General features: G+C 43.8%; 2 protein-coding genes across 5 annotated transcripts in view; one reads left to right on the top strand and one right to left on the bottom strand.

Annotated features, from left to right (window-relative positions):
- Positions 1–10,184: 10,184 nt before the first annotated feature.
- Positions 10,185–140,625, bottom strand: SLF1 (SMC5-SMC6 complex localization factor 1). Of its 3 annotated transcripts, XM_040421547.1 has the most exons (19): positions 140,560–140,618; positions 98,108–98,190; positions 96,666–96,779; positions 89,044–89,119; positions 87,625–87,868; positions 71,972–72,137; positions 67,176–67,262; positions 66,549–66,599; positions 58,313–58,465; positions 50,346–50,512; positions 47,267–47,410; positions 40,434–40,596; positions 34,726–34,873; positions 32,430–32,575; positions 26,505–26,677; positions 23,150–23,247; positions 13,814–13,906; positions 13,329–13,511; positions 10,185–11,066 (listed from the first exon to the last, which is right to left on the bottom strand). In XM_040421547.1, exons 3-19 carry the CDS (start codon positions 96,777–96,779, stop codon positions 10,546–10,548), a joined length of 2,727 nt encoding a protein of 908 aa, XP_040277481.1. In that variant the 5' UTR covers positions 98,108–98,190; positions 140,560–140,618; the 3' UTR covers positions 10,185–10,545. The 3 variants fall into 3 exon arrangements, with proteins under 3 accessions (XP_040277481.1, XP_040277483.1, XP_040277482.1); XM_040421549.1 differs by lacking the exon at positions 98,108–98,190 and having other exon boundaries at positions 140,560–140,625; XM_040421548.1 differs by lacking the exon at positions 140,560–140,618 and having other exon boundaries at positions 98,108–98,219.
- Positions 140,626–149,913: 9,288 nt separating this feature from the next.
- KIAA0825 (KIAA0825 ortholog) overlaps positions 149,914–251,729 on the top strand; it is a 481,507-nt gene continuing 379,691 nt past the window's right edge. For both annotated transcript variants that reach the window (XM_040421546.1, XM_040421545.1), the window contains exons 1-10: positions 149,914–149,972; positions 180,342–180,480; positions 188,688–188,847; positions 191,577–192,222; positions 211,979–212,155; positions 214,617–214,699; positions 216,247–216,471; positions 218,664–218,920; positions 222,155–222,305; positions 229,923–230,113. In XM_040421546.1, coding sequence (XP_040277480.1) covers positions 180,347–180,480; positions 188,688–188,847; positions 191,577–192,222; positions 211,979–212,155; positions 214,617–214,699; positions 216,247–216,471; positions 218,664–218,920; positions 222,155–222,305; positions 229,923–230,113 — 2,024 coding nt within the window. In that variant the 5' untranslated portion in view covers positions 149,914–149,972; positions 180,342–180,346. The remainder of the gene's footprint in view (positions 149,973–180,341; positions 180,481–188,687; positions 188,848–191,576; positions 192,223–211,978; positions 212,156–214,616; positions 214,700–216,246; positions 216,472–218,663; positions 218,921–222,154; positions 222,306–229,922; positions 230,114–251,729) is intronic.

Here is a 251,729-nt window from a genome sequence, read left to right as displayed (position 1 = left end):
CCAGTCCATAGCATCAATGCCTTCGTCTTGCAGGAACTGCTGACACACTCCAGCCACATGAGGTCTAGCATTGTCTTGCATTAGGAGGAACCCAGGGCCAACCACACCAGCATATGGTCTCACAAGGGGTCTGAGGATCTCATCTCGGTACCTAATGGCAGTCAGGCTACCTCTGGCGAGCACATGGAGGGCTGTGCGGCCCTCCAAAGAAATGCCACCCCACACCATTACTGACCCAATGCCAAACCGGTCATGCTGGAGGATGTTGCAGGCAGCAGAACGTTCTCCACGGCGTCTTCAGACTCTGTCACATGTGCTCAGTGTGAACCTGCTTTCATCTGTGAAGAGCACAGGGCGCCAGTGGCGAATTTGCCAATCTTGGTGTTCTCTGGCAAATGCCAAACGTCCTGCACGGTGTTGGGCTGTAAGCACAACCCCCACCTGTGGACGTCGGGCCCTCATATCACCCTCATGGTGTCTGTTTCTGACCGTTTGAGCAGACACATGCACATTTGTGGCCTGCTGGAGGTCATTTTGCAAGGCTCTGGCAGTGCTCCTCCTTGCACAAAGGCGGAGGTAGCGGTCCTGCTGCTGGGTTGTTGCCCTCCTACGGCCTCCTCCACGTCTCCTGATGTACTGGCCTGTCTCCTGGTAGCACCTCCATGCTCTGGACACTACGCTGACAGGCACAGCAAACCTTCTTGCCACAGCTCACATTGATGTGCCATCCTGGATAAGCTGCACTACCTGAGCCACTTGTATGGGTTGTAGACTCCGTCTCATGCTACCACTAGAGTGAAAGCACCGCCAGCATTCAAAAGTGACCAAAACATCAGCCAGGAAGCATAGGAACTGAGAAATGGTCTGTGGTCACCACTTGCAGAACCACTCCTTTATTGGGGGTGTCTTGCTAATTGCCTATAATTTCCACCTGTTGTCAATCCCATTTGCACAACAGCATGTGAAATTGATTGTCACTCAGTGTTGCTTCCTAAGTGGACAGTTTGATTTCACAGAAGTGTGATTGACTTGGAGTTACATTGGGTTGTTTAAGTGTTCCCTTTATTTTTTTGAGCAGTGTATATTGAAGGGATTTCTGATATACTTTGAGGTTCAATTCCTCACTATTTCTCAGATCTCTACTTGCTGTTCCAGGAAGGAAATATTCATTGTTTTCATTATTATGTATCAGTGTAATTAACTAATTAACCCTTACCATCCCAGACATTTTTCTTTTTTTTTGTTGCTTTCATTATTTCCATCTTTGTATTCCAAGGACATAACGCTTTTCATTTTCCATCAACACAAATATATGAGGGATTATTTTTTCAAGGACGCGTTGTATTTTTTTTTAATGCCACCATTTCTTGCTCTATACAATGTACTGGGATATTGTAAAATAAATTATTGTGGGTGGGGGTGGTGAAATAGAAAAACATTCTGCCGTTATTTTCGGGTTCCTTTTTTTATTGCTTATGGTGCTTCAAAAATTAATTTTATTCTGTCGGACAGTAAGATTACAGTGATACAAAATTTGTATAGCTTTTGTTATGTATTACTACTTTTACTACTAACAAAAAAAAAAAACTACAATTGATTTGTATCGCCAATTTTTGTCCCCATACTCTGACATCTATAACTTTTTAATTTTAAGTTCACCTACTAACTAACTCTGTGCAGGTCCTAAGCAACTGCCTTGCAACTGAATCTGGGTTAGTTATTACATACATTTACCTGGTTGACTAGGGTGAAGTGCTGATTGTTGAGCCTATTTATATCTAGGCCTCATTCCACTCTAGTTGACAGGTATATTGTTTACCATGTGCATTTCTTCCCATATTCGGTTACTCTGATCTTTTCTAGTTTAGTTTGCAATCTGGAATCTGTAGTAGGACAGAGTCTAGAGTATTTGCTGTATGTTTTGGAATCTGTAGTACCACAGAGCTTAGTGTGTTTGGGATTTGTTTGTTGCTGTGCTGCTGTGTTGTCCCAACTTTATTGCTGGGTTGAAATCAGAGTCAGTTGCTCCATTTCTGTTAACTGTTATTGATCCATTTATCTGTATGCATACATCTGCCATCCACTTCATTGCTGAATGATCTCCTCCTCTCCTCCAACCATGACGCTCAACGTTTGGTTCCTGTCATCACCAGTGAATTTGTAATACTGTCTTGTTTTCTGCCAGTATTCATACATGCTTGTTTTATGTGGTTAAGTAACTGTTCGGTTGTGGTGCAATTCAGCCTCACTGAGAGTCTTGGAGGAATCGGAGTACCAAGTGAGCTGTAGTTATTTTTTTAGGAACATTTTAGGGTACATCTTTTTGACCAAAAACAGCAATTCTGGCATTGTGCATTCAGTTGTGACAATTATATTATTTTATGATTTATATTTTTATATGTAGAATGGGAAAAAGTTTTATTTTAAATTTCCTTTTTTTAAATCCCACAACCGTACTTAATCATACGATAGCTTCTGCAATATACTGCAATACTGCTGTTCTGCAGTCTGTTGTGATTTTAGCAATATCCAATACACCCCAGCAGGGTGTATTATGAGTACTGAGAGGCCTAGGGGCCATGACAATAATCTAACAAAGGAAGCCGCTCTGCCTTAGGGCTCATGCACACGACCGTGCCGTTTTTTGCGGTCCATAAATTGCGGATCCGCAAAAAACGGATGTCGTCCGTGTGCCTTCCGCAATTTGCGGAATGGAACAGGAGGCCCATTATAGAAATGCCTATTCTTGTCCGCAAAACAGACAAGAATAAGTCATGCGTCATAATTTTTGCGGGGCCACGGAACGGAGCAACGGATGCGGACAGCACACAGAGTACTGTCCGCATCTTTTGCGGATCCATTGAAATGAACGGTTCTGTATACAGAATCAAAATACGGCTCGTATATGGAACGCAAAAAACGTTCGTGTGCATGAGCCCTTAGTCTAATGGATGGGATTGTAGTTAACAGGTAACTCTCTATGAGTTCTTGGTGACCAGCCTGTTTTTTGCCTTAATGACCAAGCAAATTTTCGTTTTCGTCTTTAAAGAGCTATAATATTTTTATTTTTATGTCGATGTAGCTGTATGGGGGCTTGTTTTTTTGCGGGACAAGTTGTAGTTTTTTATGGTGCCATTTTGGGGTACACATAACTTACTGATTAAGTTTTATTAACTGTTTCTGGGAGGATGATGGGAAAAAAACTGCAATACTGCCACTGAATTTTTACGTTGTAAATTTTTGGCCATAAATAACATGATAACTTTATTTTCTGGGTCAGTATGATTGCAGCAATACCAACTACCAGATTTATTTTTACGTTTTATTACTTTTGTACAATAAAATCCCTTTTTCTTTAAAAGAAGAAAATGTTTTTTTGCATTGCAGCAACCCAAGCAGTGATGGCCAGTTCGCATTGTTCGCCCGCGAACATATGCGGGCTGCAATCTTTTTTCACAAGTCCGGCGAGGCACAGGTAAGCCCTTACCTGTGCCTGTGCCGCGAGCAGGTCTGAAAACAAATGCGGTCACCGGGAGCAGGCAGTTCCGAGAAAAGCCAGATGAAGGCCCCCGGTGGCTGTTCTCGGAACTGCCTGCTCCCGCTGACCGAACTTGTTTTCAGACCGACTCGCGCACAGGCACAGGTAAGGGCTTACCTGTGCCTCGTCGGACTTGTGAAAAAAGATGGCAGCCCGCATATGTTCGCGGGCGAACAATGCGAACTGGCCATCACTGAACCCAAGACCCTTAACTTTTTTATAATTTTTTCTATGGAGCTGTGTGAAGGCTTGATTTTTGCAGGATGACCTGTAGTTTTCATGGCATCATTTTGGGGTACATAACAGTTTTTGATCGCTTTTCATACAGTTTTTTTGTGGCGAAAAAGCAAAAAACAGCAATTATGGCATTTTTTTTTCTGATGCCATTCACTGTATGGGATAAATGACATTATAATTATGTAGTGTTGGTCGTTACAGATACAGAAATAACAAATATGTGGAAATTGCATTTTTAAAATTTTTTCCATTGAAAAGCTTTTTTTTTTCCAATGGAAAAAAAGGATATTTTTTAACTTGGAAATTTTTTTATTTAACAAAACTTATTTTTTTATACCATTTAATAGTTCCACAAGGGGACTATAATAGGCGATCTTTTGATCACTTATAAAATAGATTGCACTGTTCATAGTGCAGTGAATTTTACTGTCCGTGCTATAGTGACATTCACCAGGCTGCGCCAGAGAGGTGTGGCCTGCTGGGACCTGCTGGAGGCAGGCCTGGGGCCTTTACTAGGCCCCGGCCTGTATGTACAGGCATCGGCACTCATTTGACGTGACAGATGAGTAAATGTGAGAAACAGATACAATATGTGCAGTTCACTTTAAAGGATAACTGTCACATTTACACCCTAATTTAATTTAAATTTTCATATATGTAGTTACTAATAACATGATATTCCAGAATCAGTTACTATTAGACTGACTTACCCCATATTTAATAAGATTCAGCCCTTAGCAACCAGTCTGCATAAAACTGCAATTTCACTATTCAGTTAAGATGGCCGCCACTGCCCTCACCCTGAGGCTAATCCCGCCTGCCCTCACTAGCCAGTAATAATAGCCCCCCAAAAGTGTCAGTAACCAGAGCCCTCCCCCCTAAAGGGTTAATCTACTGCAGCACAAAGGGGTCCTCTTACCACATGTTGCTTTCATTTATACACTGAGCAGATGGCAGATCTCCCTTCCCTGTTGTGTGCTGCTTCAACTCTGCATTCTCCAGCTCTGCTGAGTGAGGGAGCGTCTGCCAAGTGCAGGGACAGGGAGAAGTGCACACAGCCCAGGCTGTCGGGATTCGAACCCGTGACCAGCCACATCCCAGGCGGTAGCCCTGCTTACTAGGCTACCGTCCTCTCTGGACATTCCTCCCTGAAGCCTATTAGTTAACCTCAGTCTTGCCTAGCCTTGCTCATTACCCTTGATTCCCCACACCTGGTACTTCCCTATATAGTCCAGCCCCTTGCACTCCAGTTTGCTGATTATTGAGCTCCTGAGCCTTGATCAAGCTTCTCCTCATCTGTTGCTCCTGCTACTGCTGGAAGTCCACTGCTGACCAGGAATTGCCTACCGACTACTCTTCTGCCTTATCCCTACCTACTGAACTGCTACCACCGTTGCCATCCGGATTGTCTGACCACGCTTACTACCTGCCTGCGGTCCTTGCCACTGGGCTCCACTCCTACCTCCAGCCAGCGGTCCTCTGACTCAGGTGAGCCTGTAGGACTGTTACACAGGCACTGTTATCAGCTGCTGGGGAGGACCTGGCTTTAATCATTTACTTACAGTCCCTGGCTGTCAGTAATGTGACCTTGCACGCAGCCTGCTTCTGCGTCCTCCGTCCTTCAACAGATAGACGGACCATGCCTAGCAACCCTATTTTAAGCACAGGTAAAAGTAGGAAGTACAGGGAACAAAAATGTGGAATTAAGGGGTAATTGAATACACAGTGAAAAGTTGAAATAGGGCCACCAAGGTGATATTAATCACCACAATCCAATACTCCAAAAAATATATATATGACAGTTATACTTTAATAAAAAACCATGAAAAGATAATAATGTGACACATATAGCAGAATAACATTTTAAATCTATTTTTTTAATAAACATACAAAATATTCAAACATTAAAACAAACATTCAATATTCAAATATGTAAGAAAAATATTACAAATACAGTATCTATGAAATCTGCTCAACACTTTCGGCAATAGATGGTTCTTTGTAGTATTCAAGGGAATGCCACCAACACTGGTATATGTATTACAGTCCTCAATAACATGATGTACAATAGTGAAACACATTTGGCATGTTATTATGCTATTTACTACACTGTTAAGGGAAAAATAGCACCTTGGAATACCTGCATTTGAGGGGCCAGAGTGAAAGCATTAACTGCCTTGTTATGTTAAATGACCATCATATATCAATTTTACTAATCATGAAAGTTTGTCTGGACTTTCACTTTAAATGCAACGTAACACTGAAAAACTCAATCCTCTGTGGCACGTAATCCATTAGTTAGTATGGGAACAGCAGAAGTACTTTTTCAGTTACACTATGCTGGTCTGATTGTGCGATTAAAATATAAGGTGCCTTAAAAAATACAAGTACAATATAACTATAAACTAGTGTTGTAACTTTCTCCACTCAACCTACTAAAAATGTAGTGATGTGTCTCCATTACTTTGTCACATCTGGTGTATGTCATTTAAAGGGCTATTCTGGATGTAGCTAGTCATCCACTGGATAGGGCATAACTATTAGATCAGTGGAGGTCTTACCCCTGGGATATCCACCAATCATGATAACAAGGGGCCCCGTATCCTGCAGGGTCCACCGAAATGAACAAAAGGCTGTACTCTGGAACTCCCACAGAAATGAATGGAATGGCACTGCATATGCTCAACGTGCATCACTGTTCATTTTGGAGGGACCCGATCTAATAGTTATTCCCTATCCAGAATACCCTTTTAAAGAGGACCTGTCAGCACAAAATGCAATGTAATCTGCAGGCACCATGTTATAGAGAAGGAGAAGCTGAGCGGATTGACATATATATATATATTTTTGTGGGAAAAGATTTAGTAAAACCTGTAATTTATACATTTATATCTTTACACCTCCTGTGAACAGCTATCGGTACAGGGAGGAAGTGTTATCAGTGATTGATGGCATTGTTTGTATAAAGGGTGTATTAGACACGCCAGATACCTAGGGTAGGAGACCGCTGCTATTACATGTAGTAATGTCCTCCGCAGCACGGGGAGGAGCAATCGCTATGCCATCGCTTGTCCCCATGCAGGACGGCGGTGTGCCGGTGGTAGATCGTGATTACACAGCACAATCTGCCCGATGAACAAGCCTGTTTGCTCATCCATCAGGCAATAAGAGGCAGTGTTAAAAACGCTCATTAGCGATTATCGGGCAGAATATCTGCCTGCCTAATATACCCTTAAGTGTGCATACAGAGGTAGCTGTCAGTTACCGATAACTGCTCACAGGAGGGGGAAAAAAAGCAAAGATATATACGGTTACTATATAAATGACAAGTTTTACTGAATCTTATCCCACTAATATATATATATATATATATCAAGCTGCTCAGCTCCTCCTGCTCTGTAACATGCTGCCTGCAGATTGCACTGCATTTTGTGGTGACAGGTCCTCTTTAAAGGGCTTGTCCAAAACTGGACAAAAATTCTCATGCGTCAGACCAGATGATGGATGTGTACTCTATATGACCAGGAACCACTGTCAGGCAATGGTGATCGGTGACGTGTGCATGAACGTTGAGCTGACGCTCAGTGGTCATGTGCTTTTCATACAAACCACACCCACGCCGATGGTGGCAGCAATCACCTGCATGAAGTGACGGGGATGGAACCTGTGGCGCTGGACAAGGACAAGGTGTTTTTTTTTTTTTCTTTGTAAACCATGTCCAACCCCTAAGAATTTTTGTCCAATCTCGGACAACCCCTTTAAATCTGGACATACAGAACCCTCTACATGTAGCTACGGTAGGTAGTAAAATATAATATGGACACAAGCTTCAGGGGGAAGGACACCTTAGTATTTTATGTCAACAATAAATGAAGAACTGTGCGCATTTGGCCCCCGTCCATGACTGCCTGTGACTATCACATAATGAGAGCACAGATTTACCTCATCTGTTGGTCCATTATGTGATTTCCAGGGAATCCTGGATGATTTAGCACATGTAGGCAGTTGCAGAGTATTATGACATTCGGATGACTCCTTTGTCAGTCTTTCACAGAAAACTCTTTTCTCAGAAGAATCTGTGTCAGACGTTCTGCTCATCAAGAACAATTCAGCCGTCCTCTCAGACATTCTGGTGCACAGATGCCTGAGTGGGCTTCTGTTGTGAAAGAATATTTGGTGCAGTATTACAGAACATACTAAGACTTTCGAGATATGAAACCCAAATGTGTTTTACTACCATTAATTGGGTGCTGTCACTAGGCAAGAGCAACAGATTTTTATGAATCACTGCAGTCTGGAAAAAGGAAAAGCAATCCAACGGTGATGATGTAAAGCAACACTAAATATCAGATGAGAGTATTTATGAGTGGTATGGGAGCTCCATGTAAACACTGCAATTTCCTTCTGAACACCTCATACGGTACAGACTTCTTAATACTAAAGCAATAGTTTAGGGAAAAATACTAAAATATCAATACTATATATCAAACATTCATGAGCAGCATGAGGCCTTTAAGATTAGAGACCTAAAGAACAAAAACATTCAGGAATTATTTTACATTCGCTACATCACTATGCTAAAACAATCTTCAAATGCATAGGAAAACACACTCTCGCCAATACACACTGCCCCAACTCTTGGCTAAAGACACATTTCGATGAACCGAACATAATATGCAATAAATAGAGCTTACTATAGTGCAAATTTACGAGGTGCTGATGTCTTAGATTATTAGGGATCATCTCCATTTAGGACTAGCTATAGTGAAGCTAAATATCCTACCCCACTCCTTTCCATACTTACTGGAATCAAAATGTCCCTGCAGAAACTAAACTGGGGGGAACAAGGTGGTCATTTGGTTTTGCAAGTTGATTAAAGAGAATCTGTCAACAGTTCTGGCCAAGTTTTATTGCTGTCAGCACTAGGTAGGCGCTGGGCAGTACAAGCGCACCTTCTGTAGAGATTTTATTATCAGGAGCAGTGTGAATATGAACTTTTATTCTGCCAGATTCTGCTTCCTAAGTGCCCAGAGGGCGGATCTTCACTGCAATGTGCTCTCTGCACTGAGCTGCTTCACAGCCCCCTCCTCTCGGCTGAGTGACAGTTGTAGTGATGTCCTGGTTGGATGCTACAGCTGTCACTCAGAGCAGAGAGGAGGGGCTGTGAAGCAGCTCAACACAGACAGCACTTCACAGTCAAGCTTCACCTCCAGTGCACTTAATGAGCATAATCTGGCAGACTTAACTTCATATTCACACCACTCCAAATGATAATAACCCAAAAAGGTATTTTTCCTGCCCTCCCCAGCTCCTATCTAGTGCTGTCAACAGTTTAGCATGGTCAAAACTGCTGATAGACTCCCTTTATAAAGTCAATAAATAATTCAACCTTCAAAGTGACATTGCAGATTTAAGAAGACAACACAATTCACTGGTGACAACCTGGTTCCATGTGTGTCTACACAAAAAAAAAAAATGTTTTAATGCAGTCAAAACTGAATTTTATGGTTTTGACTGGGGATAGGCTTTGTTGTAAGGTAGTAATGTTGTGTACCGGTTATGCATCAAGTGCTTACAAAAAAATAAAAAATTTAGGTACATACTTTTACTGCTGTTGCAGAAGACAGTACCAGTAAGTTACTATATTATAATATACCCTATTATAATATCATACAAACATGTTACAAAAACCACTTTAATCATAAAATTGCAATAAAAAATTATCTGAACACACTGCGACACAATGTATGTAGCACTTAACTCTCGTAAATATTAAATTAAATCAATCTGAGATGAAAAACCCATGCAACTGAAAGAGCGTTGCCCAAACATATTTATAAAAAACAAATTTTTTTTTCAGCATTTTTGATCCATATCTGTTGAAAAGCTGAGTGACATCCAAGTAGAGCCATAACAGTCCCCACAGAAACCTATTCCTAGTAACACAGTGAAATACCTGTGTAATAGTATCACTGTAGAACTCTGTAGACTTGACACTGGAGAGTCAAGGGAAACTAGAAGACAACCACATCGGAATCTGCAGACGCAGTCATTTCTTTTATGGTTTTAGTATGTGTAAGTAGAATGTCAATTTTAAAATACAAGAGTATAAAAAACTGAAAGTATGGTTTGGTCATTTACCAAATATGCTAAAAGTGGGTATATACATGCTGTGAGTGCAAGGAGACATTACATTGCTTGTTCAGATACCTTGAAGGGGATGTGCAGCATAAGGATATTGATCCTCAGGATAGGTCATCAATATCAGATTGGCAGTGGTACGACTCCCTGCACTGCCCCAATCAGCAGGCTGTGGTTCTTCTGCTGTGTCCTCATCAATAGTTACCTGTACATCATCTAGATTGTGGTGGCAGTGCAGTGTAAATACCCCCCCCCCCCCATTACACTGCACCGCCACTACAATCTAGACAGTGTGCAGGTAAACACTGAAGAGCCCCCCAGCCTCTTCAACCAGATTATAGCGGTGGCAGTGCAGGGAGTCGCACCGCTACCGTTGTGATATTGATGACCTATCCTGAGGAGAGGACCTAGGTCCTCAATATTCTGACACTACACAACCCCTTTAAATGAGCACACCAGAAAATACTGATACACTAGTGCTCAGTGAGGAGGCAGTGCATGGCAGGAAGATTTTGAGAGCACCAGACCGGGGTCATGTTCTGCTTCGCCCCCTGAGGCCCTGTATGAGGTATCATACATTGTATGAGCTTTTCCAAGAGTGTTCCTTTAATCACAGAAATGACAGACATTCAGAGCTGACTGGTGGTAGGCTGCATTTCAAAACTGCTTCTCTTCAATGTTTTAAGAAATTGTGAAGAGGAGGCCAGAGTATGAAGGACAGAGAGTAGAACCTGCATATTAAATCCAGGCTTCTCGAGAAGGGAATCGGGAATGGACTGTAAACAGTCATTCAAATGATCCATTGTGGCTAAAGCTTCCAGGTAGGTTTCCACTACTAAATTGCTGAAGGCAGTGTGTGTACTTTTTGAATGACCCGCTAAAAAAGCAGAGTCGGGATACAGTGCTTTGGCAGTAACGGCATCTGAAGGCAAACCATATACAGAAATAAAATTGACTAACATTCTGAAGAGGAGGAATGCACCAAATTCTAGTTTACGATTATCAGATGCTTGAATGGCAATTTTGTGAAAATCCTCAACACTTTCTTCCACTTCAACCACTGCAAAGAGTTCATTTTTTAGCTGCGGAGAAGAGATATAATCCAGAGGAAACTTCCCATCCGAATCCTGTTTCTGCAAAATGACTGCTCCTGAAAAGACATTGTGAGTTAAGGTAGAGACAACCACCACTTTATGGAATCGATACTCCATTTCTATTAAAACACACAATTTTATCAAAACGTAACTACACATTATGGTCTGCTCAGTTACCAAATATACTAAAAGTGGGTATACATGCTGTGAATCGCAGTCACAACTATGCAAATTTTGTAAATCTAGGAGAGTTGGGTGATGACACTATAGAAGCTGTAATAGCAGCCAATTGACATCTTACAATGGAGATCTATAAATCTCCATGTACGAATCAATGAAGACCAGAATGAAGCACCCATACAGATGTAGCAAAGGTTAACTGAAAACTTATCGCATTAAGGCCTCATGCACACGACCGTTGTTCTGGTCCGCATCCGAGCAGCAGTTTTTGCGGCTCGGATGCGGACCCATTCACTTCCATGGGGCCGCAAAAGATGCGGACAGCATTACGTGTGCTGTCCGCATCCGTTACTCCGTTAAAAAATATAACATGTCCTATTCTTGTCCGTTTTGCGGACAAAAATAGGCATTTCTACAATGGGCCACCTGTTCCGGTCCGCAAATTGCAGAAGACACACAGGCGGATTCCGTGTTTTGCGGATCCACAATTTGCGGACCGCAAAAAACGGAACGGTCGTGTGCATGAGGCCTAAAGGGGATATCCCATGATTAATGTAAAATATAAAAATCTGATATGATATAGTACATGGCAGTCTTAGCCCTGTACCTCACATGGATCCAGCGATCTCCTCATTCACTGCTCCAATTGCACGGCTAGGTTTATTTCAAGCTCAGGGGCGTGTCCTTTCTGCTGACGCTGGTGGCAGTTGAAGGATGGAACTGAGCACGCGCTTCCATCTCAGTGAGCAGGACGGAGAAATAAGAAAAAGAGCAAACAGCGGGTGGCGCTATACTGATTTCAGTGAATACATTTTAATTACATGCAATTATTAAAGTATTCAGATCCAAGGGCTGGTTTGAAAAATGTAGAATATTTTTCGTGGGACAACACTTTTAAATACACAAATGATGCAAACTTCAAAAGCCATTTAAAAAAATTTAGTTAAAATTTACCACTACTGTACATTTAATGTGATGTCAAGTCAACCTTTGCTACATCTGTGCATGCATAAGATTATAAAACATTAGATAGTAAAACATAACGGTAAAACACTGTCCATGTAACAGAGAGGCATCAAGTCAAGCTGCACACACTTCCAGAAAAATAATAAAAAAGTCTGACAGAATTAACATTTAAGATTTTAATATCTGGACTGCTGCACATAAAATACACAGCAGCAATAATATGATGTGAAAACTCCACAAATCTCGAATTTCTAATACAGTTCTGCACACTGGTGTCAGATTATTCGACAGGCCAATGCCCAGATTTTGGGATAGTGCCACAGATGAGTCTGCATAAAGGCAGCACTGGCGTGTAAAGAACTTGATGAATGCAAGTTCAACTAGATCTCCTCCCATAGGACAAGAGGATCGTCCCCTACCAATTCTTCACATCAGAAAAAACTTTGTACCGCCGCTATTTCCTACAGAGAGGAGCAGCGTCTAATCTAATATTGGCGGCTGCATCACTTAGACTGATTGAAGTGCAGCCATGTATTGGCTTGAGTTGCCGCTGCTGATAAATAAAACACCTAGGAGACAGAGAAACACACTTCATGAGGAACGACGAAGACCGAGAGAGACAGGCACTGGTCTAGTATTTCCAAAAGAAACACCAAGTGGCCTTTAGAGGGCAGGAGAAGCCTACAAAAGGGCTGACAGGAGCCTACAATGGTGCAATGAAATGTGTTGTGTTCTAACCTATGAGAAATTTCAACTCATGGCATATAATAGGTAAAAAAAAAATAATAATAATTATATTACAGTATAGTGAAACAACATCTCAAAAACATTCATTACATAACAGGCTACGCTAATCTTATAAAATAAACTTATTGAATCATTCCAACTTGCCATTCACAATATATTCTTCTATATAGAAAAATATAACTAAAGACAAAAAAACAAGCAAATGCCATACAAATTCGACAGTACAAGTAAAAAGCCTAAAGAGTATGTGTGTATCATTTTCTATAAAACTATAGTATGACAGGTCATGCTTTATGGATTACAGAATTACATTTTACTTTCTATAAAAATAAATCCTTAAATGTAGCAATAAAGCAACATGTAAATAAATATTGCATAAAAAAACAAAACAAAAAACAAGTCAAATAGAATTTCAGTTTTCTTACCCCCGTGTTGGAGAAGCATTTTGCCAATTTCAATATGTCCGTTTTGTAGAGCATCATGTAAGGGAGTCACACCATCCACATGACTGAGCAAGTCTACTTCTGGGCAGCGCTGCAAAATTTCACGGACACATTCTGTGCTGCCATGGTTACAAGCCTCATGTAAAGGCGTCCAGCCTGCATTGTCTGAGTTATAAATCAGCAACAATTAAAAGGGAATCCATCTAGAACACTGTACACACCCCACATCACGAAGAAAGGAGAAAAAAAAAAAAAAAGAACAACGCTGTGGTGCACTGTCTGCGTTAAACAATCAGAAGAGGAACCAAGGATGGAGGAAGAAAATCAATATCGTCAGGATCACTGTTCGTCTGAGCACATGGTAGACACTTTAAAAAAACTAATGACTCCTACCAGCTTGAGTTCAATACTAGAGTACAGAAATTCACAAGTTTAACGAAATAAGACGAATAAGAAATAAAACTCACCTTTTGCATTAATGTCAATTCCGGGGAGGGAGAGCTGTAGGTGCAGCTTCTTGACATTGTTGCTCCGGCAAGCTCTATGCATGGCCGTCTCTCCTATCACGTAAAAAAAGCATTGGTACATTTAGGTGTTGGAAGTGGCCGATCAGAGATACTGATGTTTTATTTAAATGATCATTTTGTCAGGATAAGAGATTTTACATAAAAACCCCACAGCCCAAACTGAGTGCCAATGATGTATTGTAAAGTGAGCAGTCAGTCCCCGCAGCCCAGTGCCCGCCTGGCTGCCGAATTCTCTCCCCTAATCCTCCTCCTTTTAGCTTTTAAAGCCTCTATGACTTACAATAAAAACTCAAAATGAACAGTGAACTCCAAAAAACACTCGGTTTGGCGGCAATAAAAGTTTAGAGTGTGCAGTTGCCCTTCCCTTAAAATTATTCATGAACCTCCATTACACGAGTCGTCCTTTTACACAGCATTTATAGCTTAATTCAAATGAATGTCTCTGGCCAAGCACGAGTGCCTCCACACAGTAAAGGATAATTCACAATTTCAAATCCTTTAGCAGATGGTTTGCTGCTCCTCGGTAAGCCGCCTTGGCTACGGAGACACACTGCGAATAATGTGCAGAAAAGGGGACAGTATAAATCTAGACATTTAAGATGATAGCTGAAATGACGAGCCCGGCAGAATTTACTGTTGTTTCCTGCTGTAAGAAATCTACCGTATGACTGAGACCTTAGTGCATAGCTATTATGGAGCGGCAGAGTAGGCAGTGAGCGGTCATAGCCTCCCATTAAGGCTATATTCAGACAACCGTAAGTGTTTTGCGGTCCGTGTATGTTCCGCAGTTTGTGGACCGCACATGGCCGGCCCTGTGATAGAAATGCCTACTTTCGTCTGCGATTGCGAACAAGAATAGGACATGTTCTATCTTTTTTTGCGGGGCCGCGGAACAGAACTATGGAGGCGGACAGCACACGGTGTGCTGTCCACCTCTTTTACAGCCCCATTGAAATGAATGGGTCCACACCTGTTCCGCAAAATTGCGGAACGGACGCGGACCCAGACATACAGACATCTGAATGCACACTTAACCTAGGTCTGATTGCCAGAGCAGTAATAGAAGCTAATGCAAGGAACCGCAAACTGAGGGTTATAGTAAATGGTAATTACTCAAACCAATCCTGCATGATGATTCACATTCTCATTTTAAAGGGGTTGTCCCATAAAACTATTTAGCATTTTTCAAACCAGCACCTGGATCGGAATATTTTTGTAATTGCATGTAATTAAAAAAATTCTCTCTATATAGCGCCACCTGCTGTTTGTTCATTTCCTTATTTCTCTGTCTAGCTTAGTAACATTGCTGACATGGACGCACATGCTCAGTTCTATCCTTCAACTGCCACTAGTCTTATCTACTGTACTGTTAGAAGCTGTGACAGTTACAGGGAGAGAGCTGCACAGAAAGGGCATGCCCCTCGACAAAGGTCATGTCCCCTGAGAAAGGACACGTCCCCTGAGCTGCCAGTTTGAAATAAATCTAGCAGAGCAATTGGAGCAATGAATGGGGAGATCTCTGGATCCATGTGAGGTACAGGGCTGGGTCTCGCTTTGTTAGAAAGAGATTGTCATGTACTATATGATGGCTGATTAGAATTTTTTTACTTTAATCATGGGATAATCATTCTTCACTTTCGAACCAAAATTTATATTATTGCAGTCTTAAAATGTACTCAACATACTGTCAAACCCTTTGTAAACTCTTTTTATTACTGTGCATTGTTTTTAGCCTATACCATATTCTTCAACAGGACACTCTGCTCAGAGGGGGCCACTATTAAACATTCCCCCTCCCCTTTTTTCTTTTTTTTTAGAAGGGGTGCATTAATGATCAGCTGATCTCAAGACTTGGTGCTGCCCCCCCCCCCCCACCTTAGCAAACAGCTGCAACGTGTGGGGATCCTGGCAGCAAGCTTTCAATTTTCCTGCTGTTCTACCCAGTGGAAATAAAATGTTACACAATTCCTACTGAAATCAACTGAATGTATTTGTAATACACGGATGTGAAGAGACTTTCAGAGCGAGACGGGCTGCTAGAAAAGGGTCCTGAAGTCGATTCCCAATTCCATTGGAAAATGGGTTTTCTAACCAGGTAACCAATTTAAAAAATCCCCTAAAAGTTTCTATTCACTTAAAAATAAAATTGATGTGCCACAATTTTTAATTGTCCAACACCAATTTTGGCCCATTAAACCAATAACAGTTCCAGGTAGGAGACGTAGACCTTCTGATGATTGACAGAGGTCTAAATGCTGAGAAAGGTCCCCGTGGGCGGTCCTTAGCCTGGCAGAGTGCTTAGTCCCTCCTCGGTAAACCTATCATCATGTCTTCCCTTTGGTGCTGATTCACACTCCAGCATTGTCACTAAGGCCGTTGTCTGCAATGAGCAAACAGCACATGCACAGTCATGGGATAACATGGCGCATGCATGGGATTGCAGTGCTGTGCCGAGGTACAGACAATGCCGGGGCCATTAATCAACACCAGTAGGGAGGTGGGGGCCAAGGTTTACGGAGGGCCTGAGCACTTGCTGTGCTTGGGACCACCCACTGGGTACTTGTAGGACCTGTATCAACGGCTACAAAGGTAGGTTCCAAATGATCACAAGCAAAAGAAAAGTATTTTGCTCACCATGCGGTAGTAATATCCAAGCTCATGATCCAGATACTAGACGGCAACAGGTTAGGCTACTTTCACACTGGCGTTTTGAATTCCGTTTGTGAGATCCGTTTCAGGGCTCTCACAAACGGTTCAAAACGGGGCAGTATAGCCCCAATGCATTCTAAATGGATAAGGATCCGTTCAGAATGCATCAGTTTGGCTCCGTTCCGCCTCCATTCCGCTCTGGATGCGGAGCCAAACAGATCCGTCCTGACTTACAATGAAAGTCAATGGGAGCGGATCCGTTTTCACTGACACAATATGGTGCAATTGAAAACGGATCTGTCCCCCATTGACTTTCAATATAAGTCAGGACGGATCCGTTTTGACTTTGTTCTTCATAATGCAAACGGATCCGTTCTGAACGGATACAATCGTTTGCATTATAGGTGCGGATCCGTCTGTGCAGATACCAGACGGATCCGCACCTAACGCAAGTGTGAAAGTAGCCTAAACAGGCAATTCATAAGTTGCATCCAGCAGACGTCCATAGGCAAAATAAAATCTGTGAAATTTATTAAGGCACCATTTTAACATTTAAAAAAAGCAGGACATCCTGAAACTAGGTATATTTACATGCTTCAAACTAAAAGATATTTTGTTCTGAAATGTGTATCTCTTGGTCTCTTGATTTCCTGCTTTTCAAAATGTAGTTTAAAGGGATTCTGTCATGACATTTGAGACCTATAACCTAAACATATAGCCAGGTACCTACTAATACCCTGAATCCGAAACTGACCTTATTAAATGTGCCTGTGGTTTATAACCTGTTATTCACCTACCTAAGGGTGCCCAAGGGGACGTCTTATCATGCAGGGTGCCCGGCTGCAGCCATCTCCGTCTGGTGCCCAGCGCCGCCTTCCCAGTTGAAATCGCCGCCTTCCTCACCTCAGACCCGCCTCCGCAATCGTCCGGTCCCTCTGTCAGATTCCGCGCCTGCGCACTAGGTATAACCTGAGGGACCGGATGATTGCAGAGGCGGGGCTGAGGTGAGGAAGGCGGCGCTGGGCACCAGATGGAGATGGCTGCAGCCGAGCACACTGTATGAAGCGACGTCCCCTTGGACACATTAGGTAGGTGAATGACAGGTTATAAAAAACTGTTTTATGAGCTAATAGAGCCACAGGCAGATTTAATAAGGACAGTTTCGGATTCAGGGTATTAGTAGGTACCTGGCCATATGTTTAGGTTATAGGCATCAAATCTCATGACAGAATCCCTTTATTGCCTTAAAGGGGTTATTCCATGATTAAGGTAAAAATATAAAATCGTACAGTACATGACAATCTCTTTCTAACAAAGCTAGAACCAGCTGGTTTGAAAAATGGAGAATATTTTTGGAGGGACCATGGTTTTGACTATGGACATCTCCTGGATAGATACACAGCTTTAATGTGCATCTGACTCTTTGCACTGCAGCAGAATCATATATTAGAGGTCACACAGTACATTCATATATAGTATATTTCGTTTTTAGTTTTTCTCTGAAGATTCAGATCATTGTGAATTCCCAGCGACACCCCTAATAATAAAAGAACATCATTCTGTATTTCCCAGCTAAACTTTTATTAGTGTCATTCGATATGTAATTACACTGATGTTATTAAATGTAAGCACAACATTCAACTGGTACCATGAAAGCTCTCGACTTTACCGTCTTATGAACGTTCTGGGCAAATGTGGTGCCTTTTAGCTAAAATACTTGGGCTTAAATAGAGTTGTAAATGAAGCCAAGGGTGATGCAGTCTGGGCTCGGTGCCTGGAGTAAAACAGTCCATATGTGAAATCTCTGCCGCCTAACAAGACACAGCCTTTGTTCACAAAATGTCTAGGCCTGACACAGATAGACAGGCGGCATTATACTACCAAATCAGATGATGGCTACCCTGTTAGCAGAACAGATGCAGGACCAACGTTGAAGACAAATGGCATAAAATGTTCGATTTTAACACCAAACTCCATTGTGGTACCTGAGCACACTGTAGGCTCTACTTAGCACTATGGGATTTGCTTTTAGTGAGCTTAGAGTGAAATTTAACCTTTGAACACCATCTTACACACAGAATGACATAAGAAGTTGCATATCACTATCAATACATTGAATTACACATTTTTACTGATCTTCAGTTCTTCAGAGCACACAAAAGAGGTATAATAGATGCAGATGTATATTATATACAGCAGTGTACAGTTATGTGAGGTACGCGGTATAATAGATGCAGTGTGTACAGGTATATAGTATATTCCCTAGTGTTCTGATATGTGAGGTACAGGGTATAATAGATGCAGTGTGTACAGGTATATAGTATATACAGCAGTGTACTGATATGTGAGGTACGGGGTATAATATATGCAGTGTATACAGTATATACAGTAGTGTAATATGTGAGGTACGAGGTATAATAGATGCAGTGTGTACAGGTATATAGTAAATACAGCAGTGTATTGACACCTCGTACCTCACATATCAGTACACTGCTGTATATACTATATATCTGTACACACTGCATCTATTATACCTCGTACCTCACATATATAGTATATACAGAAGTGTACTGATATCTGTACACACAGCATCTATTATACCTCATACCTCACATATCAGTGCACTGCGGTATATACTATATATCTGTACATATTGCATGTATAATACTGTGTAATATATGCAGTGTGTGTGCATGTATGTGTGTGTATATATATATATATATATATATATATACAGAGCAGTGTATTGATGTGACACATAGAAGGTATAATACTGTAGATGCAGTGTTTATAGAAATATGTGGTCAGTTATGCATTATAGTCACTGTGAGGTACATGAGGTAGTGGAAACTGTCTGAAGTAGTATACATGAGTGAGCAATGAGTAAAAACAGGGCATGGAGGGGGGGGGGAGGGGGTAAATGATGAAAAGTGGAGGACCTCCTCTTACCTCTCCATTCCAGTCTGTATGGATCAATACAGAGCTGCTTGTGAACTTTTAATACTTGCTGTTAGGGGTTGAAGGACCTGTGATGATGTCATCACAGGTCCTGGCAGATGTACCTTTGAAACCTAGGAACTACACCATTTTTGGTGCAGTTCCTTTGCTAGATTCTGCAGGACCTGTGATGTTGAAAATGATGTCATCACAGGTCCTGGCAGATGCACTGTTCTAACCTGGGAACTACACTTTACACTGTGCAGTTCCCTTACAGGACCTGTGATGACATCATCAAAGGTCCTTTAGCTTTAGAAAGGTAAACAGGAGTAATTAGGGGGCGGGGCCTCTCCTCCACTTCGGTGCCTGCCTGCAGCCTATCAGAGGAAAGGGAAGGGACACGCCTCTCCCTCCCCTGCACCTCCGCTGGCACAGACAGTTTACAATGGAGATGAGCGCAATGGAAGCGCTCATCTCCCTGTGCCCGGCGGCGGCTGCTCACTTGGGGGGGGGGGGGTCATTTTAGTTGGGGGGGCACATGGGGGGGCACAGCATGATGTAGGGGGGGCCGTGGCTGGCACTTCACCTGCGCCCCCCTCCTGTCCGCAAATGGTAGCGCCCAGGGCACCCGCTCCTTCGGCCCCTGCCTTGTACCGGCCCTGCTTCTCCCCCATGTGGAAAATCTAGATATAATTAAAACATTTTCTTTCTAAAAGGCCCACATTGCAAAAAGTATTTGAAAAACGTAGGTAAATATTAGGGTCGTAAGAATTGATCTCACAAAGCAATTAGTAATTCCAAAGCAGAAACAGCATTATCAATGCGGTGACATCTTGGTCACATGACTATGCATGTACAGGTCCTGCCCCCAGGGAACAGTTTGGCCAGAGCGTGGAGTCTAGAGAGCCATGGCAGGTAAAAGAGGAGCCTGGAAAGCCCTCCCTCTCACAGCATCTTTCAGTCTCTGCTCTCTGTGGTGGGGTGGGGATGCTCCAACCAGTCTAAGAGTGTTGGACTGGGGAAAGAGTTGCTGCAAGTAGAGAATGGTGGTTTGGGGGAAATGTCACTGCCAGTGGGGGAAGCATGGAAAGAGGGACAGTGCTCTCTCCTGAGTGTCTCACAATGCTAGTGTCTCACAATTCTGCTACCAGAAGGGAGACGTGAAATGAGGGATGGGAGCGAGGGAGAAGACGGAGTCAATGCTGTGGCCACCGGTGCTGTTCGGTGTAGTTTGTGTTATTTTATGCTGCAGTGTGGTGTTTAGTACTGCTGGGGAGGTACAGTGTTTTGTACTGCACTGTGGTGATTGTTGGTGCTGCTGAGGAGGTATTTTGTGCTGCTCTGTGGTATTTGGTGCTACAAAGTGGTATATTATTTGTACAGCATGGTGGTAAATTTCTGGGGTAATGAGGGCACTGTTAGGCCCCTTTCACACGGGCGAGTATTCCGCGCGGATGCGATGCGTGAGTTGAACGCATTGCACCCGCACTGAATCCCGACCCATTAATTTCTATGGGGCTGTTCACATTAGCGGTGATTTTCACAAATCACTTGTGCGTTGCGTGAAAATCGCAGCATGCTCTATATTCTGCGTTTTTCACGTAACGCAGGCCCCATAGAAATGAATGGGGTTGCGTGAAAATCGCAAGCATCCGCAAGCAAGTGCGGATGCGGTGCGATTTTCACGCACGGTTGCTAGGAGACTATCGGGATGGAGACCCGATCATTATTATTTTCCCTTATAACATGGTTATAAGGGAAAATAATAGGATTCTGAATACAGAATGCATAGTAAAATAGAGCTGGAGGGGTTAAAAAATAAATAAAAATAATTTAACTCACCTTAATCCACTTGATCGCGCAGCCGGCATCTCCTTCTGTCTTCATCTTAGCTGTGTGCAGGAACAGGACCTGTGGTGACATCACATGATCATCACATGATCCATCACCATGGTAAAAGATCATGTGATGGATCATGTGATGACCGGAGTGACGTCACAACAGGTCCTGTTCCTGCACACAGCAAAGACGAAGACAGAAGGAGATGCCGGCTGCGCGATCAAGTGGATTAAGGTGAGTTAAATTTTTTCTATTTTTTTTTTTAACCCCTCCAGCGCTATTTTACTATGCATTCTGTATTCAGAATGCTATTATTTTCCCATATAACCATGTTATAAGGGAAAATAATACAATCTACAGAACACCGATCCCAAGCCCGAACTTCTGTGAAGAAGTTCGGGTTTGGGTACCAAACATGCGCGATTTTTCTCACGCGAGTGCAAAACGCATTACAATGTTTTGCACTCGCGTGGAAAAATCGCGCGTGTTCCCGCAACGCACCCGCACATTTTCCCGCAACGCGCGTGTGAAAGAGGCCTTATTCTTTCACACTGAGCGGTAATACTTGATCATTTGTGAGGTCCTGGCATCCCCATAGATTAATATGGTGAGGCCTGAGCAGTCCTGTTGTATATAACCTGGGACATGGTTATCAGCATCTGCACCCGACAGACTTTTATGCACAGTTGTTCTGATGACATTTGTTAGTATAGGTCAGGGATGGGAAAACTGCGGCTCTCCAGCTGTTGTAAAACTACAACTCCCAGTATGCCCAGTCTGCCTACAGCTATCAGCCTACAGCAGGGCATGATGGGATTTGTAGTTTTACAACAGCTGGAGAGCCGCAGTTTGCCCATCACTGGTATAGGTAACAGTAAAGTCAGAATGCTAAAATCCTAGCAGTAATCTTCCTCACACATAATATAAGCTGCATTATTTAGTGCACCACACATACATTAAACGTAGATGCAATAAACAACAAAAACGTCATTCAGGCTATTGGACACATAAGCAAGAACAGTTTTTCAAGCTAAATATGAGTTCTTCTATACACACTGGAACATCTAATGTGTATAGGGGGCTCGCAACTCACCCCTGACAGATGAGGAGATAATACTTTTTTTAAATCATTAAAGTAAAAAACAACCACTTAGGCTGGGGTCATATCATGATTCTTTGTTAAAAGGATGCCCCAGACTGATGCCCTATAATAGCATCCGTTCACCATAGAGTTCCATTGCATAAAAAAAGTATACTTTTTTTTTTACCAGACTGTGTCGGATACAAGAATGTGGTGTGCTGCGTTTTTGTATCCTTTTTTTTCTTCTAACGTCTACGGTATGTCAAACGGAGACATAAAACGTGATGTGAACCCACCCCACCCGTGATGTGAACCCACCCCCCAAAACATGCATTCATAAAGCAACATAATCAAGTTAAAAACAGAATATTCGAGGGGTTGTCTCACAAGCCATATCCTTGTAGCCTTTGGCGGCACAGAGGTCATAGAAGGCAGTCTCCTGCTCAGAATAACCCTCTGTGAGCCATAATGTTGAGAGTGGCGCCCGATCTAGTAGACCCAACCCTTCCAACGGTTGATTAGCAGCCATGTAATATTACATTTCCCTGGATAGTCTACAGGGCATGACTACCCCCAGGAAATTTACGACACAGAGTCAATCTTCACATTGCTCTTGGCTCTAATGATATAAAGAAATATCCAAGTACGAGGATACCCTCTATCAGACAAAAAATTCCAACAAAGGTATATAATAAAATTAAAATAAAATTAAAAAGTATTAAAAGCAAATACATATTATTCAAATGAGTATTTAGAACATTATACCATACCTTTTCTGTCCTGACCGCTGCAGAACTGTCTACTAACTTGAGGCTCTTTGATCTGACTTGATTCCCCTCTTGTTTTGCATCTTAACTTTGCCGCAATTCTGTTTGATTGAAGCACATTTATCAATATTTGTGTTCTTGTTAACAATGAAAAAATTAGATAATAGAAAACTGCAGCGGTTTCCCGTAGCAACCAACTAGGTTTCCACTATTTCTTTATATTTAACCTGCTTTTGAAAATTGAGAACTGGAATTTGATTAGTCGCTATAGGCTAATATTCTGGCGATCCCCTGCGCCAGTTGTTATATCCTAATGTGTGAACCTAGCCTAAGGGAACAAAGAAAAGTGAAGAATATCATGATGTTATGGGTAAGGTGTATGTAGACCGGCGGGGTTAAACAATACATTTCTACATATGACACATAACCTGGGACTCTGCAATCACTTCACTACTGAAAGCTGTGTAAAACGTCTCTAGGATCGTTCTCATACGAGCACACACCTGCAGGCATGGATATTAGTTTGGGGTCATGGAGGGTTCAGAGACAGGTTATATATCCTGGGAAGAATACTCTTTTTCCTGAACAGTTCCACACCTGTAAGCTATGACCCCACCTTACATCCTGCCCCCCGTCTGAGGGGTAAGCACTGATTTATTCTATTACACGTCTTGCCTGGAGATCTTAATTAGAAAAGAATGCAAACATGTCCAACACATCTGCAGATGTGCGGTTGAAACCATGAAGAAGTAAGTATTACATACTATAGTCCACTAGACAGGTCCTATAGTTATAGGACTAAATACTAAGAAGAAAAAGAATGTCATCTACAAAGAGTTTATTCAAAGTAGACAAAAAAGAAGCCAGCGCTGCTGTACTTGTGCTTATATACCATGGATATACAGTAGTCCTAAAATTCACTGCATTACTGATCCAAAAATATATAGGTATGCCACATGTGAAACAAGTGACAGAATGCATCTGGTTAGTAAAGGTTGAAGAGATTGTCCAGGGATTCTGTCACCAGTGACCTCCCTAACCAGCTGGAGTTCACCTAATTAACGCTGTTTTTCTTTTGTAGATTCGTTCCAGAGTTTTGATACTTTTTTCTTAATATGCAAAGTAAGCCTTTGGTGCAATGACAGCATCACCATTGCTCTTGTTGCACCCAAGCTCTGCTTCTTTCTGTGGCCAGCCCCTCCCTCACAGCTTTGCCACTGTTGTTGTAACTGCCTGCCCTGTGATAGATCTGAGAAGATCGGATAGACTTGCAGCACGTGAGTCTATCTGACAGGTCGTTCTTTGTTTCCTTTCTGTTTGTTGTTGTGGGCAGGATCCCACCTCTCCACAGGTTTTGCTCATTAGCTGTTTAAGAGGCTCTATTTAAGTCTGCCTATTACTGCTGACTTTGCGGTTGATATTTTCCTTCTGGAGTTCTATACTGGTTGTTTGTGGATCCTCTTCTTCCCGCTCGTCTCAAGCTAAGTCCTCCTGTTTTCTCCTTTGTGCGTGTTTTGCTGCTAGGTCTCAGGGAGACGCTGGTCCCTTCATGGTGGAAGGTACCCGCTGTCTCTTTCCCCTCTCCCTAAGTTAGGGTTTGCTACAGTGTCAACAGGGCTTAGGTTCCAGCATATGAGTTCATTCACCATCAGGACTTGCTCATACTGTCAGCAGTCAGGGAGAGGCTCAGGGATTGTTAGGAGGTTATCATTTCCTCCCCCCTAGCTTTGGGGCCTAGTCTGTTTACCTGGTGTTCCTCTTATCCCCACTTGCAGTGACAGTTGGGCCCTGTTAATCAAAGCAGCAAGGGCGGGGCTGGTCACAGAAATGAGCGGAGCTTAGGGGCACCAAGAACAATGGTGACGCCCACTCGATAACGAAGCCTCAGATCAACAAAAGAAAAACAGTGGGGATCATTTATTAAGACCAGCGTTTTAGACACCAGTTTTACTATCCCCTATAGCTGGCGGCGGATCCGCCAGAGTTATGTAGAAGTGCAGGCCTCTACATAACTTTGGCGCATCCAGCGCCACTTCTAAATGTAAGCCAGCTTCTGAGCTCTCTTACATTTAGACCATTTTCTACACCTAAAACATGTGTAGAAAATAATGAATGAAGCGGCCTACCCGCCAGTCCCCTTTCCCGCCCATGTCACGCCCACTTTTTTAGACCAGGCGTGATGGGAGAAAAGTAGCAGATTGCGGCACAAATAACCTTTGCGCCGCATTCTGTGCCTGAAATACGCCTAATATAGGCATATTTCTGGATAATAAATGACCCCCAGTGTTTTTATCAGATGAACCACAGCTATGTGCCTATGCAAGCAGTTTACAAGAAAATCTAGACTAGCACATCAGAAGTCACAGGTGCACATCCATAAAGCAAGCATGCAGGCAGCAAACAAAAAACGTATGGCAGCACACCGTTACACATGCAAACAACAGAACTAAGGATTAGGGATTATTCTGGATTAAAGTGGTACGATACCAACTGTACATGAAAAATGGAAGCTCTTTGTGTACACTTTTGATCAAACGTGTGTTTCCAGCCCATGCATGCGCAGTCAGTTTGTTGACGCAGCTGCCCACAGTGGGCAGTGTACGGCGCATGCCTGGGCCTGGCAGTGAAGTGTGCCGAGTCAGCGACGTAAGGAGACTGAGCTTTCTGCCAACTTTACAATGAGACATGAGATGAGGAAGGGCATCAATGGGGCACGCCCCTGGGCACTTGCAAGTCATTAGCATATATCATCAAACTTTGTTTTTTCAACATCAGATACACAGAAAACAGAAAGAAAGGTACGATGTGTTAACTGTTTATATCACCTACAGGGCAGTGATGAGAGTTGTATATGTGTAACGTAGATGACAGACTCCCTTTAAACTGCGTTAAGGGGATATCTGAACGACATTTACGGCAAACAGGTCAGCTGGTGGAGTCACATAGGATGGCTAGCTGGCTCGGAGAGGCCCTGTGACTTAATGGCTGTCCACGGCTCATTTGCGGCAGGAATTAATGCAGGACCTAATTACCTATACATACTATAATACATACATCTATACGCACACATTAGGATCGTGTAGCCTGCAATTACTCATTACGGGGGGCACATTCTTAGAGCATGACACAGGGCTGCTGGAAGTGAACATGGAGGCATGCCCTCGCTAGGTTTGCAGACTCATCCGGAGCAATTCATCAGAGACGACCGAGACGTGTTGTAGGTTAAACACAGAAAGGCTTTCTGACAGTCAGATTCATTTCCAGACAACAACAAAGGTCAGACAAAGTTCAAGACATGTGTCAGGTCAGAAGCTGTCCCCCAAAGCAGAAAAATGGTGATGTTATAGGTATTACTTACGGCAGATCAAGCAGCGCATCGCCCTGGTTTTGATTTTCACCACTTAGCATCAGTAAAGCCCTCTGAGACTCCAGGCAAGGCCGCTGCCCTATTTTCCTTTTTCTTGCGAGATTCTGGACTTTTTCATTGCCACATGCTACCGCCTTCCATAACGCTGGGATGTATGTGGAGATCTGATGGCAGAAATATTATATCAAGACCAATCGACCAGAACAAAAGCAAAATATATGGGCAGCACAAGGCATTCAATTAGTGCGCAGCGCCTAAGACGCCTCAAAAGAGGCGAAAAGTATTATAATAATCATTTATATGTCCGAAAAACTCAGACATCAGGGAGTATGGCGAAATTCACACAAGAAAAAAAAAGATCTATAATGGTCTCATGAAAAAATGGAGCATGAGCCTAGACAACCCCAGGGGTATTAAAGGGACCAGTTCATGCCACAGAAGGGACCCTAAAGCACTAGCCTGTCACCTTTTATTTTGGGAAAAAAACCACTGACCCATTTGAAGATTTATTTTTCATTTTTTGATCCTGTCAGTCAGTATCATGTATGTCCCTTTTTGTGTCTCCTGTTTCCATGGCTGGACAATTAGATAAAGCATTCAGATAAGTGGTACTTCTTAAAGGGGTTGTCCCATAAAAAATATTTTACATTTTTCAAACCAGCACCTGGATCTCAATACTGTACATAAATAAAAATTTAGTATACCCACTGAGTTATTCACTGAAATCTATCAGTATAGCGCCACCTGCTGTTTGCTCTTTTTCTAATTTCTCTGTCCTGCTCACTGAGATGACAGCACATGCTCAGTGCCATCCTTCAGATGCCACCAGCTGTAGCAGAAAAGACATGCGCTTTGAGAAAGGACACCCCTCAAAGCTGCCAGCTTCAAATAAATCTAGCAGAGCAATTGGAGCAATGAATGGGGAGATCTTTGGATCCATGTGAGGTACAGGGCTTTAGAAAGAGACTGCCATGTTCCATATGATATCTGATTTTTTACATTAATCCTAGGATAATCCCTTGAATGACATGTTCTACAAGATCTGATGCTGTTGGGAAGACTAGTGATATTCTCGCAAACCCTTCTGCAAAGAATGACATTTCTTTAATTGATGGATCCAAGGAAGGGTCACACCAAGCGGGAACAATGGCGGCCTGCTGAGTCATACGAGTAACATGGCTGGATGCTGATATCACTGGGGCAATAATGTCATTAAAGGGGTTTTCCAGGATTACAATATTGACCGCCTGTCAATATCTGATAGGTGGGGGTCCAAGATCGCCACCAGAGCACCGCGACCTCCTCATATCATACCAGGAACGGCACCGTGCATTGTATAGCGGCTGTACTGGATATTGCAGCCCAGGCTGTTTTACTTGAATTGGACTGAACTGAGCCTAGGCCATGTGACCAATGAGCGCAACGTCTTTGGCCTAGGAAGAAGCTGCTGCGATCACCGTAATTATTAGGCCCTGTGCACCTTACTCCCTGGCTGATGTTCTGTGGTATCACCCGGCATACAGCTGTCTCTCTCCATGTCGGGCATCAGACTGGAGGGGAGAATGTCGACAGAGGTACCACTTTGAGGTGTAGTTTGAATGTTTGGGATGAATGATGTATTCTGGGTGGAGTTGCAGGATAGTAAAGTTAGAACAAAATACTTTAATTTTATGATGGTGATGTAGAAATGTAGGTCTTGGGGAATAAATTGGCATTTATTTATTTTTATTTTACTTTCTTCTCTCTGAATATTGTATACAGTATATGCCACTAATCACTAAGTATTGTGTTGTTATTCCTCGCCATTTTTAAGATCTGTGATTGTTGAATCGGTGCTGCTTACCTCCAGCGGCTCCTCTACGTACCTAGTCTACGTAAGGCAGTCTGGACTCCAGAATGGTACAGTATACCTACATGATACACTGGAGAGATTTTACTGCTGATGGGTTTAGTTCACAGAGGGTTATATGGACCGGATACAACTGTAGCAAACTCTCAGCTGTGAAAAGTATCAGGGTTTACAGACTCTGGAAGGCCATCGTTCACCGACAGAAGGCAGAGATCTTGAAAATAATGAGAGAGCACCCCATTTGACAGGAAGTACTTCTAGTCAGAGTTTTAAAGCCACTATAACTATACAAACAGATGAGTGCAGGGCGAGAGGGGCGTTCAGTGCAGGCGAGGTGAAGGCTGCTCCGTGGGGTTTCAGCCCCTTTTTATATATTTTCACATCTACTAAGTTGATAAAATGATGATGTGATATTCCCGGGTTTATACATGTTTCCATTGCTCTGTGGAGGAAACCCAGCATTTAAAAACTCATCACTTTCTCTCGGCATTAAAGGTTAACTATGTGAAGTGAACTGTGACAAGTGCCAGGACAGCTTGAGTGATAGTAAGGGACTGCGTGCCGCGGTCTGTTATGGTAAATGGATGGCAGTATTTAGAGGTGATTAGAGGGCTGGAGACAGTTTGGCCGGACACAGAGGACCCGATCCCCCTACTTGACTCAGCAACAGGGTTAATGTCCAGACAAGACCTCTAGGCTGAGCACCGGTGTCACAGAGGCCATCGGCACTCCTCTCGCAACCGTCGCTATAAGAATTCTTCCTAATCATCTGATCATTTTCACATGGATAATTACTGGCCATTACTGATGGGTCACATTCACTGTTAGACTGAGCCAACTACAAAGTTAAAGCTTTAAAATCTGTGTCTCCATGGTCATTTTGATTTACTGTACATCCCTAAGCAAATTACACATTCTCCTCATTTTCGAAGAGAAAATAAGTTAAAGGGAATGTGTGATCAGAAAATGACCTATTGTTTAAATCACGTTTTAGGTTAGACATATATTCTTTATAATTTTTGGTGATTTTTTATTATTTTTTCCATGTCACTATATAAAAAATTGCATTTAATTCTGCAATTTTCCCACTGACCACTAGCCTTAAAATATGTAAAATATGTTAAGACTTCCTGTGCTTTGAGAGCAGCTACATAGGAGAGTTTTCGAGGCATTACCTGTGGCCTGTGCAGAGGTCAGGAGGGAGCAGATAAGCTGTGATATTACCTATTGTGAACAGTGGATCCTGTGTTATCTATATAGAGATTTTACTTGTCATTGTAATTTTGCCAGTGGTAATAATGATAATAGCTACTGAAAAGTTAGGCTACTTTCACACTGGCGTTTTGGTTTCCGTTTGTGAGATCCGTTCAGGGCTCTCACAAGCGGTCCAAAACGGATCAGTTTTGCCCTAATGCATTCTGAATGGATAAGGATCCGCTCAGAATGCATCAGTTTGGCTCCATTCTGCTTTGGAGGCGGACACCAAAACGCTGCTTGCAGCGTTTTGGTGTCCGTCTGACGAAACTGAGCCAAACAGATCCTGACACACAATGTAAGTCAAAGTGTGAAGATTGCAGGATTATATACATTTTTTACAAAATAGATACAGTGCTTTCGCCTTCAAGGCCACAACATAACAAAATATGAAAAAAGTTAAAGGCTGAGCTGCAATACTAATACTTCATTGTGACTGCCTACGCTAGGATGGGGCAACTCAGGTTGCACAATGGAGGATGCCTGTGGCTGGCCTGCTTCACAGACACAAGCATGGAGCGGACCTCAGATGAGTATTCTTTTCTGCCATTTGGGAGAAAATACTACTTGGGGGGAAGTTGACACTGTAGGGGGGTGTTTTTAGGTACATAGGGCATTATAAGTACTGGGACAATACAGGGAGAACTTATAAGTACTCGGGCAATATATGGGGCATTATAACTACTGGGGCACTACAGGGTGATATTACAAACTGGGGGAATATAGGGGGCATTTTAACTACTGGGGCACAATATATCTACTGTGACACTATACAGGGTATTATAACTACTGTGGGAATTACAGGGGGACATCATAACTACTGGGGAACTACAGGGGTGCATTTTAACTACTGGAGAACTTTAGAGGGCATTATAAGTACTATACTGAAGTATTTCTTCAAAGAAAAAGGGGGTCAGTCAGCGCTTTGGGATGTGCTGACTGACCCCCTTTTTCTTTGTAGTTTGTACTGGAGGTGTGGCTGACACCTCAGTCGTGCACTCCTGACCAGCTCGTCTGCCCCATAGGCTGATTTTAATTAGTGTTAGTATATAGCTTGGCCTGCTCTCCCTCATTCACTGGAAGCCATCTGGCACCAGGAGAGAGATATAGTGTGGACTCTCATTGCAGTCTTTGGTGGCCATTTGGCACCAGGGGTGGTGTGGAGTGGGCCCGGCATGCATGTTGGTACCTGCATTCCTTGGATATAATGGAGGCCATTTTGGCACCAAAAATGACAGAAAGTAAGGCAGGCCCAGCATGCATGTGGAACCTACACTCGCTGAATTATATGGTAGCCGTCATGGCACATAACAGGTAGAATTTAGTGTTAGGAACCTGTCTTACAGAGATCGCCTTGACGTGCGGCAGACGGGCTCAAATAATTTTGTACAAAATGATTTGCCAAGCATCTCTAACTTATTAGTATAGCACTTGCAATTATTATGCAATTTTGTACTTTATTTGGTTTGCAGAGAGCTGTTGCATTGCTTGTTTTGTTTTACAGTGAAGTATTTCTTCAGCATAGTATTTGGGGGCACTGGGGAGTACAACGGGCACAGTATTAAGAGTAGCAGCAGGATAACACTGATGGGAAGGATGATGGAGAAATGAGGAATCTAAAATTTCTGTGTGGAAATATCTGCAGAGGTGAGACATGACTGAAAGAATTCATCATGGCAGTCTGGGCCGATGAAGAAAGAGAACATGCATAATCAGAAGAGACATCACAGGATGTAATAGGTATGTAGTGCTATATAATCTCATATGTTCTTTTTTTTAAGTCACATTGCTTAAAAATGGCAGGGTGGCTTAAAAAAGTAAAACAAGTCATACTCACCCTATCAGTCCCCCACTACTCTTGTTCTAATGCCTCCCGGATTCCCCGCTGGTCTGTATTTGCTGGTCCCTCTCTACACAGGAAATGTGACTGCTCAGCTAATCATTATCTGCAGCAGTGACCCCCTCCACCAAAGATTGGCCAAGTAGTCAGATTTTAATGTTGAGTGGCACCAGGAGGTAGAGACTGGTGGCAGATCAGAGAAGCACTGGACAACTAGACAACCCATTTAATATTTTCCACTGAAATACCCCTTTAATTATATCTGACCTGACTCCAAGTCAGTAGTAGATAACTGCAGTAATTTTTCTGACTCTTCAAGCCTCTCAGGGTATTGTGCTTAAAGAGGACCTGTTCCCGTTCCTGAGATGCCTGTTTTAATAGCTTCATGCATTCCCCATGTAATAGCAATTCTGGAACATCTATTCTTATGTCTCTATGTTGTGCCATTCCTTTATTATTTCTACTCAAAGTTATGAATGAATTGCTAGCAGTCTGCAGTAAGGGTACAGAGGGGAGGTAACCAGTTGGGGGCTGTACATGCACAGTCTGAAAATGGCAGCACTGATTGGATAGAGTGAGTCTGTGCAGGGACACCCCCCAACTGGTTACCACCCCTCTGTACCCTTACAGCAGACTGCTAGCAATTCATTCATAACTTCTAGTAGAAATAATAAAGGAATGGTGCAACATAGAGTAATAAGAATAGATGTTCCATAATTGTTATTACATGGGGAATGCATGAAGCTATTAAAACAGGCATGTCAGGAGAGGTGAAAGGTCCTCTTTAAGGAACACCTTGCCTATTATTTTAGCAAATTTTTATCAAATGCTGGCTGATCCCTAAACTCAATACCTGTTGCAATAGGAAAAAAAGATCACCATAAAAAATAGAAATAATGAAATAAAAATAGTGAAACCGCAGATAAACTAACGACCTTTTAATGTACAATGATGAAAGATAACTGATACTTGCCAGTTTTCGTAAAGTTAATGGCTCATTAGACATTTGGAGGCTGCTTTCAGTACAAAGGTTCTTGAAAATCACTTCTGCAACCAACATCTGAAGCCACGGCGAAGCAATGGAGGAAACAAACATTTTTTTTTCTTCTACTGTAAATTCTAACAAAAATATTACATGTTAAATAGGTAAAATCCAAAAACATAACGCAATCATTTTCACTCAACTTCGATCTCTCCTTGGCCTTTAAATCATGGTGGTCCCATCGGTTGGGGCCCACCACCAGCATTTTTAAAGGGGTGGGTTGTCCGCCACTTTTTTTATTCAACCGGACACCAGACAGAATTATGAAACAAAGACAAAACAAAGAAAAAACGTTCCCATCTGCTAAAGGTACGTCAAAGTCCAGCACATCTGGTCGCTGTCAGAATGGAAGCGATGATGTCACATCCATTACTCACATGACTGCTCAGCCAATCATTGGCCTGTGAACGATGGTTGTCACTTACGGTCGGACAGGGACCAGACTTGCAGCACAGGGACCTTTAGCAGGGGACTAAAGTTTTTTTTTTTTATAAGGCTACTTTCACACTACCGTTCAGAGCGGGTCCGTCTGATGTCTGCTCAGACGGATCCGCTCCTATAATGCAGACGTTTGTATCCGTTCAGAACGGATCCGTCTGCATTATAACTTAGAAAAAATTCTAAGTGTGAAAGTAGCCTGAACGGATCCGTCCAGACTTTACATTGAAAGTCAATGGGGGACGGATCCGTTTGAAGATTGAGCCATATTGTGTCATCTTCAAACGGATCCGTCCCCATTGACTTACATTGTAAGTCTTGACGGATCCGCTTGCCTCCGCACGGCCAGACGGACACCCGAACGCTGCAAACAGCGTTCAGGTGTCCGCTTGCTGAGCGGAGCGGAGGCTGAACGCTGCCAGACTGATGCATTCTGAGTGGATCCGCATCCACTCAGAATGCATTAGGGCTGGACGGTTGCGTTCGGGGCCGCTTGTGAGAGCCTTCAAACGGACACCCGAACGCAGGTGTGAAAGTAGCCTAAGCCTGTCTGCAGTCTGATTAATTCCAACCCATGTCAAACATTATTGGTGGGAAATTTTCTATGCTAGACTTTAAAGGGGTTGTCTACTTTTGAAAATGTTCCTACAAACCCCACTCTGACCTGCTGGCTCTGCAGATCCTGGTTCTACCACCATCAACATCCCGTTTGATGCCGGGTCAATGACTGGCTGCAGCAGTCAAATGACTCAATGACATGATGCATGAGTGACAGCACCGCTGCGGCCAGTCATTGGCTTCAGGGGTCACATGAGTGGGCATCAAACCAGATGTTGAGGTGGGGAGACCCAGGACCTTCAAAGCCGGTGGGACAGCGATGGAGCCAGAACCCAGAGGCAGGTATCAGGTAAGTATAATTACCAACAAGCGTGTGGCTATGCTGTGGGGTCTGTAGAAAATGTCTAACAGTTAAAGGGGTTGTCGGGTTGTCTTACTTCAGCAAATGGTATGTATCATGTAGAGAAAGTTAATACATGCCACTTTCTAATGTATTGTTATTGTCCATATTGCCTCCTTTGCTGTCTGAATTCATTTTTCCATCACATTATACACTGCTGGTATCCATGGTTACGACCACCTGTAATCCATCAGTGGTGGTCATGTTTGCACACTGTAGGAAAAAGTGCCAGTTTATGCACACTCCCATGGTCCCGGCCACCAGAGTGGCTGACGCTTTTTCCTATAGTGTGCATGCATGACCACCACTGATGGATTGCAGGGTGGTCATAACCATGGATACGAGCAGTGTATAATGTGATGGAAAAATGAATCCAGCCAGCAAAGGAGGCAATATGGACAATCACAATACATTAGAAAGTAGCATGTATTAACTTTCTCTACATGATACATGCCATTTGCTGAAGTGAGACATCCCCTTTAATTAAGAATACTCATTGTAGGGCAAACCTCAGTGTGTAGAAAGGGATGCTTGTAGTGACTGTTGTCATTGTGGACTGAATTGCTACATTAAATGAAATACAAGTTGTAAACTTAGTTTTTTTCCCTATGAAAAACTAATGGGAACAGAATAATTTGAAACAATGGTCGCTGCTTTAATTTCTTAAATTGGAAGGATAATAGTTGTGTTTGGATTGGCTGCTACAAAGCCGGTTTTTCTGTTAGATAATATTGATAAATGAGGCCGTGTGCCCGTATAACTCAAGAGCCTATTTTTACACTGTTTCTTACAATCATGCATGGTCTAAGAGAAGCTACAAATTTCCAATACCTTCACATGAAACACTGATGTAGAATACGAAGTCACTTGCCACTTGATGCACCAACTTTTTGTTCAGATAGAAGCCAAGTAGTATCCAGTATTCCACAACAGCAGCGAGCATCCCACTCAAGTGCGAGGTCACCTCCTGGGATAATGCCTTTTACAAATATAAAACATTTAGCACAATTATTTGAACATTAAATGGATTATCCCATGATTAAAGGAATTGCGTCACCATTTTTTTTGCCACATAAAACCAGATAGTAACACATCTATTTTTTTATCTGTTTTTATTTTCTGATTACAGATTTTTTATTCTATTTTCTGAACATGATTATGGGGGCGGCCATCTTGTCTGAGCTGTTCTTAACAGCATTTACGCAGCCCCATGGTCCATAGACACAATGGTCTGGAGAGGACCTCAGTGATTTCTATGGGACAGTTTTCTGGACATGCTCTGTGATCTGTGCAGAGGTCATTGTACAAGGAAAGGATAGATAAGATCTGACAATCACCTATTATGAATGGTGGATCCTGTCTTATCTGTCATTCTAATTCTGGTCAACTCTGTGTGCAGATAAGCAGATAACTGCAGTAAGGTGATCTGTACAGACCAAGAACTGGCGCCAATTATTTGGCTTAGTGGCCAGATGGAAAACTGCAGGTTTTTATGGTTTTTGTTTAAACATAAATATTGACATGGAAAATTAAAAATAACATCATTAAAAATTCTTTAAAAATATGTTAAACATAAAAACATGATTTAAACAATAGGTCATTTTCTGATGACACATTTCCCTTTAGGAGCTGTTACAGTTACAGGGAGAGAGCTGCAGTAGAAAGGACATCCCCCCTGAGAAAGGACACCCCCCCTGAGCTGTCAGCTTGAAACAAATCTAGCACAGCAAGTGGAGCAATCAATATAGGCTCAACGCATATACACTATGTATGGGATGCATTGAAGGCGCATATAAGGGGCCTATATTTTACAAAAATTAACAGGTATAGATTCAAACTTCGCCGAAAGGAGCAACAGCTGACAGAGACAATTAGGAACTTGCAGGCTGCACTAGCTGTTCAACACAATGAAGAACATATAACCCAGTTAAGGGAGGCCAATTTACAGCTTAAGACACTTGTGTATAGTAAGGCTCAACATAAGCTTCTTTTTCAAGGTCCAAACTGCTTCTGTGAATCGGGCAAAACGGGTACGTTTCTGGCTCGGTTAGTTGCCAACCAGAGAGAGGCTACTAGTATAAGGGAGATTAGGAATTCAAGAGGGAATGGGGTGAGGTCCCCAGAGTTGATTAGGGAGGAGTTTGTGAAATACTACTCCGCTCTCTATCAGTCCGATCCTACTCCAAGATGGGATGATATGGATCATTAGCTACAACAATTGGGGTTCCCCCAGTTAGACCCACAGGATAGGGAAATGCTGGATCGCCCCGTTCTTCTGGATGAGTTGCAATCGACACTCCCATTGTTGAAATATAATTCATCCCCAGGCCCGGACGGTTTACCGTTTGAACTATATAGGTATCACGCCAATTCGCTTCTCCCCATTTATTTGCGGGTCTTGAATGATTCCTGTTTATCTGGTTCGTTACCTCCGTCATTCAGAGAGGCAGTGATCACTTTGGTTTTGAAAAAGGATAAAGATGGGTATGTGGGGTCATATAGACCCATATCGCTCCTAAATACAGATTATAAAATCTTTGCAAAAATTTTGGCTAATCGTCTGAAGAGGGTCATTGCCTCTCTGGTCCATCCAAACCAGACAGGGTTCATTCCGGGGCGGCAAATACAGATGAGTCTTTACAGGGTGTACTTGAATCTCTCTGTTGGGGGTGGTCTGGACCACTCCATCCTGTCGTTAGATGCTGCAAAGGCGTTCGACAGGATGGAGTGGTCTTTTCTAAGGTCTACTATGTCTCACTTTGGTCTGAGGAGTGTATTTATAGAAATGACCCAAATGTTATATGAACAGCCGACAGCTCGCATTAATATTAATGGTAATTATTCTTCTCCTGTGATGATGCGTCGAGGGATGAGACAGGGGTGTCCCCTTTCCGCCCTCCTTTTTGCTTTATTTATTGAACCGTTAGCCTGTAAGAGTCGCTTGGATAACTGCATAGACGGCTTTGGGGTGGCGGGAGTGATCGACAAAATAAGCCTTTACGCCGATGACGTTATTATGCTTTTGGATTAGGGATGGAAAATCCTCCCTTATGTGATGGAAGTAATAGAGGAATTCAGCAGATTTTCGGGTTATCTGATTAACTGGACGAAGTCATCGCTCCTCCTGCTAAACCGCAAGGCCGTAGATGAGGGGAGTGGAGTTCGGGTTCTCTCTCCCAATGAAACCTTGGACTATATGGGGTAACGTTAGGATTGGTGTTCCGATAGATAGGTTTGATAAGCTTAATCTGGCCCCGGTTTTGATTAAAGTTAAGTCTAAAATTAGTGCCTGGCAGAAACTGATATTAGCACAGACGGATCAAATAGCATTGGTTAAAATGATCATCCTGCCTATTGTGATGTACCCGATGTGTGCTTCCCCTGTTTGGATCGACAATATCGTTTTCCATAGATTGGAGACTCTTATTAACGATCTAATATGGGGAAGGTAGAGGGTGCAAATAAAACAAAGATATCTATGGCTGTCGGAGTCGGAGGGTGGGTTATCATTTCCTTTTTTCCAAGGATATTTTTTATGTGCACAAATGCAGGGATGCTGTAATTCTAAAGAGAGTTTCCTAGCACAATATTTGACACAGGGTATGGATAAACCATTAGAGAATATTTTTACTTGCTTGGAATCTGGTTATTTGGGTTTGAGGAAGTCCCTATTGATACCATGGACCCTACAGTGGGTCTGGAACAAGCTTAAGATTATACTTAAAGTTTCCCACACTTTTGCTTTCACCCCTCTGTGGGAGAATAGGAATCTGGTGGAATTCTTTAAAATCACAGCTTATACTTACTGGCTCCAGAAGGGGGTATTTAACGTGAGTCACCTTTTTATTTCGGGACATTTCTGGAATTTAACTTCACTGATAGTACATTACTAGATTTAATTATGTATTCACGTCTAAAACACGCATATGAGGCCTCCAGCAACAAAGGTTATTTTTTGTCACGGGAGAATACATTTTTTGATTACTGTTTTGCTCAGGTAGATGAGAGGGTTAAGATAGCCACACTGTATTGTAAACTCCGAACGTCATTGGCAACTGTAACTGTATTTAAGAGTCCAAGTAAATGGGAGAGTTGCATTGTTCTCCATTGCAATGGACTAGTATTTATAGGAATGTTAGAAAGGCCACAATCTCTAATGCTCATAGACTAATTCAATTTAAGATCTTACATCGATTGTACTATACTCCAAAAGTCCAAGCGAAATTCCCTCAAAATAAAGGCCGAGATTGCTGCTGTCCAAAATGTGGATGTCTGAATGCTGACTTCGGCCACCTACTTTGGGATTGTAGCAAATTGAAAAGGTACTAGGAACAGGTCTTTTCAGCCCTACAAAGGGAGTCCTCTTCTTCTTATAACCCTGCGGCTTTGACGGTGATATTTGGATATTTTGCCCAAGATATTGTACTTCCTGTCCGGATCAGACAGATCTGGATGAGGGGTCTGATGGTGGCTAAAGTTATCTTAATTAAACATTGGGGATCTGTCTCCCTGCCCTCTCTAAATGAATGAATTCAGTATATGCGACAAATTAAGATTTATGAAGATATGGAAAGGGAACGGAGGGCGGCACGCTAGACCGCTTAGACACAATCTAAACCGTATTTATAGCTGTGGTTGATAGAGCTGCAGTGACGACAGCCAATAGGGGGGGTGGTCATAGTTATGGTTCTATTTATTAATTTTGAATTTATTGGGATATATATAATTTATGCAGGATACTGACCATTTTTATATGGGAGTTGATCATTACCCATAAGGGGTATCCTGTATCAGATGTGTTTGCTATTGTAATGTTTATTCATTTCATCGTGTATTTAAAAAAAAAGGAAAATAACTAAATATTAAAAAAAAAAAAAAAAAAAATTCTTTAAAAATATATTAAACATAAAAACATGATTTAAACAATAGGTCATTTTCTGATGACACATTTCCCTTTAGGAGCTGTTACAGTTACAGGGAGAGAGCTGCAGAAGAAAGGACATCCCCCCTGAGAAAGGACACCCCCCCTGAGCTGTCAGCTTGAAACAAATCTAGCACAGCAAGTGGAGCAATGAATGGGAAGATCTCTGGATTCATGTGAGATACAGGGCTGGTTCTAGATTTGTTAGGGCTCTTTCACACGGGCGTCACGTGTGAGGGCCGGATAAGATGCGGGTGCGTCGCGGGAAAATGTGCGATTTTTCAGCGCGAGTGCAAAGCGTTTTAATGCGTTTTGCACGCGAGTGAGAAAAAAAATGTTTGGTACCCAAACCCGAACTTCTTCACAGAAGTCCGGGTTTGGGATCGGTGTTGTGTAGATTTTATTATTTTCCCTTATAACATGGTTATAAGGGAAAATAATAGCATTCTTAATACAGAATGCTTAGCAAAATGTCCATTGAGGGGTTAAAAATAATAAACAAATTTAACTCACCCCATCCAATTGGTCGCGTAGCAGATCTTCTCTTCTTTCTTCAGCGCCTGGGTAAAGGACCTTTGATGACGTCACTGTGCTCATCACATGGTCCATCACCATGGTGATGGATCATTTGATGGACCATGTGATGAGCGCAGTGACGTCATCAAAGATCCTTTACCCAGGTCCTGAAGAAAGAAGAGGAGATTTGCTACGCGACCAAGTGGATGGGGTGAGTTAAATTTGTTTATTATTTTTAACCTCTCAATGGACATTTTACTTGGCATTCTGTATTGAGAATGCTATTATTTTCCCTTATAACCATGTTATAAGGGAAAATAATAAAGATCGGGTCCCCATCCTGATCGTCTCCTTCGCAACCATGCGTGAAAATCGCACCGCATCCGCACTTGCTTGCGGATAATTGCAATTTTCACGCAGCCACATTCACTTCTATGGGGCCTGCGTTGCGTGAAAACCGCACAATATAGAGCACGGTGCGATTTTCACGCAACGCACAAGTGATGCGTGAAAATCACCGCTCGTGCATAGCCTCATAGAAATTAATTAGTCCGGATTCAGTGCGGGTGCAATGCGTTCACCTCACGCCCGTGTGAAAGAGGCCTTAGAGTGAGACTGTAGGGTCTATGGCCAATCCATCCCTGCCCAGGTCTCATATGCCTGGCATCCATTCCTACTGTTACTTACTGCAACAGTCTCACCCATATTATCTCACCCCCATGGCATTAGATGTTTAACTCCATGTGTTATGATAGTCTGGCAACAATCTGTCTGTAAATTGGATATTGCCCTTAAGGGACAGCTACACGTCGACAGCTGTCGCTGCCAGTGTCCCATAGAAATTAATGGGATTGCAGCGCTGGATTTCTTCAGATTCGCGCAGCAATCCCATTAATTTCTATGGGATCACTGCTACTCTGAGATCCTGGTGGTGACAGCCGTTGCACGACCAGTTTGCCGTTTAGTTGTACTCTTATTACTACAGTTTGTCCCCATATGGTCAACAAATGACACAAAAACCACGAGAGTAAATGCACTTGTGCTACCGACTAGGAACTTTATGGAGAGCCAAAGATGGCTATTTAATCTTCATGATACTCACATCATCTACAGGATGCATCTTCTTATGACACATTATTAAAAGATCTGTCAACACGCTCATGTTCTTGGTTAAAAAGACCATTGTCCTGGTTTCAGGCCAAAATATTCCAAGAATAAAGGAAGGACACAAAGTTTTGCGGGACAAATCTGCTTGTTCACAAAGTCTACAATAATAAGAAAGGTCACGGTTAGGAAAGGTATCAAATCAGTTCATTTTCCACTTTATACGGTTGCTGGTTTATCTCAAAATAAAAATGTATGAATTAAGATTTTCACAAAATACATTAACACGCTTTTTGGACCCCATTATTGGAGAATTGTGCTCCTTTCCCCCCAGAAATGTATCAGTTAAAATCTTGCAAAGCCAATCAGTATATGGATGTGATGGTATGTGGTAGATTTACTTCCTGACAGGTGGATATGGGTCTCCATAACATCCTCCCCCTGACTTTTTAAAGTCTATGTACACCTATGGGGGCATTTTTTTTTATTATTGCATTTTATTCATTTTGTACTAAAAATCATGTTGGGCTTTATTAAAAAAATTGAACCATTGTCTTTGCACAGCCTTGAGTTTCTCTAGTAGCAGGATCTGAATTTTCACTCTGTTTCGTCAGGTAGCTCAGCAGACGGCTCCTTATCTCTGATCTCTGACATTATAAATGATCATTTTAGCTCAGTCCTTATCTTACTGATAAGAATGTGGCTTAAATAAGTGTTTATGACCTCTTTGTAATTTAGAAGTAAGGTTTATTAGATGATGGGCACAAAGTGAAAGTGAAAGTACAATTCACACAGCTAGACAAACAGTTAACCCTTCATGACAGAACGTCTCAATATTTTTAATAAAGATAAACTGAAAAAAAATATTTCCCCAAAATTTGTAAAATGCAATCATAAAAAATTGCTCCCGAAAGTGTACATAGCCTTTCATTTATTTCTCTTCCTAGTTACATACATATTTTTTTAACGCATTTTAAATATTAAAGAATTTTCCAAGAGTTTCATATTGATGACCTATCCTCAGATAAGCTGAAGAGGCTGCGGCACTCCAGTTAGCATTGTGGCCTCCTCGCAGCATACCAAGCACAGGGCTGTACATAGTATAGTGGCAGTGCATGGTATTGCAGCCCAGGCTCATACACATACAAGGGACTGAGCGGCAAATAGATCATGTGACCAGTGAACATGACATCACAGGTCTAGGAAGAATCCGCGGCGCTCACCGAAGTGCTGAAGCCTGCCCAAACAGCTAATCGACAGTGTGTCTGACCCCCCCTGATCAGATATTGATGACCTATCCTGATGATAGGCCATCAATCCTGAACTCCCGGAAAATCCTTTAACCCCTTAGTAACCACCAATACGCCTTTTTTACGGCGGTCACTAAGGGGCCTTAGGCTGGGCCGCTGCCTTTTCACAGTGGCTCTGTCTAAGCGCTGCGGAGGGCGGGGACTTTGCTCTCACATGAGAGCCGCGCTCCTGCTCTAACAGCACGGACCGTCAGGAGTGCCGATCCGTGCTGTTTAACCCCTTACATGACATGGGCAATGGCGCCCACTGCATGTAAGCGATGACAAAGGTAGCAAACTCCCTCTGTCCCCCTTTGGCACACCATAAGTGAGATTGCGGGGTGCTGATGTGTGTATAGGCTGGCTGGGACCTGGTGTAGGCCCCAAGCGTGCCTTTAGTGTTCCCCAGCAGCCTGCTGGTCTATGTCAGTATAGCACTGACATTAAAATACAATGCACTTTAGGGATACTGCATTGTATTTTAGAATAAAAAAATTGCCTGCTATAGTCCCCTTGGGGGACTATAGTGGTTAAAAAAAAGCAAAAAACAAAACCAAAACATTTATTAAATTTAAAAAATGACAGCTCTTGGAAGGCGACAATGAAAAACGCATGGTCAGTAAGGCCCAAAACAGGCTGGTCACTAAGGGGTTAATCAAAACATAGTGTACATCACATGATATAACTGTGCCTACATCAAAAGTACCAAATACAAAATAAGTAGCAAAACCCTTTAAGTCATAATGTTAAAGTCATATAATTGATAAAGGAAAATCTTAAGGCAGTTTTGTGTGTTCATTTCAATTAGTGTATTAGACCAGAGCTGTCAATAGCATAAAACTAGAAAATTATAAGTGAGGAGTCCCAACTTTTCCCCTTAATTTTGGAGGGCAACCTCAATTTGTATATCCTATGTTTTTGTAACACCTTATATTATTAACCAGAGGATTCCACTAGAACACAAGGGGTATTCTATCCAACATACTACAGACAGTTCTTTGTCTAGGATTCCAAATAGGAATATCTCATTGGAGAGGTCTAGGGGGACTTCCTGTAACTATGTGGGCAGCAAGGGCTGATACATAGACAATGATCGTTCTGAGCAGAGATGATAGTTGCATTTACATGCAGCAACTATCTCCTCTGTATGGGGATGAGCGATATTGTCTGCAGGCAGCGGATGCCGGTTTACACAAGACCATATGCTGCCAACAAATGATGATTTTAGGTGCCACATAACAAATGTCATCACAAACAAATGAGCAATTTGAGGGTTGATTGGTGGCACATTTAGACTGGGAAATTACCAGGAACGAGTGTTTGTATGAATGCTCATTCACAATAATTGCCCCAATCCTTGGCCTCTGTAAAAGGGCCTTTATGTAGTCTGGTAGAGGGTTAGGTAGCCCAAGTGTCAAATATATTAAATAATTAATTTGTACATGGCTGCCAGAGATACCAGCATGTGAGATTCGACTGAATCAGTCCACAGCTCTTGCGTTAAAGAAGGCATAAAACCTTGCCATTTATCACACTTCAGGATTATCCCAGCACTGTATCTCTATGAGACCAATGAAATCCACCAATAATCTATAAGCGCTAACTTGTGCAGGGAAAGTAGTTTAAAAGAAGGTTTAAAAGCACCTTTTAGTATGGCTCAAATGACAAAAATATTCTACACCTTTCGACCTGGATCAGAATACTTTTGTAATTGCATGCAATAAAAAATCTAGTATAGCCAGTGAGCTATTCACTGAAATCTATCTGTATAGCGCCTCCTGCTGTTTGCTCTTGCTCATTTCCATCCTTCATCTGCCACCAGCTGCAGTAGAAAGGACATCCCCCCTGAGAAAGGACAAGCCCCTGAGCTGTCAGCTTGAAATAAATCTAGCAGAGCAACTGCGGCAATGAATGGGGAGATCTCTGGATCCATGTCAGGTACAGGGCTGGTTCTAGATTTATTAGAAGGAGGTTGTCATGTCCTATATGATGTCTGATTTTCACTATTTTACATTAATCATGGGATAACTCCTTTATGAAAATGGAGGTTTCTGAGTTGGGTTTGTACTCTTTAAGGACACTGGTTCTTTAAGGGGAATCTGTTACCTGCAAAACAATCCCTTAAACTAGAGTAAGCGGTGTATAGTGTAATTGGTTCCGAGTCCGATTATGTAATTTTTATCTTCATACTCACTTGCAGTCCGACACTGTGCTCCCACATACCAGACGTAATATGCATTCAGAGGACTCCTCTTTCAGTCCTCTCCATTATGTGCATGAGCTCAGGAGTCCTCTCAATGCATTTTATTGCTGGTTTGTGGGAACACAGCGTCAGAATGTAAGAGAGTATGAAGATAAAAATGATATGATTGGACTCAGCATCCCTGTCACTATACACCACTTAGGCTACTTTCACAATAGCAGCACAGACCTCCGGCAGGCTGTTCCGTCGGGGAACAGCCTGCCGGATCCGTCCTGCTGCTAGTGACCGTGTGCCCCCGGACTGCAGCTCAGTCCCCATTGACTATAATGGGGGCGGTGCGGAGTTCCGGCAAAGGCACGGCAGCGCACGGCGAGAGGCTGCCGGAATAAATGTTGGACATGTCGTCGTTTTATTTCGGCAGCCTCTCGCCGTGCGCCCCCATTATAGTCAATGGGGACGGAGTGGCAGTCCGGGGGCACACGGTCACTAGCAGCAGGACGGATCCGGCAGGCTGTTCACCCGACAGAACAGCCCGCCGGAGGTCCATGCCGCTAGTGTGAAAGTAGCCTTACTCTAACTTAGTGAATGTTTCGGAGCTAACAGATTCCCTTTAAGCACCAGCTACACAAAGCCATAGGAGTACTGAGCTTCTGAATAAAACACATTTTGGAGATATAAAACATTTAGGTAGGATAATTTTTTCAAGATAATGAATCCTTCTTACAACTGAGGAGGAAGGGAAATCCAAGATTTAAATTTAACTTTAAAGAGGTTGTGTCACTTCAGCAAGTGGCATTTATCATGTAGATAAAGTTAATACAAGGCACTTACTAATGTATTGTTATTATCCATATTGCTTCCTTTGCTGGCTGGACTCATTCTCCCATCACATTATACACTGCTCGTTTCCATGGTCACAACCACTGTGTAATCCATCAGTGGTGGCCGTTCTTGCACACTACAGAAAAAAGCACCAGCCTCTCTGGTGGCTGGGACCATAGGAGAGCACATAGGCTGGCGCTTTTTCTGATAGTGTGGAAGTGTGACCACTGCTACTGGATTACAGGGTGGTCGTAATCATGGAAACGAGCCGTGTATAATGTGATGGAAAAATGAGTATAGCCAGCAAAGGAAGCAATATGGATAATAACAATACATTAGGAAGTGGTTTGTATAAACTTTCTCTACATGGTACATGCCATTTGCTGAAATGAGACAACCCCTTTAAGGGAATGCCCCATGGTTACAACTTATCCCCTATCTACAAGATAGGGAATAAGGGGGTCATTTACTATCCATAAATACACAATCTGCGACTTTTCCCCACGCACGCCAGGTCTAAAAAGCAGGCGTGGCACGGGCGGGCCTGGCAGCCGTGTCTCATTCATCATTTTCTATGTCTGCTTTGGGCATAGAAAACGGTCTAAATATAAGACAGTAATGAAGCTGTCTTACATTTAGACTGGCGCTGGATGCGCCAAAGTTATGTAGACGCCGGCGCCTCTAAAACAGCAAGCTAAAGGAGTTATTAAGACCGGCGTCTAAAACGCTGGTCCTAATAAATGACCCCCTAAGTGTCTGATCAGCAGGGTTCTAATTGCTAGGGCCCCTGCATTCCCCCGTTTGAATGGAGCAGCAGACATGCACTTGGATAGTACAGACAGGCTACACATTTCCGCAATGTCAGAGGTATCTGTCAAAGGCATCAGAATGGATTTGGTCCAGTTTGGAGAAGGCTCCGAACTGGTTAATTAGATAAACACCACAAGGGAGAGACTATTCCATAAGTGTCAAAAACAAAGAGTCCCATTATGTCGACCCTGTCACCTATAGTAATTCCGGCTAGTGACGGATCAGTGGAGAGGGCGACCTACCTTATCTGGTCCTCCTCCACAAGCTAAAAAAGGAGAAGCAAATGGCATAAACCAGTACATCTGCTCTGGGACATCAATAGAGCACTTTCTGTAATTTTTTTAAAGGGTTTGAACCACAAACAATATTCAACAGTTTTCAAACCAGTACCTGGATCTGAATACTTTTGAGAATGCATGTAATAAAAAAAGAGTTAAAGTGTTATTTAATTTAAAGGGATTCTGTCACCAGGTTTCACCCCTGTCAGCTAAACATATGCTGATGTTCAGGGCCTCATCAGGATTCCTAATGTGGGCTTCTAAATGTGATCCGTAGCCTTATTTTGCTAAAAAACAGGTTTTACTAACCTGTCACTCAAAGAAATAAGGTGCCCAAGGGGATGTCAAGGGATGCAAGGTGCCCGCCGCACCCACCGCCGTTCGTGCCCAGCGCCGCCTTTCCAGACTTCTGCACCGCCTCCTAATCCTCTGTGCCGCCTCTCGTTCTCCCTCCCTCCCTCCCCCCTGCTCCTGCTGTAAGATCTCGCGCGTGCGCACAGGGCTCTGCCTGATGCGCCCGTGCGGACTTCTCGATTTGGCTTCTTAAAGCGAAGTGCGCATGCGCCGGCACTTCGCTCAACCCAGGTATGACCTGCACTCTGGCGCCAGCCTCTCAGAGCCCTGTGCGCACGCGCGATATCTTACAGCAGGAGGAGAGGGGATGGAGGGAGAGCGAGAGGCGGCACAGAGGATTAGGAGGCGGTGCAGAAGTCTGGAAAAACGGCGCTGGGTGCGGCCGGCATCTTGCGTCCCTTGACATCCCCTTGGGCACCTTATTTCTTTGAGTGACAGGTGTAGTAAAACATTTAGAAGCCCACATTAGGAATCCTGATGAGGCCCTGAACATCAGCATATGTTTAGCTGACAGGGGTGAAACCTGGTGACAGAATCCCTTTAACATATCTGTATAGCACCACCTGCTGTTTGCTCTTCATCTAATTTCTCTGTTCACCTAAATGAGGTGGACGGACATGGTCAGTTCCCTCTCTCAACTGCCACCAGCTGCAGCAGAAAGGCCACAGCCCTGAGAAAGGATACGCCCCCTGGGAGCAATGATTGGGCAGATCTCTGGATCCATGTGAGCTGGTTCTAGCTTTGTTAGAAAGAGGTTGTCATGTTCTATATGGTGGCTGATTTTCATTTTTTACATCAGTCATGTGATAACCACTTTAAAGCAAACATTTAATCTGGAAATCATAATTAAAAACAGAGGATAAAAAATATGTAGTGGAAGTAAAATATAGGAAAATTAACATTTTCAAATTTACTGAAGTGTACTAGTCGTTCATCCCAAATACTCATTTGATCAATATTCCTATCTGTGAAAATTTAAATGTTTCTTTAAAAAAAACTATAAACTGCTTGAATAACAAAAAAGATGCGTTCATAGGAACAGTAATAAAGTTACAAATCAGGATAATAAACTCACTTTTTACTTAGTGCTTTTGCTTCTTCTTGCATAACATTTGACAGAAATTTTAGTATTGTTGCAACAATTTTCCTCCTTTTATGACTATCAATTTGCATATCAGATGTTTCATGGCATAAGCAGAATCTGTCCTCCAGAAAACACCTACAGAGAAGAAGGGAAACCTCAATAAAACAGCAAATGTTTTCCATCTTCTGGATGTTCAGTCAACAAACACCAGACTTTTGCTTCACGCTGTACAGTCACCGGGAGTATTTTTAGCAGATGCTTGTTGCACAGAACAACATTTTCTCATCTCTTCAAAAAGCAATTACAGAGACAATGTGGTCCACATTTACCACGCTGAACATGCCACTTTAGCGGCATCTCATTTGACACAATTTTATTCTTCAAAAACACTAAAAATAATGACTTTTTTTTTTACCGACATTTCCAGTTTTTAAACTAGAATATGGGCATGACCAGCTTTTGTCTATCTTTTATAATTGTGAAATCCACAATTCTGATGAGAACAAAGTGGGAAAGATTAGACCAGGGATGCCCAACCTGTGGCCCTCCAACTGTTGTAAAACTACAACTCCCACCATGCCCTGCTGTAGGCTGTCTGGGCATGCTGGGAGTTGTCGTTTTGCAATAGCTGAAGGGCCGCAGGTTGGGCATCCCTGGATTAGACCAACTTAGAATTGGTCTAAAGCTTCTTGTGGACAGATATTTGGCTCATGTGCACAAATTTATGGGGCAAGTGGACAAAACAAATAAGTGACATAAACTGGGTAGTCTAAATATAAGCCAGATTTATCATCTAGCATCAGCCACTATGATACCACCACTTGCAGAGTTGCTTAGGGAGATGAGCGGGGAGGGTGCCTCACTACACACAATACTGCTCTACAATAGATGGTAACGATGTAATCCTGCCTACAATATGCCATCATGGATGAGCAGCCTGACAGGAAATATATGTAATATATATAAGTGCCAGAGCCTAGTGAGACCCCGTTCCCTCACCACCTAGACAGCTCTGCAAGTGGAGGCAACCAGTCCTGCTCACATTTTAGGAAAGGTTGCTGGTGGGAATTTGAAATCATTTCTGGAGAACCCCTTTAAAGGAGTTTTCCAGGAGTTTAATATTGATGGCGTATCCTCAGGATAGGTCATCAATATCTGATCGGTGGGGGTCCGACTTCGCCGATCAGCTGTTTAATGTGGTTGCTACGATCCATTTAATACTGCAGTCTCTTCCTAGACCATTGATGTCACGTTTATTGGTCACATGACCGACTTGCAGCTCACTCCCATTCAGGTGATAGGACCTGCTATACATTGTACGATGCTGTGCTTGGTATGCTGTGAGGAAGCCGCAGTGCTCATTGGGGCTCATTCAAACAGCTGATTGCCAGGCGTGCTGAAGTGAGACCCCCACCGATCAGATAATGATGACCCTTTTCCTTTTTTGGGGGTTGGGGAGTTGTATATTTTAACTGCAAGAATAGTGCAAGCTGCAGTGCTTTTCTTCCCTTAAATGTGGGAAAACAGACAGACCCCACTTTAAGTCTGTCAGTAGTCTTTGAGCGAATCAAGCTTCTCATCATTCTCTTTTTATTTGTCAAAACAAAGAGCAAATGGATATATAAACAATTGATCATCAGGAAAAAGGACCAGTGTAACTGGTCGAAAGGCAATTACATCGAGATTCACAAATATGACAGGAAGTAATTACTGGTATATGGGTCAGCAGACCTTACTTATCACGCATCATGAATCTGAACAGACCAAAAAAGCAACAAAAAAGACAAAGAATTACAAAAAAGGAGGTAGAGTCGGACATGATCACATCTCAATCCTAACTGATGTTGACATAGGACATGTTACTACTTGAAATACGTTCAAAAACTTCTATTTTAATACTTTCTCCGTACAGCATTAAAATATATTGGCTCCGTGGAGCCAAACTATGTTTCACCCGAAGTCGCGCGAGACTTCGTGAATTAATTCGGTTTTAATTTCTGCCTTTTTAAAAACATTTAAAATTAGGAATCTTTGGGATCAAACCCGACTTTGGATTCCTAATTTTAAATGTTTTTAAAGATGCAGAATTGAATGCCGAATGAATTCACCAAAGTCTTGCGCGACTTCGGGTGAAAGGAAGTTTGGCTCCACAGAGCCAATACATTTTAATGCTGTACGGAGACAGCATTAAAATAGAAGTTTTTGAAGGAATCGCTGTCTCTGTGAAATTGGATCAGGTGTAAATATGTCAGACATGTCTTTTACATAACATAGAATTGTTGAAATAAGGGCTCTTTCACACCTGCGTTCTTTTCTTCCGGCATAGAGTTCCGTCGTCGGGGCTCTATGCCGGAAGAATCCTGATCAGTTTTATCCTAATGCATTCTGAATGGAGAGAAATCCGTTCAGGATGCATCAGGATGTCTTCAGTTCCGGACCGGAACGTTTTTTGGCCGGAGAAAATACCGCAGCATGCTGCGCTTTTTGCTCCGGCCAAAAATCCTGAACACTTGCCGCAAGGCCGGATCCGGAATTAATGCCCATTGAAAGGCATTGATCCGGATCCGGCCTTAAGCTAAACGTCGTTTCGACGGATTACCGGATCCGATGTTTAGCTTTTTCTGAATGGTTACCATGGCTGCCAGGACACTAAAGTCCTGGCAGCCATGGTAAAGTGTAGTGGGGAGCGGGGGAGCAGTATACTTACCGTCCGTGCGGCTCCCCGGGCGCTCCAGAGTGACGTCAGGGCGCCCCAAGCGCATGGATGACGTGATCCATGCGCATGGGGCGCTCTGACGTCATTCTGGAGCGCCCCGGGAGCCGCACGGACGGTAAGTATACCGCTCCCCCGCTCCCCACTACTACTATGACAGCCAGGACTTTAATAGCGTCCTGGGTGCCATAGTAACACTGAACGCATTTTGAAGACGGATCCGTCTTCAAATGCTTTCAGTTCACTTGCGTTTTTCCGGATCCGGCGTGTAATTCCGGCAAATGGAGTACACGCCGGATCCGGACAACGCAAGTGTGAAAGAGCCCTAAATTATTTAAGATTTCGAATGCGACTTACTTTATAAGAGTTTCGATGAAGGCCCATGTCCCCTTCTTGCAAACTGGACACTGGAGAGCATTAAGGTAGTACTGTACCATATGATTGGATTCCCATGGAGGACGATAACGCACAGTGCTGAAAAATATATCTAATAACTGACCAAAGTTGTTGATTTCTACATTCCCCTAAAAGCAAACAAAAGGCCAAAATAAAACAATAATACAAAATACCAGCGATCTGAATGCCACTGTATTTTACATAACATACTATTTTCTCATAATTTGTTTACAATTGCCAAATTGTGTGAAGTCTTAAAGGGCTTGTCTCAATTCAGCAAGTGGCATTTATTACATAGAGGAAGTTAATACAAGGCACTTACTAATGTATTGTTATTATCCATATTGCTTCCTTCACTGGCTGCATTCATTTTTCCATCACATTATTGTATTGTAAGGGTATTTTCAAGTGACTGATTGGTTCTCCCCTTTAATTCTGTTTAATACTCTGTGTAGTAGTTTATAAGTTTCCATTGTAATGAAGTGGGTTAGAGAGAGAAACCCATAGCATGATCGACAGAGTCTCCACCTCATTTGTATGTGATCAGTATGTGAATTCTTTGTGTTATCGTACATTTTATCACTTAGTAAGTGTAAAGGCCGATTCATTGGCCTGTATTTGTGGGAGGGGCTTGGCCACCTACTTCAACGGCCGGCACCCTCCCACATGCGTACGACGTGCAGAGTTTCGCAGGAAGCGTGCGCTCGTACCTGGCAGTCCGTTGTCGTCAGAGAAGGTGAGTGGATCTGCGTGCGGTGGTCGGCCCTTTGGTGAGTAGGGGCCGCCATGCGCTGGGCCACTGCGTTGCCAGCATACAGCAGGGAGCGGGGCCTCTACAGTCCGGGGTCCCCTCCTGCCCGTTCACAGCGGCGGTACCCCTTCAGCCGCCGGCGGGGGGGATGGAGCCCACGGATCCGGCACTCCCCTCCTCCGCCGCCCAGGTCCGAGCTCGTCATTTCTCTCCGGCGGGGGGCGGGACCAGCGGTCACGAGAGGCCCCCCCTCCGCCCGCCTCCCCGGCCGCTTCCGTCCGCTTCCGCCCATAACCACTGCCTATGCTGCCCCGCTCCCTCACGTGGTGGGCTGCGTAGTCAGCTGTGGGCCGGCCCCCTAGCTAGGGGAGGCACCCCTGTGACGAGCCCCCTACCGAGGGGCGGGGCGGCATCGCGTAGCTCCGCCCATCACGCCGGAAGTTTAGGGACAAGCAGGCACAGGCCCTGTTATCTCAGTTTGCCAGGGGGCAGCACCGTCTCCCCACGCGGTGGAGGGGCCCAGCCGGCGGTGGGTCGGCCCCTCATGGAGTAGGGGGGCACCCCCGCACTGGGCACCCCATCAGGGAGCGGTGGGCCCCCCACGTGGCACGTCCCCACATAAGAAGGGGGGAGGCTGTGTCTGATAAAGCCTCCCCCTATGCCAGGGGGCAGCACCGTTTCCCCACGCGGTGGAGGAGCCCAGCCGGCGGTGGGTCGGCCCCTCATGGAGTAGGGGGGCACCCCCGCACTGGGCACCCCATCAGGGAGCGGTGGGCCCCCCACGTGGCACGTCCCCACATAAGAAGGGGGGAGGCTGTGTCTGATAAAGCCTCCCCCTATGCCAGGGGGCAGCACCGTTTCCCCACGTGGTGGAGATGCCCAGCCGGCGGTGGGTTGGCCCCTCAGAGGTAGGAGGGCTCCCCCGCACTGAGCTCTCCATCAGGGACCGGTGAGGCCCCCCACGCGGCATTTCTAGTTTTTGGCTAGGTGGGGCCCTCGACGCCGGGGGCCCCCCCTGTGTCAACTTCATGCCAGAGGGCTGCGCTGCTCCCCACGCGGCAGTAGTGCTCAGCCGGCGGGCGGCCCAGCCCCGGGACGGCAGGGGGCCCCGCACTGAGCACCCTGTCAGGGACACGCGCTGGCTCTCCACGTGGCACCTGAGACATGTTGGCGTGGGGTGTCGGCCGTTGCCCAGAGGTCCACCCCCACTTGGTTCACGGTGCCAGGGAACCCCGCGCTCCCCACGTGGTTGCCGTAAAGCACGGTGGGGCTCGCAGCGGCCCCGCTCCTCGCCCACACCAAAGTCTGGCACAGACCGCTGTGCTGCTTAGACAGGTAGGGGTTTTTTACCGCCAACGTCAGGTAGTGGTCAATGTCAATCAGTATGCCTACTCTCGTTAGCCGACCATACCTTCTACTCACAACCCACGTTCTACAATTTAGCCTTACGCATTGACTGGTTCTTTTGTTGTTCCGTTGTTGTTTTCCAGGTTCAAAGCAGTTATTAGTCAGAGAGAAGTTGGTTTGGATCTCAGTTGATTTTCCTTGTCAACCAAGGTTGTTCTGTGTTCATTGATACTTCCGTGAAAGTCAGAGTGTAGTGCTTCTCAGTTGCCACGATGTCACACGCGTCAGACATCGTTGAAGCGTCAGTGGACGAGGTCGTAGCAGAGACATCCGAAGGGGGCAGTATACCGTCCCTACGTGCTTGGACCATCCCCAGGCTTATGGCGGCGCTGACAAAGCAGGGCGTCCCTTTCCCGGCATCTGCCAGAAAAGCGGAACTGTATCGCCTATGGAAAGACTCCCTGGTACCCAGTACCAATGATCCCCCTGCGGCCACGATGCAAACTTCGCTGACTCAGATACATGTCATGCTAAACAGTCTGACGTCTGCCGTCACGTCCATGCAGGCGAGGTTGGAGTCTATCGAGGCTCGCAGCGCAGTCCTACCAGTTTCCTCCCTCGAGGTTGCGGTCGCCTCCACCTCTGCCGCCGCAGACATTTGCTCTGTCCAGTCCGTCCCCAACGTGACTCCCTCCCACTTTGTCCCGATCAACATCAGGAAGGACATCCTGGAGGGTAGGGATGTCAATCTTGCGTCTCTATTGATAGCCTCCAGGGACCTATCTGACAACAAGGTCATAGCTTGCGGGGAAGTGTCAGTGGTACTGAGAAGCCGCGACCACCGGCTCAACCGCAAATTGTCCATACCGGAATTCGTCATGGCGTTCAGCCTTTTCAGGGACGTGATTTGCACTGCCAGGCCGGACAGGAGGGAGGAACTAGACCTGTATCTCTTTAGGGTCACAGAGTTGGGTCACAGGTATGGAGGGAGTGCATTCTATGACTACCACTGTTCATTTTCAGCCAAGGCGGCAGCGGCTCTCTCCCAGTTCCAACACGTTACTGACTGGTCCAACCTGGACACTGAGCTTTTCTGCAGGCATTTTGCAGGTCTGAAGGCTCCCTCCTGTTCCGCCTGCCAGTCTATCTTTCACTCTGTCGAGTGGTGCGACAAGTCAGCACGGCATCCTACCCCTCCAGCTCTACAGCTGGTCCACTCGACGTCTTCAGACCCCCCAACTCAGTAGACAAGCTGGGCCGACCCATCGTTCAGCTAGGGAGGGCACAGATATGTAACAATTTCAATTACGCGTCTTGTAATTTCGGTCAATGCCGTCTGTTACATATCTGTACCAACTGTTTTAGGGCCCACCCCCGAGTAGCGTGCTCATTAAAGTCGGTGAAAAATTATATGAGTGTGGTCAATATTAGCCGTCTACAAGAGTACTTGCAAGGTCATCACAATCCAGGGTTCGTACAGTTCCTGGTGTCAGGATTTCATGAGGGTTTCCATACGGGCTTGATCACGACTCCGGAGTTCACACACGAATGCAGGAACCTTCAGTCAGCCGAAAGAAATCCCGCTTCGGTAGACACACTAATAGAGGCCGAGTTAAGCAAAGGGTTCTTGATCGGTCCCTTTAGTGTGCCCCCTTTTCAACGCTGGAGAGTCAGTCCCGTGGGGGTAGTTACAGGCAAGTTCAGTAAAAAGAAGAGACTCATTATTGACTTATCGGCCCCACACGGCTCCCAGGTCCCCAGCCTTAACTCCCTCATTCCTTCGGAGGAAGTGGGCATGAGATATGCTTCGATCGATCAGGCTATCGCCATCATCATGAAAACGGGCCCAGGGTCCATGTTGTCCAAAGCCGACATATCGGATGCCTTTAAGTTGCTTCCCATCGTGCCAGCCCTCTGGCAGTGGCACGGCATCAAGTGGAGAGGCCTGTATTATTTCTCCACCAAGCTCACCTTCGGTTCCAAGAGCAGCCCCTGGCTCTTCGATCAGTTGGCTCAGGCGCTCCACTGGGTCTTGGTTCACAAGGTCCTCTGTGAGTTTGTCATCCACTATTTGGATGACTTCCTGCTGATTGAGAGGCCAGGGGCAGTTCCCCTAGGGCTGGGGAAGTTGCTGAGGTGTTTTTCCCAGTTAGGTGTCCCGGTTTCCCCCAAGAAAGTAGAAGGCCCGGCCACAGTCATCACCTTTTTGGGCATTGAGTTAGACTCCCAGCACATGTTAGCTAGGTTGCCTGCGGATAAGTTAACAAGGATTAGAGCAGTCATCCACAGGTTTACAGTCACAACCGTGGTCACTAAGGCTGACCTTCAGTCTCTACTGGGTATGTTAAACTTTGCCATGCGCATCATCCCGCAGGGCAGAGCGTTCATATCCCGCCTACTGGCGCTCTTAAGTTCCGCCCCGGAACAGGACAGCCCAGTGTGCCTGGACAGTCAAGCCCTAGCGGATCTCCACATGTGGGACCATTTTCTGAGCCAGTGGAACGGGGTGTCCTTATTCGTACCCGAGCTGTCTTGTCGGTCGCCTACAGTCTTTTCGGATGCAGCTGCGGGCTCAGGGTTTGCCGCCATTTTTGGCACCCACTGGGTTGCAGACGAATGGCCTGCCGAGGTGGGTCAAATTCCGGGGTTCCTCCAAACCTCGGCGCTGTTCGAGCTGTACCCCATCGTGGTAGCCGCCCACATTTGGGGCAGTCTTTGGGCGTGTCAGTCTGTTCTGTTCGTAACTGACAACGCAGCTGTGGTAGACATCCTTAACAGTGGGCTGTCTAAGTCTAGCCAAGTCATGTGTTTTCTCAGACGGTTAGTGCAGCTCTCCCTACGTCACCACTTTCATGTTTTCAGTGCCCATGTGCCAGGGGCGCAAAACGGGGCTGCTGACGCCTTGTCGAGGGCTAACTTCTCCCGTTTCTTTCAGATCATGCCAGAGGCAGACGCGACAGGCACCACCGTCCCTCCTCTCGAGTCCTTAAGGCTAGTGTAACCAACCACCTTGAGACGGCTCACGCTCTGATACGCAATTCCCTCTCACCTAACACAACCAGGGCATACAACACCGGGTGGAAGACGTTCTGCAGGTTTCGAGGGGAATGTCCTCAAGGGGACTTCAGTTTTCCAGAGTACATCCTGGCGTTCATTGGTTACTGCCACTCAGTGCGCAGGCTCTCCCACGGTACAGTGAGGTCGTACCTGGCGGGAGTGCAACACTTCCTCTCTGTTAGCCATCCCGAACTAGCGTCAGTGTTTACCATACATGCTGTCAAAGCCGCTCTCAAGGGTTTGAGCAAGTGCGGGCCGCAAAGCCAAGTACGCAGGCAAGCGGTCACCGGCCCTCTTTTCCGCAAACTGTCCGACGCCTTGGACGGTAATCCTTTCGGGGTTTTGGCCAGCTTGGTACTCAAATCCGCCATCTATTTAGCCTTTTACGGCTTCCTGAGACCTGGGGAGTTCACCTGTTCGCCAGGCAGTAGCAAGTTCCTCACGGTCAGTCAGCTGGTCCAGAACTCCGACGGGTTCATATTACTGCTCAAAACGTCCAAGACCTCCCAGATGGGCCCCCCTGTTCCGGTATCCTTCTTTCCCACAGCACACCAATGGTGTCCGGTGACGGTGCTTCGTCAGTTACGGTCTGCCTTGTCCGAGGCCGGACCGAATAGTCCATTGTTACCCTTCGGGGGGGTTCCACTCACCACCCATCAGTTCATATCCCATGTAAGGTCACTCGTGGCCAGCACGGGCGGTGACCCTGCCACTATTTCGGGTCATTCATTTCGCATAGGTGCCGCATCCGCGGCCTCCAAAAACCGAGTGCCTGCGCATGTCATACAGAAACTGGGGCGTTGGCACTCGTCTTGTTTCAATCGTTACATACCTCACCCCGAAACAGAAATGTCGGCAGCCTTTCAAACTTTGGCTTTGTAATGACTTTGCAATAAATCACTTCTGCCTATCAGTATGTCTTTTTGCCCTCTTTCAGGCGTCCCTCCACGACGCGGTTACGGCACAACTCTGACCGCTTAGGGATAGGGTATACTAGGTAGGATAGGTACGTACTTGGTTGCCACGACCACAAGTGTAAAGGCCGATTCATTGGCCTGTATTTGTGGGAGGGGCTTGGCCACCTACTTCAACGGCCGGCACCCTCCCACATGCGTACGACGTGCAGAGTTCTCCCTCCCACCCACCCCTTTCTTCTGTTACTCTCAAAGGGGATGCCCTCTTTCAGGCGTCCCTCCACGACGCGGTTACGGCACAACTCTGACCGCTTAGGGATAGGGTATACTAGGTAGGATAGGTACGTACTTGGTTGCCACGACCACAAACATATTTATTCACGTAGCCTGCGTAAGCTTATTCATTCTCAAATCTTTCTAATTCACTTTACGTTACAATCATACGCTGCTCGTTTCCATGGTTACCCCCTGCAAACCATCGGTGGTGGCCGTGCTTGCACACTATAGGAAAAAGCATCAGCCTCTCTGGTGGACGAGACCATGGAAGCGCACATAGGCTAGTGCAAGGCTAAATTGTGCAAGCACAACCACCACTGATGGATTGCAGGGTGGTCTGTAACCATGGAAACGAGCAGTGTATAATGTGATGGAAAAATGAATCAAGCCTGCAAAGGAAGCAATAAGGACAATCACAGTATATTAGTAAGTGGCTTGTATTAACTTTCTCTACGTGATAAATGCCACTTACTGTAGTGAGACAACCCCTTTAATATCTGAACCGACGCCTAGCACCAGCCCCAATCACTTTTTTGAATGGACAGCAGTGCTCATCTGAGCGTTGTGTCCTCTCCTTATTATACCAAGGACAGTGCCGTACAATGTATAGTGGCTGTGATTGGTACTGCAGCGCAATTCTATTCACTTGAATGGGACTGAGCTGCACAGGGGCCACATGACCGACGGACGTGACGTTACTCAATGAGGAAGGGTCACAGCACTCACACAGGTGTTGTAACCCGTTCCAACAGCTGATCGGTGCCGAGAGTTGAACCTCTAAAAATCTGACATTGGTGGCCTATCCTGAGAATAGCTGACATATTTTATTCCCGGGAAACCCCTTTGATAAAGAGTAAGCAATGCTTCAACCAAAACCACAATCTATGGGGGCTACCTGGTTCTGCCTTAATCTTCAGAGGTGGAGACTCTAAATTCCCTAACACTAAGGGCTTTGGTGGATAGGTTACACTATGAAGCAGCTAAACTGCTACTACTACCGTAGATGACTCGGCGTAACCGGTGTCTCTCTGCATTCTGAGTAATCATAAGACATAAAGAGAGGCAGAATCAACCAAAGTAATCTATATGGATACCAGCCTGTTAGTCCCCAAAATGAAACAAAAGCACAAAACTAGAGAATTTTTGGATGATGGTTGCAAGATGCTTTGGTTTAGCTTTAATACAATGTTTACAGTATTGCTTTTCATGCATTTATCAGAATTTTTAACTAATGTTCATTCGTGTTTAATTGTCCTAATGCATATAAAGTGAAAAATTAAGCAACTTTGCAATAGGGGTTAATTATTTTTTATTTTACTATTTTGCTACTACAGCTCCTATGCAGACACGGAGTCTCCATGGTAACAGACAACAAACAAACTCTGCAGTCTGATCTTATAGTCATATTCCCTTCTATCTGTCCGCTAACCTGTGGGCGCTTCTACGTTCTACCTCTCATGCAGTCTACACACAGGCTGAGAAAGATAGATGGTACTATGATCCACATTTCTGAGCACACAGACTCTAAGAAACATATGATATGTATGCTTTAACAATGTATGCAAAATCAAAAAACATTTTACCTGCATGAAGTGCTTGAGCAGCAGCTCAAAAACATGTTGAGGAAAAACCAAAGGAATTAGGTGTCTAATCTCCCCAAATGCTTCTGTAAAGAACTGTCCTTCAATAAGTTCTTCAATTCTGTTCAGACTTGTTCGACCAATTTCAACTTTCAGCTAAAAGCATTAAAGTATTTGGTAAATAACTTTTAATGTGTTTCAGTGGAGGAGGCATGGCGGTCTAGGACAGTGAAGGGGCATGACCCTTTTACTATCCTAGACCATCAGGTATAGTCACATTAGGCCTCGTTCTCAGAGCAGCACTTGCAGTCAGAAATTGGCAATTCTCAACAAAGGATGTGCTGCCACTCAAGTGGGCATGGTTTATAGCCATAAGCGCACCAAGAAAGGACATGTCTTTTCTTGGCACTGTTGTGGCTGTAAACCTCAGCCACCCATTGAGGTGGATTCTAAACAGCTGTAGACAGCTTATTGGCACGGAATCTGCTTCAAGTTTCTGCTGTCAAAGGATGCTATACCCTAATTCTTAATACCTTTTGTCCATAGATCACCCCCAGTTGCTGTCATTAAACCCTTCACTGTCCTAGACCACCACGAATACAGACACTAGTCCATTTATTACTTAGACCACCAGTGATGCAGACAATAACCAGCACTGTTTTGATCTGGATGATATTGAAAGGGGTTGTGCAGTGTCCCAATATTGACTTCTCCTCAATACCAGATCGGTGGGAGTCCGACTCCCAACATCCCTGCTGATCATCCATGGTATTCGATCTAGCGCTGCATCCTCTTCAATGTTTACCTGCACACTGTCTACATTGTAGCGGCAGTGCATTGTAATTACAGCTTTTCGTCCCATTTAAGTGAAAGAGATAGAAAGGTGTAAATACTCTGCACTGCTGGTATAATGGAGATGGCGTGCAAGTAAACACTGAAGAGGACGCAGCGCTCGCCCAAGCAACTTGGCCTCTTCAGACATCTGATCACAGGTTTCTGGCCCTGTGAATATCCAGAGTGGATTGCTGCTCTGTGCCGGATTATAAGATATTATAGATTATAGGATGCCGTTGAATTGAATGACTCCTAATTTTGAGCAATAAAAAAGTGTGAATATCTCATTTTTATTATTATTATAGCGTTATTTATTCCATGGCGCTGTGCATATGAAAAAGTGTGTGCATAAATAAAGCAAAACAAGTACAATAAGTAAGTAAAAAACTGGCACAGAAGGACAAATGACCCAGCCCGCACACGTTTAGAAGCTACGTAGATTGGGTTACAGAAGGTGAGGGAAGAACATCTAATAAGAATGGGCTCCCAACAAATGTCCTTACCAAAATATTATACAAATAACTATGTAAAGGGAAAAGTCTATAGAGGGTGATCATATAATAGTAAAACTCATGTGCTTTAACACTTTGCCCAAAGGTTAGTCAAAAGCAGAGTTCGGTGCAAGACGTAGCTTATCTAGGAATGCTCTCTCTGCCAGCTTCAGGGAACTTGCACTACTCGTACTGCTGTCAGTGTTATCTTCCAGCTTTTAATTCCTTAGAATAAAGTCAGTGACCATTGCTTTGATATATGCAGACTACATAAGTGGCTAGCCTTATATAGAGAGCCTATATAGAGGCAATTATTGCATGCAGAGAGAAGCCATAAATCATTGCCAGTAAAAGTTATCTAGTGATCAGTCAGTTACTATTGAATTGGAATCTGAAGATACCCGCTGATTTGAAGACCTGAGCTGCATATTGGGCAATGGAACTTTCTACGGGTCTTGCACCATGGTCATAAGAAGCTGGGCAAAGGAAGTCATATAGCAGAATTTCTGGTAAAAAATGAGCCCCAGTGACAATATGTCTGATTCAGTACTCTCATGAACAAATACAGCACCTTCTCACTATATGTGTCAGATGTGCCCTTAGAATACTCTATCTAGAAATACGTGCCCTTACGCTCTGCCAAGTCTTTAGTACATGACTGCTTATACCGTGAGAAAGAAATATATTTTCAAAGTGTTGGAGTTTTCCATTCTCCACGTGTCATACCTGAGAAGCTTTATACAATATAAGCACCTGCTATCCAACATATACACACACCTATATAGAAAGCTGTAGGGAGCCACTACATACCTAGACAATGTTAAGAAACTGCTGTGAGGGTGTCATTATACTGACCATTTAGGGCCACATCATGGTTAAAGGAGTAATAGAGTAGGACCATGGACATTCAGTTGCAAACATATTTGAAAAATGTATGCGTATCTATAAGGGCCAGGCCGAGCAGTCTGGCTGCACTTGGCAGACCATGCCCATCCGCTTCAGTCAGTGGGCACATGAAAAATCAGAGGGTGTGGCCTACATCACGTGGCAGACCTCAGTGCAACCGGACTGTTTAACCATGCGGCACGCCCTTGGTGCTCCGAACCAACACATTTGCCTATGTGTTCGAAATTAAACTAAATGAAGCAACGGTTTACCATAAAAAAGTTGACAATTTAAAGAGGACCTTTCACCAGTTTGTACTTTAGAAAAGCGATACCTCACACTGTAGCCCATGTTCAGTAGATGTGATATCGCTAATTTTTTTCTTGATCCGCTCCTCTGTTGCCCCGATGTGCCCCTTGTTCTGTTTAGGCGTGCTGTATGCTAATTAATAGCATCGGAACACCCGGGGAGGAGACATCAGCTTTTCGCCTATCTGGCTGTGGTGCTGTCCAATCACAGCGGAGCGCGTCACAGCCAGGGAGAAGGTGAGCAGTTTTTTCTCAATAGCTGTGACGCGCTCCACTGTGATTGGACAGTGCCACAGCCAGATAGAAGAAACGCCCACGGAGAAAAGCTGATGTCTCCTCCACGTTGTTCCAATGTGATGAATTAGCATACAGCGCGCCTAAACAGAATGAGGGGCACATTGGTGCAACGGAGGAGCGGATCAAGAAAAAATTTTGCGATATCACATCTACTGAACATAGGCTACAGTGTGAGGTATCGTATTTCTAAAGTACAAACTGGTGAAAAGTCCTCTTTAAAGGCTATGTACACCTGGGGGGGCATTTTTTTAATGATTGCATTGTACTTATTTTGAGCTAAATACAATTTTTTAAATTGGTCTTTATTAAAAATATGTAATTCTTTTTTGTGTCCAGAGCTGAGATGCTGTATTATTATTATTATTATTTATTATTAAAGCGCCATTCATTCCATAGCGCTGTACATATCAAAAGGGGTGCACATACATAATACAGACAATTGCACTAATCATAAACAAGACGAGTTACAAACTCGTTGAGGTACAGAAGGAGAGAGGGCCCTGCCCATGAGGCTTACAATCTACATGGTATAGGAGAAGGACACAATAGGTGAGGGTGAAGTTGGTCATGGCGGTATAGAGGCAGCAGGGTCACTGGTTGTAGGCTTGTCTGAAGAGGTGGGTTTTCAGGTTTCTTTTGAAGGATTCCACTGTAGGTGAGAGTCTGATATGTTGGGGTAGCGAGTTCCAGAGTATGGGGGATGCACGGGAGAAATCTTGGAGGCGATTGTGGGAGGAGGTTATAAGAGGAGAGGAGAGAAGGAGGTCTTGTGAGGATCGGAGAGTGCGTGTGGGGATGTATCGGGAAAGTAGCTCAGAGATGTAGGGAGGGGACAGGTTATGGACGGCCTTGTTAGTAGTCTAGGCGGGAGATAATGAGGGCATGTACAAGCATTTTCGCAGATTCAAAGTTAGGGAAAGCGCGGATGCGGGAGATGTTTTTGAGTTGGAGGCGGCAGGTGGTAGAAAGGGTTTGGATGTGCGGTCGGAAGGAAAGGGCAGAATCCAAGGTCACTCCAAGGCAGCGGACTTGGTTGACCGGGGATAGTGTGCAGCCATTGATCGTGATAGATAGGCGAAGAAGGATGATCTAGAAGATAGACATTGTGGGATTCTTGATAGTAAGGTGGTGATGTCTGGACCAGAGAGGTAGATTTGTGTGTCGTCAGCATAGGAGTGATACTGAAAGCCATGGGACTCTATGAGCTGTCCCAGGCCAAAAGTGTAGATAGAGAAGAGCAGGGGTCCAGGGACAGAGGCTTCCGGGACACCAACAGAGAGGGAATGAGACGAGGAGGTGGTGCGGGAGTGGGAGATGCTAAACGTACAGTCTGTGAGGTATGATGTGATCCAGAAGAGGGCCAGGACAGTGATGCCAAGAGATGAGAGAGTTTGCAACAGAAGGGAGTGGTCAAAAGTGTTGAAGGCAGAGGACAGGTCAAGGAGAAGGAGGACAGAGTATTAGCTGTAGTAGCGGCCTGTGGATTTTCTGTCTTTTCCGTCATCTGGGGAGCAGATGGGCTCCTTATCTCTGCTGTCTGACCTTATTATAACTCAATACTTATCTTACTGATAAGAATGTGGCTTAAATAAGTGTTTATGACCTCTCAGTAGTTTAGAGATAAGGGTTATTAGATGACCAGCACAAAGTGAAAGTACCAGTCACACAATTAGAAAAACAGTTAACCCTTTGTGACAGAATGGCTCACTTTTTTTTTTTAATAAAGGCTAGTTGAAAATATGATTTTAGTCAAAAATTTATAAAATGCAATCATAAACAAAAATTGCCTCCAAAGATGTACACAGCCTTTAAGTGTCTCTGCTACCACTACCTGATGCTATGCTTAATATGCAAAAACAAGGTGACAGACTCTCTTTAAATGCAGATAAAAGGTCTATCTGAAGACTACAGACCCGTTATTTTACATTATAATGTTTTTTTTTAACATTTTACTTAAGTTATAGGCCTAATTAGGCTGCACTGCTGAAAGATGCTGACAAGACTGAACCTAAAATCAGGCAGGGTCATGAAACCAATCGAATCTTGTAGGGAAGCTTAGGGCTCATAACTTCAAAATGATCATATCTCCGCAGAGAAAATATTTTAAACAGGAAACCCCTCAAAATCAATTTCCAAAGAACTTTTACTCTGGGGGTAAAGCATGTATATTCTGGCCATTATTTCCTGACTCTTTTCTCGGCCATTATGCCACAGTTTATGTATTGACTCTAATCATATTGCTGTCCCTAGTGCAAAACTGAGAGTACTCTCTGCAGCTGTGTAGATAGGACTTCCTTACTGACATTCGATGTCGAAGAAGCCTCCCTAATACTCTAGATAAAGTGCTTGAAAACAATAAATCCAACATGCTCATTAAAGGGATATTCAGATATTAGACAATTGTTGCATATCCATAAGATACACCACAAATGTCTTAAATGTAGGAGTCACAACTCGCCATAAGACCTTCATTCACTGTTTCAAAGCAGCAATCTGTGGCCAGTCTTACCAATGATATCCATGAAGCTTGCACAGTTCTCTGCACTGTAGTCTAAAGGAGTTACGAAAAGAGTCGAGCGCTGCTTGCTCAGCTATTACAACAGCTCCTATAGAACTCAATGGAGAGAACCACAAGCAAGCTTGGCCACCTCTCAATTGATATTAATAGGACCCCTCCACTTATCAGCCATTTTGTGCCATATCCTGGTGACATACCATAAATGCTATATATGGGAATACCCCTTTAAGAACTTCTTGCATGCATTTATTTACCCCTCCCCCCCATAAAAATCTCATTTGCACTTGATTTACAGAGCTGCAGTCAGTTGATTACATAAACACACAATCCAATAAATTCCATACATAAGGTAATAAACTCTCCTGAACACAGTCTTGTATATGTGTTCATAAGAACATCTGTTATCAGCCCTCAAAGGAAGTCAGAGGAAATAATCAATGTTTCTTATAGCTCCACTGGTTCCCATGAAATCCTGTTACTTACAGCTCATGTATACTATGCATCAATTTAAGGGTAGCAGCCTATTTGGGACCGATTCCTTTGATATTTAGTTTTTGTTCCCAGAAACCCTTTGATGTTCTTGTGAGGTGTTTATGAGCTCCTGGCAGAATCTCCAAAGTAAGGAGTATTAATCTTTTGTTTTGCTGATTTACATATTGAGTATGCGGGTAGGCAGCTTCCCATTAGATATTCTATTATCTTGTGCATTGTTTTATGTTGCTGAACATGTCATTTCATATTAGGAGGATGAGGGTGACTGGCAGTGTCAGACTTGAATGCATATCACAGATCTGGTATCGATCTGTTACTTAACTATCATGTAAAATGTAACAATAAATAATGAATGCACAAAGATAAAAGATTGCACCATGGCATAGAGCAAATTCTTTAAAACTGCAAACAGAAGTTTGGATAGGGGTACGGTGTTAGGCTGGGTTCACACAGTGTTTTAGCTCTCCTCTGGGCTTTCCATCAGGGGTATATGTTTGAATACCCCAAAACTGTATTGTATACTGCAATGGATCTATTCACTTTAAAGGGAATCTGTCAGCACAATTCTGGAGTAATGCTTGAGCATTACTACACATAAGGAGTCCAGAACGCCATTTTTTTTCCCTACTGCCCCCTGTTCTCCAACTGTCAGCACTGAAAGCTGCACTGAAATACACACTCAGGACTGCTGTGCTAGAATAACATAGAGGACTCCTGTGCGCATGCACAGCAGTCCTGACAATGTATTTCAGCACAGCTTGAAACACTAACAGTGGAGGAACATAGTAGTAGTAAAATAATAAATGCCATCTAGACTCCTTATCTGCAGCACTACTCATGTATTACAGCAGATAGTGGGGAAAATAAGTTTTTGATATACTGGCGATTTTCCCACCTACAAAGAATGGAGAAGTCAGTAATTTTTATCGTAGGTACAACCAGATCTTTCAGGTTTCGGGGCTGTCGCTGGGCTACATTTAATTTCAGCTCCCTCCAAAGATTTTCGATTGGGTTCATTTCTGAAGACTGGCTAGGCCACTCCAGGACTTTGAAATGCTTCTTATGGAGCCACTCCTTAGTTGCCCTGGCTGTGTGTTTCGGGTCATTGTCATACTGGAAGACCCAGCCACGACAATCTTCAATGCTCTCACTGGAGGAGGGAGGTTATTGGCCAAAATCTTGCAATACACGGCCCCACCCATCTTCAATACGGTGCAGTTATTCTGTCACCTTTGCAGAAAAGCACCCCCAAAGTATGCTTCACGGTTGAGACGGTGTTATTGGGGTTGTACTCATCCTTCTTCATCCTCCAAACACGGCAAGTGAAGTTGATACCAAAAAGTTATATTTTGGTCTCATCTGACCACATGACCTTCTCCCATGCCTCCTCAGGATCATCCATCCAGATGGTCATTGGCAAACTGCAAATGGGCCTAGACATGTGCTGGCGTGAGCAGGGGGACCTTGTGTGCCCTGCAGGATTTTAATCCATTACGGCATAGTGTGTTACTAACGGTATTCTTTGACCAGGTCCACCCATGTAGTTCTGGGCTGATTCCTGACCATTCTCAGCACCTATCAGACAATGGGGGCATATCCTAACAATATGCCCCCACTGTCTGAGATGGCAAAACCCCTTTAAAGGGGTTGTCTCACCTCGGTCTTTCCTGGCTTCCACACGCCTCTCATGTCCTTGATTCCTCGCCTGCTGGGGGCGGTGCTGATAGGTTTGATTAAAGCCACCGACGAGCAGGGCAGGGATAATGCAATCCCACCCCCTGTCTGTGCGTGCACGCTCCCGTGTTATAGATACTACAAGCTGCGGGAGAATGTGACAGAGCACGGGCAAGGCTGGGGCTGGGAGTCACTGCGCATGCGCATGAATATGTGCGCACTCGCTCCTGCAAATCCAGGCCACCAAAGCAGCCGGCCAAAGCTCTTTCCATGCGCATGCGCGGCCACCGCTGATAGCATTATAGTGGTAGCCATAACCCCTAGAAACATGCAGGCAATTTGGGGGTCTTAGCTGGGGAAAAAGAGTTCACAAAGGGAAAATGGAAAACAGAAGTAAATGGCAAAATCAATCATCACGCTGCAAGGAACAGAATGACTATTGATTAATGAGGTGAGACAACGCCTTTAAAATGTTACATACTTTTTCAACACCTTCAGGTAATCGAGAATGTCTAAAGTAATTTTACTTTATTTATCTTCCTTGTTGCGCTGCACAGAAAAGTGAATGTCTACTGAAGTAATCTGGCATCTGATTTCAGCATAGTACAATTCTCCGGTGCCGAAGGGGACGACGGTCAGAAGTGCACAACCTTCATAAAAAATGATGTGCACACATGGGTCCAGATATGTTATATAAAAAAAAAAAAATACAATGTATCTCGTCCTGTCCTCAATCTTACCTTACGTTTTTCAGAATGTCCGTTATCCACTATACATCTGTGATGACATGCCTGGAAGAAGAAATCCTGCTGATGAATTATTCTCCCCACTGGAAATTTTGTAATTAATTTTCAACTTGATTCACACCAAAAAAAAAATTGTTCCCAAAAACAAAAATTATCCCCGTTAACAAGGATGTACAGAAGCTTTACAATTTATTCCTGACGCACACCATTGGCAGCACGGGCACAAAGAAGAGTTCATCGGTACCTTCCTAAGCATCATCAGAGTGTGCCCGACAGTCCTGTAAGGCTCTGTCCAAATTATCTTATCCTTTGTTTTCAATTGAGCCATGACAGATGCCACTGACATAGGATGGAGACAGGTTTCCACCAACTGTTTTTACAGCAAGGAAAGTGCTGCACAATGCACTATTCTTGCTTTAAAAAAAAGGGACAAAAGGCGGAGTTGAAGAAGTGTGACCCTGTTGACCACAAAGCAGAGGACCTTCTAGGATTTTTCTGTGCGCTACCAAACGTCATCGTATAACTACAGTGACAACCTATATACAATCACATTTTACAGAATTTAATTTATCACTTTGAAAAGATATGAAGACGGTATAATTTCATTCTAAAATAACCAACCTGTGCCGCACAAATACGTTTCCATATAGAACTCTTCAATTCTGCAACCTGCTCCTCAGTCATATCTACTGGTGTATGTATTGGGTCCTGCAAAACATTGCAAAGAACGAATTGGAAATTCAAAGGAATGAATACCTATGTACAGTCTTTATCCAACATCTGATCTGGCAGACTTGTGCACTACTGTAGACCGGGCACTTTGCCCATGATAAATAACCAACCCAATTCAAACATAACCCCTGGGTGGCTGCATATAGACACATACAGGACAGACACAATAGGGGAGATGTAATAATACTGGCTTACTTGCCCATAGCAACCAATCAGATTCCATATTTCATTTTTCAGAGCTACTTTGGAAAATTAAAGGATCAATCTGATTGGTTGTTATGGGCAATTAAGACAGTTTTCCTTTGCATCAGTTTCGATAAATCTCCTCCAATATTACAAAATCTTGTTGTTTTGAAAAGCTGGTCATCCTGTGATACACATATCAAGACCTGTCCAGCCAATAGGAAAGGTAAGCAAGGACACATATGTATATTTCTGAGTATTAAAGGGGTTATCCAGAAAATGAAATGATGACCTATTAAAAAGAAATCCACATATATTGCTGGTATAGGCAGGAAGTTCCCTTGTATCACATAGTTTAAGCAGCAACGGAGCCCACTGTGTTATATTAACATTTTCTTTATTTCATCATTTTCCAAAAAGTGTAATCAACACATACCAAAGTCCAGGTTTTTAAAAATCCTCAGAAACCCCTGCTGCTCCAGGGAGCTGCCCTGCTCACCGGAGCTTTGGTGAGCGCGGCGGGCTCCCGGCATCTCACCAAGCACAGCGCCGTACATAGAGATTGCAGCTCAGCCCCATTCACTTCAATGGGGCTGAGCTGAAGCTAGGCCACGTGACCGATGGACAGTGACATCACATGGCCTAGGAACAGCTTATCGACGGGGGTCCCCAATTAACTATAATATGAGGCAAATAGGACCAAACGAAAAGAGAAGATAAAATGAGGATGTGCTGACATGTATCCTCTAGAAAGAGATCAAGTCACATTGTTCACAAAACAAAAACCTACACCATACCTACATAAGTATATAATACAGCAAATCCTAATGAGTAAGCCGTAATACAAACATTCTTAGAAGTATACAGCTTAAAATATATCATACAAAATATATCAGACAAAACACCCCTGGGCGCTGGACCAGCACTGAGAGCAACTGATCCCTCGCATGCCAGGCACAGCTCACAGTACTGGGGAGCTGTAACATTCCTGCATCTGATCTCAACAGCGAGTAATGGATGCTCCTAATAGTACCTGGAACCAAATATACGAGTCTCCCATCACTGCTCTGCAAAGTTCCCTCCCCGCTTGAACTCTCCGTTACACGTAGTCACAAGAGGAAAGTTGTCACTATACACAGTCTTTAGCTTTCTGTAGGGCCTGTGTGTCCTGGCAGACATCTTCCTGGAGACCATAACTGTACTACTGTCATGTGTAGAAGACACAGCAGCTACGAGCAAAGTGCACCGAGCTATGAGACCTCACACAATGAAGCTGCGTAGTAACTATAATCTGAAAACATCAGCTTTGTAATCATTTAGCACAATGTGATCTCTTCAGTACTGTCAATGCACTATGGTAACACATTGCCCAAATATAGACACAGTAACATAAAGCTAGATGATAGGGTGGGTTCACATCACATTTTTCCCATCAGTTTAACATACACAGAAAACGTATACTGAGTCTCCGAAACGCGTGGATTATCCACTTGATTATCTGTCATAATAGCCGGGAATAATATGGAGAATATCGACTAATGTGGTCAACTTCTAAGCCATGAAAATTAGTGAAGCGCTTCACTGAGATACCTAGAAAGAGCCGAAGTCCGGAGCCGGTTTGGTATTCCAATCACCAATCAGCCAGCCGACTCCCACTACCTGTGTTTGCGAATTCTGGGACACGTGGGACGCCGAACACATGGAGCCCACAGCCCAGCCAGCGGAGACACCGGGACCGCCACAGACAAACAGCTGGGTACAGTACCCTATCGGCAATACATACAGTGGAACTTACCTGCTCTACAAATAATCCAAGTAAGGAATCATCAACTTTCCCTCCCAGTACGACTTAATGTACCAAATTAGGTAAGCTTACCGTTCTGAACTCCACGTGGGACGTCACGAATGAATGCTGACCTCACAACTGTGAGTATAACAGACATTACTGAACTAAGTTTGAATACTTATTCTGACTAATGAATTAACATTAGAGAAGCATATGAAGGATGTAACAGAAGCCCTCGGTTTGTTTGTTGGAATATTGTGGATTTTGGGGTACTTTTTAATGCTTATAAAAACAAAAAACTGGTTTTACTGTCTAGAGATGATTAGATTACCTACAGTGTCTAACCTGATTATCTCCCAGGCAGAGAGGAGACATTGTGTGGGACTGTCCCGGATTGTGTGATTATTTCTATTGGTCTGTGTGTTTGTATTGCAGTTCTCCATCAGGTCCACGGGGGAGGACCCCTTCCATGGAGACTTGTATATAAGGCCAAGGGTGGCACCAATAAATGTTGTTCTTCTTACCCTCAACTGGCAGCCTCGTCTCGTGTTGTAGGGAACAGCTATATCACTACTAGCTCTTGTAAGAGCTGCACAGCTACTGGAAATCGCAACTTGGCTTGGAAGTCTCAGGAACAGCTCGACAGTGCCACGCAGACCAGGGGAGAAGGACGTCGCCAACGGTTGATACCGTTACAAAGGATATCTAAGAACACCCTGTGATAAGAACTAACATAATATAAGAGATATACTTTTAGAGGAGACCTCTTACAGCGAACTGTATGGATTGCATTTTACTATACCAACCATAAGATCTGATTGAGTGGTAGTGATCAATACAGAACAACTGGATACCACAATAGCAGACTTTTTGGGAATATAGAGATACTGCTCAGTGCTTTTAAGGAGTACTCTTATTTTTTGTTCATTTTTATATGTTGCTTTTACAGCTGGTCTTATAATTATATTGATCTTATGTGCCGACCCAATAGCGCAATTTACCATCTGGATTGACTCAATTTCAAAGCACACCAACTAATGCACTAGTCCACTCTACATGTATAGGTATTTTTCTACAAGCTAGAGAATTTTATGATCAACTTGCGCACTTATGCTCTATATATTCTCATAGACGATTTTTTACACATGGTTTTTATATTCTTTTATTATATATTTTTTATTTTATCCACTATTTTATATGGATTATATTTAGCTCTCAATAAATGTTTTTTTTTATACTGATTCTATGTGATTCCTAATACATGAGTGCCCATTCATATTTCTCTTACCAGAAAACGTATACTGATGCCATACAGTGGCATGCGTTCACCATAGAGTTCCATTATTTAAAAAAAAAAAAAGTATACGTTTTTTACTGGACTCTGCAGGATACAAGAACGTGGTGTTTCTGCGTTTTTGTATCCATTTTTTACTAACGTATACGTCAAACGGAGGCATAAAAACGGAGATACATAGATAGATAGAATAAGGATATATAGAGATAGATAGATAGATAGATAGAATAAGGATATATAGAGATACATAGATAGAATAAGGATATATAGAGATAGATAGACAGATAGATACTGTAGATAGACAGATAGATGTACACTGTATTTATGAGCATGCTCCCATTCTTTTTTCTATTAGAATGTAAAAAATAAATAAATAAATAAATAAATAAAAATCTGCCAGGCAGAACTAATCTGTAGGCTGTTTTGGGAAGGTCAGGACAGCTCCATTCAAGCTTTACCTAGCACTGCACAGACATTTTGGCCCACATTTACCTAGATTTTGGTGTAAACTGCAAAAAGTGCTGGAAATTCGCACATTTAGGTTTAGAGAAAGTTTCTGTACCTTGTTAAAAAAAGGGGATGTGGCTTAATGGAAAGGGTGAGGCTTTATAGGATAGGGGCCTGGCCTAAATGCTGTCTTACATACAGCGATACAACAGGCGATAGCTCTGCAGGAGTCCTCTGAATTCTGTGCATGTGCAGTGGTGTCCTGGTATTCATGGGCTACTGATTCCTCCCACCCACCTGCCACTGATTAGCAGCTTTCCTTATGCACAGGGAGGAGTCGGCAGATCATGAATACCAGGACTCAGGGCTGGACTCCAGCTACGGCGTTAAAGTATGACAGATAGAATCAGGGTCTCTCTCACTCAGATTGAGCAGCATAAACACGGTGACAGATTCCATACACAATATGACAAATCCTTTATGCCTGTCTTTGCAAAGCCAGGCATGATGGGATATGTATGATTATTTGGGAAACCCAGATCTGAGGGGAAGAAGAAACCAAGATGGCTGACAACCCACAAATTACACATCAAATAAAACAGGTATACACAGGGCCCACAAGAGCCTCTATCGTATTCTTTACTAATTGTCTGTCCTGCAGTACATAGGCAAATAAATAAAAAATCCTGGAGTGTTTCTTTAAGCAACATAAATGAACAATCCAGGCCAAACTATTCCAGTAATTTGAAGTAACCTCTATAGACAGGATTGGTGGGGGTTCTACCGCTGGGCGGTCTCATACAGATGAACGGAGCGACAGTCCGCTAGGATTATTTAGGGTACTCATAACCTATCCTGTGGACAATTAATAACTTCAAATTACCAGATTACCCCTTTAAATGTAGATGGTGACATGGACATTGATTTAAACAATAGGTAATTTTCTGATGACACATTCCCTTTAAATGTCCATACCTGAAGAAGATATGTTCCGATGTACAGCACAGAGTGATACTGGGCACTATAGACTCTCACTTCTTTATTTTGCAGAAAGCTTCTGTTATTGGTAAAGACATGCGTTATCTCCTCATCTGGTTTGTGTGGATTGTATAGCACCGTGGCATGTCCTGCTGTAAGAACTCTGTAGAAGAAAGTATGAAATAAGAAAATGATGCATGGTGATGCTGCATAATATTACATCTTATTTACCTTCCACACCACTCGGGTCAGTTTGTTATTAAAGGATACACTAACGCAGGAGGCTATAATTGTAGTCATTCCCAAACCTGGGAAAGATCCCAAGTTTCCTGACTCATATAGGCCGATTTCGCTTTTAACAGCTGATGTAAAGCTCCTAGCCAAGGTGCTGGCGAACAGGTTGTCCAGGGTGATTCTGACTATTGTGCATTCTGATCAGACGGGCTTTATGCCTGGGAGGTCGACTGCTATAAACATTAGAAGGATATATGCTAGTTTGAATATCCCGGCAGACAATGGTGGAGACAGGGCTTTGCTTTCTTTGGATGCCGCTAAGGCATTCGATTGCTCTTGACCACACCCCTTGTTTCAGGTGTAGCTAAGTGGTAATCACGCCTTCCCTATATAGTCTGACCTCACTCTTCTGGCTGTGAGGTTGATAGCATAATTTGGGTTTTGGAAGAGCTGGTGTGTTGTCTCTGGGGTTCATGCTCGTCCATCTCTTCAGAAGTTAAGTGTCTTGCTCCGTTGTATTTTGTTGTACCTCCCCTTGTCTGTTGCTATTATGCCTCAGGGAGACGCTGGTTCCTTCAACTGGGAAGGAGCGGGTCGCCTCATGCCCAGTCTTTATCTATAGGGTTCGTTAGGGTCTCCAGGGTCTCAGGTTCCGGTGTATGGGCATTCCTACCTTCGGGGGTGTGTCCATATGGATAGGAGACAGGGCAAGGGGTAGGGTTATTTAGGAGGTGACCCTTCCCCTTTTCCCTAGCTTTGATGCCTAGTGGCTTTTCCCTTCCCTCCTGTTGTCGGTGTGGTGTTCCCTCCCATACCTCACCCATGACATTTCAACCGTCAAAACCACAATTTTTGTTCGGATCAGTGCAGCTATGGATCCTATTTCTGCACTGGTCGAACAGCTGCAGGGTCTGTCTTTGGAGGTAGCTGACCTCCGCGCGATCGTTTTGCAGATCCAGAGACCACAGGCGGCTGGTTCTGGTGGTGGGCACCAGGCCTGCCATGAACCTAAGGTTGCCCTCCCGGACAGATTTTCCGGGGGTAGCGACAATTTCGTTCGGTTCAGGGAGTCATGTAAATTATACTTTAAGCTGCGCCCATACTCTTCTGGGGATAAGAGCCAACGTGTAGGTATGATCATTTCATTGCTTAAAGGTGACGCCCAGTCTTGGGCTTTCTATCTGCCGACCGGATCACCATCCCTCTAGTTGGTAGTTGGTTTTTGTTGTGGAAAAAAGGGACATTTCGTGAATATTTGTCCGTACATTGAGCGTCAAGGTGTAAATAAATAAAAAAAATAATGCTTATTCCCCAAATTACTATTGGTGGTGTGGGTGGGGAACAAGAAAACTTGCTTTTGTCATTTACTGGTAGTACCCGATTTCTCCTGTCTGCCGAGGTGGCGCTAAAGTTCAAAAAACTGTGGAAATCAAGGTATTTATCGACAGTGGGGCTGGGGTTAACCTGATTGATGGACAGTATGTTTGTATTCATGGGTTGACTACTAGTGCACTAGAGAAAGCATTTCTGTCTTTGCAATTGATTCTGCACCTCTTACCCAAAAATGCCTGTCGCAGGTGGTAAATTACATCCATTTAAGAGTGGGTGATTTTCATCAGGAAGCCATATCATGTTTTGTATTGGAGGGTCTGCCTGCTCCGGTGGTTTTGGGCTTACCATGGTTAAAAGGATTCTGTCATGATATTTTACCCCTATAACCTAAACATATGCTCATGTCCGGAGTAATAAGAATAATCCTAAGCTGGCCTTATTAAACTTCACTATGTGTCACGGCTGAGGATGGGGGAAATCCTCAGCCGTGTAGAGCCAGGTGATGTTATGGCCTACTCGGCCAGGAGAACAGGATAGGGAGCAGGTCACCTCCTAACAGCGTCCCTACCCTGACCCTAACTCCTAACTGCATGGGCCGACCTAAAAGGTAGGAGGACCCATGCGCAGGAACCTCGGATCCCTAACTCACCCTCCGTCCGGTCCCTGCGCTAGGAGTCAGGGTAAGACGACCTACTTCTCCTAGGCACGGAGTAGGCCATAACATCACCTGGCTCTACACGGCTGAGGATTTCCCCCATCCTCAGCCGTGACAGTTACCCTGACTCCTAGCGCAGGGACCGGACGGAGGGTGAGTTAGGGATCCGAGGTTCCTGCGCATGGGTCCTCCTACCTTTAAGGTCGGCCCATGCAGTTAGGAGTTAGGGTCAGGGTAGGGACGCTGTTAGGAGGTGACCTGCTCCCTATCCTGTTCTCCTGGCCGAGTAGGCCATAACATCACCTGGCTCTACACGGCTGAGGATTTCCCCCATCCTCAGCCGTGACAGTATGACCACAGTGGTGGCTCTCACAGAGGAATGGAAAGCACAGGAGACTGCTTCAGCTAGCAAGACTGAAGCAGCCTACTGAGCCCTGCTAGAGAGAGGGTTTATATAGGCCAAAGTGGCCACACCCAAAGATAAGACACACCCAGTGACATCACACCCACACTGGGAAGGAAGTTAACCCTTCCAATGCCACAGAAGGGAAACACACATACATAAAGGAAAGTGCACACAATAACATACAACACAGTGCACACAACACACACACCTAACAAAGGTTGCTAGGTGTGACTGCATGCCAGGGCAGCAAGCTGCCTAGCAACGCTCAGGCTGCTCTGCTGCTAAACCCCAACACTGGTTGCCCGCGGCAACCACAAGTGAGGCCACAGACAAGCGGCCCTCACCCGTGGTTGAAGACCCATGCAAAACCGCCGGCAACTGCATGCGGTAAGAAGTCACGGTCATGGGCCTGGCCGTGACACTATGGCTCTATTTGCCCAAAAACAGGTTTTTATAACCTGTCAATCACTCACTTAAGGTGCCCAAGGGGAGGTCCGTTAATACAGGGTGCCCAGCCGCACCCCTCGCCGTTCGGTGCCCAGCGCCGCCTTTGGTGTCTTCTGCGCCGCCTTCTACAGCTCAGCGCCGCCTCCGCAATTCTACCCGTCCCTCTGTCAGATCCCGTGCCTGCGCACTAGGCTCAGCCAGATGCGCCGCAAACTCCTGGCAGCGGCTTCGTTGAGCGAAGTGCGCATGCGCATCAGGCCGGGAGTGGTATCCAGGAGTTACCTCCGCATCGTGCGTTTAATTGTCCCGTCAATCTTGTTCCCGGAGCTAAACTGCCCAAATCTCGGTTGTATAATCTTTCGGAACCCAAAAGAAAGGCCATGCGAGAGTATATCACCGAGAGTTTGGGGAAGGGACATATTAGACCATCCAAATCCCCAGTGGCGAAAATCTAAAAGCGCTTATGCGGTATTTGGGGTTCACAAACTACTACCGTAAATTCATCTCAAATTATTCGACTGTGGTTAAACCTTTAACTGACATGACTAGAAAGGGTTCTGATATCTCTGGTCTGATGCGGCATTACAAGCCTTTTCAGCGGTAAAGGAATGTTTTCCTTCGGCCCCTATATTGATGCAACCGGATGTGTCACAGCCATTCATCGTAGAAGTTGACGCATCCGAGGTCGGGGTAGGAGCAGTTTTGTCACAGGGTCCTTCACCTAGTAAATGGCACCCATGTGCTTACTTCTGTAAAAAAAACTCTCGGCTGCTGAAAGAAATTATGACGTGGGTAATAGAGAGTTGCTGGCCATTAAGTTTCAGGAATGGCGTCATTGTTTGAAAGGAGCGATCCATCCTATCACGGTGAGTACTGACCACAAAAATCTGGCTTACCTGGAGTCGGCTAAGCGACTGAACCCTAGGCAGGCCAGATGGTTGTTGTTTTTCACCAGATTTAACTTCATTGTCACCTACCGCACTGAGGTTAAGAACGTCAAGGTGGATGCTTTGTCACGCAGCTTTCCTGGGGGGGACGGGGGGAATTCTAAAGATCCTAGTCCTATTTTGTCTGAAGGGGTAGTTATATCCGCCCTATATCCTGACCTTGAGGCAAAGGTGTTAGAAGCCCAGGAATATGCACCGGACTCGTGCCCTCCGGGGAAGTTGTTTGTTCCTGCTGAATTATGTCACAAGGAACATCACTGTGCAGTGCTTGCTGGACACCATGGGAGTAGATCCACTGTCGATCTCATCTCTCGTAGATTTTGGTGGCCGGGGTTGCGTAAATGTGTTGAGAACTATGTGTCAGCCTGTAGTACCTGTGCACGAGTTGAGGTGACACATACTAGGCCTTCCGGATCTCTTCTTTCTTTGCCCATCACGTCCAGATCTTGGACTCATTTGTCCATGGAATTTATCACGGATTTACCAAATTTTTCTGGAAAAAACGTGATTCTGGTGGTTGTTGATCGTTTTAGTAAAATGGCGCACTTTATAGCATTACCTGCTCTACCTAATGCCAAAACTCTTGCACAGGTGTTTGTCGATAACATTGTGAAACTACATGGCATTCTCTCTGATGTGGTGTCGGATCGGGAGACTCGGTTTGTTTCCAGATTCTGGAAGGCGTTCTGTACTCGGCTGGGGGTACAGTTGTCCTTCTCTTCGGCTTTTGATCCGCAGTCGAATAGACAGACTGAGCGCACTAATCCGAATCTGGAGACTTACTTGAAATGTTTTGTTTCGGAGAACCAGGAGTGGTCTTCATTTTTGTCGTTAGCCGAATTTACCATTAATAACCGTAGACAGGAGTCCACTGATAAGTCGCTGTTTTTTGGGGCAAATGGGTTCCATCCGGTTCTCAGTCTTCCGGTATTCCTGAGGAGGAAAGATTTTCCTCTTCTTTGTCTTCTATTTGGCGGATAATTCAAAATAACCTGAAAAAGATGGGCAACAAGTATAAACATGTGGCTGACAGGAGACGCATGAATGGTCCGGACCTGAGAGTGGGTGATTCTGTGTGGCTGTTTACAAGAAACATTAAGCTTAAAGTAGCTTCTTGGAAGTTGGGCCCAAGATTTATTGGTCCATAAAAAATCACTGCCATTATTAACCTTGTAGCCTTCCGTCTTGAACTTCCTCAGGCTTTGAAAATTCCAAATGAATTTCATAAGTCATTGTTGAAGAAATGTGTTCGAACCCGTTGAGATGTGCTCCTTACCTCCCGCTCCTGTCATGGTGGACGGTAATTAAGGATTTCAGATCAGCAGGATTGTGGACTCCCGAGTTCTCTGTAGATCCCTCCAGTATCTCGTTCACAGACCGGAGGAGAGGATGTAGGTTCCAGGGGCCGATGTAAATGCTAATCGTCTAGTGAAAGCCTTTCACAGAGCTCATCCTCATAAAGTCGGTCCTGGGTGCCCGGAGGTCACCCATAGAAGGGGGGGTACTGTCACATTCCCTCCTGTGACAGATGTCAGGAGATCAAAGAGAATGGCTACACGTGAAGGAATCTAACAGCCTCTTTGGTTACTTCAGTTGTTGTTGTTGCTCTTGACCACACCCCTTGTTTCAGGTGTGGCTTAGTGGACACCTCCCCTATATAGTCTGACCTCACCCTTCTGGCTGTGCGGTTGATAGCTTCATTTGGGTTTTGGAAGAGCTGGTGTGTTGTCCTCTCTGGAGTCCGTGCTCGTCCATCTCTTCAGAAGTTAATTGTCTTGCTCCTTTGTGTTTTGTTGTCCCTCCCCTTGTCTGTTGCTACTAAGTCTCAGGGAGACGCTGGTTCCTTCAACTGGGAAGGAGCTTGCCTCATCTACAGGGAGTGCAGAATTATTAGGCAAGTTGTATTTTTGAGGATTAATTTTATTATTGAACAACAACCATGTTCTCAATGAACCCAAAAAACTCATTAATATCAAAGCTGAAAATTTTTGGAAGTAGTTTTTAGATTGTTTTTAGTTTTAGCTATTTTAGGGGGATATCTGTGTGTGCAGGTGACTATTACTGTGCATAATTATTAGGCAACTTAACAAAATACAAATATATACCCATTTCAATTATTTATTTTTACCAGTAAAACCAATATAACATCTCAACATTCACAAATATACATTTCTGACATTCAAAAACAAAACAAAAACAAATCAGTGACCAATATAGCCACCTTTCTTTGCAAGGACACTCAAAAGCCTGCCATCCATGGATTCTGTCAGTGTTTTGATCTGTTCACCATCAACATTGCGTGCAGCAGCAACCACAGCCTCCCAGACACTGTTCAGAGAGGTGTACTGTTTTCCCTCCTTGTAAATCTCACATTTGATGATGGACCACAGGTTCTCAATGGGGTTCAGATCAGGTGAACAAGGAGGCCATGTCATTAGATTTTCTTCTTTTATACCCTTTCTTGCCAGCCACGCTGTGGAGTACTTGGACGCGTGTGATGGAGCATTGTCCTGCATGAAAATCATGTTTTTCTTGAAGGATGCAGACTTCTTCCTGTACAACTGCTTGAAGAAGGTGTCTTCCAGAAACTGGCAGTAGGACTGGGAGTTGAGCTTGACTCCATCCTCAACCCGAAAAGGCCCCACAAGCTCATCTTTGATGATACCAGCCCAAACCAGTACTCCACCTCCACCTTGCTGGCGTCTGAGTCGGACTGGAGCTCTCTGCCCTTTACCAATCCAGCCACGGGCCCATCCATCTGGCCCATCAAGACTCACTCTCATTTCATCAGTCCATAAAACCTTAGAAAAATCAGTCTTGAGATATTTCTTGGCCCAGTCTTGACGTTTCAGCTTGTGTGTCTTGTTCAGTGGTGGTCGTCTTTCAGCCTTTCTTACCTTGGCCATGTCTCTGAGTATTGCACACCTTGTGCTTTTGGGCACTCCAGTGATGTTGCAGCTCTGAAATATGGCCAAACTGGTGGCAAGTGGCATCTTGGCAGCTGCACGCTTGACTTTTCTCAGTTCATGGCCAGTTATTTTGCGCCTTGGTTTTTCCACACGCTTCTTGCGACCCTGTTGACTATTTTGAATGAAACGCTTGATTGTTCGATGATCACGCTTCAGAAGCTTTGCAATTTTAAGAGTGCTGCATCCCTCTGCAAGATATCTCACTATTTTTGACTTTTCTGAGCCTGTCAAGTCCTTCTTTTGACCCATTTTGCCAAAGGAAAGGAAGTTGCCTAATAATTATGCACACCTAATATAGGGTCTTGATGTCATTAGACCACACCCCTTCTCATTACAGAGATGCACATCACCTAATATGCCTAATTGGTAGTAGGCTTTCGAGCCTATACAGCTTGGAGTAAGACAACATGCATGAAGAGGATGATGTGGTCAAAATACTCATTTGACTAATAATTCTGCACGCAGTGTATAGGGATCCTTAGGGTCTCAGGTTTCGGTGTATGGGCATTCCTACCTTCAGGGTGTGCCCATGTGAATAGGAGACAGGGCAAGGAGTAGGGTTATTTAGGAGGTGACCCTTCACCTTTTCCCTACCGTTGAGGCCTAGTGGCTTTTCCCTTCCCTCCTGTTGTCGGTGTGGTGTTCCCTCCCATACCTCACCCGTGACAGGTAGAGGTTGGGGTTGTATGTTGGAGGGGCTGGGTGGAGGGGAGTGAGGTAATTTACATAGGACTGTATTTTGGAGTGGGCTGAAGGGAGGGAAGTGATGCTATATACATGGGACTGGAGGTGGCTGAAGGGAAAGGAGTGATTTTAATCATGTTATTTACATGGGACTATATTGGATGAAGCTGAAGAGCGGGAAGTAATGTTATTTACATAGAACTGTATGTTGGAGGGAGGGTAGTGATGTTATTTACATGGGGATGTTATTTCCATAGAACCTACCTACTATCTGCAGTGTGACATAGGACTGCACAGCAGACTCTGGTGCCTGAATTCCGGAACGTGGCCCTTTGAAGGCAACGATAATGCTGATGTGGCCCTCTGCTAGGCGCCCTGTGCTAAAGGGTACTGACTACTGAAAATCTAATGCATACCACTGACTGGAGGCAACGCCATTACTAGCCTGTTTTTAAGCATTAACCACACATTCTGCATGGTCCCGCCATTTCTGGAGGGGGGGGGGGGGGGGGGAGTTAAAATGCACATAATGCAGCGTGGACAGTAGCCTTCATGATTATTCTGCCCGCCATTATCCACTCACTCACACCAAGCACCATAATGCGTGCCGTTCATGTTGCCAAGACACAGAAAAATTATTCACATGTAGTGATCAACAATAGAACTTCAAATAATACATATGTGCAGTTCAGTTAAAAAAAATAACAAAAAAAAACCATACCATTGCGTAAGAAAAAAATGTAACAACTAAACACTCTTCTTTCCATTCCGTTGCCCAACAAGGGCAAAGGAAGTGGTAGAGCTAGGGCACCCATCATTAAGGAGGGTAACGCCTCATGCACACAACCATATGTCTTTTGCAGCTGGCAAATTGCAGATGGGTAAAACACGGATAATGTGTGTGTTGCATCCGCATGTTTTGCAGACTCATTGACTTCAGTGGGTCCATGGTCCACATTTTGGGGCCAAGTACAGGACATTTTCTATCTTTTTGCAGAACAGACAAAGCACACAGATCATCCGTGCACTTTCCGCATCCGTATGTCTGTTCTGCAAAAAGATAGAATATTTCCGAAAAATGCAGACCAAGTTCCCATTTAAGTCAATGGGTCCACTAAAAAAATTTGGACGGCACACAGCCCGCATACGTATTGAGTAAATCCGCAATATGCGGACCGCAAAATAGATACAGTCATGTGCATGAGTTTTGATGCTGTTTGTTCTCTTCTATTGGGAGGACATATGCAGGGTCCCTGAAAGGGTTTCTACCACCTCATTTTGACCTAATTAGCTCTCAGACACTAGCGATCTGCTAGTGTCTGATCTACCTAACAATGCTATTCTCAGACCTGTGTGTGGATCCGTTTCACAAAAAAACTAACTTTTATTAATATGCTATTGAGCCTCTGCGCCGTGCGCGTCTGTATTCGGCGCAGGCGCAGTGAATGTCTGACCGCTCCCTGCACAGACATCTCGGTCATCGGCGCAGGCGCAGTGGAGATGTCTGTGCAGGGAGCGGTCAGACATTCACTGCGCCTGCGCCGAATACAAACGCGCACGGCGCAGGCGCGAGAATTCGTCCGCTGGCTCAGATGGAGGATGGCATTCAAGAGGAGATGGGCGGGCTTAACGGACGAGCGGGGCGGCATACAATGTGAGTAGACCGAGCCTCTAGGTGCGGAAAAGACGCCCCCATAGCACCTAGAGGCTCATTAGCATATTAATAAAAGTTCGTTTTTTTGTGAAACGGATCCAAACACAGGTCTGAGAATAGCATTGTTAGGTAGAGCAGACACTAGCAGATCGCTAGTGTCTGAGAGCTAATTAGGTCAAAATGAGGTGGTAGAAACCCTTGAAGGAATGGGTGCCATCAATCAGGCTCTACTATTGCATATAGCTAACAAACTTTGGGAAACTATTACATAATTGGGCGACTGCAACTTCTCGAAAGCAGACATCCAATAGCTGCAGGCCGCTCTCGCATTAAAGGGGTATTAATTCAGAGCTCCTTTGGAAAATTAAAGGTGGAATCTGACTGGTTGCTATGGCCAACTAAGCCAGTTTTGCTTTACGACAGTTTTGATAAATCACCCCACTGTATAGCAGAGAGTGCTTTGTGTGATTTGTTTCCTGATACTCACAGTATAACCACTTCAACGCTCCTGTCAGCCATTAATTCTGCAGGAGACCAGATGAGTCCTTAAAATCTTCTATGCACGCTACTGAGGTCCTGAAGAGTACATTACTTATTTTGGCGCCTGCCTATCTCACTCTGTGAAGTTTGGCCCCTTCGCTTAGTCCATGCTGTAATCCTGCGCATGGTTCGTTCTTATACAGTTGGAGCAGTGCTTCTATTTGGTTCATTTGCCCTTCTCTAGTTCGGCCATTGCTTACTACAGGCTGAGCACAGAGGAGAGCAGGATTGGAGTAACAGTTGATTTAGTCTCGCCATAAAAAAACTCTGTAAATAATATTCTAGCTGTAGTGGTATGGTCATTATGTATTTTCATCAGCAGTGTTAAGCCTCTTCCTGACATATGCAGTAATAGTACATCACATGTTGGGTCTTTAAGGCTAAATACACACGATCAGGATTGCGTGCGGAAAATCCGCACCGTAGGTCATGTACATGGTATTTTATGAGAATTTGAAATTCTCAATGCACACAATGCGGATTCTTTCCGTGCAGATTTTGACCTGTGGTGCAGATTTTAAAATCCGTAGCATGTCCATTTATTTTATTTTTCCTGACCGGATTTTCTCCATTCACTTAGAAAAATCCGCATGCTCAAAATCCGCATGTAATGATGTGGACTGATTGCATGGATTTCCCTGCGAACACTTGCAGATTTCAGTGCGGATTCTCCACACATGAATCCTGAACGTGTGCATGTACCATAAAGATGGTGCCCGCTCCAGGTCTTCATATTGAAACTGCAGGCACCTGGGGCTAATGTCCACGATCAGCGGTAATGCGAATCGCGGACATTTAGTCCCCTCAGAAACTGTGGTCAAAATTGACCATGACATCTGAAAGACAATAAATCTAGAAGCACTCTCTTCCCGGGCAGGAACGCCTCCCCCTGGGTGAGACGGGGAAAGGCGTCCCATTGCTGTAATAAGCCAGAGCCTGTACTAGGCTTCTAGGTTTATTACTTGTACATTACAATTCAGGTAATCTTTGCATAGTGTAATGCAGCGGTCCCCAACCACCGGGCCGCGGCCCTGGACCGGGCCGTGGAGGATTGTTAGCCGGGCCGCGGCGATCAGGGCAGTCTTTAACTCTGTACTAATGAAGCGTTTCCATTATGGAAGCGCTTCATTAGTACAGAAGGACCAGGGAGCGGTGAAGGATCTGTACTCACCGCTTCCTGGTCCACGGCTCGGCTATCGGCTGTGCAGGGCTGCGCACAGCGTGAGGTCTCTCTGTGACCTCACGCTGTGCGCCGCTATACACAGCCAGAGCCGACAGCAGAATGAAGAGGATCGCGATGGTGACCAGGAGCAGGAGAGGTAAGTGTTTTTTTATTTTATTTTTTATTTGCACTGGGGGCTGATGGCTGACCTGGGGGACATGAGGGGCTAATGGGGCTGACATGAGGGGCTGACATGAGGGGCTAATGGGGCTGACATGAGGGGCTAATATGAGGGGCTAATGGGGCTGACATGAGGGGCTAATGGGGCTGACATGAGGGGCTAATGGGGCTGACATGAGGGGCTAATATGAGGGGCTAATGGGGCTGACATGAGGGGCTAATGGGGCTGACATGAGGGGCTAATGGGGCTGACATGAGGGGCTAATGGGGCTGACATGAGGGGCTAATGGGGCTGACATGAGGGGCTAATGGGGCTGACATGAGGGACATGGGGCTGACATGAGGGACATGGGGCTGACATGAGGGGCTAATGGGGCTGACCTGGGGGACATGGGGCTGACATGAGGGGCTAATGGGGCTGATATGAGGGACATGGGGCTGACATGAGGGGCTAATGGGGCTGACATGAGGGACATGGGGCTGACATGAGGGACATGGGGCTGACATGAGGGGCTAATGGGGGCTTATGGCTGACATGAGGGGCTAATGGGGGGCTTATGGCTGACATGAGGGGCTAATGGGGGGCTTATGGCTGACATGAGGGGCTAATGGGGGGCTTATGGCTGACATGAGGGGCTAATGGGGGGCTTATGGCTGACATGAGGGGCTAATGGGGGGCTTATGGCTGACATGAGGGGCTAATGGGGGGCTTATGGCTGACATGAGGGGCTAATGGGGGGCTTGTGGCTGACATGAGGGGCTAATGGGGGGCTTATGGCTGACATTGGGGGGGTTTATGGCTGACATTGGGGGGGTTTATGGCTGACATTGGGGGGGGTTTATGGCTGACATTGGGGGCTGATAGATGGCTAAGGGTTTGGGGGTTGATCTGAGCCATTGGGGGTCTGATCTGAGGTCTGATTAACATTGGAGGTCTGATTGCTGGTCTGACCTCAGGTGTAATGGAAAATATTTTTTTCTTATTGTTCTCCTCTAAAACTAGGTGCATCTTATAGGGCGAAAAATACGGTACAGTGCAGCAGAGACCAGTGCAGCAGAGACCAGTGCAGCAGAGACCATAGTCAGTTTATATAGTCATTATATAGTGTTATATATTTTAATATGCACCTTGTGTTTTGTTATGCGTGTGAATCAGTCAGCCCCACCCACCCCCTAAGCCCCGCCCCAGAACCCCCACCCCCTTCCCGCCCCACCCGGTCCCTGGGAAAATTGTCTTGCATGAAACCGGTCCTTGGTGCAAAAAAGGTTGGGGACCACTGGTGTAATGGATAAAATTCCATTATTTTATACAAATTACAATCTAATAATTGCATGTTAGAGTTCACTTGGGGGGCCTAAAAAAGTAAAATAAAAAGTAAAAAATGCATTAAAAAATATAAAAAGAATAAAAAAAATATATATAGAAAAATTCTAATCAAACCCATTTGACTCACTTCTATAAGTACCTTCAAGTGAGACACGCATACAATTCCACATTTAGGGGTCCAACTGTGATGGCTGGGAGGGATATCGCATTACATCAGATTCTGTCCAAAGGGGCGAAAAGAGGGATGATCTCCAGTGTATACAAGTTGCTACTAGATAAGTTTTTGTTATTACACCCGCTGGTGGCTAGGGGCAAGTGGGAAAAGGATGTAGGCGAATTAACGGATGATCAATGGTCTGACATACTAGAGGCAATACCTTTCTCTTCCTTGAGCGAGGGACGTAAACTCTCGCAGCTGTTTATAGTCCACAGGGTCTACAAGACACCGTTTTTTTTGTTCCGCATTGGTTATAGACCTACGGCTGACTGTCCAAGGTGCTCTGTAGAGTCTGCGGACTTGATGCATATGCTGTGGAAGTGCGAGAGGCTAGGGAGATACTGGAAAATGATAACTCAGACTATACATGACGTATAAGAGGTACGGATACCGCTTGACCCTAGAGTGTGTGTGCTGGGTTATGTCTCTGAACTGTCCACTAGTCAGGTACATAAAATAGCGATAGGCAGAGTGCTATATGTAGCTAGGAAATTAATTGCCTTGCATTGGATACAGACAGCGCCGCCCACCTTAGGTGAATTCTTGGGTGCAGTAGACACGATGTTAAGTTATGAACGGGTGGTATACCAGAAGCGTAGATGCCCATCAAAATTTGAGAAATTATGGGAACCCTGGCTGTCGTTTCGACGTCTGAATAACAATGTCTAATATTGTATTTTTATACTTCTGTGCTACAGGGGGGCGGGAGGGGAAGGGTGGGGGGGAAGGGTGAAAATTAGAGTATTGCTGATTGTTTGGTAGCCTGATTGATGTCAGCATTATAAAAGTTATGTCTGTATATCCCTTTTTTTGTAAGATCTGTACAAAAAAAAAAATAATCAAACCCATTTCTCTAAAATCAAAATAAACTATCAAAAAAATTACCGTATATGCCGGCGTATAAGACGACTGGGCGTATAAGACGACCCCCAACTTTTACACTGAAAATATAGAGTTTGGGATATACTCGCCGTATAAGACTACCCCTTTTTCAACACACAGCAGTACATCACTGCATCCCACCACCATCCCTAGATACCACTGCCATCCCTGCATCCCACCACCATCCCCAGGTACCACCGCCATCCCATGGTAATCACCACCATCCCTGAATCCCACCACCTTCCTTATCCTCCCTCCCTGCCTCCCAGACCCTAAACATGTGCCACCTTTACCCTAAACATGTTTTTGTTATGTTATTCTTCATATTCACATTCACATATGCACATCTGCGCCGCACTTAGATACGCCGCACGGAGATCTCGCACATGCGCAGGAGCGAGCGGCCGTGAGGATCCCGTGTATCCACGCTCGCCGCATGAAATCTTGCACATGCGTAGGAGCGAGATGCGAGCGGCCGGGAGGATGGCGGTACAAGGAGCATACAAGGTACAGAGCAGGGGGGAGGCATACAAGGTACAGAGCAGGGGGCGGTATACAAGGTACAGAGCAGGGGGCGGTATACAAGGTACAGCGCAGGGGGGGCATATGCCGTGGGTTACATCGCAGCTCTCAGCTGCTGGGGATACAAGGCAATAGCCCGGGCTCTCTCTGTTGATAATTCGGGCGTCCCGGCACTGCAGCGCCCGCCATACCTGGCGTATAAGACGACCCCCGACTTTTGAGAAGATTTTCATGTGTTAAAAAGTAGTCTTATACGCAGGAATATACAGTAACATCCTAGGCATTACTGTGTAATATATAAAAGAGCCTCCCATACGTAAAACTGAAAAAATAAAATAAAATATTGTCTAGTGTTCTAGTGTTTTTTTCATCACTTTACCTGCCAAATAAATTTAAGAAAAAGTCATACACAAACCAAAATGTTATCAATAAAAGCTACAGATCGTCCCGCAAAAAAATGAGCCCTCAAAACAGCTCCATAGACATAACTATAAAATGTTATGGAGGTCAGAATATGGCGATGAAAAGAGAATTTATTTTTTGTCAGAATTAAAATACAAGAAAAGTATATGAATGTGGTATCGCTGTAATCATACTGACCCGGAGAATGAAGAGCACAAGGGAGTTTTACCACATAGTGAACGCCCTAAAAACAAAACCCATAAAACTGAATTGCCTTTTTTTCCAATTCCACCACATGGGATTTTTTTCTAGCTTTCTACTACATCCTATGCAATATTAACTGGTGTCATTAGAAAGCGCAACTAGTCCCACAAAAAACAAATCCTCATACAGCTAAGTGAACGGAAAAATAAAAATGTTATGGCTCCAAGAAGGCAGGGAGTAAAAAACTAAAACTCAAAAACAGAAAATTGCTCTGTCATGAAGGGTTTATTTAGCTAATGTATATATAATATATATAATGTTTTGGTAGAGAGAGAGGGAGAGAGAGATAGAGTATGTAGTTGCATACTTTAGGCTTGTTAATTTTTTGTTTTACTTTTTTTACTTTATGAATATTCATGAGGTAAGCAGAGAAGGAGTGGGTGTGCTTTCCCGCTGATTGACATGTACACCTGCGAACCCTATTTGGGAAATTGTAATTTGGAGGTAATAGATACATTTAGTGTCTGTCACAGTACACATTAGTGTTGGTAGTTGCATGGGGTAAATGAAGGTGACAGATTCCCTTTAAGTAAAAAAATACGTCCCCAAAGCCTGATTCACACTGTGGTTATGTAAAGGCACTAGTGTGAAATACAGAGAGTGAAAAAGAGCACAGAGGACACATAGGACTTATAGAAAGGCTGTACGTGCTACCATCACCTACTCTTATTTACAAAAATGTTATATTATATAAATATTTATGTAGAAGATAAACATAAAGAAAATAAATAAATAAAAAGAAACAAAGTGAAGACGTCTGTATGAAATGAGGGATGAGGTCTTTTATCCTTTTGTTTAAAAAAAAAAAAACGGCATTACATGTTACCTTAAAAGAGCCTCCCTTTCTTTATCAGCCTCCTCAATCAGAAGGGTCACTTTCCATCTGCTGAAAGCCCCCAGAGCTCTAGTGTGTGTCAGGTGTTCGCGCCATCTTTTTGGTGCAGATTGCATCTGAGGTGAATAATGGGCGTCTTTTTCTATTTTATATCCCCATTCGAAAGTCGTCTCATCAAGCCATCTGCCGCTTTCTGCACTGTTAATTACGTACTCTTTAGTCAGTACCCACTTTCCTGGAAAGTAAATGAATTGTGAGCCAAGAAAAGAAAAAAAAAAATAGTGGGCACAAATAGTTAATAAAAAGGATGATCAGAACACCAATTAAATCTCAGCTTCTTTTCGGCAATTACAGAACATGGGCCTCGAGTAATGGCTGTGACATGCTGTACTTACTGATTTTGGGGTCGGATGTTACATATTAAGAACTACCACACATGTATATGTATAAAAATTTAAAAAAAGATTTTATCTTAAAGAAGAAAGTAATTGACATTATTCCTTTGTGACTACTTAGGTTAACATCAGATCAATATATCGCCTTGGAGATAGCCAATCTGCAGGCACCATGCCTATGGCACTGCAAAAACAGCTGCACTACAGGGAAGGCGCTGGGACGGGAACTCCTGCCCCCTTTTCAGACCACTAGGGTAGGGGGTTCAGGCTACAATTCTGATGCCATATTTACATGTTAGGGAAATGCTGTATACTCAGTTTCCCTATATAAAAGCAGATCAGAGATAATCGTATTCATCAAATCAGATCTGTCATATCATCTGAGATGCCCTATGTGAGGACACAGTTCAGAGGTGGGGCATGAAACGTTCAAGTACTCCTTCCTCCTCACAGCCAGTGTGATAGCTTTCCCTTTATACACAATCATATTGGGAAAGCTGTCAAAAACCCAGTGCGGGGAAGGTAAGTCGAACTCCTGGGTCACTCCCAGTGTTTTTTTTTGCCTTAAATGTGTTGTCCAAGATTAGAAAAAAATAGCTGCTTTCTTTCCAAAAATATCACTCCATCTGCTCACAGGTTGTGTGCCGTATTGCAGCTCTGACCCATTGACTGTAATGGAGATGAGCTGCAATACCAGACACAACCCATGGAAAATCCCTTTAAATGAAAGCATCAACTGAAATTTTGTACACCCCGTCTCCTAAGCTGCCCTCTAAAGGGACAGCATAGGATATGTAACATATCTACTTAAAAAAGGAAGCTGGAGTGATGTAGAATCAGTGTGAGGGGCCTGGGCATTTGTTAGTGTTGATAACGCCTTTAACTATTGAAGACTGCACTGTATAGGCAGTCTGCATGGTCAATGGCAGTGTCAACGCCCCAAGGTTGTGTATGGGAGCTGCCATTGGGTGTGTGATGGCCATGGCCAAAAATACTGGTGTGAATTAGAACTGACCTGCTGCACAGGCGGCCAGCCACTTCTCACTTCTATTTGGTCTTTCTGCAATCAGGTGGGTGCAGTTTTCAAACTTCTGAAAAACAAATGGGATACCCATTAGGTAAAAAATAATGCTCTAAAGGTAGCTCAGTGTACATTATTAGCCACACATCAAAGTGGCAAGGATAGGATTGGTTCCCAGGGTGGGAGATCAAGTAAGACTTTGCTGACCTCCCAGGAAAGTAACTTATCCAACCCTTGCCACCAAATACTGTAACGGCTAATGTACGTAGGCATCATACGGCCATGTGCATAGAACCACTATGCTAATTTAGATTACTCACTGTTTTTTAACCCGTTTTTTAAGTCGGGTTATAAGTTTTACTACTTTTGCACAATAAACTCATTTAAAACAAAAAAAAAGATAATATTTTTAAATCGTCGCATCCCAAGACCCATTTGCTTTTTATTTTTATTTCCACAGGGTTGTGTGAGGGCTTAATTTTTTTCTGGACAACTTGTAGTTTTAATTGATATCATTTTTTTAAATTTTTTTTTAAATGTTGTTCCTTATGCAAGATAATAAGCATTATAACTTTATTCTCTAGGTCACTATGATTAGAGCGATACCAAATAATACAGCTTTTTTATGTTTTACTACTTTGAAAAAAAAAAGAAAATGCTTTTGCATCGATGATACCCAAGTCCCATAACGCTTTATTTTTCTTTTGACAGAAATGTGTGTGAGGGCTTGATTTCTACGGGACAACTTGTAGCATTTAATGGTATAATTTTGTGGTACATACAACATTTTTATGGCTTTTTATTTCCTTTTTTGCGTATAGGATAAACAAAAAAACAGCAATTCTGGTATGTTGATAAGTGCAAGATAATGCACCTGGGGCGTAAAAACCCAAGAGCAGAATATAAAATCAGTGATACAGTCCTAACCTCAGTATCTGAGGAAAGGGATTTAGGGGTCATTATTTCAGAAGACTTAGGGCTGTTTCACACGAGCGGATGCCGTGCGTGACATCCGCTCCGTGAATGACAGCCAAGACCCGATGCAGACTGCAGAAGCACGGAGCATTAACATGACTGATAATGCTCCGTGCCTCTCTGTGATCTCTTTACTACGAAATCACAGTGACAACTTTATCTCACTGTGATTTCGTAGTAAAGAGATCACAGAGAGGCACGGAGCATTATCAGTCATGTTAATGCTCCGTGCTTCTGCAGTCTGCATCGGGTCTTGGCTGTCATTCACGGAGCGGATGTCACGCACGGCATCCGCTCGTGTGAAACAGCCCTTAAAGGTAGGCAGACAATGTCATAGAGCAGCAGGAAATGCTGGCAGAATGCTTGGGTGTATAGGGAGAGGCATTACCAGTAGACAGAGGGGGGCGCTCATGCCGCTCTACAGAGCACTAGTGAGACCTCATTTGGAGTATTGTGCACAGTACTGGAGACCATATCTCCAGAAGGATACTGATACTTTGGAGAGAGTTCAGAGAAGAGCTACTAAACTGGTACATGGATTGCAGGATAAAACTTACCAGGAAAGATTAAAGGACCTTAATATGTATAGCTTGGAAGAAAGACGAGACAGAGGGGATATGATAGAAACTTTTAAATACATAAAGGGAATCAACAAGGTAAAAGAGGAGAGAATATTTAAAAGAAGAAGAACTGCTACAAGAGGACATAGTTTTAAATTAGAGGGGCAAAGGTTTAAAAGTAATATCAGGAAGTATTACATTACTGAGAGAGTAGTGGATGCATGGAATAGCCTTCCTGCAGAAGTGGTAGCTGCAAATACAGTGAAGGAGTTTAAGCATGCATGGGATAGGCATAAGGCTATCCTTCATATAAGATAGGGCCAGGGGCTATTCATAGTATTCAGTATATTGGGCAGACTAGATGGGCCAAACGGTTTCTATGTATCATTATTTATTTTTATTTATTTTTTTACAGCATTCATCATGCAGAATAAAATATGTGATCGATGCATAGTTAACCACCTCCGGACCGCTGTACGCACAGACGCGTCCTGGAGGTGGTTGATTCATTCCTCCTGGACGCGCCGGCGCGTCCTCTCGCGAGACGCGAGATTTCCTGTGAACGCGCGCACACAGGCGCGCGCGCTCACAGGAACGGAAGGTAAGAGAGTTGATCTCCAGCCTGCCAGCAGCGATCGTTCGCTGGCAGGCTGGAGATGTGTTTTTTTTAACCCCTAACAGGTATATTAGACGCTGTTTTGATAACAGCGTCTAATATACCTGCTACCTGGTCCTCTGGTGGTCCCATTTGTTTGGATCGACCACCAGAGGACACAGGTAGCTCAGTAAAGTCCCACCAAGCACCACTACACTACACTACCCCCCCCCCCCCCGTCACTTATTAACCCCTTATTAGCCCCTGATCACCCCTAATCACCCCTGATCACCCCATATAGACTCCCTGATCACCCCCCTGTCATTGATTACCCCCCTGTCATTGATCAACCCCCTGTAAAGCTCCATTCAGATGTCCGCATGATTTTTACGGATCCACTGATAGATGGATCGGATCCGCAAAACGCATCCGGACGTCTGAATGAAGCCTTACAGGGGCATGATCAATGACTGTGGTGATCACCCCATATAGACTCCCTGATCACCCCCCTGTCATTGATTACCCCCCTGTCATTGATCACCCCCCTGTAAAGCTCCATTCAGACGTCCGCATGATTTTTACGGATCCACTGATAGATGGATCGGATCCGCAAAACGCATCCGGACGTCTGAATGAAGCCTTACAGGGGCATGATCAATGACTGTGGTGATCACCCCATATAGACTCCCTGATCACCCCCCTGTAAAGCTCCATTCAGATGTCCGCATGATTTTTACGGATCCACTGATAGATGGATCGGATCCGCAAAACGCATCCGGACGTCTGAATGAAGCCTTACAGGGGCATGATCAATGACTGTGGTTATCACCCCATATAGACTCCCTGATCACCCCCCTGTCATTGATTACCCCCCTGTAAAGCTCCATTCAGACGTCCGCATGATTTTTACGGATCCACTGATAGATGGATCGGATCCGCAAAACGCATCCGGACGTCTGAATGAAGCCTTACAGGGGCATGATCAATGACTGTGGTGATCACCCCATATAGACTCCCTGATCACCCCCCTGTCATTGATTACCCCCCTGTCATTGATCACCCCCCTGTAAAGCTCCATTCAGACGTCCGCATGATTTTTACGGATCCACTGATAGATGGATCGGATCCGCAAAACGCATCCGGACGTCTGAATGAAGCCTTACAGGGGCATGATCAATGACTGTGGTTATCACCCCATATAGACTCTCTGATCACCCCCCTGTCATTGATTACCCCCCTGTAAAGCTCCATTCAGACGTCCGCATGATTTTTACGGATCCACTGATAGATGGATCGGATCCGCAAAACGCATCCGGACGTCTGAATGAAGCCTTACACGGGCGTGATCAATGACTGTGGTTATCACCCCATATAGACTCCCTGATCACCCCCCTGTCATTGATCACCCCCCCTGTCATTGATCACCCCCCTGTCATTGATCACCCCCCCTGTCATTGATCACCCCCCTGTCATTGATCACCCCCCTGTCATTGATCAACCCCCTGTCATTGATCAACCCCCCTGTCATTGATCACCCCCCTGTAAGGCTCCATTCAGACATTTTTTTGGCCCAAGTTAGCGGAATTATTATTTTTTTTTCTTACAAAGTCTCATATTCCACTAACTTGTGACAAAAAATTAAATCTCACATGAACTCACCATACCCCTCACGGAATCCAAATGCGTAAAATTTTTTAGACATTTATATTCCAGACTTCTTCTCACGCTTTAGGGCCCCTAGAATGCCAGGGCAGTATAAATACCCCACATGTGACCCCATTTCGGAAAGAAGACACCCCCAGGTATTCCGTGAGGGGCATATTGAGTCCATGAAAGATTGAAATTTTTGTCCCAAGTTAGCGGAACGGGAGACTTTGTGAGAAAAAAATAAAAAATATCAATTTCCGCTAACTTGTGCCAAAAAAAAAAAAATTTCTATGAACTCGCCATGCCCCTCATTGAATACCTTGGGGTGTCTTCTTTCCAAAATGGGGTCACATGTGGGGTATTTATACTGCCCTGGCATTCTAGGGGCCCCAAAGCGTGAGAAGAAGTCTGGTATCCAAATGTCTAAAAATGCCCTCCTAAAAGGAATTTGGGCCCCTTTGCGCATCTAGGCTGCAAAAAAGTGTCACACATCTGGTATCGCCGTACTCAGGAGAAGTTGGGGAATGTGTTTTGGGGTGTCATTTTACATATACCCATGCTGGGTGAGATAAATATCTTGGTCAAATGCCAACTTTGTATAAAAAAATGGGAAAAGTTGTCTTTTGCCAAGATATTTCTCTCACCCAGCATGGGTATATGTAAAAAGACACCCAAAACACATTCCCCAACTTCTCCCGAGTACGGAGATACCAGATGTGTGACACTTTTTTGCAGCCTAGGTGGGCAAAGGGGCCCATATTCCAAAGAGCACCTTTCGGATTTCACTGGTCATTTACCTACTTACCACACATTAGGGCCACCGGAAAATGCCAGGGCAGTATAACTACCCCACAAGTGACCCCATTTTGGAAAGAAGACACCCCAAGGTATTCCGTGAGGGGCATGGCGAGTTCCTAGAATTTTTTATTTTTTGTCACAAGTTAGTGGAAAATGATGATTTTTTTTTTTTTTTTTTTTCATACAAAGTCTCATATTCCACTAACTTGTGACAAAAAATAAAAACTTCCATGAACTCACTATGCCCATCAGCGAATACCTTGGGGTCTATTCTTTCCAAAATGGGGTCACTTGTGGGGTAGGTATAATGCCCTGGTATTTTAGGGGCCCAAATGTGTGGTAAGGAGTTTGAAATCAAATTCTGTAAAAATGACGAGTGAAATCCGAAAGGTGCTCTTTGGAATATGGGCCCCTTTGCCCACCTAGGCTGCAAAAAAGTGTCACACATCTGGTATCTCCGTACTCAGGAGAAGGTGGGGAATGTGTTTTGGGGTGTCATTTTACATATACCCATGCTGGGTGAGATAAATATCTTGGTCAAATGCCAACTTTGTATAAAAAAATGGGAAAAGTTGTCTTTTGCCAAGATATTTCTCTCACCCAGCATGGGTATATGTAAAAAGACACCCCAAAACACATTCCCCAACTTCTCCTGAGTACGGAGATACCACATGTGTGGCACTTTTTTGCAGCCTAGGTGGGCAAAGGGGCCCATATTCCAAAGAGCACCTTTTGGATTTCACTGGTCATTTACCTACTTACCACACATTAGGGCCCCTGGAAAATGCCAGGGCAGTATAACTACCCCACAAGTGACCCCATTTTGGAAAGAAGACACCCCAAGGTATTCCGTGAGGGGCATGGCGAGTTCCTAGAATTTTTTATTTTTTGTCACAAGTTAGTGGAAAATGATGATTTTTTTAATATATATTTTTTTTTCATACAAAGTCTCATATTCCACTAACTTGTGACAAAAAATAAAAACTTCCATGAACTCACTATGCCCATCAGCGAATACCTTGGGGTCTCTTCTTTCCAAAATGGGGTCACTTGTGGGGTAGTTATACTGCCCTGGCATTCTAGGGGCCCAAATGTGTGGTAAGGAGTTTGAAATCAAATTCTGTAAAAAATGACGAGTGAAATCCGAAAGGTGCTCTTTGGAATATGGGCCCCTTTGCCCACCTAGGCTGCAAAAAAGTGTCACACATCTGGTATCTCCGTATTCAGGAGAAGTTGGGGAATGTGTTTTGGGGTGTCTTTTTACATATACCCATGCTGGGTGAGAGAAATATCTTGGCAAAAGACAACTTTTCCCATTTTTTTATACAAAGTTGGCATTTGACCAAGATATTTATCTCACCCAGCATGGGTATATGTAAAATGACACCCCAAAACACATTCCCCAACTTCTACTGAATACGGAGATACCAGATGTGTGACACTTTTTTGCAGCCTAGGTGGGCAAAGGGGCCCACATTCCAAAGAGCACCTTTCGGATTTCACTGGTCAGTTTTTACAGAATTTGATTTCAAACTCCTTACCACACATTTGGGCCCCTAGAATGCCAGGGCAGTATAACTACCCCACAAGTGACCCCATTTTGGAAAGAAGAGACCCCAAGGTATTTCGTGATGGGCATAGTGAGTTCATGGAAGTTTTTATTTTTTGTCACAAGTTAGTGGAATATGAGACTTTGTAAGAAAAAAAAAAAAAAAAATCATCATTTTCCGCTAACTTGTGACAAAAAATAAAAAGTTCTATGAACTCACTATGCCCATCAGCAAATACCTTAGGGTGTGTACTTTCCGAAATGGGGTCATTTGTGGGGTGTTTGTACTGTCTGGGCATTGTAGAACCTCAGGAAACATGACAGGTGCTCAGAAAGTCAGAGCTGCTTCAAAAAGCGGAAATTCACATTTTTGTACCATAGTTTGTAAACGCTATAACTTTTACCCAAACCATTTTTTTTTTACCCAAACATTTTTTTTTTATCAAAGACATGTAGAACAATAAATTTAGAGCAAAATTTATATATGGATGTCATTTTTTTTGCAAAATTTTACAACTGAAAGTGAAAAATGTCATTTTTTTGCAAAAAAATCGTTAAATTTCGATTAATAACAAAAAAAGTAAAAATGTCAGCAGCAATGAAATACCACCAAATGAAAGCTCTATTAGTGAGAAGAAAAGGAGGTAAAATTCATTTGGGTGGTAAGTTGCATGACCGAGCAATAAATGGTGAAAGTAGTGTAGGTCAGAAGTGTAAAAAGTGGCCTGGTCTTTCAGGGTGTTTAAGCACTGGGGGCTGAGGTGGTTAAGGTTGTTACGGATGAGGAAATACCAAACACAATGTGGAGGGGATTTAATTTTTTATATGTTTTTCGTTTTTTTTCATTGTTTGAAATTTGTAGCAACATAGATTGATAATCTTTAAGAACAACCATTTCAGCCATATCAATAATGTTATCCTTACATGTACAGGCAGCTTAAAGGGGTTGTCCAACAATGTTCTGGAGTAATTTTCAAATGGAAATTAATGAAATGTACTAAAACACTTCTGAATTCTTTATGAGTGTCCCAATTCTAGAGTCGATCCCATAGTCCTGGAAGTATAGATTCTGCAGTCTTTCCGATACAGCAGCTTCTTCCCCTCCCTGCGTGTCGGTCATGTCATGAAGAGGCTGGCAGTCTGGCCCAGGTCATTAACTAAGCCAGCCCCCTTATGTTTTTCTACATCAGCCATGATGGACAAGGTGGCTGGCTTAGCTATTAATCTGGGCTAGACCACCAGTTATAAGCACTGCATATAGATAGGCTGAACACAAAATTAAAGTCTGTAAGTGAAGAACATTTCCCCAATAGTTTACTCTGTAAAAATGTGTGTAATGGCTGAATTAGGTGAGAGTAGAGAACCTTATAAGAAAAAAAATGAACAAAAGCACAAGGTAGTAACGTAGTCATCAACTATGTAATTGAATTATCATCATATAAAATCCATCTAGATAGGCACAAAATACACACACACACATCACTTATCTCACCTCAGAATCAATACACACACAGGGAAGTCTGCGGACTAGCTGGATCAGGGTTTCTCTCTCCACATCTCTAAAACCGGTTAACTGGACAATTCGTTTATTCTGAGTCACTGCCATCTGAGAAATCAATCAGAGATGGGAAAAATATTCAAGATAAATGAAAATTTTGGAGAATGTAACACCAGTTATGGCATAGCTTTATCATTTTTAGGAAATGTGGACTCCCATATTTGTTCAGGGACAATGGAGATCATTAAAAACACACATCTGATCAAACATCAAAAAATAAAATTATGCTACTTTACCCATGAGTAAGGCTACTTTCACACCAGCGGCAGCCTTCTCCGGCAGGCTGTTCCGGCGGGGGAACAGCCTGCCGGATCCGTACTACCGCTAGACCACTGGGCTGCTGGAGGTCCGGCCACAGCATGGCAAACATGCCGAGAGGTGGCCGGAATAAAACTACGACATGTCTGCCGGAGAAGGCTGCTACTGGTGTGACATTAGACCAGTGTAAATCTGTACTTTGATCTGATGTGTCAAAATTTGAGATTTCTGGTTCTAAACACTGTGGCCCTAATTTTTATCATGCCTTCAATCCAGAATTCTGGCTTCAAAAAGTCACAAAATAGGGATTTGGTGACTTTTTGAGCTCACTTGCGCAAAAAAATTTAAACTTTTTTTTTTAGTTTTACACCACTCACTCCAGTTTTGAAATTTAAATTTAGGTTGAAAAGTGTGTGTGTTTAGCTATGTTAATGAGTTTCACTTCAGATTTATCATTGAGGCTTTTAAAAAAAAGTCACACAAATAGTCACAATCACACTCCAGTAGGAGGGTAGAGTGGGAAAACTGGAGTAGCTTTTCCAGAAAAAAAGTGTTAGGTTAAGTAAGGATAAGAGAAATTTATCAAACATGTGGCACTTGATAAATGTGGCATAAAAGACACCAATGCAGACTCAAACAAAACAGACTTCAAATATTCCCCTTATGATTAATTCCCCCCCCCCCCCCCCCCGGGTCTTTGGAATTTATCATGAGTGGAATATTTGAAGTAGAAAAGGTGGGCAGATGGTTTCAACATGTGTGGTTCCCAAAATGAAGTATGGAGAAGGTGTGATGGTGTGGGGGTGCTTTGCAGGTGACACTGTTGGCAATTTATAAAAAAATTCATGGCACACTTAACCAACATGGCTACCCCAGCATTCTGCAGTACCATGCCATACCACCTGGTTTGTGCTTCGTGGGACCATCATTTGATTTTCAGCAGGACAATGACTCCAAACACACCTCCAGGCTATGTAATCTGACCACGAAGGAGAGGCATGGGAGTGCTGCATCAGATGACATGGCCTCCACAATCATCCGACCTTAACCCAATTAAGATGGTTTGGCATGAGTTAGACCGCAGAGTGAAGAAACAGCAGCCAACATGTGTTCAGTACCTCTGGGAACGCCTTCAATAGTGTTGGAAAACCATTCCAGGTGACCTCATAAAGCTGACAGAGAATTCCAAGAGTACGCAAAGCTGTAATCAAAGCAAAAGGGGGCTACTTAGAAGAATCAAAAAGATAAAACATTCTGGTTTGTTTAGTGCATATGTGTCCATTGTTTTTAGGTCCTCAATATAAATCTATAATGTAGAATATAAAAAAGCAAGAAAAACCATGGAATGAAGAGGTGTGTCAAAACATCTGACTAGTACGGGATATGAAAGACATATAAGTCTACTCTTTGGTTCCAGTATCAGTTTAGGTTAAAAACAAAACTAAAATCTGTTCAAAGTCTGCTGTGTTTGTTCACAGCTTCACAGATCGTTATTGGGAGGCAGTCACCAAGAAATTCACTGTTTAGGCAGAGTTCACTTCTACATCGGAAGCTCCATTTAGTTTCTGTTGCAGTTTCTGTCAAAACCAGCAAACAAAAAATGTCTGCACATAGACTTTTTTTTTCTGCTAAAAGACCAGACTGTCCAGAACAAAAAAAACTGAAGCGCAAGTGCAAAAGAAGCCTAAACCAGACACAACGCCTTCTAGGGCTACTAATTTAAAAGTTTGTCCGGGTTAAGAGCTGAACCTGGACATATCCCCTTCTTCACCCAGGCAGGCCTTCTAAGATGAGCATTTCATGCTCCCATGCTCTTCCTTGCCCTGCGCTGAACCATGCAGGGTAAGGGCTTTTTCATTAGATCCGGTGACGTACCGGGTCTCTGCTAGATGGAGGACTCTGTATAGAAGTGTTCCTGATTATGTCACTGGCACTAATGGGTGGGCTTTAGCGTTGACCTAGCCTGTAAAAACAGGCTAGGGCAGCGCTGAAGCCCGCCCATTAATGCCGGTGACGTCAGCGGGAACACTGCTAGGCGGAAGCCTACGTCTAGCAGTGTAAAATATATAAACAAACAGCCCTTGCCTTGCGCGATACAGAGGGGCTGCTTGGGTGAAGAAGGGGTCTAAACCGGGACAACCCCTTTTATTAAACCTTTCACTTAACAATTCATTGCTTCATTTTGGACAAAAAGGACTTTTGATTAATATGCAAATGAGCAGTTAAGTGAACCGAGGGTGGGACCAATCCACTCCATGTGCACCCATGCTCCTTCTACTTCCTGACTGACAAGACCAGGCAAGGTGACTATGCAGGAACCTGGCCCTGACAATCAAAAAAAGAGGCAGCGTCGGGGGGAGGAAGCAAGTGTTCCCGTCCTCAATGCACTTAGTTTCCAATTTGAATATGGATGAAAAGAACATCGTGTCCAAGTGCACTTTTATGCACATTTCGCTAAAACGTTATTTTGGCTTTAATGTATTGGTGAATTAATAGAAAATATGAGACCATGATGATTTTCAGTCCATGGCCCTCCTTCCAGATATGGACCTTTTTGATCCAATCAAATATCAGATTCCAGGGCTGCACAAAACCTGGTTGTTAGGTTTTGAAAGTATAAAGCTCCACCTTGCCAGGAAGAAGCAGTACCTACTATGGGGCTGATAACTGGGGAGTGGGAAGGGGACTGTTGTGGGGGCTGGGAAAGTGGAGAAGCCGACTGTGCCTACTAGGGAAATCCTGATAACCTTTTTCTCCAATCTATTCACAGAATACAGACTGCTGCAATGAATTTGATGCATTACTCCTACTGCATCCCAATATAGTATGTAGATCAAATTAGGTTTATTACCTTAAAAAAAATACGCCATTGAAATGAATTGGCTTTTCCCACAACCTAAATTCCACGGCTCTATATGTAATACCTGGCATTCTAATCACGATTCATTAGCATTAAAACCTGCCTTCCATTTTTATCAATCTACCTACAGGAATTGTGAATGCTCAACTGATCCATAGTTGACTGTCGCTCGAAAAAGCAGCCGAAGGAGTTAATAGCTAGCTTTTTAAGCAATCTAAGGTACTTGATTGACATATGCAAGCTTTAAATAAAGCACTAATTATTCAACTACTGTCAAGTTCATCTGAAAAATCAATTACTTTTAAAGTGATTTATGTGAAACTGTGAACTGTGCTAGAAAGTTCACTTTGAAGACGACATTGCAGATAGGAAAGGAAAAATGAGAATAAAGCTTTTAACAGCGGCCTATTAGAGATAAGATGTCATGTCCCTAATTGGAACGTGCCCAATGTTCTAGATTCTGGTAAAACTGTTGGCGTGATAACAATGGGCTCTTGTTTTATCCCGATGTCCATCTTCATCGTGAGATGATTAGAGAATACCGATTATCCATAAATACATGTACGCCTGACTGACGTCTACTCAATCCGCAAAATCCAGGCCTAACTGCACCTTGTGAATACACTGGATTTACCGGTACTCATGCTAAGGGTGCAATCTGGACAGCAAAATACATAAGGTCATGTGAACGCCCCCTAAATACCAGCATAAGCTACGGGACATATCCAGTGAACCTTGGATGTGCAAGGCTTTCGGCAAGCCTCATTCACATGAATGGGATAGACATGCAAACTTCAGGAACAAATCAGCCATGTGTGATTTATTTTAAAGGCCATCATACACATTAGACTATCAACATCCAAACCTGCTGGTTTTGGTGGGACAGGCCAACAATCGAATGTACATGAGGAGCTTCTGACTTTCCTCCAACAGAAGATGTCGGTGTAGAGAAGGAACAAGCGCTTTGAATTCTAAAGCCTAATCCTTTTCTTCTCCAGGGAGATAATCTGCCACCAGAAGTGTCCATCACCGGCTTTACCTGCTCTCCCCTTTGAAAGAACATTCACGTTCAGCTGAACTGACCACATATGTGTGTGGAGGAGTTGGGAGAGAATGATCGTTCAAATGACAGGTATTGAAGATGAATGGGCACCTTACAGGGGTTGTCCAGTTTCATGATATGGATGACCCATCTTCAGGATAGGACATCAATATTAGATCAGCAGGGGCCCAACTCCCAGCATCCAATGGAATTACAGCTTCCTCTTTCATACAATTAGACGTCGTACAGGTAAACAATGAAGAAGATGTAGCACTTGCTTGAGCGCTGCGGCCTCTTCAAACAGCCGATCCTAGGGATAGGTCATCAATATAATAAAATTGGACAATCCGTTTAGGCTAGGGATACAAGACAACATGTGTCTCGTGACAATTTTTATAAAGATAGTCTATAGTGTCGCACTGCGACATGCTGTAACACGATGATGGATTTTCCTGCGACTGTCGCGTCGCAGTATGTCGCAATGCAACACCATAGACTATCATAATAAAAATCGTCGCGCGACACATGTTGCAGTGTAGTTGTGCCCTATGTGTCGTGCGACACATGTCGTCGTGTAGCCCTAGCCTAAAGGGAATGTGTCATCAGAAAATGACCTACAGTATTGTTTAAATCACGTTTTTATGTTTAACATATTTTTAAAGAATTTCTGGTGATCCGATCGTTTGTACACACACAAAAATTCTCATTTGCCGACAGCAGATTGTGCTGTGTAAACAGGCTCTGCTGTCAGCAAACGAGTCTGTATGGGGAAGAGCGATGGCATTAACAATCACTCCTCCCCATACTGTGGAGGAGAGAGATGCATGTAAATGCAGTGGTCTCCTCCACCAGCGAGCAGCAGATTGTTGGGAAGGAATGCTTTCCTCCTGACAATCTGCTGCTCTGTCGTTCCATGTAAAGGGACCTTAACATATTGAACAAAGAACACGTCCTACTTTAAATAACAGAGGTTTTTTGTAGTAAATGGGGAGAACAAAAGGCAAGGCTAGCACACGGTCGTGTGCATGAGGCCCCAGGCTGGTGCTGCTCCTACTGTTTGTAGCACAGTTGATTGATTTTAATTGCGAGACAGCTGCAGAGCACAAACCTCTATATGGGACAATATACTGCTGTCACAAAATTATTAAAATCAATCAAAAGTGCTACAAAAAGTCTAGGTGTAGCCACAGCCTAGGGGCTCATTCACATGAATGTAAGTGCTCCATGCCCGCACTGTGGATCGCAAATAGTGGTCTACATTACACGGGCATCGGCTGTGTGAATCCCGTTAGCAGTGCAGACCCATTGACTTGAATAGGTCCGAGAACCACAAGATACGGCAAAAGATTCAGGACATGTCCTTTTACAGTGCGGAGGAACAGACTTGAAAGTCCACGGAAACGCTTCTGAATGTTTCCGTGGACTTCCAATCCATGTATCCGATCACCAAAAGATAGGACATGTCCCATCTTTTGCCGTATCTTGCAGATCGTGAACCCATTCAAGTCAATGGGCCTGCAGCATGGAGTACACACGGCCGGTGTCCGTGTATTGTGGACCCGCTGTTTGTGGTCCGCAATATCAAAACAGAGCCCTTACGTTCGCTTGAATGAGCTCTAAGGCTAGTGTCACGGCAAGTGGGGATAAGAGGAACACCAAGTAAACAAACAGCAACAAGTAAACAGACTAGGCCCCAAAGCTAGGGAGGAGGGAATGGTAACCTCCTAACAATCCCTGACCCTCTCCCTGACTGCTGACAGTATGAGCAAGTCCTGATGGTGAACAAACTTATATGGAACCTAAGCCCTGCTGACACTGTAGCAAACCCTAACTTAGGGAGTGGGGAATGAGACAGCCGGTACCTTCCACCGTGAAGGTCTACCTGAGACCTAGAAGAAACAAATGCACAAAGGAGAAAAGAGGAGGACTTAATTTAGGACGAGTGGGAAGAAGAAGGATCCACAAACAACTAGTATAGAACTCCAGAAGGAAAATATCAACCCGCAAAGTCAGCAGTAAGAGGCGGACTTAAATAGAGCCTCTTAACCCCTTAAGGACTCAGCCCTATTTCACCTTAAGGACTTGGCCATTTTTTGCAAATCTGACCAGCGTCACTTTAAGTGCTGATAACTTTAAAACGCTTTGACTTATCCAGGCCATTCTGAGATTGTTTTTTCGTCACATATTGTACTTCATGACACTGGTAAAATTAAGTCCAAAAAATTCACTTCGCGAGGCTTACATAATAGAAACCACCCAATAATGACCCCATTTTATAAACTACACCCATCAAGGTATTTAAAACTGATTTTACAAACTTTTTTAACCCTTTAGGTTAGAGATACAATTTCAATATTTATGGCCCTGATTCTGTAGTTTACAGAAACACCCCATATGTGGTCGTAAACCGCTGTACGGGCACACGGCAGGGCGCAGAAGGAAAGGAATGCCATATGGTTTTTGGAAGGCAGGTTTTGCTGGACTGTTTTTTTTTGACACCCATGTCCCATTTGAAGCCCCCCTGATGCAACCCTAGAGTAGAAACTCCATAAAAGTGACCCCAGCTAAGAAACTACACCCCTCAAGGTATTCAAAACAGATTTTACAAACGTTGTTAACCCTTTAGGTGTTCCACAACAGTTATTGGCAAATGGAGATGAAATTTCAGAATTAAAATTTTTGGGCAAATTTTCCATTTAATAAATTTTTCCCAGTAACAAAGCAAGGGTTAACAGCCAAACCAAACTCAATATTTATGGCCCTGATTCTGTAGTTTACAGAAACAACCCATATGTGGTCGTAAACCGCTGTACGGGCACATGGCAGGGCGCAGAAGGAAATGAATGCCATACGGTTTTTGGAAGGCAGGTTTTGCTGGACTGGTTTTTTTGACACCATGTCCCATTTGAAGCCCCCCTGATGCAACCCTAGAGTAGAAACTCCAAAAAAGTGGCCCCATTTTAGAAACTACGGGATAGGGTGGCAGTATTGTAGGTACTAGTTTAGGGTACATATGATTTTTGGTTGCTCTATATTACACTTTTTGTGAGGCAAGATAACAAGAAATAGCTGTTTTGGCACCGTTTTTATTTTTTGTTATTTACAACATTCATCTGACAGGTTAGATCATGTGATATTTTTATAGACCAGGTTGTCACGGATGTGGCGATACATAAATTAAAAAAAAGTATACATATTAGGTAAGTTTTACACAATTATTTCATTTTTGAAGCAAAAAAAATCATGTTTTAGTGTTTCCATAGTCTGAGAGCCATAATTTTTTCAGTTTTTGGGCGATTACCTTAGGTAGGGTATGATTTTTGCGGGATGAGATGACGGTTTTATTGGCACTATTTTGGGGTGCGTGTGACTTTTTGCTCGCTTGCTATTACACTTTTTGTAATGTAAGGTGACAAAAAATGGTTTATTTAGCACAGTTTTTATTTTTTACGGTGTTTATCTGAGTGGTTAGGTCATGTGATATTTTTATAGAGCCGGTCAATACGAACGGGGCGATACCAAATATGTATACTTTTTTTATTTATGTAAGTTTTACACAATAACAGCTTTTTTCAAACAAAAAATTTTTTAGTGTCTCCATATTCAGAGCCATAGTTTTTTTTATTTTTTGGGCGATGCCTTCCTTAGACATCGCGCTGCCTTCCATGCCATCGGGTCCCCTCTACAGCCGCATGGGGAACCGATGGCACCGGCGGATCGCCGCCGCAAACCGCAGGTCTGAATTGACCTGCGGTTTGCGGTGATCGCCGATACGGGGGGGTCACGTGACCCCCCGGCGTTACATGACTTCCCCCCCGGCGTTGTGACAGGATGCCCGCTGAAGGACTAGGGAAACATGCCGTACCAGTACGTCATGCCTCCCTAAGGGGTTAAACAGCTAACGAGCAAAACCTGTGGAGAGGTGGGATCCTGCCCACAACAACAAACAGAAAGGAAACACATAAAGACCTGTCAGATAGACTCACGTGCTGCAAGTCTAACCGATCTTCTCATATCTCTCACAGGGCAGGCAGGGACAGCTAGGGTTACACCTAAACCTTTTATCAAACTACAAAAACTGCTGAAATATCATTGTCCATATAAATGCCCTGAGTAGTTTAAAAATCTCTTAGAAAACATTCTTTTAAATCACCACATGCTAGGATTAAAACGAAAACTGTTCGTAAATCTCTAAATATACATCACTCCAGCAGGGCCTAGGTGTAGCCCTAACCTTAGGCAAAGGTCCAACAGTTGGGCCGCTCTGTGGTCGGCCGTACAATGCAGGCCATGTTCAGAAAAGTGTGATCTATTCATAGCATGCTGAAGAACAGGTAATGCTAGGCTATGGAAGGCATGACAATCGGTATGGAGAAATATGTGTTTGGAGGTGGCAGGCAGTAGTCCATTTACCTGGACACCTAAGGGAGCTATTATGTATGTGGCTTTAGACGACCGAGAATTTTCTTTGTTCTGTTGATGTGAAATTGCTTTGCGTATATGTGAGGCAAATTGAGTGTTGGAACAAAAATGCTCTGCGTTGTACTGAACTCTTGGTGTGAATCCGAAGTACCAGAAGACACTGATCTTGTTATCTAATTTTCCTACAAAACATTTACAACATATTCAAAGCATGTATACCCACAGTGGAATACTTTCCATGGGGGCAGACCAGGCGACTGTCGCGGTGCCCGAAGGGAGAGAAGCCAAACTTCGTCTTCTGATCCTGGCATAAATCCACACAGTCACCACTATAGGGAGCTCAGTGCAAAGAGATATTTTTTTTACAGCTTCAGTTGATATCAATGGTAACGTGGCAATGTGTTTAAATTCCTATGCACTGAGCTCCCCCCAGTGCAGGCAGTGAGTTTTTATCATTTAGCAAAAGGAAGCTGAACATTTAGAACGATAAGGTAGAGTTTTTTCAATGCCGGTATTTATGTCTATCCTTTGGTGTAACTGCATTGAGAAAGAGTGCCATATTTATGAAGCACCTCTTCCACTTTTTCCAACGTAGAAACCGGATAAAATCAGAGACTTTTTTTCCAATTAAAAATTTTCTCCACACAAAAAAAAATCATGAATTCCTCCGTAATCTCATGGGCTAAGTTTTGCTATAGGGCCCTATGAGATTTATGTATCTATGTAGATATATAGATAGATATACAAATAGATAGATATGAATAGATAGATAGATAGATAGACAGATATAGTGCGACCGGAAATAAGTCATGAGGATTGTTCTATTTCCCCAAGATTCCTCTCATATGTGTACTATGCTTCCAGGGAATACGGTAAGTTTCCTTGTAACACAGTGAAGCTCATTACGGGGTTATTTTGATCTCGCAGGATTTGACGTCATCGGACAGAGGAGCGGCGTCTCCCTACCACCTCCCCAGCTTGGCACGGCACTAACCAGGAATCTAGCTTGACCGTAAATGTAGTGGTAGCCGATCATCTTTGGTCTGCAAGTATCTGTACGCACCGAACTGGACATGCCACCATGTGTCAACATGCATGATAATTTATATCTGTTTGCAACTGCAGGGCTTTCTGCCATGTGATTGAACTGCTGTTTGGGGCACTGTGTATGTGGAGGTCATTAACTTGACTCCATGTGAACTTGTAGGTACTTGTGCTACTTTTTGGTTATCCCAAGTGTCTATTAAATTTAGTACAAAGACATAAGGATAGCCACAACTGCAGAAGTGGTCCTTGTGTTTAAACATTGTACCCTTATCATCAGTGAGAGGTTCTTTGCATATTAGTACCTTGACACTATGGTTGTTGGGGAGGGTGGCTCACCAACTTTACCCCATGCTCTTGTTCTCATCTAATATGATAGATCCCATATGCCCATCATACAACACATTTTGGACAACTATCATACACATAGGGGCAGTTTTGATCTGTTTTGTTCAGATAGTGGGCCCTATTTTGGGGAGGGCTGCTTGCTGATACTACCAACAATATATAGTTCCTCATTGTCTTTGTATACCTGCAGCCTTGTCCAAATATAGAAACAATGTATCAACAATGTATCCTCAATGTCTATAATTATGGACTATCTTGTATCCCACCTACATTACCTGTTGAGTGGAATTGTATCGGCAAGGTATCATTGGGGACTTCAAGAATTACCCAGATCCCCTTGTCCCCTGATGAACTATGGTACTACAACCATAGGGAAATGCGCGGGACATTCTTTCTTACGATACAGGGGAAAAAATTACCTGTTGATGGATGCACGCTTTTGGTGGTGTTTTTTTCTGTGTCGTGGTCTTATCAGGGCATACAGGAGGTTCCTAACACGGGATCGCCCTGGGGAGGCTATCTTGTTTTTTAGGCAGGGTCCCATTATCTTAGGAACAATACTTAGGGACAATTATTCTGACTTTGGTCCCCAAGCTGCCTTTGGAAGTCACACAATAGGGGGGGGGGGGAAATTGAGTGTTATAAATTATATAATAAATATTACATTTTAACGGTGGTGGCTCTGTGATATGGGTTATTTGGATGCAAGGTGTACACCAGAGTGAGAGAGCCATCTGAGGAGACAGAACCTGTCTGGAAGGAGGGTTATTGAGGTAACACACATAAATGTGATTTTTAGTGATAGGTAGTAAGCTACTGGTATAGTAGGAAATGTGTTTAGTTAGCGATAAGCTGAGCAGTGGTTGATTTGTGTTTTAGGCCTGAATGTAAAGGTTATACATTTGTTTTGTGTAAGAAAAGAAAGAACAGGCAAAGCTACGTTTGAAATGGACTTCTCTATCTCTGTGTCTGACTGCATTTGATCCAATTGTGCCCACTAGTACAGAGCTAATTTCCACTATATATATATATACACTCACCTAAAGAATTATTAGGAACAGCATACTAATACGGTGTTGGACCCCCTTTTGCCTTCAGAACTGCCTTAATTCTACGTAGCATTGATTCCACAAGGTGCTGATAGCATTCTTTAGAAATGTTGGCCCATATTGATAGGATAGCATCTTGCAGTTGATGGAGATTTGAGGGATGCACATCCAGGGCACGAAGCTCCCGTTCCACCACATCCCAAAGATGCTCTATTGGTTGAGATCTGGTGACTGTGGGGGCCATTTTAGTACAGTGAACTCATTGTCATGTTCAAGAAACCAATTTGAAATGATTCGAGCTTTGTGACCATGGTGCATTATCCTGCTGGAAGTAGCCATCAGAGGATGGGTACATGGTGGTCATGAAGGGATGGACATGGTCAGAAACAATGCTCAGGTATCCCGTGGCATTTTAACTATGCCCAATTGGCACTAAGGGGCCTAAAGTGTGCCCAGAAAACATCCCCCACACCATTACACCACCACCACCAGCCTGCACAGTGGTAACAAAGCATGATGGATACATGTTCTCATTCTGTTTACGCCAAATTCGGACTCTACCATTTGAATGTCTCAACAGAAATCGAGACTCATCAGACCAGGCAACATTTTTCCAGTCTTCAACAGTCCAATTTTGGTGAGCTCGTGCAAATTGTAGCCTCTTTTTCCTATTTGTAGTGGAGATGAGTGGTACCCGGTGGGGTCTTCTGCTGTTGTAGCCCATCCGCCTCAAGGTTGTGCGTGTTGTGGCTTCACAAATGCTTTGCTGCATACCTCGGTTATTTCAGTCAACGTTGCTCTTCTATCAGCTTGAATCAGTCGGCCCATTCTCCTCTGACCTCTAGCATCCACAAGGCATTTTCGCTGTCACGAGGGTATCAAGAGCCACGTCTGACTCCGTTATACCCGGGGTCAGGAGGTCGCAGCGGGTGGCTGCGCGCTCTATATCTAAAGATCACGTTGTTTCTTAGTGATTGTTTTCTGTGTTTGCCTTGCTATCCTTTTTGTCTCAATCAGGGATCCGTAGCTTCTCCTCCTCAGCTGTTTCTTGTCTGCCACTCCCAACCTCCTTATATTCTCCCCTCACTCTTCTCTAGTTGCCAGTTATAGAGCTTCCTGCCTGGACATCTATACTGACCCACTGGAGTTGTGAATCCTGGTTGTCGTTCCAGAGTGCTACCCTCCGGATCCCTGTTGGGCTTCTTGTTGTCTCCTGTTGTCGCCACCTGGGATTATATGTTGAGTTTGTATTGTCTGTCCTTCCCTTGGTGTTTTCCTTTAGAGCTAGTGGTGCGGACTAGTGTTCCCACCGCCCTGTTCACTATCTAGGGCTCAGCTTAGGGAAAGCCAGGGCTTTAGGCACGTGATCGGCGTACGGGTGAGGAACCCGTCTAGGGACGTCAGGGCAGCCAGGTGCCAGCCGCTAGGTGAGTCAGAGGTCACCACCTTCCCTCTCACTTGGGCAGGGCCTTCCTTGTTCCCTCCCTCTGTGTCACGTATGTGATAGTCACGCCGACCGTGATATTCGCCCACAGGACAGCCGCATACTGCCGCAAAGAATGGTGTGAAAAGGGAAAAACATCCAGTTTTTCCCTTTTCACACCATTCTTTGTAAACCCTAGAAATGGTTGTGCGTGAAAATCCCAGTAACTGAGCAGATTGTGAAATACTCAGACCGGCCCGTCTGGCACCAACAACCATGCCACGCTCAAAATTGCTTAAATCACCTTTCTTTCCCATTCTGACATTCAGTTTGGAGTTCAGGAGATTGTCTTGACCAGGAGCACCCCCCTAAATGCATTGAAGCAACTGCCATGTTATTGGTTGACTAGATAATTGCATTAATGAGAAATAGAACAGGTGTTCCTAATAATTCTTTAGGTGAGTGTATGTGGCACAAATCAAAATTAGGGCGAGCACTCAACACTTGGACCAAAGTAGCAGTGTGTATAAAATTTAATTAAATCACAATAGTATAACACGTGTATTATTTATACCATAAAATCTACAATTAACATATAAAATCTAAAGTTAAAATACATAATATTGAATTCCACAGATAGGAGTGGTTGTATAATGTCAATCTCTTATGTTCAGAAACGCTGGAATATAAATGTATCTGGATCATAGGAATTGTTAGTATTGTTGCGCTTCAATGTCCAGTGCGCACGCTCGAATAGTTAATGGAGTTGCAAGCTCTTGTGCACTAGTCCAATGTTAGTATAATCTAGCAATTAGGCAAATGAGCCAAGCAGCTCCTGCTCATATGAGAACGCGTACCTCAATATCCTTAGGTACAGGTGATACAGAATGGAGTTACCGTACTCGTTCAAATGGCATGCACATCACATACGGTTCACAGATGGAATCTTCCTACCTTCCCCTCAATGTATCTCGTAGGCGCCTCTATGGACGTGAGCGGTAGGTAAGCGGCGTGAAACACTTCCGGCGTCTCGCTTGGGCCTCCGTAGTTTGCTATTCCCGGATCTCGCGGGATTTCGGATGTGGTCTATGTCCGGACAGTGAAGAGCAATAGTTAGCAGATTCTATGCTCTGCGTCCTGGATATCCGAATTCTTCCGTTATGATGTTATTTGCATGGCCATGCATAAGCTGCGGAGGTGCTTCTTCGCACACCTACGAGATACATTGAGGGGAAGGTAGGAAGACTCCATCTGTGAACCGTATGTGATGGGCACTGCCATTTGAACGAGTACGGTAACTCCATTCTGTATCACCTGTACCTAAGGATATTGAGGTACGCGTTCTCATATGAGCAGGAGCTGCTTGGCTCATTTGCCTAATTGCTAGATTATACTAACATTGGACTAGTGCACAAGAGCTTGCAACTCCATTAACTATTCGAGCGTGCGCACTGGACATTGAAGCGCAACAATACTAACAATTCCTTTGATCCAGATACATTTATATTCCAGCGTTTCTGAACATAAGAGATTGACATTATACAACCACTCCTATCTGTGGAATTCAATATTATGCATTTTAACTTCAGATTTTATATGTTAATTGTAGATTTTATGGTATAAATATACACGTGTTATACTATTGTGATTTAATTAAATTTTATACACACTGCTACTTTGGTCCAAGTGTTGAGTGCTCGCCCTAATTTTGATTTGTGCCACATTTATTACTAGAGGGGGGGTGTTCCTCTATACTGGGCTAGAAGCACCTAATCCAGAACCCTGCCTGAAGTGAGCCACCATTTTGAGTTTACAGATATATATATATATATATATATATATATATATATATAAACAATGACCATCTAGCCTGCCTAAGAGTTAAATGCTTTGCAGATTGCAGGTAAGCCAGATTCTTGAGGTTAGTAAATACCGTAATCGGATGGGTAGCCCCTTCTGGCCAACAACTTTCTATTCACAACATCATAATTTATTTCGGTGGCTGAGAGTTTCTTGGAGAAAAAAGCACATGGGCGCCATTTGCTAGGAGAGGGACCCTGCGACAAGACTGCTCCGACTCCCATTTCTGACGCATCAACCTCCACAATGATGGGTTGAGACACATTGTATCACAATGGAGCAGAAGCGAAACATTTCTTAATAGCAGAAAAAGCTGTAATGCCTCATCCGACCAGACAGAGAAGTCAGCGCCCTTCCTAGTCATATCTGTCAAAGGTTTGACAATGGAGGATAATTCAGGATGAATTTTCTGTAGTAATTAGTAAATCCTAAAAACCGCATCAGAGATTTCAGATTCTCCGGCCGATCCCATTCCAGTACCGCACTGACCTTTTCGGGATCCACACGAAAACCGAAGCAGAAAGCAAGTACCCCAAAAACGGCAGCTCCTGAACCGCAACACACATTTTTCCCAACTTAGCATACAATTTATTCTCCCGAAGGATCATAACACTTGTCTCAAATGATCCTGATGAGTCTTCATATCGGGTGAGTAAATTAGTATGTCATCAAGGTAAATAACAAAGAACCTCCCCACCAATAATGAAAATGTCATTGATAAAGCGCTAAAGATTGCTGGAGCATTAGTTAAACCAAAGGGCATGACTAGGTTCTCGAAGTGACCCTCTGGGGTATTGAAGGCCGTTTTCCATTTATCTCCTTCCCTGATTCTCATCAGATTATAAGCTCCTCTTAAATCCAACTTAGAAAACACCTTGGCACCAACAATCTGATCAAATAGATCCGGATTCAAGGGAAGGGGATAAGGATCACAGACAGTAATAAGATTTAGTTCCCGAAAATCTAGGCACGGTCTAAGGGAACCGTCCTTCTTTATGAAAAGAAGCCAGCGGCCATAGGAGACTTAGATGTTCTAATATGTCCCTTTGCCAAACTCTCGGCAATGTACTCCCGCATATATAATCTTTCTGTCACGGAACCATGAACCAGACGTACAACAAGGGATAAGTGAAAATAAGAAGGCTTTATTGAAAATAAAGCTGTAAAGCAAAAGTCCAAACGGATGGCGAAACCGAAGCAGAGTCTTTGCGAAGCCAGAGGTCAGGAACCAGAAGGGTAGTCAGACGAAGCCAGGATCAGGAACCAGCAGGGTAGTCAGACGAAGCCAGGATCAGGAACCAGCAGGGTAGTCGGACGAAACCAGGATCAGGAACCAGCAGGGTAGTCAGACGAAACCAGGATCAGGAACCAGAAGCAGCAGCAGTCTAGAAGCATGTGAACACAGGAGGACCAAGCAAGGAACTGAAGCCACAGACCTCCTATATATATGAGCTGGGCATCCAGCTCTCCAGTGGGAAGGAGGAGCCGCAGGGTGGGAGGCTACAAGAAACCCAGAAACCAAGATGGCCGCCAGCACATGTCAAACGAAGGAGAACAGCAAGAAGGTAAGACCATGACAGTACCTCCCCCTCAAGGGCCCCTCCTCCGCGGAGTAAAGAACGGTTTCTGAGGGAAGCGTGCGTGGAAGGCTCGGAGCAAGGCAGGAGCATGGACATCTGCGGAGGGAACCCAGGAACGCTCCTCTGGACCATAACCACGCCAATGGACCAAAAACTGCACCCGACGCGGACCAGGCGTGAGTCCAGGATATTGCTCACCTCATACTCCTCACGATTACCCACTTGGACCGGACGAGGCCGAGGAACCGAGGAAGTGAAACGATTACACACCAGTGGCTTCAACAGGGAGACATGAAACACGTTGGAGATCCGCATGCCAGGAGGAAGCGCAAGGGCATAGGCTACCGGGTTTACCCTGCGAAGCACTCGGAAGGGACCAACAAAGCGAGGCGCCAGCTTGGGAGTGGGCACTCGAAGGTTGAGGTTGCGGGGTGGACAACCATACACGGTCTCCGACCTGGTAGGAAGGAGCAGGCGCTCGTCTGCGATCAGCCTGGAGTCTCTGGCGCTGCGCAGAGACCTCAAGGGACTTCTGGATCAGTACCAAGAAGCACGTAGGACGGAAAGGTGATCCTCCACAGCCGGAATATCCTGGGGAGAGAATACCTCCGGTAACACGGCAGGTTGGAACCCATAATTGGCCATGAAGGAGACGTCCCAGAGGAAGAGTTCACCGCCGTGTTCCTGGCAAACTCAGCCCAAGGCAGGAGGTCAACCCAATTGTCTTGGTGATCGGAGACATAGCAACGAAGGAATTGCTCCAAGGCCTGATGGATCGTTCTGCGGCCCCATTGGACTGAGGGTGGTAGGCCGAGGAGAAGGAGAGATGAATCCCCAACTGGGAGCAAAAGGCGCGCCAGAACCTGGACACAAACTGACTCCCCCGATCCGACACAATCTCCTTGGGCAACCGTGCAACCGGAAGACCTCCCTGGCAAAAATCGTGGCCAACTCTTGTGCAGAGGGTAACTTCTTGAGAGGAACACAGTGGCACATTTTGGAAAACCGATCCACAATCATGAGAATGACCGTATGGCCTCGGGATGCAGGGAGGTCCACAATGAAATCCATCCCCAGGTGTGACCATGGGCGCTCCCCGGTGGCTATGGGTTGCAGAAGGCCCAACGGAAGGTGCCGAGGGGACTTACTCTGGGCACAAACGGAGCATGCCGCTACATATGCGGCGATGTCGGAACGTAGGGAAGGCCACCAGAACAGACGTGAAACAGCCCAGGACAGCTGATTCTTTCCAGGATGCCCCGCGGTCTTGGAGTTATGGTAGGTTCGCAACAACCGAGTGCGCAACTCCTCAGGCACAAAACATCTACCGTTGGGTCTCCCAGAGGGAGCACCAGATTGAGCCGCCAAAATCTGCTCACCCAGGGGAGAGGTCAGGCTGTGCGAATGGCGGCCAAGATCTGATTCGGAGGTATGACCGAAGTCGGAATCGACTCCTCCCTGGACAGCTCGGAGTACTGCCGTGATAAGGCATCCGCCCTGATGTTCTTGGAACCGGGTAGGTAGGAGACCACGTAATTAAAACGTGACAAGAACAGAGCCCATCTGGCCTGACGTGGTGTCAATCTCTTGGCCTCAGAAAGGTAGGTCAGATTCTTGTGGTCCGTCAGGATGAGGACCGGAACCACCGAACCCTCTAGCAAGTGCCTCCATTCTTTAAGGGCCTGCACGATGGCCAATAACTCCCTGTCACCAATCTGATAGTTGCACTCCGCGGAAGACAGTTTCCGGGAGTAAAACCCACAAGGAAGCAGAGGACCCTCTGGTGTTCTACGCTGAGACAGAAGGGCGCCTACTCCCGTCTCAGACGCGTCCACCTCGAGGACAAAGGGCAACCCAGGGTTGGGATGCGACAGAATCGGAGCCGACACAAAGGCGGACTTTAGAGCCTCAAAAGCTCGGATGGCCTCGAGCGGCCAGACCTGGGAATTACTGCCCTTCCTGGTCAGATCCGTGAGAGGCTTGGCTAGCATGGAAAAGTCCCTGATGAACTTCCGATAATAATTGGCGAAGCCCAAAAAGCGCTGCAGGGAACGAAGACCACTGGGCTGGGGCCACTGTAAGACAGCCGAAACCTTCTCAGGATCCATGGAGAACCCCTCAGCGGAAATGATGTAACCTAAGAAGGTTACCTGGGATCAGTGAAATTCGCATTTCTCAAGCTTACCGAACAGCTTGTTCTCTCGTAACCGTTGCAACACTCGTCTGACATCCAGAATGTGGGCCTCCATGGATTCAGAATATACCAAGATGTCATCCAAATAGACCACCACACACTGCTGCAACAGGTCACGGAAAACATCGTTCATGAATTCCTGAAAGACTGCGGGCGCATTGCACAACCCAAAGGGCATAACCAAGGATTCATAATGACCGGTCCTGGTGTTAACGCGGTTCTCCACTCATCGCCCGCCTTGATCCTTACCAGGTTATATGCCGCCCTCAGGTCGAGTTTGGTAAAGACCGTGGCCCCTTTAAGGCGATCGAACAGCTCGGAAATCAAGGGTATCGGGTAAGCGTTCTTGATCGTGATGCGATTGAGACCCCTGTAATCGATGCAAGGCCTCAACTCACCGCCCTTCTTTTTCACAAAGAAAAATCCAGCCCCTGCCGGGGACGAGGATTTGCGAATGTGTCCGCGTGAAAGCGCCTCCCTCACGTACTCCTCCATGGCCTCATTCTCCGCTACCGACAGTGGATAGACTTTGCCACGAGGAGGAACGGCACCAGATTGTAACTCTATGGCACAATCGTATGGGCGGTGCGGAGGTAGGGCAACCGCGCGCACCTTATCGAATACATCCCGGTACTCCTCGTATTCAGGAGGCAACAGAGAGTCCGTGGAAGTACACAGCAACTTGACAGACCCATGGATGCAACTAGCCCCACACTGCGGTGACCACGAGAGGATCTCGGCCGATCTCCAATCGAAAGTCGGATTATGCTTCCGGAGCCAGGGGTACCCCAAGACCACCGAGTAGTGTGGAGACGAAATAACCTGGAGGCAGACCGACTCTCTGTGAACGGCACCAATGGCTATCCCCACTGGAAGGGTCTCATGAGTCACGTGTGGCGGCAGAAGGGGTCTGCCGTCTATCGCCTCAAGAGCCAGTGGGGAACCTCGAGCCTGCAGAGGAATGGAATTGGCGGCAGCGAACACATTATCAATGAACAAACCACCAGCACCAGAGTCCACCAACGCCTGGGTCGTCACCGAGCCCCCGACCCAGGAGAGGACAACAGTGATCAGTGGTTTGTCAACACGGGAAACCGGGGACGAGGAGCCCCCCACCCAAGATCTGCCCCCGACAGGATCTCAGGTGCGAGCGTTTCCCGGACGGTTCGGACATGCCAACCGAAAATGCCCACCGAGACCACAGTACATGCATCGGCCCTCGCGTCTCCGGAGTACCCTCTCCCCCTCGGACAGGCGAGCAAACCCCAGCTGCATGGGTTCACCCCCAGACAAGTCATCCCCAGGAGGCGTGGGAGGAGAGGGAGGCACGGGTGGGACAGCAAACGTAGGCGCCAATCTGTTAGAAAACCTCCGCAGGCTCTCCTTAAAGGAAGGTCTCTCCCTGAGTCTGGTGTCAATCAAATCAGGAAAGAAATAAGAGACTCGAGCTCCACTGGTAGGGTCCTTAGCTGCAAACCTCATCCTTCAAGGCATCCGAGAGACCATGAGAGAAAGCAGCGACCAGAGCCTCATTATTCCAGCCCACCTCTGCTGCCAGGGTACGAAACTCAATGGCGTATTCAGCTACGGATCGTGAACCCTGTCTGATGGACATAAGGAGCTTCGCAGCAGAGGCAGCACGAGCCGGCACATCGAATACCTTCCGAAGAGAAGCAACAAAACCGGAAAACTCAGCAACCACCGGATTGTTGTTCTCCCATAAAGGGCTGGCCCAGGCCAAGGCCTTGTCCGAGAGCAGCGAGATCAAGAAGACCACCTTTGATCTCTCAGTGGGAAAGGCATGTGGCAGCAACTCGAAATAAATGCCCACCTGGTTAAGGAAACCTCGGCACTGAGTTGGCTCTCCCCCAAAGCGCTGTGGAAGAGGGGCAGAACCGGTCATACCCCGAAACACCGCAGGTGCAACAACAGGTGTCGGGGTAGACTCTGGCGCAACAACCGGAGCGGCAGTAGGAGCGGGCCCAGGAGCGACAACCGACCCATCGGCAAACGGGAGCGAAATGAGCCGTGCGTTCAAGCAGGGTTTGCAACGCCACAGCGACCGACCCAACAGGTGATCCTGCTGATCAAGTCTGGCAACCAGCGTGGGTAGCGAGGATGGCCCTGTACCGTCAGAATTCATGGCTTGGTCCTAATGTCACGGAACCATGAACCAGACGTACAACAAGGGATAAGTGAAAATAAGAAGGCTTTATTGAAAATAAAGCTGTAAAGCAAAAGTCCAAACGGATGGCGAAACCGAAGCAGAGTCTTTGCGAAGCCAGAGGTCAGGAACCAGAAGGGTAGTCAGACGAAGCCAGGATCAGGAACCAGCAGGGTAGTCAGACGAAGCCAGGATCAGGAACCAGCAGGGTAGTCGGACGAAACCAGGATCAGGAACCAGCAGGGTAGTCAGACGAAACCAGGATCAGGAACCAGAAGCAGCAGCAGTCTAGAAGCATGTGAACACAGGAGGACCAAGCAAGGAACTGAAGCCACAGACCTCCTATATATATGAGCTGGGCATCCAGCTCCTCCCAGTGGGAAGGAGGAGCCGCAGGGTGGGAGGCTACAAGAAACCCAGAAACCAAGATGGCCGCCAGCACATGTCAAACGAAGGAGAACAGCAAGAAGGTAAGACCATGACACTTTCTCAACCCGAAAGAGTAGCTAACTGAGATATCGGCAATTTTGCTTCGGGGATAAGATTGACCGGACAATCATACTCTCGGTGAGGGGGCAACACCTTAGTGGACACCCCCGAAATAGAGGCACTAAGACAGTTGTTCATACAAAATTCACTCCAATTACTGATTTGTCTTGTTTGCCAATCAATGGTAGGGTTATGTTATATCAACCATGGGAAACTCAGAACCATCGGAGCAGGCAAACCTTTCATAACAAAGCAAGAAATGAATTCAACATGAGAATCACCCACCCTCAAATGAATATCCTGAACAATATGAGTTAGACATCTTTGCGAGGGGGGCGGAATCTATAGCAAACAATGGTATCTCTTTGCTTAATGCGCTAGTTTTAAAACCATGACTCTGAAGACATTGATAATCAATAAGATTAACCCCTGTGCCACTGTCAACAAATACCTTTAACTCAAAATTAAAGGTAAGGCAGGCAGGAGGAATCGTGTACTGCAGGTTGGATACGAATATGCCTGCTCTGACTCCCCATTCACACTACCAAGAGTAAGGGAGTTTTTTTTCTTTGAAGGAATCCCCTATTTGTTTTTGATTACCACTTTGAGGTTTAATAAAAGGGCACACATTAACTAAATTATCTTCTTGACCACAGAAGTAACACAGTCTATTCAGCTTCCTAAAATTCCTATTACCAGAGCAAGAAGTAACCTGACCCAATTGCATAGAAACATAGAATGTGTCGGCAGATAAGAACCATTTGGCCCATCTAGTCTGCCCAATATACTGAATACTATGGATAGCCCCCGGCCCTATCTTATATGAAGGATGGCCTTATGCCTATCCCATGCATGCTTAAACCCCTTCACTGTATTTGCAGCTACCACTTCTGCAGGAAGGCTATTCCATGCATCCACTACTCTCTCAGTAAAGTAATACTTCCTTATATTACTTTTAAACCTTTGCCCCTCTAATTTAAAACTGTGTCCTCTTGTGGTAGTTTTTCTTCTTTTAAATATGCTCTCTTCCTTTACCGAGTTGATTCCCTTTATGTATTTAAAAGTTTCTATCATATCCCCTCTGTCTCTTCTTTCTTCCAAGCTATACATATTAAGGTCCTTTAACCTTTCCTGGTAAGTTTTATCCTGCAATCCATGTACTAGTTTAGTAGCTCTTCTCTGAACTCTCTCTAGAGTATCTATATCCTTCTGGAGATATGGCCTCCAGTACTGCGCACAATACTCCAAGTGAGGTCTCACCAGTGTTCTGTACAGCGGCATAAGCACTTCACTCTTTCTACTGCTTATACCTCTCCCTATACATCCAAGCATTCTGCTGGCATTTCGTGCTGCTCTATTACATTGTCTTCCCACCTTTAAGTCTTCTGAAATAATTACTCCTAAATCCCTTTCCTCAGATACTGAGGTCAGGACTGTGTCAAATATTCTATATTCTGCCCTTGGGTTTTTACGCCCCAGGTGCATTATCTTGCACTTATCCACATTAAATTTCAGTTTCCAGAGTTCTGACCATTCTTCTAGTTTTCCTAAATCCTTTTCCATTTGGCGTTTCCCTCCAGGAACATCAACCCTGTTACATATCTTTGTGTCATCAGCAAAAAGACAAACCTTACCAGCGAGGCCTTTTGCAATATCACTTATGAAGATATTAAACAAAATCGGTCCCAGTACAGATCCCTGTGGAACCCCACTGGTAACATTACCTTGTTTTGAATGTTCTCCATTGACTACAACCCTCTGTTGTCTGTCACTCAGCCACTGCCTAATCCACTCAACAATATGGAGTCCATGCTCAATGACTGCAGTTTATTGATAAGTCTTCTATGTGGGACAGTGTCAAAAGCCTTACTAAAATCTAGATATGCGATGTCTACTGCACCTCCACCGTCTATTATTTTATTCACCCAGTCAAAAAAATCTATAAGATTTGTTTGACATGATCTCCCTGAAGTAAACCCATGTTGTTTTTCATCTTGCAATCCATGGGATTTTAGATGTTCCACAATCCTATCCTTTAATAGGGTTTCCATTAATTTGCCTACTATTGATGTCAGACTCACTGGTCTATAGTTGCTCGATTCCTCCCTACTACCTTTCTTGTGAATGGGCACGACATTTGCCAATTTCCAATCATCCGGGACGACTCCTGTTACTAATGATTGGTTAAATAAATCTGTTAACGGTTTTGCCAGCTCACCACTAAGCTCTTTTAATAATTTTGGGTGTATCTCATCAGGCCCCTGTGACTTATCTGTCTTCACCTTAGACAGCAAACTTAGAACATCTTCCTCTGTAAAGATACATGCATCAAACGATTTAATAGTCATTCTTTCTAGTGGAGGTCCTTCTCCTTTTTCTTTTGTAAAAACTGAACAGAAGTATTCATTAAGGCAGTCGGCTAGCCCTTTATTCTCTTCTACATACCTTCCGTCCTTTGTTTTTAATTTAGTTATTTCTTGTTTTAATTTCCTTTTTTCATTTATATATCTGAAGAATGTCTTATCCCCTTTTTTCATAGACTGAGCTAGTTTTTCTTCTGCCTGCGCTTTAGAAGTTCTTATAACTTGCTTGGCCTCTCTCTGCCTAATCTTGTAGATTTCCTTATCTTCATTGCTCTGGGTTTTTTTATAATTACAAAATGCTAGCTTTTATTTTTAATGATTTGGGCCACTTCTGCTGAGTACCACATTGGTCTCCTCCTTTTTTTGCTTTTACTGACGAGTCTAATGCAATTTTCTGTTGCCTTCAATAATGCACTTTTTAAGTAGTCCCATTTCTCCTGGACTCCATGTAATCCGTTCCAGTCTGATAAGGACTCATTTATGACTAATTTCATTTTTGAAAAGTCTGTTTTTCTAAAATCTAAAACTTTTGTTTTTGTGTGGTGGACTCTTTCACAGTTCTTATATTAAACCACACTGACTGGTGATCACTAGATCCCAAGGTTTCGCCTACAATGACATCATATACCGAATCCCCGTTTGTGAATACCAAATCCAAAATGGCCTCCCTCCGGGTTGGCTCCTCAACCACTTGTTGTAGAGATAACCCTAGTAGGGAATTTAGAATATCTGTACTCCTGGTAGAACTTGCTATTTTGGTTTTCCAGTTTATAGCTGGAAGATTGAAATCTCCCATAATGATAACTTCTCCTTTCATTGTCATTTTAGCTATTTGTTCAACTAGTAGATCATCTAGTTCTTTAACTTGACCAGGTGGTCTATATATCACACCTACACGAGTTACTGCATGGTTAGCAAACTGCAACGTAACCCAAACTGACTCTATGTTGGCCTCACCAACTTGTATTAGGTTAGATTTAATGCTATCTTTCACATACAGGGCCACTCCTCCTCCTTTCTTGCCTTCTCTGTCTCTTCTGTATAAAGAGTACCCTGGTATGGTTATGTCCCAGTCATTTCTTTCATTAAACCATGTCTCCGTAACAGCCACTAAATCTACATTCTCAGATGCCATTATTGACCCAAGTTCATTGATTTTTTTACCTAAACTGCGGGCATTTGTAGACAGGACTCTGAGCTTATCATTTCTTAACCTCTGTGCTTCTGACCTGTTCTGGCATTGTTTCGGGGGGCAATTGGACTCTTTTATTTTCACTCTTTTGCCTCCCCTTCCTAGTTTAAATACTCTTTCGCAAATTCTTGGAGTTGTTCACTAAGTACATTTGTTCCTTTGAGAGAAAGATGCAAACCATCTTTTTTGTACAGTTCCTTTCTATTCCAAGTAGAGCTATCATGAGAAACAAAGCCAAATCCTTGCTCTTGACACCATTTACCAAGCCATATGTTGAACTCCTTTATGCGCCTCTGCCTATCATTCTGAACATTATGCACAGGCAGAACTTCAGAAAATGAAATGGTGGATGCAAAATCCTGTACGTCATTACCAAGTGTGATAAAAGATTTTTTCACCTCTGACACTTCATTGCAAGCCAGGTCATTTGTCCCTAGATGGACAAGAACATCCACGTCCCCTTCCTGCTTTGCTTGCTTAACAATATTAATAATACGTCTTCTATCTCTTCTAGCAGTAGCCCCAGGGAGACATCTCACAAAACCATTTTCTTTAAGCTCCACACTTCTTATGATTGAATCACCCAGCAACAGCTGCATCCTTTGAGACTTCACTTTATCTTTTTTGTTGCATACATTAGACATAGGAGTCGATGGTTTCTCACCCTCTGTGCTTGAGTCCATATCCATGTTGTCCTTACATTCTGAGAGTGCTGCAAATGAATTATGGAGAACCACCGACTGTGGGACATGTCTTCTATCCACCACTCTAAGACTTCCAGAACCTACATTAACCCATCTGCCATTTCTGGGGGTCCTCTGTGGCAGTGGCATTGCAGCAGTCCTAGCTGGAGTTTGTTTAACAGATAATTTAAATATTTCAGCTTTCAAAAATGCAATTTCCTGCTGCAGTAAGGAGAACTGTCTACAGATCTGACAGCATCCGAATCTCCAAAGAGTGGAACATGAAATAAATGCACAACAATTCCTGCACTGAACCAAGTCTGCCATTTTAAAGAGGAGAAAAAAATAAAAAAATTAATTTGTAACTTTAAATCAAACAAATCAAACAAATCTTACCTTTTTTTTTTGTATTGTTTCCACCTTCCAGCCTACCTCCTGACTATCTCCTGCAATATCTCTTTACTAGTACTTAATGTAGTACTTGAAGCTAGTACTTGCAGCTAATGAATTAGGCCAGCTAATGAGTCTGTCTCTATATATACACACACTCCTTCCCAAACTCCTCCCCCAGCAACAAATGTAACACCTTAGTGAGCTAGGCTCATTAGCAAACGCACAATAGCAAACAGCTGACCGAATTCCTTACCTCTTCTCAAGCAATGATCAGCAATGATCATAGGCTCCTCTCCAGCCCCTAATTCAAGTGTCCTAGTACCCCGAGGGACAGGAGGGACTGATTCTCCACCAGACAGCACCCCCTGCCCAAGGGGAACCTTGCACCTCTCCCTAAGACGTCTATCAATCCGTACGGCCAAAGACATGTCCGCCTCCAAAGAATCAGGTTTTTCATGAAATGCAAGGGCATCTTTTAATCTCTCAGATAGCCCCTGACAGAACTGACTACGGAGTGCAGGATCATTCCACTCCGAGTCAGTAGCCCATCTTCTAAATTCAGCACAATACGACTCAGCAGTACGTTCTCCCTGGAACAAGCTGCGCAACTTAGATTAAGCCATAGAGACCCTGTCTGGGACATCATAAATCAGGCCCAGGGCTCTGAAAAATTCATCCACCGACCGGAGGTACTGTGAACCGGTTGGCAGAGAAAAAGCCCAAGACTGAGCGTCACCTTTTAGCAGAGAAATAATAATCCCTACTCTTTGGTTTTCGTCTCCAGATGAAATCGGACGCCGACGAACATACAATTTACAGGACTCCCTGAACCGAACAAAGTTATCACCTCCCACGGAAAACCTATCAGGGAGAGCGACCTTAGGTTCCAGGCAGACCTGGTTTCCCCCGGCGGCCCCAGACGCAAAAGTACTCTGACACCATGCAACCGAATTGCGGAGGTCAGCTACCTCAAGACAATCCCTGCATGCGATCAACCAAAGCATCAATAGTTTCCATTTTGCAAATAGCAAGGGAAAAAATGACAGTATTGCGGGTTATAATGTCACAGTAGGTAAGATAAGGGAAGGAAACAGAACATGACAAGGCAAACAAAACAACTGACTAGGCCCCAAATGCTAGGGAACAAAGGGGTCACCTCCTAGCAATCCCTAAAACACTTTCCCTAAGCAGCTATGCCCATGAGCATATCTCAATGGTAGATATGCACATGCCCACGTACCTAAGGCTATAACACACTGAACCAAACCCTCAGCTGTAGGGAAGAGGGAAAGAGACACCCAGCTCCTACAACAACCGAAGGAACTAGCGTCACTCTAGAGGCCTAGTAAAAACAGACACAGAAGGAAAAAAGGGAAAAGGACTTATCTAGAGATGTGTTGGAGCAGACGATCCAACAAACTTCCAGAACTCACACAAGGCAGAACTAGAACCCGCAAAGGCTATAGGGAGAGGGAGGAATAAATAGCCTCACCAATTACCTAAAGAACAACACCTGGGAGGAGGTGGAATTCAGTTCAAATTCACAACAAAAGAAACTGTCAGATCGAGTCACGTGCAGCAACTCTGACAGATCTCCTCAGAACACCCACAGGGTAGGGCGTGATACTGCCTTGCTGAAGAAACTGAGGGTAAAGGTGCTGGACTGGCCAAGCATGTCTCCAGAACTAAACCCTATTGAGTATCTATGGGATATCCTCAAATGGAAGGTGGAGGGGAGAAAGGTCTCTAACATCCACCAGCTCCATGATGTCGTTATGGAGAACTGGAAGAGGATTCCAGTGGCAACCTATGAAGCTCTAGTGAATTCCATGTCCAAGAGAGTTAAGGCAGTACTGGAAAATAATGGTGGCCACACAAAATATTGACAGTTTGGGCACAATTTGGCCATTTTCACTTAGGGGTGTAATCACTGTTGTTGCCAGCGGTTTAGACATTGATCTCTGTGTCTTGACTTATTTTGAGGGCACACCAAATTTACACTGTTATACAAGCTTTACACTGACTACTTTACATTGTATCAAAGTGTCATATCTTCAGTGTTGTCCCATGAAAAGATAAAATAAAATATTTACAAAAATGTGAGGGGTGTACTCACTTTTGTGAGATAGTGTATATTACACACAGTAGAGGTTGAGCTGTGATGCTTTCGGATCCAGGAGCCTCATATTGTGCTCAGGGTTTTGTTAGTCTCCAAAGGAAGAAAGGAATTCTAGTCTAACACAATTACAGTTGTTGGTCTTCTAATCCTGCAAGTCAATCTACAGTGAACAAGAAGCTGATATCAAGCCCTTGGCAGCTGGAGTTAAAATTAAAAGGCATACTTAGCTGTGGAGACTGTCAAGTGTGGAAATAATATTTGTCCGGCTGGACAGCTTTCTTTTGTAGTGTCTAAATGAATGTTGAGATTCCGTCTTGTTGAAAGCTCCGATGTCAAGCACGTAATGTGGACTGTCTGTGCTTTGACAGGGATTATTAAAATCAGATGAAGTCAAGGGAAGCGAATGTGAGAAGGCAAAATTGACAGTGACACTCTCTATTATTTGGAGCTAAGATCATGATGACTTTTTTGATATGATGGCTTCTAAATGCTAGATTTCCTGTTAAGAAATGTTAACCAGCAAACAAAGTCAAATTTATTTTCCAGAAATGTTCTTTATGATTTCACAGATCAATTCTGTACTAAATGATTCTTTTCATAGAGGGTTAGCCTTGCATTACTGTATCCTGACATCCTGCCCCCTTTACTAGCAGCTGCTAGTCCCTGACAGACAAAAGTGGCTTGGTCGTGTGACCACCCCAATCACTGTGCAAGTGACATGCTGTTCTAGGACATGTGACTGCTGAAGCCAATGACTGGCTACAGTGTTCATGGGACCAAATCACTTCCTGTCCAGTGGTTACTGGAATACGCTGGGAACTGGGCGGCAGGACGGGAATGGCAGGACTGTGGACAGGTGAGTGTTTTTCTTTTTGCCCACTGGTTAGGACCATTGGAGTTGTAGGCTCCTTGACCAGACTTCCCAATTAAGAGTTCTCTGGGAATTAAGAAAATGAAAATACTTAAATATTACTTTATTATAAATATAGAAGTTCAGCTGAAGAGTTTATCATCTGTATTCAGGATCATAATCCCTGACAAGCAGAGCAGAGAGGAGGATGAGGCAGCTCTTTAGCTCAGAGTTGTGAAGTAACTTGTCCTCCTGTGTGATTAGGACAGGTTCTGTGTGTACAAATAGGACGGCGGACATTTTAATTTCCCTGATGTTTGCACCATAGATAAAACAAGCAAGCCATAACTAATGAAAGGAATTTAGGAATATATTTATAATAAAGTAATATTTAAGTATTTTCATTTTCTTAATTCCCAGAGAACCCCTTTAAGTTCTCTGCCCTTATCTATGCCATTGGATCAGAATTAAAGGGGCAAATTGAATAATGAAAATGAGCCAGAATTCTGGTCCACATCATGGGCTACATTAATTGTCTTAGACACACTTTGCTGATCATTTACCATAGCTCCACGCCAGATTTTTACTGTAGTAAAGTCGCAAACTGTGAGACATCATTTCCAACTTTTTTTTTACATTCTCACCACTTTTCCAAAAAGTCAGCATTTACCGTAATAACATGCTCCAGAAAACTGGTGCATATTACATGAGAAACACCAGAAATCTACTCCAGCTCCTGGCTGTCACAGTCTAGCTATAACTATCCATTATAAACAAGCATTTGCATTATCAGGGCAGATCCGTCTGTGCAGATACAAGGCCATGCTTTTTTCAGGTGTATGCAAGCTCATTTTTTTAAATTAAGTGCGTTAGAAATTTTCTACTTACACCCTTCTCTATTAAATGCAATTGTAATAAAGTACAGTGACTCTTTAAAAGTATATATATATATATATGGGGGGTGGTCCTGGTCAAGACAATCTCCTGAACTCCAAACTGAATGTCAGAATGGGAAAGAAAGGTGATTTAAGCAATTTTGAGCGTGGCATGGTTGTTGGTGCCAGACGGGCCGGTCTGAGTATTTCACAATCTGCTCAGTTACTGGGATTTTCACGCACAACCATTTCTAGGGTTTACAAAGAATGGTGTGAAAACGGAAAAACATCCAGTATGCGGCAGTCCTGTGGGCAAAAATGCCTTGTGGATGCTAGAGGTCAGAGGAGAATGGGCCGACTGATTCAAGCTGATAGAAGAGCAACGTTGACTGAAATAACCACTCGTTACAACCGAGGTATGCAGCAAAGCATTTGTGAAGCCACAACATGCACAACCTTGAGGCGGATGGGCTACAACAGCAGAAGACCCCACCGGGTACCACTCATCTCCACTACAAATAGGAAAAAGAGGCTACAATTTGCACGAGCTCACCAAAATTGGACTGTTGAAGACTGGAAAAATGTTGCCTGGTCTGATGAGTCTCGATTTCTGTTGAGACATTCAAATGGTAGAGTCCGAATTTGGCGTAAACAGAATGAGAACATGTACCCATCCTCTGATGGCTACTTCCAGCAGGATAATGCACCATGTCACAAAGCTCGAATCATTTCAAATTGGTTTCTTGAACATGACAATGAGTTCACTGTACTAAAATGGCCCCCACAGTCACCAGATCTCAACCCAATAGAGCATCTTTGGGATGTGGTGGAACGGGAGCTTCGTGCCCTGGATGTGCATCCCTCAAATCTCCATCAACTGCAAGATGCTATCCTATCAATATGGGCCAACATTTCTAAAGAATGCTATCAGCACCTTGTTGAATCAATGCCACGTAGAATTAAGGCAGTTCTGAAGGCAAAAGGGGGTCCAACACCGTATTAGTATGGTGTTCCTAATAATTCTTTAGGTGAGTGTATGTATGTATATATATATATATATATATATATATATATATATATATAAAACATACACAGCACAGGATTATACCATTCACAGAATTGTGGCCACGAAATTCACAGTGTCATTTTATCCTGTGCACTTCCACTACACATGCCTCGTTCTTGTTTTGTAATGAGCGCATGCGCTGCGCCGACGTGCGGGCGCGCTCATTGGTCACTGATATCATGGGTGGCGACAGCGGGAACCAGGTAACTATTTAAATGTGGTGGGAGCGCTAGTCTAGTTGGCGTCCCATGTGCAGGCATACCCATCTATATACTGCACCACTCATTACCTCTTAACCTGGAGATTGCCCCTTGAGGATTCCACCATCTTGGTATACCTCTTTGCCAGCTGACTCATCGCGTCAAGCTCTTGGTCTGGGAATAATCATTCATCTAAAGATTGATCCCTAATATTTTTCTCCATCTCCCCTGATGAACTGCTTTTTTGTCCTGGCAGTGAAACATGCGTGTAGGGATAGTTTTGTGGATCTTTAGGGACATATAGCATTTTAGATCTTAGGGACAGGTTCCGGACGGGGTCGTCCTTGTTAGGACGAGTGCCCTGTGGTCAGGCTGCTACTCATTACCTAGTATCAGGGTTATACGGCTAGTCAGCCATAGGGCTTGAACAGGGACCCTGCACAGCCGTGTATCACTGCCAGAATTTTGGTCTATTTGAACATCATCCGTGGATAGGCATCCAACGAATACAGCTGGTGGTAAACGATCTGGTGTCCGTCCCATGGTACCGGTAGGACCTGCTGGTTACTAGTGCCGCCGTGCACTTTATATATATATCTTTTGTATGTTTTTCATTTGGGATAATAACCATTGCGTCAATTGGGGGTCCATCACCCTCTATCCCAATGTTAGCCTTTGCACACTATATTTAGGACTCTTTCATATTTTATCTGCATTTTCATCAAATGTTATGTTTTAGGATTACCCCTTTCTGAATAATGTTTCGTGTACATGAGCCCTAAATCATGTCTGGATGGCTGTAGCACTGTGAAGCGAAGTGCTCCGCTGCCCCTGCCCCTTCTTACTAGCATTTAGTATGGGTCCCGGCAGTCAGACCTCCATTAATCAGCAAGTCACTGCATCCTAGCAAACAGTAAAAGGGGATAAGCCACACATCACAAGTATTTAAAGGGGCTGTGCCAAGTTGTCCCCTATCTACAGGGGAAAATGCAATGCTGTATAGTTATATTTTAAATTACTCAGTAATGTATTCCTTTAAAGAGGCATTCCCATCAGGGACACTGATGGCATATCGCTAAGACATGCCATAAATGTTAGAGGAGGGTCCCACCTCTGGGGCCCACACCTATCTCTGGAACAGGATCCCAGAAATGAACAGAGAGCAGCCATGCATGAGCGTCTTCAGTTCATCGCTATGGGCGTTCTGAGAATAGTGAGCAGTCCGGCAGTCCCATTGCGGTGAGTGAAAAGCAGGCCAGGCTTACACTGTGCGTTCTCCATTCACCGCTATAGGACTTCTAAAGAAAAGTCTACCCAGATGGGCCAACCCTTTTAAACCTCTGTTCTTTCTGAGATCAGTAGCCGTAAGGGGAGTCCTATCAGTGACAGCTACAGTATCTAACAAAAGTGAGTACACCCCTAACATTTTTGTAAATATTTTATTGTATCTTTTCATGGGGAAACACTGAAGATATGACACTTTGATACAATGTAAAGTAGTCAGTGTACATCTTGTATAACAGTGTGCATTTGGTGTGCCCTCATAATAACTCAACACACAGACATTAATGTCTAAACTGCTGGCAGCAAAAGTGAGTACACCCCTAAGTTAAAATGGGCAAATTGTACATAAAAAGTCAATATTTTGTGTGGCCACCATTATTTTCCAGTACTGCCTTAACTCTCTTGGGCATGGAGTTCACTAGAGCTTCACAGGTTGCCACTGGAATCCTCTTCCACTCCTCCATGATGACATCACAGAGCTGGTGGATGATCGAGACCTTGCGCTCCTCCACTTTCCATTTGAGGATGCCCCACAAATGCTCGATAGGGTTTAAGTCTGGAGACATGCTTGGCCAGTCCAGCACCTTTACCCTCAGTTTTGTCAGCAAGGAAGGTCGTCTTGGAGGTGTGTTTGGGGTCGTTATTATGTTGGAATACTGCCCTGCGGACCAGTTTATGAAGGGAGGGGATCATGCTGTGCCTCAGTATGTCACAGTACATGTTGGCATTCATGGTTCCCTCAATAAACTGTAGCTCCCCACAGGCGGCAGCACTTATGCAGCACCAAACCAAGACATTCCCACCACCATGCTTGACGGTAGGAAAGACACACTTGTCTTTGTACTCCTCACCTTCTTGACACCAACTGAACCAAATCAGCTTTTCTTGGTCTCATCAGACCACAGGACATGGTTCTAGTAATCCATGTCCTTAGTCTGCTTGTCTTCATCAAACTGTTTGCAGGTTTTCTTGTGCATCATTTTTAGAAGAGGTTTCCTTCTGGGACGACAGCAATGCAGACCAATGTGATGCATTGTGCAGCGTATGGTCTGAACACTGACAGGCTGAGCCCCCCCACTCCCCTTTAACCTCTGGAGCAATGCTGGCAGCACTCATATGTCTATTTTGAAAAGACAATCTCTGGATATGACGCTGAGCACGTGCACTCAACTGCTTTGGTCGACCATGGGAAGGTCTGTTCTGAGTGGAACCTGTCTTGTTAAACCGCTGTATGGTCTTGGCCACTACGTTGCAGCTCAGTTTCAGGGTGTTGGCAATCTTCTTATAGCCTAGGCAATTTTTATGTAGAGCAAAAAAATTTTTTCCAGATACTCAGAGAGTTCTTTGCCATGAGGTGCCATGTTGAACTTCCAGTGACCAGTATGAGAGAGTGTGAGAACGATAACACCAAATTTAACACACCTTCTCCCCATTCACACCTGAGACCTTGTAACACTAAAGAGTCACATGACACCGGGAAGGAAAAATGGCTAACTGGGCATAATCTGGCCATTGTGGGATTTATTTATTTTTTTACTGAAATCTTCGGGCACCTCCACCACATATGGATAATATCCGCTTTATCATTCATACATCTAGGACATAATCCGGGCGTTTTAGCTGAAACTTTCTTGAGCCATTTTGGTGTTATATATAAACGGTGTAATATCATAAACTGAGTTACCCTATAAAAGGGGTTCCTCAGATATGGTTTAAAACACCAAAATTTCCCCCACTGATCGTCTGTTATTATCCCTATATCATTCTCCCATTTTAATTTACTATTACAAATAAATCCCTCACTTCTAGTTTTTCGTATCTTTTTATACAAGCTTGACACCAATTTGTGCTTACCTTTCCAGCCTAATATATAATTCATCACCTCGTGTGATTTTATCACTATATCTTCCTTTTTTATAACCGTTTTAACAATATCCACCATCTGAATATATCTAAAATAACTTTGTCTATCTTCCCTTACATTCATTAATAATGTGTCCCTATCCTTCAGTGTTTCATTTTAAAAATATTGTGAAATATACCATAAACCCTTATCAGTCCAGTATTTGGCCTCTTTCAAAAAGGTAGCATTACCTAACCTCCTATTATACCATAATGGTGTGACTTTAATCTGCCCCTCTAAATTCAGTGATTTTTTGACTTTACTCCATACCTTCACCAATGATTTTACCAAGTCCTCCTTGTTCGTAAGATCTTGTAAGCCAATACATCTTTTTCCTTACCCTTTTGTTTGACCAGATTAATACATTGAATAATTTCTCTATGTCATGAAAAACCGATTCCCCCAGGTAAATGGGACTGTTTCTAATGACGTAGAGCAACTGGGGTAACAGTATCATTTTAATTAGTCCAATTCGGTCTTCTTTGTTTATTGGTAGTTTATTCCAGACTTTAATCCTCTCCTTCATCTTATCAAGTAATGGTTTAATGTTCAATGCTATAAATTTATTAGGGTCCTTAGATATTTCCAGGCCTAAGTATTTGAAGCTGTCTTGGGGGCTAAGAATCTTTAATTTTGCCTCTGAGATCACATTCTTGTCATTCAGAGGAAGCAGAATCGATTTATCCCACTTAATTAGAATACCCGATTGTCTACCAAACTCCTCCACCAGCGTCATGACACGTTGCAGATCCTTATTTGTATCATCCAGGAAGAAGAGCAGATCATCTGCATATAGAGAGATTTTGTCCTCACTCCCCCTTAGTCCAAAGCCCCGCAGATCCACGTCCTGCCTGACCTTTATAGCCAGGATTTCTATTGTCAGGGCAAAAACCAAGGGGGAGAGAGGACAACCCTGTCTCACCCCTCGTTCTATACGGAAGCTATCAGATAATATACCATTAACTGATATTCTGGCTTTGGAGTCTTTATATATAATCTTCATCCAGTCTATAAATCCTGGGCCAATACCAAATTTTGTCATAGCTTCCCATACAAAGTCCCAGTTCACAGAGTCAAATGCTTTATGCGCATCTAATGATAGAATAGAGCACAATTCTTTATTATGCTCTGTAAACTGGATATTTGCAAAGACCCTAAGCCAGCCCATTGTTGTAGACCTATCCGAAATGAATCCGTTTTGGTCCACATGGATCAGAATTTTACAGTCATTAATTATAAGTGAAATTGGGCGATACGATATGGGATCCAATCGGTCCTTATCTTTTTTGGGATTAAAGTAATCGTTGCGTCTCCCATAGACTCTGGGAGGGATTCTGTACCTTTTGAGTATTCAAATACTTCCATAAGTCTATTTGCCCAGAATTCTTTATCTCTTTTATATAATTCATTTGGAATACCGTCCGGGCCTGATGTTTTACCAAATGGTGCTTCATTTATTGCTACTAATATCTCGTTTATGGATATAGGGCGGTCTAATGCTGTCTGTTGTTCATCATTGAGTTTTGGGGTTCTTATTTCTCGCACATATTTTATCATCTCTTCTCCATTTAACTGGGTTTTTACTGAATACAGTTCTTTATAAAAGGTCTTGAATATATCCCGTATTTTTTCCTGATCATTATATAGTAGGCCATCTTTTCCTCTAATTGCGGCGATATTCTCAACCGCCTCCATGTTCTTAATTATTTTGGCTAGGACTTTACCCGGTTTACCTCCCTCCCAGTAATTTCTAGTTTTGACAAATAATTCTTTATTCTGCACCCTTTCCTTGATGTAGTTATCATAATTATTAACCGCTTTTATCCACTCGTCTTTGGTTTCCTGTGTTTTTTCCCTTGTCATCTGTGCCTCCTTATTTATCACCTTAGTTCTTAGGTCATTGGGATTTTACTCTGGTAGATAGGGTAAGCAAGCACAGTACAGAGGCAAAATACAAGTTCTTAACTCAAAACGTCAGTGTTTATTCATACTTGAGGCAATTTCACAAAACAGCATGTAACTTTGCAGTCTTGGTGTTAATTCACACACAGGCTGGTAGGAAAATACCTGCCTTGACAGACATAACCCCTCACTGTGTCACATACACCCCCCCCCCCCCCAATTTGTTCAACCCTGAGGGGGTGGACACACACCAGACAATGCACCTGAAAAGGGCATCCGCATTTCCTTGCAATCGGCCTGCTCTGTGTTCTACCGAGAACTGAAAGTTCTGCAGAGACAAAAACCATCTGGTGACCCGGGCATTCCTGTCTTTGGCCTGGCTCATCCACTTGAGAGGGGAGTGGTCGGTCAACAGGCGGAACTTTCTCCCCAACAAATAGTAGCGGAGAGATTTGGGTGCCCACTTGATAGCCAGGCACTCTTTCTCCACTATACTGTACCTGGTTTTGGCTGGGGTGAGCTTGCAGCTTAGGAAGACAACGGGATGCTCCTCCCCGTTGACTTTCTGGGACAGTACAGCACCAAGGCCTACTTCGGAGGCACCTGTTTGTACCACGAACTCCCTCTTGAAGTCGGGCGTTACCAAAACCGGGGTCCCACACAGGGCTGACTTCAAATTGGCTTAAGGCTCTTCCACCCGATCATCCCCGCGAACCATCACTGATTTTCGTCCCTTCAAGAGCCCTGTCAAGGGCACAGCTAGAGTAGCAAAGTGGGGAACAAACCTGATGTAATAGCCCACCATTCCTAGAAATTACTTTATTTGCCTAGTTGTAAAAGTTCGGGGCCAATTCCGTATGGCCTCTATTTTGTTCACTTGGGGTTTGATGACTCTGCGTCCAATGACATACCCCAGGTACTTAGTCTCTTCTAACCCTATCGCACATTTTTTGGGGTTAGCGGTTAGGCCAGCTTTCTGAAGGGAGTCCACTACAGCCTGCACTTTGGGTAGGTGACTTTCCCAGTCAGTACTGTGGATGACAATATCGTCCAGGTATGCCGAAGCGTACCGACGATGTGGACGAAGCACAATGTCCATTAGTCGCTGAAAAGCCCCTCAGGCGTGATGAAGGCAGTTTTCTCTTTGGCAGCCTCCATTAAGGGCACCTGCCAGTACCCTTTTGTGAGGTCCAAAACAGAAAAATACCGGGCTTGTCCTAACGTCTCGATGAGCTCATGCACCCGGGGCATGGGATATGCATTGAATTTGGAAACCTCGTGAAGTTTTCCAAAGTCGTTACAAAACTGCAACATCCCTTCCGGCTTGGGTATCAATACTATAGGACTGGCCCACTCACTTTTTGACTCCTCAATGACGTCTAGCTGCAACATTAGCTGCACCTCCTCCGATATGGCCTGTCGCCGAGCCTCGGGCACCCGGTATGGTTTTAATAGGACTTTTGCCTGAGGCTTAGTGACAATGTCATGGTGGATTATGTAAGTGCGTCCAGGGGGGTCCGAGAACACATCAGTGTTCCGACTAACGAACTCCCTGGCCTCCTGAGTCTGTTTAGAGGAGAGGCTGTCAGCAATTTTTACTGTGGCAGCCGCCTCTCTTGCATCAGACAGAGGGGCCGGTACCTCTTCTCCTAGAAAACCCAGCTGCGGGCTGTATTCTGTACAGGTTATCCTATCTTTCCACGGTTTGAGTAAATTTACATGGTAAACCTGCTCCGGCTTTGCCGCCCTGGCTGGTGTACCTTGCAGTTTACATCTCCAATTTTCTCGAGTACCTCGTAGGGCCCCTGCCACCTAGCCATGCACTTACTGTACACGGTCGGCACAGAACCAAAACCCGATCACCCAGGTTAAAGTTCCAGACCCGAGCCTGCCAATTATAGACCCGACTCTGGGCTCGCTGAGCTGCCTCCATAAGCTCCCTTACAAGAGGCAACACTGTCTCTATCCGATCTTGCATCTGGGTAATGTACTTAATAACATTTTCATGTGGAGTGGGTTGTTGTTCCCACGCCTCTTTGGCCACGTCCAAAAGACCGCGAGGGTGTCTGTCATATAGCAGTTCGAAGCTGGGGTACCTCTCGCACCGCGAACATGAGATAGGGAAGAAGGAGGTCCCAGTCCTTTCCATCTTTAGACACTACCTTTTTCAACATATTTTTTCATGTTTGGTTAAACCGTTCTACCAGACCGTCGGTTTGCGGATGGTAAACGGACGTCCATAGTTGTTTTATGTGCAGCAACTTACAGAGTTCCCTCATCACCTTGGACATAAAAGAGGTCCCTTAGTCGGTCAAAACCTCTTTAGGTAGTCCTACTCGGGAAAACATCTCCATTAACTCCTTAGCTATAAGTTTGGCCAAGGTATGTTGCAGTGGCACCGCCTCCGGGTACCGAGTGGCATAGACTAGAATGACTAAGTTTTGTTGATGCCCTCTGGCGGACTTCGGTACTGGGCCTATGAGGTCCATAGCTATTCGGTCAAACGGTACTTCGATAATTGGAAGAGGTACTAGGGGACTACGGAAATGTGGCTTGGGGCTAGTTACCTGGCAGGTCGGGCAAGACTTACAAAACTCTTCCACTGCTGGGCCAGTAAAACTGCTGTAGAATACGATCCTGAGTTTTCTGCAGACCCAGGTGACCCCCGAGAACGTGTTGGTAGGCTAGATCTAACACAAGCTTGCGATAAGCCTTGGGAACAATCAACTGTTCAATAGGATCACCCCGTAGTTGGTTTACCTGATACAACATATCCTGATCAACCACAAAACGGGGAAATACTGACTCTGCCCCAGGTTGTTGTGGTTCACCATCTACTATTAACACATTTTCTCAGGTGCGGGATAGGGTTGGGTCCCGACATTAGGCGGTACCAAAATTATTCCCGGAGAAATTTAGGTTTGCCAATTCAGGACCTGGCGGCAAGTCCTCCACGTCTCCCACCATCACACTTAGCGGGGTTGTCTCCCCCTCTTCCACCGAAGTGGCGGTCACCGCTGGACCTCCAATCTCAGGTTCCTAGGGTTCTGGTCTCCCCACTGAGCCAGGCCACTCTGCTAGGGTGCCTTTGGTGTGCGCCGTGACACGGTTGCCGTGCATGCTGTTGCCAGCGGCAACGTGTTGTGGTTGCAGTATGTAGGTGCCTCCTCCTTTCTCCTGGGGCCTTTCCTGTCTGGTGCCGGAGGGGTTAATTATCTAGCTGGTGGGGACCTAGGTGTGTCCAGCATGTGGCCATGAGGTTTATATTGCCTGTGGCCTGTTGGCTAGGTTTAGTTGTCCTCCATCCTTGTGTGCTGGAGTTGCTCCTGTCCTGGATATGTCATCGATCCAGTTTGAGGGCTACCTAGTTGGACATCGATGTGACCTTGATGTCTTCCCTTTGTTCCCTCTGTTCTGTACCCTTCCTTACATGTTTGGTGTGGGTTTATGTTTTGGGTGTGTTGTATGTCTAGATTGGTGTTTCATGTCTGGTATGTTTGGTGTTGTTATCCAGCATGGTTCCTAGACATTTCCCCTGTCTGTTGTGTCCTCCGGAAGGGGGAACTACTAGTCAGTTAGCAGCTCTGCCTGGGGTTGCCATGCATCCTGTCCGCACAGGGGTCCAGGCAGTTTCTGGTTCGCTGAACAATGTGTTTGTTGTCTTTGTGCGGTGTCTGGGTAGGTGATCGGGTTTCAGTCGTTGTTTCCTCGGGAGGCGAGTGCTTGTTGTTGTGGGCTGTTACTTGCCTATCCAGTTGCTGTTTTCTGCCTTTCCTTGCATTGCACCTAGGCCTGCTGGAGACTCTGGTTCATCCGTGTTATGGATGAACTGGTCGTCTCCTTTTCCTGACCTTTATCCCAGGGATCATCAGGGCCAGTTAGGGTCCGAGGTTCTGGTGCATGAGCCCTCCTAGCATCTGGGTTCGCTCACGCGGTAAGGAGGTCAGGGCTAGGATGAGGTTTGCAGTAGGAAGTGATCAGCTCCCTTTTCCCGGCATCCAGGCCTAGTTGCTACCCCATCTTCCTCCTCATTGTACGGTGGGGGGTTTCCCCCACTCCCCAACGTGACATAGGGTTACCCCTGTCTCATGGGTATCAGTCACTCTCATAGCAGGCCACAGTGCCGGGAAGTCTCTCCCTATTATAAGTTCGTAGAGTATATTTGGGGCAACTACCACTTCGTGAGTCCAGCTGCCGGCCCCTGTGGTTAGAGACACCAGGGCGGTGGGATAGTCTTTTAAGTCTTCATGGATGCACATGATCCCGACTTTCCGGCCAGTATACTCCGCTGACCGTACCAGGGGAGCCCTTACTAGGGACACCAGACTCCCTGAGTCTAGCAGAGCCTCCGCTGGAGTGTCTCCTACCTCCACCTGGCACAGGTGGTTTAGAGTTTTTGGGGTACCTGCTGCACACAGCTTCCTGGCATATAGCGACTGACGGTAGTCATAGTTAGTATCCATGGGTTCCACCTGATGGGGACAGTCAGATCTTACATGGCCCGGCTCCTGACACCGCCAGCAGACTATCGGATCCAGGTCCATAGAGGGTACACCTCGGGTGAGTTTGGTTGGTAAAAGTCGCCGGGTCTGGGATGGAGATTTACGGGGTTTGACAGCCCCCCTCCCGAAAGAACTCCCTGTAACAGTCTTAGTAGCCTCGTAGTGCTCCACCAGGTCCACCATTTCTAGGGCGCTGCCAAGAGACACCTGGCCGATCCAGTGCTGGAGAGGGGGTGGCAGAGCCCTCCAAAACATATCAGCCAATAGTCTATCCAGCATAGCCGTGGGACTCAGCACATCAGGCTGTAGCCACTTTTGCAAGAGGTGGAGTAAGTCATAATACTGGGTCATCACAGGCTCAGCCGGCTTAAACCCTCACTGATGTACCAGCTGGGCCCGGACCAACACATTCACCCCCAGTCTTGCCAAAATCTCACCCTTTACTTTTTGGTAGTCGGCCGCTTGATCGTCCAGCAAGTCGAAATACACCCCCTGGGAATCGGATGTAAGGAATCGAGCGATGACCTCAGCCCACTGGTCACGGCGTAGCTTTTACCTGATGGCCACTTTCCCGTACATCGCCAGGTAGGTTTTGATGTCCTCTGTTGGGGTCATCTTAGGAATTGCGGCATGGACTACTTTCCGGGCATAGTGGACGCTCGGGGTTGTTCCTGTCCGCAAAGCCATCCCGTGTTGTAGCAGGAACTGGTTAGTCTCCTGCTGCTGCTTATTAGCCTCGCGTTTCTGCAGGTTTGTCTCTTGCTGCTGCAGATTAGCCTCCATGAGGGCCTTAACAACATTTTGTCGTGGGGCACTGGTTGTAATACAGCTAGTTTAATGTACGACATACAACCATGCCTTAAAAAAATGCAGAAACCAAAATATCGTCATTCACGCCAGCCTAACTGCTCTTGCCCGCATTCTCCACCAATTGTGAGGTTTCACTCTGGTAGATAGGGTAAGCAAGCGCAGTATAGAAGCAAAATACAAGTTCTTAACTTAAAACGTCAGTGTTTATTCACACTTGAGGCAATTGTACAAAACAGCACATAACTTTGCAGTCTTGGTGTTAATTCACACACAATGGAAAGTTCATACAACACAAGTCACCTTGCTGGCAGTTCTGCCTCCAGTAGTCCACAGCAGGCTTTAGGGGGCCTGTTTCCCCAGTGTGCGGCTCTCAGCCCTCCAGCACGGACCAAAACCTTAGATCCCAAAAAGAGAAACCTCTTTGCTGAGCCCAGCTGCCTATTTAAGGTCAGCCAAGTGCTGCCAAAACCCAGATCGGCACTTAAACTCTGGTCCGTTATTTGACCTCACCTTGCTGGAAACCAGCACAGCCGCACATGCTGGGAGGAAAATACCTGCCTTGCCAGACACAACCCCTCACCGTGTCACACCATTTTCACTTAGGGGTGTACTCACTTTTGTTGCCAGCGGTTTAGACATTAATGGCTGTGTGTTGAGTTATTGTGAGGGCACACCAAGTTTACACTGTTATACAAGCTGTACACTGACTACTTTACATTTACAGTGCTGTCCCAAGAAAAGGTATAAAATATTTACAAAAAGTGAGGGGTGGACTCACTTTTGTGAGATACTGTATGTATACACACTTACATAGGGAAGGCTGTCAATCACTGAGTATGACTGCCCACTGGACTCCTAAGGCAAAGTGCACATCAGAGTTGTGTTCTCTGTTTTTCTGTTCTGTCAGATTACTGATCTGCTTTAATCCCCAATTGTGTGAATGACTTATTTTGAGTAACACTTGTCCTCAGTCTGTGACAGTTCAAATGGGAAAAAGTACAACAGAGAGGTACCTTACAGCGCTGGGGTCCTAGGTTTGTATCTGACCAAGGAGAACATTTGCATGGGGTTTGTATGTTCTCCCTGTGTTTGCGTGGGTTTCCTCCCACACTCCGCAGACATACTGATAGGGAACTTAGATTGTGAGCTCCATTGGGGACCGCGAGTGATGATAATGTCTGTAAAGCGCTGTACAAGTAAGTAAAATAAAAACAGGCGGGACATCTTCTGTCAATGGGATTTGTTCAGGTCAGTTTTGCACTGAATCTGGCACTTTCATTAGTTTAGTTCTGACATATAATGGAGAAGAACAAGGAAAATCAATAGCCTAACTGATGCCAAAGGAGCACAACTGAAGATAACCCAAACAAATGGGGATTAAATTGGATCTATTTTACCATTTCTCTGCTCCCCTGATGGGTCAGAAATCTGGAAACCAGAACGCTGATGTGAACATAGTCTTAGCTCAGAAAAAGGAAAGATTTAAAGGGGTTGTCCTGCTTTCTCTCACTGATGACCTATCCTTCTGTTGCATCATACTGATGACCTATCCTTGTCGACAGTGAGCAGGTAAACAGTGAAGAGAAGGCAGCACTCGTACAAGTGCTGCGTTCTGTTCAAACAGCTGATCGGCGGGGGTGTCGGGAGTCATACCCTACCGATCTGATATTAATGAACTATTCTGAGGACAGGTCATCAATATGAGAAAACCAGACAACTCATTTAAAGGAAAAAAAAAATATTATTTTTTTAAGGGTTTATCAGGTAAGTCGTTTCGTTCAAAATTTCGGAATACTACTGTACGGAGATCAGTTTCTGTACAGTATTGGAATGTATGGGCTCCGATGAGCCAAAGTTAGTTATTCACAAAGTCGCACATGACTTTGTTGAATAACTGGTAGTTAATTTTTAAAGTGGAAAACCACTTAAAAGCTTGAAACCAAACTCGGCTTCAGTTCCGGGGTACTAGTCGGAACCAAAGCCAAGTTCGGTCACAAGTTGTAAAGCGGTTTTCCACTTTTAAAATCAACTTATTTAACGAAGTCACGCGCGACCTTGTGAATAACTGACCGCCTCCTCAGAGCCCATACATTCCAATACTGTACAGAAACTGATCTCCGTACAGTAGTATTCCGAAATTTTGAACGAAACAACTTCAGATGAAGCATCCAAAGCTCACTTTGCTCAACACTACCGGTAATTAATACTGATGACCTACCCTCTGGATAGGTCATCAATATCAAATTGGCAGGGGTCCGATATCCGGGACCCCCGCTGATCAGATGCTAGGCCATATGATGTTACTGTAGATTGGTCACATACGTGAATACGGCCTGTACTTGGAGAGATGCCGGGAGCCGTCTGTGCTTACCAGAGCTCCAGTGAGCCCGGAGGGTCCCTGAAACTGGTGATCAGTGGCAGTGCTGGGACTCGGACCCCCTGAGGATAGGTCATCATTATCAATTCCTGGATAGCCCCTTTAATGAACCATTTCCAACAAAAACGATGCACATATCATTCTGCTCAGCTTTATACCATGGCACCTGCACTGCAATTTCATGGTGACAATCCCAAGGGGTGGGTCTACTACAATGGGGACAGGTCCAGGACTATGTGGGCGACTACACAGCACCGGCTTGCACACATAGGATGCTCATGACAGCCATAATCTGGATCATCCAGACCAGAAGTGACAGCAGCACAGGGAAGGAGAATACCTGACATGACCTGATCCTGTGCACACAAACTCACCTTCAGCAGGACTACAACTCTCATCAGAGCCTTTCTGAACACAGCAAATAATCATTTATTAATTCCAATGCATCAATACATCAGTCTCTGTGTACACCCCACTTCTAGCTCTAAAACCAGGCGTTAGCTGTGATGACAGGCGGCAGGCAGCGACCTGCACTGCTCCTCCACACTGTACACACAGGTAGGTAGCTCCACGTACCTAGAGAGGTGCCCCAATCCCTCAGCCTGTGCGCTCACATGTAGACCAGCAACATCCTGTTTCTCCAACTGAGCATGCGCAGTCATCGTGTACACGCCCCCTGTGCAAGGACTACGGCTGTGATTGGCTGTGCGTGGAGGAGGCTGCTGCAGCCATGTTTACTAAGGGGATCTAATAGAAAAGTAATACAAAACTGCCCATAAGCAATGAGACAGCCTAAAGCACAGCGGAATGTGGAATAAAGTAATGTAAATGTAACGGAGCTGCCATAGCACATACACACCAGTGATAACTAGACGAAGGAGCTGATCAGGTAACCATGGTGACTGTAACAACACAGTACTGTGAAGTGACAGCGCTGGCCCCGCCCACTGTCACATCTAGCGCTACATATCACATATGCCGGCTTTTATAACTGCAGATCACATTACAGGTAAGTGTTTACACTGTAAAAGCTAAAAACCAGTGTCAGTATGAAGCTGTAATACACTGTCTATAGGAATCCTTCACCGACGGTCTGTAAATAATGCAAATGCTGCAAAGCAAAGCTGGCTTAATTGCCTATAGGAACCAATCAGATTCCACCTTTCATTTTTTTCCGAGCTCCTCTGGAAAAGTCAACCAAGATAATTTTTCTTTGCATCAGTTTTGATAAATTTCCCCCCAATATTTCTATAAGCACACTGTGATGTCAGAACAGGCATGACATGAAAGAGGTTCTGCAGCAGCTGCGGTGTGTATTGTTAAGTTCTGTGTCCCAGCTGCTGCAGAACATCATTATACATTACAGATGCTGCTTTTATGCTGCCCTAACTGCCAAGTCCTAAGGGCAGGACCACATGGACATGTTAGGGTACGATCACATGGCGCTGTCATGCTTTGGTCGGGTCGTGGCCAGCTGTGGTCAAGAACCGCACAGCCAATTATGTCGTAGCTGCCTGATATTTAAAGGGGTTGTCCAGGTTTAGGGCTGAACCCGGATATAAGCTCCCCTTCACTCCTTTACCACGTACGAGTGGATCATCAGAGAATTTCCTTGTTCCAATGCTCCTCTTGCCTTGCGCTGCAACACTGTATCACTGATACCCGCCTCTAAAACCGCCCAGAACAGCGCTAAAGACTGCCCATTTGTGCCGGTGACGTCACCGGGCTCCCTGCTAGGCGGAAGTCTCCACCTAACCTACTGTACGTCACCGGCTCACAACAAACAGACCTTGCCCTGCACAGTGCAGCACAAGGTAAGGAGAGCATTGGAGTAAGGAAATGCTCTGATGCTCCACTACTACATGGTAAAGGAGTGAAGGGGAGCTTGTATCCGGGTTCAGCCCTGAACCCAGACAACCCCTTTAACTAATGAAGACTGCACTGTATAGCCGGCCTTCATTAGTTGAATATCCGGCAGCTGCAGCCTAATTTGTCACGCGGTTCTTGACCACACCTGGCTGCGACCGGAACGGATCACGACTGCACAGTGTGGTCGTACCCTAACATGTCCAGAGCATGAAGATGAGTCCTGATATCATGAATATCAAACTCATCTTCATGTGCTGGAGATGTTAGGACTTCGCAGTTATGTCAGCATAAAACTGGTGAGGGACAAGCTACATGCTGTGACACGGCAGTCCAAATCGGTCTTTTTACGACTGACGCAGTCGCAGCATGTAGCATGTCCCATTGACTCCACTTATTATCATTACAAAAAATGTTGCGTGACTTTACAGGGACAAGAAGTCATGCGACAAAAATTGCCATGTAGGTGTACCTTTAAAATGGTTATCCGAGCCTAGAAATGCCCCCTCCCCCCATATGCCCAGGCCCCTCACACTGATTCTACTTACCTGGCTCCCCACGCCTCTCCTGGTCCCTGCACGGCCACTGCTTCTCCCCGTGAATGGTGTTGGGGGGTGGGGAGTAGCCAATGGCAGGCGGTGACGAGGACGAGCCTCCCTAGCGTCACCCGCGATGCTAGGGAAGCTCGTCCCCGTCACTGCCTGCCATTGGCTGACCCCCTTCCCCCGACACCGGTTGTTTTCATCCGTGCACAGGAATATAGCAGCGGTGCAGGGACCGCGGAGCGAGGTAAGGTGAAGGGGCCCGGGCATATGGGGGGCCATTTCCAGAATCGGATAACCCCTTTAATTAAATGTCCAGTAGTTTTACATTGATGCCCCTCCTCTAGAAAACCCTTTTACTTTTATACAACTTATGTAATTATCCATCTGGTTCAGAGCTGAAAACACCATGCTATGATGTAAGATGTAAGACTTAGGGGACATTCAAATGGTGGATTTTTCCTTTAGAAAAACCCGCTGTGGAATCCGTGGTAGTAAAGTGAGGCAGAGCCCTGGATTTCTGCTATGGATTTGCAGTAGAGATGAGAGAATCAATGAGTATAAATGGAGCGGCTGATACTGGAGCAACGGCTGCGCATGCGCTGTTACAGTCCTGGGGGATGTTCGGCCATGTCAGTCCTGCATCAGGGGGAGATTCTTCGGCAGTAGGGACAGCGCTTTTCGGCTGAAGATCTCTATTTGATGAACGATTCAATTTGTACAAATCGATTTGCTCAACCAGAATTTGAAGTTGTGCATGGCATGACTCCATGTACTAACTTAGTCCTATACAATAGGATTAATCCACACGTGGCCACCCGCCGTGGTTCTGCGGCAAAATTGGACATGTTCTTATTTGTCCACAAATCTTCTAAGGGAAAATCTGTAGAGTATGAACTACAGTTCACATTCCCACTGAGAGAAAAAGGGAGGTGAAATAGACACCATTTTGCCGAATTTCACCATGGAATACGTGGAAAATCCATCATGGGAACATACCCCAGGGTCAGGACCAGATGTGGTGGCCGTGGAGCAGCCTGGATACCACACAATTCTTCAAGCTGAAGCTATTTTCTGCTGTTCATTACAATTGTTTGTGAATGGGGCTGATCTGCAATACCAAGCACAGCCGGCATTACAGTGTACCGCGTTGTGCTTGGTGAGCACAGAGAAGGTCACGGCAGTCAGGCCCGTATTTCTAATTAGACACTCCAGGGCCCAGCAGGGAGGGTGGCAACAGAGAGTCTATTTTTTTTATTTATCTTACTTTATTTTTTATAATTCCCCTCTCTCCCTGCGGTGACCTGATTACCTGGAAGGAATGGGGGGGGGGGCATGGTGCCTGTGACGGTGGAGCCTTTACTTAAAGAGGACCTCTACCCGCTCTTGACATGCCTGTTTTAATAGCTACATGCATTCCCCATGTAATAACACTTCCGTAACATCTATTCTTATGGCTCTATGTTGTGCCGTTCCTTTATTATTTCTACTAGAAGTTATGAATGAATTGCTATTAGCCTTCAGTAAGGGTACAGAGGGGAGGTAACAAGTGGGGGGGGGGGAGTGTACCTGCACAGACTTACTGTATCCAGTCAGTACTGCCATTGTCAGACTGGTTACCTACCCTTACTGAAGGCTAATAGCAATTCCTTCATAATTTCTAGTAGAAATAATAAAGGAAATGCACAACATACAGGCATAAGAATAGATGGTCCAGAATTCTTATTACATGGGGAATGTCACAGTCCCTCAGGTGAATAAGGTCAGGAGATCAAGGAGATTGGCTGAGCATGGAGGAATCTAACAGCCTCTTTGAGTTCTCTTGATTCAGTGTTGATAGGGTTAATGACCACTTCCCTTTTCTCAGCTGTTGCTCAGTGGTTAGTACTTCTACCCTTTATGGTCTGACCCCACCCTTCTGACTATGCGGTAGATAGCTTTATTTGGGTTTGGCTGAGCTGGTGTGAGGTCATCTTTGGTGTTCCTGCTCGTCCTTCTCTTCAGAAGTTAATAACTGTCGTATATATTTTTTTTGGAGTATTGGATTGTGGTGATTAATATCACCTTGGTGGCCCTATTTCAATTTTTCACTGTGTACTCAATTACCCCTTAATTCCACAATTTTGTTCCCTGTACTGCCTACTTTTACCTGTGCTTAAAATAGGGTTGCTAGGCATGGTCCGTCTATCTGTTGAAGGACGGAGCACGCTGCATGCAAGGTCAGATTACTGACAGCCAGGGACTGTAAGTAAATGATTAAAGCCAGGTCCTCCCCAGCAGCTGATAACAGTGCCTGGGCTGTGTGCACTTCTCCCTGTCCCTGCACTTGGCAGACGCTCCCTCACTCAGCAGAGCAGGAGAATGCAGAGTTGAAGCAGCGCAGACCAGGGAAGGGAGATCTGTCATCTGCTCAGTGTATAAATGAAAGCAACATGTGGTAAGAGGACCCCTTTGTGCTGCAGGAGATTAACCCTTTAGGGGGGAGGGCTCTGGTTACTGACACTTTTGGGGGGCTATTGTTACTGGCTAGTGAGGGCAGGCGGGATTAGCCTCAGGGTGAGGGCAGTGGCGGCCATCTTAACTGAATAGTGAAATTGCAGTTTTATGCAGACTGGTTGCGAAGGGCTGAATCTTATTAAATATGGGGTAAGTCAGTCTAATAGTAACTGATTCTGGAATATCATGTTATTAGTATCTACATATATGAAAATTGAAATTAGGGTCTAAATGTGACAGTTATCCTTTAACCACCTCAGCTCCCCTAGCTTAAACCCCCTTAATGACCAGACCACTTTTTACAATTCTGACCTACACTACTTTCACGGTTTATTGCTCGGTCATGCAATTTACCACCCAAATGAATTTTACCTCCTTTTCTTCTCACTAATAGAGCTTTCATTTGGTGGTATTTCATTGCTGCTGACATTTTAACTTTTTTTTGTTATTAATCGAAATTTACTGAAATTTTGGCCTTCACTTCCAGTTGTAAAATTTTTTAAATAATACTACATTTCTATATAAATGTTTCTCTAAATTTATAGTTCTACATGTCTTTGATAAAAAAAATAATAATAAGTGTATATTTATTGGTTTGGGTAAAAGTTATAGCGTTTACAAACTATGGTACAAAAATGTGAATTTCCGCTTTTTGAAGCAGCTCTGACTTTCTGAGCACCTGTCATGTTTCCTGAGGTTCTACAATGCCCAGACAGTACAAACACCCCACAAATGACCCCATTTCGGAAAGTAGACACCCTAAGGCAGTGATGGCTAACCTTGGCACTCCAGCTGTGGTGAAACTACGACTCCCAGCATGCTCCATTTATTTCTATAGAGTTCTGAGAGCAGCCAAGCAAGCGGGGCATCTTGGGAGTTGTAGTTTTACCACAGCTGGAGTGCCAAGGTTAGCCATCACTGCCCTAAGGTATTCACTGATGGGCATAGTGAGTTCATAGAACTTTTTATTTTTTGTCACAAGTTAGCGGAAAATGATGATTTTTTTTTTTGCTTACAAAGTCTCATATTCCACTAACTTGTGACAAAAAATAAAAACTTCCATGAACTCACTATGCCCATCACGAAATACCTTGGGGTGTCTTCTTTCCAAAATGGGGTTACTTGTGGGTGGGATATTTATACTGCCCTGGCATTTTAGGGGACCTAATGCGTGAGAAGTAGTTTGAAATCAAAATGTGTAAAAAATGCCCTGTGAAATCCTAAAGGTGCTCTTTGGTATGTGGGCCCCTTTGCCCACCTAGGCTGCAAAAAAGTGTCACACATGTGGTATCGCCGTACTCAGAAGAAGTTGGGCAATGTGTTTTGGGGTGTCTTTTTACATATACCCATGCTGGGTGAGAGAAATATCTCTCTAAAAGACAACTTTTCCCATTTTTTTATACAAAGTTGGCATTTGACCGAGATATTTATCTCACCCAGCATGGGTATATGTAAAATGACACCCCAAAACACATTGCCCAACTTCTCCTGAGTACGGCGATACCACATGTGTGACACTTTTTTGCAGCCTAGATGCGCAAAGGGGCCCAAATTCCTTTTAGGAGGGCATTTTTAGACATTTGGATCCCAGACTTCTCACGCTTTAGGGCCCCTAAAAACCCAGGGCAGTATAAATACCCCACATGTGACCCCATTTTGGAAAGAATACACCCCAAGGTATTCAATGAGTGGCATGGCGAGTTCATTGAAGATGTTTTTTTTTGGCACAAGTTAGCGGAAATTTATTTTTTTTGTTTTTTTTTCACAAAGTCTCCCTTTCCGCTAACTTGGGACAAAAAGTTCAATCTTTCATGGACTCAATATGCCCATCAGCGAATACCTTGGGGTGTCTTCTTTCCGAAATGGGGTCCCATGTGGGGTACTTATACTGCCCTGGTATTTTAGGGGCCCTAAAGCGTGAGAAGAAGTCTGGAATATAAATGTCTAAAAAAATTTACGCATTTGGATTCCGTGAGGGGTATGGTGAGTTCATGTGAGATTTTATTTTTTGTCACAAGTTAGTGGAATATGAGACTTTGTAAGAAAAAAAAAATCAATTTCCGCTAACTTGTGCCAAAAAAAATGTCTGAATGGAGCCTTACAGGGGGGTAATCAATGACAGGGGGTGATCAGGGAGTCTATATGGGGTGATCACCACCCTGTCATTGATCACCCCCCTGTAAGGCTCCATTCAGACGTCCGTATCTGTTTTGCGGATCCGCGAAGAAACACACAACACTATGTGTGGAGAAAAAGAGGCACAGCACACCAACATCAAAACCTCATCCCAACTATGAAGTATGGTGGTGGGGGCATCATGGTTTGGGGCTGCTATGCTGCGTCCGGGCCTGGATAGATTGCTATCATCGAAGGAAAAATTAATTCCCAAGTTTATCAAGACATTTTGCGGATCCACAAAACACATACGGACGTCTGAATGGAGCCTTACAGGGGGGTGATCAATGACAGGGGGGTGATCACCCCATATAGACTCCCTGATCACCCCCCTGTCATTGATCACCCCCCTGTCATTGATCACCCCCCTGTAAGGCTCCATTCAGACGTCCGTATGTGTTTTGCGGATCCGATCCGTGGATCCGTAAAACACATACGGACGTCTGAATGGAGTCTTACAGGGGGTTGATCAGGGAGTCTATATGGGGTGATCACCCCCCTGTCATTGATCACCCCCCTGTCAGGCTCCATTCAGACGTCCGTATGTGTTTTGCGGATCCGATCCATGGATCGGATCCGTAAAACACATACGGACGTCTGAATGGAGCCTTACAGGGGGGTGATCAATGACAGGGGGGTGATCAGGGAGTCTATATGGGGTGATCAGGGGTTAATAAGGGGTTAATAAGTGACAGGGGGGTGGTGTAGTGTAGTGTGGTGCTTGGTGCTACTTATTACAGAGCTGCCTGTGTCCTCTGGTGGTCAATCCAAGCAAAAGGGACCACCAGAGGACCAGGTAGCAGGTATATTAGACGCTGTTATCAATACAGCGTCTAATATACCTGTTAGGGTTTAAAAAAATCTCATCTACAGCCTGCCAGCGAACGATCTCCGCTGGCAGGCTGTAGATCCACTCGCTTACCTGCAGTTCCTGTGAACGCGCGCGCCTGTGTGCGCGCATTCACAGGAAATCTTGCGTCTCGCGAGATGCCGCGTAGATGCGTGACTCTGCCTGAGTGAGCCACCTTTGGAACGCGATCCTGCGTTAGGCGGTCCGGAGGCGGTTAATTGTCGCGTTTGTTTGTGTTTGTTATATTCCCTGTTTGTATCTGGGCCTGAGACAGAGACTTCCATTCGTCTATCTGGGGAGGAATGGGTTGTCTCTAGTCCTAACCTCTTTCCAGGGCCTTATAGGGAAATAAGGGCCAAGGTATCCTGCATATGAATATTCCTACCTTCAAGGTCTATTCATATTGATAGGTAGTTAGGGCCCGGATTAGGGTTGTTTAGGAGGTGACCTGTTTCTTCCCTAGTTTCCAGGCCCAGTTACTGTTCCCCTTCCCTCCTGTGTTCAGTGTGGTCGTTTTCCCCCACAATGGTCGTGACTCGTGACATAGAATGCATAAAAACCATTAAACAGGCATGTCAGGAGTGGCGACAGGTCTTGTTTAAGAAAAAAGAGGAGGAGAGAGGTATTCTCCTGCCCCTCTTCTGCACTGCCGCACACTGTTAGCTGACTGGTGGAGCAGCAGTGGGCAGAAGCTGCTTCTCTACCAATTGTTTCATTTACACCAGTGACAGAGTCCTCTGAGATTAAGCGTTTTAGGAGGACCCTGGGTGTGCGCTGAAGGGCTTTGGATGCCCACTCCCCAAGTTCTTAATGCCGCTAACCTCCTGCCCGTTACAGACAGCCAAGTAGAAGCACAAGCACCCCTGAGCAGCGCTGTGTCTCGGTCCCCGCCTGCTCACATGCCTCTGAGCACTGCTGCTGCTTGTCTGTCAGCCAGTGCCATCGACCTCCTGCTTCTGACTCCCTATGTGCCCCCTTGGCACACCCTGTACTATGCCCCCTTCCCTGTATTGTGCCCCCTAACCTGTACTGCCTTCCTTTATACCCTGCACTATGCCCTATCATCATACCCTGTACTATGCCCCTTTATACCCTGTAATATGCCCCATCATTATACCCTGCACAGAGCCCCTTTATACCCTGAACTGTTCCTCCTAACCTGCCCTATGCGCTCTTATACCCTGCATTGTTCTCCCTTACCGTACCCTTTAGAGTGCCCCTAGTCATACCCTGTACTGTGCCCTCTTATACTGTATACTGTGCCCCTGATCATATACTGTATGTGCCCCCATATGTCGGGTTATCCAGTCACTGTATGGCGGTGTTATGCAGTGACTGTATGGAGGTGTTTGTATGGTGATGAGTTTTATTCAGTCATTGTATGGCAGTGTTATTCAGTGACTGTATGGTCGTGTTATCCAGTCATGGTATGCGGCTATAATGTTAACAGTGTTTGTTATCCAATCCAATGGCGGTACGAACTATTACCCTGTATGGTGGTATTATTTAGTAACAGTATGTTGGTAATATATAGACATTGGTGTAAAGTAGAACTGGCCTAATTGAATCTAATTGGTTGCTATGGGCAACTAAACCAGTTCTTCTTTATACCAGTTTGATAAATCTCCCCCAGCGTGCTCTTTTAAACCAAGCACTGTAACCTTAGAGCTGTGAACTGTGACCGACAGTAGTCACTGGTCCAATATGTGCATATGGCTGGAGTTCTGTTTACAGTCACCATGGTTACCTGATCAGCTCCTTCGTCTACTTATCACTGGTGTGTATGTGCTATGGCAGCTCCGTTACATTTACATTACTTTATTCCACATTCCGCTGTGCTTTAGGCTGTCTCATTGCTTATGGGCAGTTTTGTATTACTTGTCTATTAGATGCCCTTAGTAAACATGGCTGCAGCAGCCTCCTCCACGCACAGCCAATCACAGCCGTAGTCCTTGCACGGGGGGCGTGTACACAGTGACTGCGCTTGCTCAGTTGGAGGAACAGGATGTTGCTGGTCTACATGTGAGCGCACAGGCTGAGGGATTGGGGCACCTCTCTAGGTACGTGGAGCTACCTACCTGTGTGTACAGTGTGGAGGAGCAGTGCAGGTCGCCGCCTGCCATCACAGCATTAACGCCCTTGCATTTACAGCTGTGCCTCCTTTTTCGCCGGTGATTTGCTGTGTTTATATATGTATTCACTTCGTACGCTCGTCAGGAAGGCTATGATGAGAGTTGTAGTGCTGAATAAACACTTGTGGATGTAAGTGCTGCTTTTGTCCAGTGTTTGTGTAGATGATGCAGTGTGGGGTCAGTAGGAGGTGAGGATGCTATATCCTGGGCTGTTGCTATGGTTACTGATGTAGCAGAGTGAATTAGTTCTCGATTTTGATGTATGTGCCCCTCCTTTCCTGTGATCCTCTCATACATATGCCCTGTACCTGGCCTAGGAAATCTGGGTGACTACCCTCTGGCCCCCATTGCAGTGTTCAGTCCTGCTCTCTGTTCACTTCGGGGCCCGTTCTGGAGATAAGAACCCAGAGGTGGGCGCCACACCTGCCTGATATAGAAGGCATTTCCTAGTCATAGGTTTTACCCGCGGCTCTCAGGCCTTGCAATATAAAGGTTGAAAGCGGCTGAAAACCCGATGCTGCCACAAGAACCGCCATTACAGACCTTCGGGCTCATGCACGTTTTTGCTGTCCAATTGTGGATCTGCAAAACACGGATTCCAGCCGCGTGCGTTGCACATTTCGCGGATTGGAACGTCCTGCCCTCTGTAGAACTGTTTTTTCCTTGTCCGTAAAACGGACAAGAATAGGACAAGTTCTATTTTTTTGCTGGGCCTTTAAGAACATACGGGTGCGGACAGCACACGGTGTGCTCTCTGCACCTTTTGCGACCCTTTTTAATGGGTCCGCATCCGACCTGCAAATCGGATGCGGACCAAAAATATGCTGACTTAATGTGGCCCTGCACCCTGTCTGAGGGGAAGCCCGTTAGATTCCGCACCCTCAGTGCAGGAGAGGCCACACTTGCATGTTAAAGGGTCACTGAGCTTTCCTAAAACATTTGATGCATCATAGAGGCATATCAATTTTTTTGTTTTTTTTGTTTTATATTGACAATTTTTATTGTTTTTCTTTTTCATAGCTTAGTACATTGCCAAAGAAATACTGTAATGACATTACATATGAAATAACAAGAAGTCATATCAAAGGTTTTGATCGGTGGGTGTCTGAGTGCTGAGAGCCCCACCGATGGCTAGAAGGAGGAGAGAGAAGTGTTCACATAGCGCTCTCTCTCCTCACTGCTGAAGATGAAGCAAGGAGGACTCATTGAAAGTCTGTGGGCTTGTCTCGCATCCGTCCCCTGCAGCGAGGAGAGAACACTTTTCTCTCCCCGTTCTAGCGATCGGTGAGGGTCTCCACACTCACCAGTCAAGACCTTTGTTATGTCGCCGAGAGATATCAAAAGGTTTGTGAGACCTCAGTGACCCTTTAAATCAGGGGTGCACAACCTTTTTTGGTCTGGGGGCCGCATTGTCACATCGCTCTATTTCAAGGGGCCGCAAATAAAAAAAATGTTGATTGGCGCTCATCTGCCTATTACACAAGCCAGTGCAAAGTGACTGGGGAGGAGTGATCGCTGCCACAGTCGTGCTGCAGATAATCGGACATCTTTCATCCTGATAAAATATGCAAATTAGCCGACAAATGAGCAATTCCTTGTTTATCGACTGATCAGCTGCACGATTATACCGGCCAGATATAAGATATGAGCGCTCCTATGAACACTTGTTCCCAGTAATTGTCCCAAATATCATGCTGCAGCATAGCCCCTGAAACCGAAGAGTTATACTTACCTGCTCTCCGGTTCTTCGAACTGCCTCCGCTGTTTACACCTGGCAGTGCATGAACGTGGTCATACACCACTCCAGACAATGACTGGCTTAGGCGGTGATGTGGCCACAAGCCGCGTGTCACTGCTGAAGCCAGTCATTGACTGGAGCCGTGCAAGTGACCATGGCCATGCACTGCCAGGTGTAAACAGAGTAGGAACCGGAAGATGGAGGCAGCGCAGAGGACCAGAGCGGAGTGGAGCAGGTAATTATGAATTTTCTATTTCACAGGCCATGCTCCAGGCCTCATTTTTACCAGAAAAGTGGCAACATTTCCTTCCATCCTCCTATTTATAAATCAGCGGTTTCCTTCACTGCAGAGGACGGAGCTCACTGGTTATCACCATCTCCTGCCAATCCAGTTATAGGCGTCCTGCAGTAACCAGTAAGCACATTACCTTCCTAGTGGGGAAGGTGCCTATTGGTTAACGCTTGAATGACCAGGCCCGAAAAGGCCTTAATGACCAGACACTTTTTTGTGATTTAGCACGCGTGGTGGTTCAAATGGTTGTAACTATCTTATTTGTTGGACTACCAAGATAATTTTTGCAACAATTTTTATTTGGGGAAAACTGTACAAAACATTTTTAAAAAGTATATATTTTTTCAAACTATAGCTCCTTATTCTTTAAATATGCAAACTGACACCAAAATAAATGATTATAATTAGTTCTCTATTTTGTGTATTTTGCTATATAATATGAAAAGTTTCACGTGAATGGGGCGGTAATGGTGACGGTTTTGATTGGTGTAGGCGTCTTTTCTTTTATGTATGAATTTTTTTTTTAACTTAATATATTTCTGCTACATAATATGTCCCCCAAGAGGTCATAAAAAGACCTTGGGGGACACTGTCACCTTTTAAAATTTTGCACTTTTTCATAAAAAGACTGTGGTGGGACAGTGAACACTCTTTTATTAAGCACTTTTTCCTTTTTATTTTATTTTATTTTTTAATTTATTTAGTTTTCAATTTTTTTTTAATCATTTTTAACTTTTTTTAAAATATATTTTTACCACATAATTTGTCCCCAAGAGGTCACTGAAAGACCTTTGGGAGACAATAAGTGACTTTTTTTATACTATTTCCACTGTAACTGGAGCATATCCAAAGGAGCCCCAGTTACAGGGAAACCAGCCTGCTGCGGAGGCTTTGTACCAGGGCAGCGCTCCTCTGTTCCCGAGACACACTGCAGAGCGCTCATAGAGGAGAAGGCAGAAGCGCTAATGTCTTCTCCTCGGCTTCCCCGCTCTCACTACAAGCCGGGGACCCTTTCTGCTCCTGCTACAGTGCACGAGCAAAACCTGTGATCCATCTGCTGTGCGGCGCTCTGTGCAGAAACACAGCTGATTGCAGGATCAGCTGTGTTTCTGCCCAGCAGGGCGGGGGCCGCAAACCATGGCTCTGGGGGCCGCAGGTTGTGCATCCCTGCTTTAAATGAATATTCCTTCCATTTATGACCTATCCACACAATGTGCTATAAATGTCTCTGGAAGCCGCACCTCGAGAGCGTGTGTCCCCTGAACTTGACACGTCTGAGGTGGCCACTGGCGGTAGCTTACAGGTGGACGTGTCTGTATGCAACTCTCCATTCACTTCTGTGGTAGGGGCATAAACAGCTGAGCATATCCTGTGGATATGCTGTAAACGTCTGAGGGGAATAAAATGGATCCTGTAAAAAAAAAAAAAACGGTTCCTGTGTATCAGTTCTGCACATTTGGCATCCGTTTGAGCCGTTTCCATCCGAGATCTGTTATTTTAGACCGAAAAAAAAGCACTACGTGGAGGACTTTTTTTTTTTTTATATCTAAAAAATGGATCTCGGGCGGAAATGGCTTAAAGGGTTTCTGTCGCCAGATTTAACCCTATAAAGCTAGCTGACATGTGCGATGTGCTAATGTCAGCTGAACCTAACCAGCCTATTCCTACTTTTATCTATTCCCCCGTTACCCCAGAAATATAACTTCTATAATATGCTAATTAGCCTCTAGGAGCAGGGGGGGCGTTGTTCCTGCTCCCAGAGGCTCCGTTCTCCCACCTTTGTCGCCTCCCTCCAAGTCCTGATTGACAGGGCCAGGCAGCGCTCGCCCTGTGCTCTGATGAAATCTCGCGCCGTTCAGTATTCGGCGCAGGCGCAGTGGGGGTAAGACGCTCGCAGGCTGCCAGCTTCCTCACCATAGGTTTATATTAGACCTGTGTGTGTCTGATTTCTTATGGAAGGGGAAACATTTTGCCCTCTTGCAGGACATGCTCTATCATGGAGTTATTCTCCTCTAGAAATGCACCCCGGTATCATGGTGGGACTTTTTGAGTTTTGCTTTCAGTCTGTATTGGCTTAAAGGGTTTCTACCACTTCGTTTTTACATATTTAGCTGTCAGACACTAGCGATCCGCTAGTGTCTGCTCTGCCAAACCATCCTAATATAACTGTTTATTGGGCAGCCGTTTCGCTAAAAATCAGACTTATATAGATATGCTAATGAGCCTCTAGGTGCTATGGGGGCGTCATTAGCACCTAGAGGCTCGGTCTACCTTCACAAAATGCCGCCGCCCAGCGCGTCCCTCCAGCCCGCCCATCTCCTCCGGAATGCGATCCTCCCCGTGCGCGTCTGTATTCGGCGCATGCGCAGTGAATGTCTGACCGCTTCCCTGCTCAGACATCTCCACTGCGCCTGTTCCTCGGAGCACTATGACGTCATCGGCGCAGGCGCTGTGGAGATGTCTGAGCAGGGCACCGAGCCTCTAGGTGCTAATGACGCCCCCATAGCACCTAGAGGCTCATTAGCATATCTATATAAGTTCGATTTTTTGCGAAACGGCTGCCCAATAAACAGTTATATTAGGATGGTTTGGGAGAGCAGACACTAGCGGATCGCTAGTGTCTGAAAGCTAATTAGGTGAAAACGAAGTGGTAGAAACCCTTTAAGGTGTGCCAAAATTACCAAAAGTCGCACTTTGTAAAATCTGGCACATTGTGAAGCAATGTCGTGGCCAAAAGTTTTGAGAATGACACAAATATTAGTTTTCCCAAATTTTTCTGCTAAACTGCTTTTAGATCTTTGTTTCAGTTGTTTCTGTGATGTAGTGAAATATAATTACACGCACTTCATACGTTTCAAAGGCTTTTATCGACAATTACATGACATTTATGCAAAGAGTCAGTATTTGCAGTGTTGGCCCTTCTTTTTCAGGACCTCTGCAATTCGACTGGGCATGCTCTCAATCAACTTCTGGGCCAATTCCTGACTGATAGCAACCCATTCTTTCATAATCACTTCTTGGAGTTTGTCAGAATTAGTGGGTTTTTGTTTGTCCACCCGCCTCTTGATGATTGACCACAAGTTCTCAATGGGATTAAGATCTGGGGACTTTCCAGGCCATGGACCCAAAATGTCAACGTTTTGCTCCCCGAGCCACTTAGTTATCACTTTTGCCTTATGGCACGGTGCTCCATCGTGCTGGAAAATGCATTGGTCTTCACCAAACTGTTGTTGGATTGTTGGAAGAAGTTGCTGTTGGAGGGTGTTTTGGTGCCATTCTTTGTTCATGGCTGTGTTTTGGGGCAAAATTGTGAGTGAGCCCACTCCCTTGGATGAGAAGCAACCCCACACATGAATGGTCTCAGGATGCTTTACTGTTGGCATGACACAGGACTGATGGTAGCGCTCACCTTTTCTTCTCCGGACAAGCCTTTTTTCAGATGCCCCAAACAATCGGAAAGAGGCTTCATCGGAGAATATGACTTTGCCCCAGTCCTCAGCAGTCCATTCACCATACTTTCTGCTGAAGATCAATCTGTCCCTGATGTTTTCTTTGGAGAGAAGTGGCTTCTTTGCTGGCCTTCTTGACACCGGGCCATCTTCCAAAAGTCTTCGCCTCACTGTACGTGCAGATGCGCTCACACCTGCCTGCTGCCATTCCTGAGCAAGCTCTGCACTGGTGGCACTCCGATCCCGCAGCTGAATCCTCTTTAGGAGACGATCCTGGCGCTTGCTGGACTTCCTTGGACGCCCTGAAGCCTTCTTAACAAGAATTGAACCTCTTTCCTTGAAGTTCTTGATGATCCTATAAATTGTTGATTGAGGTGCAATCTTAGTAGCCACAATATCCTTGCCTGTGAAGCCATTTTTATGCAACACAATGATGGCTGCCCGCGTTTCTTTGCAGGTCACCATGGTTAACAATGGAAGAACAATGATTTCAAGCATCACCCTCCTTTTAACATGTCAAGTCTGCCATTTTAACCCAATCAGCCTGACATAATGATCTCCAGCCTTGTGCTTGTCAACATTCTCACCTGAGTTAACAAGATGATTACTGAAATGATCTCAACAGGTCCTTTAATGACAGCAATGAAATGCAGTGGAAAGGTTTTTTTGGGATTAAGTTAATTTTCATGGCAAAGAAGGACTATGCAATTCATCTGATCACTCTTCATAACATTCTGGAGTATATGCAAATTGCTATTATAAAAACGTAAGCAGCAACTTTTCCATTTTCCAATATTTATGTAATTCTCAAAACTTTTGGCCACGACTGTAGAAGTACTACTCCACCTTCCTATGCCTCCCCCTACTGGAGTGATCACACTGATAAATCTGGTGTGAAACTACTGTACAGGGGATAGGATCTAAGTAGCTGATCGGTGGGGGTCCCAGCAGTACGTTACTGCTGGGGATAGTGGAGTACAGCATTCAGCTATTCCCAGTGGTCCCACAGAGAGTAAGTGTCCATTCACACGTCCGCAAGTGTTTTGCGGATCCGCAAAACAGACACCGGCCATGTGCGTTCTGCATTTTGCGGACCACACATGGCTGGCACTATGATAGAAATGCCTTTTTTTGTCCGTGTCTGCGGACAAGAATAGGACATGCTCTATTTTTTTGCAGGGCCACGGAACTGAAGTTCGGATGCGGACAGCACACTGTGTGCTGTCCGACCGAATCTTTTGCAGCCCTGTTGAAAATGAATGGGTCGGCACCCGTTCCGAAAAATTGCAGAACGGATGCGGACCCATTTTGGCGTCCAAACTTGTTACATTCCCCCCAAAAATATCTAGGGGTGAATATTGTGCCATACAGTGTGGCTTTAGCTCTGTATTACTCCATGTGTCGGAGGCCTTAGAGACCTTAGAAACCTTTAGTAGGGATGAGCGAACTTGTGTTTCAAGTTCGGCGTAGATGGTTCCAGTTATCTAACAATTCCGTTATGGATTCCGCTACCACGGACCGTAACTTACGGGATTCTTAGATAACCCGAACCTTCTACGCCAAAATTTGAAACACAAGTTCGCACAACACTATTCTTTAGTAGGAAACCAGAGTTTATATCTCAGTAGTATCTTTATCTGAAGAGTTTCCTTACGTGTGTATTATATTTCAATAAAGTGTTTCCTTTAAAAAGAAATTGTCACGGCTGTATGTGTGCAACAAGAGCATGCACAGAAAATAGAGCTACTGACCGGACCCAAACTAGGGAGGATAAAGGGTGACCCCTGTCAGACCCTCAAAAGCTCTCCCTATGCTGCTAAGCCCATGCCCGGATCCAAATGGTGGAAGGAGGCATGCCCGCGTACCTAAGACTGATGACCACTGTAACCCCTACAATAGTGGAAGGGGCACGGCCACCGGTGCCCTGCTCAGTATATGGAGGGAACCGTGGTCGCCTCGGATCCAGTCAGAAAACACACAGATACACAGCAATGTCTGCACACTTAGCTGAAGGGCTGCAGCCGCAGTGAAGACGGATCCAAAGACAGGCTGGCAATATCCGGAGTACTTGCTGCAGCAGAACACAGGTCCAGTGAAAGGATAGCATACAAGGGAAGATACTCAAGCAAGAGCTACAACCCAAATGAGAAATATAATCCACACCTACAATAGGAGGAGGGGGAATATAAAGGCAGGGAAATCAAACGGAGGAGAAACAGCTGGGAGGAAGGAAACAGAAAACTCCTCCCAGCTCTAGTAGTGACATCATTACAGGGGTGGAGAAACAGAGCTGTGAGAACGTCCCAAAGCTCTGGTAGTGACAGTACCCCCCCTCTACGGGTGGACTCCGGACACCCAGGACCCACCTTCTCAGGATGAGCCCTATGAAATGCCCTGATGAGGCGAGTGGCTTTAATGTCCGACACCGGAACCCACATCCTCTCCTCAGGACCATAACCCTTCCAATGAACGAGGTACTGGAGAGAACTGCGGACAATGCGAGAGTCCACAATTCTGGAAACCTCAAACTCCAGATTGCCATCAACCAAAATCGGAGGAGGAGGCAAAGAGGAGGGTACCGTGGGCTGGACATATGGTTTTAAGAGAGATATGTGAAATACATTATGTATCTTCCAAACCCGTGGAAGATCAAGACGGAAGGCAACAGGATTGATGACTGACAAGATTTTATAAGGCCCAATAAACTTGGGACCCAATTTCCAGGAGGGAACCTTCAGTTTAATATTTCTTGTAGACAACCACACCAGATCACCCACACTCAGGTCCGGACCAGGCACACGTCTCTTATCAACCACACGCTTATACTTCTCACTCATCTTTCTAAGATTACTCTGAATCTTTTGCCAAATGGTAGACAAAGACAAGGAAAATCTCTCCTCCTCAGGCAAACCAGAAAGAGCCCCTCCCGAGAATGTCCCAAACTGCGGATGGAACCCATATGCACCAAAGAATGGCGACTTATCAGAAGATTCCTGACGGCGGTTGTTCAGAGCAAACTCAGCAAGAGGGAGAAATGAACACCAATCCTCCTGGTTCTCTGCCACGAAACAGCGCAAATATGTCTCCAGATTCTGATTGAGGCGCTCAGTCTGACCATTCGACTGCGGGTGAAAAGCAGAAGAGAAGGACAGCCGAACCCCCAGGCGAGAACAGAAAGCCTTCCAGAACCTGGACACAAACTGCGTGCCTCTATCGGAAACAATATCAGAGGGAATGCCATGCAATTTAACAATATGGTCGACAAAAGCTTGCGCCAACGTTTTAGCATTGGGTAAACCAGGGAAAGGTACGAAATGAGCCATCTTGCTAAAACGGTCCACCACCACCAGGATCACCGACTTCCCTGAGGAACGAGGAAGATCCGTGATAAAGTCCATGGACAGGTGTGTCCAAGGACGGGAAGGTATGGGTAACGGGAGAAGGGAACCTGAAGGCCGTGAACGAGGGACCTTAGCGCGAGCGCACGTCTCACAAGCAGCCACAAAACCCTCCACCGACTTACGAAGAGCCGGCCACCAAAATCTCCGAGCAATGAGATCTACCGTGGCTCTACTCCCGGGGTGACCAGCAAGAACAGTATCATGATGCTCCTTGAAGAGTTTGTGACGTAGCTCAGGAGGCACAAACAACTTCCCAGAAGGACAACGGGCAGGTGCCTCAGTCTGGGCAGCCTGGACCTCGGCCTCCAAATCCGAATATAGAGCAGAAACAACTACCCCCTCCGCCAAAATGGGACCCGGGTCCTCGGAGTTTCCTCCTCCCGGAAAACAGCGAGAGAGAGCATCAGCCTTCACATTTTTGATCCCAGGGCGGAATGTGACGACAAAATTGAATCTGGAGAAGAACAGAGACCATCTGGCCTGTCTCGGATTCATACGCCTGGCCGATTCCAAGTATGCCAGATTCTTATGGTCGGTAAAAACGGTGATAGGGTGCCTGGCCCCCTCCAACCAATGGCGCCATTCCTCGAAAGCCAACTTGATGGCCAACAACTCCCTATCTCCCACATCATAGTTTTTCTCTGCCGGGGAGAGTTTTTTACAGAAAAAGGCACAGGGTCGCCATTTGGCAGGAGAAGGGCCCTGGGACAAAACCGCACCCACACCCACCTCGGAAGCATCCACCTCAACAATAAAAGGTAAGGAAACATCGGGATGCACCAAGACGGGAGCAGATGCAAAACTCTCTTTAATCTTAGAAAAGGCTGCAAGCGCCTCCTCCGACCAAGAGAAAAAATCGGCCCCCTTTTTTGTCATGTCAGTGAGGGGTTTGACCACAGAGGAATAATTCAAAATGAACTTTCTGTAATAGTTCGCAAAACCCAAAAAGCGCATCAATGCCTTCTGATTCTCAGGAAGCTCCCACTCAAGTACAGCACGGACCTTCTCCGGATCCATACGAAAACCAGAAGCAGAGAGGAGAAAACCCAGAAATTGAATCTCCGATACCATAAAAACACATTTCTCCAGCTTGGCGTACAATTTATTTTCCCGCAGAATCTGCAGAACCTGAAAAAGATGATCCTGATGGGTCTGAACATCAGGGGAAAAAATCAAAATATTATCAAGATACACCAATACAAATTTCCCCATTAAATGGTAGAAAATACTGTTAACAAAATGCTGAAAGACGGCCGGAGCATTCATCAGGCCGAAAGGCATAACGAGATTCTCGAAATGCCCGTTAGGGGTATTAAAGGCCGTTTTCCATTCATCCCCCTCTCTGACCCTGACCAGGTTGTACGCGCCTCTCAAATCCAATTTGGAAAAAACCTTGGCCCCAACAATTTGGTTGAAGAGGTCCGGGATCAGAGGAAGGGGATAGGGATCGCGAATCGTGATACGGTTCAGCTCCCTAAAATCTAGGCAAGGTCTCAGAGAGCCATCTTTTTTTTTAACAAAAAAAAACCCAGCGGCAACAGGTGATTTTGAGGGACGAATATGCCCCTTATCGAGACTCTCGGAGATGTAGGTTTGCATTGCGATTCTTTCCGGTTGTGAGAGATTGTAGAGGCGAGCTTTTGGCAGCTTGGCGCCGGGAATGAGGTTAATGGGACAGTCAAACTCCCGGTGAGGAGGTAGCTCCTGAACACCGCTCTCGGAAAACACGTCCGAGAAATCAGAGAGAAATGATGGCACAGTTTTAGTAGACACCTCTGCAAAAGTCGCTGTAAGACAATTCTCTCTACAAAAGTCACTCCACTCATTTATTTGCCTTCCTTGCCAATCAATAGTGGGGTTATGTCTAGTGAGCCAGGGTAACCCCAAAACTAGAGGAGAAGGCAATCCGTTAAGGACAAAACAAGATATATCCTCCACATGAGTGTCACCTACGGCTAACCGGATATTGTGAACAATGCCCTTCAGAGATCTCTGTGAGAGTGGAGCAGAGTCAATAGCAAAAACAGGTATATCCTTTTCTAATGTGCAAACCTGAAAACCATGCATGGCTACAAATTGAGTGTCAATAAGATTGACGGCCGCTCCACTATCAACAAAAATCTCACAAGAAATGATTTTGCTCTCTAGCGCCACCCTGGCAGACAGGAGAAAACGGGAACTGCAGGTCAGAGGAAAAGCATCAATTCCTACATCAACTTTGCCCAAAGTAGCAGATGAAGCAGAGTTTGATGATTTACCTTTTGAGGTTTTTCTCTTATTATCGCTCTTAGTACAGTTCAAGAATCTCCTAGACGGACAAACATTTGCCAAATGACCTATGCCCCCACAACAAAAACACACCATACTCTGAGGACTAAATCCTCTTTTATCAGGGGCAAGTCGACCTAGCTGCATGGGCTCCTCCTCAGAGGGGAGCGAGACAGGATGAGGCCCCTGCACACTGAATGAGTCCGCACCACTGCCCCTAGACTGACAATGGCTGGACAGAGAGGTCTCGTTTCTTTCTCTTAGACGACTGTCAAGGCGTACCGCCAATGACATGGCAGACTCTAAGGACGTTGGTCTCTCATGGAAAGCAAACGCATCTTTCAATCTCTCTGAGAGACCATGACAGAACTGACTCCGGAGTGCAGCATCATTCCAACCTGAATCAGCTGCCCATCTCCGAAATTCAGAACAATAAAGCTCCGCAGACAGTTTGCTCTGGCATAAAAAACGTAAGTTAGATTCGGCCAGAGCAACACGATCCAGGTCATCATATATCTGCCCCAGGGCCACAAAAAATCCTTCCACGGATCGAAGGGAGGGATCCCCTGATGGCAGCGAAAAAGCCCAAGTCTGAGCATTACCCCTGAGCAGGGAGATGACAATCCTCACCCTCTGCTCCTGATTACCAGAGGAATGTGGACACAAGCAAAAATGGAGTTTGCATGCCTCTCTGAAGCGAACAAAACTCTCACTGCCCCCGGAGAACGTTTCCGGAAGTGAGACCTTTGGCTCGCAACAGACTCCATGGGCCGGAGCAGAGCCCAATACTTGAAGCTGAGTCATAGATTGACGGAGATCCGCTACCTCCAAAGAAAGACCCTGCATGCGGTCAACCAGGCCAGAAAGCGGATCTATGTCAAAAAAGACGGTTTTGGTGGATTATAATGTCACGGCTGTATGTGAGCAACAAGAGCATGCACAGAAAATAGAGCTACTGACCGGACCCAAACTAGGGAGGATAAAGGGTGACCCCTGTCAGACCCTCAAAAGCTCTCCCTATGCTGCTAAGCCCATGCCCGGATCCAAATGGTGGAAGGAGGCATGCCCGCGTACCTAAGACTGATGACCACTGTAACCCCTACAATAGTGGAAGGGGCACGGCCACCGGTGCCCTGCTCAGTATATGGAGGGAACCGTGGTCGCCTCGGATCCAGTCAGAAAACACACAGATACACAGCAATGTCTGCACACTTAGCTGAAGGGCTGCAGCCGCAGTGAAGACGGATCCAAAGACAGGCTGGCAATATCCGGAGTACTTGCTGCAGCAGAACACAGGTCCAGTGAAAGGATAGCATACAAGGGAAGATACTCAAGCAAGAGCTACAACCCAAATGAGAAATATAATCCACACCTACAATAGGAGGAGGGGGAATATAAAGGCAGGGAAATCAAACGGAGGAGAAACAGCTGGGAGGAAGAAACAGAAAACTCCTCCCAGCTCTAGTAGTGACATCATCACAGGGGTGGAGAAACAGAGCTGTGAGAACGTCCCAAAGCTCTGGTAGTGACAGAAATTCTCACATTGTGTTCTTTTCTACATTTAGATTTATCAAATGTGAAAAATATTACTTTCACGACCACGTCGAAGGATTGTGATTGAAGTCATAGTTGCAACAGAAGTTTTTTAACACCTTAAAGAGAACCTGTTACCGTGAAAATACAATATAAGCTCCATGCAGCACATTATAGAGCAGGAGGAGCTGAGCAGATTGATATATAGTCTTATGGAAAAAGTTTCAGTAAAACTTGAAATTTAGTAATCTAAATCTCTGCTCATTCTGGGCTGTGAAGTCCAGGAGGCGGTCCTATCAGTGACTGACCGCTATCTGTGTATACACAGTCATAGAGGGAAGCCTGTCAATCAATGATAGGACCGCCTCCTTGACTTCAAAGCCCAGAATGAGCAGGAATTTAGAAGAATAAAATATAAGTTACACTGTATCTTTTCCCACTAATCTATATATCAATCTGCTCAGCTCCTCCTGCTCTATAACATGCTGCCTGCAGCTAAAACATCATGTTCAATGTGACAGGTTACCTTAAAGAGGTTTTCAAAGACATAGATATTGATGAACTATCCTCTTGATAGGTAATAACTATCAGATCGGTGGGGGTCTGTCAGCTCTCACCCCCACTGGTCAGCTGTTGCCAGAAGCCCCTGGCTCTGGATACTATACAGTAGACCGAGCCCACAGCAGAAGGGTCTGTCCACTTTATAGTGGTCGTCCTGGGTACTGCAGCTAAGGGCCTATTCAGAAGAATGGGTGCCATCTACTATATTGCGCTGCAGCTGCCCAAAACAGCTGATGAATGGTGGTGTTGGACCTTCACCGATCTGATACTGATTGACCTAATCTGAGCATACATCATCAATATCTCAGTCCTAGTAAAATGGTTTAGGCCCTATCCGTGTGCCGACCAAGCCCATATTGCAGCCTGCAAACAGCGGGTCCGCAATATACAGGCTCCGGCCGGTGTTTCACGGATGTGGACCCATTCACTTCAATGGGTCCACAATCCAGAAGGTACGGTGCGGTGCTATGGAATGCTTCTGTGGCATTTCGGTCTGTGCCTCTGCACTGCAAAAAAAAATAGAACATACTTTATTTTTTTAGCGGTGCGGACAGATCGCGGACCCATTTAACTTGAATGGGTCTGCATCCGTCAGCAACGGCCACATGGACAGTGCATGAGCTTTGGAGACAGCAATTTGCGGTCCCCAATGCACGGCATGGGCAGCACACGTTCATGTGCATGAGGGATTTTTCAGTATTGATGACCAGTCTTCAGATTGATGGGGGTCTGACTCCCGACACCCCTGCCAATCAGCTGTTTGAAAGGGTCGCAGCAGTTGTGCGAGGGCTGCTTCTTCTTCAATGTTTACCTGCAAGTCATCGACATTATAGCGGCGGTGCAGGGTAATTACAACTGCTCTGTCCCTCTCCAAGTGAATGGAGTTTTATATGTCAAGGCGCTACAATTACAATGTGGTGCCGTGATATACCTCAATATGAGATGGTTCCACTTTCCCTTTTGCACAATAGGTAAGTAGCCTGCCGGACTTACTGCTGTAACCAAATAAGTCAGTGTCAATGTTCAGACTTTGGAAACTCTTTCTACAGTCTGTCCAATCCTCAAATGTGTGTTTGGTCCAAACTACAAAGAAGACAGATTTACAACAGTTTCAGGATTGAAAAAGTAACAATGGGTCCTAGACTTAGTTGGTGATCCTATAAGATGCGGTGTACCAGGGCATTTACATTAAAACGTGTGGTATACCTCGCGCTATAGTAGTACCGGCTGGCTTTATTGCTGGGGGTTTTCATCTTTGGGTACTTAATATCCAGAAAGGTGGTGACCTGGACATTGTCCCCACACCCTTGTCTTCAGGTCATAGCTGCTGGCGCGTTGCTAGTGTGAGAAGAATCCAAAGACCAGGGTCAATACTACCAATGGACTGGGTTGTAGTCTTCAGGAAAAGCCAAAGATAGGGGTCTTTATACTGGTCTGTTGACTCTTGGAAAACCAGGGGAGTGGACTGGGGTACAGGAGTCACCATTACCCGGGGATTTGGCATCCCAGAGCAAAGAGCTGCCAGAATGACAGACCCTAAAATATAGACTAATGGGACGAATGGGACAAGGAGGCCACTGGTCTGTGCCCTCCAGCTGTGTGGAGCCATGGCTAGTTACTATTGGTATCAATCACTGCTTACTGAAAACAACATTTATAGTTTGGTCAAAGGCTTAAAATGGCGATACAGTAGCATGTGCTCTACGATCGTATAAAGTGGTTTTCCAGAATTTTAATTCTCAGGATAGGTCATCAATATCAGATCGGCGGGGGTTTGACACCCAGCACCCCCACCGATCAGCTCCGTGCAAGCGCAGCCTTCCCTTCGTTGTTTACCTGCTCGCCGTCGACATTGCAGTGGTGAGCAGGTGTAATTACACGCCGTCCCACTCACTTCTATGGGACGGCTCCCTCCTATACAATTGAAAACTACAGAGCCGTCCCATAGAAGTGAATGTGATGTAGACGACGAGCAGGTAAACAATGAAGGGAAGGCTGCGTTCTCTTCAACCTGCTGATCGGTGGGGGTGCCGGGTGTTAAACCCCTGCCGATCCTATATTGATGACCTATCCTGAGGATAGGTCATCAATATTAAAATCCCAGAAAACCCCTTTAAGTTGTGGCCTCTCAGACCATAGACTACAGATACTGAGGCAGACAACATGTTATAGGAACACCTTGTCATTTTTTTGTAATATTCCTGGTGGAAAGCAGCATTTCAGTGAAAGAACTGTCGTGGTTGAAATTGCTTATTAATCTTGAATTGTTGGATAATCCAAGGGGTCAAGTGCCAAGGGGAGCCCATTGAAATGGAGAGTGGTATAATTTTAATAGAGCTGAGGGGAGGATGTGATCATTGAGTGTGGAGAGACAAAATTTCACACTGGATTGTACGGCTGCTGAGCCGTCATGTATACATCCTATTCTTATTCCTGGGTCATGGCCAATGTCCCACTAGGGTTGGGCGATATCAAAAACATTCCCACAATAACTATATTAAGAAATTTATCGCGATAACGATATGTATCGCGATAAATACCCATTTAAAAGAAAAAAACACTTGGCCACAAGCAGACATTATACTGTATGGGGCAGCCACAAGGAGACATTATACTGTATGGGGCAGCCACAAGGAGACATTATACTGTATGGGGCAGCCACAAGGAGACATTATACTGTATGGGGGCCACAATGAGACATTATACTGTATAGGGGCCACAAGGAGACGTTATACTGTATGGGGGCAGCCACAAGGAGACATTATACTGTATGGGGGCAGCCACAAGGAGACATTATACTGTATGGGGGCCACAAGGAGACGTTATACTGTATGGGGCAGCCACAAGGAGACGTTAAACTGTATGGGGCAGCCACAAGGAGACGTTATACTGTATGGGGCAGCCACAAGGAGACGTTATACTGTATGGGGGCAGCCACAAGGAGACGTTATACTGTATGGGGCAGCCACAAGGAGACGTTATACTGTATGGGGGCAGCCACAAGGAGACGTTATACTGTATGGGGCAGCCACAAGGAGACGTTATACTGTATGGGGCAGCCACAAGGAGACGTTATACTGTATGGGGCAGCCACAAGGAGACGTTATACTGTATGGGGCAGCCACAAGGAGACGTTATACTGTATGGGGCAGTCACAAGGAGACGTTATACTGTATGGGGCAGTCACAAGGAGACGTTATACTGTATGGGGCAGCCACAAGGAGACGTTATGCTGTATGGGGCAGCCACAAGGAGACGTTATACTGTATGGGGCAGTCACAAGGAGACGTTATACTGTATGGGGGCAGCCACAAGGAGACGTTATACTGTATGGGGCAGTCACAAGGAGACGTTATGCTGTATGGGGCAGTCACAAGGAGACGTTATGCTGTATGGGGCAGCCACAAGGAGACGTTATACTGTATGGGGCAGCAGCAGCCACAAGGAGACGTTATCTGTATGGGGCACTGTCTGGGGCGGCTACAAGGAGACATTACTGTATGGGGGCAGCCACAATGAAACATTATACTGTGTGGGGGCAAGCACGAGGTGACATTATACTGACATATGGTGGCCCCCAATAAAAGAATGTCTTGTGGCCACCATACAGTAATGTCTTCTTGTTGGTCATGTATTGTGTGGGGTAGTGGGGAAGGACTCATTCCCTAATGCCTGCTATTTCAATGTGCAGTAGTGCGGTGCAGCTTGCAGGCAGGAAGGAGTAGGCCAGAGTCAGACTCAGACATGGCCGCAGTGGAAGACATACATGGTCACCGTCTTGGCAGACATTACACCTTTATTCACTCAGGTCGGGGCCGGCTGTAATATATATTAGGGTCTCTCTCTCCACTCGCAGGCGAAGTTGTGAACTCTGTGGGGGTTGGACTCGGTCTCGGAGTAACTTAAGAGACTTTTCTGCCACTCGCTCTGATTCAGACGTTGGTGGGCGGAGACTTCATTATAGGAGCGAGGAGGAGTCGGGGCGGCCGCTGCGGGCAGTAATTGTACTGGTGGTATTCAAACATTCAGGGGCGGGCAGCTGCAGACGCAGATTTTGAAGTGGTCAGCGCACATGACCGTATCTATGACGTCTCAAAATACCGTGGTTATTAGGAAACAGCAATATGGCGGTTTCCTAATACCACGGTATATCGCCAAGACCGGTATATCGCTTAACCCTATGTCTCACCCCAGCATACAGTTGCATCTGTCCTCGCGAGGTGTCAGATCAATGAGGAGAGACTATGGCTAGGCAACCCCTTTAATTGTAGATGCGAGCACTTCAAGATCTGTGAGCTTTGGTCAGGACCAGACTGTAACCTGAAAGCATCCTTGGAAGGAAAACCACACAAGCCCTCATACAGAACTAATAATAAGAATCATTTATGCTCATGACTCCTTTAGACACTTTACAGTATGTAGTTTTACAGTGTTACCGATCAAAAAAAGAAAGGGCCCCACTGAGTCAAAGAGCATAGTCACCAGGACCTGTTACATGTCCTAAGGGCTCATTCAGACAACCATATGTGTTTTGCAGTTCTGCAAAACATGGATACCGGCCGTGTGCGTTCCGCAATTTGCGGCGCGCCCATGGCCAGCCCTATGATAAAAATGCCTATTCTTGTCTGCAACTGCGGACAAGAATAAAACATGCTCTTTTTTGCCGAGCCACGGAATGGAGTTATGGATTGCGGACGGCACACTTTTTTTGCGGCCCCGTTGAAATGAATGGGTTCGAATCCTTCTGCAAAATTGCAGAATGGATGCGGACACATAAATACGGTCATGCAAATGAGCCCTGACAAAAAGAAGAAAAGAAAGCGACAATTTGGGGCTTTGTTGAAAAGCATGGGCTTGATATGTTAATTTAGTGTTTTGATGGGATGTGTGGTACCGCCTGGCCACATTCATGGCTCTTTACAATCTAAAGGGTATGTGTTAGCTGCCCCATGTTATACAGGTTTTCTGGGAGTGTAATATTAATGGCCTTAGGGTAGGCCTTCAGATCAGTTGAGGTCAGACGCCACAGAAATTGCGCCCTTTCATTGTTTATCATGGCTGTTGTGGGTACTGCAGCTCGTTCAAGTGAATGGAACTGAGATGCATCACTAGGCACAGCCACTGCCAAATGTATGACACTGTGTTTAAACCTAGTCAACCAATAGTCTAGTCCTGGAAGACTCCTTTAACCTTAAGGGAATTTAAGTATCTGAGCCTGTTCCATACACAATGGGTGGCAACCGTTCTGTGCAGCTGACAGACATCTGCAGTGGCTGGGATTGGAGGTAACTATGATCCCAACTAGTGATGAGCTAATTGTTTCTAAACAAATCACATTCCTTATGAGTTTCACATAAATTTGTAGCTGCAAGCAGCGTTTTTCTGTCCACTGTAGGATGTGGAGCAAGACGTCATGAACTGAAAGTCAATGGGGGACGGATCAGTTTTCTATTGTGTCCAAGAAAACGGATCCGTCCCTATTGACTTACATTGTGTGTCAGGACGGATCAGTTTTCTCTGACACAATAGAAAACGGGTCCGTCCCCCATTGACTTTCAATGGAGTTCATGACTGATCCGTCGTGGCTATTTTAAAGATAATACAACCGGATCCGTTCATAACGGATGCAGATGGTTGTATCATCAGAACGGAAGCGTTTTTGCTGATCCATGACAGATCCAGCAAAAATGCTGGTGTGAAAGTAGCTTTAGGCTAGGTCTACACGACGACATTTGTCGCGCGACAATTTTTATAATGATAGTCTACGGTATGTTGTCGCACTGCGACATGCTGCGACGCGACAGTCACAAAAAATCCATTCCATTGCGACACCATAGACCAGGGATCAGCAACCTCCGGCACTCCAGCTGTTCTGAAACTACAACTCCCAGAATCCTCCTTTCACTTCTGTGGGAGTTACAAGAACAGCCAAGTAAGTTTGCATGCTGGGAGTTGTAGTTTCACAGCAGCTGGAGTGCCGAAGGTTGCTGATCCCTGCCATAGACTATCATTATAAAAAATTGTCGCGCGACAAAATGTTGCGCGACACATGTTGCAGTGTAGCTGTGCCCTATGTGTCACACGACTTATTGTTGTCGTGTAGACCTAGCCGTACTCTATTGAGTACGTATAAATACTTATTGCTGGTTTATTCACAGGCACAATTTGATTATAAAGACACCATTAATATGTATTAGCTTTCTAAGCATAAAAAACTCTATTCTTAGTATAGTAAGGCTATAGCCTTTTATTATGGGTAATTGAGGGAGAGAAAAAAAAACTAAAGAAAAAAAAACTTAAAGGGTTTCTATCACTTCGTATGCCATAATTAGCTCTCAGACACTAGCGATCCGCTAGTGTCTGCTCTGGCCAACCATCCTAATATAAGAGCTTTTTGGGCAGCCGTTTTGCTAAAAAAATAACTTTTATAAATATGCTAATGAGCCTCTAGGTGCTATGTGGGCGTCATTAGCACCTAGAGGCTCCGTCTACCTTCATACACAGCCACCGCCCAGCGCGTCCCTCCAGCCCGCCCATCTCCTGATGAATGCGATCCTCCGTGTGACGCAACGGACGAATTCTCGCGCATGCGCCGTGCGCGGCTGTATTCGGCGCATGCACAGAGAATGTCTGACCGCTTCCCTGCTCAGACATCTCCACTGCGCCTGTTCCTTGGAGCACTATGACGTCATCGGCGCAGGCGCAGTGGAGATGTCTGAGCAGGGAAGCGGTCAGACATTCTCTGCGCATGCGCCGAATACAGCCGCGCATGGCGCATGCGCGAGAATTCGTCCGTTGCGTCACACGGAGGATCGCATTCATCAGGAGATGGGCGGGCTGGAGGGACGCGCTGGGCGGTGGCTGTGTATGAAGGTAGACGGAGCCTCTAGGTGCTAATGACGCCCACATAGCACCTAGAGGCTCATTAGCATATTTATAAAAGTTATTTTTTTAGCAAAACGGCTGCCCAAAAAGCTCTTATATTAGGATGGTTGGCCAGAGCAGACACTAGCGATCCGCTAGTGTCTGAGAGCTAATTATGGCATACGAAGTGATAGAAACCCTTTAAAATCCTTCCTGGAATTTGAACAAAAATATAAACGCAACACTTTCGGTTTTGCTCCCATTTTGCATGAGCTGAACTCAAAGATCTGAAACATTTTCTACATACACAAAAGACCCATTACTCTCAAATATTGTTCACAAATCTGTCTAAATCTGTGTTAGTGAGCACTTCTCCTTTGCCGAGATAATCCATTCCACCTTACAGGTGTGGCATATCAAGGTGCTGATTAGACAGCATGAATATTGCACAGGTGTGCCTTAGACTGCCCACAATAAAAGACCACTCTGAAATTTTCACAGTTTTGCCTTACTGGGGGTCAGAAAACCGGTTAGTATCTGGTGTGGCCACCATTTGCCTTATGCAGTGCAACACATCTCTGTCGCATAGAGTTGATCAGGTTGTTGATTGTGGCCTGTGGAATGTTGGTCCACTCCTCTTCAGTAGCTGTGCGAAGTTACAGAATATTGGCAGGAACTGGAACACGCTGTCATATACGCCGATCCTGAGCATCCCAAACATGCTCAATGAGTGACATTTCCGGTGAGTATGCTGGCCATGCAAGAACTGGGATGTTTTCAGCTTCCAGGAATTGTGTACAGATCCTTGCAATATGGGGCCGTGCATTAACATTCTGCAACATGAGGTGATGGTTGTGGATGAATGGCACAACAGTGGGCCTCAGGATCTCGTCACGGTATCTCTGTGCATTCAAAATGCCATCAATAAAATACACCTATGTTTGTTGTCCATAACATACACCTGCCCATACCATAACCGCACCGCCACCATGGGCCATTCGATCCACGTTGATCCAACGTTGACGTCAGCAAACCGCTCACCCATGCGATGCCACACACTCTGTCTGCCATCTGCCCTGAACATTGAAAACCGGGACTCATCCGTGAACAGATGTTCCAGACGCCATCGAATGTGAGCATTTGCCCACTCAAGTCCAGACCTCGATGAGGACAATGAGCATGCAGATGAGCTTCCCTGAGACGGTTTCTGACAGTTTGTGCAGAAATTCTTTGGTTATGCAAACCGATTATTGCTGCAGCTGTCCGGGTGGCTGGTCTCAGACGATCATGGAGGTGAACATGCTGGATGTGGAGGTCCTGGGCTGGTGTGGTTACACGTGGTCTGCGGTTGTGAGGCCGGTTGGATGTACTGCCAAATTCTCTGAAACTCCTTTGGAGACGGCTTATGGTAGAAAAATGAACATTCATTGCACGGGCAACAGCTCTGGTAGACATTCCTGCAGTCAGCATGCCAATTGCACGCTCCCTCAAACGTTGCGACATCTGTGGCATTGTGCTGTGTGATCAAACTCCACGTTTCAGAGTGGTCTTTTATTGTGGGCAGTCTAAGGCACACCTGTGCAATATTCATGCTGTCTAATCAGCACCTTGATATGCCACACCTGTGAGGTGGGATGGATTATCTCAGCAAAGGAGAAGTGCTCACTAACACAGATTTAGACAGATTTGTGAACAATATTTGAGAGTAATGGGTCTTTTGTGTATGTAGAAAATGTTTCAGATCTTTGAGTTCAGCTCATGCAAAATGGGAGCAAAACCGAAAGTGTTGTGTTTAGATCTTTGTTCAGTGTGTATGTAATATATATATATATATATATATATATATATATATATACACTCACCTAAAGAATTATTAGGAACACCTGTTCTATTTCTCATTAATGCAATTATCTAGTCAACCAATCACATGGCAGTTGCTTCAATGCATTTAGGGGGGTGGTCCTGGTCAAGACAATCTCCTGAACCCCAAACTGAATGTCAGAATGGGAAAGAAAGGTGATTTAAGCAATTTTGAGCATGGCATGGTTGTTGGTGCCAGACGGGCCGGTCTGAGTATTTCACAATCTGCTCAGTTACTGGGATTTTCACGCACAACCATTTCTAGGGTTTACAAAGAATGGTGTGAAAAGGGAAAAACATCCAGTATGCGGCAGTCCTGTGGGCAAAAATGCCTTGTGGATGCTAGAGGTCAGAGGAGAATGGGCCGACTGATTCAAGCTGATAGAAGAGCAACGTTGACTGAAATAACCACTCATTACAACCGAGGTATGCAGCAAAGCATTTGTGAAGCCACAACACGCACAACCTTGAGGCGGATGGGCTACAACAGCAGAAGACCCCACCGGGTACCACTCATCTCCACTACAAATAGGAAAAAGAGGCTACAATTTGCACGAGCTCACCAAAATTGGACTGTTGAAGACTGGAAAAATGTTGCTTGGTCTGATGAGTCTCGATTTCTGTTGAGACATTCAAATGGTAGAGTCCGAATTTGGCGTAAACAGAATGATAACATGTATCCATCCTCTGGCTACTTCCAGCAGGATAATGCACCATGTCACAAAGCTCGAATCATTTCAAATTAGTTTCTTGAACATGGCAATGAGTTCACTGTACTAAAATGGCCCCCACAGTCAACAGATCTCAACCCAATAGAGCATCTTTGGGATGTGGTGGAACGGGAGCTTCGTGCCCTGGATGTGCATCCCTCAAATCTCCATCAACTGCAAGATGCTATCCTATCAATATGGGCCAACATTTCTAAAGAATGCTATCAGCACCTTGTTGAATCAATGCCACGTAGAATTAAGGCAGTTCTGAAGGCAAAAGGGGGTCCAACACCGTATTAGTATGGTGTTCCTAATAATTCTTTAGGTGAGTGTATATCTTCTGTTCTCAACATGGTAATGCTATAGTAAGTAGTGTATATGATATGTTCATGCAAGGACATGTGATGTCTAGCCCTGTCTTTCAAGGGGAAGGGGGGGGGGGGGGGTGTTACAAATCAGCGCTCAAAGGATTCAGCCCTGCCCTCTGGTGATCAGGTGTGCACATTTATATATGAATAGAAGCGCTCATATCTCTGCAGCTGTTTAACATACAGACAAAAGAAGGGTATCATTTTAACCTTACCAGGCTGTCTGCCTAGTTTTAGGGTTGATCATGCTGACTGAGGCTCTTTAAACGTGTTGCATTATGCCAATAACACAATTTGTATACCTGTGTTATAGAACACATAGTCCATAGCAGACAAATTACTGCATTTTTGTAAAAAAATTACAATTATTGTTGAACCTGTGATATAAGATGCATAGCTCAAAAATATTTCAGCACAAATGCTGCATTATTCCTAACAGCAGCAGGGCAGAGCATTGCTCCCACTCCACCTCCCTCCTATCATGTGTAACTTGAAGTGCTGCCATGTTGTTAGAGCTATCGGCCTGTGTGACTGTAGCCACACAACTGATCACTTGCTAAGGTGTATCAAGCAGCAAACATTCCGCTGATTGTTTCCCCGCCAAATCCAACTGGGTAAGGTGGTCAGCGACAACGGCAGAAACATTGTGGGCAGCTGATGGCACAGACTACTAATGGCACTAGGGGGAAACAGGTGGCATTGGGGAACTTGATGGCACTGGGGGGGGGGGGGGGGCGCATGGCACAGAGGACTGATGGCACTGGGGGAGCTGATGGAATGGACTGGGCTGATATAGCTGAGGACTAATGGCACGGGGTCTGATGAGTTTTTATATAGGAAAACATTCTTTTAATTAGTTTTTTCTTGTTAGAGTACTCGATTAATCGTTGGATTAATTAATAGAATGCTTTATTACTACAATAATCAATATTCGATACCCAAACAATAGAACTACGACTCCAATTAGAAGTACAAAAATTCTCTTTAGTAAATAAACACAATCACATTGTCATAAAAACAGCAGTAAACAGGTATGTCGTAGTGAGGAAAGACCCGAGGAGAACCGGGGGATCGACACACATGGGCTCACATAAGTTAGTAAAGAGCGTCGCAACAAAGCCAAAAAAAGAAAAGAAAAAGTAACTCTGGATGGTTAAATCCAATGAGAATATACATAGGCAGTGTTGAAATAAAGACAAGCTCAGAAAAAGTTCCCAGTATTAGTGCGCCGATCCCTCAGTCTCCTGACGTGTGCTGTCTGCATTTTCCACAGACAGCACAGGTATACATTGATTTTGATGTATTTCAGTATTTTTTTAATGAACGTAGGTCAGTGAAAAAATCTGAGGCTACTTTGGTCTGTGATGCGGACCCAACACGCCCATTATAGTCTATGGGTCCATGAAAAAACACGGACATAACACGGACATGTGTTTGCTCTGTTTTTCACTGAAGATCCTTTTGAAATTAATTTTCCGCTGGGCAGTGTCCGTGACATACACTTGATACATATAGGGCAATAAACGGACACACGGATCAAACACGGACATCTTCACGGACCGAACACGGACTGAAATTCATAAAAATTAACATGAAATTACATATTTTCCTAAAAAAAATGTCCTAGGAGACACCAGAGTGTCATATACCAATTTTCAGGCCAATTGGAGCATATCGAGGGTTGTAGTCAATGGGGTATATCCAGACCATGGTCTTGTTACCAGTAGGGTACTTTAGGGATCTGTTCTGGGACCCATATTGTTTAATATCTTTATCAGCGAAATTGCAGAAGGCCTTGATGGTAAGGTGTGTCTTTTTGCTGATGACACAAAGATTTGTAACAGGGTTGATGTTCCTGGAGGGATACACCAAATGGAAAAGGATTTAGGAAAACTAGAGGAATTGTCAAAAATCTGGCAACTAAAATTTAAATGTTGATAAGTGCAAGATAATGCACCTGGGGCATAAAAACCCAAGAGCAGAATATAAAATCAGTGATCCAGTCCTAACCTCAGTATCTGAGGAAAGGGATTTAGGGGTCATTATTTCAGAAGACTTAAAGGTAGGCAGACAATGTCATAGAGCAGCAGCAAATACTAGCAGAATGCTTGGGTGTATAGGGAGAGGCAATACCAGTAGAAGTGGGAGGTGCTCATGCCGCTCTACAGAGCACTAGTGAGACCTCATTTGGAGTATTGTGCTCAGTACTGGAGTCCATATCTCCAGAAGGATATTGATACTTTGGAGAGAGTTCAGAGAAGAGCTACTAAACTAGTACATGGATTACAGGATAAAACTTACCAGGAAAGATTAAAGGACCTTAACATGTATAGCTTGGAAGAAAGACGAGACAGAGGGGATATGATAGAAACTTTTAAATACATAAAGGGAATCAACAAGGTAAAAGAGGAGAGAATATTTAAAAGAAGAAAAACTGCTACAAGAGGACATAGTTTTAAATTAGAGGGGCAAAGGTTTAAAAGTGATATCAGGAAGTATTACTTTACTGAGAGAGTAGTGGATGCATGGAATAGCCTTCCTGCAGAAGTGGTAGCTGCAAATACAGTGAAGGAGTTTAAGCATGCATGGGATAGGCATAAGGCCATCCTTCATATAAGATAGGGCCAAGGGCTATTCATAGTATTCAGTATATTGGGCAGACTAGATGGGCCAAATGGTTCTTATCTGCCGACACATTCTATGTTTCTATCGGATTCTTGTAGAATCGAATCAGGTCCAAATCGAACACGAAACTAATTTCAAGAAATTAAATCTTCTCTAATCCCGACCATTTAAACCCCTCAGATGCTGTGGTCAGTAGCGACCATGATATCTGAGCGCTTAGACTGTCCCCAAATCATCACCCCCCACCCTGTGTTTATGGGGTGCTGAACAACAGGACCTAATTAAGGTCCCCAGGCCTTCCATGTTGGCCCCTGGCAGGGAGTAATAGCATAATAGGGTAGATAATAAGTATCCTAAGGGAACTAAAAGTAAATAAGACCATTTAATAAAGTTATTAAAATGTCAAAAATTCACTCACCTTTTTCCCCCCAAAAAATAATTGGCATTGCCACATCCAAAATATTCTAATAGCAAGTTATCCCATATAATGTTGAGATAAACCGATGTACAAAAAAAACTTGCCATATAGCAAATAATTTTGTGTACCGCAGTGTATTTGTAGTCCGGCTCCTGTGTGGGTCTTCTCCCTGCTTCACACCCCAGTCACACAGCTCATCTAGTTGGGATTCTGGAAGTGAGATTATTGGCCATTTGAAGTGATGATTTGCCAAACTGAATGAACGCGGTTTGATTTTCACCGGCTAACTAGATCATGCAAATCCGAGGGAAGCAAATAAATTGTTTTGACAAGCTAAGTGAAGAAATGACATCGATGTCTAAGAGGAATACATATATGCAAACCAAGCTGTCATGTTTACAAAATGTTTTTTTTTTTTTTTATCTGCTGGAAAATTGCTGAGCGGAATAACACAGTCAGTGATGGAATCAGTTCTACGCCTAAAAACCGTCTGACACAGCAATTTGTAGCTTCCTGGCGAAAATATATCTATGTTAGCACAAAGCCTGCTGTTAAATATGGATGACTCTACTGCCTGCTACATGCTTTGCTTTCCACAGACCTCAGTGGTCCGTGTACAGCTGTCTGGTGCTTCATTGAGTGCTGTAAGCCCCCCCTAGAAGGGGTGGTCCACAATAATTAGAAAATCTCTGACAAGCCCTATAAAAAATAATCATGCGTGCTTGTTTATCCAGGGCCTTTCTCTGCAGCACTGTTCTGATCCTGCTGCCGCTGCTTGTTTACAAACTGCAGCGGAAATGTTCCGGTATACGGCACATAACCACTGCAGCCAATCACTGTCCTCAGCAGTCTATTGCTCAGGATAGTGATTGGCTGCAGAGGTGGCGTTCCATACATCTGTACCGACACTATGGAGTGATTTATCAAAACTGGTGCAAAGGAAAACTGACTTAGTTGCCCACAGTGGCCACCAGATTCCATCTTTCATTTTTGGAAAATGAAAGGATCAATCTGATTGGTTGCTATGAGCAACTAAGTCAGTTTTCCTTTGGACCTTTTTTGATAAATCACTCCATAGTGTCGGTGACGTGCAGATGTATGGAACGCCACCTCTGCAGCCAATCGCTGTCCTGAGCAATAGACTGCTGAAGACAGTGATTGGCTGCAGTGGTCATATACCGAAACATTCCCGCTGCAGTTTGTAAACAAGCAGCGGCAGGAGGACCAGAACTGCGCTGGTGAAACAGGTAAGCATAAGCCAGTTGTCCTTTGCGCCAGTTTTGATAAATCTCCCCTATGGCAGTGATGTGCAGGTGTAAAGAACTGCAGCCAGTCACCTTCCTCAGTGTTAGACCTCTGAGGACTATGTTTGGCTGCAGCAGTCACATACTGCATCAGGAGGAATGGACTGGAAGATGGCTGCTCCAAGATCTCACACAACCTCTTTAAGGTAGAAAAGCTCTATACCGAATAACCTCTGTATGAAACTGGAGGCATTGATGGATCCTGCGCTTTATTTTTAGTTTTTTTCAGCTTTTTCTAGTATGGAAAAAAAATAGTGCAGATGTGACTGTAGCCTTTGGCTAGGTTCATCTTGTGTGAGGTGGAACTGTTTGAACTGGTCCCACTGAATATATGCCCCATACATATGCATGCAAAGGGATACATCTTCCATTGACTCTCATTAAAAAGGATGTTTCTGATTGTATAGTTAACATAAGAGCACACTACCTGTACTGGTTATACCAACTGTATTTTATTGAGCTCTAAATTACAATAAAAATGATCTGATTAAAAAAAAGAATTTATATTTGTATATGTAGTCAACTGTCTTTAAATACACAACTACAATCAAGCACAGTAGACCAATATATGGCGAAAAAACCCCCACTCTTATGGCATGCATGTGGCTGTTAAAGACTTTTGGGGCGACAACCTTGATATCAGGAGATTTCACATTGGACATGGATATAATTCTCAGCACAAAACGGGTCAATAACATGAGCATAGGAGCATTTCTACATCATATGGTGTTATATATTCAGCTGTATACAGCTTTTCTGACCTCCTACACCAAATGTTAAAGAATGTAAAAAAAAAGTGTTTGTTAGCCCTGCTCCCCGTACCTGGGATTCTGTCCCCATATGCAGGTACGGGCGCCGGGCTTCTTCACTCCTTCCCGCTGCTGCACGCCATGCTGACAGGAGTGGGCAGCGGGGTTCTTAGCTGTGGTGTGCATTCCTGCCACCAGCATCTCCCTCTTGGCTCTGAGCAGAGCTTGCACTCTGGCTTAGAGTTCCTTGTGTCTATTTAGGGTGTGCGCAGGCGTGTCTCTCCCCCCTTAGTGAGGCAGCCTGCGGAAGCCCTCTATCTTCCCCTGCCTATGGCTGGTCTGCAGTAGGTATTTAAAGGCGCCTCCTTCTACAGGAAGACGCCTGAGCAACTTAGGTTCCTAGCTTGTCTAGTTTCCTGTTTGAGCTAATGTGTTCTGTTGGTTCTTGTCTTTCTGTATACCGGACTTTGGATTACGTATTACGGACTGACCCTGATCTACGTTTACGGACTCGTACCCTGACTACACGTCCGTCTGATCAGCCACTGGGTGTATTGTCACCTGGAGGTCAGTCCAGTGGGTTTACACTCTGGTCCTAATTCCCTCGTGTTCCAATTCCCCTCTGAGGTACCACCTGGTACACCCCTCGGGAAAGTCTCTCCTCGCCATCAGAGGTATCATGTGAAGAACGAGGGGCGTGCTTAGACATAGCCCTCAGAGGGAATTGGTCACGTAGGGCACCCGCTGGTCATAACAATGTTAAAGTTAAACCGATATGTGAACACTGAGCTATCTTCAGCAGTTCTGTGGAGAATGAATGGAGCAGTAGGGTGCATCAGGAGTGAAACACGAGACCCCTGTTCTTGGGATCGGTGAGGATCCCAGCTGTGGAACCCCCACCAATAAGTTAGTTATCCCCTATCCTGTGGATAGGAGATTACTTTATTACTTGGCACAACCCCTGTAATTAGTTCCAGGATGACCAATGGAAGTTGAAACAATTGTAGCTTCAGACCATAACACTATGGAAAACTTATAATTGATTCTGAAGCCCCAAAAAACGAGAAAAAAATGAAGACTGAAATAATGAGAAACTACTACAGATAGAGCAGGTCCTTACATATGGAAGTCAGAAAAAGGTCCTGGAAGCTGGATGTCACTAGCTCCAATGAGTCCAGCCATTCTTCAAGCTCTTGAATAGTGCAGCCTGGTGTTCTTAGAAGCATCACATCCTGGCACCAGGTAGATTGCAGTACATCACATGTAGTACCGCACTGTACTGTAGAGAGCTGCTACTAGTGTGTTACCTGGGAAATGCCAGTGCTGTTTGTCAGTGTCCATGACATTGTACAGTATGATGAATTATGGTCTCATGTTACAATGGACCAGGAAAGACCATTGTATGTTGAAAATATTGTATCCAGTGGTCATTGTAACTTGAGGTAGCGCCATACAGCAGACTCCTAATGATAAGTATGCCATATTCTTTCTTGTTCCCTATTATACAAATGGCACAATATTCTTTTGTGCCATCTGGTATAATAGCCCAGGGTACATGTCATCAGAACATGTGAACCTATACTGTAGGTTTATGATATTTTACGTTATGTAAAAGAGCACCTGTCAGCAGGACAACACTATTAATATGACATATTACCTGCTAGGCTTGATCCTTCAAAGCTGAAGTGCACAGAGGGACAGGACCCTCGCCTCTCAGAATCAATCCTACCAAGCAGTATGCCTGGTTAGGTTGATCCTGCTGATAGGTCTTCTTTAATGGGGTTCTGGGACTTAGATATTGATGACCTGTCCTTAGGATAGGTAATCAATATAAGAGCGTGGGAATCTGAAACCCCGCACCCCCGACTGATCAGCTGTTTTGGGCAGCTGCCATCCACAGAAACTGTACAGAGGATATTGCTGGAAGCAGAAGGCTGCTTCCACTGTGTAGTGGCCATCCTGGGTTACTGCAGCTCATCTTCTATTCAAGTAAATGGTAGCTTAGCTGCAATATCCTGACGCTGAAAACTACGCAGTGGATAGAGGCTTTCGTTCACTGTACAGTTTTGGGCACCCACCAATCTTATATTGTAGACCTATCCTGAGGACAGTTCATCAATATATAAGTTCTGTTCTTCTTATATTTTGTTTTTGCAGAAGCCATGATGGAGGGTGCAGGAGAAGACCATATAAGCTTTGTTCTACTGGATAGTGTGTTGGATATGTACCCAGGATATTCGGAGTGTCAGCAGATTCTTGATGACCTTGATAAAAAGCTAAAAGAAAATACCCAAAGGTAAAGTACAGAACAGTTTGCGCCTAGTACTACATTAATTCCTACCATTTTTAAAAAAAAATTTTTTATTGGGGAGGGCAACTGGATGATGGGGAAGTTTAAAATGAGTAACTTTGTAATTTTATCACCCTTAAAGAGGACCTATCACATGGGTATGGATTTTACTGGTAAAAATAATTAAATATAAATTACTAAAAAAGTTAAAATTGTTTTTATAGCCTGAGCACTGTATGCAAATGACCTGACATTCCACAGGTGAGGAGATCCTGGGATGCCAAGTATGCTTCTTGGTTTTTATTGCATTCTACTTATTTGCAGCTAAAACTTTTTTTCAATTAGTCTTTATTAAAAAAAATTGTCAACAGTTTTTCTTCTACAGCTTTTAGTTCCAGTACATTTGCAGACTAGCGTCTCTCTAAGTCACGCTGAACTGCTCTGTGGGCTGGATCTGCGACCCTGAACTCCTGACAGCTCATAAACACATTATAGCTAACTTCTTATCAAACTGATTAGAATTTAGTTACAATGAGTTAGAGTTGAGTAAATCAATTCTAAAATTCTGAAATTCAACCCAAAGTTATCAAAAGGTTCTGATTCTACCGCACCCGAATTTTGTTTGATTTGGGAGAATCAAGGCAAGAAAGAGAGTGAGAAGAGACTTTTCCAGGCAATCAAAGCAATTTCTGAATAAATTTAACCCAAATCCAATGAGAAGGTTGTTTCGGCCAAATTGGACATGAAGAAATGGTCTCATCTCTGATCATGAGTGTTTATGAGCTGTTAGGAACGTATGGATAATGGCTACAGATCCAGCCAACAGAGCAGCTCCGTGATGGTTTCAGTGTGAGGTAGAGAGCCAGCTGGTCTGTAAATGTACTGAAACCGAAAGCTGTAGATGAAAAACTGTTGGAAATTTGTAATAAACACCAATTGAAAAATGTTTTTATCCCAAAATTAGTAAAATGCAATAATAACATAAATTTCCCCTAAAGGTGTCCATAGCCTTTGAAATATAGAATGGGCTATTTAAACATTGTAGCGCAACAGTCTCCACATCAATAGGTCATAAGATAGTGGCAATCGTGTGATTTACCCATGTGATCTCTTTTTTGGTTGTCCCTTGCTGCATCCCTGTCTGCGCAGCCACTGAACAGTAACTGAGTGAGTCCAGTGCATGCGCAGATACAGGCACCAGAATCTCTAATATCTTCGCACCAGTGGCGGATACCTGCTGGAGTTATCTGTGAGCAGTATGATTTCTTACAGATACTCAGACTGAGTAGAACCAAACAGATCACCTGCCAGAACAGAAAGTCTTTTAAGAAATACATTTATATGGGTTTCTATTACAATTCTCCAAACTCTAAAACATCTAAGAAAGGGCAATGGGAAGGAGAATTTTCACATTTAGTCCACAATAAAAAATAAAAAAAAGACCCTGAAAATAGTATATGCATTTCATAGGCTTATTTTTCACTCTGCCCAACAACTCTAAATAATTCAGCTGTATCTTTTCCCTGTAGGTTATACCTATCATTTCTTATAACTAAAGAGCTCAATAATCTGTATTAAAATACCGTAGGCTTGTTGTCAACAGTATTTGATTGCCGCAACTGAATAGCACTCTGTGTTTAGCGCTTAAATGGTTATTTCCTCGTTGTACTTTGTTGCAAATGAATGAGTAATGATCCTCCGTAGATTCTGGCTTCATAATAATCTGCAAACCTGGATATTCCTTTGCAATTTATTACAAGTCTGTTATATATTGATACGGTGCATTCGGGGCTTCAGATCCTTTTACATTTTCCCCCATTATGTTAGAACTTTGAAAATATAAAATTTTCCTTCATCAATTTTCACTCAATATCCCATAATAAAAAAGTGGAAATTTTAGAAATCTTAGAATTTTTAGAAATATTTGCAAACTTATTAAAACGAAAAATTCTAAAATTTGATAAGGATATAAATAATCAGACCCTTTGCTGTGACACTTGAAATTTAACTCTGGGGACCTCTTTTTTATTGATCATCTTTAAGATGTTTCTAGACTTTGATTGAAGTCTTCCTATGTTAAATGCAGTTGACTGGATATGATTTGATACGAGATGTGACCAAAAACCCAGTGTTCATTCTGACTGAGCTCCAGAGACCCTGTGTGCACTTACTGTTCAGAAGGCCGACCATCGCTGTAGCACTCCACCAATTTGGGCATTATGGCAGAGGGGCCAGAAAGAAGCCTCTCCACAGTAAAGGACACATGGAAGGCTGCCTGGAGTTAGCTAATTAAAAAGCACCGAAAGGACTCTCCGACTGTGAGAAAAAAAAGATTATCTGGTCTGATGAAACCAAGATTAAAATTTTTGGCCTCAACTCTAAGCGGAGAATGTAATTACTCTTAAAGGTGCTTCAGCTAAGTGCTAAGTAAAGGGTCAATGCAATATTTTAGTTCATCTACGCACCGGAGAGGCAGCGGCGGTCGTGCGGGGACCAGGAGCGACTCAGGTGGCAGGGAAAGAGGTAAGTACATTGTGTGTGAGCGGTCCGGGCATTCAGGGGTCGGATAACACTTTTAAGTATGTGACCCTCTTTTTATACCATTCCCCTCTCTTATGGACAGAAGCCTTGTTGGTAAAAAATGTATGTGATCTTTATCCTACAAAGGGCTGAGTGTTGTACAACAGGACATCTCAAACAGTGTAGCTGGGGAGGTAATTTTTGACAAAAGTGATCATATACTGCTTAGACATTTCACCGACTGCACCAATCTCTAATTTAGCAACATAAATTATTTATTTTTGATGAACTGTTCACCAGTCACTCCACCAGTCAGCTGTTTGACCTTGCAGCTAACCATACACAGTGCCGTCCATTGGATAGCAGTTGGGCGTGGTGTTGCAGCTCAGCCCCATTCACTTGAATAAGACTAAGTTGCGCCTGGGCCACGTGGCTGATGAATATGATGTTATTGGCCTAGGAAGAGGCCACAGCGCTCATGGATCAGCGGAGGTGCCAGGAGTCATAACCTTACGAATCAGATATTGATGACCTATCCTCCGGACAGGTCATCAATCTTAATCATCCGGACAACCCCTTTAATTTTGATAAGGACTTTCTTCATTGGTGAAAAATCATGTTGTTCTGGCTTGTGGTAACAGGTTATAAAGTCCTAGTTTACAGAACTATTTTAAAGGGGTATATTTTGTGGTATAGGAAAAAAATATACTAATAGTTTTCGAGATTGCAGTAGTGACATATTAAAGTTCTGCAAAATATAATTTTTTTTATTTGATATAAATGAATAGATTTTAAAAATAATTTATGTATTTTTGTGTCAACGTAGACTTTTATTTTTGTATTAAGGCAAATTACTAAAGTATCTGAAGTATCTGTGCTTTTTTAACGTATTATTTTAAGCCTCTGTATTCACGATGTGTTGTCTCTGGCCAGCATCCAGATTTCGATGCCGGGGATTAGTTTTAGTCCACTGGTAATTGAAGCAGATTTATGTAGGCTACTAGCAGAAAAGCCTGCACAATCCAGTGCACTGTAATCGGTTAGGTTTCACTGATTGAGACACTTCATGATGCCACAATAGAAGCCTTTTCATTCAGAATCCCTAGAGCCAAGGTGTATGGAAGGAGCATCGCATTTCGCAGTCCTGAGAAGAGTTTACACAAGTTAAGAAGATACATGCCAATCTTTTGTCATTCTTAGAACCAGTGTTCACAATTGGGGTTGTCCCATCAGAGATCTGAATGGGCCACAGGCAGTGAGGTATTCTTTCTCATGAAAGTGCTCAGTCTTCATGAAAAGCCTGTTTGATAATGAGAAGATATTCGTTTCACTACACTTTTTTTTAAACTCACTCATGCTTAGAGTTTTCTTGAAAAGGTCTTTTCTTTACCTTTCTCTATGGTGTTTTTCAGCCCACCCAGCCTTAAGTCATTTTGAAGAGGCCTTCACACTGATGTTAACGTGTGTCTTAGTCAATCATATTTGAAGGTTTTTGTTGTTTTTATTTTAGTTTTGCCGTTGCCATGCTAAATTTTCGCATTCTAATTGGATGGCATTTGTAGAGCCCATTTATTCTTAGATTTGTACAGAAAACTATAGGAAAGTATTAGTTTTAAATGTAAAAGTAGTCTACTGTGTTCTTTTTAGTCGTGTTTTTCTTTAAACCTTGTTTAATTCATTCTGGGGGCCCCACTGTACAGCTACATGCAAATATTACCTAGCCTCCGTTTGCAGTTCCCTAAAACTGTGCCATAGATAAGTTTTCCAAGCACTCTGACATATGGAACACAGATATGCACTAACGGGGTCAGGCTCTGACTGTCCCACAGGTGATTTCCAGTTGGGTCCCTGTGGGAGGGTGGGCCCCCAGCCTCCCATCACCTGCATAAAAGGCACACGGCTCAATGCATCGAATGCACTACATACAGATAGTCAACAACATACAGCATCTCAACCAACCAATGTTTCCGCAAACTACCCAGTTTATTATTATAGACACATCGGGTGGCTGAGATGACTTCTAATAGAGAGTCAGGCCACCCAGTAGGGACCTGCCTCAATGTTGCACTATCATCTTGACGTAGTAGTAGCCCGCTGACTGGCTCTTGCCTTGGTCTACAGACCTTGTAGCTACTGATGGACGAACATCTGCCGGGACGGTTCGCGAACGCGATCAAATGTTTGCGAACCGCAAGTTCGCTGCGGGTCCCATTCATTTTAATGGCAGGCGAACCTGAAAAACCTTCAGCTCAAATTTGCAGCCAAGAAATAATTACTAGAAGTGCACAAATAGTCCCACAACATGGACAGTGACATACCAAATGTATTATTCGAATTTGCGATCTCCATTCATTATATATTTTTTTCAATGCCAAATATCAGCAATATAATTTTCGCGTACGCGCATGCGCAAATGCACTATAAAGAAAGTATATTGGTATATAACACCCCGCTTCAATCAGTTTTTTTGGGGGGACGACTGGTATATCACACCAGTAGAAATTATTTGTTCCAATAACGCTTGTCCCTCTATATACCTGCAGTATCGCAGCAGAACCGCACACAACTGCCGCACAATACAAATGCACTATAATATACTTTCTAACATAGAAAGTATAATATAACATTGTATAAGGAAGGCAATCCATTAGAATATACATAAAGATAAAACGTAACCTTTAATAATTTTACTATGAGGGTCCATTCACACGTCCGTAAGTGTTTTGCGGATCCGCAAAACACGGACACCGGCAATGTGCATTCTGCAATTTGTGGACCGCACATCGCCGGCACTATAATAGAAAATGCCTAATCTTGTCTGCAATTGCGGACAAGAATAGGACATGTTCTATTTTTGTGCGGATCCGCAAATGCGGAAGTGCGGATCCGCAAATGCGGATGCGGACAGCACATTCCGGCCCCATTGAAAATGAATGGGTCTGCACCCGTTACGCAAAATTGCGGAACGGATGCGGACCCATTTTGCGGACGTGTGAATGGAAAAGATATCCCTCAAAATGAAAATAAATTAAATTATTAAAGTTAAGCAAAAAGCATAGATGTGGTAGGCAATAACAAGTGCTCAGCGGCACCAAATCAGAAACCATATGTCCCACCACAATCCGGGGGGTTCCAGTGCACATCCATGAATCCAGGAGGGAAAGCAAAAAAACATCTATTCCTGGCCTAGATGATGATGTGGTATTGAAGGACAGGGTGGGAAAAGAACTGTCCCTGATATTCCCCTACAGGGGGTGTTATTCTGGCCCTGATAGCCTAACCACAGACCACCCGCTCTGATAAGAGCGACCCCGTCCGGAACCTTATATAAAAATGGCCCTAGTAGGCCCCTAGCCCCTAGGCCCCTGACTTCCAGGTGATCACTATATAGATCTATGTATTTTTGACTCATTATAAAAGTATATTATAAGTATATTGCACCCCTCTGTGTATCACACCTATGGATAGCACACCTATACCATTCCTTAAAATGACTTTTGTGGCCCTATTAGCTAGCGTTTGGTGTCACTAACAGCCTGTCCCTGCTCCACACAGCAACCTCTCCCTACACTGGCAAAACACTGAATGTAAAATGGCGGCCAGATCAGGTTTATTTATAAGGTAGGGGGTATGTCCATGTGCTGAAACGTCTCAATTGGCTGTCCTGTACCTCCTGATGGATGTGTCATGGGTCAAAGTTCTTCACAATGTAAAAGAATATGGCGGGCGCAAATTTCTCCATATGTTCACATGTTCGGCGAATCGCGAACACGCAAAGTTCGCTGCAAAACTACTGCCGGGTGAACCGCAAGGCCATCTCTACTTGTAGCTATGTGAGCCTCAACACTTGCTCACAGTGCGCCCGACAGCAGCAAGAGGATGATGGTGACCCTCAAGATAATAGTGCAACATTGAGGCAGGTCCCTACTGGGTGGCCTGACTCTCAATTAGAAGTCATCTCAGCCACCCGATATGTCTATAATAATAAACTGGGTAGTTTGCGGAAACATTGGTTGGTTGAGATGCTGTATGTTGTTGACTATCTGTATGTAGTGCATTCGATGCATTGAGCCGTGTGCCTTTTATGCAGGCGATGGGAGGCTAGGAGCTCACCCTCGCACAGGGACCCAACTGGTATTCACCTGTGGGACAGTCAGAGCCTTGGAAAACTTGTTGGCTTGGTCAAGATGAATCCAGGAAGCCAGAATAAGAGAATCTCCAGCACCTCTGAAGTTAAAATGTGTTTTTATTGAAATTCCATTAAAAGGGTTTTCCGGGACTAGAAAATTGATGTGCTATCCTCAGGATAGGTGATCAATATCTGAGCCGCGGTGGTCCAAGTCCTGGAACACCGATGGACAGCTGTATGAAGAGTCCACAGCGCTTTGTTAAACTGTATGGCCTGGCCTCTTACTAGGCCAATGACGTCACATTCATCGGTCACATGGCCTATGTGCAGCTCAGTTCCTTTCAGTTGAGTTGGCCTGAGCTGCAGTTCCAAACACAGCTGCTTTATAATGGACGGCGCCAATGAGCGGAGCCATTATCAGGATGCAGCATGCCTAGATATGCTTGTTCGCTTTTCACCTGATGAATGAATGAAAGCTTTGCAGCCACCTGAATCATGTTATATGAGCTGCCGATGGTGCTGTGTAAACAGGGATCTGCTGCCCAGAAACAATGCATCTTTATGGGGATGAGAAATCGCACCCCGCCGATCAGCTATTGTGCAGTAGTTCCTGTGCCAGATGTTGGCGCTGAAACTACACAGCTCCGTCCATTATTTGTAGTTGATGGAAATGGCTACTGCATTGAAATGAATAAGAGCAGCGCTACAGTAACCATTTCCATCCACCACAAACAATGGATGGAGCGGTGTAGATTCAGCGCCAACTTCCGTCAGTAGAGCTACTACAGAATATAGGGGCGGATTGAGAACTTAAAGTGGACCTAGAAAAAAACCTTAAAGTGGCCCCATGTTGTAGGTGGGTTCAAACTGACAGAAGATGGGCCAAAACAAGTAGGCGTGGACAACCATAGTAGGCGGGGTGGCCTACAATACTGTAGTGCAGCTCAGAATAACGCCCCAGCAGAACCAAATACCACAGGACAGCACAAAATACTGCCACCCTCACCACAGTATTCAACTGTATCACCATCACGAGGACAGTAATACAGTTGAGTTCAGGAGGGCACTTGCGGTCATTGAGCATCAGATCATTATGTACCTGTCCTGCGGCCATCAAGAGCGCTTGAGTGGCCTCCTGGGCATCGGCCCAACCGGGAATTTCCCTGTAGGGTCTGAGGCCAATCTGTCCCTGCCAGAATAGCTGATTGGTGGGGGCGTGGTGTGTCAGACTTCTGCCGATCAGATAATTGTGGTCTCTTCTGAGGCTAGGCCATCAATAGAAACTGACCTGACTGGACAACCCCTTTAAGCATATTTGTAAATCTTTGTTGAGTGCTGTAGATTTCACACAGACATGGCCTGTAGACATTTACTAGTACCAGCCCACTCTCTCGTGAGGTATGCACTTGGACTGAATATACTATGGACTGAATAGACTATAGACTGAATATACAGTTACTTTTTCAGTTCTATATTGGCATTTTTATTCTGTTTCACCATTTTCCCACTCTTTATTATTATTATTTTTATTGCTTTTTTAATAAAATGTGTTCTTTTTGTTTAGCATTGCAAAGTATTTAGAAAACCCTCATCAGGAAGTCCTTAATAGCACTGGCGATATCCTCCACAGCAATGTGGACTACTTCCGGGGGCCGAATAGCTCATCATCCTGGAGATTATATGATACCCCTCATGCTGAAGTGATGACATTCCTGAAGACTTTGGTAAAGCAAAAAATTGTCTAGCAGTGTCTAAAATCTGTTATAGCCAGTTGATGTCATATATCAAGTGGACGGAAGCTAAGCGGCATTAACTCAGCTCCGCCACTACACCTTGAATGTAGTCATGCTTCTGGCTCTGTTCCCGTGTTAGTTCTGGTACCAGCGGCTGCAGGTAACAGCAGCTGATTGGAGGGGTACCCAATGTTGGACCCCCCACAATTTGATATTGATGACCCATTCTGAGGCTAAGTCATCAATATTGTTAGACCAGAAAACCCGCTGAATGTAAAGTTAAAATACCCAGTTCCTCTAGTTCCATGTCCCCCCGTTCATTTAGGTAAAATGGCCGCCAGCTCCTCAGACCACCCAGTAAACGTTGTGCTCCAGTAGTCTGATACTCAGCCAAGCCCTGAAGAAGGTTCTGTTTAAAGTGTAATTATCATGTTTTCATAAAAAAATATATTTTTGCATATGTTACTGCTGCTGCAGTATTATGCATAAAGCAATCTTTAGTTTCTTCACAAACCATTGTTTTCCTTGAGCTTTTCCCTTAGTTATGGCTGTTTTGAACCCTACAATATGAGGATCTTCTCAAGATGGCTCCTCTGCCAGTTCTCTGAGGCCAAAACTGCTTTCCCTCATTTTACATACACCCTTGCTTTAGCCAGCAGCTTCTTGCCAGCCAATCAGATTGAATTACTGAGAGACACGCCTCCTCACTCTGAATCCTAATGCAGGTGTGCAGTGTCTGTCTTCTGTTTACAGTAAAGAGAAGACAGAAATGCCATAGCAACAGTCTTTTAAGGGACAAGTGGAAAGGGACAGGGGACATTAATGAAAGCTGTTATTATAAAGCAATTACAGATCTTTTGGAAATTATTGACAGATTAAGGCCTCGTGCACACGACTGTATGCTATCCGAGACATACGGTCTGTGAGCCGGCCATATGTCCCAGAGCGGCATTGATCGTGCGCAAGGGAGTACACAGCATCATAGAGTACAATGATGCTGTGCATGTCGGGCCGCCCGTGGGGCTATTGTCCCGCACTCATATGATCATATGAGTGCGGGACTATAGCCCCGCAGGCGGCCCGACGTGCGCAGCATCATTGTAATCTATAATGTTGTGTACTCCCGTGCGCACGATCAATCCCGCTCCGGGACATATGACCGGGTCACGGACCGTATGTCTCGGGGGGCATACGGTCATGTGCAAGAGGCCTAACTCAGGTATACATGCCTAGCTCTAATAAACGAGCAAAAAATAAATAAATGACAGTTACACTTTAATGCAGCTCTGGAGCATGAGGCACTGGCAGTCTAAAGGCACTTTTACAAGTCAATAGTCAGGCAAAATAACATTCGTATGAAGATGTATTTGTGATCGTCTTCCCAAGCAAACATGCCCAGCACTCAATAAATGAGCAAATGCTTGTTTGTTGTTGATCGCATCTTTTATGTGGGCATAGCAATTATTGTTTGCTGCCAACAAGCAATGATTGCACATCCCCTCGTGTTAACACGGGATGTGCTGATAGCAAAATGCAAACTGCTCACCGCAGTACGATGATTGGTCCAGTGAAATGTACTAAACTGATGGACATTCTGTCATTGATCATGCTCGTTTATGGGCAGATTGTCAGCCTTTATTAGGGTATGGCCACACAGATTTTTTGCAGCAGTATTCCCGCTTAGGATTTGCTGTGTTTCCACGGCCGCCACAGGCCAGTTTACACTGCAGATTTTTTCTCATTCACTTTTCTACGTAGTACTGTAAAATACTGGGGAGTTTCCGCATGGACATCCACAGCTTTTACTCCACATGAACATAATCTAAACGGTTCTTACAACATAGGGTGGCTGCAAGCTTACTAATGCAATTTATATACTAATTTTTGGGATATGAATTTTATATATGCATTATAACCTCTAAATGATGATCAGAGGTGGAGATACCCTACAAGCAAGGACTGAGTAGCGTTTTAATAACTCTTTTTTAAATTCTACCAGTCCTGTAAAATTATTTATTCCACTCACCCCTATGCATGTACAAATAATGTGATGCCTCTTCCTTTCATCGTTGCCTTTCAGCGATGTCTCTCCTTTTTCATCACATATGCGTTTAAGGGCATCTGTCAGCAGATCTGTACCTATGACACTGACTGACCTGTTCCACGTGCACTTGGCATCTGAAGACATCTGTGTTGGTCCCATGTTGATATGTGTCCACATTGCTGAGAAAAATGACTTTTTAATATATGCAAATGAGCCTTTTGGAGCAACAGGGGCGTTGCCATTACACCAAAAGGCTCACCTCTCTCTGCAACTGCCACATCCTCTGCACATTGATTGACTTAAGGAGTAGTCATGGCCAGATGTGATCACGTTTACACTGTCTGGCCCTGTCAATAAAAGTGCAGAGGGCGCAGCAGTTGCAGAGAGCGGAGCCTCTAGGAGTAACGGCAACGCCCCAGTTGCTCTTAGAGGTTTATTTGCATATATTAAATGAGGGCAAATATGAATGAACACGGGACCAACACAGATGTCTTCAGCTGCCAAGTGCGCAAATAACAGGTCAGTCAGTGTCATAGGTACAAATCTGCTGACAGATCCCTTTTAAGACTGAGATGTGTGACTATTATAACTGCTAATTCAGACGGCAAAGTTTCTCAGACCTTTTTTTTTATTTTACACACAATCAATTATTTAAGGTTGTTTTTCTTTCTTTTAGCAACATTTTCTGAAGAACTGTGAAAATCAGGAAGACTTTATTCTTCAGTTTCTTATGGACCTCCAAAGTCACGGAATAACGTTCCCTTCCTCTCCAAGTGGAAGCTGTTTTCAGTGCACGTCACAGACTTCACTACATGCCATTGACGATGATTCTTCCATGGATCTTCAGGCTTTGTGGGATGATGTAAGGCTGCATTTACGCCGCCATCTAGTTGGAAAATTGCAAACCACTTTTGACACCTGTAGCAGTCAACCTAGGATTAGTTTCAAAGCCCAGTGCTTACGGCGCCTTCTCTTTCTTTACCCTGAAGCTGATGTCCTTGTTAAGTATCAGAACATCCAGCAGAATTTTGTTGTTGAACTTCTCCATGACTTTAGTGAAAGGAAGTTAGAAAGCGTTCTTGGGGCATACCAGAAGGCCATTCCCAGGGTGTTCTCCATGATAAAAGAAGATTTGTTTGTGTTAAGCCAGGTTATAGACTCTTCATTAATAATTAAGTTTATCAATGAGACTTTCTTTGAAGCGATCACAGAGGAGATGAAAACCTTCTTTGATATCCTTTATGAATCCAGCACAGAAGAACAAGGTCTCCAGCCAGCAAGGCTAAGCAAGAAAAGGCATAAACAGAAGGTGCATGCCCTTGGTAAGTGGTTCCAGTACTTAACTCTGGAGACTGTTCTGATAAGTTTTACTTTTTTATGTACTGTACGTCTATAATTGGGAAATCTAAATACTACAGCTTTGTGGATGGTAACGTCATCAAAAATCTTATGTTTGTCGCCACTTTTCACTATATGGAAACATAATGGTTGCTGTAACCCATCATTTTGGGACCCTTGCATGACCAAAGCCCATGCCGAGCCCAAGCCTTGTTGTCTTACAGTTGGTAGACATCTTTTTGGCATTTCACATTTTCTGTTCAGAGTCTATGAGTAGAAGTGAAGTTCTAGATAAATGTGTGCCGCTCAGTCTATTGGACCAGACAATCACTCACTTCATGATAGCAGACCCAGGTCCGCTCTACCTGTAACTAGTGTTAGCACAGGGGACTGTTTATTACTTTAACTGGGGCTCTTGTGGGTGTCCCAGCTGCAGAAGAAAAGTCTATGGTGGCATCATGCAAGGGTAAATAAAGCAGAGGTCTCCTTCGATGTCTTGAGGGATATGTATAAAATGACTAAAACCATACATAAAAATAATTTGAAAAAAATAAAGAAAAAATCCAGTTGTCACCAAATGGTACTCAATTTTTTTTTTACATGTCCTATTCTTGTCCATTTTGCGGCAAGAATAGACATTTCTAACAAAAAGCGGGCCCGCCCAGTTTATGGACCATCTGAACAGATATTTGGAGGAAGGGGTTATCCGGGAAATGATGATGATAGATCATCATTATCACATCAGCGGGGGTCCAAGTCCCGGCACCCATGCTGATCAGTTGTTTCACGCTCCCGGCAACTTTCCAAAGACAGCGCCGTACAACGTATAGTGGCAGTGCTTGGTATTGCTGCTCAGCCCCATTGACTTGAATGGCTGCAGCTAGGCCATGTGACCGATGTGAAGTGATGTAATTGGCCTAGGAAGAGGCTGCAGCACTCAAGGGTTCTTCTAACAGCTGATTGTTGGGGGTCCCAGGTGTCGCACCTCCGCAGATCTGATACTAATGACTGAGCATAGGTCATAAATATATTTTCCTGGATAACTCCTTTAAGCCCTGTTTTCCGCGATGTTCCCATAGACTGCAATAGTAAACTAGTCTCTTAGGGGGACTAGAAATAAAGGATGTTATTTATTATCCAGAAATCTGCCTATTTTAGGGTTAGGGTAAAGATTAGTTGCGCCGCAATCTGCGACTTTCCCCCGCTCACGTTAGGTGTGAAAAAAGTGGGCCTGGCGGGGAAGGGGACAGGCTGGCAGTCCCATCTCATTTATCATTTTCTAATGATGGTCTAAATGTAAGCCAACAACTTCGGCCCATCCACTTCCAGATATAGGGGGTTAGTAAGACTGGCGTCTAAAACGCTGGTCTTAATATATGACCCTAAAGTTTTTTTTTAAGTATTTAAAAAAAAACATAATTAAAAAAAACTTTAAAACGCCACCCTTTGGCAAGTAAAAAAAAAATTCAAAATTCTATTAATTATTGATATCCTCACACCCAAAAATGCCTGAACTATTAAAATATAAAAGTATTTATCCTGTACAGTGGACGCTGTAACGGAAAAAAATCTAATTGCCGAAATCTCCATTGTTTGGTCACTTTGCTGCCGAAATTATTTTTTTGAATAAAGAGTGATCAAAACATCATACAAACCCAAAATGGTTTAAATAAAAAGCACAGCTCGCCCTGTAAAATCGCCTTTACACGGTTTTGTTTACAGAAATGCAAAAAAGTCATGGAAGTCAGAATATGGCCATAGAAAGCAATTTTTTCATTTTTAATGTAACCTACAGTATATGAATGTGGTTTCCGTGTAATCGTAGTGACCCAAAGATTAGAAGAAAGGTAATGTGTCATTTTTACTACACAGTGAATACCGCAAAAAGAAACTCTTAAGATAATGGAAAAATGATGTTGTTCTTTTACCCAATTCTACCCCATTGATATTTTTCCCAGTTTCCCAGTACATCACTTGTCCTGCAGAAAAACAAGCCTCGTACGTCTATGCGAGTGGAAAAGTAAAAACCATTATGGATCTTGGAAGGCGGAGAAGGGAAAACAACGAATTTCAAATTGTTTACAGACCCAAGGGGTTAAAATATATTCTGCATCGCTCTCCACATATGTTCATGGTAGCTACGCTTAAAGTTTGTGCTGAGTGCGAATAGTCCCAGCCGTAAGACGGAGAAGGTGGAAGGTTTAATGTTTGCTTTACTAAGCAGCATACAGGGAAATGCAGCGGCAGTAACTGATCCTAGTGGATGAATAAACTGGAATAATCTAACACTGACCCATGTAAATTTAACACAGATGTATGACTGCTGTCTAGGGCTGCAGCCAAGGCAGAACATACGCTCGGCGATATTTAGTAGACATATTCAAGCCGTAACGTAATTCATTGGAGCCGTAATACTGTCAGGACGGCAGTCATGTTCAGTCGCATCATCGCAGTGCTGGATGTAGCAGATAATCATGATATACAATATATTAACCGTCACGTTATTACACTGTTGTTTATGGCCTAGAAGACGGAGCTGCAGCAGAGCAGTATATGGAGTAAGCCTCTGCAGAGCACGGCTGCTACACGTACATGCAGAGACGTCAATGTGACCGCTTTCTGCTAACATCACGGGGATCCTGCCCTTTTATTTTACGTTGCATATTAATTATGCTTTCTGTAACGTTTACCTATTATTATAGATTATATTAGATATATTTTCATTTGTTTAAAAGGAATTTATTATTCATTCTGTGGCAGTTTTCTGGCTTTTAAAAGTCCCAAATTTTGGCACAAGCGCAAAAATGTGCGACTTTTTGGCGGTTTCACCACGAGCTTGACAGGCAGGGCCGAGGTGGACCTGGCGTATTTATTGTAATTTACACCAGAAAACTGGCCTTGTATAGTTTTATGAGAAAAGATTCCGTAAATTGTGTAATTTATACATTTATATTCCTGCTCGTTCTGGGCTCTGAAGTCCAGCAGGCGGTCCTATCAGTGACTGACAGCTATCTCTGTATACACAGTCATAGAGGGAAGGCTGTCAATCACTGATAGGACCGCCTCCTGGACTTCAGAGCCCAGAACGAGAAGGAATATAGAATGTATACATTACACAATTTACTGAATCTTTTTCAATAAAACTATATATCAATGTGCTCAGCTCCTCCTGCTCTATAATTTGCTGCCTGCAGATCAAACACCTTGTTCAACCTGACAGGTTCCCTTTAACTAGGCTTGAAATCTATTCCAGCTCCTAGCTGACGTAGATTTCATTTCTATGCGCCACAGTTATTAAAGGACCACTAAAGCGCAAACGCATAGAAAAATAAAAAAATGGATAGCTGCCATTCACTATAATGGAGCTTGTTAGGCAGAGTTCACATCGCGTTTTCAGCCTTCCGTCACAAGTGGGCGTCTGGAGGATTTAAAAACACGTGCCCCTGACGGAACGCTGAAACGTATCCCACTGTATAGACATATGTCCCCCGCACAGTCCCTGTCACCATAAGCAGCAGAGCTTTAGGGTATGAGGCAGAAGCTGCAGCTGTGCTGCTTATGGTGGAAGGGGTTAAACTGTCACAGAAGCTCTGAGGCATCTAGTGCCATACAGAGGCATCCGGCACCCATAGGCTGTTATAGCCTTCTTTAAAGGGGTTGTTTCACTTCAGCAAGTGGCATTTATCATGTAGAGAAAGTTACTACAGGTCACTTACTAATGTATTGTTATTATCCATATTGCTTCCTTTGCTGGCTAGACTCATTTTCCCGTCACATTATAAATGTCTTGTTTCCATGGTTACGACCACCCTTCAATCCAGGATTGGTGGCCGTGTTTTCACACTATAGGAAAAAGTGCCGGCCTACGTGCGTTCCTATTGTCCCGACCACCAGAGAAGCCAGTGTTTTTTTTCTTTAGTGTGAAAGCACGGCCACCGATGCTGGATTACAGAGTGGTCGTAACCATGGAAACGAGCGGTGTATAATGTGATGGAAGAATGAGTCTAGCCAGCAAAGGAAGCAATATGGGCAATAGCAATATATTGGTAAATGCTTTGTTTCACCTTACTCTACATGACAAATGTCACTTGCTGAAGTGAGAGAGCCCCTTTAAAGGGATCCTATAGGTCGCTGCAGGTGGACTCGAGCAGTCTTCTACTGTTTCTGCAGTATAGTGACTTAGATCAGCCAGATGGAGTTCAAAAGGAAACTTATTTGACCTTCATCTGGCTAATGGAGCCCTATGCAAACGTTTAGGGTGTACGTCTGGAGGTTTCATGATGTACTCACTAAATGTAGGAGAAAACATGATGTGAACCCAACTTAAAGGGTATATTAGACTGCCAGATTTTCTGGCAGATGATCCGTAACGAGCGTTCCTATGAACACTCACTAGCGATCATCTGGCAGTCAAATATTGCTTCCAAATGCTCAATGAACAAGCAAACGCTCGTGTATCTACGCGGCAGTAGATCGCGCTGTGTAATAGTGATCTGCAGCGGGCACACCGCTGCCCTGTATGGGGACGATGACAAGCGATGTCATAGCGATCGCTCCTCCCCATGCCACAGAGGACACCGGTCTCCTCTGCTAGCTATCTGATGATTGCCCGGAGGGAACGTCTGCGGCATTGGGGGGGTCTAATACAGCGCTGAAGGATCTGCAGGAGGGAACCAGAGAAGCTCCAAGGGCAGCATTGTATGCTTCCTGTGTTCAGACTTTTCAGAGTTTTAGTGTATAAATAACAGGAAAATAAAATAAAAACAAATGTATGAAAACAGCAAAAGACTTTCATCAGAATTGCCTATAAAATGCCACTTGTAAACAATATCATTATTTTGTGCAAGTTTCCCAGCCTTTCCCTAAAACCCTGAAAGGCAAATCGGGCAATGAGGAAGAGAACAACTTAGGTAGGTTGTGAATTCACCATTTCCTTTTACATGTTATGTTACCCAGCTTTCCCGGGACTTTGTATTTAGCAGCCCCTATTACAGGTCCTCACGCTATGCTACCCAACTTTTCCAAGAGCCTTAAAGGCAGTTTTCCTCGGTATGCTACAACATTGAGGCATTGTCTGCACTAAATAACAAGGCAATTTGGGATTTCAACAGTCTGGGAAAGTTTGGGTAAATTCTGTGTCAGAGGTCACACTTGATACATACATACTGTACATAGCATATACACAATGCTCCTTGATACATATATATGTACAGTGTCAGAGCTCAATGAGTATATGTCGTGCCCGGTTTGGTCTCCAGTATACCGCCACATCCTGGAAGACAAAAGTGCCTACGTATGCTCAAATATAGGAAATTATAATGGTATGATTAGAAAAAATTGCTTTGGATGATTTCAGTTATAGAACTGTAATGGAGCCCGTATGTGGCTTTCCTTTCTAAGGGGCTGTGTCCCTTGTAACTGCCGCAGCTTCTAACAGAAGATATGGCTGGTGACAGTTGAAGATTTAAACTGAATGCATGCGACCACCTCAGTGAGGTGGACAAGAAATAAGGAAAATAACAAACAGCAGGTGGCGCTGTACAGACACATTTTATTGAACAGCTCTGTGGCTATGCAAAATTTTTAATTACATGCAATTACAAAAGTACAAAAGATCCAGTTGCTGGTTTGAAAAACGTAGAATATTTTTCATGGCACAACCCCTTTAAGGCCAAAATGGGCTACTCGCAGAGATAACACCTATCCATATTTATGGTCCAGCACAATGAAGAGGCTATGACCGTACAAAACATATCTGTGCGTGTACAGCCTGAGCTGATAAAATATCTGAGTGTGTGTGTGGTCAGACTCCGGAATATGTTTTTATCGCCTTTAGGCTGCATGCACATGACCGTGGTGTGTTTTGCGGTTCGCGGATCCGCAAAACACGGATGGCGTCCGTGCGCGTTCCGCAATTTGCGGAACGGCATGGACAGCCTTTACATATAACTGCCTATTCTTGTCCGCAAAGCGTGGACAAAAATAGGACATGTTTTTTTTTTTTTTGCGGGGCCACGGAACGGAGCAACGGATGCGGACAGCACACGGAGTGCTGTCCGCATCTTTTGCAGCCCCATTGAAGTGAATGGGCCGCATCCGAGCCGCCAAAACGGCAGCTCGGATGCGGACCAGAACAATGGCCGTGCGCATGAGGCCTTATTTTCAGCATTCTGATGGGAGCCTTATGTTAGGACATCGACGAATAGGATAGGAAGTAGCAATGGTCTGTCAGTAAAATGCCACCTCAATAAATATTTAAAAAATCAGTCTGAAAATATAGGAAATCATTCTGCGCAGTTTAAAGAATCTAATATAGAAATCCTGGGCAGCAGTGTATTCCATGCATCGAATACGCATCTTCTGATCATAATGAGATATTTTAATATTTTCTCGACAATCAGCAGTTCTGCCGCTGGACAGTGACCATATGATGAACCAGGCAGAAAATCCATTTTGAGCAGAGCCTAGGTAGGAGTAGAAATTTGGGATCCTATTGTGGGTCATTTACTTTGTTTCTTCCCCATTATTTTGATGTATTTTTCGCAATAAAGATAAACCTATTTGAGAACCCAGCAAGGAGATTCATACCTTATTACAATATTATAATTTCACAGAGATGCTCAAGTTATAAATCCTTTTGCCCTGGGGGTGATAGCGCCACTTCATAACTCACACTTGTAGAAATATTTCTGTCTCTCTAGAACTTTCACTCTGCTTTCCTGGAAACCTTCTTTTTATTTGACTTTTTATATGAACCCAATTAGTCTGAAATACAAGCGGGGAAGAAAAAGAGAAATGAGTTAATAAAAAATCAGGATTAACAAACATACTGTATATCATTCCGAATAATAAATAGGACACAAGTGGATTGGCAGGAAATAATTCCATCCTGTTTGATTTTTTTTTTGACGGCACTCAAACCACTTGAGCATCACTTTTATGTTTTATAATGTCAGTGAACCACCTGACAAAATAATTTCTGAGTAATTCATTGTAGCCTGCACACAACTCAATCTATATTGAATGCAGCAGCAGCAAATTATTATTATTATTATTTTTTTTGCCTTCGCTGGAGGAACTAATAGGTTTCGCAGTCCTGGTGTCAGATAATATTTATACCTTTCTGTGGCGGATCGGAGTCCTATCAAATGAAAATGTGTTATTATTCTAGATGAACCTAACAGACAGCAAGCATACTGTCAGCTGTCTAAGAACCCCATGCCTAACAAGTGGAAGGCAAGTCTTCAGGTAATCGATGATAAGTCATGTAGAGATGAAGGTGCTTGTGATCCAGGAGGACTTTATTTAGTGTATTGATGGGTCAGGTCGAGGGCAATGGTACTTAATTGTATTTCGGCGGTGTACCGGGAATACGCTCTGAGCGGCCATCATTCACACTTTGTTTTTAGACATACAGTGGATGATGCTTCGTCCTGCATATACCCAGCTCTTCCAATGTAAAAAGTCTTTCCATAGATTATCACTGTATTATTCTTGCTTTTTTCCTATTATTACTATTTTGACAAACCTAGGTTCGAATTAACAGTAATTGTACATGTTTTACTTCAATAGATTTTCTTTATCGTGTCGGTGCCATGCACAGTCATTGAGCGTGTTATTTCTTTTAAATGTCGCCAGCGACATCTGTTTGCGTAGACGCACAGCTCTGGTTCGCCTGATTAAAAAAGCTCCGTTCCTGAGTTATGATACTTTTTCTTAAAATACAAATTAGGCTTTTGGTGCAATGAGGGCATCACCTCTTGTTGTGCCCAAGCTCCGATCCTTTCTGTGGAGAGCCCCTACCTGGCAGTGGCAAGCCAGAGAGTAAAGGGCTGGCCACAGAAAGGAGTGGGTGCAACAAGAGCAACGGTAACGCCGTCGTTGCACCTACGGCCTAATTTACATATCGCGGAAAAGAATTATAACTCTGGAACGGAGCCTTAGGTCAGCAAAAGAGAAACGGGCTGTTAATCGGGTGAATCACAGCTATGGGTCTATGTAAGCAGATGGATAGGGAGGTCGCTGGTGCATTCACACAACCGTATGTATTTTGCAGTCCACAAAAAATACCGGTGATGTCCTTGTTGCATTTATTTATTTCTTTATTTTTGCGGACCTATTATAACAATGCTTGATCTTGTCCGCAAAACAGATAAGAATAGAACATGTTCTATCTTTTTTGTGGAACAGACATATTGATGCGGACCCATAGAAATGAATGGTTCCGTGTTGCGATCCGCAAACTATGCAGATAGGATGTGGACCAAAAATACGCTAGTGTGAATGGAGCCTAAGCCAATAATCAGATATTAGGGCTCATGCTCACAGCTCCATGCAATCTAGTTGAATGGAACTGTATTGTGGCACTATTAGAGGTCTATGAAGTCCTACTTACCTACATATATCAGCAATCTATTAAAGGGAATGTGTCATCAGAAAATTACCCATTGCTTAAGTCAAGTATTTTCTGAAACATATTTGAAAATAATTTTTGGTGATTTTTATTTTTCATTTTCCACGTCACTGGTTATATGTTAAAACAATTTTAAAATCCTGCATTTTTGCACTTGCTTCTAAGTCTAATAGTAGGCCAACACTTCTTGGTTTGTACAGATCACTTCAGCAGTCATCACATTATCATCACAGTCAGGATTACAATGAGAGATAACACATATAGATAACTCTCCCATAGAAGTCAATGAGTGTCCTCCAGTCTATTGTGTCTATGGTCCGTGTGGGCCGCTGTAAAGCATCACTCTAAATGCTGGTAACAACAGCTCAGGCAAGATGGCTGCCCCCATAATCATGTTCAGGAAGTAGAAAAAAAATCTACAATCACAAAATGATAACAGATTAGAAAGAGACTATCTGGTTTTAACTGGCAGAACAATATAATAGGTTACACATTCCCTTCAAGCCGTTTACTTTTTTTTTTTTTGCCCCTTAGATGTTTCTAAGGAAGCATTGCTTCTATGCCATATGAATGGTCTATACATTGATCCTAAAATCTAGTCCTAAAATTTTGGCACACACCCCTCTCTCAGACAGCAACATGACTCTGAGAATAGGGGCACACATAGCGGTATCTGGCTGTGGGCTTAACCCCTACCACATGCCTTGGCCAATGGTTTCAGGTAATACCAGCAAAATGAGATGGACTTTGGCCACCACGTATGGGTGGGGTTTCGGCTGAACATGGACGCCGCAGCGCGTGTCTCCATCCTGATAGTCTGGCTACATTGCTACAGATAATTTTCATTCAGTGGCAGGTAATGAGTGTTATTACTAAGACTCTGTATTACTGTAGCAGATATATTGTTATTAGGCAATTAATTAGGTATTTATAATTCATTTAGTAATTATTAAAAATGATGTTTACCAAATATGAAAGTAAAAGTGCAGATGATGAATATTTGGATTCCATAAAAATCCAGAATGCAAATTTGATCAAGAAACATCTGTATGAGTGGCTGATGGCATTCATTAACTAAATTAAATGTAATTATTGCACGAAAGGAATATCGGTAATGAAATTACTAGGGTGTTAGATAACGTTGTATATATAAGGCATAATTACATTATAAACTCGGTAATGATAGAAATGTAAGTTGCTGTGGACTTCCATGACAATAGAAAAGCTCAGTACTCCTAATAATGTATAGGAGTGTACTTGTTTTCTGATAATACATGCCTCAGCCGCTGAAGAACTTCTTTACGAAAAAAAGAACTTTATCAGTAATTGTTTAAAGGGAATGCCATCAGAAAATGAAATTGCTTAAATCAAGTTTTTATGTTAAACATATTTGTAAAGAATTTTTACAGATGTTATTTTTAGTGTTCCATGTCACTGTCTATAGTCTTTTCCCACTGGCCATTAAGCCAAATAAATAGGAGCCACTTCTTGGTTTGTACAGATCACTTTACAGCAGTCATCTCATTATCATCACAGGGAATCATTACAATGACATGAAATGATCCACCAATCAGTCCCCCAAACATCATCAGACCTCAGATTAGATCCCTCAGTCAGAACCCCCCAATCTGTATTAGACCTCAGATCAGACCGCCCCCCCCCCCCATCAGACCTCCAAACTTTATAAGACCCCCCTAATCAGACTTCCAATGTGTATCAGACCTCAGATTAGATATAAAATAAATAAATGAGCTTATCTCTCCTGATCTGGATGGTGCATTCTTTCTGAACTCGCCGCTCCCTGGTCTTCTGCTGGCCCAGCACTGCCCTGTGACCTGATGTTGCACAGTGTCAGGTCATAGCGCACACCTGTGTGCACTAAGTCCTGATGCTCTATGTAGTCAGGATCCAGTGCAGCTCAGCACCCGGAAGAAGACCAGGGAGTGGTGAGTGCAGCCACGGTTAGCAGCGCCAGTCACTGTTCCCCCCGACGTCCTGCATACTAATTAGTATTTGCTTTATAAGACCCACTGACATTTTTCTATCACTTTTGGGGGGAAACAAAGTATGTCTTATAAAGCAAAAAATACAATCGGTAAATAGATAACCACAGGATACAGCATTCACAATAGGTGATTGTTCAAGCTTACCTACTGCTTGCTTGTACAGTGTCTTCTGCACAGGTCACAGAGCTCTATGGCCCATGAGGCTGCCATAAAGCAATTTTCATAATGGTTTTTAAATGTTAAGAACAGCTCACGCAAGATGGCCGCCCCCATAATCATGTTCAGGAAAAAAATTAAAACAAAATCAGAAAATAAACAGAATAGAAAAAGGATATGTATGGTATTATCTTGCTGGAAAAAAAAAAATATAGATGACACCTTTTAAAGGGTATTCTCATCTGGCAAAGTGGACCAGCACTGTGGCCTATTCAGTCTTTTCCTGTAACATGGTGCTCCTGGCCACCGGCCGTGCATGAAACGCCAGCCGACCCCATGCATTTGAATGAAGCTGTGATGCACATCCCCTGCACAGTGGGTGGGCACAGCTGTGGCTCCTTCATTCTCAGTATCTGTGGCGTCTCAGAGGTCAGATTGGCATATCCTAGCAATATAACAGTGCAGATTTCAGAGTCCTAGAGGTGCCATCCAAAGTGGCCCAGAACAAGTGGTATTAACATTCCCAAATCGAAAGTCCAGCCGCAGTGTCCCTCTAATATGGCCAACTACAATATCCCCTAGTTTTTGTTAGAAGGTCCCACTGATCATCAGACCCTGTAATTTGTGAGGAAACCTGGCAGCGTGTTTAATTCCCCTACAGCACCACCACAGGGGAAATGAAGTATTACACAGTGCTCATTAATGGGCTTTTCTGAGAGTAAGATATTGATGATCTAACGTCAGGATAGGTCATCAACATTTGATTGCTGGGGTTCCAACACTTTTTTAAGAGACCACGGCGTTCCAGGGAGCACTGTGGCCTCTTCGCAACATACCAAGCACAGCTTCATTCATTGTATAGTGTCTGCGCTGGTATTGCAGCACAGACCCATTCTATTGATTGGGACTGAGCTGCGCTTGGGCCACGTGACTGATGAATGAGAAATCAAAGGCCTAGGACGAGGGGGCGCAACGCTCAGCAGAGCACCGTATCAGTGATCCTGAGAACAGATCATCAATATCTTACTCCCGGAAAACCCCTTAAAAGTTAATGTGTTGTCTCTATGTAACATGTGGACTTCCTCTGCCGGAAAAGATAACCAGAGTTACCTGCTGGAGATGTGAACGCCAAATTCGTGGCAGCCTAAATTCTGTAAATGTTCTTCAGACTAAAGACTGTGGGAGGTGGTGGTGGTGGTGGTGGTCGTGCCATGTGCTAGGCAAGTGCCGGAACGTATTTGAGCAGTGTCTAAGAAGCAGATCTCTGGAGGTTCTGAAGGACTCTGTTTTGGAAAGGGTGGAGTGCACCTTTCTGGGATCTTCCCATACTTTATAGACCATAATCTACTGTCATCCATAGGAATAGCAAGTCATCAGCCCAACCATATTATTTCTTCCATCATGTCTTCGGCATGCTCTTCCGATCCTTTCTCCCTCATGCGGCAGAAGTAAATTGGATCGCAGGAAGGTGTATAAAACATGAGATCCTGGAAAGGCTTGACTCCCCCCCCAACACCATATCTCTTTATGGCCCTGTCATTTCTAATCATCCAAGAGCTCTTGTGATCAGTATATCTGATAAACTTCTCCGTGTATCCTTTTTTTTTCCCTTTTAAGCAGGATTCCCCATCCTCTGCAGCCTCTCTCCAAACCTCTACTTACCCCCTCCTTCCTTTAGTCTCAAGTATAAGCTTGATAAGACAGAGATACACCGTGTCACAAGCAGCTGTGTACGGCCTTGCCTCTCACGACAACTAATTTGTGCAGGAAAAAATTAAATCAGGAGGTAAATTATTTCATGATTGCTCATTCCCAACAGAGTTGGGCATCATTCTGAAGAAAATATCTAATAATTGGTTTCAGCCTGTGTCAGACACATGCAATTCCCTTCACTAATGGCTGTGTGAGTTAGCACCGGGCCTCGGGGGTCAGCCAAGGACTGGAAATAGCTTAGCACTAGGCACAGCACTAGAGAGAACGGAGCACATAGGAAATGAAGTGGCAATAAGTGTAATCCATAGGGGAAATGTGCTTCACTTGGAGTTTAATATATCGCCTCCATGTCTGGCAGCGAGCCACACACCAATTGTTTACCTTTCTGTCAGCATCTGCATCTGTTCTGCTTTGTAAACGGCACTTAACGCTCAGCCGGTAAACGGCGGAATCAATAACAACCGCTAAGGGATTTCTTTTCTTTTTATCATATTCTAGGAAAAAAAAAAAAAAAAACCTCGCTACAAACAATGTTTGCCTTAGATTAACAAGGAACTGACATTAACAGGGTCAAAGGGATTTGGCGGGTAAGATTTTTATTGCTTGAAAGACTCGCAGCAATTATATCGCCGCCGTTCGGAATGTATTTTGTAACCTGTCCAAATGAAACTGTTAAAAATTGCTCGCAACGCCGTAATGAAGATGATGATTTTTTATAATTATCTCAAGCACTGTGTACGGAAAACTGCCGGCACCTTCGGTAATAATTTATTTTGTCGGATTACAGCTGGTGTACTGAAATATTAAGGTTTCTTGTTTATCGTTTTTTTTTTTGGGGGGGGGGGGGGGGATTTTTGGTGATTAGACCAAGCTAGGCAGATGATGTAAAATATGGAATCCGAGGGGGGGGGGGGGGGGGGGCAGAGAAATATGCTGGAAACAGTGTGAGTCTGTTAGTTATTATCTCCTGTAGAAGCCAGCGTATCATTAGACGTGAGATAGTATCTTGTGTAACCAGGCATATTCAGGATATACACTGTACAGATGAACGCTGTCACAAAGGATTGTTATAATAGTTATAGCATCACTTAAAACTTAATATCATTGAGAGCAAAGGAACACATTAATGTTAATGGGATTTGTGCACGTAACTCCCCATGCACTGCTTGAAAAATGTACCCCTTAATGTCTTGAAATTCAAAATAGGCCAGTTAAATTGCTTTTCTTTTATTAAACAGCCGCCTTTTCAATTGTAGTCCGACCGAAGTTACATTTTTTCCGTCACATTTTATTGTTCACAACTTGGCATTTATGGTTGTTTTTATTCGATTAATTAACCTTTTATTTCTTTATTTATTTTTTTCTCCCTCTTTCCCCCCCAAGTACATTTACGTGCACAATGGTGGTTTCAGATACTGCCAAGTGGCATATGAGGCATAGAACATTAGAGACGGCCATGGTGGAGCGGGGGGATCCTCGTACTTCTCAAATTAGCTAGTTTGATTTCTGCTGTCACGGCATATCATGTGGCGTTCTCCAACCACTAGAAAGCCATTATCCACTTGAATGCAGGGGTAATGCTTTGCAGGCCACTTCTACTTTGAAGGGGTCAAACATATTACATACTTAACACCTTATTTGCTGAGTGCACATGCAACGCTGAACTCCGGAGTCTGGAAAATGGGCCGTTCTCCATGGAAACGCACATTCTTGACTCTTAATTGCAAGAAAAGGCGATATGGCACAGTGGTTAACTTGATTTGAATTCACTGGCTTGCAGATTTAATACTAGCCTTCGATAAAGTGCCTGGAAATGGATGATGCTACAGCAGTCTTTTCTACGAAATTCTATATCATCACTTTTCAGTTTAAGTGGTTTCCAAATTAATTGGCAGCGTCCTTTCAATTGATTGAGGGCATTCTGATCTAAAATTGAAAATGTTTTAGAAGAGATCCAAAATGTAAATATTTTCCCACCGAAATATGATCTTCAGGGCACTCTGTTAAAATGGCGAGGTGTCGAGCATCCCAAATTATACATAATATTGGTTCGCATGCGTAAATGTGGGATTTCGATTTATTTATTTTTTTAAACTAATATGGGACACAATGCAAGATATAGCCCTGGGAAGGCCTGAAGAAGACCTATATTTAGTAACATATGACGAGAAAAAGACAACCAGTACATATTGATTACCTAGGCTCAGCATAGGTCTTCAATATCTGATCGGTGGGCACCACCTTCTCTTTAAACAGCTGATCAGCAGGGGCGCTGGGAGTCGGACTCCAACCGATAAGATATTGACAACCTATCCTGAAGATAGGAAATCAATATGTACTGGCTGCACAACCCCTTTAAGTTTTAAGCTGGGGCTACATGGTGATCTGGGCCACAACACCTATCATCATGCGACCAAAGATCGCTGTGTAGCAATCCGGGCATAGAACTGAATGGGGTTGTAGTGCAACTCACAAGTTATGGTAACCCAAAAGTAGCCAGAAAATATAGCAAGGTTGGATATTTTTTTTTAGATTCTGTGACCCCATTAAGTTCTATGGCTGCACTGCTACACAGTGATCCTTGGTCGCGCAACAGATGTCATGGCCAAGATTGGCATGTTGCCCCAGTCTTAAAGGGGTTGTCCGAGTTATTATTTTTTTTTGTCCTTTGTATGTTTCTAACTAGGCAAATGTAAGGGCTTTACAATGCACTTACTGCATCTGCAGTGGCTGCTTTCTCAGATTTCACTGAGGGTCACATGACCTGTGATGTCAGCTTCTCTCCTTGCTCTGATGATGTTTCGTGTACAAGCCTGAGAGAGCAGATCTGTGACTGTACACAAGATGTCACTGTACTGGCCACGCCTCCTGCACTGGCTGCTGCTGCCCTGTGTCTCCCTCCAACTAAATACTTCAGGAAAGATCAACCCCTTCAGCAGCACACACTTAGGGCTAGAGGCTTTCCTCGGTAGCTGCAGGCAGTGAAGAGACACATGATCTTCCCTCCTCATCCTGCAGACACAGACAGACTGGAGGAGTTCTGCAGAGCATTGCACAAGAACAGGTAGGGGGACGATCCTGTGTGTATCAGTAGTCTCATTGTACAGCTGAGACTTGTAGTCCTACACATACAACATGCTGCTGAGTATCCCAGCAGGATTGTTGTTATTGCAGGTAAGCAAAGGGCCAGAAGAGAACCAGGGAAATGAGGAAATACATTTTTTTTTTGCCTAAAACTTCCTTAGCTTAGTTATATATTGCTGACCATCAGATTAACAGTGCTATATTTTTTTTCAGAACCCGGACAACCCCTCCTAAGGCTTTCTGATACACATTAGCTTTGTTCTCGGCGGGTTTGGCTGACAGTCTAATGTGTGAGGAACTCCCGACTCTCCCCGATAGATATGTTGGGGTCGTGAAGGATAAAGTGAATATTTTCGCCTGATCCGTTTGCTCTCCTGATAATCCTCAGTGGCTGTCTCTCCTTATTAAATACACATACTCGTTCAGCTGAACCGAACGGGGGTGTCGCAAAAGATATCTGTCGGCCAATTTTAAAAGGATTTTCCGCGAGTTCAGTATTGATGACCTATCCTCAGGATAGGTCATCAGTATCAGATTTGTTAGGGACTGACTACTGGCACCCCCATTAATCAGCTGTTTGAAAAGGCTGCAGTGCTCCTGTGAGCGCAACTGCCTCTGCACAGCATACTAAGCACAGCGCCTTACATTTATATAGCAACTGTACTTGGTATTGCACCCAGGCCTAAGCCATGTGACCTATGAACGTGACATCACTTGCCTAGGAAGAGGCTGCAGCACTCCCCAGAGTATTGTGGCTGATCGGCGGGGATGCCGAGAGTTGTACCCCCACTGTTCAGATATTGATGACCTTTCCTGAAGATAGATCCTCAATATTTTATTAATTACTAGGGGCCACGGTTTTTGATTTGCAGGAAAAAAATGGCACTCCATCAGCCTCTGACACAGACATGAATAGAGACCCTCCTGTATGTTCCCTTCATTTGGGCAAGTTGGTTATAATTTCTGCTCTTGAACTAAATGCATCTGAGGCTGCACTGCTCTTTTAAATGACCAACATTTATACCACACTACCAGATAATAAAACATGAGTAGAGATACTCTTTCGACCCAAATTGCATTGTTTTTAATGAGTAGAGGAATGATTTTGCCCTCTGGCTGTTGTGGAGCTACAACTCATTACGGGGATGATAATCCAACAATAGCCATAAAACTGTAGTATGAAGAACTGGTGAATTCAATTCCATCACTGAACTTTCCTTTTTGCCCTTTGTGCTCTTGCAATCATTTTCTTGTATGTTGCAGTTGTTCTAGGCAATGCCAGTAAAGCGAATATACCAGTGCTGTGTAAATGTATTGTGTGATATTACTAGTTGCCATATCCTGACTGCAAATTATATCGAACACAGTTCTGGACAAATTATAATTGTATAGGTCCAAGGAACAGATGACCCCTGGATTGTTTTTAACCTGAATAACTAGGTTTCATTTGGAAACAAAAAATAAAACCCTGAGACAGTGTATGGTTTTAGTGTATAAATATAAATTGTGAATACAGGGAAACAAATGAGGTCTTGTTAGTTCAGAACTGAAATCTAAGAAAAGGAAGATATCTAAGGTATTGTGGGTCAAGCAAAGGTTCAACTTTCTAACAAGAAAGCTTTTCCTCTCCCAAAAAAGTAATCAGACTTTGGAATTCGCTTCAAGATGAAGTAGTGTCTACAAATGTACTCAGAGAATTTAATCTTAAATTGGATTCCTTAAGGTGTGCAGAAGCCTTTTGATTATGCCAGTGTTTTCCATCAAAAAAATTCAGCTCCTATACATATCTCTTTGGGTGCAGGAAGTCTTGTCATCCAGACAATAAAAATGTGGTACCGGTGTCTAAATGAAACAAAATCCAATTGTTTTTATTTCCATTGGGACAGATGATTAATAAACTTTCAGATTTAGAATAAAAATGAGATCGACTGCGGTTTCTTGGGCCCACCCACCATCTCTATAGCATATACACGTCTATTTCTAATTGCATTGAAAACTTTGTTTTGTCATTGAACACACGAAACTTCATCCAAAATAAGAAATGATCTTATACTCACTCCTTTTTTCTGGAGTTAAAAGTACTTTTAATCGATATGCAAATAAGCAGGTAAGTGCACCGAGGATGGGCCGAAGCCACTGTGTGCATTCTTACACCTCTTGATTCCTCTGCTGTCCCCTCCCTCTTCTAGGTTGACAGGGTCAGATACCTACATAGTCATCTTGCTTGACCCTTTCAATCGGAAAGGAGATGGAGGAGATGACAGAAAATAGGCTGAGCAAGGGTCAATCCAGTGGCTTGGGCCTGCCTTCGGTGTACTTAACTTCTCATTTGCAGGTTAACATTAGCTCTTCTCCAGAGTGAAGCAATGGGTCGGTAAATGAAAAGTATCAGTACATTCAGCTGAGCTAGCTCTACAAGGCTTGTGCCTGGTTAACAGTTAGTTTCTTGGTGATAGACTTCCTTTAATACTGTCTTATATCTAGACATTTAAGAACTGAATGAAACACACCACAATTATTTCAGTGGCTCATGTTGTATGATACATTTTCGTCCAACATTATGCCACATCTTGCTTGTCTTCAACAGTCGTTCACCTGAGATGACGCTTCTTTCTAATGTGCATGGCTGCTTTAAAGGACAGTTTTTTGTATAATAATCTTCAAGGACATGGAACTACTTGCGAATAGTGGTGAGAACACACTGCTCATTCAATGTGTGGAGTTTAAAGAGGACCTTTTACCAGAATAAAACATCTAAACTAAGCATACAGACGTGTAGAGCGGCGCCCAGGGATCCCCCTGCACTTACTGTTATACCTGGGTGCCGCTCCGTTCTCCGGTTATAGCCTCCGGTATCTTCATAGTTAGGCTCCACCCAGGGGAACCTTCCGGCGTCTCTTTCTCCCATGCTGTAGCGCTGGCCAATCGCAGCGCTCAGCTCATAGCCAGGCTATGAGCTGAGCGCTGTGATTGGCCAGAATGAGAGAATGAGACGCTGGCAGGTTCCCCTGGGTGGAGCCTAACTATGAAGATACCGGAGGCTATACCGGGCGAATGGAGCGGCGCCCAGGTATAACAGTAAGTGCAGGGGGATCCCTGGGCGCCGCTCTACACGTCTGTATAGTTAGTTTAGATGCTTTATTCTGGTGAAAGGTCCTCTTTAAATGATAAGGACTTGTACACAATGGTGGATTCTAATAGGGCATTTTGGTGGCCCTTGGCCTCCCAAGGTGCCCATCAATGTTTCTGAGTATTGCTAGGCCAAAACATGCATGGCTTCGACTTATTTTGTCCAAGGGCACCCATTCGATTAAGGCGGTGTGGTATGGGAGCAGCCGTTCACTCTCATAGGCAGGAGCCTATGAGGCAGTAAAGTGGCACAATCAGTCATGAAGTGATAACATTGCAACTGCTTGCATCGTATCTCAGACAGTGTGATGGTGTCATTGACAATCTGATATTGATAACCTATCCTGAGGTAGGTCATCAATATAGGAAAAGCGCAGAATCCCTTTAATTTGTGCCTCCTTGTACAGTACATAGAGGCATTTAAATATTGAATGCTGCTGAACAGTTAAGATGGCCATGAACATCAGTACAGTTCATCAAAACTGACGATTTCAACCAAATGAACGCTCATATAAAAAGAAACAATTGTTGTAGCCGACCAATAACAGAGCATTATTGTTTGACAAGACGTCGGCCATGTATAATATTTTCATCTGAAAGATCTTTTGTTCAAAGAACAATGTGAAAAGTGAGTGAAAAGTTCTTTCTTTGAAGACTGCTCCCAGACTGATCTTTCATCCATTACCTAGTTTCATTGAACATGTTTGGGCTGTTTGAACAACTGTAATGGCCAATATTATTTTTGCTGAGCTCTCAACTGAGTGCATTTTGTGTTTTGTTTTGTATATGCTTAGCCAGATTTAGGCCTTTGATTCGGTATTTGGCACTTTTAATTTTGTCAAAGGACATGCAGGTACACAAAAACGGTCTAAGGGCTTTTGTGCACAGGGTGCACAACCATAATAAGGCTGTCATAGAAGTGCATGAGCTTTCTATTGTACCTGTACTGTATGTCCTGCTGCCCAATACACTACTATTAACCCATTAAGGACTGAAAGCCGGGTCACATGACATACCACTAGACTGACGCCATGTTTAGTCCTATCCAGCTTTCCTATGGATGCATTATACAGGCCGTACCATTATTTTTTCTTTAGGGAAAGGCTTCTAGGGGGATATATTAAAGGTCTGTGAGCCAAATTTTAGTTTTTTTATTCAGGTTTACACAGAACAAGCTGCCCATAGTATTATCATTAACGTAGTTGAATGTGTATTGTTCTAAAACAATTTTGTTTTTAGCCTTGAATACAGAAGATCAGCAGAAAAAAGCTTTGGAGACCCCCTTACAACTGTGTCAACTGAAATCCTTGTCAGCGTTCATTAGCGTTTTTTTGTGGCTTGAAAAAAAGGTGGAGAAGGCGATGACTGAAATCCTGTTTCTTTCGTGTTATCCGGAAATAAAGGGAAATGTACAAGGTAATGTGGTCCATTGATATCTGTAAGAGATATGAATATGAATTGTATTATTACTTACTAAGCAGGGCTATCCACAGACCACATCTACCACCTGCATTTATAATATTCATTAATATTCATGTGCCCTTATGTAGAAGAGGAGTCATTGGGACCCTCAGGCAGCAAGGCCCAGGTACGACTACTATCTCTGTACCTAATATATTTGTGTTTTAGCTCTTCAACAATACCGAGCTATACATGAATTAGAATATTTTTGTATAAATGCAGAAGCTAAGGCTTTGTTCACATCTGCATTGTGGTTTCTCAGACCCGTCATATGATGGACACCACCTTAAGAAGCTGATTGAGAGAATGCCAAGAGTGTGCAGAGCTGTCATCAAAGCAAAAGGAGGCTACTTTGAATCTAAAATATAAGCCACATTCTGATTTATTTAATTCTTTTTTGTTTACTGCTTAATTCCATATGTGTTCCTACTTTAATTTAAATCTACAAATTAGAAAATAAAAAACTCAAGAAAAACCATGGCATGAAAAGGTGTATCCAAACTGTTGACTTTTTGACTCAGCTCAGACTTTAAAGGGGGTAATTCCAAAGTATTTACCACCCCAGCAGTCCCAAGAAAGAGGAGTCCCTAAGCTCCCTCTCAGAATGGGCAGTAGTGTTCCAGTCAGTCCACCGCTTTATTCACTTCTATAGACAGTGCTTAATCAATTAGAAATTAATGGAATGGTAGGCCATTATGTCCAGCACTGCTCCATTCAAAGAGGGATCTCGGGAACCCCTAGTTCTTGGAATTGCTGGTGGCCTCAATAGTCGGACCTCCCACAATCTGATGTACTTTTTGTAGGATAACCCCTTTAAATCATTTTGATGGGATGTTAAACTTTTTATCAGACATCAAATTACACTTTGGGCGGAATATGCAAAGAGGTATCTCCCGAGGAAAGAGAAACATCTCGCTTGTGCCTCCTTCAGGCACTAGCGACTTGAGGCGACTTTTTAACCTTTTAGGAGAGCCAGCACCCTGCCTAAGCTACTTTCAAGGCATCACACTCAACCAGCCAGAATCTTACTCTGTATTGATGAAGGGCAAGCACCCCGAAACAGCTGTCTACGAATGGATATTGGGCTTGGCTATTTTCCCTTGTCATGTCCCAAGGCTTGTTCAAAAGTCACACTTTGACTCACAAGGGGCCACTTCCAGAAGGTAGCACTAACAAGACAGTTCTCTTTCCTGAGGAGATACCTCTTTGCATATTTTTTTTCACCATGGAGCATTGCCAGTAAGTCTCTATACCGTGGCGCGCTGCTAAAAAGTCTTTATAAAAAGGCTGGTCTCTTTAAGGAGAACCAGTACTCTGCCTTTGGGGGGAACATAACTGGGAAGAGATCTAAAACGTCAAATGCGATAATGAAGAATAGTTTTACTTTTGTAATCTGAATAAATGTGAACAATAGATTTTTGTTCATTTTTGTATTGCTTTGTTCTAGACTGAATTAAAGACATATGTTCTTTTATCTGTACTTGATTTAGTACAAGACATGCAGGCAGGGTGTTTTAAGTAGAGCCTGCTTTTCCTAATCTTCCTTAGGTGAAAGGAATTGCTATATAATAGAAGGACTTTTTTTTTTCCCCCAAGAGGTACCATGGGACTGGCAGAGGCAGCCTTGCTCTTTCTGCCCTTTTATCAGTGGTAACATTTTCCGATTGTAAAAAGTCATCACAAATGAACAGAGAATATAGAATCATGGCAGTCATATTGCCTGTTTAGAGCTTTCAGTGTTCTTTAAAAACTTAATAAAGGTCTCTACTGAGGTTGGATTAAAAGAAGCTGTTAAGAAGGCAATTGCTTCCCAAGAGATAACCTCTAATGATAAGAAAAAGGGGAAAAAAGTGTTATTGCTGCTTTCACATTGTCAAGACAGAAAGGTCTCTGTATCTTTGTCCTACAAATGAATTTTGAGAATAATCTCATACTGCTTGGAGAGATAAAAATCCAGGTACTTCTTGCCTGCCAGCATCTTACATTTTCACTGAGGATTTGATAAGGGATTAGAAGTTTTCTATTTGTGTTAGCTGCCATAGTAGGTGTGATCAGACGCCTGGTAGAAAAGGGAACACGTGATTGCTGAATCCTATATAACTTATTTTTAGCAGTAATTTTATCGGTGCAGATTATTGCTGAAATTTTAACACGTTTTTTCCAACGTCAATCTAGTGATAAGGACAATATCTGGTGCTTAAAAATGAAAATATAAATGGATAAAATTGTATTTCTTTTCAGACTTTCACAAAGCACAGAACATGCCATAGACAAAACCACAAAAGAGCAGCAGCATAGTATACCATAGTATGAGTTACATTACATGATTAAAATGACTGAATATTATGATTTTTTTTTATAAAATTGCTACTACTGCAATATCTTCAACTCCCCTATCCACCTTTTCTATGTTTAGGGAGTCGGAGGATGGATTGCAGTGATGACACTACTAGAAAGAACATTATTTTGGATGAGAGCTCCTTGCTGATGAAAGAAATGGTAATGTTGCCAAAGTCTTCATGTGTTTTTATAGTAAGGAGCTATATATCTGGATTCACCCAATATATAATGTCAAACAATTAACCATAGTGTAGGACTGCAGTGCTCTGGGCAGGGATTGTTCTGAGAGACCATCACCTGCTACCTACTTCCTCTCAGGATCTAATTTTTTTTTCACGTTTTCATTTTTAACTCCCTGCCTTCCCAGAGCCATAACTTTTTTATTTTTGTTCACATAGCCATATGAGGGTTTGTCTTTTTGCAGGGCAAGTTGCACTTTCTAATGACACCAGTTATTGTTGCATACAATGTAATGGTAAGCTGGAATAAAAAAAAATCCCAAATGGGATGGAATTGGAAAAAAAACAAACTATTCTGCCGCAGTTTTACAGTTTTAAGAGTTTTGTTTTTGTGGCGTTCCCTATGTGGTAAAACTGACCTGTACACTTCATTCTCTGGGCCAGTACCACTACAGCAATACAACATTCGTATAGGTTTTCTTTTGTTTTGATTCTGAAAAAAATTCACCATATGGGATAAATAATTTCTATAATTTAATAGTACGGGTGTTTTGGTTGGGACGTGGCGATGTGTATGATTTTATTTTAAATTTTTATTTTCGTTCTAGGTAAAGGGAGGGGGGGTGATTGGAATTGTTATATTTTTTTTACTTTTTAAATTTTTTATAATGTTTTTCTTATAGGTGACTATAACAAGCAATAGACTGCCTTTTCTATTTAGTAATAGAATTTGATACATTACTTAATATGGAATTCATATTCCAGTGCAGTGCTGCCACCTGCAAGCCTGTATTGAAATATACCTGTGATAGGCATTAGAGCCTCCAGCAGGCACCAGCCTATCATCAGACAATAGCTTCCCCGATCTCAGCAAGAGGAAGCTGTTCCAGTGCGGGAGTACAGCGTTCCCGCATTTTTACCATTCAGATGACGTGGTCACATTTGACTATGGCATCTGAGGGGTTGCATGTCTAAGATCGGCATTGTCGTCAATTGCAGACACTAGCCCCTCTGCTCTGTGAGACAGCAAGCACCCGGTGGCTATGGCACTCACTGTGCTGTAGACCCGACTTCCTCCATACATGTACTGCAGCGCTTGGGAAGGGGTTAAAGAAGTGTTACCACAAAAAATGTATTTGGCTCTTTATAAAGATAGATGATGTAAATTGTAGTGCAGGTAATCTTAATCTTAAAACTGTAACTGTGAGTTATCCACTCTCTTAGTCCTCAGCTGTGTCATGTGACTAACAGTCTGACTCTCCAGCTGACACAGTGTCTTATGTGTGTACAGGAAGTCATTCTGTCAGTTGGAGAGTCAGAGTGTCGGTTATATGACACAGCTGAGGATCAGAAGGGACTGGATAACATCACAAGTATCCACTCCCTTTTTGGTGGGAACACTTCTTTAAATTGCTGCAGCACATAAGGGTACATTTACACATTTGGTCATATAGCGGAGCGAAATGACACGTCCTTTGAGTTCATCCTTTCATGTTGATTTTGTACACTTTTTTTATTTTTTTATAGCCTACCTTGAAATTTGGTTGGAGGAATAGCGTTCAACAGCTGTCAGTTCCCCTGTCGCATAGTATAAGCAGTGAATTGGAAACAATGACCACTTCTGTTCTGCTGAGAGATTATGCAGAATTGTCTCTTAAGGGAAGGTCCCAAATGGACGTTGTCTGCATCTCCAACACCTATGAACACTATGGATCCATCTCGGAAAAACAGAAGCCAAAAAGAGTAGCAAAGGTAAGTTCTAGAACCAAGACAAGCATTCTTGGTAAAACCCACATGAATTCCTTGACTTTTTTCTTATGTTTGTTTCTATGTCTGTGATAGAAAGTACAAAATCTGTTATCATGACTTGACCATAAGATAAGTCATATGATTGTATACACTTCATGTGTATCGTCTAGGAACAAGTCCTCACTCCTGGTATGAGTAAAGTCATCCATGTATAGGAGAACATCGGCCAGACCAGCCAATGTGTGTGGTATGCAGACTTTCACCTGACCACCATCCAAGGTGTATGGTCAGTATTTAACCTGTGGTTTACATGCTAGCTTACACTAAAAGAGTATTGCTAATGGTCTCTGTGTCTCCCATTCTAATGCAGAAAACAAGTCAGGTACCAAGGCTTAGCTTAGATCCACTATTAAGAAGTACTCTACAGGAGAATAGGGAGAGGCAGTTATCGGCAGACCTGGATGGTACTACACTAGATAAACCCCAGTAATTAGAACCCCTCTGCCCGATCCTTAAAGTAGGAAAACCCCTGTCCTGCAGCAATTTTCTGTATTATTTTCATTTACAGAGACTGCTTCATTTATATACACTGCTTCTTATATGTTATATTGTGTCATGTCCTATCCCGGATTTTAATAGAAAGTAATGCAAGCCATATTTCATATAGCTTGTTATAATCTGTAATAGAACAACAAGAATAGGGACTCAACCCAATACGAGCTGGAACTGAATTGTGCCCCTCCATTGTGAACACTACGTGAGCTGACCGGTTGCGAATGGTTGAAGTCCTTCGTTTGCTAAGCTACAGAATGTGTTTTCTTCTCTAAAGCAATCAAAGTGTCCCTGTACTTTAGCAAAACTTTTGATATAGTGTCATCTCAAAGTTTTTGATCGGTGGGGGTCTGACTGCTTAGAACCCCACTGATTGCTAAAACAAGGAGAAAGAAACGGTCACACAGAGAGCTGTGTTTATTCTCTACTGAGGACAGGCCCTATATAAAGTCTATGAGCCAGTCTCCAGTCCATGTCCTGCACTGAGAAGAGGCAGCTCTTTGTGTGAGCGCTTCTAACTTCTCCATTTAGCGGTCCGTGGGGGACTTAGCACTTGGAATTCCACCAATCAAAACCTTTGATATGTCACCATGACATGAAAAGTTTTGCTACAGGGCCAGTTTAAATTACTAGACAATTATATTACCTAAAAGAAAGGAGTTGTCTGACATCCATTTACTGGGTGGTTGGACAGTGTTCAAATCAACAAAGAATTAAAGACTCACCTTTACACGTGTCCCCGTTCCAGCACTGCAGCTTCTACCCCTGCTAGATGGAAGCGCTGATATTCTGGATACACACTCATGATCACTGCCGTCCGGTCAATGGCCTTAGCGGTGACAAGTGACTTTTCTTGTGAAGTAGTCTAGCTGCCCTGTAAATTTTACTGGTTGTCGGATAACCCCTTTAAGGTTTGCTTAGGCTACTTTCACACTAGCGGTTTCAATTCCGCTTTTGAGACCCGTCTTCGGATCTCAATAGCGGAATAAAATGCTTCAGTTTTGTCCCCATTCAATGTCAATGGGGACAAAACTGAACTGAATGAAACGGAATACTCCATTTCGTTTGGTTGCTTCCCCATCTCGGACAGAAATAACGCTGCAAGCAGCGTTTTTCTGTCCGCGATGTGGTGCAGAGCAAAACTGACACACTAGAAAACGGATCCGTCCCCCATTGAATTTTAATGGGGTTCATGATAGATCCATCATGGCTATAGAAGACATAATACAACTGGATCCATTCATGACGGATGAATGCAGTTGTATTATGGTAACGGAATAACGGAAGCGTTTTTGCAGATCCATGATGGATCCGCAAAAAATGCTAGTGTGAAAGTGGCCTTAATGTATACTGTGTGTTTTTTTTCCAGCGCTGGTACTGACACATCGACTTTAAGACTTGTGGACTCTTGTGAGCCAGCAATAGAATTTTTGCACAGGACAGTATTGTATCTATAGAGTAGGATGTAAAGGAAGAGGCAGTGGTAGACTTATCCGTTGTGCTCTATACATGTGGCACAGGGGACCGATCTCCTATATTAAAGTCAATGTAACAGCTTTCTTCCATCATCATTGTCATACAATTGTTGTGTCACACAGTCATAGCACCAATATATCAGCACTTCAATAAATTTGTACCTCCAGTTCTGCTTTGACATCATGGAAGAATTTGACAAACTGTTCCCACTGGCCTTGGCGTGCACATCGGATTCACTGCAGAACATAAGGACGTGCTTTGTAGATGTGTTTAGCAAATCGGCATCTTCAGTTCTCACTAAATTAGAAGAATGGAGTTCCCAAGTGCCGGACAAGGCTCCTGTGAAGACTGCCCTAGTTGTCCTGTCCTCCGCTGCCCACGTCTTATACCATGCTTCACACTATAACGAGCAGATGAGTAAGAGGTATGTATGGCTTTTCTTACTGCTATAAAAATAATTGAGTCATGGTTTTCATTTTGTTCTTTTGGGAAATAACTGACCCATGTCATCTGGCTGAGCTGTGCGAGTTTAGGGATCAACAACTCTTGTTGGGAGATGGTTTGGTATACTAGATGCATAAGACCGGTTTTCTAATTAAAATTCTTGTTAACTTAAAGAGGTTGTCCAGGATGAGAAAAGGGGTCTTTTTTATATATATACACTGCGTGCAGAATTATTAGGCAAATGAGTATTTTGACCACATCATCCTCTTTATGCATGTTGTCTTACTCCAAGCTGTATAGGCTCGAAAGCCTACTACCAATTAAGCATATTAGGTGATGTGCATCTCTGTAATGAGAAGGGGTGTGGTCTAATGACATCAACACCCTATATTAGGTGTGCATAATTATTAGGCAACTTCCTTTCCTTTGGCAAAATGGGTCAAAAGAAGGACTTGACAGGCTCAGAAAAGTCAAAATTAGTGAGATATCTTGCAGAGGGATGCAGCACTCTTAAAATTGCAAAGCTTCTGAAGCGTGATCATCGAACAATAAAGCGTTTCATTCAAAATAGTCAACAGGGTCGCAAGAAGCGTGTGGAAAAACCAAGGCGCAAAATAACTGCCCATGAACTGAGAAAAAACAAGCGTGCAGCTGCCAAGATGCCACTTGCCACCAGTTTGGCCATATTTCAGAGCTGCAACATCACTGGAGTGCCCAAAAGCACAAGGTGTGCAATACTCAGAGACATGGCCAAGGTAAGAAAGGCTGAAAGATGACCACCACTGAACAAGACACACAAGCTGAAACGTCAAGACTGGGCCAAGAAATATCTCAAGACTGATTTTTCTAAGGTTTTATGGACTGATGAAATGAGAGTGAGTCTTGATGGGCCAGATGGATGGGCCCGTGGCTGGATTGGTAAAGGGCAGAGAGCTCCAGTCCGACTCAGACGCCAGCAAGGTGGAGGTGGAGTACTGGTTTGGGCTGGTATCATCAAAGATGAGCTTGTGGGGCCTTTTCGGGTTGAGGATGGAGTCAAGCTCAACTCCCAGTCCTACTGCCAGTTTCTGGAAGACACCTTCTTCAAGCAGTGGTACAGGAAGAAGTCTGCATCCTTCAAGAAAAACATGATTTTCATGCAGGACAATGCTCCATCACACGCGTCCAAGTACTCCACAGCGTGGCTGGCAAGAAAGGGTATAAAAGAAGAAAATCTAATGACATGGCCTCCTTGTTCACCTGATCTGAACCCCATTGAGAACCTGTGGTCCATCATCAAATGTGAGATTTACAAGGAGGGAAAACAGTACACCTCTCTGAACAGTGTCTGGGAGGCTGTGGTTGCTGCTGCACGCAATGTTGATGGTGAACAGATCAAAACACTGACAGAATCCATGGATGGCAGGCTTTTGAGTGTCCTTGCAAAGAAAGGTGGCTATATTGGTCACTGATTTGTTTTTGTTTTGTTTTTGAATGTCAGAAATGTATATTTGTGAATGTTGAGATGTCAGGCTACTTTCACACTTGCGTTCGGAGCGGATCCGTCTGATGTTTCATCAGACGGATCCGCTCCGATAATGCAGACGTTCGCATCCGTTCAGAACGGATGCGTCTGCATTAAAACTTAGAAAGTTTTCTAAGTGTGAAAGTTGTCTGAGCGGATCCGTTCAGACTTTACATTGAAAGTCAATTGGGAACGGATCCGCTTGAAGATTGAGCCATATAGTGTCATCTTCAAGCGGATCCGTCCCCATTGACTTACATTGTAAGTGTGGACGGATCCGCTCGCCTCCGCACGGCCAGGCGGACACCCGAACGCTGCAAGCAGCGTTCAGGTGTCCGCTCACTGAGCGGAGCGGAGGCTGAACGCTGGCAGGCGGATGCATTCTCAGTGGATCCGCCTCCACTGAGAATGCATTGGGGCCAGACGGATGCGTTCGGGGCCGCTCGTGACCCCCTTCAAACGGTGCGCACGAGCGGACACCCGAACGCTAGTGTGAAAGTAGCCTTATATTGGTTTCACTGGTAAAAATAAATAATTGAAATGGGTATATATTAGTTTTTTGTTAAGTTGCCTAATAATTATGCACAGTAATAGTCACCTGCACACACAGATATCCCCCTAAAATAGCTAAAACTAAAAACAAACTAAAAACTACTTCCAAAAATATTCAGCTTTGATATTAATGAGTTTTTTGGGTTCATTGAGAACATGGTTGTTGTTCAATAATAAAATTAATCCTCAAAAATACAACTTGCCTAATAATTCTGCACTCCCTGTATATATATATTTTTTTTAGAGATGAGTGAATTTCCCAAAATTCCTTTGGAGTCTGATTAAGTCTGTAGATTCAATTCAGTACAAATGAATTTAATTTGAAAGTGCCCTGATTGCCCTAAAAAGTTGTGTATGACACACTGAGGTCTCCTAGGACTGTATCCAACCTCATTCAAACTCTTTAAACGGGTTTTGCCACTTCAGCAAATAGCATTTATTATGCAGAGAAAGTTTCCATGGTTACGACCACCCTGCAGTCCAGCAGCATGGTCGTGATTGCACACTATAGAAAAAAGCAAACGCCTATGTGCGTTCCCACGGCCACCAGAGAGCCTGGCATTTTTTCTTATAGTGTGCAAGCATGAGCGCCACTGATCGATTGCAGGGTGGTTGTAACCATGGAAACGAGCAGTGTGTGTGTGTAGCTCTCATCTCTGATCTCCTGACCTGAGCAACACTTAGTTTGTTAAGAATTGTTTCATAATAAGTGTTTGAGGTCAGGAGTTCAGACATAAGAGCTACACATGAGCTGTCAGATGATGGGATTCAAAGAACTCAGACTCCGACAGCTTGCAAACCGACTGTTTTTTAGCCCTTGTGTCTCAGAATCGGCTGAATATTTTTAATAAAGCCCAAATGAAATAATGATTTGTAGCACAAATTGAGTAAAATGCAATCATAAAAAAATTGTTCTGAAGATGTTCACAGCCTTTAAAAGTGACGATTTACAAAAACTATCTGTAATAATATTAAATTGGTTGATATCGCATTCCGACATGTTTATTACCTAAAACACTGATGACCCCTTTGAATCCAAAAGAGATCTCGTTATTAGATGGGTTTTCATTTTGAAAGAACAGATGTTTGACTTTATCGCAACCACTTTGTTCCTCACCACCACTCAGTGTGTCCTCTTTTGATCATCTTTTTCCCTAGGCCCTTGTTTCTAGCAGTTGTCCAGCGATATCAACAATTTATCAACGATCTCCAGATTCAAGTTACAAACTACTGTGTCAATGTTTGTGCTACAAGCCTTTTCCTGGATGCGGAGAGTCACCACTGGGACGACAACAAAGCTTTTTATGAGGTGCGAGTGTAAAGACGTTCTTCGGCCATTGAATACCATTATATTTCATCTGCTGTGTTAGAGGGAATTCAACGTACAAGCTCTCTCATTGTCCTGCCTCTTAAAAAGCCACATTTATTCTATAAACCGATACTTCACTCCTGACTTTGACCATACAAATTAGATGAGTGTCAGCCAAATCCACCTATTTTGAGAGGACCGGCTGTTCAACGAATGTGTATGGGGTTGTCGTGACTCTTGCTTGACTGTAGTTGTTGGGGCAAAGATGGATCTGGCATGATAGATAAAAATTTTTGAACATGCACGATCCTTGGTTTTCATGGGAGATAAGCCCTTACCAGAGATGTCTGGAACCAGCTTATTCTCCTCTCCTCACTGAGAACACCTAAATTCACAGCTGAGCTTAGCGTGTATATGTATGGGGGAAGGGAGGCTGGCAGAAGATCTGTTGGCCAAATGGGCATTTTGCCGACAGCTGTCTAAGGTCACTTGAATTTAGAATAAACATTTTAAGTTTCAAACTATTTCTTTAAGGCCTATTGCACACGACCGTATGGCTTTTTCAGTGTTTTGCGGTCCGTTTTTCACGGATCCGTTGTTCCGTTTTTTTGTTTCCGTTGTGTTTCCGTTTCTGTTCCGTTTTTCCGTTCCGTTTTTCCGTATGGCATATACAGTATACAGTAATTACATAGATAAAATTGGGCTGGGCATAACATTTTCAAAAGATGCTTCAGCAAAAAACGGAACGGGAACGGAAGACATACGGATGCATTTCCATATGTGTTCCGTTTTTTTTGCGGACCCATTGACTTGAATGGAGCCACGGACCGTGATTTGCGGGCAATAATAGGACATGTTCTATGTTAAAACAGAACGGAAATACGGAAACGGAATGCATACGGAGTACATTCCGTTTTTTTGCGGAACCATTGAAATGAATGGGACCGTATACGGAACGCAAAAAACGGCCAGTAAATGGGAAAAAAAAACGGCCGTGTGCAGGAGGCCTAAGAAGTATGTGTACAGTAGAAGGACAGTTTTAGGCCTTAGTCACATTTTCAGTGTTTTGCATCAGTGATTGTTAGTCAAAACCAGGAGCGGAACCTGCACGGTATAAGGTATAAATTCATACAGTTTAATTTCCTCTTGGCTGGGTAGGATTACTGAGCTATGATCTAAAATTCCACAGTTTACACTCACCCCTCACTTAACTACAACTGAGCACAGAACATACCCCAAAGAGTCCGTACAAGAGTACATTTGGCCACCACAAATATGAGCAATATGTGCCAATACTACACAGCGTACTCACTAGTACTAGCACTCTAGCAGTAAAACCATAGACAAGTCAAAACTTTAACTCTACAGAGATGATTTAGGGTTCTTCTTGGTGACAAAGCAAAACTATTAAAGTACAAGTGCTTAATCTTTACAATCAAAGCTAAAGAAATACATAAAATGTGCAGAAACAGTTACAAAAATAAAAAGGTGGAAAAAAAACTGAACATTTCAATACTTAGTGATTCCATGTGTTAAATTATTTTCTCTGCTCATAGGGACATGGACAAAAAAATTCATTTGGATTGGGTCAACAACTTGTGTGGATCATTATTTTTATACCCTCCTCTTTCTGGGTCAATCAGTCAGTGGGAAGGGCATTTCATTATTCATGTTTTTTGTGGATAAGATAACCTATTCATCACATTGTCTCCAGTGTAGGATTATCGATTCCAAAAATATTTTTAGAATTACTGGAGTTATTTATCAAACTACTGTAAAGTAGAACTGGTTTATTTGCCCATAGCAACCAATCAGATTCCACCTTTTATTTTTGACAGTTCCTTTGGAAAATGGAAGGTGGAATCTGATCAGTTGCTATGGGCAACTAAACCAGTTCTACTTTACACCAGTTTTGATAAATGACCCCATACAATTTTAAAGACTACTTTCACTACACTATATTTACTAAGCTGTATGGGGGAAAGGGGGCTGTGTGTCAGTGCCATTATTCTTTGAATAGTTTTTACATGCCTCCCAAGTGTCCCTCTTTTGGAGGAACAGTCCCTTTTTTTTGACCCAAGTTCCTCTGTCCCTTGATCCTTAAATGTCCCTATTTTTGACCCACGGAATTAATGCATAAATCTGCATTAATAAATGTACAACATTTTTCCTTACTACACTATCTGTATGGTTTCTACCTGTACATTAGACCATAACTTCATTATTTTGTGCAATTTGGACATTAAAATATCTATAATCTGATGATTTATGTGCTAATATTTAAATGGATATTGAAGCGCAAGAAAAAAAATTGTCCCAGAGGCTCCATATGCTGTAAAAAAATAAAGGAACTAATACTCGCCTAACAAATCCCTAGCTGCTGTAGTTGTGATGGAGTCAGTAATTATGCTTTGGGTGGAGTTAGAAGCGTGGCCTAGTATGAAAAATACTGCCATGATGCGCACCGCACATATTGTCCCATATTGCCTGCGTCAGTAACCAATAGATCATTACCTATCTGCTTCCCGCTACTCTGGTTCTCCAAGATGGCTCCAGTGTATTTATCCTCCAATCCCTGACTTGCTTACATCCGGGCATGGTCACATGTTCTGCTGCAGCTAATGACTGGCTTCAGCAGTGAAGTGTCCGCAAGCGGCATATCACTACTGTAGCCAGTCATTGTATACCGCAGAGCATACGACCATGCCCATGGGAATGGAAGATGGACACATTGGAGCGGTGGGGAGCAGATAAGTATGAATCTTTCAATTACTGAGACAGGCTGCGAGAATTGGCTAAAAACGACTTATTCCCAGACACCCCCTTCAAGGTGTTTTCTCACCAGTTAAGAATCACCACTTCAAGCACTTGAACTGTCTTTGGACATGGTATGCATTTTACCCAGATTGCCGTTTCACCAGTTAGTGTAGTTTTATAAACTATATGACATCAGAAAGCGGTTTTGCTTTGTTATTCACTTTTGGACAACCAAACAAATTAGTTGGCATCAAAGAGATATCGCCTGTAGACTTTGTGTTCTAAGAACACGCTCTAAATCCATTCCCAAATGATTGTGTTCTACTAGGTCCCTTCCTGCAATTATTTTAGCTTTGCTTTTGTCAAAAGGATAAATAATTGCCTGTGTAAAGATAATATTTTGGAGGTTTATGTGATAAAAGCCAGATGTTAGTTTCCTGATGTACAAGCAGTGTAAAACCTCACATCTGTTTATGTTCTGCGAGCTTACAAATAGAGCAGATGTTTGCTCGGAGAAAGTAGTTTAGAATAACAAAAAGGTCAAAAGAAGTGAATGAGTGCAGACAAGTGATCATGGTAATAACACCCGCACTGTCTAGGAAACGAAGGTTTATATGTCTCGTCCGTTATGACAATATGATGGAATGTATTTAGCAATGGCACGTTGTATGATAAGGCGGATATTTGTAAAATGTATACGTTATAAGGAAATGATTTAAGGGCAGAAGAGATGGTCACGCAGCCTTTTTCTGGCGGTATACTTACGTGTGTCTATCTAAAATCTTGAACATTGAGAAACCTTTTTATTTTTTTAAATAAAGACCAAAGTTAGACCAGCGCCTCTAAACAATATGGAGTAAATACTGCTTTATGCGCAAAGACATGAGTCACTGAAAACATGGATGATCCTGAATTGCATTACTGCCATACTAACTGTGCATAGAAAATGTTGCAAGTTTTTGATCAGAATTTTGTGGGCCCATCTGCCAGCAACATGGTGCCTCTTCAGATGGGAACCCGCACTATCAATATCGACCGTGACATCTTAGTGGTTAGACGGAGGGAGCTCCCTCTGTCCTCTCATCGGAACCCCGTGAATGAATTCGCAGGGTGTAGAGTATTTGTCATGACAGCTGGGGGACTCTTGAAGGCCTCTATTTCAACCTGACTATAGCAGTATGTAATAGAACGTCTGTAAAAGTCCATAATACAGTCTAAAGTAGACAGTCAAATGATCGTAGGTTCAAGTACACTTAGGGCCTTTAAAATATATAAAAACAGTTCAATAAAGTTTTTTAAATATTTTAAAAAATTAAGAATTCAGAAGACACCCTTTTACCATTTCACATATAAAAAATAAAAAAAATAATCGCATCCCAAAATGTCAAAATATTACAATATCATGTTATTTATTATGTGTGCCAAACTTATTATCCTGGAGGCTCTTCAAAAGCATCATGGTGCCCTTAAAACAGGGGTGCGCAACCTGTAGCCTGGGGGCCACATCTGGACCTCGATATAATTCTGTGCGGCCCCCAACCATCTGGTGACAGATATGTATGTCTGTCTTGTGGTTGCTCACATGCATTTTTCATGTATTCTCCCATTAAATGGGAATCCTGTAGGTGTATCCAGACATTTATAGTATGTACTGTATGTACAATACACCATAAATACAGTATTTCAGTTGGCTTTAACTTTTATTTTCGGCCCTTGAGATTCCTTCAGTCTGACAATATGGCCCCCAACCTGAAAAGGTTGTGCAGCCCTGCCTTAAACCAATCCATCAAAATCTACTCTCCAAATGCCAAAGGTGGACTTTCCCAAACTCTGCAGAGTACCCAAACAGCAGTTTACGTCCACATTTATGGCATTTCTGTACCCAGCAGAACCAGCTTAACAATGTAAAGGGTGAGGGGGGTGTCTCAGATGGCAAGAGCTGGGCATAGCATATTGGGCATATCTGTGGAAAACTTCCACTTGCACTTTTTATTTCACTGATGTGAAAGTTGACTTTAGGGGTTAATATCAAGGGAAAAGCAGCAAATATGGTAATTGCTAGAAAATTACAGTACTTGATATCAAAGAGTCTGTAAGGGATGAATCTTGGATATGTTACTAAATGAGCTGCAGTTGTCCACAGTGGAGACTCAACTACTTCTGGAATTGAATATTAAGGTGTCCTGCAATGGAGGTAAATATAGTAAAGTATGTCGAGCCGGTACTGAATATTCTGATATTTTTACTGGGTCATATATAGGAGACTATTTTCTATGCAGGGGAGAAAGGGGTTAACAGTAGCTAATTCCAGTGCTTCCTGGGAGATGCAGGGGCTTGATGAACTGCTGCCCACCCAAGGAAAGATAAGTTCTCCAGATCAGGAGATCAGCGAGTAAAAAAAAAGATTTTAAATTTATGTATAACCCCTGTAATGCTTGATATACGTAGAAACCTATTTCGTGATTCACGGATGATTTCCAGTTATGGACCAAATCGTTTTGTATTTGGTAACGTAATCTTTTGCTCGAAGCTTCTCACTTTTTTGATGAGAGTTTGGTAACGTTTGGTGGTGTTCTGCAATGCAGTGAATACCATGTAGTCATTAAAAGGATTCTTCAAGAATAATGAGTTTTTAGCAAGCGCCTGCAACCTGCCTCCCTAAGGGGGGTACATTTACATGACCGCAATTTTGCGGAACAGATGCGGACCCATTCATTTCAATGGGGCCACAAAACATGCGGACAGCGCCTGTGCTGTCCGCATCTGAACTTCCGTTCCGCGGCCCCACAAAAAGATAGAGCGTGTCCTATTCTTGTCTGCAATTGCGGATACAAATAGGCATCTCTATCATAGGACTGGCCACGTGTAAATGCATAACACACATGGCCGGTATCTGTGTTTTGCGGATCTGCAATTTGCGGAGATATGGTCGTGTGAATGTAACCTGAACATACTTATCTGCTCCCCACTGCTTAGGTCTTCTGCGCTGCCTCCGCTGTGTCCATGTTCCAGCCCCCCCCCAGTGTTCACAATTGGTAGAAGATGGGCATGGTCACAGTGTCCTGCTTTAATGGTGACGTGGCCACAAGCGGCACATCACCGCTGAGGCCATGGCCGCTGTGGAGGTTAGAACATGGACACAGTGGAGGACCAGAACGGCTAAGTATGACTCTTCTGCTTATGGATCCAGGATGTGGGCATTAGATTAAAAGTTATTACCCCTTTGAGGATATTATTTTTAGAGTAGTCGACCATCAGAAATAATGAGGTTTATATTTAAAGAAAGCAGACAAGCCAGATCCATAGGCACATGTGTAATTAATGAGATGGACCTGGAAACCACGTGTCTTCTAATGAATGCAGGTCACTGTGACCTGGCATAATGTTACCGAACAAATTTCATAAGCAGTCTGAGATGGGTATATTGTAAGGAAATAACTACCTCAGTAATAGGCTTTGCATGTTTGATCATGAGCTGCTGAGTAAACCTAGAGCTGAATAAAATCTGTATTGATGAATCTCTGTTCTTATTACAATGTATTATTCTCAGCATAATAGCATGGGCTGGTTTTATTTAAGAAGTCCCGGAAATTACACTAATCTTCTGATCTGGTCAGGAAGAAATGAGGTCATCTATTAGAACATCTGCCAATTCCTCATAAAGTCATAAAAATCAGTTTTAGTGCATGTAATAGGTGAAACGTCTTGACACATCTTAAAAATGTTCCCTGGCCTATGCTCTCACACGAATACATATTTATGTGAGTAGAGTTGTGTGGTTAATTTTATTCCTCTGCCCTTTCATAATACACTGGAAGAAGTTCATAAAAGTCCATTAGTAATGCTAATGAATCTACGCAAATGTGGTTGCCTGAACAACTCAAATAATGTTCCTGTTAAAAAGGCATCATGGGGTCATTGCTGAACAGTTGTGCATGTTATCTTGTTAGGTTTTTACTTATTCTTTTATGAGGCTCCAGATCTAGAAGATAAGATGCAGAACAACTTCCGTAACCAGGAGTTTAATAAATCAGGGACAATAAAATTAGAATAAAGCTGAAAATGCACAATGGAGCAAGAATAAATTACTGGCCGAGAAGCACTGGATAATGTTAATGCTTAAAAAAGGAGCTGTCACCATGTTTTCTCAAATGAAACATTCATACTATGGTATGGGTACAGGAGCGGACTGGGAACTCAGTGGTCCTGAAAAAAAACCTAAAAGTGGCACAATATTGTAGGCAGGTCCAAATTGACAGAAAGCAGGGCAACAGGAGTAGGCAAGTCCAACACAAGTAGGCAGGTACAAGAGACGGAGACAGGGCCAACAATGCCTTAGTGCAGCACAAAATACCTCCCTAGCAGAACCAAATACCACACTGCAGTGCAAAATACCGCCCCGGCAGAATCAAAGACTACAGTGCAGCACATACCGCCCCAGCAGAACCTAAGACCACAGTGCAGCACGAAATACTGCTCTAGCAGAATCAAAGACTACAGTGCAGCACATACCGCCCCAGCAGAACCAAATACCATTGTGCAGTGCAAAATACTGCCCCAGCAGAACCAAATACCACAGTGCAGCACATACCGCCCCAGCAGAACCAAAGACCACAGTGCAGCACGAAATACTGCTCTAGCAGAACCAAACACCACCATGCAGCACACAATACTGCCCCAGCAGAACCAAATTTCACAGTTCAGTGCAAAATACTGCCCCAGCAGAACCAAATACTTGGTTCAGGAGCCACATGACCGTTTGCATCCACTGCTTTTAATGGATGTGTTGTATGTATTTGGAATTTTTTTATGCTAAACACTATAATTACTTTAATATTATTTCTTTTTTCCTTTATAAAGGGGGAACGTTGTTCATTTTCCATCCAGATGTGGCATTATTTCTGCAGTGGTCTCCGCCATGATCTTTGGACCATTGTACCACCATTTAATGGACACAAGATTTTTTCAGAAGTTCTGGAGCAAACCTTAGCTTTTCTGACCTTCAGATATGCCCAGGTTCACCCCAACTACAAGCGGGCATCACAAATACGGTATGACATACCATCACCACATTGTTATAAAAAATTCTCTTTTCTCATTGAAAGAAACAGTACAGTATAAAGTAATTTCATTTAAAGGGACAGTCCAACTTTGTAAATTATTTCTCTTTTTTAAATGCGTCTAATAATAAAAATAAAGCAAATGTACAGATAATGTTAGTTATCTTAAAACTCATGCAAAATTACAGGCCCCCTATGTAACCTACTACAAACCTATTGTATGTTATTAAAGGGAATAGCACATAGAGAGTGTGACTGCAAGATCGGACTACACAAGGTTGTAGTAGTTGTATGTAGTCTGTTATCCTGGAGACACACAGGTCTGCATAGCAGATGTAGACCCAAAACAATAATAGAATTTTTATCATAACTATTTTTATATATTTTTAAATTAATACATTTCTGATGCATTGGACAATAGAAAAAATGGCTTGCTGTTGTTTACTCTCCCTTTTATATGAGCCAGAAAAGCTGAAAATCTTTCTGCACATACAGAAAAAAATATATAAATATGTTAAGGATACAAAGAATTTTCACAATTCTTGTATAATGAGGTTGCAAATAGAAAAAAAGGACTAGCCATTTTTCTTAACAATAAGAGATTTTTACATTTCAGACATTTATGGCATATCCACAGTGTAACGAAGTGTGGTCCCACTGTGTCACTGAAAAGATTTGGCTTGGGGCTACTTCAAAGGCCTCATGCACATAACCGTCATTTTGGTCCGCATCCGAGCCGCAGTATTTGCGGCTTGGATGCGGACCCATTCACTTCACTTCAATGGGGCCGCAAAAGATGCGGACAGCACTCCGTGTGCTGTCCGCATCTGTTGCTTCATTCCGTAATCCGCAAAAAAAAATATAACCTGTCCTATTCTTGTCCGTTTTGCGGACAAGAATAAGCAGTTATATTCATGGCTGTCCGCACCGATGCATGGCTGTCCGCAAATTGCAGAGCGCACACGGACGCCATCCATGTTTTGCGGATCCGCAATTTGCAGACCGCAAAACACACAACGGTCGTGTGCATGAGGCCTAACTGTAATGATCTAAGTGGCTTCCCAGAGGGTCAAATCGGTAAACAGGCAGAGGATAAGCATGCAAAATCAGTATGGAATAAAAGAGCACCTTTGTAGGAACTAGAAAGCTAGAGAACCTATTGCTCAGGCACTTTTCCATAGGTAACAGCAGTCATTGGCCGGGGACAGAGTGGTGTGCACAGTGGCACTATAAGAACCGAGGAGAGCATGCTTGTGCGCCCTAGATGCTGCAGGCAGAGGAGAAGAGACCAAGAAAAGGCCTAACAGACAGAATTCTGTTAGGCCTCTCTGGCGGGAGCTGGAGCTGCTGGGCGGAAGAGTGTTCTGACAGGCCTGCCCACTGGGAGAGGAGAAGCACCCGCTGACACGGACCGCCGGTATAACACGGGATGTGTGATAGATTCGGGTCTAACTTCTGGGACCTACAACTATCTCTAGAATGGGGTCCCCATGACCCCATCCCATCTGCCAGCCAGAGGTGATCAGCCCTAAAGAAACAGGTGATCTGGCTGTAGTGTGCGGTTTCCAATATTGATTCTATGCGGTAGCTATGCATTTAAGCCTCACGTTATTGCCCGCTTATGCTCACTAATACTGTGGGTTTGTGACACTGAGCCTGAGGATAATAAGGATTCTACTCTTGTCAGCGCTAGGTGACAGTGTTGCTTGAGTGCACATTGGCTTTATGAAGGATTCTGCACCTAATGCGGATTTAGCTGGTTCTTTTTTCAACTTGTACTGTAGCTGAGCAATTCTTCAAAAGATATTCAGACCGTCTAAATTGTTCCATAGAATTATACTTGTAATGAATGTATATTGGATGTCAGGGGACAGGGGAAGGATTAAGTGTATGACTCCAGAAATGCATATGTATAGTAGTCTAAATACTTATGATGGGCTGCATAATCCAGAAAGAAATTGTTGACACTATTATTCAGCATTTACAGTTTAATACTCTCGACTTCTATTCGCTTTTTCTAATTTATTCAGATTTAGAACAAATCATGTACAAAAGGGCGTAATCCTACTGTGCATGTAGTTAGTGCATATTTTGTATACTCTGACTTGTTCATAGGCCCCAGAAACATCCCTCTGTCGCCCCAAATGAAAGCACATTGCATATAGATTTATTTTTAGTTTTTTTTTCAACTATAACTCGTTATGCTATGAGCTCCCTCTAGTGGGAGGTGCAGGGGGGACCTAATTTTATAAGGGGTGTTCAGGTAATTCTACATTATTCCCTATCCACAGAATAGGGAATAACTATTAGATCGGAGTAGGTTCTACTGCTGGGATGTCCACTGATCATCAGAACAGGGACCCTGTATCCTGCAGGGCACCCTGAAATGAACAGAGCAGCAGGATGAATATGTGCACTGCCGCTCCCTTCACTCTAAGAGACTGCTGAGTATTTCCGGCAGGTCCTATAAGGACAAATGGAGCAGCACAGCACATGCTCCGCCTGCTGCTCCTTTTATTTCAGGGGCGCTGGAGAGTACAGTGGCGATTTGCCATCAATGTCTAAGATGAGACAACCCTCTTTAAATAAAATACAATTCTTGTAGTATACCACAACCATTAACCACTTCACACCAATTTAAACTGTTTAATAAAAAAACATCGAATTCTGTTATGTAATATTAAAGGGTATGTGTCATCAAATTACCTATTGTTTAAATTGCGTTAAATATTTTTTGAAATAATTTTTGGTGATGTTATTTTCCATGTCAATATCTATATTTAAACACAAACCATAAAATCCTGCAGTTTTCGCACTGGCCAATAAGCCTAATAATAGCCTAATAATAGTCACCACTTGTGTTGAGCGAGCATGCTCGGCCGAACACTAGTTCGGCTCGAGCATCGCTATGCTCGGCACATTGCGGAGTTCGGCTAAACACAACGTGTGCTCGAGCGCAATGCTCGAGTCAGTGTATTTAAATCTAATTTAGCCTCTATTTCTATGCAGAAGATCGCTGTACAGTGAGGGAATCCCTCAGTGTGAGTGCGCGGCTTAGAAGTCCCTGCTCTGACTCCATATATAGCTATGTCCACGACCTTCTGCATTAGAGGCAAGGCACTTAACCACTCAGCTGCATAGCCAGTTACAAAAAAATAAAATAAAAAATGAGACTTCTACTGTACTGTACAGTACAGTACATATTCTAAATATATATGTGTAAATATATTATGGCTAAATACATAAATATATAATATATATATATATATATATATATATATATATATAATGTTTAAACTAAGTTTAGCCTATATTTCTGAAAAAGTTTGTGACATGATTTGAACTCACAGCTTCTGCATCACAGCCCAGAACTTTAACCACTACACTATATAGCTGCATGCCAATCACAAAAAAATAAAAATAAAATATGAGACTTCTACTGTATAGGTCTCAGTAGAAGAACAGTACAGTAGAAGTCAAAAAATTTTTTAAAAACATTTAAGTAACTGGCTATGCAGCTATTATAGCTGAGTGGTTAAGTGCCTTGCCTCTAATACAGAAGGTCGTGAGTTTGAATCCCGGCAGAAACTTTTCTGAAATACAGGCTAAATTAGATTTAAATACACTGGGGTGTCCCCAAGCACTGACTCCATTTATGGACATAGCTATATATGGAATCAGAGCAGGGACTCCTAAGCCAAACTAGAGTCCCGACACCCTCCCGTCCTCAGAGCAGGGGGTGCCTGGGGTTTTCCCATTGACTTCCATTATGCTCGAGCACACAAGCACTTTGATGCTCGGTCAACACTAGTCACCACTTTTTGGTCTGTACAGATCACTTTGCTGCAGTTATTTGCTTATCTGTTTTTTTAATCCTGCCTGTAATTAAATCACCCCTGTGTATAGATAAGACATGATCCCCTATTCACAGTAGGTGATTGTCAGATCTTATCTATTCTTACCTTGTACAATGACCTCTGCACAGATCACAGAGCATGTCCAGAAAACTCTCCCATAGAAATCAATGAGGTCCCCTCCTGACCATAGGGCTGCCGTAAAGCAAATCTTTAAATGCTTTCTAAACCGTGTTAAGAACAGCTGAGGCAAGATGGCCTCCCCCATAATCATGTTCAGGAAATGGAATAAAAAATCTGAAAACAAACAGATAAGAAAAAAGGAGATGTGTTTCTATCTGGTTTTAACTGGCAGAGAAAATATTTAGTGACACATTTCCTTTAAATAAGGTCAGTGCACACAGCTGATTTTCAAAATACACGTGTAAAAAATTCAGTGCAGACTTTGACTTTATTAAACTCTGCACTACTTTTCCCACAAGAGATTTTTTGGCCTGTTTATGTGTGAAAAATGCACAAAACAACGCGTGTATGTGCTCACCTCAAATGATGCGTATTTTTTTGCTTCCTAATAATTTGAATGGGACAATCAGCGCTGATTCTTCCTCAAAATAGGACATGCTGCTTCTTTTTTACACACTTCTTTTTTACAAGTGCTGCTTTCCATTGAAATGAATGGGGGGCTGTTTTATGGTGTTTTTGGAGCAGATTTAGAGCAGATTTTGAGGCAGAAATGTTCAAAAATCAGCACCAAAAACTCTTTGTGAACTGACCCTAATGGTCATAAATGTTTTACACAGCTTTGAATAAATGACTAGTACAGGAGAATATATTTGTGATATATCGTAGAGAAAACGGCTTTGTTCTCCAGTTATCAGCTGTTTTTGTACTACGCCATCCTTTCCTAAACTAACATTCTCTCTGAATTCTGCTCTAATTCCATCTTGTGGGACTAAAGGCCCCTCCAGGCCTGTGATGCTAAGCTGGGCTTCCTCAATGTCAACATCTGGCTGTGGTGGTGACCGTATGTCATGACACATGGTGACATGATGCAAGGGGATCCGGTCTCTGCTGCAGCCAGTGATTGGCTGCGCCGATGTCAAACTAGATGTTGACATCCAAGAAGCCCAGCAGAGCAACGCAGGCCTGGAGGAGAAGGAGCGGGGATCCTGCACTGGGAAGCAGGTAAGTCATCTTTCTTTTACAGGTCCAGCCAAGTAGGGGGGGTTACCCAAACCCACCCCCATTCTTTCACAACCCCTTTAAGACAGCTGCCTGCTCATTGAAGGATCAGAATACATCATCACATAGAAGTCTTTGAAGGGGGAGCATCAGTGAGCGATAGGAGTGAGACTGAAAGGCAAACACAACACAGCCATGATTTTAGCATCCAATAGTACGTGCTATATCACACCTCAAGTGCTTTATTCACATCAATACAAACAGCTAAATGCTTACAAGTCATGTAATGGTCAATTGTGGTGTTATCGCTCATGAATACACATATGGCAACTATTCTGAGAAGTTATCTGAAACAACACTTTTAACCACTAAACCGTCTGGACCTCCAGCTATATTAGATATTAACCCATAACAATCTATTGATTGAAATGCCACTCTAGACTTTTAGGAATATCACAGGATATCATTAACCCCTAAACCAGCATCTGTAAGATAATGTGTGAGGTCATAAACAGAGAAAGTTGGCAAAGTGTTATCAGGAGCGAGGAGGAAAAGACAGGCGCTATCTCCAGTGCCAGCACACTTGGAATCCCCCTCCCCTGCTTGCTGTTACACAATTGCAGTCTGGCATCAAGTCTAATATGCACACTCTTATGTAGAGACAAAACTGTTTTGTGTAGCCAGATCTAGTGCCAAATCTAATTTGCAGAGTGAAATCTGATGCCAAGTCTCGTACAAAATCATATTAAATATTTTCCTTTTTGAGCAAGATATCTATTCATTCAAACCCTGCATGTATTTGCCACTGCTGAGCCTCATTCACAAAAACTATGCAAAGCAGAATCCTGCTTTATGCTATATGGCAACCAGGGGCAATATGGCCCACCAGAAATTTTCCCATTTGGCCTATTGCCTTTTACTATGCACTGAGCCACCAGCCCTGCAATGTGTATTACAGTGTAAAGTCCCAGACAGTGTCTTATGAGTCCCTGCGCTCCTTAGGAGTCCTGTGCCTGACTCCATGTATATCTCCATATATGGAATAACTGTTCTGGGAGTCCCAGGCTGACTCTATATATGGCTATTTCCATATTGAGTCATCTCTTGGGGTTATCCCTAAACACTGTTAGCATTCTGACAGTATTTGGGGATAGCCCAGTATATACTGTATGAAAGTTACTCCTGGTTTTAGTTTCAAAACTGCTGGAAAAACCTGAACAAAACCTGAACGTATAATTGGCAACAGTACTTCTGTATTGCTGCGAATAGTGATTTTACCAACATTCTGTATGTAATATGAGTGCTAATATAGAAGACCCCCAGCGGCCAAAATAAACATTCGGCACCTTACATAGCGGGGTGGGTGGGGGCATTCAGGGAACAGAGGAAACCCCCTTTATCTAACCACTCAGATGATGTGGTCGCTATTAACTGACCACAGCATCTGAGGAATCCTGGTTACTGTGGGCATTTCAGCATGTATGGAGCAGCCCAACTCCATTAAATACTTGTACGTCATTGGTCCTTAAAATTAGTCCATATATTTAACTTTGCAACACTTTTATTTTTATTTTATACTTTTTAGAATAAGTTTTATGGTGGAAATTGCATCCTGGGGGGATCATTATTGAGTTCACTGTGTACATTGCATGCTGTAGGTTCCCCCTAGTGGTGGATGCAGGCAGCAAGAATTTTATATTTTACTTTTAAGTCTCTGCAGGAGATTTAAAGGGAACGTGTCATCATTTAAATCACGTTAGTTATATTTTTTAGAATAGAGTTTTTTTTTTTTTTTTTTTTTCATGTTACTATATATATTTTTAGAAAAAGTATATAATTCTGCAATTTTCATACTGGCCACTAGGTCTAATAATAGGTCATGATTTCTTGTCCTGTATATGTAACTTTTTAGTAGCCAACACCTTTTCACCACAGACGAAATTGCAATGACAGATATCACTTCTGTGTAGATAACACAGTATCCATCATTCCCAATAGGTGATATCACAACTCATCTACTCCCTCCTGACCTCTGCCGAGGTCACAGATCATGCCTAGAAAAGTCTGAAAGGGGACCTGTCACCAGTTTTATTTTATTTTTTGTAAATGCAATACCTCATACTGTTGTCCAGGTTTTTTTCATGCTCCACTCCTCTGTTGTGCCTCTATGTCCCTGTTCATTTTTGGCGCCTAATATGCTATAACAGGCTATATGAGTGAGTACAGCAAATACTATGCAAGCTTATGTAGCCTGTTAAGCATAACAGCCGGGAAGAAGGAGACGCTTACTGAGCGGAGCAGAGGTCAACTCCTCCCTGTACCGATGCTAGTAATTAGCATATTAGGGGCCAAAACCGAACGGGGAACATAGTGACAGAATGGAAGAGTGGATCATGAAAATAAAATAGCGAGATGGCATCTCCTGAACCTAGACTACAGTATGAGGTCTTGCCTTTACGAATTTTGGGCCTAGTTTCTAGTGTGAAAATTGCCGGATTATATACGGTACATTTTTTTCAAAATATAGTGACATGAAAAAATAAAAAAAACTCTAAAAAAAACAAAAAATTTGAAAGATATGTTTTGACATAAAAACTTTATTTACACAATAGTTATTTTTCTGATGACAGATTCCCTTAAAGGGGTTATCCAATCCTAAAAAAAGCCCCCCCCCCCCCATATTACAGGCCTCCCACACTGAATATACTTAACTGAGTTCCCGCTTCCTGCGCCCGTCCTGATCCCCACACTGCCGCTGCTGCTTCTCCCTGTGCCCGAATGAAAACATCCGGTGTCGGTGGGAGCAGCCAATGGCAGGCGGGGACAAGCCTCCCTAGCATCGCGGGTGACGCTAGGGAGGCTCGTCCCCTTTCCCGTCTGCCATTGGCTGCTCCCCCCGACACCAGATGTTTTCATCCGTGCACGGGAGAAGCAGCAGCGTAGGTGCGGGGACCAGGAGCGGCGCTGGGACCCGGGTAGGTATATTCAGTGTGGGGGGCCCGGCATATGGGGGTGGCTTTTTTAGGATTGGATAACCCCTTTAATTCTCTATATTAGAAACGTGGAGCTCTGGCTGCTATAACCATATATTAAGAAATTAATTCAAAGAATGTTGGACCTTGAAATGACATAGAGTTATTTTTTTAAAGGGCGTCTGTCAGCAGGATCAACACTATTAAAACAGCCAAAATGTCTGGTAAGGCTGACCCTGTTGATTAAAAGCATAGCTTCCATCCCACCATTAGTTGCCTCTTTTAGAAGTAATACAGGTTTTAAAAAAATATGCAAGTTAGGCCCCTTTCACACAAGCGAGTATTCCGCACGGATGCGATGCGGGAGGTGAACGCATTGCACCCGCACTGAATACCGACCCATTCATTTCTATGGGGCTGTGCACACGAGCCGTGATTTTCACGCATCACTTTTGCGTTGCGTGAAAATCGCAGCATGCTCCTCTTTGTGCGTTTTTCACGTAACGCAGGCCCCATAGAAATGAATGGGGTTGCGTGAAAATCGCAAGCATCCGCAAGCAAGTGCGGATGCGGTGCGATTTTCACGCACGGTTGCTAGGAGACAATCGGGATGGAGACCCGATCATTATTATTTTCCCTTATAACATGGTTATAAGGGAAAATAATAGCATTCTGAATACAGAATGCATAGTAAAACAGCACTGGAGGGGTTAAAAAAATAAAATAAAATCATTTAACTCACCTTAATCCATTTGCTCGCGTAGCCGGCATCTCCGTCTGACACTTTTACTGTATAGGACCTGTGGTGAGCATTAACTATAGTTCAAGGACCTGGGATGACGTCACTCCGGTCATCACATGGTACGTCACATGATCTTTTACCATGTGAAGAAGTTCGGGTTTGGGTACCAAAGACGCGCGATTTTTCTCACGCGAGTGCAAAACGCATTACAATGTTTTGCACTCGCGCGGAAAAATTGCTGGTGTTCCCGCAACGCACCCGCACATTTTTCCGCAACGCCCGTGTGAAAGAGGCCTTAGGGTTTACGTGCCCTAAGTGATGGGCCCATCCAGTTGGTGCACCATAGCTTCTCCACTATGCTTCCCTGGACACTCCCTTCTCCAGCTGGATGTCAGGCCCTATGAATTAAGTGGCGGTAGGAAGCAGAACAGAGGAGTTAAGGTGCACCAAGTGGCTACGACTCACCCCTCTGCACTTAAGCTCTAATTTTCTTATTTTAAAAACCCTTATTTCTCTTAAATGCAGAAAAGAATTGGGGAATGAAAGGCATGGTTTTAAATAGCAGGGTCAGGCCTACCAGGCAATATGGTTGGGTTAGTAGGGTTGATCCTGCCGACAGATGCCCTTTAAGCTCTTTACGACCTCTGCTGTACACGACATCTGCTCTAAAGATGCTGCCCACTCCAGAGCGGAGCGAGCAGCATAGACGCCGGGTGCCTGCTGTTTCATACAGCAGATAATGTCAGCGATTGGCGGTAATGCTGACCGAGGATATTTAACCCCTCACATGCCGTTGTCAAATGTGACCACGGTGTCTGAGAGGGCTAAAACCCGGAAGTGCGCACTTCCAGGGCAGGAAAGTGTTCCCTTCCCCGGCGGAGATCGCCTAAAGCATTCTATGCAAATAATGACTCTGAGCCTGTACTAGGCTTCCAGGCTCATTACTTGTATATTACAGTTCAGGCCAGCAGGTGGCAGCACTGAACTGTAATATAGCTTTGTTTTTGTATAAGATTCCATTAGTTAGCAAATTCAGTTATTCTTGTCAATTTGCAATCTAATGATTGCAAGTTGGGGTCCAATTGGGGACCTTAAAGTAAAAAATAAATAAAATATATATATATATATATATATATATATATATATATATAAAAATTCTCCAAAATAAAAATATAATAAATAAACAATTAAAAAAATAACATCATGGACATTGCCATGTGTGAAAATGCCTATAATATTAAAATATAAAAAACTTATCCCATACGGTGAATGGAGTAAGTTTAAAAAAAAGACCAATTTGCAGTTTTTTCATCACTTTACTTCTGAAAAAAATTTATAAGTGATCAAAAGGTCAAACACACCCCAAAATGGTATTATCAAAAACTATAGATCGTCCTGCAAAAAATTTGTCCTCACACATCTCTGTAGACATAACTATAAAAAAATTATGGAGGTCAGAATACCTTTTGAGAATTACAACTCAAGAAAAACTGCACAAGTGTGATATCATACTGACCCGGAGAATGAAGAGTCAGAAGTCAGTTTTACCACATAGTGAATGCCATAAAAACAAAACCTGTAAAACTGTGGCAGAATTACGTTTTTTTTTTTCCAATTCCACCCTATTTGGAATTTTTTTACAGCTTCTCTATATAGTAACGAAAAATGCAAATGTGATCACACTCTGCATCCAACATTCTGCCCTGCCTCCATGCTGGATGAGACATTGGTGTACATTTTGGCCAAAGCGTAATAAGCCACTCACCACGTCAAGGTCGCCTCATTTGAGTGGTCCCTAACACTAGTTCCTACCTGTTTATGGGCCATGACAGCCAATGTTGGATGCAGAGTGCGATCACATTTGCATTTTTCGTTTGTATATGTATTTCGCCATAGTGATGTGCACCACATACAGGTTGTGCTGACCCAATCCCCCACATTTTCTCTATATAGTGTATGCCATATTAAATGGTAGCATTAGAAAGTACAGCTTGTCCTGCAAAAAACAGCTTTGTGAATGAAAAAATAAAAAAGTTATGACTTCAGGAAGGCGAAAGCGAAAAACTAAAGCGCAAAAATGGAATTGGAGCTGAGCTTTAGTTCCTGTGAATGGCCACTACACCATGTACGGAGCTGTGGTGTTCCAGCTCAGAACACTGTTAACCACCTCCCGACCGCCTAACGCAGGGATGCGTCCTGTGGGCGGCCGGGTTATTCCTCCTGGACGCATCTACGCGTGATCTCACGAGACGCGAGATTTCCTGTGAACGTGCGCTCACAGGAGCGCGCGTTCACAGGAGCGCGAGGTAAACAAGTTGATCTACAGCCTGCCAGCGGCGATCATTCGCTGGCAGGCTGTAGATGCGATTTTTTTAACATCAGAAAGGTATATTAGACGCTGTTTTGTTAACAGCGTCTGATATACCTGCTACCTGGTCCTCTGGTGGTCCATTTTGCTTGGATCGACCACCAGAGGACACAGGCAGCTCTGTAAATAGCACCAAGCACCACACTACACTACACTCCCCCCTGTCACTTATTAACCCCTTATTAACCCCTGATCACCCCATATAAACTCCCTGATCACCCCCCTGTAAGGCTCCATTCAGACGTCCGTATGTGTTTTGTGGATCTGCAAAACACGGACACCGGCAATGTGCTTTCCGCATTTTTCGGATCCGCACATTGCCAGAACTATATAGAAAATGCCTTTTCTTGTCCGCAATTGCGGACAAGAATACGACATGTTCTATATTTTTGCGGAACGGAAGTGCGGACCCGGAAGTGCAGATCCGCAATTCCGGATCCGAGCAGAACAAAGTCTGGCCCCATAGAAATTAATGGGTCCGCAATTCCGTTCCGCAAAATGCAGAACAGAATTGCGGACGTGTGAATGGGGCCTAAGGGTCCCTTATCACCGCCAGTTAGTTAGCCACTTGTTAGGTAGTTAGCGCCCACCGCACCGCAGTCACTGATTAGTCGCTGATTAGCATCATCGCTGTCGCTAATCAGCACTAGTACTATATAATATCTGTAAGTGATCAAGACTGATCGCAATCAGATCTATATCAGTACATTAGGGTCACCTTAGGCTCTACAAAAAACGCAGTGTTCGCCCGATCAGGCCTGATCTTGTGCGCACACTTGCGTTCAGTCCGCCCCACCGCAGTGACAGAAATGTTTTTTTTCTGATCACTGCAAAAACACTGTAAAATCGCTGCGGCGCTATGAAGATCACTTTTGAGCTTTTTAGATCTTTATTAGCGATCGCAGCTTTTTTTTTTTTTTGCAAATTTTTTGGCAGAGATTTTTTTCATCCACATTGATCGATGCGAATGAAGAAATCTGTGCCGTTCATTTTTTCTTTCAGCCCAGAGGCTGAACGAAAAAAAATAATCTTATTACCCGTATGCTCAATATAAGGCCTCATGCACACAACCGTGCCGTTTTTTGAGGTCCGCAAACCGCGGATGCGCAAAAAACGGAAGGAGCCCGTGTTGACTTCCGCAATTTGTGGTACGGAACGCCGGCGCCGGCAATATAAATGCCTATTCTTGTCCGCAAAGCGTGGACAAGAATAGGACATGTTATATTTTTTTAGCGGGGCCGCGGAACGGAGCCACGGATGCGAACAGCACACGGAGTGCTGTCCACATCTTTTGCGGCCCCATTGAAATAAATGGGTCCGCATCCGAGCAGCCAAAACGGCGGCTCGGATGCAAACCCAAACAACGGTCGTGTGCATGAGGCCTAAGGAGAATAGTAGAAACTCCTAATGCTGGCCATACATGTAATGTACTGCCCTGGCATATCTCTGTAAATTGACAACTTTGTATAAATAAATGGGAAAAGTTGTCATTTACAGAGATATTTCTCTCAACCAGCATGGGTATATGTAAAACTACACCCCAAAACACATTGCCCTACTTCTCCTGAGTACGGCGATACCACATGTGTGACACTTTTTTGCAGCCTAGGTGCGCAAAGGGGCCCAAATTCCAATGAGTACTTTTAGTATTTCACAGGGCATTTTTTATGCATTTGGATTCCAAACTACTTTTCACGCTTTAGGGCCCCTAAAATGCCAGGGCAGTATAAATACCCCACAAGTGACCCCATTTTGGTAAGAAGACACCCCAAGGTATTTCGTGAGGGGTATGGCGAGTTCATTTAAAATTTTATTTTTTGTCACAAGTTAGTGGAATATGAGACTTTGTAAGAGAAAAAATAAAATAAAAATCATTTTCCGCTAACTTGTGCCAAAAAAAATATATTCTAGGAACTCGCCATGCCCCTCACGGAATACCTTGGGGTGTCTTCTTTCCAAAATGGGGTCACTTGTGGGGTATTTATACTGCCCTGGCATTTTAGGGGCCCTAAAGCGTGAGAAGAAGTCTGGAATCCAAATGCCTTAAAATGCCCTCCTAAAAGGTATTCGTTGGACTTTCGGCCCCTTTGCGCATCTTGGCTGCAAAAAAGTGTCGGGCAATGTGTTTTGGGGTGTATTATTACATATACCCATACTGTGTGTGAGAAATATCTCTGTAAATTACAACTTTTTAAAAATTTTTATACAAAGTTGTCAATTTACAGAGATATTTCTCTCACCCAGCATGGGTATATGTAAAAATACACCCCAAAACACATTGCCCTACTTCTCCTGAGTACGGCGATACCACATGTGTGACACTTTTTTGCAGCCTAGGTGCATAAAGGGGCCGAAAGTCCAACGAGTACCTTTAGGCTTTACAGGGTTGCTCACAATTTAGCCCCGCCCAAAATGCCAGAACAGTAAACACGCCCCACAAATGACCCAATTTCGGAAAGTAGACACCCCAAGGTATTCACTGAGGGGCATAGTGAGTCCGTGGGAGATTTTTTTTTTTTGCCAGAAGTTAGCAAAAATGGAAACTTTATTATAATTTTTTTTTTTTCTCAGAAAGTGTCATTTTCGGCTTTCTTGTGAAAATTAAATCATACATGAACGCACCATGCCCCTCCGCGAATACTTTGGGGTGTCTTCTTTCTAAAATGGGGTCATTTGGGGGGTATTTATACTATCCTGGCATTCTAGCATCTCAAGAAACATGACAGGTGCTCAGAAAGTCAGAGCTGCTTCAAAATGCGGAAATTCACATTTTTGTACCATAGTTTGTAAATGCTATAACTTTTGCGCAAACCAATAAATATACACTTATTGGATTTTTTTTATCAAAGACATGTAGCACAATAAATTCTGACACAAACTTGTATAGAAATGTAATTATATTTGAACAATTTAACCAGAGAAAGTTAAAAATACACTTTTTTTTTGAAAATTGCGGCCTATTTTGATTAATATCGGAAAAACAAAAAATCTTAGCAGCAATCAAATGCCATCAAAAGAAAGCTGTATTTGTGAGAAGAAAAGGAGGTAAAATTCATTTGGGTGCCAAGTTGCATGACCGAGCAATAAACCGTGAAAGTAGTGTAGTGCAGAATTGTAAAAAGTGGTCTGGTCATTAAGGGGGTTTAACCACCTGCCGCCACGCTAACGCCGAAAGGCGTCATTGCTGCAGCGCTCCCAGGTCACACTAACGCCAATTGGCGTCATCTCGCGTGAGCCGAGATTTACTGTGAATGCGTGCACACAGGCGCGCGCGTTCACAGGATCGGAAGGTAAGCGAGTGGATCTTCAGCCTGCCAGCGGCGATCGTTCGCTGGCAGGCTGGAGATGCGATATTTTTAACCCCTAACAGGTATATTAGACGCTGTTTTGATAACAGCGTCTAATATACCTGCTACCTGGTCCTCTGGTGGTCCCTTTTGCTTGGATCGACCACCAGAGGACACAGGCAGCTCAGTAATAAGTAGCACCAAACACCACTACACTTCACACCCCCCCCTGTCACTTATTAACCCCTGATCACCCCTGATCACCCCATATAAACTCCCTGATCACCCCCCTGTCATTGATCACCCCCCTGTAAGGCTCCATTCAGACGTCCGTATGATTTTTACGGATCCACTGATGCATGGATCGGATCCGCAAAACACATACGGACGTCTGAATGGAGCCTTACAGGGGGATGATCAATGACGGGGGTGATCACCCCATATAGACTCCCTGATCACCCCCCTGTCATTGATCACCCTCCTGTCATTGATCACCCCCCTGTAAGGCTCCATTCAGACGTCCGTATGATTTTTACGGATCCACTGATACATGGATCGGATCCGCAAAACACGCACGGACATCTGAATGGAGCCTTACAGGGGGGTGATCAATGACAAGGGGGTGATCACCCCATATAGACTCCCTGATCACCCCCCTGTCATTGATCACCCCCCTGTCATTGATCACCCCCCTGTAAGGCTCCATTCAGATGTCCGTATGTGTTTTGCGGATCCGATCCATGTATCCGTGGATCCGTAAAAAACATACGGACGTCTGAATGGAGCCTTACAGGGGGGGTGATCAATGACAGGGGGGTGATCAATGACAGGGGGGTGATCAGGGAGTCTATATGGGGTGATCACCCCCGTCATTGATCACCCCCCTGTCATTGATCACCCCCCTGTAAGGCTCCATTCAGATGTCCGTATGTGTTTTGCGGATCCGATCCATGTATCCGTGGATCCGTAAAAAACATACGGACGTCTGAATGGAGCCTTACAGGGGGTGATCAATGACAGGGGGGTGATCACCCCATATAGACTCCCTGATCACCCCCCTGTCATTGATCACCCCCCTGTAAGGCTCCATTCAGACATTTTTTTGGCCCAAGTTAGCGGAAATTTTATTATTTTATTTTTTTCTTACAAAGTCTCATATTCCACTAACTTGTGTCAAAAAATAAAATCTCACATGAACTCACCATACTCCTCACGGAATCCAAATGCGTAAAAATATTTTGACATTTATATTCCAGACTTCTTCTCACGCTTTAGGGCCCCTAAAATGCCAGAGCAGTATAAATACCCCACATGTGACCCCATTTCGGAAAGTAGACACCCCAAGGTATACGCTGATGGGCATATTGAGTCCATGAAAGATTGAAATTTTTGTCCCAAGTTAGCGGAAAGGGAGACTTTGTGAGAAAAAACAAAAAAAAAATCAATTTCCGCTAACTTGTGGCAAAAAATTAATAATTCTATGAACTCGCCATGCCCTTCATTGAATACCTTGGGGTGTCTTCTTTCCAAAATGGGGTCACATGTGGGGTATTTATACTGCCCTGGCATTTTAGGGGCCCTAAAGCGTGAGAAGAAGTCTTGGATCCAAATGTCTAAAAATGCCCTGCTAAAATGAATGTGGGCCCCTTTGCGCATCTAGGCTGCAAAAATCTGTGTGACACTTTTTTGCAGCCTAGGTGGGCAAAGGGGCCCACATTCCAAAGAGCACCTTTCGGATTTCACCGGCCATTTTTTTACAGATTTTGATTTCAAACTACTTCGCACGCATTTGGGCCCCTAAAATGCCAGGGCAGTATAACTAGACCACAAGTGACCCCATTTTGGAAAGAAGACACCCCAAGGTATTTCGTGATGGGCATAGTGAGTTCATGGAAGTTTTTATTTTTTGTCACAAGTTAGTGGAATATGAGACTTTGTAAGAAAAAAAAAAAATAATAATAAATCATCATTTTCCGCTAACTTGTGACAAAAAATAAAAAGTTCTATGAACTCACTATGCCCATCAGCGAATACCTTAGGGTGTCTACTTTCCGAAATGGGGTCATTTGTGGGGCGTTTGTACTGTCTGGGCATTGTAGAACCTCAGGAAACATGACAGGTGCTCAGAAAGTCAGAGCTGCTTCAAATAGCGGAAATTCACATTTTTGTACCATAGTTTGTAAACGCTATAACTTTTACCCAAACCATTTTTTTTTTACCCAAACATTTTTTTTTTATCAAAGACATGTAGAACAATAAATTTAGAGAAAAATTTATATATGGATGTCGTTTTTTTTGCAAAATTTTACAACTGAAAGTGAAAAATGTCATTTTTTTGCAAAAAAAATCGGTAAATTTCGATTAATAACAAAAAAAGTTAAAATGTCAGCAGCAATGAAATACCACCAAATGAAAGCTCTATTAGTGAGAAGAAAAGGAGCTAAAATTCATTTGGGTGGTAAGTTGCATGACCGAGCAATAAACCGCTAAAGTTGTGGATTGACGATTTGTAAAAAAGGGCCTGGTCACTAAGGGGGTATAAACCTGTGGTCCTTAAGTGGTTAAGCTAGGGGGGCTGAGGTGGTTAAAGGGAACCTGTCACATTGACCATGGTGTCGGGGCTGAAGGCAACATGTTATAGAGCAAGAGGAGCTGAGCAGATTGAAATATAGTTTTATATAAAAGGATTCAGTGTAACTTGTATTTTATTCATTTATATCTCTGCTCATTCTGGGCTTTGAAGTCCAGGAGACGTCCTATCAGTTATTGACAGCCTTCCCTCTGACTGTGTATACAGAGACAGCTGTCAATCACTGATAGGACCGTCTCCTTGACTTCAAAGCCCAGAATGAGCATGGATCTAAATGAATAAAATACTAGTTTTACTATATCTTTTCCCATAAAACTATATATTAATCTGCTCAGCTCTTCTTGCTCTATAATATGCTCCCTGCAGATTACTTTGCGAAAAATGAAAACGCAAAAACTGAAAATTGCTGCTTCAGGAAGGGGTTAAGGTTCAGTTAGCAAATGTACGGGAATCTTTTTTATAATGTTTCAATTGGGCCAGCACGTCACATTTGACTGAATTATATCAGGATATCTTCTCTTAGAATACGTATATGATACTTTTTTTTTTCTTTACAAGTGGCGCCTAGATCTGAACGTACTGTATATGCATGTGATAGCATAGACCTGTTAGATAGAACCTTCAAAAGAAAAAGAAAAAAGAAAATGCATACAATACAGTATGTATATAAATGAAAAAGGTTTAAATAGCAGTAAATCCCCTTACTCCCTAATGCACTGGGTTTCCTGGTGCTGTTTACTTGCTGATGTGCCCGCTGGGCATTTAAGAAATAACTAAGTAGGCGCAGATATATATGACATGAGGGTAGCTTTATGCTCTACATATGCAGCACACGTAAATTGTACATGGAATCGTAAAAGTGCAGTGCTTAGTCCCAACACCAATCTCCCCTCCTCCAGGTGCTATGCTCCAATAACCATTGAGAACAATGCACCGCTATCCTCAGCTATTACTAGTAACCAAATACAAAGGCTCTCTATTGGGGATCTGTGCGTGGGACATGTACAAAGCAAAGAAAGAAGTGTTCTGATGTGGAAAAGTGGTGTTATTGTGAGATGTCATGTACTGTACTTGTCTGGGACATTTGTATAAAACAGACCAGCATTAGACTCGGTATTGTATTTCTATATGAATAATAAGAGCGTTTCCCATTATAGATGTAGACATGTGCTTAACACATTTGTCCCTTAACACATTTGTGCATGTTTCCTTTTGCCATTTTATTATTACTTCAGCAAGTGAACACCTGAGATCTTTAATACAGACTTGTCATGATGTCATTTACTGTATACTGCGAGGGTGCCGTGTGTGCTAGAGGGAATATGGGGTGCTACAGAAAGGAGCTTCGGTCAGGGTTCCTCAAGCTCTTTCTACTAGAATATCACTAGCATCTAACCAGTTGTCAAAGTCCATGCCACATATACAAGTGTTGATCAGTTTATAGGGGGATATTTATCATCTTCTCTGGGCCAGAAAAGTGGCGCCACAAGTTGCAAACTGTCCCACACACTGCTATTGTGCAAAATTTTGTGACTTTTGGGGAGGTTTTACTCACCGCTCGCCTCTTTGAAAAGTGCTGGTGAGGCCGGAGTAGACGGTCCGGTACATCTATAATAATAAAATCCCTGTGTGAGTGCGTTGTGTGTGTGTGTGTCGCCAGTTTTGCACTGGGCATGTGCGGCGTCCAATCAGGACTCAACGCTCCACACGGACACAGCGCTACACACAAGTTTCCCTGCAGGGTGCCACCCTATAGGCAGGCCACAGCTCCCAGGGTTGATCGGCCAGAGCGCGGTGTGATGATTGCTCTGCACGCCAGCCAATTCTAGTGCCTGTTATTGTAATGGGCATAATGTCTGGTATATTACAATCTACAACAGAAAACTGGCATAAATTGTAGTGGAGAGCTACACCAGCTCCCTGTTGCTCCACAAATATTAAGAGGCGTGCTCTTTTTAATAATTGCGATGAATCTGAAGCAAGTGGGGGAGAGATTAAGACTGGAGTGTAATATGTCGGTCTTGATAAATTTCCCCTTAGTTTTAGTTGTTTTTTTTTAAACCCCCTATAACTTGAAAAGATGCCCAAAAGAAGTAAATTATAAATCATTCTTGTAGAAATCCTGCAGGGAATAAAGGCTTACTTCTTGCTAATGTGTTCCAGTATAGGCTGGGGAGCAGCTGAGGGATCTGGGCTTTACAAGGCTAAAAAGGCGTTAATGAAAGTTGTCTCATCTTGAACATTGGTGGCATATCGCTAGGATATGCCACCAATTTCAGATAGGTGTGGGTCCCACCTTTGGGACCTGCGCCTATCTCTAGAACGGAGCTCCCAAAGACAACAAGAGCACACTTCGCACGCAGGCCGCCCTCCGTTCATTTCTATTGAAGTGCCGAAAATAACTGGCTCGGCTATTATAGAGCAGGAGGAGCTGAGCAGATTGATATATAGTTTTATATAAAAAGATTCAGTGTCACTCGTATTTTATTAATTTATATCTCTGCTTATTATGGGCTTTGAAGTCAAACAGGAGGTCCTATCCGTGATTGACAGCCTTCCTTCTGTGACTGTGTATACAGAGCTAGCTGCCAGTCGGACTGCCTCCTTGACTTCACAGCATTACTGAATCTTTTCCCATAACACTATATCTCAATCTGCTCAGCTCCTCCTGCTCTATAACATGCTCCCTGCAGATTACTTCGCATTTTCACGATGACGGGTCCCCTTTAACTTCTAGAACTGCAGCTGCTGCTAACAGCTGATTGATAGTGGTGTGGGATGTTGGATCTGATATTGATGACTTATCTTTTGGAAAACCACCTCAATGATATCTCTGTCCTGCTACAGACAGAGCGGAGGTGGGAGGCTCCTGCTGCAGCCATTTGTCATACAGCCAAACACAGGATAGCGAGGAAGAGAAGGGAGTAATGGTTGATCTCCTGGGACTGATTTCTTCACATATTTCTCAGCTTTAATTATAATATGAGCCCAAATATGATCAAAGTAGAGGAGGAGATTAATTGCAGTTTTTTTGTGAATTGTATATGTTCAGTGTACAGTACAGACCAAAAGTTTGGACACACCTTCTCATTCAAAGAGTTTTCTTTATTTTCATGACTATGAAAATTGTAGATTCACACTGAAGGCATCAAAACTATGAATTAACACATGTGGAATTATATACATAACAAACAAGTGTGAAACAACTGAAAATATGTCATATTCTAGGTTCTTCAAAGTAGTCACCTTTTGCTTTGATTACTGCTTTGCACACTCTTGGCATTCTCTTGATGAGCTTCAAGAGGTAGTCCCCTGAAATGGTTTTCACTTCACAGGTGTGCCCTGTCAGGTTTAATAAGTGGGATTTCTTGCCTTATAAATGGGGTTGGGACCATCAGTTGCGTTGAGGAGAAGTCAGGTGGATACACAGCTGATAGTCCTACTGAATAGACTGTTAGAATTGGTATTATGGCAAAAAAAAAGCAGCTAAGTGAAGAAAAACGAGTGGCCATCATTACTTTAAGAGATGAAGGTCAGTCAGTCAGCCGAAAAATTGGGAAAAATTTGAAAGTAACGGCTATTTGACCATGAAGGAGAGTGATGGGGTGCTGCGCCAGATGACCTGGCCTCCACAGTCACCGGACCTGAACCCAATCGAGATGGTTTGGGGTGAGCTGGACCGCAGAGTGAAGGCAAAAGAAGTGCTAAGCATCTCTGGGAACTCCTTCAAGACTGTTGGAAGACCATTTCAGGGGACTACCTCTTGAAGCTCATCAAGAGAATGCCAAGAGTGTGCAAAGCAGTAATCAAAGCAAAAGGTGGCTGCTTTGAAGAACCTAGAATATGACATATTTTCAGTTGTTTCACACTTGTTTGTTATGTATATAATTCCACATGTGTTAATTCATAGTTTTGATGCCTTCATAGTCATAAAAATAAAGAAAACTCTTTAAATGAGAAGGTGTGTCCAAACTTTTGGTCTGTACTGTATATTTAAAGCACCACATATATACAGTTCCTGTTTGCTGCATGCAGCCCTGTTGGAGGCTTCTCTGTTGCAGCATATGCAGCATGCAGGGCGACGTTTGCAGTGCATTAATCTGCTGGTTGATTTTGTTTGTACCCCATAAGATAGGACAGAGCACTGAGACAGGACTGAGAGAAGTTGGAGTCTAAGAGCCAGAATGAAAGGAATTCTCTGTAAGAGGGGCTTCCTCTCTGATGGAACCAGCCGACACATGCATTAAATGGGCGTACATTCATTTGAATGGCTGCCATGGAATACTACTAGAGCAGTGCTCTAATAGCACGTGCTGCTGCTGTAGTAGGCAGCTGCATTTTTGAGTCAATGAATGCAGTTACAGAATTTTTTTTATATATTTTTTTGCAATAGTAACCTAAGCTTAAGAAAATCATATTAGCTCGTAAAAGAGATAGTTGTGGGCATGCTCTGCAACGTATGAACTTGGGGAGGGGGCACAAAGTGAAACATTCACTGTACACAGTTCATTGTTTTTGAGTAGATATTTCACCAGGCTTAATAGGTGGCTTCTACCTGTCATTTTATGGCGGAGGTGTAAGATTGTCACCACTATTTCATTCTAATAAAAGT

The sequence above is a fragment of the Bufo bufo genome, chromosome 2, assembly GCF_905171765.1.
Source record: "Bufo bufo chromosome 2, aBufBuf1.1, whole genome shotgun sequence".
Lineage (NCBI taxonomy): Eukaryota > Metazoa > Chordata > Amphibia > Anura > Bufonidae > Bufo > Bufo bufo.
The sequence above is the reverse complement of the archived record's forward strand: the minus strand, read 5'-3'. Positions and strand labels throughout refer to the sequence as shown.

Excerpts from the sequence above, each read along its gene's own strand:
- SLF1 (XM_040421549.1), bottom strand. The coding sequence starts at position 96,779 with ATGGCAGTGACTCAGAATAAACGAATTGTCCAGTTAACCGGTTTTAGA. Across the intron at positions 89,120-96,665 it reads GTGTGTGTATTGATTCTGAG|AAGTTTGAAAACTGCACCCA; the intron begins GTGAGATAAGTG and ends TTTGTTTTTCAG. Across the intron at positions 13,512-13,813 it reads AATTGACATTAATGCAAAAG|ACAATGCAGGCTGGACGCCT; the intron begins GTGAGTTTTATT and ends TTTATAACTCAG.